Here is a 269,582-nt window from a genome sequence, read left to right as displayed (position 1 = left end):
GGGCCGGCTCCTCACGTACCCCCAGTCCCCCCGCGCCACTGGGTCTGCCCAGCCAGCGCAGGGTGGGAATGGGGAGGGGGGGGGAGGAGGCGGGCATGGGAGGGAGCCTGGGGGCAGCAGGTCGAGGGGCCGTGGGACAGAGAGAGAAGGGCCCGTGGGGCAGCCCGGATGCCCCCCGGGGTGCGGGGAGGGAGCTCGGGTGGCTCAGCCACCCCCTGCCAGGGCTCCCACCGCTTGCGGCGCCAGCACCCTGCCGGGGTGGGCACCCAGCGCAGACCCAAAGCGTCCCCACTTCGGTCACCGCACCTCGCCAACCTCCCGGGGTTGTGCCTGCCCCCCCCCCCAACCCCACCCCAGCTTCGAGCCACAAGGGCCACGGTGTCCCCCATCCCTCCAGCCCGTCCCCCCAACAGCGCCCCGGGTCCCCGCACAGCCCCCAGCAGCGTCCTTGAGCCCGGGTCCGTGCGCAGCCCAGCTGAGCCCGGCTGCCCCGGGGTGCGGACCCAGCACCGCACCGGCCCTACAAGTACGTGTCCTCGCTCTCCCGGGAGCTCAGGCTCTCCTTGGACTGGTGGTGGGGGGAGACCTGGGGGTGCAGCAGCTCCCGGGCCGAGCCGGGTGCCCCGTTGCCCTCAGCCCCGGGGCCGTTGGCAGGGCTGGCCGGGCCCTTTTCTCTGCTCTTCTCCTTGCTCTTGCGGGCCTTGGGCACGGGAGCTGGCCCGGGGGGGACGATGATGGAGGGGACGGGCTCCAGCGCCTTGCGGGTGGGGGGCTCGGCCTCGCTGATGGCCTTGGCGCCGTGCAGGCGCGGGGGGGACTTGCACTGCAGCTCCCCGTGCGTCTCCCGCCACTTCTTCAGCTGGATCAGGTGCTCCCGCTCGATCTGACGCTCCGTCACCGGCAGCTCGATGACCTGCGGGGACAGGCTCGTGCCATCAGCATCTCCCCCGACAGTGACGATGCCACCCGGGGCCAGCTCTGCACCCCAGCCACTGCGGCAGGGTCACCCCCAAACCCAAGCCTTTTGGGGACCGTCCCCGCGCTGCGCCAGCTCTGCCCACCCATGGGCAGCCCAGTCCAGCAGCGTGGCCAACTGGGGGGCACTGGGGCTCCCAGACTCTGCCCAGCACCTCACCTCCTGCACCAGGAAGGTCTCCTGCATGATCTTGGGGCTGAGGGCCCTCAGCCGCTCCATGGTCTCGTACTGGCCCTGGCAGGACTTGAGCTTGTCCGAGGAGCCCAGGGTGTGTTTGAGCAGCACGAGGCCCACCCGGAAGATGATCTTCACCCCTGCACGGAGAGAGGCGAGGCAGCGAGTGCCAGGCAGGACGGGGTGACGCTGCCACCACGTCCCTCAGATGGCGTGGGGCACCAGCTCTCAGTCCTGCTAGCGGGTCAGGGTGGATTTGGGATGCACGTGCCCCCTAACCCCCAGGAAAACAGCCCAGTCTCGGGGCTGCCCCAAACCTGCCCTACAAGGGCTCCCATGTGCCAGGCACAGGCAAGCAGCCACGGCAGCGCTCCTGCTGCAGCCCCGAGTGCCGTCCATACGCCACAGGGGCTGCAGCCGGTCACCCCAGGAGGAAGAGGATGGTGGGGAGCTTCTACCTTCACAGAAGAACATGTCCCAGACACGCAGGACGGAGCTCCAGGGCAGCGTGCGGGAGAAGGCGCACATGAACCACTCCGTCATGTAGAGGATGGGGTCGATCTTCTGCTTGCTCAGGTGCTTGTAGGCCACGGGCGAGACCTTGTGCAGCAGCGAGAAGAGGATCTGCCCATCCAGCTGAATGGCCTCCTGCAGGGAGAGCGTCAAGAAGCCCCGGTGAGCCCTGAGATCAGCTTCCCAGTGCCCGGCCCCAGCGGAGGAGCAGCCTACCCTCCGTCCAGACCCGGCTATGGGAGCAGAGCTGTCCCCCACGGACGCCAGCAGCAAAGCTACGCTGAGCACCCCCATCCCTGACTGCAGGATGCTCCGGGGCACCCTGGTACAACAGGGAGACTGTGGGAGCACCCAGGATCTCTCTTCTTTCTCCAGGCTGAGGAGCTGGGGGAGCTTTAGGCCTGGGAGACACCGCAGGTCCCTGCCACTGCTGAAGGCACCGCGGACCCTTTACTCACCAGCTTCTCGCTGTAGTAGCCGGGGAGGTACTTCTCACAGATCTGCACCAGGCACCAGAACGCTTGCTGCAAGCCAAGGACAGGGGGTGAGCACCCAGGTGACCCCGGGGGACGTCCCTGCAGCCCCCACCCTGCTCCCAGGGACCAAGGGAGCGGGCTGGGGCGAAGGGCTCCTCCCTGCACCAGCCAAGATTGGGCATAAACAGGTGCTGGGAGCCCAGCACCACCCCAAAGCCACCCACACCCTCCCACTGGTCCCAGCTCTCGGGCCACCGGGTCTCCCTGCGTGCTCATACCTCGGCCGGCATGTGCATGAGCAGGACGGCGGCGATGGGGGCCTGGGCCTGGCAGTAGCCCTCCTCCGGGCGGTACAGCGTGTACGCCTTCAGTACCCGAAACAGGTCCTGCTGCCTGCGGAGACAGCCCGGGGAGGGAGAGGTGGAGAGAGAGCACGGGCGCAGCCCAGCAGCCTCCCCCGCGGATCAAACCGGCACTTGGCACCGTCCGGTGACCCAGCACCGCAGGCCGGCCACTGGCCACCACTCTTCCCCCATAAGCCTGAGTCAGTCCCTGGCTGGGATCCTTCTTCCACACAAACCCAGGGCTCCGGGACACGATAATCACGGCTCTGCTTGCTCTGGGAAGCTCTGCCCACCGAGGCCCCATCCTGCCTGGATCCGAGAGGCGAGACAGGGAACTGCGGGCACCTACCATCTCCCAGGGATGCTGGCTCAGGGTGAGCTGTGGCCAGGCAGGGACCCGGCTGCAAGCACAGGGGCACAGACACTCCCTGGCACATGGGGAATGGCATTTCCTTGCCGGGAACGGCACTTCCCTGGTGAAATGGAGGCCACGGCCGGCCACCTCATCCCTCCTGCCATGGCAATTCCCACCCCGCTGGGTGCTGCAGCACTGAGCTCCTGGGAAGCCGTCCTGTTTTCAGCCAGCGTGAGCTGGGGGGCATAAGGACAGCAGGGGACACTGCAGGGGCACGAGTGTGACTGAGCTGGGATAGTCTGTGCCTACCCCATGGTGCTGGTCCAGCCCGGTGGCTGCCGAGGACCGGACAGGCAGCAGCTCCGCTTACCCGTGACCTCCGCGCGAGACGAACATCTCGTGGAAGGGGAACTGCCGATGGAGATCGCGCTCGATCACGTCCAGCCACTTCGGGTCCCCTGGGAGGAGATCCAGTTCCTGGGGAGCAGAGGGTTGGGGTGAGCAACCACTCTGACACGTGGGACCTGCAGCGAGCCGCCGGAGCAGCCACGGGGCTGGACCTGGCTCTGCCCCGAACATGAGCCCCATCAGGTCATGGGTCAGCCCCCACAGGCTGTGATGCTAGCCTCCTTCACCCCCGCACAGCGGGAACAAGCAGCGTCTGGGACCCCAACAGACACCCCAGCCCTGGAGGGAGCAGGAGCCATCCCAGCACCGCCCCCTCCACCAGCACCCTGGCCCCGGCAGCACTCACGTCAAACTTGCCGATGTTCTGCTCCAGCTTGACCTTGCTCCCGGAGAGGTATTGCCAGGCTCGGCCCCGCAGCGAGGGCGGGATCCCCTTCTGGCACCGCAGCCGGATCTGTGGGGAGAGACACAGCCGTCACGGGGGGAATACGGAAGAGCAGCGGCGAGCGGAGAGGCTCCTGGGGCAAGACGGGAGCCAAGCCCAGCACCACTGGTCCCTTGCTGCCTCCCCGTACAAGGGCATGTGTCTCTAGTCCCCTGGGGACAGGATGCCCAGCCACACGTCCCCTGATGGTGGCTGGCATCGCACGGACCTACAGGATAGCGTGGGGAGCTGCATCCCTGAGGATCTCAGGAGGGTTCTGCTCACCCCTTGCTCCCCAACATTGCTCTTAACATGCCAGGCAGAGCTACGCCAGCACGAGGGAGCTGCAGACGGCTGCCAGGAGCCCGGCCAAGGCTTTGTGGCTTCCAAACAGCTCCAAACAAGCCCGGCTCTGCTTGAAAGCAGGATCCTGCTGGGAGCTGGAAAGGCAAACACTGGAGCTAAGGCGGGGTGCGGGTAGCTCCCTCCCATCCCTGCACGGCCATAGGCAGCACTGGGGACGCAGGGGAGGGCTCTCTGGCCCCCAGGCCAGCCCTCCTGCTCGCCCATGGGTCCATGGAGAGCATGGAGTTGCACCCTGCCGAGCGGCTCAGCCTTCCTGCCCGCTCACCCCAGGCAGAACAGCAGCTCCACGCACGGCCGGCTCTGGAGGCTGGCTCCGTGCCCACAGTTGGCCCCCAGTTTCCTTGGCACGGGGTACCAGCCAAGACCAAAGTCCAGGCGAGGCAGTGACCGCAGGTACCCACCCCGCAGCAGGGAGCTGAGCCGGCTTAACCCTGCCGCTGCCAGCACCCCACGGGGACCACAACCAGAGACCCCCCCGCACGTCCCTCCCCGGCTCCTGGGGAAGCAGCGGCACCATCTCCCCACGGTCCTCAGCCAGGGCATGCGAGACCGGGGTTTTCGGCACAGTTACCTCACATAAAGCCCTGCAAAAACCCAGCAAGGCCCCCACGCCTCATTGCCCCACTTGGGAGCCACATGCCAAGTGCCAGAGACGTGCCAGGGCTCTGCAAGCCGCAGCCGACAGCTCCCTGGGCCTCCCCAGAGCTCCTTTTCCGCGTTCGCCGGCATAACTCGGGAGCAGGGGGTTGTGCTTCCAAGCAGCCCAACCCAGCGTGGTGGCAACGCCGCGTCCCCGGGAGGGTTTGCTGCTCCCTCGCCGCAGCGCTGGTTGTTTACCCGGGCAGGTCCCGAGCCCTGCGAGGCTTTTGTGTTCGCAGGAAACGCGGCGGGCGATGCCCAGGGCGGCTGCGGGCAGCTCTGCCGCTGCTGACAGCTCCCTTTTCGAGCCGGCTCCCCTTCCTGCTGGCTAAGCTGCCAGGAAGGAAGCCGTCTTGCTGGGTTTCAGTTCGGCAGCCCCTCCAGCTGTCCAGGCTCAGCACGGCCGGGGCCAAGCCGCTGAGCATCTCATCCCCTTGGCTCTGCACGGGGTCCTGCCATCGCCCCCATGGCTGGGGGTACCCATCTCCCAGGATCCCACCATGCCCTTCCAGGGATAGGGAGCACATCTGGGTCGAGGGATGCTGAAAGCAAAGAGGAGCCAAAGTGCTGCCCATCCCTGGAGAGCAGCGGGAGCTGCCCACGCGTCTGCCCTCCTTCGGTCTGGCTGGAAAGGGCAAGGACCGGCACGCGGCGATGGCACGGCCCAGCGCCACGAAGGACGTGGGGCTGCGCTGGGATCCGAGCCAGGCGGGCGAGGGAGGGAGTGTTTCAGGATCCTGGAGAGGTGCAGGTGTGAGTGAGCCCGGCAGGAGCCGGCCCAAGAGATCCCCGGGCCATCAGCCAACCCCGGCGAGGCAGCCAGAAAAGTACCGGGGTTTTTCAGCTGCACGGGAAGCTCCTCCGAAGCAGCAGGGCCTGAGCCAGGCGGCGTGGCCCCGTACCAAAGCAGCCAGACTCCTGCCAGAGCCGGGATGGTCGACAGCATCCGAGGCCAGCCCTGGCACCCTTCCCCACACAGCCCCGGGGCTCTGGGCACGGAGCAGCTCTCTGAAGCAGACTTCAGAAGCTCCGGGCGCGGAGCTTTTGCTGCAGGACAGACTATACAGCAGCACTATACCAAGCACGAGGGAGCTCCTCTGCCAGCCGTATGGCTGCCGGAGCATTCACCCGAGCCCGGATGCCACGCTGCAGCATGGCCGGAGAGCAGCGGAAACCGCCCGCAGAACAAAGCGCCCGCCTGCCGCGTCCCAGAGAGCTCTCCCAAATCCTTTGCGAGCGGCCAAGAAACAGATGAGGGATTCCTGAGTCGTTCAGCAGGCAGCGAGCGGGGACGGCGCTCCGGGAGCACAGCACACGGAGCGGTGCCAGGAGGCTCTGCCAGCTGGGTGGAGGAGGAGGCGGCAGCCCTTCGGCCGCTCTCAGGCACCGCTGACCCTTGCCAGCAGCCTCACCGCTTCCAGCGGACACACAGCAGCGAGCCGGGACTAGCTGCATCCCGTCCCTGCCTCGTTCGCAGGCTCAGGAGGTCAGGGAGCACCAACGGACCAAGCCACGGAGCCACCCAGCACACACCACCGCGAGTCTCCTGGGGACCCCAGCTTGCAGACCAGTGTCGCGCACATCAGGCTCAAACGTTTCCTACCCGGAGCTTTTTTTGGTCTACGAGATGCTCAGAACAGAAGTTTCCATGACCGAACAATTCCCATGGCTGCCTGCAGGCAGCCAAAGAAGCCCTAGGAAGGCTCCAGCCCGGCGGGGAGCAGACGGGGGGCAGGAGCGGGCTGGCTGGGGGACCGCAGGCTCAGCCCCCCCCATCCCTCCAAGCTCCAGCTTCCCTCCTGCAAGAAGTGTCTCAGGGAGGGAACAGCCCATTCAAGCCACCAACGTCATCCAAAGGACACCATGTCTGTCTGCTGGGACCGGGTGACACGCAGGCTGCCTCAGAGCCTCAAGGGGACACGGCTGCACCCGGCTGTCCCTCCCTGCTGCCCCCCCTCCTCGCCTGTACAGCTGTCCTGGCGGCAGCCCCAGGGGACAAGGCTGTCACTTACCTTCTTGTGTTTTTTGGCCATCCACTTGTCCCAGTTGTTGAGCATGTCCAGCCACTTGGACTCCCGCTGCCGTAGCACCTCCAAGGGCACCTCCTCCAGCCTGCGGGATGGAGGGTGTTGGGGGGGAGAGCCCAGTCAGGGTGGTGCCGAGCCCTCCTTGCATCGCAGAGCCCCCCCACCCCGCTGTCCCGTCCAGCATCCCGGGTGCCCTCCACGGCTGGCTGGTGGCCCCCACTGCCGGCTGGTGGCCCCCACTGCCAGCACAGAGCCCAGCTGGGACACGCTCGAGAGCACCAGCATTTTTGGCAGCTGCTCGGCGCTGCCGGAAGCGCTCACCACCAGCGAAATCGCCGAGACAGTGCAGCCCCAACTCCCCCCAGCCGTTCAAAACCTCTGGGGAGCAGCCTGCACTGCACCCACCATGTGACCCGAGCGTCCCCGGGGACCTGTGCCCCGAGAGGAGGGCACGCCAGCAAGGCGAGGAACCGGGGAGCCCAGCCAGAACCATGAGCTGAGCTGAGCAAGGTCTGATCCCCCCCACCCCCTGCCCCGCAGGGGCTGGCTGCAGACAGAGAAAGCCGAGGCCATAAGCATCATGTCATCTGCATGGCCCCAAAGCATGCTCGCACCCCAAAAGCCTGGCGCTGCTCCAGGCCCGGCGCCGAGCCCGGCCGAGGGTCCCTCAGGAGGGAGGGGAGTGTTTTCCAGCAGTGGCTCAGCCTAGCCGGGGAATCTGATTTAACCCTGCCTTGCCGCGACGCCATCGCCGGCAAGGGGGAAGCCGGCACCGTGGCCTCCAACCCCCTTGGGCAACCTCTGCCTTTCATCAGCGAGGAGACAAGGGTGACAGACAGCTCGGCCAGGCCCTGGGTGTGCGCGTCCCAGGGGGAGCAGAAGCTCCTTCACGCCTTCAGCGAAGGAGGACCAACTCCAGCAGATCCGATGCCTTCCCAGGTTCAGCTCTGCACTGCCCCGTGGCCATGCCAATCCCAGGAGTGGCCACATCCTTTCCGAGGACAGTGGTCCAGGCGCCAAGCATCCCTCAGGGGGGTGCAGAGCGCCCAGTGCCGCCGCAGGACACACAGGCCCTGCCTCCTCCCAGATCTCTCCCCGTTAGGAGCCGGAAAACAAGCGGCACGGAGAGCCCATGGCCGCATCCAGCTGGCAGCGCCGCCCTGCTCCCTGCCCAGCCCTTCCCCGCCGCCTCCCACCCACCACAGCGGGTCAGACGGGGTCGAGCGCGATTGTTTCGGAGAGCAAACCCTCTCCAAAGGGATCCGCTTTGCTCGGTGCAGCCACCCCACCCTCCCAAGCGCGGGTTCGGCACGTCTGGCAGCTCCCTGGCCGGCACGGCATGGGGACGGAGGGAACGCAGCCCGGCACGGGGACGGAGGGAGCGCTGGTCCCGAGCCAGGGAGCCCGGGCTGCCGGAGGAGCTGGGGCTCTCGGAGGCGTGGGAAGCTCGGGAGCGCTGGACGTTGGATACAGGCGTTGGCCACGGGCCTGCTGGAGCCCGGCCAGCCCAGACTGGAAGCTGTTACCAGCTGATGGCTGCTTGGCAGCGGGCACAGAGCGAGGACCGGAGGCATTTCAGATGGCCGAGGCGGGGAGGACCGGGTGGGGGCACCCCAGGCCGGGAGGCAGCGAGATGCTCCTCCGCACCCACGCTGCGGGTGACAGCCCCACAGCTCGGCCCTTCCTGGTGCCCCCAGACCCTCTGCAGATGCTGGGACACCCCACTGGCCCTCCCCAGGCTTCCCTAAAACCCAGAAGGACCCCAACTCTGCTAGCCATGGAGGGAGGCCATGCTATCCGCTCAGGCCGTTTATCCACTCCTGGACAGATGGAGAGTGGATAAAAGCCCCGGAGAAGAGCAGGATCGGGCCCCAGTGCATCTGCAGGGCACGGGAGGAAGGCTCAGTCCCTGGCGACTGCAGCCACCACGCTGTCAGCACCTGCCTCCGGTACCAGGAGCTCCGGCCAGGGGAGTCTCTGCCTGCTGAGCCCCGGGGACAGGGACATCCATAGGGACAACAGTGAAGTGTCCCCAACACGCGGCGTGCGGCCGGGGCAGGGTGCAGCACCCCGGGCAGGAGAGGCCACCCCGCTCCTCTGATGCCGAGCTGCGAGCTCGGCGGTTTATCACCCAGAGCGATGCACCTTGCTCAGCAATCAAACCTCCGGAGGCTTCTGTTCCCCGCAGCGCAGCCGAGTGACGCCCGCGGGCTTACAAGGGGTGAACTCTGGGCTCTTCGTGGACGGGGAAACTGAGGCACGGAGCCCAACTGACAGCAGAGCACACAGGGGAACCCACTCCAGGCAACGTCCCAGCCAGAGCGGAGCGGGCTGCCACCCACCGTCCCCCGCTGCCTTCTCCGGGCGTCACTGCCAAACCACGGCCAGGAAGGCAAACACCAAGCACGCTGCCGGACCAGCTCGCCCGCAGCGCATTCCTGGGTGCCGGCACCACCCCGGGGCCCAGCACCTCGGGCAGGCCTGGCCGTGGGGTGGCCCCCGTGGCCGTGGGGTGGCCCTGCTTCCTCCCAGGCCTTCCTCCACCGAGGGCGGCGGGCCTGCGCCTCCTCGCCAACGGCTACCGGTTCCCTCAACCAAGCCACCGAGCAATGGCTTGGCCTCCCCCGTTCGACGGCGGCCAAAACCCCGCCGGAATGCCGCGCCGGGAGCAGAGGCCCGGAGGCAGCCAGACCCCAGCGGGGGCGAGGAGGCCTCGCTCCTGGGCGCCCCTCCCGCTGCCCACGGAGACGGGGAGGAGCTGGAACGCCTTTCGGGGCTCTCCCTCGCAGGGGGACCGGCGCTGAAGGCGGGGGCCCGGCCACCCGCACCCGCCCGGGGCCCCGGCGCCGGGCCCGCTGCAGGACTCCCCCCCCCCCACCCCGGGGCGGGATGAGGCGCTCCCAGCCCCGGTGGCGCGGCGGGCGGCCTCCCCCGGGCGGCTCCCCACCCCCCCCTTCCCCGGCGGCCCCACTCACGGCCCCTCGGCGCTGCGGCTGCCCACGATGAAGCCGAACTTGTCGACGCGCCGTTCCTCAGGGCCGCCGCCGTTCACCTCGGAGTCGGAGCCGAGGGAACTGAGCTCATCGCCGCCCGGCTCGGCCAGGCTTTCGCGGGTGCCGGCCAGGCTGTGGTGGCGGCCGCCGGGCGAGCCGGGCCCGCCGCCCCCGCGGCTCTTGGCCATGGCGGCGGCGCGGCTCAGCGGCGGCCCGGCCGCTCCTCCATGCCGCGGCCACGGCGGCGGCCACGCCCCCCCGGCCGGCCACGCCCACGCGCCGCCACGCTATTGGGCGGGAGAGGGCCTGTCGCCAATCAGACGCGCGGATGGCGGCGCGGAACCCGCCCAGCGCGGGAGGGGATTGGTCAAACCGTCGGGAGGGAGCTGTCCGTCAGGGATTGTCCCCGCCCACAGCTGTGCCAGCGAGGGGGCGGGGCGACGTGAGCAGAGGGGCGGGGCCAGGGCTGGGAGCAGGCTGAGCCTGCAGCGGGCTGCGCTGGGGCTGGCCTGGGACGGCACTGGGACCGTACTGGGGCAGCCTGAGACTGGACTGGGACGGCCCGGGGACCATACTGGGATGGCCCTGAGACTATACTGGGATGGCACTGGGACAGCCTAAGACTGTACTGGGACAACCCTGAGACGGCACTGTCTGTACTGGGATGGCACTGGGACAGCCCTGAGACTGGACTGGGACCGCACCGGGACAGCCTGAGACTGGACTGGGACGGCCCGGGGACCATACTGGGATGGCACTGGGACAGCCTAAGACTGTACTGGGACGCCCTGAAATGGCACTGAGTTTGTACTGGGATGGCATTGGGGCTGCACTGGGACAACCCTGAGACGGCACTGAGTCTGTACTGGGATGGCACTGGGACAGCTCTGAGACTGTACTGGGACAACCCTGAGACGGCACCGAGTCTGTACTGGGATGGCACTGGGACAGCCCTGAGACTGTACTGGGACAACCCTGAGACGGCACTGAGTCTGTACTGGGATGGCACTGGGAAAGCTCTGAGATGGCACTGAGTCTGTACTGGGATGGCACTGGGACAGCCCTGAGAGGGCACTGGGGTTGTACTGGGACAGCAGTGGGACTCCAGAGGGGCTGGATGCACGCATACTGGCACTATGAGAGGGCAGGGCTGGGGCTGAGTTGGGCACACACTGGGAGGGGGCAGCAGGAGGACCCGTTTGCCCCTGGGGGACACTCGGTAGCCAAGGGCACGCACCTTGTCCCTTGGCAAGCACAGTGCACCCCAAACTAGCCCCAGCCCCGGGATCCTGGGTCCCCGAACACTCCGTGTCACCCGGTCCCTGCCCAGCTGTCAGCCCAGACTGGTCCAACTGGTCCCGCTCTCATAAAAACAAAGCGCAGAAGGATGGACGAGGCGCTGGGTGACAGCGCCAGCTCCGGGACCCGCCGGGACCTGTCCGGGGTGAATCCCGCTGGGCTCCATCCAACCTCCGCCCGCTCCCCATCCCCTCCCGCCCGGGTCAGCTGCCAGGTACCCAAGGACCCAAAACTCACTCCAATTCAGCAAAAACTCAACCCATTTCCAGATTTTTACGGCCGCCCCAGCCCTGCGGGTCCCCCCGGCTGCAGGGGAAAGCCGGGATAGCGGCTGTTTTGTGCGGGATACACAAGGTACAAGAGTCATCCCCGATATTTAGATGGAAAGGGGCTGGCGAGGCTCCCCCCCACAGGCTGTTTCTAGAGGGGTTTCCTGGGGGAACACCCGGACCTCAGCCCTGCCCGGCTGGAAACGGCACCCAGGGCTCGGCCAGGGATTGAAGGGACACTGGTGGGACCGGGACAGGGGTGCTCCCCCCGCTGAGCACAGCTGGAGGAGAACAGCTGGCTGACCTTAAGCCCAGCCCCGCACCGGATGCAAAAACAGGACTTCTCTATTTCAGAGCTTTTTTTTTTTTTTTTTTTAAAAATTGGCTCTGGAAACCACCACTCACTGCCCGGTTTTGTTTTCTCCAAGGCTGTAGAATCACAGACGGGTTTGGGTGGGAAGGGACCGTTAAAGGTCACCTAGTGCCACCCCCCTGCCAGCCAGGAGCAGGGACATCTCCAGCGAGATCCCGTTGTACCAATCCTCTAGTTTTTAAAAGCAAAAGGGACATGTCGTTATCGTACCTTCCTGCGGGTCCCAAACCCCCTGCCCACGCCACAGCAAGGACGGGAGCGGGCTGCCTTTGAGGGACACGTGTGCATCTGGCAGAGGCAGCAGCTGGTCACCGCTGGCCACCTGGGCTGGGCCAGCGCCAGCCACCTTCACTGCAGCAGCAAGGCTTCCTCCGCCACAAGGGAGGCGGGAGGAGGCCTGCTCTTCCCTCCCGCTCCATCCCTCTCTCCGTAAACAGGATGTTCCTGTAATGCCTGACCACCGCTAAAAAAAAAAATAAAATAATAAATGGTATTAATAAACCCAGGGCTTTGGGTTGCCCCGAAAGAGCAGAGCAGAGACCCAAATCACAGACACCCGCCTCTTCCTCAGCGCCTAAATCGCTCTCTGGCGCCTGAGACTCTGCTCTGGGTTACGTTTCCATCAAACCACAACGCAGGAATAATCTGATTTCCCGACCCATACGCTCTCCAGAACCAGGAGAAGCCAGCCGCGCGATATACAGTGCAAGACACGTTTTTCCCAATAAAACTCTCACCGAATTCAAAGTAGTCTTTCTCCCCCCCCCGCCCCCGCCGTAAACATTCATACATAAATGCTTTATCTTCAGGAGTAACTGCACAGCACTAGGGAAATTTTAACAAAACCCTTTTCTTGCAGCCTTTCCTAGAAAAGAAAAGGATTTCCTACAGTAAAAGGCTTAATCACAAAACCCCGCTGTATCTCCCTGCCACCCATCCGAGTGCTCTGAAACCACGTACATCTCCATCTAAAAAAACAAAACAAAAAAACCCAAAACGACGACACTAAAACCCAAGGAAGGGGAGCCGCGGCAGACAGAATCCCGCACGGAGCTGCATGTTTATTTAACAAATCTCAGGCTGTACAGAAGCAGCACGAAGCTGTTCAGCGCAGAGACCCACACCTCCTTTATCACAGGGAACAGCCGCGTAACGCTCATGCCGGGGAAGGACAAATTTCCACGTCAGGGTCAGCGCGAAGAGGCTCTTGTGGATAGACCAGGGACGGAGAAAGAGCAAAGGGCTTAATCAGCGTGTCAAGAAGGGAGAAGTTTTCAATTAGAAAAAAAGGTTAAATGAAGCAGCAAGCGCTGTAGCCAGACGATGTTCTTGGTCAGTGTAAATCCCTCATAGATGGCTCTAGACTAAACTGGGCACGACCTCGGTGTCGCTTCCCGAGGGAACTGGAGAGAGAGCCAGCACTCGAGCAAAGCATCGATCGCTACCAGGCTGCTGCGGTTACGTACTAGCACACTACATTTACACACTGCAGGGCTCTACCAACTTCCCCCCGCCCCGCTCCCACCAGCCACCCAAACACGGGGTGCGGAGTCTCCCTCATCAAACCGGAGCTGGCAGGCAGTGGCAGTAGCCCCTAAAATGGTTGGAGGATTCGAAGGGTTGGGGTCACACAAGCGGCAACGCAGCCACGTCGTGCCTGGGGGCTCCCCGGCTCCTACTTCTTTCTGCCTCCTCTTTCTTTGAGCGCCAGGTGAATCAGGGAGCCGCTTGTCATGTTGTAATAAGCCAGGGAGTTCGAGTCCTTGATGAAGATGCCCTGAGGGAAGGGGAAAAATTAAAAAACCCGACAGTCAGAGCAGAAATCTGAATGCTCCCTTCCCACAGACCCCATCAGACGGAGCCCTTCTGGCCCTGCTCGCAGAACAGGGGAGCGACAGAATGCTGCTGGCATTGAAAAACCCCGGAGAGATCCCCGCCTCCCAGAAGGTGGGCACTGGAGGAGCTGGGTAATTTTTTTTCCCTTAAAAAGAAAAAAATAATCAGTTAAGCTTCCTTTCTCGCTAAGGGTTAACACATTATCTGCCCACAGAAGAACTCCGAGGAGGTAAGCGCGCAAAGTCCACTGCTTAGGCAGCAGGTTGTGCCTGTGCACATGCATGACTGGAAACAAGTTATTAAAAAGGAACGGTGCCTTTCTGACAGCTCCGGTCTCGCGAGGAAGAGAGAGAGAGAGAGTGTGAGAGATCTCTTCTCTTCTGTGTTTTGAAGCAAGTCTTTTCAGAGCTGCCAGGGATTCAAGGTACCCACCTTCCAGAGCACACATAAACACATCAGCAGGAGCACACTGCTGCGTTTAGACGTCAAAACCCGCTCGTAAAATAATAGTCTGATTTCAGAGAAAGGCGTCAAGCTTAGAGGACTCATCTGCAGCAGCAACAATGTGAAGATCCACTGATGCCGCCTATTAAAGGCCTGCCCTGCTGTAACGGCGTGCAGTTCTGTACCCAAGTGTGCCCTACAGACAGGAAAAACGTTCCCCCTGCTCCTCCCAGTATCTCAGCAGGTACCTCACAACTTCTCCTTGGAAAACGGCAGTTTGGGTGTGAGAAAGCACTGAAGCAACAAAAAGGATCTGAAGGGCTTATACCCACCTCGTACTGCAGCTTCTGTTTCCCAGCTGGCATCCCCGTGGCCTCGTGGATCTTAACCTTTATAACAGACACCTAGGGAGAACCAAAGAGCTCGCTCAGGGTTTTTTTTTCCTCCGCTGTAGGGATGGGCAGCACTGCTCCCCCAGCCACCCAACCCCGCCGGGCAAGAGGCCGCAGCGTGGGGGACATGCAGTTTTACAGCTCCTGCCACGCAGGTAAACTGTTATTCACAAAGCAAAGGAACTCGGCAGCAAAACAAGAAGGGGTAGAGGGCAGGTTAATAAGCTACGTGCCTGGTCTGAGAGTGGCAGGGTGAACACCAACACTTGGCCGTTCAGCTTCCATTCCGTCTTGTCCTGCATGTTGGGAACTTGGACTTTGACCGTGACCGGACCCTAGAGGAAACAAAGATAACGTCTCTTACAGGCAAGGAGACTCAGGACTACGATAAGAGAGTGGAGACAAATTATTTATAAACACACCGCGGCAGACAAATTATCTATTTCCAAAACTAGCCACGTATCTCAACTTCTCAGTGAACACACCGAGATGTATTTGCCTCAACGCTGAGAAAGTTACTTCACCGCTACCAAAACAAAACATTTAGCTAGCTTTCTCTCATTAGTCCCTCCTTCTGCGTGCCGTTCACCAAGCACCACACGCACTCACAGTACTACAGAATGAGCGTAGGAAGCATCAGACGGGAGACAGCTCTGCGCGGATGTCCAGGAAAACCGCATAGCCGCCTTAAAGGACTGAAAACTCAACCCATGACGACGGCACTCCTCCGGAAGGAATTCAGTCTAACACTTAGTACACAGGTTGTTACGGAACATACCACATCACCACACCACCACGCTGACACTGATACATTAAATCTCCTTGCCTCTGCAGCTTAGCGGTCCTCTGCTTAAAAGCTTATTAGCAGCATTAGTTCTTCTTTACATTACTACAAACCTACCTCACTACGAGTCTAGTGTGTAGCGCTGCATTGCTCTTCCCAGTAAAACAGAAAGCAGTTCAGTTAGCTCAGGAATGAGAGTAGGAAGAGTCTGAGTCATCTGAGAGAGTGACCCCCTTGCAAAGTTCTCCTGCCCATCAGCTCCCCTTTGGGCAGCGAGCCAGCATTACCGGGCAGAGGAGGCCTGACAGCCCAACGGCGTCAGGACCCTGGCGCTTCTCAACAAGCGGCCAGCCCCCACGGGTACCTTGTTCCTGCGCAGAAACTCCTCCTCTGGAATCAGGCTGTCTTCGCTCTTCAGTTTCTTTGAGACCGGCTCATCCTCCATGGGTGGCGGGGGGTGAACAGGAGGCATGGGTGCTGGGGAAGGAACCGGAGCCACGGGAGGCGCAGGAACAAACGCTGAAACGGGATGGGGAGACACAACACAACCTGCAGTCACGCACCGAGTATACAGCAGACACTCCCTTACACAAAAACTCTTTTAGCAGACCAGTAAAGGCTGAAAATAAACGCCACAATGCATGGAGGAAGTTAACACAACCAACAGCAACATGCAAACTTCAAACGTTAGGAGGGCTTTCATATTGGGAAACAGTCCAGGAAAAGACAACAAGCGGCACAAGAGCTTCCTGCAGATCTTGCAAAAAAAGAAAGCGCTCTCAGTTTGGCATGTGGCGGTGCCAGCCCCTCGATTTAAAAAGAGAAAAAGAAAAGGAAGAATTGTTTTTCACATCGTGCTTTTCAACTTAGAAGCAGCAAATGCTATGAAGCCGCTATGAAAAAAGGGGCCAGACAACAGTTTTTCCTCCCACAACAGCAACTTCTGTAACAAGCTGTAACACCCAGTGAGGCGCTGGCAGTTCCTCTTTGCTCTGGTTCCTCTTGGAAAGCAGCGTGGATTCTTAATCTTCACCTGGGCAGGCTCCCGGGGTGATGTAACATGGGTGAGACAGAATTCTCTGTCTTTCACACTGCAGGAGTCTCGAGCGCAAAAGCACTACTTACAGCACTACTCTAAGCCGTATCAAACACCCCAAAATTCTTAACGATGGGACTTAGGGTCTGCAATCCCAATCACACACCGTTATCAGAGGCACAGAAGGAAAAGAGAATCAAAGCTCAAGCGCACATTATATAGGAATTAGCTGACAATTAACAAGAAACAGTGAAGTTACTGACCTGTCGGTACTATCATGGGAGGCGGGCGGGGGCTCATGATGGGGGGAGCAGAGGGCGGCATAGGGACCACGTTGATGCGCGGGGTATGGATAATTGGTGGCATGGGGGTGGCTATGACGGATCCCGGAGGCAAACGGACCACGGAAGTCATCGGGGGACGAGGCATGACTGGAACTGCAGAAACAACAGCGGCGCGAACGGGAGGGGGCATCTGGAGAGAGAAGATAGTTTTTCTCAGCAGGTACATGGGGCAATGCTCGGCGCTGTTCCCAGTCCTCATTAAAATAACCAGGGAAAGACACCACGGACTTCTGCTGGCCAAAGACTCGCTGGGAACCTTGGCGAGCCCACCGTATGGCCAGCCCAAGCTGCCTGTAAACAGGCACAGAAGCCTCATTAACAGATTAGAGGGCTCTTCCTTCCCTCCCCACTGGGCTATCAGAGCGCCAGGCATTTAGCAATCTTTAAAAAGGTTATTTCAGAGCCAGGCAGCAGAACCCCCGGGGCAGGAACACTGGGCGGTGGGTGAGTCACCTGTGAACGTTTCTTACCTGCAGCTACTTTTGCTCTGCATCACGCGTTTTTACACCTAATAAAAGGCCCCCACCCATTCCTTTGTCAGCCATATCTTCCTCCAAGATCTCACTGCCCAGGTTCCTCCTCTGCCCAGCTGACCAAGTCTTTTTGATACCTCTAAGGATAAAAAACTCCACTTATCTTATTTTCCCTTTTTAACGGCAAGTTCAATAGAGTTCCTCTGATGTTTCTAAATGACTCTCAAAACCATGAACTTCATGCAAAATCTGCTTCTAGGCCAGCGCCCTGCTGCTATAACCCTTGACCTTCGTCAGGACTCCCTTCTAATTAACTACGGCCACAGTAATTTGCTTTTGGAAGCCCAAACACTCACTGTGGGTGGACGAGGCACGGATGTGATAGGCTGAGCGCTTGCTGGGGGATTTGATGCCGAGGAAGGAGGGGGTGGTTGGGGCATTTCATTGGGTTTGCTGGGACCGATCTTCTCCTTGCTGTCATCTTCTGGCACCAGTCCCTTGGCCTTATGGATAGCTTCAATTTGCTCTTGGAGAGTAATATTGGCCTGAGCAGCCTGTTGTGTGCGGGCCATGCTGCCTGAGTGGCCATCCCAGGTCACCTGACAGAATAAAATAAATCATAATAACGGCGGCCTGTCCAGAATGCAATGCGAGCTGCAAATAAATCAAGAGAGCAGCTTGACAGCTAGAAGAGAGTTCAAAAGACTCCCATCTCTCTGAGCATTCATAATACCACAGGAACCTGTTAATAAAAAAAAAAAAAAAAAAAAACAACAAAACAACCAACCACAGCTTCCACTCTACCTTTTCCTCCGGTTTCTGGATTTCTTCTTCACCAATCTTTTTACCAATGGCAGTCTCTTCTACACCAAAGATATCAGTACGGCGCTCTGCCAGCTGCTTCAAGCTGCTTTCGATATCCAAACCTGCAAGCAAAAAGAGAAATTCTCATCTCAAGTGATATAATCGAAAGTCAAACATGATGAAGCCCCTGTTAACGATCTTTTAAACTGTATTATACCTAATGGCTGAGTGCTGCTCTTTCTAAAAAGAGACTGCAACTGATGGCTGGTCAGCAGCAGATAAAGCTCTTTAACTTTCTAGAAAGGCTTCAATGTACTAATGACAAGAGTATCCACAAAATCGGCACACTAAGGACATCGTACAGAAAACTACATTTAAGATGGTCCTTATCGGTGCGACCTGGGGGAGCGAGGGGGCATGCAGGAGTTCACAGAACTCATCTAGCAACTGGGTTTTCCAAGCTACGTCGGACACGCGAGCTGACCTGGCGCATAGACCTCATCATCACTCTGCTTTTCACGGATGGATCGATCACGCTGCTCCAGCCATCGAGGATCCAGGAGACCAATTCGCATGTGTTCTTGCATTTTACTGGCAGGAATTTTCTCTCCAGTGATGGGGGAAACAAGATACTCATCTGGAGCTGGAGCGGGTGGTAATGGTTTTGAGGCTAGAAAAACAAAACCACACTTGTTAAAAACACACCAGAGGATGCAGCCTAGAAACAAATGCTCTTAGTGATTATTCAGGAAGAAATAAAGATTTTCTTCACCAGCTTGATTTACCTTTGGGATCGTAATCTTTCCGCACAATGACCTGATCTGGTGTGGGAGGAAGAGGTGGTGGCATTGGGGTTTCTGGAGGAGGAGGAACCTTCTGACCTTCATCTTCATCATCTGAGCCCTTATTAAAAAAAGATATTAAATAATACAATAATCATAGCCAAATTCCTGTAGTCAAATACCCACACGTAAGATTTGAGAAAGGCATAAGAGTCCTATGCAGCGCTGGAAGAACTGATTACGCAGCTTCAAAGCAACAGAGCTACTTTGCCTCTGGACATGTATAATACAGTGGTTCCTCTGGATGATTACGATTCAGAAGTTCAGCGGACCCAGAAGAGGAAGCAAGTACTCCTCAGCTTCCACATTACCACAGCACCGCAAGCAGGGGCTTATGGTTAACCATGCTCTTGTTCCTCGTTATCAGAACAATAGCTTACATACAGCGGGTAGAGGTAGAGTCTAAAATGAGTCATCTTTTACAGCGTTCATGACTCTGTGCAGAGGAAAGTCCAAAAGGCTTGATCAGAGGAATATAAAATCCACACCATTAGGTGACAAAATTCCTGGATTTCTCTCTTGGAAATTGTATCGTCATGGAGAACACTAAAAATACCATATTCCAGAAGAAAGCGGTTGTTTTGAAATTCCATCAGAAGGAAATCTCATTTCCTCAAGCAACTGAGGAACTTCTTACAGTGAAAATGAAGAGCATTACAAACCACACAAACTTTACAGGACAAAAGCAACGCTGATTGTATTGGCTTATTACCTCATCCATATCCTGCACTTGTGTGTCTTGATCCAGCTGGGCTGGGGGCTCATCTGTCTTCTCTTGCTTTTCATCTTCCTCGTCTGACTCCACCTCCATCTCTACCTCCTCACTCTCCCCAAACTTCTCATAACGCTCCTGGATCAGGATTCGAGCTCCCAACTCTTCTGGAGTGGTAGGAGGAGGGAAATTCCCTGCAACGCAGAAAAGAGAGCTTCTGTATCTCTATCCCATTTTGTTGTTCAGTGCACAAACAGAAATATCAGTTTCTTGACTGAAAAGCAGTTTCTTTACAAAGCAGCGGCATCAAAATCTCTGGGAGCCAAGGTATATAAAAGGGAATGGATGGAATCTATACAGACCAACACCAGCATGACACCTGAAGATGAAGGTAGTTACGGATGAAAGCACCACTAGAAAGTGGGACAAGTTCTGCTGCTCTGGCAGAAGTGGAAATGTGGATGCTAGTGCAGTCACGGACTTTGTGCAAGGAGAACATTACTAACTCCAGAAAAAAAGCAGCCCTGCACACTGTCACTGGGAGGCTTTCTCCTTCATCTTTGAAGGATATGCAGCTGTAAAACCCAGGGTCTGTCAAAAATGGCATTTGAGGACACAGTCTCTACTCAAAGGGAACAGAGTTTCATAGAGGTTACAAGGCTTAACTTCAGTACCTTGCTCATTGGGCTGAAAGTCAACTGTTTCCACGACCACAAAGTCATGCCAATCAATCTGGGCGTAAGCAACACGCTCCTTTTCCTTCTCCTCCTCTTCCTTCTTTCTCTCTCGCTCCTGGAACTTTGCCCACTCCACTCTGTAATACACCTGCACAAGCAGACGTGAAGCAAGCACCAAATGTCAGTCAAGAAACACACCAGAGCCATCTCTACAGCGTCTGGAAGTTCACCCTACCAGCCCTTTCAGGGCAGTTACACAAGATCTACTTCAGAGGCCTGGCATGACAAAGAAATATTTGTATTTCATTTACAAACTGATTGACTTTACTACTTCAAAACGAAGTAACGTTGAGTAATGTACTGCACCGGCTTTGTAAACTGGTGCTCTAAAGCTGGACCTGCAGACTTCTTGAGCCAAGACCAAGCCATCCGCGTATGTCACAACTCTGAAGATTCACAGCCAGCAAAGAATTCACGGACACTTTTTAGAGCCTTGTAATGCGTAACGTCACCTTTCCATAGCAAAGGCAGTCTTTGTGACAACCAGGAGTCAAAGTGATAAAGAACATCCCGGAAGGACTGTAAGTGACTGAGATGTCACAGAAAAGTTGTCTGAGAGGGAAACACTCTACTTTGCAAAGCGCTTGGAAAGCGTATTGTGCGGTATCTACGCCTCTCCGCTGCCACACGCAAACTGTCCCAATATAAACACCAGCTGGTGGTTTAAAGGCGAGTGTGGGTACCCTGTATTCAAGTGACTCCAGGGGACACATCCATTTTATTCTCTGTATACTGGTATTTGCTGTCAGCAAGTCAGAAACACGTAAAGAGAAAAAATTCAAAACATAACTGAAATGCTTCGGCAATTTTGCAAGTTTTTCATGTAATACCTGATCTAGGACTTCCTTGGGATTTTCGGCCTCTTTCTTGAGTTTGAGGAGCAAGCCTTTCGGTGGGATCAAGATCTGAAACACATTTCGCATGAGAGTTGGTGACACTTTTTTTTGCCAAAGACCTCTTAAAAGCAATTGTTCTCTTTCCACACTGATAAAAATATCAGCAGACCCCAGGGGCTACGATCCATGTATTCTATTGCAACCCTTTTATCGCTTATTGCTCATACTTGCGTTTTAAAAATATTCACTCTTCACCTTCCAACTACCCTCCGTATTTAAAAAAAAAAACCCACAACTTTTGCTTGTATTACAATGCTGCCTGGTACATTTACGTAACAGCCCACAGTGTTCAGTGCTGCACATTGCCAACAATGTATGAGATATCCGCTTTACTTAAAGAGGGAGATTTAAAGGACGGACTCGTGGACCTGCGCGTATTTCTAGTCTGGCAGTTTTGCAGGGTTTCAGTTGTCTTCAAAAAAATCAATACTTGAGACGTAAAGTACCTTCGTGTACTGCTCAACCAGCTTAGTGAAGTAGTTGAAGAGACTGTGCTGGGGGCGAAGGAAGTCAAACTGGTAGTTCCTCTGCTCTTTCTGCATCAGCTGAGTCAAGAACTGCCGCCCGTTCCGAGCCACGAACTGCGCCGTGAGCTTCACCACATCCAAGTCAAAGGCCGAGATTGAGGGAGGATCCGCAATGAACTCAAACTCCGGAGGTGGCTCTTTTGGAACCACTGTCTCCTGGATCACCTGGGCCTGCACCTGTGGAGCAGAACGGAGATGGCTCAGTGACCAAAAAAAGAAATTGTTACCAAACACTTGGGAGAGTCCTTTTTTCCTTCAGCTGCTGCGGGAAAACAGCATCAGTCTAGATATCTTGGCAGCTGCGAGGATGAGAAAAAATAATACCACAGGGTATATCTGGACATCTGTATTTAGGCCTACTATAAAAAAAATTGTTGCTCCAACAGCTAACAAAACTGGAATCTATCAGGACTTTGGTATAATCCTCCAGGATAGTCAATACCGCACAGCACGACCGTTGGCCGTGCAAAGCATGTAAAAGACTCCAATTCAGTCAGTGCCCTTTTTCCATCCAGTACGTATATAAGGCACAACTAAACAAGATTAGCAACATTTTGTACTCCACATTTTAAGGGGAAGTTGATCCTTCCGGCAGAAAAAAAGGAAGTGTTTCTACAAAACAGTGCAACAAGCCCAAACTGAACTCCAAGGGATTCTAAAGGCTTGCAGCAATCTTTAGAGCCCTAAGCTGATACGGTCCGAGCCATCACTAGCATAAGCACCGTATCAGTCAATGCACAATCAAACATAATTGAACCAGATCAAATAGAACAATATATTGACTCTTCCACGCACAACTTTTGAGTTACCAGCAACTGAGGGATGCACATCTGCATCAAAACAAAGTCCCAGACGCTAAACTCCAAGCCTCTCAGTGCTGCCTTTTTTGCAAACGTGTAACTCCTTCATTTGCCTTGTCTTTCAGACCTCCTGCTTAACATCAGGATGTGACACAACCAGTTAGAAGCCAAGTTTTCGGGCAGAGGGAAAAGGAACACTTACCTTCTGCGGAAGCTGCTGCTGAGCACTTTGCTGCTGTTGCATGACCTTGGGAATAGCAGCCGAGGGCTCCTGTGCTTTACCCTCTTTGAACTCGCTGACTTTGTGCCGGTAGTACGCATGGTAAGGATCGTTGGGATTCAAGAAATTGAACTTAGGGTTATTTATTTCATTCTGACGAATTCGAGCTTCAAATTCTGGACCATTTCTGGGGAAGGAAAAGATAAATTCTTTAGATGACGAGGCATCAAGTCAAGTGTAAATGTCTGTTTCTTTCACAGTAATATGTGTTGATGCATCAGCTCCTCAGAAGAAAATTTTCTCTCCCACGTGGAAGGAATTTACCTCTCTCTAAGTAACTCACACCCAAGGCAGCAGCCAGCTGTACCCAGACAAGTTAAAGGCATTTGTCCTAATTTAGTCTGTAACGCTTCCCACTGAGTATTTAAGACAGTTAAAAACTCACGCTCACAAGCATTTCACAATTTCATTTGGCTACATGCAAACACAAGATGATTCGCTGGATTAGACAACTTATTGGATGAAGTTTACAAGTTACTTACTAGCCCAATTCTATTTGCTCTATTAACAAGCTTTTAAGCTTTTTTCCAGAAAGTTTATATAGGGAAAAAAACAGGCAACCATCAGCCTGGGCAGGGATTGACCACACCGAGCATTTAAGAGAGCCCTAAGTTTTAGCTCAGGTAACATCCATTCCTCTCACGCAAAGTGCACAACCATTTATTTCAGGGTAGTTTGAGAAAGTTAAAGCTGCCGTAGGATGTTTCTCGTCGTATTCTCTGGATGCCTCCAAGTCTTGTTTGGACACTCCACCTCTTCCAAAAGGAGGTCTCTACAATGCCAAAGGATAAACACAGCCCCTTCCTTATCCTCAAAGAAAGCCACCGCTCCTTGGCAGCGTTTTAGAGATCAGTTACACAATAAGTGTCTTTGACTAGACCAGCATTTAGCAATTGTCTTAAACTCACGGCAACAACCATCCCTGTTTTAGTGAGGTGAAAGCACATAGCGTTCAGCCTATCTGGATGCCATGAAGGTGAAGAATTTGCACGGCCAGCTGAGGGGTATTTACCTTCTGTGCTACTTGTACGCTGCAGGAAGACGAGGATTCGGTCCCCTGAGACCTCACGTAGAGATAAGACAGCCAGAAATACTTAAGCATTAAAAAAACGACAGAGAAAGATGGCCTATGCAGCACTAGCAGCTTACACTTGCAGAATGATGACATTAGGAAAATGGAGGAAGTCCAAATGAGTAAAATTTATTCAACTTTTAGACTCCTGCCCTAAATTTGACATTTGTACTCACGCTAATCAATCTGCTACAGTCAAGAGGGGAAAAAAATCCCATACACATCACGGGCAGCTCATCTATGCTAAGAGAGGCTCAGACTGCTCTCTGGAGGAACGCACTTCTCTCCCTCTGGCTGGCAAGGGAGAGAGAGAGAGGTCGGAGGCTTGGAGGAACACACATCCCAGCCGCTGGTGTGGCTCACCAAGCTGTGCACAAACAGGGATGGGATTTACCCTCAGGGCCTAACAAGCAAGCCAGCACCCTTGCGCTGGGAAGTTCATCACCTACCACGTGCCTACAGACTAAAACACAGACATGACTCCTCTTAGCTTCATCACTCGATGGAGCACCTCTAACAAGGCTCCCTTTCTACCTGGAATTTTGTTACCCCTTCAGATCATTCACAACAGGAACTGTCACCTGGTTATTGCAGTACACGCTTTACGTTTTGCCAAGGACTTTATTTTACTTACTACCACAGTTTTTCTAGCAAAGTGTGTCTTACACCTCTGAAGTAGAATACCATGATTTCTTTTGCACAGTCTCACTGGTATAAACTCAATCCTGAAAATCCTGCATGTAAAGTCACGCGCTGTGACCTGCTTCAGTTTCTGGAGCTGCATAGATATCAGCACTGCAGACGAGAAGTGTGAAAATGCCCAGAAACATGAGACGACACCAGTGTCATTTACCTGGCTACGAAGCTGGCAGTCTTGTCCACAATATTCCTGACCTCCGGAGGAGGATAAATAATTCCTACCACTGGCTTGGCTGGTGCCGCTTCCTCTTTTGGTTCCTCTTCTGGCTGTAATAAAAATAAATATATACACATATATACAGTCCTCTGTACTGCTGCCTCACAACTATAGCAACTATTCGAAAGGTGAAGAGGTGGTGGCGCAGGAAGACATCTTTCATTGTGGTGTTTGCAATCAGTCAAGATACTAAATTCAAACAGCCCAAATCAAAGCTGAAAAAAAAGAGAAGGAACTTCAAATAATATTGAGTAACATACTGTACACCAGCATCAGGGGGTGAAAAACAGCCTGGCAGGATGCAAACCCAGACGAGGTTTATTTTCAGGTGGTTGAATAGGAAAATTCATCTCACTTCTTTCTCAACTTCCTCATCTACATTGGGAGTAACAGTCCTAACACACCTTAACAAATTGTTGTGCAATTCTGTGCTTAATGAATGCCATGTAAGAATTAAGTATTCCAAACAGCAATCCAAATGGCACACGGGACTGTCTACCCTCCTCCTCAGCTCGCAATTCACTGAATTTTTCCTGACACAAAGATCTGGTTTAACAATCTGAATCACCCATCCCACAAACGAATTCCATGGCTTCTCAGGGTGGGAGACAATGTTTGTCGCCTTGTCAAGGGCACTCGCTGCAGGGGTGGGCACAGCAAGGCAACGAGGAAGGTCCCTCCATGGGAACCAAAACAAGTCCTCCCGGCATTTTTACTATCTCGGCCTTGAGTCCGAGTAGGTTTATAAACACCTAGCCAAGAGGCAGCATAGGGGAATGGCTGTAACAACACATCTAGAAATAACTCTGCATTGCGCAACAGGTTGGGAAGCTATCAACGTTCCTCGAGGCCTGTGGGACTACAAGAAGGGAGAATCTGAATGGAATTCCACATTGAATAAAACATAGCGTTTAATCCCACTGCGGTTGCATCAAAAGCTGTTTTGTAGAGAAAAGCTCTGCAGGGCATTTTTCTCACTGATATTATAAGAGGATCCAAACTAAAGTCCCGGAACCCTCCCTGCAGATGGCTCTGTCTTCCAGTAAGGCCAGACGCTGCTCTTTGCACGACACTAAAGATGTCGCTCCTCTTTCCTCACCACGTAACTTTGATAAGAAAAGCTGTTACAAAAGAGAACCGGTCTACAGGAAATGTTTATAATCTTAACAGGGACAGTCAGGAAAATTTGAAAATACCAGCACCACTACTAGCTCTGCAAAATCCATGGGGGCTCCAAGGCAGAAAACATTCTCAAGTCAAATCCAATCTTAATAAAGTGTGTTGAGGAGCATCATAAATATTTTTAGTTCTCATTCCCGCTCCCTCTGAACAACATCATCTCGATGAACCGAAGGATAAGGCAACACCACGCTTGAGAGATGTTTTTATTTAACCGTGGTCCTGAGTCGCCTTCTGAACTTCTGTGCATAAGAGTCATTGGGATTTTTTGGAGGGAACCGCGGTTTTCCTCCTAATTGTGCCAGCTACACAAAATCACCCAAGACTGTCAATCAGACCAGTTTCCTACACCCGTAAGTGTGTGAAGCTGAAGGTGCGGTCAGAGCAGCAGCTCCAGCTATGCTGGAGCGATATTCCCATTTCGGGAAGAGGCTCCTGCAGAGGGGAATACGTCCGAGAGCAAAGAGAACCAGGGAGGGAAGTGTAAGAAGGCAGAGACCGAAATAGCCCCAGTGAGCCCTGCTTCCCCGCCCCCCCAGCGCGGCCTCCCCCCCTCAGCGCGGCCCGCACCGGTTTGCTCTCCGCGGGGGGCGCTGGCTGCGCCGGAGGCATGGCTTGCACGGGTCCGGCCGGCATGGTGCTCCCTGGGGACGGGCGGGGAGCGCTTCCCCGCCGCTGCCGCTGCTGCTGCCGCCGCCGAGTCGAGCCGAGCCGAGCGAGGGCCGGAGAAGGCCGTCACCGCCACCGACGAAATGGCGGCCGCACGCCAGGCGCTGCGCACGCGCGCCGGAAGTGACGTCAGCACGCCACCAGCAGGCGCAGGTCCGGCGGGGGTGGTTGGGGCAGGGCGCATGCGCGGTGGGAAGTGCCATTAACGCAGCGCACGGGGGGGGAATCCCTAAAGGAGGGGGCGGAGCAGGAGGAGCGTACCATTGTACCATTGTGGCGGGGGGCGTGGCCTGCGCCGTTGCCATAGCAGCGGGCGGCGGCGCGGGTAGGCGCGTCCCTGTCGGCGCGACCCCGAACAGGCCTCGGCCCGGCCCCTCCTCGCCCCGGGACTCCCTGGAGCACCCCCTGGGGGTCCCCAGCGCCGGCAGCCACTGTGCTGGCCCAGCCACCTGTCCCCTGTAGGGCTATCCCTCCGGCCCTGGCCCTGTCGCAGCCCGCGGGCCTTGTTGCAGCCTGCAGGCCCTTGCCCACAGGCCCGGTGCCGCCACCTCAGCAACATGGCGCACCTCCTGGGCCACCCCGGCTGCATGGAGAGCCTGCGGGCCGACCTGAGGGACCTGCAGGCAGCCATCGCCGACGTCTCCTCCCGGGCCGGGGCCGTGCGTTTCCCCTCCTGGAAATTCCCCGATAAAGTGTCCTGCGAGCTGGACCTGGCGGCGCTGCTGGAGCGGTACAGCTATGCCGAGAACGATCCCGAATTCACCCAGCACTCCCACGTGGTGCTGCTGGAGCTGGTGATCGACAGGTGAGACGGCAAAGCCAGCCCCAGACACCCCTCTTAAAAGAAGCTTGGCTGGCAGAGTGGCGCCTTACCCCCACAGGGAAGGGGACAGTTGTGTGTCCAGCCTGTCGAATGCAGCTGAGTGTTTTGGATGCTTTTTTCCCCTGCATGTTTCCATGATGAGCAGTGGGCCAGCACCTCGGCCTCGTGTTCTGCGGCTCTACACTGAGTTGTAAACCTCCACTCCTCTCAGAGCTACCAGCACAAACGCTGGCCACAAAGGAACAGAGCAAGCCACCGCTCTGCATAGGAGCTGGAGGCACGTGGGCAGATGGGGGCAGGCCCCCTGAAATCTTGGGAACACTCAGACACAGCTGCACTTACAGGCCTGGGAGGTAAAGGTGCCTTCTGCAATCTGGGTGAAATAGATACGACTCTGTTTTAAAAGATGAGCCATTCCCACGCAGCTGTTGGCCCTGACAATTAGGGTTTGAGATCGGCAGCGTGGGTGCCCCAAATCTTTTGGTAGAGGCTAACTGGAAGTGACTGGCTGCAAGCAGCGCACGCAGCCTGTGTCCCGGCAGCTGCAGGAGGATTTTCATCCCACTAAACCCTGCTCCGTGGAGTGATTCAGGCCAGGGAGGGGTCACAGGCATGCTGATATCCACCCTCCTTTGCCAAAATCACTCTCTCCCAGGGATGAGGAGGGGTGACAACCTCACTTGCCTTGGCACTGGCCCTTCAGGCGCATTGCGCTCTTAAACGCTAAGGGCCCATTCTCCATTATGAATACTCTGTTGCTTTAAGCTGCGTTTTGTTTCTGTTGAAAAAGGTTGCTGCTGCTGCTTCAGAGCTTCACGGGCTACGCAGAAAACCTGCTCAGCGAGCAAGCCGTCCCCCCGGCGCAGGCAGTGGGACCCTGCATGTCCGCGGGGCTGACGGCGAGGAGGTACTGGTGCAGCATGCTGAAACTGGGGGCCTTCTACCAGCAGCTCCTGGCCGAGGTGGGACATCTGGGGGCCCTGAGTGTTGTGGGGCCCCATGTGCTGAGTGCAGGGCTCATGGAAATGTCCCAAATGATTTGGACTGTGCTGAGATCACGATCCTTCTTGGGGATGCCCTGTGACACACGCGGTGGCCATGCCAGATGTGCTTCTGGCTCATTACCCTCCGAGTGCTGACCTGTGTGTCAGACAGGACGCATCTGTCCCGCACTGTCCCCTCCCGGCCTGAGTCCCTTCCCTCCTCTCACCACTGCTCCCAGCCGTGCCGCTGGATCCATCCTCCTCCACCAGGATCTCAGGATGGGTGAGCCTGGCTGTCCTTATTGCTTGGAAAAATATTCTCCTGCCAATTTACTGCCCCTGCAGCTCTGCCCACCCCACTGTTTGTAGGCTGAGCTGGCTACAGCTCACCACACATCACTGAAATAATGTGTGGTGAAAACACAACACCACTCCCTTGCATTTTTTGCCCCCCAAAATGATCCCTTTTGTGGCAAAGTCTCACAATAATTCATCTGGCGTAACCAGGAGACAGCACAGGAGGTAGGAAAGAAGGGACAGTCACAAGAAGGGGAGGCGGGGAGCAGGTTTCACTGCTGAGGCTTCCCATCGTGAAACCACAGCTCCGGTGGTGGTGGCTGGAAAGCTGCCTGGCAGCTTGTAAAAATTCAGTTCCCCTGTACCCCGCATCACGGAGTGGGAAGCTAATTAATTTTGCTTGTTGGCCACATGCTTTGGTTGTAACGGAGCACAGTGAACGTGGAACCTGAGCGCTTGGTAGCTGCCCTCCTCCAAGCTCTAGGAACTCCTCTCCTCCCAAGAGAAGGGCTCGCTGCCCTCGTCGTTCCTTGGCTGCACTGGTGTCCTGTCCCCATGCTTCACGCCTCTGTATTTGGGCTCTTATGGATCATTTGCAGCTGACTCTGTTTAATCTGAGCCCAGGTTTTGTTCTGTGCTCTCTCCACCAGAAGAAGGCTTGCAGGAAGGAGAACCCCACACTGCAATCCACCCCCAAGGCTGAGAAACCGAAGAAGGAGAGCCTGAAACGCTGCTCGCCTGCTGCTTTGGAGTTAAGAACTTCCACAGAAGTTGCCCGGTCTGCCTCTCCGTGCCCGTCATCGGGTGTCTGTGTACCAGATGGCAATGCCTTGCGCAGCTCCCTGCCCAGGGCTGCCTGCAGCACGGCCGAGAGCAGCCGCAGCATCCCCTCACAGATGACTGGGTCATCTCTGGACCCCTGCGCCACCTGCGCCAGCGCCCAGGCCAGCCTCCGCGAGGTCGGCAAAACCATCACCAGCATCTGCCGGAGCCAGAACATCCCCTCGGCTTTGAGCAGGTTCCAGGAGATGGTGGAGGAGCCCACAGGGAGAAGGACCCTCTCTGCAATGGATGTGAGCTACTGGGCCTCGGAGCAGAGCAAGGACCTCTCCCGGATCAGCAAACACCTCCAGCTGCTGCTGCAGCAGGTCAACCCTCTGAAGTCCGAGCTGGAAGAGTCGCAGAAACAGAAGGACAAGCTGCAGAAACAGGTTGAGGACTTTTCCCGGTTGCTTCAGGCGGAGAAGGAGACCCAAGCGCAGCAGAGGAAGGAGGCTGAGCAGAGCCTGGAAGTAAAGCACAAAGAGTATTTACAGGCTGTAGCCAGGCTGGAGCGGGACAAGGATGACTTACGGAGAGGTACAGTGCTGTTCCCAGCATCCCTTCCCAGGTCCGTGGGTATTTGCAGGAGAAGCATGGAGTCTGTGGTCAAATCTTGATCCCGCCACCGTGAGCAGGGCGTTTGCCACTGATTTTGGTAGGTGCCGGGGCTGTTCCCTGCTGTGAGTAACCGCAGACAGCGGGAGCTGGTTGTCCACATCCTCTTGCTGCCTCCTCCCTGCTGAAGCACAGCACGATACAGTCACGGGATGAAAAATGCTTTGAAAAAATGCTTTGGCGTAGCCGTTCGCTGCCTCCTTTTAGTTCCTTTGAGGAGCTGTTTAATGTTTAGTAGTGGTTTTGTGCTGATTTAGGAGCTGCTTTGCTGGAAGAGCGACTCTCTGCCTTAAAGGAGGAGCTGGCTGCGAAGCAGGCTGCTGTGCAGGAGCTGGGTAAGGACCCCTGGGGCTCACCCGGCGGGTGCATCACTCCCCCTGCCTTGCTCTCATCTCACGAGCGTTTTACACCCATGTAACGCCTGGCTCCCCCAGAATTGGTCGGGTATAGCACTGGTGGGAACCAGGGGGAGGATGAGCCTCCTTCGTTGCAGTGCCCAGACGTCACCCAGCCGGTGGGAATGGCGGGGAGGACAAGCCTCCTTCATTACAATGCCCAAACATTAGCCAGCACCAGAGTGGGCTTGCGTTGGTGGAAATTCAGGGGGACGCAGCCCTCCCATCAGACCTGCCTCCCCCTCGCCAGGGCCTGTGGAGGGTTTAGGGCCCCCTCGGGAACACCTTATCTGGGAGCTTCTCCCCCTCCTGCCCAGCCTGGCCAAAGGTGCTCTGTGTCTCTCCCCAGAGGTGACCAAGACGACCTTGCTGGAGGAGATGAGGACGACAATGGTGGCCAAGAGCCGGCTGCTGGAGCTGGAGGAGAAGGTGCAGCTGCTCACCGAGCAGCGGGAGAGCCTGGGCCAGGAGCTGAGCACCACCACCACCCAGCTGGAGAAGGAGAAGGCCAAAGTGGAGAGCATGCTGAAGCACGAGGAGGTATGGCTGGGCTCGCTCTCCCCTGCTCTGGAGCTGCTCTGCAGCCCCACGGCGTGCCGTGGGAGTGGGCTGAGCTCGTGTGAGGGTGGTGGTGAGCGGGTGCAGCAGCAGCCCCATGCGGGCTCCCCTGCCCTGTACAGTCCCTGCAGGCCAAGCAGAGGGCCCTGCTGCAGCAGCTCGACAGCCTGGACCAGGAGCGTGAGGAACTGCAAGCCAGCCTGGGAGAGGCCGAGGAGGACAAGGCCAGGCTGGCAGAGCAGCTGGAGGAGCGCCGGGAGCAGAGCGGGCAACAGCTACGGGCGCAGCAGGTCAGTGCTGGCAGCCAGCACGCGTCTGGGGGGGCTGTGGGAGGGGGGCTCCCTGGGGAGCTGCTGGTGTGGGACATAGGGGTGTCAGGAGCCACCCGCTGCCCCGTCCCCCACCCATTGACAAGAGTTTTCCCAGGAGGGGGACTCTGATGTGACATTGCCACGTGGCCATCTCCTCCCGGGACCCCATGGGGGAAGACCCCTCTTCCCCCTGGGCACACTGCAAACCTCAGCGCCTCTCTGCTGTGTCCCGCAGGAGCTGCTGGACGCCCTGCGGCGGGAGAAGCTGAACCTGGAGCAGACTGTCTCCGAGCTGCAGGCGAACGTGTCCAGGCTGGAGGAGCAGGCGCGGGAGCTGAAGGAGCGGGAGAGGCTCCTGGTGTTCTTCCCCGAGCTCCACGTCCCCGTCGAGACGCAGTTTGAGAGTAAGGGAGAGGGCCGCAGCACCCGCTTTCCCCGCAGTGCCCTTGTGGTCTCCCAGGGGATCCCGCCAGCCCCGGATGCACCAGCATTATTTGTACAACACCATTTCTCCCACTAACAGCCAGGAAGGACTCAGGCCCTGGGCTGTGCTAAGCTGCTGCCGTCTTTACACGCCTCCCTACATGGCTGCTGTTCATCCCACCTCTGGGCCAGGAAGCAAAGCAGGGCCAGGACACGGGCAGAGCTTGCTTTGCCCTCACGGCTTCAGCTGGCATGGTTTTGGGATCCAGTTGCCGCCTCCCAGGCTGTGCTGGTGCTCCCCAGTTGGGACAAGCTCCTTTCCAGCGGGCAGCCACCCAGGGCTGCTGCCAACACCTCCGAGCAGGCAGGGAGCAGCGGGCTGAGCTCCAGCTCCTGTTGCGAGAACCTCGTATTTTGTTTGCAGGCACCGGGAGCTTGACCGAGGACATGGAGAAGCAGCTGCAGGCCAACAGCATCCGGATCAGCGTGCTGGAGCAGGAGAACGTGCGGCTGAGGTCGGCGCTAGCCAAGGTGAAGTCGGCTGCTGAGCACGGCGTGCTAAAGGTGAGGCCGCGCTCAAGCCAGGGCGGGCTGGGTGCCGCCAGGGAGAGGGGCGCACGCGCCAGCAGGGTGCTGCGTACCCCGAGACCACCCCGTGGCCCCCGCCGCTGTCCCACATCCTCCAGGGACCTGTTCCCTGTTTAGGTACCCTTGTGAGAAGGCTGCGAGGAGCAAAAGGCTGCGGGGCTCCTCACACAACGTCCCCTGCGACTCAGCAGCTGCTTTCCCCAGCCTGCACGGGGCTGAGCTCCAGGGCCTGGGCACAGGAGCTACTGGGACATCGGTCTGGGTTAACTGGTGTTGGCAGGGAAAGCTGCCCGGCTGAGGTGCCCGGGACTGGTTTCCAGCTCCTTTACATCAGCCCCATTGTGGCTGTTGTGCCACCGGCTCAGGGGTGACGGCTGCCCAGGCCAGAGGGGCTGTGACTGGAGCTGAGCACGGGCTGGCAATTTCACCCCCCCCTCTTCTCGTCCCCAGCTCGTCCCGCAGACCCAGCTGTGGTCTCAGCTCAGCAACCAGCGCGGCGGGGAGGCCGGCGGGCAGGACGCAGGGTGAGTCGGAACCCAGAGGAAGGGGCTGGGACCGTCCCTCTTCTTCCTCCCCTCTGACCGCTCCCATCGCCCGCAGGCGGCCCGGCAGCCGAGGCAGCAGGGACAGCACCGGGACGAACGGACGCGCCGGCGAAGCCCGGCAGCGAGCTCCCAGCAGCCAGCGGTCAAAGCCGCTCTCAGCAGAGCCCACCTGCAAGGCCGGACCCTGCCTCTCGCTGCCAGCTGAGGGCCTGGTGCTCAGCCCCCCCGAGCCAAGGAGGAGAGGCAGAATGCTGCCCCTCGCCTCTCGCCGCACCGGCGGCCACCGCAAATAAACGCTCGTGAGACTGAAGCAGAAATGAAGAGCTTGACAAGCAGCCACCTGCCCTGCCCCGTGGGACCTCGTTACCCGTTCTTTGTGCACCATGAAGGCGCCTTCCCTTGGGAAACCCGGGCTCTCTGCCGGTCCCATCAAGCCCACACGCAGCAGGCGTAGGAAGCCCAGGGAGACAGTCGCCACGGCGGCTTTGCCCCGGCTCAGCCACCAGCCGGCCTCCGGCTGTTGCTTCACTTTGTTTTTTGCAGGACTGCGGCTCCGAACGGGTCCGTGCAGTTTCCCCTGTTGTCCCTCTCCGTTGGGCAAGGCTGTGGCTTGTGGTAAAAGCGAGGGTGAGGGCGCAGGGGGCTGGGCTGCCGCGTCCCCTTCTCTTCTCCCTCAGCACGGCAGTCCTGGGAGTAGCCCCCGCTGCAGGGACCAGGCTGGGGCTGCCTCTCCCCGGCCGGCAGCCATGGGACGGACCCACACCAGGCGAGGAGCCCCTGGGGAGGGGGAAACGCTCCCTGGGCGTGCAGAGCTGCCCCTGCACACTCAGCCGAGCGGGGCCAGGGACATTCCAGGGCGCTGGAGCTCTGTCACCCACGGCTAAGCTGCTGCTGGAGTCCCCAGCACAGCTCCCACCGTGCCGTCAGCCGGACAATGCCTGGGCACAGCATGTCTTTGCGCATGCCAAGAAACATTCCCAGGAGGTGACGGGGATGTGGCCACGTTGCTTTGAAGAGGAAGGCAGAGCTGGGCTGGGGCTGAGGAGTCTGAGCTGCCCTTGGCTCACCGGCACAGCCGCAGCCTGGGAAAGCGGCTCTCCCTGTTCTGCCGGCAGCCACCAACACCCGGAGGGGCCAGGGACCACCGAGCCACCCGTGCAGGCTGGCCCTGAACCCCCAAACAACGTCGCAACAGGACACGGCAGCCTGTCCTTGCTCTGTATTTAATAGAGACGGACACGCGCGATGCTGCAGCCCAGCAGACTCTGTCCGCCGCGTGGAACAGGAGCCGCTCAGGGCTCACGGCGAGTCCCCGGCCACCGCGGCACACGTTTGGTCAAACAAGCCCCGTGTTCGGTCTCTGCGGCTGACTCGTGCCGTCCTTTCTAATAAGTTAGTATAAATAAAGCGTTCAACTCCCCCTGCCCTCCCGCGGCGATGCGACAGGTCGCCTGGCAGCCCTGCCACCCCCGTCCCCGGCAGATCTGCCACCCAAGGCACCCGGGGGGCAGAGGGGCTCACGCCGGGTGCAAGATGGCCCCAAGCCGGGCTCAGCCCACCCTGTCACAGCCATCAGAAAATAGATTTAAAAAAAAAAAAACCCACCCAACAAACCCACAAAAAAAGACTTAGAAAAATTACTACAAGCAGGGAAGGAGTGCAGCCAGGCCAGGGCTCTGCGTGCCCCAACTCATTACACCCATGGGTGCCCCCCCCCGTAGTGTCCTTTCCCAGCACCCGCTCCCACAGCCCCCTGGCACTGGCCGTCTGGACCCCCCCACACCCCTCTACTCATGCCCAGCAGGGAGAGCCCCGAGATCCTTCACTCTCCAAATGGCCGGGCGCTGCGATGGGCACAGCCGCGCCGAAGCCGCTCCGGCAGCGAGCGCCGCTTACTGAGCACCCCTTGCCCCCCTCCCTCTCCCCGGAGCGGCGATGGGTCTGTCCCCGGAGCGCGTCCGTCGGGCCAGCTAGCTCTCGGTGCAGCAGTTCCCTGGAAGGGAGAAGGATGGAAGGCCATCACACGGAGAGCCTGGGGGGGGGGCGCGTCCGGTTGCTCGCCAGCCCTCAGCCCGGTCCCTGCGGCTCTCACCCAGGATGTTGCGCTTGCAGAGAGGGCAGGTCTGCTGCAGGAGGAGCCAGGGATCCACGCAGTCCCGGTGGAACTCGTGGGAGCAGGGCAGCACCCGCAGCCACTGCGGGGAGGGAAGTGGATGGCAGACGTGAGCCCGACGGGGTCGGGGTACGGGGATGGCAGCGGCTGGGTCACAACCCTGCCACCATCCCGCTGCCCGGGGAGGGGGACAATCCTCTGCCACGTGGCTTCCTGGCAGGGATGCCCCGGCCCCAGTCCGGGCAGCAAAGGGACGGCTCGAGCACAGGTGGTCCCAAGCGGTGACCAGGACAGGCTCCAGGCCTCCCAGCGCAGCACCAGTCCCCCCAGTACCTACCTGACTCTTGTGGAACTGGTCCAAGCAGACGGCGCAGCTATCGATCTCGCAGCCCCGGCTCTGGAGCGGTTTGCCAGGATGGTACCGCCGCGTTTTCAGTGCCGACAGCCGCCGCCGAATGTGCTGCTTCAGGTCCAGCTGCGAAGGCAGAGCAGAGGCTCAGACCCTGGCTGCCAGCGTCCCCGGCGAGGAGCAGAGCAGAGATGTTCCCACCTCGGCATCCTGCTCCGACGGCTCTTGCCGCGACTGCCGCTGGGCCTGCACGATGACCCCGGTGCAGAGGAGCAGGGCGATCAGCAGGATGGTGTTCCACAGCTGCTGGAGGTACTTCTGCAGGAACAGCGCCGGCAGGCGGTCAGGGACTGGGGTGGGGGGCGAACCAGAGACCCCCCACTCCATTCCCAGCCCTGCCATTGCTGCTGCCCCCACGCCAGGAACCCCAGCTGCATGAGGAGCCCTCGCCGGCGCCGGCGCACATACCTGGACCTGCGAGCTGTTCTCCCCCGTGCAGATGACCCCCTGCCACTCGCCGTAGAGACCCCCTCGGGAGAGGCCGCAGGTCGACCACAGGGTGAGGGTCACTCCCTGCGAGGCAGGAGACGGCATTGCCGATGGCCGCGAGGGCTCGCGGCGCTGCCCAAGGCTGGGGGACCCGCCGCGCTGGCTGGGTCACACGTGTCGAGGGGAGGAGGAACCGCCGGTGGCTGCCAGCTGCCCCGCTCCCACGGAGCGAGCCTCTGGGGAAACCGAGGCACCGGCAGCTTCAACAGCCTTCGTGGATCTGGCTCCTACGGCCATGCCCCTGCCCTCCCACCAGGAGGAGGAGGACCTACGTACCAGGTTCTCCAGCAGCACCGCCTGGTACGTGATCTTCGCCGTTGCCCGAAGCTCCCTGGTGAGCAAAAGTCAAGAGCGTCAATGCCGTGGGCACAGCAGGACCCGTCCCGCAGCGCCCCAGTGCCAGGGAGCTCCCCGTTCCCCGCAGGGACTGCCAGCCCACACTGAGCCGCCGCTGAGGGGGACCACCGGGGACAGAGGAACACGCAGGGGAGGTGACAACGAGAATCCCCCTTCCCAGCGTCCTCTGGGTGACTTTGAACAGGTCTCTCCCTCCCATCACTGTGCCTCAGTTTCCCCATCCGCGACACCAATTTACCACGTGTAAGAAGGACCGAGGGGGGGCCTAAAACTGTAGGCGGTGGGAATAAACGCCGCCAAAGGAGGTGGAGATGCCGGTGCCGTGCTGATAACCAGACAGCTTGGCTAAATTTGTATTGAGACTCTTAAAAATCTTGGCCGAGGCGGCTGTCGGCCCCTGCCACCGCGTGGGGACCCATGGAAGGGCTCAAGCCCTGCGGAAGGGCTGGATCTGACTCAAACCCTCCCTGGAAACACGTCTCGGCCCCACCTGGCACAGCGGCAGCTCGTCACCAGCCCTGCAAACGCGATGCGTTGTGAGAGAGACACCCCTCCCAGGGCAGCCCCTGGCTGTCACAGCCAGGCAGGGGACCAGGCGCAGAGCCACGGCTCTCGCCCAGCCTCTCCCGCTGCCCCAGCCCGTACCGCAGCAGCGCTCCCAGCAGCTTGGTGACGTTGTCCGAGGACTGGATCACGATCACAGGCTTGGCAAGAAGCTGGGAAACATCCAGCTGCATCGGAAAGGAAAGCAAGAGCCGTCAGCGGGGCACGAGACCGGCTCGGGGACCCGCCGCCGGGACTCTCCTACCTCCCGGATGGCGTTCTGGTTCAGCGCCAGGATGAGCAGGGCTGAAGCCCCCAGCACCAGGGCTCGCTTCATCTGCGGAGGCAGAGGGCACAGGCTCAGAGGGCAGGACAGGCAGGGGGACAGGCAGCTGGGCTGTGCCCTCCCTCGGCTCCCGTCCCGCTGCCTCTTTGCCCTGGCTGAAGGGCCCAAGGGTCCCAAGAGGGGCTGGCACTGCCCGGGAGCCCCGTCGAGGACCCACCTGCCACCAAGCACAGGGCAGGATTCCCCCCCCCTGCCCCCAATCTGGTGAGGAGCCCCCACAGGAGGTGCCCTGCGGGATTGTGACCAGCAAACGCCACGGCGGTCCCTGGGCCAGCAGGAGTCACCTTGCTGACGACGGCGGCGGTGAAGGACTCCTCCTTGGCGCCCCGGGGGACCTCGGCCGGCTCCTCGCCCACGGGCACCACGCCGATCCAGCTGTCGGCAGCGCCCAGCTCGGGCTCCGCGTCTCCCACCTGGGGGGGACACGGCAGCGTCAGCCGGGGTGAGAGCCAGGGGGGATGCCCGAGGCTCAGGGCACCCCCAAAGCACCTCCGCATCCCCAGGGTGCCCTGGGGAGCCGGGCGTTGCACGGGGACGGGGACAGCAGCTGGGGTGACAGAGAGGATGAGATCTGGTCCCCATTGCCCCCCACCCCTGCCTGCACCTCCCCTCTGCCGCCGGGCACCCCCGGCCAGCAGCACCCCCCGGCTGCCTGCCCCACTGCCAGCCCATACCCATGGCCTCCCCACCAACCCCCAGTGCCCACTGCACCCCCAATGCCCACAGCCCCCCCCCCCAGTGCTACCCAGTTCCCACTGCTCCCCCTCCCCAGTGCCCAAAGCCTCCTCCCAGTGTCCCCTGTGCCCCACACTTCCCACTGCTCCTCCCCATTCCCCCCCAGTGCCCGCAGCCCCCCCCCCCCCCAGTGCCTCCCAGTTCCCACTGCTCCCCCCACCACTCCCCCCGGTGCCCACTGGCTCCCCCTCCAGTGTCTCCCAGTGCCCCCAGTTCCCACTGCTCCCCCCTCCCCCATTCCCTCCCCTGTGCCCAAAACCCCCTCAGCTCCCGGTGCCCGGCCTCTCCGGTACCCGCTTCCCTCCGATGCCTGGTTCCCCCCGGTGCCGGCTCTCCCCGATGCCCGTTCCCCCCGGTCCCACCCCCGGTGTCGGCTCCCCTCGGTGCCTGGTTCCCCACGGCGCCCCCCTCCCTCCGGTGCCTGGTTCCCCCCGGTCCCATCCCCGGTGCCGGCTCCCCCCGGTGTCCCCCCCGGTGCCGGTGCCGGTGCTCACCAGCAGCAGGCGGCCGCGGATCTCCTCCTCCTCCTCCCGCGGAGCCCCTCGGCCGGGCCCGCCGCGGCCGCCCAGCACGGCCCCACGCAGCGTGTAGGAGCCGCCGGCCGCCGCCGCCCCGCTCCCGGCGCCATCCCCGTCCCCCGGCCCGGGCCCGGTCACCGCCACCTCGACGCGAGCGGCGGGCGCAGGCCCCGGCCCGGCCCGGCAGAGCGCCAGCAGCGGCGCCAGCAGCGCGGCCCGCACCGCCGCCATCGCCCGCCCGCCCCGCAGCGCCCCGCAGCGCCCCCTGCCGCCGCGGAGGAACCGCCCCGCGCCCGCCGCCGCCAGGGGGCGCCAGAGAGTCCGCAGTGGGACGGGACGGGGACGGGGAGAGGGACAGGGACAGGGACGGGGACCGGGATGGGGACAGGGACAGGGACGGGGATGGGGACAGGCACCGGGATGGGGACGGGGAGAGGGACAGGGATGGGGATAGGGACAGGCACCAGGACAGAGACAGGGACGGGGATGGGGACAGGGAGCAGGACAGGGACAGGGACAGGGACGGGGACTGGAATGGGGACAGGCGCCGGGAAAGGGACAGGGACAGGGATGGGAACGGGGTCAGGGAGAGGGAGTGGGACAGGGACAGGAAGTGGGACCGTGACAGTGACAGGGATGGGGACAGGGACAGGGAACGAGACAGGGACAAGAGCCAGGACCAGGACAGAGACAGGGATGAGGACAGGGAGCGGGACAGCAACAGGGACAGGGATGGGGACGGGGTCAGGGACAGGGAGGGGAACGGGGACGGGGACAGGGAGTGGGACAGGGACAGGGACGGTGATGGGGACAGGCACTGGGACAGGGACAGGGAGTGGGACACGGACAGGGCCGGGACTGGGACAGGATCCAGCACCAGGACAGGGAGCGTGATGGGGACAGGCACCAGGACCGGGTTGGGGATGGGGACAGGGACGGGGGCTGGGATGAGGATGGGGACTGGGAGAGGCGCCGGGAGAGGGACAGGGAGCAGGAACTGAGATGGGGACGGAGACTGGGACAGGGAGCGAGAGCAGGACAGGGACAGTGGCCAGGACCAAGACAGGGATGGGGACAGGGTTAGGGGCAGAGATAGGGACAGGGATAGGGATAGGGACAGGGACCAGGACAAGGACCAGGATCAGGATGGGAACAGGGACCATGAGAGGCACCGGGAGAGAGAGAGGGAGCAGGGACAGGGACAAGGGCCAGTATCAGGGTGGGGACGGGCACTAGCACAGGGAGAGGGACAGGGTGAGGGGCAAGGACCAGGACCAGGAGGGGGATGGGGACAGGGAAGAGGACAGGGACCGGGAGAGACACTGGGAGAGGGACAGGGAGCAGGCACTGTGATGGGGACAGGGGACAGGGAGCAGGACAGGGATAAGGTCTGGGACCAGGACAGGAGCAGGCACTGGGACAGGGAGAGCGAAGAGGACAGGCACTGGGACCCGGTTGGGGATGGGGACAGGGACAGGAATGAGGACGGGGACAGGGACTGGGAGAGGCACTGGGAGAGGGACAAGGAGCAGGGACCAGGACAGGGACAAGGGTTGGGACAGGGACCAGGGCTAAGACAGGGACTGGGACCAGGACAGGAACCAGCACTGGGACTGACAGCAGGACAGGGACAGGGACAGGGACCAGGACACAGACCAGCCCCGGGATAGGGACAGGCAGCAGGACAAGGACCAGCACCAGCACTGAGACAGAGATTGGGACTGGGACAGGGACTGGGACAGGGACCGGGACAGGAAGAGGGACTGGGAGAGGGCCTGGGAAATGGCTGGGCACTGGGACAGGGACTGCACACCCGGACCCATAAAGGGACTGGTGCCAGGGCGGGGACAGTGCCAGCGCCAGGCATGGGGACATGGCCCGCCACGGCACCCCACGGCACCCCATGGCACCCCACAGCCCCGCTTCCCCGTGGATGCAGGGCCATGCAGGGGTACCACGGGGACACGTGCGCACACGGGGACACGGCCATGGGGACACGGCCATGGGGACACGCGCGGCCCTGCACACACGGCCACCCCCATCCGCACACCCCACGGCCACGGCAAACGCCTGGGTGACACGGGCACACGCCAACACTTGGGTACCCCCAAATCCAACTGCCCCCCCCCCCGCCCCCCCCACTGACACCCCTCCACCGTCCCCGTCCCAGCGGGTGCCAGGCAGCCCCGCTGGTGCCACCGTCCCAGCCCCGCTCCGGCCACGTGTGCCCGGCACGTGTGCCGGGGGGGTGGATTTGCCGGGAGGATTAGCCGCCGCACGGGCCCCGGCGCTGACCTGCTTTTGGCAGGGGCCACGGTGGGGACGGGGACTCGGTGGCAGCGCAGGACGGGTCTGGGTGTGTCTCCAGTGTCTCCCGTGTCCCAGGCGTGTTGTAACCGTGGGGTTACATCGCAGGGCGGGCAGGGCCCCTCCGCCCACGGCCGGCGACCGGAGCCGGTTTAACCGCATGGCAAAGCATCCTTGTTCCCATAAGCAATAACCTGGAAAACCATCCGGCTCCGGGGCCGGGCCGGGAATGGCGGTCACCGATATGGGTCCTGTGTGGCTTCGCTGGAGAACACCAAAATGGGAGCCTGGGGGGGCTGTCGCCGTAAGCGCTGCCCCACAGAGGGGACAGGAAGGTGGGACCTGCATCATGGGACACGCACAGGATGTCAGTGGCTCTGTGGGACAGGGGATATGGATGGCTCCATGGGACATGGATGGCTCCATGGGACAGCCGTAGGGCCATGGGGACACAGATGGCTGTGTGGGACGTGTATGACTTCATGGGACATCCATGGCTTCAAGGGACACGTATGGCTCCATGGCACGCTGATGGTTCCATGGGACATCCATAGGTCCATGGGACACGGGTGGCTCCGTGGGATGTGGACAACTCCATGGGACATCCACTGGGCCATGGGACACGTATGGCTTCATGGGACATCCATGTTCCGTGGGATATACACATCTCCATGGGACATGCGTGGCTTCAGGGGACATCCACTGGGCCATGGGTCACAAATGGCTCCATGGGACATCCATGGCTCCATGGGACATGGGTAGCTTCCGGGAACATCCATGGATTCCGGGGGGACACATGGCTCCCTGGGACACGCAGAGCTCCATGGGACGTCCATGGCTCCATGGGACATGCACAGCCCCACAGGCCACACACGGCACTCCTGGGAGGGGACAATGGGGACAGGGGACCGCGGCTGGAGCAGGTCTGTGGGTGGCAGGGCCGGGGCTGTGGGACCCCTGCAGGGACCCCTCCTCCTGGCCAGGACCCCCTCCCTGGCCGGCGTCCCCCTCTCAGGGAGGTCCCCTCTCCTCGGGGAGCGAGGGCCACCATACGTGAAGTGGCAGTGGGAGGGTGAGCCCGGTGTCCCCGCTGCCTCTGCCCTGTCCCCTGTCCCTGTCCCCTGCCCCTGTCCCTTACCTCTGTCCTCCAGCCCCCCCCTCTCCCCGTGCCTGAGCCGTCCCTGTCCCCATCTCTGTCCCCATCCCCCCCGCCCATCCCCGCTCCCACGTCTGTCCCCTGCCCCCATCTCCCATCCCTGTCGCTGTCCCCATCACCGTCCCCTCCCCCTGCTGCCTGTCCCCCTGTCGTCGTTTCCCACCCCTGCCCCATGGCCCCACACCCCCCATAACCCCCCGCGTCCCCCCATATCCCCATACCCTCCTGTACCCTCTGCGCCCCCCATAGCCCCACGCCCCTCAATACCCCCCATGCCCTCCTGTACCCCCCCACCTCCCATACCCCTCCATACCCCCCACACCCCCCCATGCCCCCCATTACCCTCCTGTGCCCCCCATACCCGCCCACAATCCCCACGCCCCTCCATGTCCCCCATACTCCCCCCATACTGCCCCCATACCCACCAATCCCCCCATACCCCCTGTAGCCCACATACCCCCCCATGGCCCCTGTACTCCCCCATAGCCCCCCATGCCCCCTATAGCCCCCGTAGCCCCCCTGCCCTCCGTACTCCCCCATAGCCCCCATGTCCTCCCATGCCCCCTACAGCCCCATAGCCCACCGTACCCCCCCCATAGCCCCTAGTCCCCCCATGACCCCCCATATCCCCTATAGCCCCCCTAGCCCCTATGTCCCCCATACTCCTCTGTAGTCCCCATGTCCTCCCATGCACCCTACAGCCCCATAGCCCACCGTGCCCCCCCATAGCCCCCCAGTCTCCCCATGACCCCCATAGCCTCCATGCCCCCTATAGACCCCATAGCTCCCATGTGCCCCCATGCCCCCTATAGCTCCCATACCCCCTATAGCCCCCATAGTCCCCTTGCCCTCCATACTCCCCCATAGCCCCCATGTCCTCCCACGCACCCTACAGCCCCATAACCCACCGTACCCCCCCCATAGCCCCCCGGTCTCCCCATGGCCCCCATAGCCTCCATACCACCTATAGACCCCATAGCCCCCATGTCCCCCATACTCCCCTATAGCTCCCATGTGCCCCCTATAAGCCCCGCACCCCGCCATGTCCCCCGCACTCCTCCATAGCCCCCATGTGCCCCCATGCCCCCTATAGCCCCCATAGTCCCCTTGCCCTCCATACTCCCCCATAGCCCCCATGTCCTCCCATGCCCCCTACAGCCCCATAGCCCACCGTACCCCCCCCATAGCCCCCCGGTCTCCCCATGACCCCCATAGCTTCCATACCCCCTACAGACCCCATAGCCCCCACGTGCCCCCATACCCCCTATAGCCCCCACACCCCGCCATGTCCCCCGCACTCCTCCATAGCCCCCATGTCCTCCCGTGCCCCCTACAGCCCCACAGCCTCCCAGTCCCCCGTGACCCCCACAGCCCCCGTACCCCGGTGCCCCCCCCTCGCCGGAGCCGGGGGCGGGCCGGGCGCTGACCGTGCGGGCAGGGGGCGCGGGCAGGGTCCAAGGCCGGGGTGGGGCGGGCCGGGCGGGCGGGGCGGACCCGGGGAAGCGGGGCGGGGGGGGGGGCGGTGCTCCGGGGCTCCGCAACCTGCCGCCGCCCCGGCGGCCCGGCAGAGGCGGCGCATCCCCCGCCGGGCCCGGGGCGCCATGAGCGGCCGCGTCGGGGACCTGAGCCCGCGGCAGGCGGAGGCGCTGGCCCAGGTGAGGCCGTACCGGGGAGCCGGGGGGGGTGGGTGGAACGGGGCCGGGCCCCCGGGGCCGCCCCGTTGTGCTCCGGCATCCGCGGCCATGGGCATCCCTCCCCCTCCCCCCCGCTGCCGGCCCCGCCGCCTCCAGCCCCACACCGGGGCCGAGCCCCCCCAACCCCCCCCCTCCAGCCCTTACCCCCCGGGACGGACCCTCCCGGCTGGGTCCCGGGGGGGGTCTCGCCAGCCGGGACATCCCGCCGGTGACACCCCGGGACCGGGCACCGGTGACCCCCCCCGGTCCCCCCCGCACTGCTCCCACCGGCGGTTGGGAAACCTCCCGCCCCACCGAGGGTCTGCCGGGACCGGGGATGCCCATCCCGGCCGGCAGTAGCCACCAGCACCGCCACGGTGGCCACGCCACCCATTCCCGACGCCTTGGCCGGCACCTGCCCGGGGTGCCAGGCTTTATCCCCGGTGCGTTCCACCTCCAGCAGCAAAGGGGTGGAATCCCACCCCATCGCCTTTATCTTATCGCTGCCCTTCCGACCTGGCCGAGCCCCGTGGGGCGGGCGATGCCCCGCAGGCCGGGGGACAGGAGCACCCAAACCCTCCCGCGGCGGCGGCGGTGGTGGTGGCAGGTGGGCGAGGAAGGCGAGTTGCCAAACCCGTCCGCCGGCACCTTGTTTTTCTCAGGATGAAGAAGCTAATCCCGGGTTTAATTACACCTAAATTCAGCGGGAGAGAATCTAATCAGCTTCATTAAGGGGAGGTCCCGGGCTGGTACGGAGATTTGGGCCGTAGCCTGGCCGGGGTGAGCGGGGACGCGTGGCCAGGGGTGCCCCGTGCCTCCAAACCCCCCCCCCCCCAGTTCTGCACCCTGCCACCCTCCTGCCAGCGCCGGGTGTCACTGGAGCAGGGGGACGCGCAGTGACCGGCCAGTGACCAGCTCCATCCCAAATGATGCCACCAGTGATGGCGGAGAAGGGGACTGATCCGCCTGCTCCCTGTGGGGCGAGGGTGGCGGCGGGACCCTCCCTGGGGGCAGCCGGGCGGGTGACAGCCCCCACTTGCGCAAGGGGACCAGCCTGGGGACAGCCAGTGCTTGGTGGCCGTCCTGGGGACAGTCCCCTGCCAGGGAGGAGAGCCGAGACCGGCCGCTCATCACGGCTGCACGCGGTGGCAGGGACAGGGCGCAGGGTGACCCTCCTCTTCTGGGATGGTCCCAGTCCTGGCTGGAAGGGTTTTTTTTTTAGGGGGGGGGGAACGACAGGGAGGGGACAAACCTCCAGCCCTGGGGCTTTTGTGGTGGGAGCGGGGACACCTCCGCCAACAGCCCCTCTTCTCCCCGCAGTTTCGGGAGAACCTGCAGGACGTGCTGCCCTCCCTGCCCTCCCAGGACGACTATTTCCTCCTGAAATGGCTCCGAGGTAACCCCGGGGTGGGGTGGGGGGGGACACGGTGGGGCCAGGGGGTGGGGGGGGAGCGGTTGGAAGACCCCACGGTGGGGCCGGGGGCGCTGGCGTCGGGGCTGAGCTCTCTGCTCTCTTGCAGCGCGCTGCTTCGACCTGCCCAAGTCGGAGGCGATGCTCCGCAAGGTGAGAGGGCACCCTGCTTTTTTTTTTGGGGGGGGGGGGGGACGGGGACGCACACACCTCCCCGATACCGCCACCAAGCTCCCGGTTGTCACCTGGGATGGGACAGCGTGCCGTGGGCCACCAGCCCAACCCTTCTCTCCCAGCAATGGTGACTTCCCCACGGGGTGCACCCCATCCCATGGCGGGGGGGGGGGGGGGGGGTGTCTGTGTGTCCCCAAATCCCCTCACCTCGGCTCGCTCTGCCCCCCCCCCCCGCAGCACATCGAGGTCCGCAAGCACATGGACGCTGACAACATCATCTCCTGGGAGGCCCCCGAGGTGGGTGTCCCCAGCCCCAGGATGGGTGTCCCTGGAGGGGACTGTCCCCATCCCACCTCCCTACAGGGCCGGGGCGGGGGGGGTGCACGGTCCCCCTGACCCCCCCCCTTCCCCGCAGGTGATCAGGAAGTACATGTCGGGGGGGATGTGCGGCTACGACCGGGAGGGCAGCCCCATCTGGTACGAGATCATCGGGCCGCTGGACGCCAAGGGGCTGCTCTTCTCCGCCTCCAAGCAGGACCTGCTCAAGAACAAGTTCCGCGACTGCGAGGTGCTGCAGCACGAGTGCGAGAAGCAGAGCCAGAAGGTGGGCGCCCGCCCGGCCCTGCCAGCCCCACCGGCCCGTCCCCCCGCTGTCCCCACCAGCCCGCTTCTCCCCCAACCCCACAAGACCACGTCCTGGCCGTCCCCACCAGCCCCTCTCCGGGCCAGCCCCATAAGTCCACGCCTGGCCCATCTCCGCAACCCAATGTTCTCCCCAGCCCTGTCTGTAAGTCCACATCCAGTCTGTCCCCACCAGCCCATGTCACTGCTGGTCCCTCAGGTCCCTGTCCATTCCGTCACCCGCAGGCCCACGTCCCTGCTGTCCCCACCAGCCCATGTCCCTGCCAGCCCCGTATGTCTACGTCCTGTCCATCCCACCACAGACCATGTCCCCGCCAGCCCCATAAGTCCACGTCCAGCCCACCCCCTAGCCCATGTCCCTGCTGTCCCCAGCCCGTGTCCCTGTCCCAGCAGCCACACTGGCCCGCGACACCCCTTCTCCCCACACCAACACTCAGGAGGAGGCTCTGGCTGGGGGGGACCACCCACTCGGGGACCACCCCATCGCTGGGGCTGGCCAGGAACCCCCTCCTATGGGTCCCCGTGGGGGCCAGGCACGACCTGAGCCCCCTCCCATCCTCCCATCCCAGCTGGGCAAGAAGATCGAGATGGTGCTGATGGTGTATGACTGCGAGGGCCTGGGCTTGAAGCACCTCTGGAAGCCAGCCGTGGAGACGTACGGGGAGGTGAGGGGCTCCCTGTCTGACCCCCCCGTCCCCACAGGGACTGTGGCTGGGCTGCGGCGGCGACGCGGTGACGCAGGGACGGGGCTGACTCATGGCCCCGAGGGATGACGCAAGAGCAGGTCCCCGCCGGTGCCCCACACCCCCCCCGCAGCATTTTGGGGTGGGGGTCCCGGCCCGTGCCCTGCCACGCTCCCCCCGTGCCCTGGTGGGTACGTGGGATGGGAGGATGACCTGAGGCTCCCCCCGTCCCGCAGCTCCTGTCCATGTTCGAGGAGAATTACCCCGAGTCCCTCAAGCGTCTGTTTATCGTGAAGGGTGAGTTCAGCCCCGGGGTCCCGCTCACGTCCCCCCCCCGCCCCCGGCCGGGTGCTGACCCCCACCCTAACGCCTCCCACCCATCCACCCTCCAGCCCCCAAGATCTTCCCCGTGGCCTACAACCTTGTCAAGCACTTCCTGAGCGAGGACACCCGCAAGAAGGTCGTGGTCCTGGGATGTGAGTCCTGACCCCCCCATCCCCAGGGCGTCCCCAGCTGAGAACGGGATGCCACGGTCCCCTCGGGTTTTGTCCCACCCAGGGATGAGACCCCAGCCCTGGGAGGGGGGTCCCTGGCCGGGCTGGGGCTCCCCGCATGGGTCACGGCCAGCGTCCCCCCCCCAGCCAAAACGCGCTGTCCTCCACCCCCCCAGCCAACTGGAAGGAGGTCCTGCAGAAGTACATTGACCCCGAGCAGATCCCGGTGGAGTACGGGGGCACCCTGACGGACCCCGACGGGAACCCCAAGTGCCTGAGCAAGGTAGGAGAAGCGCCCCCCCGCCCCCACCTCCCCGGGGTTCCTCATGGATGCAGGGGTGGTCTCCCTCCCCCCCCCATCCCCACGGCCATCTCCATCCCCTTCCAGATCAACTACGGGGGGGACGTGCCCCAGCACTACTACGTGCGGGACCAGCTGGCGCAGCAGTACGAGCACACGGTGGTGGTCAACCGCGGCTCGTCCCACCAGGTCGAGTACGAGATCCTCTTCCCCGGCTGCGTCCTCAGGTGAGGTGGGACCTCCAGGCCCCGGGGAAGAGGGGGGGACGCGCGGCGGCGGGCGCGTGTCCCACGCATCTCCTCTCTCCCACCCAGGTGGCAGTTCAGGTCGGAGGGAGCCGACGTGGGTTTCGGGGTGTACCTGAAGACCAAGATCGGGGAGCGGCAGCGGGCGGGCGAGATGACCGAGGTCTACCCCAACCAACGCTACAACTCCCACCTGGTGCCCGAGGACGGCTCCCTCACCTGCTCCACGCCCGGCATCTGTGAGTGCCTCCCTCCATCCCTGGAGTGGGGGGGGGTGGGTCCCCCACATCCCGGAGGACCCCCGTGTCCCTGACACCCACCCACCCGCCCCCGGTTTCCCCTCCCGCAGACGTCCTGCGCTTCGACAACACCTACAGCTACCTCCACGCCAAGAAGGTGAGCTACAGCGTGGAGGTGCTGCGGCCCGACGCCGCCTCCGCCCAGCAGATCCAGAAGCTGGGGGACAAGCTCAGCGAGGTGGCCCTCAACCACAGCCCCTAGCCAGTGTCCCCCGCACCGCCGGGGGGGGACCCCCAGGCCCCACGGCCGGGCAGGCGGCTGCTCTGCGCCACCCCCCCCACACACCCCGGCGACGGCCGGGTGCCCCCCTCCAGCACGGCAGCCGGAAGGATGGATGGAGGAAGGGGGCTGAGCCCCTGGAGCTGACGGAGCCGGGCCGGGGACTGAGTGGGGCCCGAGGGGGCCGGAGCGCCCGGGGTCATCCCCCCCCCCCCTCCCTCTGTGCCTTATGTGGGTCCCGCGCCCAGCCGCTGCTGCGTGGGGTGGGGGGAGTAAAGGGATGGACCGAGCTGGGTCTCCTCTGGTCTTTGTCCCTCAATCCCAGAACTGGCCCTGCTGCCCCCCTTCAGACCCATAACTGGGCCCTGCTGCCGCTCTCTAGCCCCATAAGCAGCCCCTGCTGCCCCCTTCAGCCCCATGACCAGGCCCTGCTGCCCTTTCCAGCCCCATAAGTGACCCCTGCTGTCCCTCTCCAGCTGCATAACTAGCCCTGCTGCCCCCCGCAGACCCATAACCAGGCCCTGCTGCCCCTCTCTAGCCTCATACTAGGCCCTGCTGCCCTCTCCAGCCCCATAACCAGCCCTGACGCCCTTCCTCAGACCCGCAACCGGGCCCTGCTGCCCCTCTCCAGCCCCATAACTGCACCTTGCTGCCCCCTTGGCCCCATAATGAGCCCTGATGCCCCACTCTGACCCATAACCAGGCCCTGCTGCCCCTCTCCAGCCCCATAACTGCACCTTGCTGCCCCCTTGGCCCCATAATCAGCCCTGATGCCCCACTCTGACCATAACCAAGCCTGCTGCCCCCCGAGCCCCACAACCCGGCCCTACTGCCCCTCTCCAGCCCCATAACCAGCCCTGTTACCCCCTGAGCCCCACAACCGGCCCTGCCGCCCCTCTCCAGCCCCACAACCGCCCCCGCCAGCCCCGCCACCCGCCCACCCTCTCCCCTCCCGGCCCCGCCGCCCCGTCCTGCCCACGTGACCCGGGGTGACGCGGGCGAGGTGACGCGCCCGGCCAGGCCCCGCCCCCCCCCCCCCCCCCCGCCGCCATCTCGCGGCCGCGCCGAGCCGTTCCCGCCCTGCGCCGGCGCGTGCGGCGGGGCGGGGCCTGGTGACGCGCGCTCGGGGGCGGGGCGGGCTCGTGCGGCGGCGGCGGCGGCGGGAGCGCGCGCCATGGGGACGGCGGAGCCCGACCTCTACCGGGACACGTGGGTCCGGTACCTGGGTGAGCGCCGCACCGGGCACTGACACCGGGTACAGGGCATCGGGCACCGACACGGGCACTGACACTGGGCACCGGGTACCAGGCACCGACACCGGGCACTGACACCGGGCACCGGGTACCAGGCACTGTGTCGGGCACTGACACCGGGCACTGCACCGGTTACCAGGCACTGACACCGGGTACTGGGCACCGCATCAGGCATTGCACCGGGCACCGACACCGGGCACTGACACTGGGTACCAGGCGCTGACACGTGTCACCGGGCACCAATACCAGGCACTGCATTGGGTACCGGGCACTGCACCGGTTACCGGGCACTGTCACCGGGCACTGCGTCGGGCACTGACACTAGCCACTGCACCGGTTACCGGGCACTGACACCGGTTACCGGACACTGATACCGGGTACCGGGCACTGCCACCAACACTGGGCACCGGCACTGGGTACCAGCACTGCACCTTGGACACCGACACCGGGCACTGCCACTGCGTACCAGGCACCGACACATTGGACACCGACACCGGGTACCAGGCACCGACACGCGTCACCGGGCACCGACACCAGGCACTGCATCACGTACCGGGCACGAGCACCGGGCAGGGCACCGGGTACTGGTACCAGCTACCAGCACCGCACACCGGGCAGGGGTGCTGCACAGCAGGCACCGGTACCGTCCCCGGCACCTCGCACCGGGCGCTGACACGGGGCTGTGTCACCGGGCGCTGACACCGGCACCGGTTATGGGGCACAGACACTGGGTGCCAGCACTGGGCACTGGCACCAGTCCTGGTCACTGGCACCGGTAGCCCAGCCGTACCGGTGTCAGCGGGGTCCAAGGTGACCCCCCACCTCCGTGCAGGATCCTCCCCTGCTCCTGGTGGCACAGGGACACCCGGGGGGACACAGCTGGCCCCGCTGACCCCCCCTGCCCCCCAGGTTACGCCAACGAGGTGGGCGAGTCCTTCCGCCCACTGGTGCCGGTGCCGGTGGTGTGGGCCAGCTACGGCGTGGCCACCGCCTATGTGACCGCCGACGCCATCGACAAGGGCCGGAGAGCCGCCACCGTGAGTGTCACCCCCTCCCCGCCCCCCCCCCAGCCGCCACCGCCACCCGCTGACCCCCCCCCGCTGTCCCCACAGGCCCACGCGCAGGACCCCGCGAAGGCCACGCGGGTGGGGGTGGCCGTGGTGGACACCTTCGTCTGGCAGAGCCTGGCCTCGGTGGCCATCCCCGGCTTCACCATCAACCGCCTCTGTGCCGCCTCGCTGGCCCTGCTGGGAGCCCTCACCCGCTGGCCACCGCCCCTGCGCCGCTGGGCCACCACCGCCCTGGGGCTGGCCGCCATCCCCCTCATCATCACCCCCATCGACAGGTACAGGGGGGACAAGGGGACGAGCGGGTGCCACCACCCCATCATCACCATATGGGGGGGGGGACACATAGGGCCACCCCCTTGGGGACAAGTGGGTGCCACCAACCCACTCCCATTTGGGGGGGACATGGGGACACCCCCTTGGGCACACATGGGTGCCACCACCCCATCCCCATATGGGGGGGGGGGGGGGAGACATGGGGACACCCCCTTGGGGACACACAGGTGTCATCACCATTGGGGGGGGACACAGGGACAGCCCCTTGGGGACACACAGGTGTCATCACCATCCGGGAGGCACATGGGGACGCCACCCTGGGGACAAGCAGGTGCCACCACCCCCTCCCCACGGCAGAGGGACAGAGCTCTCCTCCTCCTCCCAGGGGAACTGGTCCCGGGAGGGGACGTGGGGTGACAGCAGGGGAGGTCCCCACCCCAAAGGGGCTTTGTCAGGGTCTGGCCAGGCCACGGCCCCACGGGGACAGGGATTAGCAGGAGCTGAGCTGGGGATTAGCAGGGTGAGGCCCGTTTTGGCGGGGCTGGGGCCCTGGTGACACGAGGGACAGGGTGCCCGGGGCCGGGGGGGGGGGGGGGGGGAGGGGGACAGCCCCAGCCACCCCCCCGCCTTGTCACGTCCCCCGGCTTCCCACTGACCCCCTGTTCCACCGCAGGAGCGTGGATTTCCTGATGGACTCCAGCCTCCGCAAGCTTTACGGGGCGCCGGGAGAGCCCCCGGCCCCACACTGACCCCCCCCCGCGCTGGGGACACCGAGACACGCTGCTGCTGTTGGGGTGCTGTGACCCATTGACTGTGAACCCTCGCCCCGGGGACAGCCCCGGCGCGGCCACCCTGCCCCATGGCTGGTCCTAATAAAACATTTCAAGCCTGACCCCGCGTCGGGTGGTGCTTGGGTACCGTGACAGAGCCGGTGGGGACCCATTGCCACGTCCCCTCCGTGGGTCAAGCTGGGTCCCAGCGCCTGGGGGATCTCCATCCTGGGATGGGGGCGGGGGGGGGTGTCTTTGCACACTCAGAGCCACCCTGGTCACCCCCCCAGCTCCGAGCTGGGACCCCTCCATCCCTCCACAGCCACTACCAGCCTCGGGGACCGTCCCCAAGGGGCTGCCACCACGCCCAAGATCTTCAGTGGTGCCTTCTGACCCGCGTTCCCCACCCCAGGTGCCACCACCTCCAGCACCACGGGCTGCAGACACACCGCCACACCTGGTACTCCTGGCAGGTACCACCACCGGGAGATGTGGCTTCCGGGTGCGGTGGCAGGTCCCCAGCCTGTGGTGGCATCTACGTGGTACCACCGGGAAAAGCTTTAGAGAAAAAGCAAAGCGTCTTTTATTGGGGAAGCGGGGGGTCACCGCCTCACACCGAGCTCTGCGCCAGGCTGCGGCGGGGGGGACCCACCTCGCCCCTTTTCTTCGTCTCCCTGGGGCCCAAAGCCCCCACCACGGTCTGCAGCTCGGCCTGGAAGGGACACTGCCGTCTCCTCTGCCGTTGTCCCCGCCGGCGCCCGCCCAGGCGCCACACAGCCAAGGCCAGCCCCAGCAGACCCCCCACCAGGGTGGCTGCCACCAGGGCGCTGCCCAGTAGGGCCAGCCCGGCCAGCAGGAACCTCTTCACCGTGCGGCACGGCTCTGGGGCCAGCAAAAAAAAAAAGAGAGAGAGACAAACCAGGGGGTTCAGAGGTGGCTTTGGCACCTGGGATGGTGGGTTTGGGGCCATGGGTGATGTTTAGGGGTTGTTCCGCTCACCTTCGTACCATGGCACCTTCTCCTTCTGCACCAGCAAGGGTCCAACCGTCTCCCAGTGAAGTGTCCCCTCTCCCAGGAACCCTGCGGGAGGACATGGCCCATACAGCCGGTCCCAGCCCCAGGATCCCCCCCACCCCGCCCTGAGACCCCAAAACCATGTGGTGGGGCCATCACATCCCAGTGCCAGTACCTGGCAGCTCTCTGGGGAGGGTGTCATCAGGGGGACAGCCGGTGTCACAGCAGTGGCACATGGCGTTCCGGGAAGGGTCCTCTGCGTTCTGCCAGCTGGGAGGAGAGGACAGAGCTTGGGGGTCTAGGGCTCCCTAGCTTCCACCCCAAGACCCACATGGTGCCACGCCAGCAGGTCCCTCCAGCCCTTGGCCACCCCGCTCTTGTCTCCCACCAGCACGTCCCCAATTCATCTGCACCCGGAGGGAACCCCCCCCAGAGCTGGGACGTGCAGCGACGCTACCCAGCTACCAGGGGGAAGGGGTGGCACCTAGACCACGGTGGGGTGGCTTTGTCACCCAGGTGGGTCCCCTTGCCCAGTGGCTTCTGCTCCCAAAGCAGCCACAGGTGGTCAGGTCCTGGGGCACCACCAGGGAGCTGAGCTTACCTGTCCGTGGCTTGGCTGTAGAAGCAGGACCTGGCACTGTGTCCCCGGGCACCCCATGCCGTCAGCAGGCAGTGCACGTAGACCTGCCGAGACATCATGCCACCACCATGCCCTTCCTCAAGGGCCCTACTCTCCTCCCACACCCAACCCCCGTGGGGCTGAGACCACCCCAGCAAGGAGCAGGATGGCCCAGTAGGACTCCATCCCACCGCCAAGGACATCACCCCGAGCTCACCTCCTCCTCCTCGGTCTCATCCTCCAGGAGCGGGGCTGGGATGGTGAGCTGGAGGGCAGACACCCCTCTCCGGTGCTGGATGGACACGGTTCCCAGCTTCTGCCCGTGCAGGCACCTGAGCCAGGAAAGCAACACAGGGACAGTCCCAAGCCGTCTCCAGGCCCTGGACTTCCCTCCCCATAAGGGCATCTCGCAGGACCTCGGGGTGCCTGCAGCAGCAGTCCCCGCCTCCCGCCCCATGGGCACTGACCCCTGGCTGTTCACCACCATGAAGATCCTCCTGGAGCGTCCCAGCTGCTCCGAGCTGGTCCCGTGGCACTGGTCCACAGAGATCTTCAGGGAGACACCAGGACTGAAGTCAACCCTGGCCTCCAGGCGGATGGCGGAGCCTGGGCTGAGCACCAGCGGCTTCTTCACGGCACTGGGGTCCCCTGAAGGAGAAGGGAGGGTGGGCTCAGCGCGACATCCCCAAGCCTGTCCCACCGCAGATAGGGACATCAGACACATGCTGGACCACCACCCCGTGTCTTTGCCTGCACCCCCGTGAGACAGGTGCCTCCCTGCGGCTCCCCAACCTCAGAGCCCACCCCACTTCCCTGGAAGCCAAGAGCTACCCTGGCTCTGTCACCCCAGCCTGGCTTCCCTGCCTGCTTTCCAGAGCTACAGCACCTTCCTGATCCCTGCCATGGAGCTGAGAAGGACCACGTCACCCATCAGAATGGCAAGGGGCATCTGACCCCCAAAAAGCTGATCATGGACTCAAGTGCAGGATGGGGAGCATCTCAAAGCACCACCAAAGCCCTACACCCCCTGCAAGACTGGGAGGGAGGGTTCTGCAGGGATGGCCACCTTCTCCTGGCGGGCCCTAGAGCTGAGGCCACTCATGAGAAAGCACTGGGTGCTGATGGTCAAGCCCCGGGGTTTTGGCTGGACCCATCCTGTGGTGTCATCCCCCAAAGCTGGCACCCAACACAAGACCCAGAGCACTCACCATCCAGGAGCCTCAAGGTGAAGTTCATGCTGGGCTCCTCGGAGCGTGGGTGAGCATGAGCCCCACCAGGCACGGTGGCAGCAGCAAGCACTGGGGCTGCAGTCCTTGTCCCCATGCCTGAGGACACCACTGAGGCCACCACCGTGTGATCGGAGGACGCTGGAGTGGCTGGAGCCATGGTGGTCCCTGCAGCAAGGGGAAGGTTTAGCCAGTGGGGCTGAGCGTTCAGCAGCTGGAGGAGCATGTTCCAGGCACAGCATGGACATGCAGGTCCTCAGATATCCCTGGGACTCGTGGAGGGCAGGTGGCAGCAGCACAAAGTTGGGGAGAGCACCCAGGATCTCGCAGGGTTTAGGCACAGCAGGGTGCTCCTCTACCCCCAGATCCACCAGCCAGGGCATCCCTCGTCTTGGTGACCAGGCCCTGGCATGGGAGCGCTGTCGTCGCTGTGGTGGTGGGTGCTGGAGGAGGTGGTGCTCCACCAAGGGTCTCCACAACCCTCCCAAAATGCCAGGTTAAGCATTCCCCAGCCACCTCAGCACCAGGCACGCCTCGGGGCGGATGGGCTGCACCATGAGCATTCCCCAGTACCATGACCCTGGCCAAGGCTGGGGACAGACCAGGAGCTGCTCATGGGATGGGAGACCAGCGCCAGCAGCCACATACCCCACCAGTGGCTCTAGTCCCCCCCGCTTCCCGCCCCAAACCAGGTCCTTACAGATCTGCTGGGCACAGGGAGCTCCTAGCAAGCCCCCTTGCACCAACCCCACATCTCCAGAGCTCAGGGCCATTTTAGGACGGGTCCTCACCACCAAGAGGGTCTGCATCAGCAGGTCCAAGGAGGGCACCAGGAACCAGCACCAAGGTGCACCCACCACCCTCCTGCACCCAGACATCATGGCCCCCCACCCACCTCCCCCAGTAGAGCCAGTGGGGGGACTGAGGGGAGCAGCCAGGGGGTCCCAGCCCCACTCACCTGCCACCCCCAGCACAGCCCCACACACCAGCACCCACCAGCACAGCTCCATCCCCAGCAAGCAGCAGCCCCAGCCCCACCACTTGGGGGCCTTTAAAGACCAGGGCTGGTGGCCAATGAGCCCCAGCTGGTGCTGCCGGCTTTGGGGGATTTGGTTGATCAGCAATCAGCAGTCCCGGCGTGGGGCTGGCCCCACTCACCATCCCAGCCCCATCCCAGGGGTCCGCACCCATCGCTCAGTCCCCGTTCCATCACACAGTCTCAGTCCCACCACTCAGTCTGGTCCTGCATGCCGTCCTGGTCCCCAGCAACGTCCAAGTGCCACTGCATGGTCCCATATCCACCAGTTAGTCCTGGTCCCATGCAGGGTGCTGGTCCCACCGTGTAGTTTTGGTCCCGATCCCACCAGTTTGCCCTGGTCCCAGTTGCACCACATGGTCTCGTCCCACCACTCAGTCTTGGTCCCATGGATGTTTCTGGCCTCACCTCATGGTATGGTCCCACCTCATGATCCTAGGCCCACCACAGTTTTGATCCCACCATTGATCCTGGTCCCACCCCACTGATCCCACCATGATCCTGGTCCACAGCGCACCGTCCTTGTCCCATTATGGTCCTGCTTGCAGCCCCAACCCCAGTCCCAGTCCCACCACACAGCCTTGGACCCATAGTCCCAGCGTGGTCCCATTTATTGAGAACAAAAGCCCGTAGGAGGAGGCTGCTGGGTGCTGGGACAGGGGACGTCAGCAGGAGGACTTTCCTTCCACCCTTCAGCCCCAGGCAAGTGCAGAGCTGCTGCTCCCCACCCCGGGGCTCGCTGCTGGCTGCTCTCCAGGGCAGGTGGCCCTGGGGACACAGGTAGCCTGGTTGGGGACAGCAGTTTGGTCACAGCCAGGACAGAGACCTGGTGAAGCGCACGTGTCTGTGGTTCCTGCCCATCTCGGATGGCCCTGAACCCCATCACAACCCTCTCTGAGTGGGCTGACCTGGTGACCTGGGCACAGAGGGACATGGGGCATGTCCCCACAGGGGTGTCATCCCAGGTGGGTTGTGCAGCCGACCTCCTGCCTTGGAAGGGACATTTCCACCCCTCCATCTGCAGAGGGAGCCGGTGGCCGAGGTGAGATTTGGCACCTGCTCCCAGCAGGAGACCTCAGCATGTCACGGGAGACACCTGTGGACCTCAGGGAGGTGCCGCAGGCTCCGTGTCCCCAGCACCCATCCCAGTGTCCATGGGCAGCCTCATGCGCAGTTGAGTTGGTGGCCCCAGCGGTGGCTCCAGACTGGCCACCAGGGCTTGCGTCCATCCCAGCTTTGGCTGGAGAAGCACTGGTGCAAATCCTGGGGCCACCCTTGAAAACGGGGGGCACCCGCCAGCAGCAGAGCTGGGATCTGGTGACATAAGTGAGTTGTGTCCCCCGTCGTGGCTGTCCCATGGGTCTGGCGTCCCTGAGAAACCAGCAGACCTTCCCGCTGGCGTCTGCACACCGTGGAAGTCCCAGGCCAGCACCCGGCAGCGCAGGCGGCTCTGCGGGGACAGCGGGGACGGATCCAGGCGCCCCACTTGCGCTGGGGGGGGTCTCGTTCCTCAGCGCTGCCCAGGGGACACGGGGGTCCCCACACCCAGGACTGACGGGCAGAGCAGAGCCAGGACCCCCAGGGGCTGCCGCGCCATCCCCGCGGGCAGGGCAGGATCCGACCCCCAGGAGGAGCGGGGAGCGGGGTCCTTGTACCCCCCACCCCCTGGAGAAGGAGACAGGCGGAGACCAGCCCGACCGTCCTTATACTAAAAACTGCCAAATGTACGGTTGTTTTACAAAAGTAGAATTGCTTTTTTTTTATTTCTGGTCTTTACAAAGGGAGCAGAACACGGGCTGGGGGGGCCGGTGGGGGGTCCCTCTGCCGCGGGGGAGGCTCGGCCGTGGGTGCCACCTCTGTGCCCGGCCAGGGCCGCTCTCGGCAGGACGGGTGTCATCCAGCCCGGCCGGGACGCCTGAGGGCTGTCCCCGCCACGGCAGGGGGGACACAGACCTCGTCCTTGGCATCCCCCCCGTGCCTGGGGGATGGCATCACCGGGATGGCGGCCACCGGACCCCGCTCCCCACTTTCTCCCCACGCCAGTTCTCACCAGACCCCGTGGGCCTCCTGGGGTGTCCCCTGAAGGGACTGGGGCCCTGGGGCCCTCTAACCGGGACGATGGGGGGCCGGGAGGGGACCTGCTGCATGGAGACCCTTTGCCCATGGGGACCATGAGCCTGTTGATGAACGTCGGGGTTTTGGGGGTGGGTTTTCCACTCTTCACATGGCTCCGAGTGGCTCCGGGTGGCAGCCTGCCACGGACCGACGGCTGTGGGTGGGCTGAGAATGTGCTGCACTCATCACACCCACGGGCTGGAATCCGCTGGAGTGGTGCAGCAGGCTCCGACCCGCAGCCCCAGAACCAGGGCTGGAGGGAAAAGGGGTCATTCGAGGAGCTCCTCGGGGTTCGGGTCCCCCCTGTTCACCCCGGGCAAGGAGAACTCCCTGCCACCACCAGCCGGGCACATCCCCACCTGCACTGCCTTTGCCTCCAGCCACGTGGCGATGGATGTCCCGCTCCCACTGTGACAAGGCCATGTCCTTCACGAACGTGTCCTCTGGCCTTTCCGTGGGGAAGGAAGAAGTGGATCCTGCTGGAAAAAACCCACCCCCAAACCACCAATCCTTGACCCTTCGGAGGCAGGGGGGGAGGCAGAGGCTCCGCTCTCCCTGCCGGTGGGTGACAGCAGCGTCCCCGCAGGCTCCTGCCCAAGTGGAGGCTCGGCATGATGGTGACGGAGAGTCCTCCAGCATTCCTGGGTGCCGGAGCCTCCAGCCGGTTCTGCTCACGTCCAACAAAAGACACCATGAAGTAAGAAAAAGGAAAGCACCTGGTTCTTCCCCGGGGGAAACGGGGCACCCACTGTCCCCTACCACTTCAGGAAGTCCCGCACGCGGCTCCACAGCTTGGTGATCCAGAGGTTGACCCCCAGGTCGGTCAGGTACTGGATTTCGGGCGTCAGCATCTTGCGGCACAGCTTCTGGTGCTTCTTGTTGATCTTCTTCTTCAAGTTGTAGCCCAGGATGGACTTCTCCCCCAGTGGCTGCCAGGGTTGCATGGAAGACTCTTGGATGGCGCTGGCGTCCACGGGGTGTCCCCCGTCGATGCAGATACTCTTCATCTTCTCATTCTCCCGCTGCAGCTCCGCCACATCCTTGGCCATCCGCTCCCTCCCGTAGGCCTCCACTTTACGCCAGAAGGTGGCATTAAAATAGCGGTAGAGCTTGGCGTCGATGAGGTTCCAGGAGGTGGCCTTCTCATACAGCTCAGGTGTCAGCCGGGAGACGGTGGAGCCCTTCCGGGCGTTGAGCTTGAAGTAGAGGACATCCTCCAGCTGCCAGCACAGCAGGTCCTTCAGCAGCACCAGGGACTCGTCAAAGTACTCGAGCAACATGACGAGGTGGAAACGGCGATCTATCTCCTGGATGTGCTCCTCCACCAGCGGGCTGTTGGCGTTCATGTTGTTGTCGTAGCCCAAGTCAAAGAAGAGGAGGTTTTGGAGGTAGTGAGCGTTGAACCCGTTGGGGTCGTAGTAGTGCCAGGGGTCCCGGAGGAACTCTGCCAGCTTGTCCTCCCCCGTCAGCTTCCAGGTGAGGGGGATGACGCGCCCAAAATAGTGGAAAGAGGACTCGAAGAGGTAGGCAGGGTCCCGCAGCACCGTCACGAAGGTGGCGTCTGCCGGCAGGAGCTTGCGCACCTCCTCGTAGTGGAAGCGCATGTGGTTGCAGATGATGTTGAAGCAGGTGCCCGGCCGGTAGCTCTGCACCTGGCTGCGCTCGAAGTAGGAGGGGTAGTAGAAGTCATTGCGGCCATTGGGGAACGCAAATTTCAAGTGGTGCTTCTCCCCGAAGCGGAAGAGGATATTGAGGATGGTGCTGCTGGCTGTCTTGTGCGTCTTCATGAACATGATGTTCAGCTTGGGCAGGCAGCTCCGTCCCGAAGGGCTGTCCGTGCCGTTGGCTGCTGCCAGCGCCTTGCCAGGGGTTGGGTAGGAGGAGCAGGAGGAGGGGATGGGGATCCTGGTGGAGGGAAGAGACAGGACGCCACGGTGAGGGCAGCTCAGCCAACAGGGCCCAGCCACCAGGAAGGCTCAGCCATTTTCTTTTCTGGAGGAGCTGGACCTGGGCATGGATGCTGGACCTGGGGACGGGTGCTGGACTTGGGGATGGGTTCTGGACCTGGGAATGGGTGCTGGACCTGGGGATGGGTGCTCACCCTAGGGATGGGTGCTCACCCTGGGGACGGGCGCTGGACCTGGGGATGGGTTCTGGACCTGGGGATGGGTTCTGGACCTGGGGATGGGTGCTCACCCTAAGGATGGGTGCTCACCCTAGGGATGGGTGCTCACCCTGGGGATGGGTGCTCACCCTGGGGACGGGCGCTGGACCTGGGGATGGGTTCTGGACCTGGGGATGGGGGCTCGCACCCCGCAGGCTCCCTGGCAGAGAGAAGCCCAGCTTCGAGCAGAGCCCCTTTCGCCCTCTGCCAATGTTCCCGGCAGAACCAGGGCACACATCTGGCAGGGCAGAGCCCACCACCCCCATAAGTCCCCCGACGTCAGGTGCACCTCTGAGCCACCAAATCAAGCTCATTTGCCCCTTGGACAACCCCTGCCACCAAGGATGCACTGCTACAGGGGTCTTCACAGTGGCCAGCCCCCATCAGCACCGGCACAGCCTGGGCGGGGAGTCCCCATCCCTCCCCACAGGCACGGCTGCGGTGGCCCTGGTGCAGGTGACGTTGGGACATGCGTTGAGATGAGCTCTCCATGGCCATAACTCCACATACAGGAGCTGACAACATTCTCGCAAGGTCTGGAAGCTCTCAACCCCTTGTAGGGCTCGTGAAAGATCCGGCACCCAAGCAAAGAGGGACGTAATTCTAGAGCACGGCCCCACAGATGAGCTCGCGGGCCCTCGGTGAGCACCGAGAATAACCTGGGTGTTATCTGAGCTGCCTGGAGCAGGGAACAGAGGCCACAGTGTCAAGTGACTTTGGACACCATTAATGAAGTTGCAAAGATGATCCTTGATAATGTTCCCATCCGGCAGCTCGGGGGAGCATGGGTTGGCACGTGGCTTATGAAACACCCGCAGGTGGATCTCTTTCATAAGCCGAGAGATAAATTTAATGCCAGGAGGGACGGCCTTACTGAGCACCCGCTTTTGCCCTGATGGGTGGCACAGAGCTTTGAACCTACCCGTGCCCACCTCTGTGGGTGAGCGTTTACACGTGGCAGCGCCCTGGTTACTCGGGAAGGACAAACCCTTGATAAAGAGCGCCCAAATAACTGCCTCGGCTCTGCCCGCGGCTGCCGGGGAACCTGTCCCGCGGTGCTTTTCCTTCTCCCAGGAGACACGGAGCTGCAGTGGGCTCCTGCTCCTCCTCTTCCCCTCCATCACCCAGGAGCTGAGCGCTGGCTGCCATTGTGCAGCAGCCCCCCACAGGGTGAACATCCCCAGCCCCCTGGGGAGTTGGGGTTCCCCCTTCCCTCTCACCCATGGGATGGGCACAGTCTCCAGCAGGAGGCTGTAGGAATGGGACATCTCGGTGTGAAACCACCAGAGCCTGGAAAGCCCCAGGACCACCTCCGGCTGGGGGTGCCCGGTGTGAAATGGGGTGCTCGAGCTGCCAGGGGACACACGTGGGGACCCCACACTCACTCTGTCACGCTGACTTGCAGCGGGGGGACGGCGTAGGAGTAGAGCAGCAGCATGAAGCTGGTCAGGAGGGTCCCCAGGACGAGCCCCTTGCACATAGACCTCCAGTGCTTCCCATTGTGCAGCATCCTGGTCACCTGTGGCCGGCAGAGAGGAGAGCCGTTAGTGACAGGGGACAGGGAAGCGGGGACCAGGGAATACGGTGTGACTCACATGAGAAATAAGTAAGCCATGGGGACATCCCCCATCTTTCCATGGGCATGGAAAGTCCCAGAAAAACATCTCACTGGGCTTTTTGGCACTGGCACAGCCAGGAGAGAGGCGAGCTGGTGCCAGGTGTGTCCCCAACCATGGGCACAACGGATGCGTGGCCAAAGAGCAGTGTCCCTGCCCGCCCCGCGCACCCTTTGCCCGCCTCAAGAAAACCCGAAGTGACTCCCTGCCCCAGCGCAAGAGCAGTCGAGGAGGCCGTGGGGCTGGAAATGGTGGGGAGAAAGGAGTTGTGCCACGGGACAGCCTGGCCGCAGAGCGGGCAACCTCTGCCAGGCAGCACTGAAAAAATCACCGGCTCAGGCAAGCACTTCCCAAGGGCGCTGGAATCCCGTTTCCCAAGAAAAATCTCCATGCTCCTGGATGAGGAGCTGGGGAAGCTCGGGATGTATCGGGTATGGTGACGCATGCCCAGTGCAGCTTTGCCCGTGTCTCCTGGCCCCTCCAGCAGCATGGGGGGCTCGGCTCCCCTCCGGCCACCCTTGGGTGGGTCAGGGTGGGGGCAGAGGGGATGCAGACCTGCCGGGGAAGGGGGTCTGGCGCAGGATGACACCCCCCCACATACACACACACGTACAAATGCACATACCCACATATATATGTGCGTGCACAACTGCACACATGCATGCACACGCACGTGCGTGCACGCAGCCAGAGGGCACACGCACGCACACGCACACAAACATCCACGCACATGCGTACACACACGTGCACGGCCACATCGGTATATGCACATCAGGCACACCCCGGCACGCACGCACACATGCGGGGCCGCGGGGACGCATCTCTGCGTGTTCACGGGCGCACGCTTCTGTGCGTGTCACGCATCCACACGCGTGCATGACGACACACAGACACACGCACGTATGCACTCACGCGTCCCCCCCGCCCCAAGGACACAGACACAAACACCCGCCCACCCCTGCGCACAGACACACACGTGCACGCACCTGTGCGTCTTCATGCATGCACACGCGTGCACGAGGACACAGACACACGCGCACGCCTCACGCTCATGCATCCACACGCGTGCACACACGCATGCACACAGCCACGCAGACCCTGCAGCAGCCCCCCCCTCCCCGGTGCCGCTCTCCCCCCGCAGCCCCCGGCCCCCCAACAGCACCTGCCCAGCCGCCGCCGCTCGCTGGGGCCACCGGCAGCTCCGGCACGCCGGCCACCGCATTGCAGCAGGGCTGTCCTCTACGGCAGGTCACGGGGACGTGCCACCCGTGACCGCGCCACCCACTCTCGGGGGGCTGAGAACAGAGCCCTGTGGCCAGGAGCGCCTCCCGAGCCAGAGGGCGAAGCCCTGGGTGCACCCCCCAGCCTTGAATCCCGGTTTAGTGGCTGCCGGAGGAGCATCGTCTCCCGCTCGCTCCGGCTGCTCCGGCACCGCTCTGGCAGCCAGGCATCCTTCGGCCAAGGCTGGCTGCGCTTCTGGCTGCCCGCTGAATAGCCACCCTGATAAATGACCCCCCAGCTCCCCGCGCCATCACCCCCTTAAAGCCTCATAGCTCCAGAAAATAATTCAGAGAGCGCAAATCCCGGCTGGGAGAGCCGTGGTTTACACCCAGCCGTATTTTAGACCCCACGTAGCGAAGACCCCCTGGGATTTCTACACCAAACCCCAAGCAGAAAGGTTACCCGGCCGCTGCGAAGGCTGCCCGGGCACGGAGAGCTCAGCCCGCTGCTCCCGCCTGCCTCCCGCTTCTCTCCAGTGCCCCCCCTCCTCCGGCTCGCCTCCTGCCGCTGAGATTTCCAGCTCGATGAATAATGAATGGAAAATGCAACCGGAGCCCAAGGCTGCGGCCGGGCGCTGGGCACAGCTCGTCCTGGCACCCAGCGCGGCAGCCGGGGGATGCTGATGGGGTGGGTGCACCCCACAAACGCGCCCAAGCTGGCCCCAAGTGCTCCCCCCGCTATCCTGCAGCGGGGACCACCCGGTCAGGCAGGGCTGGCCGCATCCAGCCTGTTCCAGGACAGTTTTCCGAGCTGCTGGCAAGTGCGGCAGGAACAGCAGGGATACGGGGGTGTCCGGCATAACCGCGGGGGGAGCGGGTGCCTCTGACCCTAAATCCCAGCACGGGCGTGAAGCCCAGCGGGTTTTGCAAGCCCGGGAACAGCCAGGGTTTGGCCTTACACCGCGGCCGTGATGGCACCACCATCACCATCCGCGGCGCCGGCGTCGGCATCACCTGGAAAAGCCGCTCGGGCAGTGCTGGAGGGGTCACCCGCCTGCGCGGGTGCTGCGTCCCCCCCGTCCGCAGGCTGTCCTTGCCACCGCCCCACGGCACTGCCGGCACTGGCACCCACGCCGCCAAAGCCAGCGAGTCGGCGCCGGTAACCCCCCTCTCGGCTGTCGGCCTGGCGGGGGTCCCTGCCATCCCCCGGGGGCGGCACAGCACCCTGGCCCCACGGATGCCAAGGGGATGTCTCGTTCCACCCAGGCTGGCTCCCCTGGGGTGGATCTGGCAAACAGCTCCCAACCCAGTCACTCTATTGACTTTGCCTTAAATGAGTGGCTTAATTATTAATAGCTCACCAGGAGAAATGAGGCGATCGAGGTGTTTTTTCCTGGGGCTCCCATCAGTGCGGGGCAGCCGCGGCGCCAGCTCTCAGCGGCCGCTTGAAATTCCCAGCCGGAGGACGCGGCTACACCTGCCATTTCCCCATGGGCCACCCCCCGGGATGGTCTCCGCAGCCCCATCCCCATGTCCCAGCAGCTCCCCTGGTCCCTGGGGACATCCCCGAGCCTTCTTTTGGGTTTTTCCCTATAGGAGCCATTCCCTTCACGGCCAAACCCCTACAGCCACTGTACACGAGGTGCATCTACCTGCTGCGTGCTGCTCTTACCCCTACAAGCCCACAGCCACGCTCTTTTTACCCCATGTGCCCAATTTCACATCGGCACGGTGCTTCCTACCCCCCTGTCCCCCTCGCATAGCCCCCATGGGTGCAAGCACCCATCCCCACGTGCCACCCTGCCCCATAGAGCTGCCCCCCTAAGCATCCCGCTGACCCCAAGCATCACCTTTTCCTTTGCTTAAGCTGCTCTCGGCGAGCCGTCCCTCTCCTCTCCTGGGCTGGCCGGGGCGCAGGGGGAGCGGGTGGTAAGGGGCGGGGGTGCCGATGCTGCTCCGACATGGAATAAGCTCGTCCTGCGCAGCTCCCCGCAAATGCCGTCTTTTCCAAATCCGCCCTACCAGCTGCGGTCCTTATGGCATCACCGGGGTCCCAGCCCCGTACTGCTGGCCTGGGGAGAGGGGAAAAAAGAGAGAGAGAATTGAGAGGTGCTGCCGAGCGGGGTGCGGGGCTGCGGCCGGGCTCTGCCCGGCTCCCCCGGGACAGCCGGGCCAGGTCCTGGGTGCCCGCTGCCACCCGGAGCCTCCCATCTCCCCACCCACTCCCGGCGGCACAGAGGAGGCATTCAGCCCTCTGCCTGCTCGCTGCCTGCTCGCTGCCTGCCAGCACCGAAAACAAGGGGGCCGTTTGTCTCCATCTGCGGCGCCAGCCTCAACGGGGACATTGTCACCGTGGGCCCCGTACCCGGCCCCTGCACCGCCATGCCACTGCCAGCCCCCAGCCCGGCATGGTGGGGTGCCGCCGGCTGAGTGGGTGACAATGGCTCTCCCTCGGCGGTGGCACCCAGCTCCTCTCCTCCCCGCGGGGCCAGCTCTCACCAGCCATCCTTGTCCTCCTCCCATGGTGACGGCTGGTGTCACCTCCCGTAGCCGGAGCTCACCTTGGGTTGGGGAGCGCTGCAGCCCTGCACCCCCAACCTGGCAGTGTGCTCCTCGGGGTGACCTGGCGTCGCTCTGCCGGCTCCTCTCCATCCTTCCCGCAGCCTCCCCCAGCTCTCCTGCCCTGCCCGTTGGATCTAAACAGTTTTTATGGCCTTAATGGCAGCAATATTTGTGCTCCCCCACCCTCCACCTGATAACCATAAAGCCGCCACAATACTACTGGCCTTTCACCCTTTTCACGGTCACACTGGCTTCGCCGGGACTTTGGGTGCCCCCGGGCACCCTACCTGCGGGATGCTGCCGCCCTTGGGGTCCCATCCTGCCAGCACGGGGCTGTTCCCAGGGGGGCGAGCGAATGCTGTGGCCGCACCGGGGAGAGCTCGTCACCATCCGTCACCTTGCTCGCGCATCACCCCGCAGCAGGGCAGAAAAGGGGCCATTGTGTGCCCGGATCCGGTGCTGGCACTTCCCACCACCCTCAAAGCCGGCTCGCTGCTGCTAAAGGCGGTGACAGCCTGGCGCGCTTGCTCGGGCAGCCAAGCGAGCGGCAGCCACGCCGGCATCCAGCGCCCCGGGGCTCGGCTGGTGGCGTAACCGCAGGGCACCCCGGCCATGCCTGGTACCCACTGGAGTCTCCGTCCACGCTGGAGAGGTTTGGGGTTCGGGGCTCATCCCCATGGGGCTTGGGGTCACCCTGGCGAGCCCCGGGCGGGCTGGCAGCTATTGCCCCATCGCGGGTGGCTGCCACATCCTGCTCTGCCTCGGCAGGACCGGTTCTCATGCTGGGGTTAACCTGCCAACCCCCGGGCAGCCCCCGCCGGCACTGGGGGACAAGAAAATCCAGAATATCCTCTGTAATCGCAAGGAGAGGGACGAGGAGCTGCCACCTCCCTGCAGGTGCTGGCCCTGCTGGCATGTCCCCGCTCGCCTGGCACGGGCACGTTCCCAGTCCCGGACGAGGGATCTCATCCAGCTCCTCGAAACTAAATCCCGAGCGCGTGCGAGCCACGCACGGGAGCAGCGGAGAGGAACGGGCACCTCTGGGAAGCGGAGAGGAGCAAGCAAGCGCGCAAGCGAGCACAAGCGTGCCCTCCCCGAAAATCAACGCCGGGATGTGCCCAGCAGAGGCTGCTGCCGGATGGGGACAGGAGACTCATCCCTACTCAGAGGCAACGTTATCACCCGAGCCCCGGCTGGGGTCACCCCTGGGATTTTTCGCCCGTCTCTTTCCCCTGCCCCCCCACCCCGGCTTGTTTGTCACGGGTAATGGCTGCTACGTGAAATAACCACGACACCGAGTTGTATAACACCCCTGGCGCTGCCGCCTGCTCCTGGCGCTCGCCTTTCCATCCCCTTACCTGGCTTCACCCTAGAAACAGCGGCACGGGGGCGAGGAGCCGTCCCACCCCCTCTCCACAGGCTGCCTCTCCGAATGCCAGTTTTTCCCCTTGTTTTTTGGCCTGGCGTTGCAAAGGGTCTCCAGCGGGAAGAGGACTGTGGCGGCTGGGTTGCAGCAGCTCAAGGAAGGGATGCCGGCAGCCTCGGGATGCGACCTGAATGAGCTGGGGAGCCGTGACGCCCCGTCTCCTGCATCCCACGGGGTGCAAACCACCCCCAGGAAGGCTCCACCACGACTTCCCCCACCCGATGTTCACCGTCCGCCCACTTGGGAGTGGGCAGAGCGAATCCTCCGGTATTTGGATGTAAAAACGAAGGACTCACGCTGAAAACCGTGACCGCCGAGGAAGCACACGCCAAATCTGGGGATCAAGAGGAGTTTGGTGAGGAGCACGAGCGGCTGGTCGGAGGGGCAGGCAGCAGCAGCACCGCAGTGGCACACCCCATCCCGGACTTGGCCCCGTCGGACACTCATCTGCCAAACGCGGTGTCAGGCGCCTTTATCGTGTGGAAAAGCTGTCATTAGCGCTGGCGAAAGAGGGGGAACCGGTGGCCATCAGGGTGGCGCAACTGGTTTGTGGTCGCCCTGCTGGGCAGTGGGGCTGCTGCCTGCGGCCGGCTCTGACTGCCGGTCGCACCGCCTGCTCCTTATCTGCCACCTGGCACAGGGACATCGCCATCCTGCAGCCTCACTGGGCTGCGGTGCCACCGGTGCCCGGGAGCGTGTGTCCAGCAGCCCCGGGGGAGCGGGAAGACGCATCTGGGGTCTCCTACCCCGTGGTGGAAGCCCGGCTCTGGGTGCAGCCCCAGGAGCTCCCCAGTCGTCCAGTGCCTTTCTTTTCCAAGAGCTGAATTCAAGGAAGGGGAAAAAAAAAGGGCAAAAAAAAAAAAAAAGGCAAAAATCCTCCCAACTGCCCAAAGGAAAAGAAAAAAAAAAAAGGGAGATAAAAGTAGGGGAAAAAGAAGAGGGAAAAAAAAAACGGGGAAAAAGAAGGGGGGGGGGGAAAGGAAAAAAAAAAGAGGGAGAAAAAGAAAAAAAATAAAAAGAGAAAAGAGAAAAGGAGAAAAAGAGGAAAAAAGAGTAAAAAAGAGTAAAATATAAAACAGAAAATAAAAAGAAAAAAGAAAAGGGGAAAGAAAAAAAAAGGAAATAGAGAAAGCACGACAGGCCGTTAACCAGTTCCTTGTCCGTGCCGTTGCCCGCTCACTGCTGGGGGCTGCCGACCCCCTCGGGCTGGCGGCGCTCACACGAGTTCACGGGCCACAGCTGTGTCCCCACAGGGTGCACAGCCTTCACCTTGGCTGGGCTGGGAAAGAGGGTGTCCTCCAAAAATCCCACAGGATGACGCAGCCTTCACCACAGCCACGGAGAAGGTGTCCCCATAAAAGGCCCCATGAGATACCGCAGCCTTCAACACAGCCAGGGACAAGGTGTCCCCATAAAAGCCCCATGAGATACCACAGCCCTCACCACAGCTGGAGAAAAGGTGTCCCCACAAAAGCCTCATGAGATACCATAGTCTTCACCACAGCTGGAGAAAAGGTGTCCCCACAAAAGCCTCATGAGATACCACAGTCTTCACCACAGCCAGGGACAAGGTGTCCCCATAAAAGGCCCCATAAGATGGCTCAACCGTCACCACGGCCACAGACAAGTCATCCCCCTAGAAATCCCACAAGATGACGCAGCCTTCCCTACAGCTGAGGAGAAGTGTGTTCCCAGAAAAGCCCCCTGAAACAACACGGCCTTCACCATGGTGACAAGATGTCCCCATAAAAGGCCCCGTGAGGTGACACAGCCTTCACCAGAGCTGGGAACAAGGTGTCCCCAGAAAAGCCCCATGAGATACCACAGCCTTCACCACAGCTGGGAACAAGGTGTCCCCAGACAAACGCCACGAGATATCACAGCCTTCACCACGGTCAGGGACAATGGCGTCCCCATCAGCCTCGTGAGATGATACAACCTTCACGCCCCCAACGAGGCCACGTTCACCAAAACCCCGCAAAACCCCCCCAGCGAGCCATCTCACCCTGCAACACCCCTTCCCAACCCCCAAAATGAACCAGAAAAAGGAAAAAAAAGCCCCGTAAATACTGTACAAAACCAAGCATTACCCTCCTTCTCTTCCTAGGAGGATGGCCATAAACCGGCCTGAAGGCCGCACGTAGGCCCTGGGGAGGAAACGTGTGTGGGGGTGGCTGTTTTAGGGGAAAAATATGGGATTTAGGGAAAAGGTGGGGGGGATAATGCTGCCGATGCCAGGGCCACTGATCGTCCAGACGCACAGAGCGCATCTGAGGGGTCGGTGGCACCGGCATCGGCCAGGGCAGCCCTAGTTTCTCCATGCATTGCTTTATCTCAGCCAAGAGTCCCACAATAACCGCTCCTTCAGCCCCCAAAAAATTGCCCCCCCAGTCTCTTGCTGGAGGATGGTGGGAGACGGACAGCAAGGACCAAAAATCTTTGCCTCACGCCTTTGCAGGCAACCCAACAGCGTCCCAGTGGGGCCCGAGGTATCTCTGAAAGTCCCCTGGTTCAGCCTCCCTGGTCATGATATCTGCATGGACGGAGACCCCACTGCCTCTCTGGGCAACCTTGCGCCAGCGCTTGGTCACCTTGATGGTGAAGAAGTGTTTCTCGATGTTCAGAACCTCCTGGGTCTCAGTTTGTGGCCATTGCTTTGTGCCCTGGTGCTGGGCACCACTGAGAAGAACATGGCTCCACCCTCCCTTCAGGTATTTATACCCCTTGATAAGATCCCCCCTGAACCTTGTCTTCTTCAGTCCCACCTCTCACCGCCTTTCCTCCTAGGTGACATGCTCCAGTCCCTGCATCATCTTGGTGGCCCTTCCCTGGACTTGCACCAATATATCCACGTCCCTCTTGCACTGGGGAGCCCATTGCTGGACACAGCACTCTACTGAGCGGCCTCACCAGCGCCTGGGGGCAGGACCACCTCCTCCAACACTCTTCATGCAGCACCATTAGCCCTCCTTGCCCCAAGGGCACATTGGTGGCTCATGGTCATGTTGGTGGCCAACAGGACCTCCAGGTCCTTTCCTACAGAGCTGCTTTCCAGGCCAGTAGCCCCCAGCACGTCCCGGTGCCTGGGGCTGCTCCTTTCCAGGTTGAACAAAATGGACTCAAGAGTTGGCTCTCAGCACCCAGGCGGGATGGAGCACACCCCACCCAAACCTGCCACTGGGAACGAGGACAGGCAAAGGGCGACGAGGAGCAAGGTGACAGCCACAGCGCTCACGGGTCGTGGCACCTGCAGCAGGGCCCAGGTTCTGTCCCTTCTGTTCCACCTCCCAGCAGATGCACCTACACCCCGTGCAGGATGAGGAGCCAGCTCCAGCCCCACACGTGTCTTGGATGAACCAATCCACACCTCCTCCACTGTGCCCGAGCACTGAGTCCCACCACAGCCAGAAGGGACAGACAACACACGCCACACGAGAAGCATCACCTTTTTAATTAAAAAAAAACAACAAACAAACAAGAGAAGTAGGGCCTGCCATGCAGATGCTGGAAGGCAGCTCCAGGCTGGGCAGAGGATGGGCTCTCCTCTACCATGGGCTCCTCTCCACCAAGGTGGGAGCAAAGCCCCATTTTGTGCCAAGCCTCCAAAACATGCTGCAATGTCCCACCGAGGCAGGCAGCCCCTAGAAGAGCTTCTGCTCCACCACAAGGGTTTGGTTCCTCCGCCCAGGGCTGTGCAAATTCAAAAGGAACAATCGCGGAGGGACCCACAAGAACCCAGAGCTCTCCCTGGCCTCCTCTTCCTCGCTTGCTACCCCTGCAGCTCAGGAAGCAGGGGTGGCACCAGCATGAAGAGGACAGTCCTCCTGACACCGATCCTGTGGCCCAGACCAGGACGGGCAGCAGCACTGGGGCAGGAGAGCCAAGGGATCCCCGGGAAAGGCACAGCGGGAAATATATCTACAGACGAGAAAGGTTTTAATTCAGCATTTCTGTCCCAAGAGCAAAGCTGAGGGTTTTTCACCCAAATGTGATGGTACCCACAGGGCACCGCCGGCCCCCCGCGGGGAGTCCCCAGGCCCCGTCACGCTCGTCGCGCCTTCTTGTTTTTCTTTTTCTCCTCCTTCACGGCAGTGTCGTGGGCTTTCCTCTTCGCAGCGAGTTTGTTTGCCTGCGGAGAAACCCCCGAGATACGGAGTCAGCCTGTCTGCAGCCACCAGGGTCCCACCAAACCCTCCAGCTGCAGGCGGGGGAATGGACCCATCTGCTGCTGCCTGCACCCGGGCCACAGAGAGGGGGGGCAACTTCGTTTGCTGAGCACAAGCCACGGCCCCCAGGGAGCAGGAGGAGCTCTGCCCTGCCAGGGTGGAGACTGCAGCCAGGTGATGCCGGGGAAGAAGCTCGTAAAGCTTCACCCTTGCCCACCTTCGCTCGGTGCCCGCACTAGGTACAGAGAGGAGCAGAAGGAGCAGCCCAGAGCTGGCACAGCATCGGAAGCAGAGGCTGCTCCCTCTCCCCTGAGCTGGGGACAGACCTGGCTTTAGCCATCCATAGCTGCAAGCCAATTTGGGAACAGCTAGCACCAGGATCCAGGCAAGGGTCTGTAGCCCACAGTAAGCTCGTACCTCTCGGACTTTGCGCTTCTTGCCAAACATGATCTTCTTGTAGAGATATTTCTCCCTTTTCTTCATCATCATGATGGCCAGACGCTTCTCCTCGCTTTGCTGCTCCTGCTCCAGGCGCTGCTTGTCCTCCAGCCGCAGCTTGCCAGCTGTCACCTTCACGGGAAGCGCCTGCCGGGAGCCAGAGAGCTCAGGACCCCGGATGCCCACTACCCTTCCCCAGGGATAGATGTCTCCACACCATTCACTGGGGGCCACGGAAGAGCCGCAGCACCCTCTGGACCAGAAGACAGGTCCTGAGTGTGACTGGGAGCTGTAGCTCGTGAATATGGGTCCAGGACCCAGAAGCGTGGTGGCCACAGCAGGGACTGAGCCGGGCCGCCCCACAGCGAGCAGAGCCCCAGCAGGGACAGAGCTCACCGGAGCTGCCTCCTCCTGGGGCTCCCACTCCGCTGCCGGGAACCGTACCTTGTTGCTCTGAGTCTTCTGCTCTTCCATCTTCTTTAACTTCATCTCCTCTTCCTTCTCAGACTCATCTTCCTCCTCCTCCTCCTCTTTGTCATTGTCATCCTCCTCTTCCTCCTCCTCTTCCTCCTCCTCCTCACTCTCTTCATCTGCAGAGAGACCACCGTTACCAACAGGAGAGCAGTCGCTGGCCCTGGAGTGGGTACGGCCCTGCCGAGGCAGCAGCGCGGCCCGGCTCCTCAACCACTCCGACCTCGGAGCCTCGCATCACCTGGGTTCTCGCCCCTCTGCATGGCCAGCAGCTTCAGCTTCTCCGGAGGGATGTAGTCTCCTTCCTGCTCCGTCACGAAGGGCGAGAGATGCGGGGGCAGCAGCACGCCAGGGAAATAGTCAGCCACAGGGAGGCACAGCTTGGCATTCACGGAGTCGAAGACCCACTGAGGTTGCAGGTAATACCTGTGGGGCAGAGGGACCCGGGCTCAGGCTCTTTCCTCCCACCCCAGGCTCTGGAGCCCATGGGGGTTCAAGGCAGCAGCAGAGCAGGATGTGACAGGCTGCCCCACTGCTTGCCAGGGACACCCACTAGCCCAGGTGGCCATTCTGGGGACAGGCCACCTGCCTCACCCACCTGCCAACAATCTGCTTCCCCACCCGGGGCCGGTCAACAATCTGGTGGGTGATGGAGGGGTCACTCACGTCATAGGTGGCACCGATGCACAGGGACTTGTCCCAGGAGACCTGGCCACCAAAGCACCTGCCAGCAAAGCCCACCGAGGAGTCAGGCAGGCAAGAGGGGCCCTCGGGGCCATCTCGCCCACGGGAAATCAGGCAGATCGGCCTCGACAGTCCCAGGAGAGAGGCTGGGAGAGGGCAGCCTGCCCATCACGTACCGGATGATGAAGGCCAGTGGCTCTCGAGGCACCTCCCTGTTGAGGAAGAAGCGCAACCCTTCAAAGAGCTTTTTGTGCTTCTCCAGGGCCTCCTGCTCCTTCTTCCTCGCATCCATCTGCTCCGCGGTCTCCTGCTCAGAGCAAAGCATTCAGCCTCCTCCCCATGAACAGCCCCTGCCAAGACCCTTTCTGCAGGGAGGGCTCTCGGAGGGTCCTCATCCTCCTGCCAGTCCCTCCCAGCACCACACCAGGCCCTGCCAGCCTGTGACCGGCCATAAGGCATACTGCAGACAGCATCACCCAAAGCCAGGGCTAAGCGTCCCCACCAGGCTCTTACCCCCTCCACGGGGAACTCATCCATCTCCACCTCGTCCTCGTGGGTCGGTGCCACCACACGGGCCAGGCTGGCGCTCAGAGCCGACAGTCTCTGCAGTGGGAGGAGACAGAGAAGGCGTCACCGGGGGATGGGAAAAGGGGCAGCCTCACAGAGGAAGGAGGAGGCCATTTCTCAGAGCAAGAGGTCAAAAGACTTTCTCCCAGGACCAGACACACATTCAGCCTCCTCCATGTACTGTCCCACCCTGCAGTGCCCAGCACGGGGCTTTGGAGGGTCCCCGCCATGCAGGAGGGAGGCCAGTGGCCCCTGAGGCCAAGCACAAGCTCCTCCCTTGGCCAGCAGGAAGGGGCAAGGAGTTTGGGACCAGCCCCCTCCAGCAGGCAGGGATCAGGCCCTGCTCCTCAGCCCCCACACGAGTGCCCCACGCCAGGAGGGGGTCTGTGGTCAGGCCACCACAGCCACACAGGGTCCTCCCACGGGCCACGGTGGTGGCAGCGTCCCTCACCTCCAGGTAGCTCTCGGAATCCATGGCGTAGTCCTTGCCCTCTGCAGGCTTCAGCTCAACGTCAGCCTGGCCATCGATCTGCAGAGAAACAGAAAGGTGGGGAGGCAGCTCCCAAACCCAGAGCTCCCAAACATCCCCTGCTCCCCCAACTCCAACACGTCCTCGCTTTCCACCACCCACACCGGGTGGTGCCAGCAGGCTGGGGCCAGCACGGCACGTCCCCGCGGGCAGGCAGTGGCCTCACCTTGGGGGGGTAGTGCAGGTTGAGGGACTGGTAGAGGCGAAAGTTGACGAAGCCCAGGAGAGTGGTGTAAAACTCTGTGAAGGTGGCCATCACACGGTAATCCACGTCTGTGGGGTGCTGCAGGCACACGGGAAGGGTGAGGACACAGGGACAAAAAGACCAGAGTTCCCTCTGCAGGGACAGGGTCCCATGCCACCCGCACAGGGAGGAGGATCCTGTCCCCTTCACAGCAAGGGCTGGAGATCCATGGCCACCGCCAGACCCTGGGCAGGGAGAGCTCTCCAGGCTGCTACACGGGGCCTTGCTGCCACCCCTCTGTGAAGGCATCTGCTCGGACAGATGGAGCAGTCCATCCCATCATGGAAAGGGACCTTGGTGGCCTTGTCCAGGGACTCTGCTCCTCCAGGTGAGCTGCACAGGCCATGGCAAAGCCAGACAAGAGCAGGGCGAGGAGCCAAAACCTGGCAGGGACCCAGCCAGCCCCACAACAGCCAGAACTGAAGGGAGTGAGAAGGAATGCTGGCTGGGAAGAACATGGAATGTTCTGGCTGGGAATGCTGGCCGAGGAGATGCTGCAGGGGGGACGTGGGGACGTACCAAAGGCCACGAAAGCTGGAAAGCCTCAACCCAACTATGCCAGGCGCTAGAAAGCCCGGGAGTGAAATGAGGACACTGCTGTGATGGCGAACTCCTTTGTGCCAAGGATTTTGGCAAGGTGTGGTGCAGCACAGCCGTGGGGCTGTCCAGGCATGGTGGCACCCACAGCTGTCCCCTCGCCCTGTCACCTGCCCAGACCGTGCGGGGGACATGGCAGAACCACCCTGGCAGAGCATGCAGGGTCTGACTTGGCTCTTCCTTAAGTGCCAGAAGCCCCATTCCTGCAGGTTAATCTTTAATTGCTGATTAAGGCCCATTTTAATAATTGACAAGAGGAAATAAGGAACCGGGGAGACTGGTACAGCCAGGCACAGGGGACACAGGGTACGGCCATCCCGGGGGTTAGAAGAGGGTCGTGTCCCCGCACGCCTTCCCAGCCAGGCCAGGTACTCACATCGTGGGCGAAGGTATAAGGGGTGATCCAGGTGACGGGCTGCCCCAGCACCTCGGCCTGGTAGTAGATGCCCTTGATGGAGAGGAAAACCTGGCAGGGAACAGCAAAAGGACTCAGGGGGAGGAAGGCCAGGGGTGCTTCCTTGTGCTTGTCCTCATTAACCCTTCCCCTGTCATCAGTTTCATCATGGGAGCGTCACAGACGGCCCGGCAGGACTCGTTCCCCACCTGAAGCTGCCCTGTGCCTTCCTGGGACACAAGTCCCCCACCTCCACCTCCCGCCCCGGGGCAGGGAAGGTCTCAGCTCCCTCCCTCCCTCAGCACCCACCTTGCGCAGGGAGCGGGAGGCGATGACGTAGTTGAGGAACTCCACGGCCAGGCGCCGGCAGAGCTGGATGGTCTGGACGTGGCATTTGCCCGTCCTCGGGAAGGTAGAGAAGAGGAAGCACATGGAGAGGGCATCGTCCAGGTCCCGCAGCGCGTCTATGAAGGTTGGGTACCTGTGCCCGGGCGGGAGGAGAAGGGGGAATCACACCCAGCACCAGCGCCCACCAGCTCCCCCTTGGGAGGATTACAAGAATGCCACCAGAGCGTGCAGGGATGAAACAAGGAAAGCCAAGGCCGCCTTGGAATTAGACCTGGCTAGGGACATCAAGCACAACAAAAAGAGCTTCTACAAGTATATTGGAAGCAAAAGGAAGACCAGAGAAGTTGTAGGCCCACTGCTGAATGAGGCAGGAGTCATGGTGACGGAGGATGTGGAGAAGGCAGAGTTACTGAATGCCTTCTTTGCTTCGGTCTTTTCTGCTCGGCCCAGCCCTCAGGAGTCCCAGGCATTGAATAAAGTAACAGGGAAAGAAGACGACTTCCCTTGGGTTGAGGAGGAGCGAGTGAGGGACCAATTAGATCATCTAGATATTCACAAGTCCATGGGCCCTGATGGGATGCACCCGAGAGTGCTGAGGGAGCTGGCGGAAGTCATTGCTGGGCCGCTCTCCATCATCTTTGAAAAGTCCTGGAGAACAGGCGAGGTGCCTGGGGACTGGAGGAAAGCCAATGTCACTCCAGTCTTCAAGAAAGGCAAGAAGGAGGAGCCGGGGAACTACAGGCCGGTCAGCCTCACCTCCATCCCTGGAAAGATGATGGAACAGCTCGTTCTGGGTGTCATCTCAAGGCACGTGGAGGAAAGGAAAGCTATCAGAAGTACTCAGCATGGATTCACCAAGGGGAAATCATGTCTGACTAATCTGATAGCCTTCTACGATGGCATGACTAGATGGATAGATGAGGGGAGGGCGGTAGATGTGGTCTACCTTGACTTAAGCAAGGCGTTTGACACGGTCTCCCACAGCATCCTCATAGGGAAGCTTAGGAAGTGTGGGTTAGATGAATGGACAGTGGGGTGGATAGAAAACTGGTTGAAAGATAGAGCTCAGAGGGTTGTGATTAGGGGCACAGAGTCTAGTTGGAGACCAGTGACGAGTGGTGTTCCCCAGGGGTCAGTACTGGGTCCAGTCCTCTTCAACATATTCATCAATGACCTGGATGAGGGGATAGAGTGCGCCCTCAGCAAGTTTGCTGATGACACCAAGCTGGGTGGGGTGGCTGACACACCGGAAGGCTGTGCCGCCATACAGAGAGACCTGGACAGGTTGGAGATCTGGGCAGAGAGAAACCTTATGAAGTTCAACAAGGGCAAGTGTAGGGTGCTGCACCTGGGAAGGAACAACCCCATGCACCAGTACAGGTTGGGTGCTGACCTGCTGGAGAGCAGCTCTGTGGAAAGAGACCTGGGAGTCCTGGGGGACAACAGGATGACCATGAGCCAGCAATGGGCCCTTGTGGCCAAGAAGGCCAATGGCATCCTGGGATGCATCAAGAAGAGCGTGGCCAGCAGGTGGAGGGAGGTCATCCTCCCCCTCTACTCTGCCTTGGTGAGGCCGCACCTGGAGTACTGTGTCCAGTTCTGGGCTCCCCGGTTCAAGAGGGACAGGGAACTGCTGGAAAGGGTGCAGCAGAGGGCTACAAAGATGATTGGGGGACTGGAACACCTCTCTTATGAGGAAAGGCTGAGGGATTTGGGTCTCTTCAGTCTGGAAAAAAGACGGCTGAGGGGGGACCTTATCAATGCTTATAAATACTTAAAGGGTGGGTGTCAGGAGGATGGGGCCAGGCTCTTTTCAGTGGTGCCCGGGGACAGGACAAGAGGCAATGGGCACAAACTTGAACATAGGAAGTTCCACCTAAACATGAGGAGGAACTTCTTTACCCTGAGGGTGACAGAGCACTGGAACAGGCTGCCCAGAGAGGTGGTGGAGTCTCCAACTCTGGAGACATTCAAAACCCGCCTGGACATGTTCCTGTGTAACCTGCTCTAGGTGACCCTGCTCTGGCAGGGGGGTTGGACTAGATGATCTCCAGAGGGCCCTTCCAACCCTATGATTCTATGAAAGCTGCTGGGGCTGGTGGAGAACTCGCGTGAGGGCACTGTGGGCTGCATGTCCCCCAAAGGTGGTGACCCACACGGACGGCGTGTCCCCCCTGGGCACTCGGGAGCCTGTGGGCACACAGGGACCTCCAAGCAGTTGCCCAGGCCTCTCCGGGGAGCCAGGAAGGTCCCTATGCGAGGGGATGGCAGCACCCCTGATTGCAGGCTGGGTGTAAACGGGTTTTAGGGCACCCGCAAGGACCGAGTGCTGGGGAATCCCAGCCTGGATCCGCCGAGGACAAGCGTGGCCCGTGGCCTGCAGTGCAGCACATGGCACTCCTCGGACGGATGGACGAGGCCCAGCCAAAAGCTGTAGGACTCGAACGCTGTGGTCGGAGGGAGACCACACGGCCTCACGGCTCGACCAGCGGTGGAGCCGCCGTCTCCGCTCCCGAGCACCGAGCTCGTCGGGGCAGCGTCTGTCCCTCAGTCCCGTTGCTCTCTCCCCTCCCTGCACCAGCACAGCGAGGTCCCAGGCACCGCCGGCACAACGAAGAGACCTGCCAGAGCACGGTCCCTCCCTCCTGGGTCCTCTCCTCTGCCATTGCCACCAAATTCCCCAACTCCGTTGGCACGATCCACCCCCCACCAGCCCTCCCTCCAAGGAAAACACTGTTCGAGGAGAGGAGGAGAGCTCTCAGCATCTCCCTCGAGATCCTGGAGCCATCTAGGAGGGCCAGGCACTCCCTGCTCACTCCTGCTTTGCTACAGCCAGCGTGCAGCATGCTACGGCCTCCTCCTCCAGCCCAGAAACACCGATTTCCATCAACGCCCCCCCCCCCCCCCAAGAATATACGCATGAATTCGTAAAGAGGGATGGACACGGCCAAGGATCCACAGGTCCAGGCAGCTCCTGGGAAAGTTCCTCCCAGAAAAGGCCGGCTCCAGGGGCTCACCTCTCCTTCACGATGTGGTCGAGCTTGTAGGTGGGCTTGTTGTCCTTCAGTCGGTCTACGGTGCTCCATTCACTCTTCCCGTACGCCTTCCGGAGCTTCCGGACAAACACCTGCGGAGGGAAAGGGAGGCCAGGGGCTCTGTGGGGGAGGACAAGCCTGGAGCAGCCCCTCAGGCACCACCCGGGGGGGTCTTGTGCAGGGTAATTACTTTATACTCCCGGAACTTGTTGACAATGGGCTCGTGAAGGAGGAATTTGATATCCTTGAGGAGGTAGAAGGTCCTGGGTGCGGTGGAGCCTTTGTTCACCTTCTTCTTGTGCTTGGGCTCGTGGGGGTAAATCCCCTTCAGGATGCAGAGGCGCCTGGTAACAGCGAGGAGGGTGAGACGGGGGTGGGGGGGGAGGCCGCAGCACCCGTGTACCCCAAAGCGGGACGCCCTGGGGCCCCGTTCCCTCCGGTGCTGCCACCCCTTGGCGGAGGGAAGCCCCATAACTTGGCAGCCTGGAACAGGCAGGTCACGCCGCTGCGGTCCCTAGGGAAAAGGAGTCCCCACGCCCACCCCAGGCTCGATCCCCTGCTGCTCCCCTGGGGGGTTCAGGGGACGCGGGGGCCGGGGGAGGTCCAAGAGGGGGTCCTGGGGGGCAGGGGGGAGGGTTCAGTGGGGTCCAGGGCCATCCTGGGGTGAGGGGGGTCAGGGTCGCCAGGGGAGAGAGTCAGGGGATCCAGGGGGGGGTCTCAGGACGGGTTTAAGGGGGTCCAGGGGCATCCCTGGGGGGTCAGAGTCCCCAGAGGAATGTCAGGGGGTGCAGGGGGGTCCCAGGGAGGGCTCCAGGGGGTGGATTCAGAGGGGGCTCAGGGGGTGTCCCAGAGAGGTTCATGTGGTCCACGGGGATCCCAGGGCGGGCTCAGGGGGGGTCCCGGGGCGGTTCAGGGGGTCCCGGGGGGGGTTCCGGCGCACCTGAAGTCGGGCAGGCTCAGCTGCAGCTTCTTCCGCGCCCGGTTGCGGGTGATGTAGTTGGTGGCGGATCCCCGCTCGTACTGCGGAGAGACGGGGGCGTCGGGGGGGGGGGCTCGGCACCGGGAGGGGAGCCTCGGGGAGCCCCCCCCCACCGGGAGAGACAGCCCCGGAACCACCGGCGCTCCTAGGGCTGGACAGGGAGCAGAAACGGGAACCGGGCGGGGAGGCGGGTTGGGGGGAGCGGAGAGAGAGACCGGGCACCGGGTGTCACGACGTGAACGGTCACGGGCACCGAGGGGTGTCACCAGAGGCGGGGGGAGCAAACACAGGCGGGCACCGGTACCGGAGGTGGAGGGGTGAGAGAGCACGGCACGGGTGGGCACCGGTACCGGCTGGGGAACGGGCACCAGAGGGAGGGGGGGGTAGCACCGGAGAAGGGGGGTGGCACCACACGGGAGGGCACCGGGGGACGGGCAGGGGCACACCGGGGAGTGTGAACGCGACTACCGGGAGCGTGCCGGGGGAAGGGGAGGGGGTGGCTCCGGTGCCGGGGGGGGTGGGAACGGGGGACCCCGCGGTACCTTCTTCTTCTCCAACCCGCCCATGGCCCCGCCGCCGCCGCCCGCGTGCTCCCGGCCCGCCGCAGGACCCCGGCCTGCCCCCGGCCTGCCTGCGCCCGGGGCCCGCGGGCCCGCCGGGGACGGGGCCGCCCCGCAACGGTCATGGGGGAAGAGCGAGTAGGATGGTCAGGGTGCTCAGGGCGGGCAGGGTGCGCAGGGCGGACAGCGTGCGCAGGCGGCGGGGCCGGGCTCGGTCAGGCGCGCCGCGGGCAGCCCGCGGCGGCCTAGAGGGAGAGGTCCTTAGGCGCGGGGCACGCTGGGATATTACGGGGCTGCGCGGGGCACGGCGGGAGGGGGTGTCGGCCCGGTGAGGCCCGGGCGGGGACGCTGCGGAGGCCTTGCGGGACGGTGGGTCCTCGGCCGGTGCTGCTCAGCCCCGGGGGGGGGTTCCCGTCGTCTCCCAGCTGGAGGCAGCGCCCGAGGCTCCGAGCCCTTTCCCCGGGGGTGTCCACCCTGCGGGGTTTGTTGTCTCCTCCCCGCCCAGCGTCGCTGGGGGGGGACCCCCACGGGCGCGCTCCGGCCGAGCTGAGGGTCCCCGCCGTGCCCAGAGGGGTGGAGGAGGCCGGGTCCTCCCCAGGTTCCCCCGGCTGCAGGGGTTGGAGGAGGCGGGAGAATCGGGGACTGTCCCGGGGTGGAAGGGACCCGTGGGGGCCATGGGGTCCCGCTCCCTGCCCCTCGCAGGGCTCCCTACGCCTGAGCCACAGGACTGAGAGATTGGTCCAGGCGCTCCCTGAGCTCCGCCAGCCGTTTCCTCAGGTGGGTGTGAGAGAGGAGGTTCATCCTGCCCTCTCTTTGAGCCTCCTCCCTAGAACTCGGCGCAGCTCCATTTTCTCCTGTTAAAGAAGAAAGGGTTGCAGCGGTTCGGCTCCCCTCAACACGAGGGTCTTAACTCAGGGAGAGCCTTACTGATGGGCGCAGCTCCTGTGAGATGTAAACAAAGATGAAGACGTGACTGTGTCGTACGTGTCGTAAAACCAGAAATAAACAAACCCGGTGTCATTCCCTATTAGAAAAGGCTGAAGATCTCCATACAGAACCGGAAGCAAACACTCAAACAACAGCTGGGAAATGTGGACGCTTTTCAGGGTTTCACGGTCGAACGCGGAGCAAAAACTATGGGTTTTTGTTGTACAAACAGCATTAGCTTTTTGCCAAGTTTCATATACCCTGTACAACTCCGTAAGACGATAAAAAGAAAGCGACACGCCACAAAACTGTGAAAGAAATAGTGCGACCCCTCGCCTCCTGTTATAAACGCTTTACTGGGCTGGAAGTGGAATTTTTAGCAAAGGAGAAATGAAAAATGGAATCGTAGAATGCTTGGGGGGGGAAGGAACCGTTAAATGCCACCCAGTAGCCCCCCCTTGCCATGGGCAGGGACACCTTCAGCGACACCCGGCTGTGCAGAGTCCCCTCCAGCCTGACCTGCGGTGGAGGGACCCCCCACGGCCTGTCACCCCCTTCCCGGTATCCCCTGGCAGACGGTGACCTGGGACCCCCCCTCCCCTCAGCTGCGGGATTTTCCTTCTGGGGCTCAGCACCCCCGTTCCCACCCTCCTCTGCCTACCTGGGCTTGATTAATCCCTTATTTTTTTATTATTTTTTTTTTCAAAAAAAACCACCCAGTTCCAGGTGACCAGTGGAGTTACCACTTTCAAAGGCAGCGGGGGTGGAGGGCGCAGGATTCTGGGGGGGGGTTTCATCCCCTTTTTCTTTTTTTGGGCAGACTTTGGCAGGTGATTGTGACCTGATCGCCGGCAGTTTGGGTCTGGCTGCCCCGGCCACGGTGCGGAGGGCAGCGAGACCTCGGGGTTGTGCCAGGTCGGGGAGCCGGGAGGGAAGAGCGGCCGGGAGCACTTTATCTCTGCCCCGGCGTGGGGTGGCCCCACTCCCTTCTGCTTCCCCTCCAGCCAAAGTCCTTTCCCGTTTCTGCTGACTTGGCCCCGGTGCGCGGAAACGGCCTCTTGCGACGCCTTCCCGTCCCCGGTAGAGTTTGCCTGCCTCTGCCGGGCTGCCTGCCGTGCCGTGCCGTGCCGTGCCGTGCTGCGGCACCCACCGCCCTGCTCCGGCATGTGGCTGCTCCTCGTCCTGCTGCAGGCTGCGGTCCTGCCTGCCCAGCTCTGCGGTGAGTACGGTCCCGCCGGGGGTCTCCCCCGTGTAGGACGGTGCCTGCAGCGGGTCCTCGAGCCGGCTGCGGCGGTGGAGAGGTCCCTGGGGAGCAGGGCTGGGGGGGACACGCACCATCCCGTACTCCAGGCCCGGCGGGGGGGACACTGGCATCGTGAAACCCCTCCGGTGATGAGTTTTCCAGGGCTGAGCTCTCCCCAGCGTGCTGGGGTTGAGCCTTATTCCTGCACCCCCCTGCCCAAAGCCCAGAGCCAGCCCCAGTCCTGTGCCCACAGTCCCCCCCGGCCCTGACACCGGTCCCCTGGGGACAGGGGTGTCACCCCAGCACCCCGCCAGCTCCACAGGCGCGGTGGGAGGGCGGCCGTGCCTGGGTTTCAGGCTCTCCATGCTCCTGCTTTGTGTCACATCTCTTATTTTGTTTCTTCCCCAATTTTTTTGGGGGAGGGCGGAGACTTGAGGTTTTGGGACTCGAGGGAGGGCACAGGGTGCGCGGCACGGTTGGGGTGCTGGGTCTCCATCGCCACCGGTGCTGGGGGCTGCAGGTGTCGCGGGGACCGGTGCTTGGGGTAGGCTCGGCCCTCTCCTGCCCCCCCTCACCCTCCGCTCCCTCCCCGGGGCCGTGGCGGGCAGAAGCCCCGGGGGGGGAGGCGGCGGCGGTGCGGGAGCTCAGCGCCCGGCTGCTGGGGCTGGCGGGGAACCCGGCGCGGGACCCCGACCCCAGCGTCTACCTGGCCCTTCGCCTGGCCGGCGACCACGACCTGCGTGAAGAGGAGCGGTACCTGGCGCGGCTGCGGGACGCCTTCCAGCGCCGCTACGGCCGGTAGGTCCCCAGGGGGGACACCAGGTCCCCCTCAGGTGCCTCCGGGTTTGTCCCCTGTCGCCCAAGCCACCCCGGCCACCCACTGACACCGTGTCTCCGCAGGAGCCTGCAGGCAGCCGGCCAGCTCCATGGTCACCCCCAGTGGGACACTACAAGCACTGAGCACAACACGTACGTGTGTGTGTCCCACGGGGACGGTCCCCTCCACCTGCGGGGTGACAGCCCCCTGGTGTGGTGGGGGGGCTCTGGCTGCTGGTGAGAGCTGACACGGTGGCTTGCAGGAACGCCGAGGCGGAGTGGCCGGAGACGGGGCGACTGGCGCTGTACCTGCTGGGTCTGCGGGCCACGTGTCCCCTGCCCGAGCCCGGTCCCCAGCGCTTACTGGTGACATGGCTGAAGTACTATCTGGAGGAGGACTGGGCGGGTGAGAGCAGCCCCACGGGGCCACCACGGCGAGCACCCACCCGTGCACCGGCACGTCCAGCTGCGAGGCCACTGGCTTGCCCCAGTGACAACAACACCTTGTCCCCAGGCTCCCGACGGCACGGCCAGCCCCTCACCAGTTACTACCAGTACAGCCTGGGCGTGCTGGCGCTGTGCGTCCACCGCAAGCGGGTGCGGGAGGAGGTGATCCACCGGCTGCTGGCGGCGGAGCACCACGGCAGGTTCAGGCACACCAGTGGCAGCACCGTGGGTAAGGGGCCGTGGGGACAGACGGGGCGGTGGCACCCCAGGGCGGGCGTGCGGCAGCTGGGGTGACACCGTGTCCCCACAGACACGGAGGCAGTGGCGGCGCTGGCCTTCACCTGCCTGGTGCAGGAGCGGCTGGTTGGGTCCAGGCTGGCGGCGGAGCTGCAGGCAGCCAGGCGCAGGGTGAGGAGGAGGATGGTGGAGGCGCAGGACCCGGATGGCTTCTTCGGCAACGTCTACAGCACCCCATGGGCCATGCAGGTGGGGGTCACGGGCCAGGGGCCTGCATGGTGGGGCATGGGTGCAGGTGTGGGTGCAGATATGGGTGCCTGGGCAGAGGCAGCCGCCGCGGGGCAGGGGCTGGGCAGGCAGGTGATGGTCACCACCACCACCAGCGTGGTGGCCACGGCCCAGGGTCCCAACCCGCCCCCCGCCTCTGCCACTGCCCCGCCGCCTTCCTCCTTCCCGCTCCCAGGTTTTCATCGCCACCAACACGTGCCGGACGCAGCCGGCGTACGGCCGGGCCATGGCCGCGCTGCTAGAGAACCTGGACGCCTTCACCACTGCCGCCACCATGGCCCAGGTGCTGCCGGTGCTGTATGGCCGCTCTTACCTGGACATCGCCTCCATGCGCTGCCAGGAGGAGCTGGGTAGGAGCCGGGGCGGCGTGGGGAGCCGGGGGGGCTCCGGGATGGTGTTGGCACGCACCACGGTGGTGGCTTGGTCCCCGTCAGTGCCATGGTGGCTTCCTTCTCACAGACACACTGATGCCCATCAGCGCCAAGCCACCGACTGAGATGCTGGGGAACATGACAGTGCGGCTGGTGGTGGAGTGCCCCGAGCCGCGGTGTCCCCAGCACCGGCTCTACGACCGGACGGTGTCCGCGCCCGCCGGCGCCTCCCTCCTGGACGTGCTCAGGGCGGCCACCGTGCAGGGACCCCCCAACTTCACGTAGGTGGTCCCGCGTGCCGGTGTGGGGTCCCTGCGTGTCACACCCAGGGTGGCCACGTGCCCGGCACACGTGTCACGGGTTCAGCCCGGTCCCCACCGCCTGGCTCCCTTGGCAGCAGACGTGCCCCATCGCCGGCTGAGGGGCCGGACCCTCACCCCCCTCTCCCACCCGCCAGGTTTGTCACCCAGGACACATCCCAGGGCCCCTTCCTGAGCAGGGTGCTGGGGATGGAGGCCCGGCAGCAGCAGCGGAGCTACTGGCAGCTCCTCACCGCCCCCGGCACCAGCCTGCAGATGGGTGAGTGACGGGTGGGGGTGCCGGGGGAGGCGGCGGGGTCCCGGGCAGCCCCCACGATCGCTCTCCCACCTTCTTTCCGCAGGTGTCGCCGACTACAGACCTCATGACGGGGAGACCCTCATCCTGCGCCTCAGCGAGTGGTAGAGGGTGGGGGGGACGATGGCAATGAACCTCCTGCCGTGGCACAGGACCTGCCGGCTCCCTGCCTCCTCCTTTCCCTGCGCCCCGTGTACCAGCACCCCAAATCTGCCCGGGGAGGAGGCAGAGGGGACACACACGATGCCCTGTGTCCTACGGGCACGGTGGGACGGGAGCGCCCGGACTGGCAGTTCCTCCGGTCCCGGCCCTGCTCGGGGATGGGGCAGCAGGTTTTGGGGAGCCTGAGCCAGCGCCGCTCGTCCCCAGCAAGCCACCAGCCGGGGCCATCCTCCTCCATAAACCCTCGGGGGGACACCCCCGGCCCCCTTCTTTGAGCCCCACACCGAGGGCTCGGGGACCGCGGTGGTCCCGGTGCCCCGCAAACACTTGCTGTGTCCCAAACCTGTGGGATTCCCTCCCCCCCTCAGCCCCGGATTTAATCCAAGCCCCAAAAACCACCCAGGGGCAGCGGCAGTGAAGGCAGCCGGGGCAGGCGGTGTCCGGGGCGGGGGGTGCCGCTGCGGTTTGGGGCGTGGGTGCGGGTGCCATGGCGGGTGATGCTCCCGGGCCGGCGGTGGGGAGCGATGGCGCCCGCCCGGCGTGAGTCAGACGGGGGCTCTGACGCAGTCCCTTCGCCGCCGTCACCATGGAGGCCGCCTGTGCTCCGGCTACCGCCAGCCGAGCCGCCCGGGCGGCCATGCACGGCCTCCGCTTCCCGGCAGGCCCCGCAGCACCGGGCGGCATCCCCGGCCGTGCCCCCCGTGTCCGCCCACCCGCACCCCGCAGTCCCCCGTCCCCGCACGGCGGCCGTGACGCGGCGGCGGCCCCGCGGGGAGGAGCCTCCCTCCCTCCGCTCCCCGCCATCGCCAAACTTTCCGCTCGCTCCCGGCCGCCACCGGCGCTGCCTCCCTCACACATGGCACCAGCACCCCGGGGCTGAGCCCTGCCACCCCCCCCGGGGCGGGTGACGCCACCACCGCCACCGTCGGCAGGAGCCGGGGACCCACCGCCACCACCGTCACCACCGCCATCATCACCGCCGCCGGCTCCCGGGAGGACGGGGCAGAGCGGAGGGTGGCAGCGGGGGGGAGCGGAGCCGGTGCCCATGTGCCTGCGGTCCCGGCGGGGCGATGAAGCAGCGATGACGATGGCAGCCGGTGAGGGGACCCTCCGGCCCTGGAAACCGGACCCGGGGCAGGCAGAAGGAGGTCGGCCACCCCCGGGGCCATCGCTGCCCTTGACCCTCACCGTCCTGGCCTGGCTGGGCACCGGCACCACCATGGCCGGCCTCAACAAATGGATCTTCGCCGCCCACGGCTTCCGCTACCCGCTGCTGCTGTCGTCCCTCCACATGCTGTCGGGGGTGGCCGTGGGCTACCCGCTGGGCTGGGCGCGGGGACCGTCACCCCCTGCCCCCCGGCCCCGCGCCAGGATCTACCTGCTCAGCCTCACCTTCTGCACCAGCGTGGCCTTGGGCAACCTGGGCTTGAGCTACGTGCAGCTGGACGTGGCGCAGGCGGTGGCCACCACCACCCCGCTGGTCACCCTGCTGCTGTCGGGGCTGCTGGGGGGCCGGCGGCACCACCCGCTGCAGTACGCCGCCATGGGGCCCGTCTGCGCCGGGGCCGCCTGCAGCATCGCCGGCGGGCTCCGCTTCTACCAGCCCGGCTGCGGCTTCCTCCTGGCCGCCACCGTCCTCCGCGCCCTCAAGTCCATCCAGCAGAGTAAGTGCCACCCGCCTGTCCCCGTCCTGCGCGCCCGCCCTCCCTCCCCTGGCACGGCCCCCGGGCCGCAGGGGTGCTGCTGTCATCCCGGTGCCACCCCGGGGGCTGGTGACGCTCCCTGCTCACCCCGACACCGGTGCCACCCGCTGCCCACCCCAGGCCCAGTGCCACTGCATTGCCACCCCAGCCCTGGTGGCACGCTGGTCCCCAGTGCCAACCCCACGCCATCCCCGTCCCAGCGCCACCCGCTGTCACCCTTGGCCCTGGTGCCCCCCCAGCGCCCCGTTAGCCCCAGTGCCACCCCAGTTCTAAGGCCACTCCATTGCCACCCCAACCCTGGTGGCACTCACTCCCCACCCCTGGCTCTGATGTCACCTCAGTGCCACCCCAGTGCCACCCCCTCCCCACCCTGTCCCTGGTGCCACCCCAGTGCCACCCCTTGCCCACCCTGTCCCTGGTGCCACCCTAATGTCACCCCAGCCCCAGTGCCACCCCTTGCCTACCCTGTCCCCTGGTGCCACCCCAGTGCCACCTTGTCCACCCGGCTGCCCCCCCTCGGGACTGTGCCACGGTCCTGGCCTCGAGGTCACCCTGGTTTGTCGGTGACGAGCAAACACCTTGGTGGCCCTGTGGTGGCCCACGGGCACCGCTGGCTCCCAGTGACAGTGTCCCATGTCCTGGGGCCGTGAGGGGGTGGCAGTGCCTTAGCCTGTCACAGGGACACCCAGGCCATGGGCTGCTGGGTCCCCTGCGAGTCCCCGTGCCAAGCGGCATCGTCCCTATGCCTGGGGACCCCGGCAGCCGCGGTGCTGCCTGGGCTGTGGTGTCCTTGGCCGGTGGCGGAGAGGAACCGGCCGGGGTGTTTTTTGGCCGGGAAGGGAGCGTTTCCTCTGGGGCCGGTGACTCAAGCGGGCACCACGGGGGTCGGGCTGTGGTGTGGGGCCGAGTGTCGGGCACACGTCCCATGCTGTCCCCAAGGTCCCCAGGGCACCGCTGGCGGCTGTACCGGGGGTGCTGTGGCCACCTGAGGGATGCCACCGCCCCTCGTCACTTGTGGGACATGAAGAGTGGCCCCGAGGAGGCTGGGGGCTGCTCCGTCCCCCTGGGACATGGCAGGTGTCCCCCTGTGCACGCCTGTGCATGGCAGCTGGCGCGGCTGTGCCTGCTGTCCCCAGATGACCTGGGGATGGGATGGGACATGGGGACACATAGGGGACAGGCCACACGCCCAGAAATGTTGCTGCCGGCTGCACAATCTGCCGAAAAAAGAGGAGGCAGGGAGGTGGTGGTGGGGGGGTGGAAGCCACGTTTGCTCCAAAACAGGGTGGGGAAACTGCTCCGTCCAACCCGGCGGGACCCTGGACCCCGAACCGGGGCACCCTCGAACCGGGACACCCCCAAACTAGAGCACCCCCGAATCGGGGCACCCCCAGCCTCACGGAAGGGGCTGCCCCCCTACCCCATTCCCCCCTTCCCGCTGACATTTGGGATTTCTTACCCGCCTGGGCAGCGAACGGGGGCTCACGGCGGTGGGGGCGGCGGAGGGTGTCCCCGTTGGGATAGTCCGGGGGTCCCGCTCACTGTCCCCCTTCCCCCCCCCCCCAGGTCTGCTGCTGCAGGAGGACCGGCTGGACGCCCTCTCCCTGCTCTGCCTGACCTCCCTGCCCAGCTTCTGCCTGCTCTTCGGGGCGGCCGTGGCGCTGGAGCTGGGTCCCTCCTGGGAGGGCGTCCTGCGCTACGACGGCACCCTCTGGGCCTGCGTCCTGCTCAGCTGCCTGGGCTCCGTCCTCTACAACCTGGCCACCTTCTGCGTCCTCTCCCTCACCTCCGCCCTCACCGTCCACGTCCTGGGCAACATCACCGTGGTGGGCAACCTGCTGCTCTCCCGCCTGCTCTTCGGCAGCCACCTGAGCGGGCTCAGCTACCTGGGCATCGGGCTGACGCTGGCCGGGATGTTCATGTACCACCAGCCGGACCTCATCGCCGCGCGCTGGGCGGCGCGGCCGCGGCGGGGACCCCCCAGGAGGGAGTAGGGGCCACGGGGGGGGCCGGGGGGCGGATGGGAAGCCGGGGCGAGCGCGGCTCGGTGCAGGCACACGTGTGCTGGTGTGCGTGGCATTGTGCAGACGTGTGTGCTGGGGTGTGCACGGCTCTGAGTGCACACGGGGGGTCGATGTGCACAGGTGCGTGCGTGCGCACCCGTGTGCATGGCGTGCACGGCTGTGTGTGTGCGCGTGGGCTGGTGTACATGGCTGTGTGCGCACCCGTGTGCATGGCATGCACAGCTGTGTGTGCGCATGGGACGGTGTACATGGCTGTGTGCGCACCTGTGTGCATGGCGTGCATGGCTGTGTGTGCGCGTGGGCTGGTGTACACGGCTGTGTGTGCACCCGTGTGCACGGCTGTGTGTACACGTGGGCTGGTGTACGTGGATGTGTGCGCACCTGTGTGTGTGGGATGTGTGTACATGGCTGTGTGTGCACCCGTGTGCATGGCGTGCACGGCTGTGTGTGCGTAGGCTGGGTGTACATGGCTGTGTGCGCACCCGTGTGCATGGCGCGCACGGCATGGCGCACACGAGTGTGCTGGGGTTCACGGTCCTGCGCGCACACGTGTGCTGGTGTGCACGGCTGTGTGTGTGCGTGGGCTGGTGTACGTGGCTCTGTGCACACATGTGCCGGTGTACGCAGCCGCACGTGCACCTGTGTGCCTGGCGTGCACGGCACTGTGCACAAGGATGGGCTGGTGTGCATGGCTCTGCGTGCACGCGTGTGCTGGTGTGCATGGCTGGGTGTGTACGTGGGCTGGTGCGCACAGGTGTGCGTGTACCCGCGCGTGCGTGGCATGCACGGCGCTGTGCACACGGGTGTGCTGGCGTTCATGGTCCTGTGTGCACGCGTGCGCCGGCGTGCACGGCTGTGTGTGTGCGTGCGCACACGTGTGCCGGTGTGCATGGTATTGCGCATACGTGTGTGCCGGTGCGCACAGCCCCGTGTGGACACGGGTGTGCTGCTGTGCAAAGCTCTGTGCGCGCCCCGGCACGCCGAGGTGCTGTGCGCACGTGTGCTAGCGCGCACGTGTGTTGGCTGGTCACACGGCTGTGCGTGTGCACGTGTGCTGGCGTGTACAGATCTGTGTGTATGTGTGCTATTTGCACAGCCGTGCGTGCACACGTGTGCTGGTGCGCAGTCGCCGTACAGGCGGGCGCGCTGGTGCTCCCAGGCTCTCTGCGCACACGTGTGTTGGGTGTGCAGCCCCGTGCACACGTGTGTCGGCGTGCGGAGCTCTGCGTGCAGGCGTCTGCTGACGTGCACGGCAGCGGGTACGTGCGTGCCGGCGGGCACAGCTCTCTGCACGCGTGTGTTGACGGGTGCGGGCTCTGCGTGTGCCAGCGTGTCCGTGCACAGCTCTGCGGGCACGTGGGCACGTCTGGGTGTGCTCAGGCTCTGCCAGCGGGAGGGGGTCTCTGCGTGTGTGCGTGTGCACGCGCGTGCGAAGGCTCCGCGTGTGCACGCAGGTCTCACGCGCGGGGCACGCGTGCATTGGTGTAGACCCCGCATATACGAGCGTGCCAGTGGGCACGCGTGTGCTGGCGCGCACGGGCTCTGTGCGTGCGAGTGTGTCGCTGTGCGTGCGCAGCGCCTTACGTGCAGGAGCGCACACGCGTGTTGGGGCGCACAGCCCCGGTGCGCGCGGATGCTGCGTGTGCAAACGTGCGTCTGAGCGTGCGCAGCTCTGTGTGCGTGTGTGTGTGTGCAGGCTGACGGGTGTGCTGCAGGTACCGCCGTGTGTGCGTGTGTGTGTGTGCAGCTGCGTGCACCGGCTCGGCATGTGTGTCCCGTGCGCACACGCAGGCTCAGGGAGGTGCCTACGGACACACGACTGCGCGTCCGACGGCTGTCCCGCCTGGGGAACACTGAGCAGCGTGTGTGTGCGTGTGTGCGCACACGCGTACGTATGTGTAGCGTGCACGTGTGTGTGTGTGTACGTGCGTGTGCGTCACTACTGAGCTCTGCTGGCTGGAGTAAAGCCGGGGCTGTGCTTACGCACGGGTCTCATGGCTGGACAAGACGCCCGGGGTCGGGGCAGGTGAGTGTCCCCTCTCCTGTCCCCAAGCCCTCCGTGTCCTGCCGATCCCCCGGTGCTGCCAGCCCTGTCATGGCCGTGCCATCCCGGCCACCATGGCGCCGGGCCCATCCTTCTTACCCTGCCGTGGCCGGAGCAGGCAGGCGCGGGCAGGGCTGCCCGCCCGTCCCCGGGGGCTCCCTCGCAGAGACGGCGAGAGCCCGACAAAGGGGACAGGGATGGCTCAGACCCACCATGGCTCCGGGACGGTGCTGGGCTGTGTCACGACACACGCTCACCTTGGCACAGGGACGTTCCGGCGTGCGTGTGCCTGGCACCGACGTCGGCACACACGTGTGCGCACGCCCCGACGGACGCACCGGCACCACCGTACGCAGCGGCCGTGGTGGCTGCCACCGCGCTCGCCGTCCCTGCGCCGGGGCCGAAGGATCCAGCTCTGATTGCACTTGTCCCAAAATAAAGCTCTATTTTTGTCGTACTCCACCCACGGCTCCTTTCCCTCCATTTCCCTCCCCCCCCCCAAAGCGCACACCGGCGTCATGGCCCGAAGGGAGGAACGACCCGCTGTGGGGATGGGAAACTGAGGCACAGAAATGCCTCGGGAAGCCCCAGGGGGAAGCCGGGATTGCTGTCCCCGCCGTGGCCGGCATCTCCATGCAGTGACAGCCACGCTTCAGCAGCCCCAGGGCTGGCACCGGGACCCTCGCACAGGACACTGGAGGGACGCGGTGACGGGGAGAGGAGTCACCGGCCACACGTGTCCAGGGAAGGGCAAGTCCTGCTGGGAGCTGGCTCCGGCCACCCGCAGCATGGCTTCGCCCTGCCCCCGGGGCAGCGTGACACCAGGCGGCATCCTGTCCCCCCGGCGTCACCCGTCCGGTCCCTCTCCGGCCCCGTGACTCATGTCACCCCGCAACCACAACCCGCTTCCCCCCTGGAAACGCCCCACTCGCTCCCGCCCTCTCCCAAACAGCGATTTTCTTCCACTCATCAGGGCGGTGAGTTTTGAGGCCGCTTCCAGAAGCGTCCCGGCAACGGCTCCTTCCCCAGCACACGCCAAGGCAGGGTGGCTGCCGGGCCGCCGCGGTGTCCCGGTGTGCCCACCGTCGCTGTCACCTCCACCGGTGCCCCAGGGCTGCAGCGCTGCCCGTCCCGCAAAGGACTTGAAGGGCCCCGAATAATCGGGGAAGGGCCCCTGCTCTGGCCGCGAGCGTGGCAGCCACGCGCCTGTTTGCTCTCGGGGCTCACATTTCAGAGGCTTTTCCGTAACGGGGAGGGTTGAAAGTCATTTTGGTTTTCTGGTTCCTCGCAAAACTGAGCCCTGCTGCGGTTCCAGGGACCGGGCTGGGGGAAAATCCCCTCCTGGGTGTTCCCTGGACCCCCCCGCCCCCCGCCAGGGGACGGGTGGAGCGGGACCTGCGAACCAGCCCATCCATGGCAACGCTGGGATAAGGAGCCCTTCCCCGGGAAGCGCCCACCCGTCCCAGCCCCCCCGACTCATTTGCTGGCACTGGGATCTCCCCGGATCCCGCCTGCATCCATGGCTTTGCCCGGTTTAGCGCTTCGTGCTGCTGGCCCCCTGCCCTGCTGCTCCGGGGAGGGCGGCCCCCGCCACCGGTGTCCCTGTGCAGGCCGGTGGCTGGAGCCGGGCTGGCACCGGGGTCCCGCGGGCAGCCGTCGTGCTGGGGCTGGGGGTTTCGATGCCCATGAAGGGCCTGGCTGTGGCGGGTGGGCTGGCCTGGCATGGTGGCCCTCTCTCCCGGTATTTCAGGCCGTGATCTCAGCCCGATGACATCCCTCTGCTCCGGCCATCCCTCCGAAGGATCGGGTTTCCCATGGGTGAGGGCCAGGCATCCCAGCCCCGGCTGCATGGCGGGTGGGGAGCAGGCTGGGACACCTCTGCTCCGAGGCAGAGACCTTTCTGGAGAGCAGACCCCACAGCTCGGGACAGGACAAGCCCCAGCAGGAGCGTTGGAGGATGGGGACAGCCCTTGCGTGGCGACGTGTGTCCCCAAGCCACGGCCTCCTGGCAGACGATGGCTTCCCGGTGCCTGATGGGGTCTGGATCCCCCCACCAGTCCCGGCTCCCTGGGCCTGGTTTCGGCATGGAGATGGTACTGAGGTGGACTATCACCCTGGACTAAGGGCCACAAATCCCGGAATCCCAGAATAGCTGGGGTCGGAAGGGCCCTCTGGAGATCACCCAGTCCAACCCCCGGCCAGAGCAGGGTCACCCGCAGCAGGTGGCACAGGAACGCCTCCAGGCGGGGTTGGAATGTCTCCAGAGACGGAGACTCCACCACCTCTCTGGGCAGCCTGTGCCAGGGCTCTGCCACCCTCACAGCAAAGAAGTTCCTCCTCATGTTTAGGTGGAACTTCCCATGGTCAAGTTTGTGCCCGTTACCCCTTGTCCTGTCCCCGGGCACCACTGAGAAGAGCCTGGCCCCATCCTCCTGACACCCACCCTGGAAGTATTTATAAGCGTTGATAAGGTCCCCCCTCAGTCGCCTTTTTTCCAGACTAAACAGACCCAAATCCCTCAGCCTTTCTTCACAAGAGAGGTGTTTCAGTCCCCTCAGCATCTTGGTGGCCCTTTGCTGTCCCCTCTCCAGCAGTTCCCTGTCCTTCTGGAACCGGGGAGCCCAGAACTGGACCCAGCACTCCAGGTGCGGCCTCCCCAGGGCAGAGCAGAGGGGGAGGATGACCTCCCTCCACCTGCTGGCCACGCTCTTCTTGATGCCCCCCAGGATGCCATTGGCCTTCTTGGCCACCAGGGCCCATTGCTGGCTCATGGGCATCCTGTTGTCCCCCAGGACTCCCAGGTCTCTTCCCAGAGAGCTGCTCTCCAGCAGGTCACCCCCAGCCTGTCCTGGTGCGGGGGGTTATTCCTCCCCAGGTGCAGCACCCTGTGCTTGCCCCTGAAGCCCCTGCAGCTCTTGTGCCCCCAAACGTGGGGACTTTTCCTCGCCCAGCCTCTCTGCACAGCCCCTGCCAAGCATCCGCTGCATTTTCATCTCTTTTTAAGTAACATCCAAGCGCAGGCCGGCTGGGAGGGTCTCATAACCCCCCGTTACGGTTTGTGGAGCCCACAACAATTTATTGTCTTTGAGACAATTATTCTCTCACCTGATGACCCCTCCTCACCCGGGAAGGGGAATCAGAAAAACAAGGAAACTCAAGGGTTGAAATATAAACAGATTTAACAGAATAAGACGAGATAATTAACATTAATAACACTAAAGAACCACTATTGATCCCAATACCAATATAAAATAGCCAAGGACTCTGCCCAGCCCGTTCCATCAGCAGAAGCCGTGCGCTCCCCGCAGGGACAGCCAGTGTGGGACCCTGCGAGCGCTGCGGCTTCGGGAGGAAGGGAAGGGCTCAGGGCTCCGGCACCGGGGCAGGGAGTTCTCGGGATGGCAGCCAGCAAGGGAGAGAGAGAGAAAGAGAGAGAGAACTCCTCAGCAAACTTCCTAAATGATATTGAATGTGCCGTTCATGGTATGGAATAACCCCGTTGGCAGCTTGGGTCGAGTGCCCGGGTCTCGCTCCTCCTCGTCCCTGCACCTGGCGAGCTGGAAAACACCGAGACCTTGAAACTGCACCCCAGGGCTGGCTGTAAAGTAAATATTTTCACCAACTCAGACACGAGAGTCTTCTAAAAGTGCATTTTTCCCAAGCATTAGAAGAGAAATTAGTCCTGTGTCACCCAAACCAGGACAGCTGCGCACGCCCGTGCCGGGGCTCATTAACCCCTGAGACGCCGCTGCCTGGCGTTACCCGTGCAGCCGGCACCAGCATACGCTCCTGGTGTGCCCACGTGGGCGCTGCCGTGGGGTTTCTGCGCTCCCCAATGCACGGAGGGGACAGGAGATGCAAGAAGGGGTGACAGCCCTGAAGCCGGTGAGCAGCATTGTCAAGGACGGGTGGCACCTCCACGTGCTTGGTGCCACCACGCTGGGGGTGCTGGCTGGCAAGGAGCTCCAGCTGAAGTGTGAAAGTCCGTTTCTTCTGGATCCGCTGTTAAACCGCTGCTCAAATCTTCCTCTGCGGTGGCGACAGAGTGTGCTGGGGACCGAGCCGCGAGCCGCTGCCCTTGGCGGAGGAGCAGCGTGTTTCCGTGCGGGGGAGAGGAGATCCTGGGTGGCTTTGCTGCGTGCCAGCCGGGTGCCTGGGAGCTCAGGGTGGAAATTTTCTGTGTTTCAGGCAGGGGATTAGCTGCCGCCCTCGGGGATGTCGGAGGCTTACTGCATCAGCACAGAGGGACGCGGGATCTGCAGCTGGGAGGCAGCAAGGACAAACGCTGGCTAAGCCGGGAGCCAAAGCCAGCAGATGACATCCTTCCCTCCTAGGCCGGGCTCTGCTCTTAAACCTACCACGTCACAGTCCTCAAACGGTGTCAGGGACCGTCCTGGCTTTGGAGCTGAAACCATGGCAAAGCCTTTTTTAGGGTAGAAGTTAAGAAAAATGCATTCTCCCTGGCAGGACAGCCCAGCCTGAGGACAGATGCCAAGACGACAGACTTCCAGGGTGGGTGTCAGGAGGATGGGGCCAGGCTCTTCTCAGTGGTGCCCGGGGAGAGGACAAGGGGTAACGGGCACAAACTTGACCATGGGAAGTTCCATCTCAACATGAGGAGGAACTTCTTTGCTGTGAGGGTGGCAGAGCCCTGGCACAGGCTGCCCAGAGAGGTGGGGGAGTCTCCGTCTCTGGAGACATTCCAACCCCGCCTGGACGCGTTCCTGTGCCACCTGCTGTGGGTGACCCTGCTCTGGCCGGGGGCTGGACCGGGTGATCTCCAGAGGGCCCTGCCAACCCTGTGATTCTGTGATTCTATGACACGAGGAGTGCAATGTCCAGCAGAGGAGAGGAACATCTGAGGATGCTTGGAGCAGCCCAAGCCCAGTTGGAGGCCAGGAGATGGACAGCGTGACCCTTCAGACTCCCTTCCAGCCCCATGTCTTCTGCTTTGGGTCTTCAGCACCCAAAAAAACCCCTCCAGAATTTGCTCTTAACCGTTTTGGGGCAGGCTGGCTTAACGGGGGACTGTATTGCTCTCTCTATGGCGCGGGCCCACTGCCCTGCTCCGAGAAGGCTGTTGGACTTCCTGTAGCTGAGTTTCTGAAAGATGAAATCACAAGAGCTTAAAGATATTTTTTAAAGTCATATACTTTGTTTTTATCAAATACCTTGACTTTACATCATAAAGTAGGGATCTAAGATAGAAATGTTTAAGGCGGTTTTAATAGCGTGCTAATTACTGTATGCATAACTAAGACCACTATATCAGAACTTAAGTGCTCCACAGGCTGTTGTGACACACCGGTGGTGCCTCAGTGGCACCCTAAGACAGATGGGAGCTTGGTTCAGCGGGTTTGGGGGTCTCACCTGGGTTCTGATGGCTGTGAAGAAAGAGCTCTTCAAGAAAGAGCTGGCAGCAGCATCCCCCCCTCCCCCCCCTTCCTCCCATGTCTCTTGACAGTCGCGTTCAAACTGAGATGCTCACCCTTGATGGTGAGCTGCAGCCGTGCCCGTGCTGGATCTGGACTCCCACCCAACTTCCCAGCTTGGCGTTGGGCCTGCCTTGTCGCCAGGCACTTGCCAGGCAAGTCAGGACTTCAACGAACCTCCACCCCCCTCCAGATACGCAAAGCTCTGGTCTCCCCTCCCTTGGACAGCAGGTGCCTGTGCCTGGGACCCAGCCAGTGGTGCCCTCCATGGCCGGCGCACAAGAGCCTGCGGGACCTGCTAGGGCTTGTGGCACCATTCTTCTCCGTAGGGAAAGCCTGGTGTTCAACTGCAAAGCTGGAGTGGAGAGGGGTGGGGATGACTACAGTCACCAACTGCACCCTTGGCTGGCCAGAGACCCAGTCTGAGAAGCACCAAGGCCCCAGGTGGTCACGCAGCACACGAGGTTCTTCCACGAGGTCTGCCATGTCTCCAATGCTCTCTGTGATATTCATGCACCCAACGACCCTGTTCTTGCCCTTTCCTTTAACGTCTCTGTTTTCCGAGAACAACTTCTGACATGTCCATGAGGAGTTGGGTCTTCGTTCTGCTTCAAGAAGGTGCCTTGGGAGAAAAGCAACGCACTCGATGGAAGGGAAGGCTCTTTGTCACCCACCACAGCTATCACCTGAGCTGCTTTGAGACCTGCAGGGACCTAGTTTGCTCTTTGCGGGTGTGGAGGAGCGCTCCCAAATGCCATTGGGAGCACGTGAAATCGTAGAATCATTGAGGTTGGAAAAGACCCTTAAGGTCATCGAGTCCAACCGTTAACCCAGCACTGCCAAACCCACCACTAACCCATGTCCCTCAGCGCCACGTCTGCCCGGCTTTTAAATACCCCCAGGGATGGCAACTCCACCCCTGCCCTGGGCAGCCTGTTCCAATGCTTGATCGCCCTTTTGGTGAAGAGATTATTCCTAACATCCATCCTAAGCCTGCCCTGGCACAACTTGAGGCCGTTTCCTCTTGTCCTATGGCTTGTTCCTTGGGAGAAGAGACTGACCCCCACCCCTCACACCTACCGGGGCCGTGGGACCCCCTCATGCTGACCCAGGGGCTGTGGGATCCCTCACACACACGCACCAGCCCCGGGTCCCCCCCGGCTCCCAACCTGGAATGGGTCTGTTATTGCCACTTGAGACAGAGCTGCCAGAGCTGAAAACTTCATGCCGTGCTAAACCAGAATTCATACGTGGTTTGCTGCTGAGCCACGCCAAAGGGCGCCCAGATCAGGCTTCTAGTCTATAACACCACGACGACCTCGCCGCAATGGTTCAAACCGCCAGCGGGCCTCCTTTTACTGCTCCTTCTTGACTTCCCGGCCCACCAGGAGTGAATGGGGTTCTTTTCGAGCAGCTCACGGCTCACCCAAATAACCATGGATTTCCCAAGGGAGACCAAGGCACCTTCTGAAAAAGGGTTGGGGGAATCAGCTGTGGGAAGGGAAAGGGTCAGATAGTGGAAAGCAGGATATTCTTGGGTCTCTCCCAACCGGGGATGCTGGAGTCCGCGCTGTTCCTGCCCTCTCCGGAATGCAGCAGATGACTGGACTTCGGGTTGTTGTCTCAAAACCCAAAGTCATATCCCAGTTAGGAAAAACAAATGTTGGTAACACTCCAAATATTCTGACTCACAGCTAGTTTCTGTCCCGTATTAGAAGCACAGTTTGTGCTGGAATAAAACAACACCCTGTAAACACGTGATGGTTTCTGAGTTACTGTCAGGACCCCGATACAAATGATGTGTGAAAACAAACTGCGTGGCTTAAACTGGGCTGATTTTATTTATAGTAAACGCCACGACTTGCTGGTTGTGTCACAAATCCCCTGTACTTTCTTTCGGCAGCAGAAACTTCATGCTCCAGCCTCCTTAGACGAGTCTATTTTCAACGCTCTGGCGTGGACGCGGAAGAACTGCCGTTGGCTTTCCCTGGGTTTCTTGCCAAGAGATCACGACAGCTCGTTTGTACTCAGAGCAGCAGCATCGCTCTTACTTCATTTTCATAAACATCGGGGCTCATCCCTGACGGAGCGCCGATCGTCCGGAGCCTGTTGACGCCGCAGAGCTTGTGTTTGTAGTGGATGGGCTGCTGCCAGAAGCCATTGTTGGGTTGTACGATGGGACGGCAGGACTCGACCCGGGTGTGGGCGCCCGCCAGGGACACGGAGCGGTGGTTCAGGAGAGGGGACAAGTAGAGGGTGGGGACCTGCTCACCCTGGCAGCGCAGTGGAGCAGTGTTTGGCCCCTTTTTGTCCCCGTGCTGTGGGTCTTAGCTGCTATGGAGTCAAAGCAGCTGGAGATGCGGGCGGCAGTGGCATCCATCACAGGGATGTGCAGGTACTCAATGTCGGGACAGAGGGTTCACCACCTCCAGGAAGACGTTGATGATGGTGCTGATGTGGTGGGTGAGGAGCAGGAGGTGGCTGTTGGTGGCCCCTACGTCACTGAGGTAGAGGTTGGAGGTGATCCAAGGTGCTGGGGCAGGGCACGCTGGGCTTCCAGAGCTGCCGCCATCGGGGTGTGCTGGTTGTGCCTAGAAACACGTGTACAAATACACCCGGCTCTGTCTCCCCCTGGGCCCCACCACCTGGCAGACCCGGGCGGTCGGGGTTTGTTGGGCAGGGCCCCCCATGGCAACCACCACCACACACACAACGGCGGGTGGCGGGGGCCATGGAGGAGCGGGGCGGCACACGGCCTCGCCTCACCTTCTTCCCGCCGCCCCAGAGCCGGCAGCTCGGCGGGCCCCGGTGTGGGGCTGGGGGGCCCTCACACCATCTTGGAGCTGGGGGACCTTCTTACCATCCTGGGGCTGGGGGACCCGCACACCGTCCTGGGGCTGGGGGACCTGCTCACCATCCTGGGGCTCGGCGGCCCTCACAACGGCTTGCGCTGGGGGACCCTCACACCGTCCTGGGGCTGGGGGACCTTCTCATGATCCTGGGGCTGGGGGACCCTCACACCGTCCTGGGACTGGGGGACCTTCTCACCATCCTGGGGCTCGGGGGCCCTCACAACGGCTTGGGCTGGGGGACCCTCACACCGTCCTGGGACTGGGGGACCTTCTCACCATCCTGGGGCTCGGGGGCCCTCACAACGGCTTGGGCTGGGGGACCCTCACACCGTCCTGGGACTGGGGGACCTTCTCAACATCCTGGGGCCGTGGGACCCTCACAATGGCTTGGGCTGGGGAACCCTCACACCAGCTGGGGCTGGGGGACCTCTTACATGGGCTGGGGCTGTGGGAACAGGTCCATGGGGTATGGCTCAGCACCCCCCTGCACCCTGCTTTGTGTGACACGAAGCCCCTCTCACCCGGAGCAGCTCTGCAGACATGGACCTCGACGTGAACAGCCATTTGTTCAACAGACGCTCAGCCAAGTCCGCCAGCCGCGCCAGCCGCCATGCCCTGCTGCTCCTGGAGAAGAAGGTGACGGCCTCCACTCCCCCTCACCCCTCCAGGCCCTCCAGGCACTGCCCCCCGGGACAGGGTTCACGGCCCCCTCCGGCACAAGGGGAGGGTTTGTTCTGCATTTGGCTGCCAGTGGACGTGTCTTGAAGAAGCGGAGGGAGATCCCCCTCCTCTGAAGTGGTTGGCAGCGAAAGCCGCAGGTGACACGAGGCTGGAGGAACCTCTTGTGCTTGGAGTCCTTACATTGCCACTTCAGTCCTCGGCCCTTGGGTCTTCATCCTGCTGGGTCAGGGGGTGGGCGCCAAGGCTCTCCCCAGGGGAGTGGGAAGAAAATGTCTGGGGGGAGGCAGCTCTCGGTTCCTGGGCCACCTTCGATGTGAACGGTTGCACCTCCATCCTCACCTCAGGACACAGTTGCCATATCGTATCTGCAAGGCAGCTTTGTTTTGGACCGATAGGCTACAGGCACCGTCAGCCACAGACTTAACCTCGACTTAGACGTCATTCCTACGATAGGTAGGGAGACCAAGGGTAAACCATTAGAAATGGGTGAAGCGCTGACGCGCGACCTCCCAGCAGCGGGGGCTAGGCAAAGGTTTTGAACATTTAGCAGCCCGAACCCCCTTTAGTGCTTCTCACTTTGAGTGCAGCTCTAACGGCTTCATTAGTCCGTCTCCCGCAGGTGCGATAGCCTCTCCTGTGGAAATGCGCGGGATGCCAGGTTGAGTCTATAAACTCAGAATTGGGATTTAGGGTGGCATTAGACATATCTGGACCTTCACACACTGAGTAGTTCCCTTCAGCTCGTCTCCCTGCTCCAGGGCAGCCAGACTTTTTGTCCTCAGCACCCAGCCAGCACCACCTGAACCCTCTCCCCTCCCTGACCTGCATATATCCCAAGGAACTTTGCCATCTCACTTTGGGCAGAAACCCCAAGCGTCATGATTTCAGCAGTTTTTCAGTTTAAATCCAAGTTTTATAACACGGGGCTGCGAAGTCCACCCTCTCGACTGCTCCTGGCAGAGCTGCAGGGTCCTGCCGGGGTCTGGCTCTGCGTATTTAGGCAATGGAGCAGTCATTATGTGCTTTAGGTAACCCTGCTCTAGCAGGGGAATTGGACTAGATGATCTCTAGAGGTCCCTTCCAACTCTGAAGATTCCGTGATTCCGTGATTAGTGAGAACGGGGGAAAAAGCTTACCTGGCTTCACCTCTCAGGTGACGTTTGCTCAAATAAGAAAGTCTAATACAGAAATTAATGTCTGATGGTTTCAACTCCCAGTGTGCCTTGCTAAAATCTGTACTTGAGACATGAGCGAGTGACAATAACAGGTCCCGACGGACGGTTTCTTTCTGCTGTCACGGGGCCGACAGCCTCGCGAGGCAGAGCTGAGGTGTCTTTTCCTCCGTTTGGCGTTCCCTAATCCCTTAGCTCAGTGGGCCGACGGTAACCTCTAGGCAGGTGCGTGTCGAGGAGATCCTCCTGGCCTGCAAACATCTACGATGGGCGAGTTTCAAGTCCTCGGGGCAGCGCGGGCGCTGTGAGTGAATTAGCCCTAGGCTACAACCAGGCCCCAGGCTGTGTCGTGATGCCCAGTTTGGTCCCCGCGGGTTTGCGTCACACACACGGACAGGTTTTTGTCAACAGTCCCAGGGGGTGCAAACGCCTCATGGCTGGAGAGACACGGAAGCCCGTGCTACACCCGTGGTGCATGGGTGACACCAAGCTCGTTAGCTTGCCCAGTGGATTCTGGTTGAGAGCCCGCTCAAACCGGGTGACCACGTTGTTGTTGGTTGGTTCTAGAATGTGGGCTTTTTGTCATCGGTGTGATGGATTGGGTCTCACATGCAAGAGGGTGTGACTACTGTCCTCCAGACCTGCTTCTTACAGTAGTATAAAATGAATTACAGTCAAGGAAGCAGGATGAGTAATCTTTTTCAGAATGATGTTTAGAGTCATACTTACGAATTTTGGAGCTTTTTTGCTTGGAGGTCACCTTGACCAAGGTCACCTTGACCTCCAAGGGTGAGGGATGTGGCAGGATGTTTCTCTTCCCAAAGAAAAGCACCACTTTGGAATTCTTTATTTCATGGTTAGGATAGTGGCTATAAGGATAGTGGCTATAAGGATAGTGGCTATAAGGTCTTACGTTTGCTTTCGTAAAGGTAAAACACTTTGAAGAAGCCAAAAAGAAGACCGAACGTTTCCACAAACAATTACAGCAGCAGTTTTTGAAAGAAGAGGAGAGAAAGACGGCACGGAGGAAGAAGGCATCTGAAAGGTTTGAAAAATCCCTGGAAGTGTTCAGCCGCAGAAGTGGGAAGTCGGCCGTCCCTTCCGCCCGCGGTTTGTCTGCCAGTGAAGCAACACCCTTGGAAGACGCAGTTGCTGCTGCCCCAGAAGGGATGAAGAGACATGTCTAGAGAGCTCCTCCTGCAGGCTCTCCTGGGGCTCCAGCCCAGCTTTTGCCAACCTTCTCAAATTTCCAGTTTCTCCTTTTAGGAAGCTGAGGCTGGGTCCCATTACAGCAATAAACCAGCACGGTCCCTCACTCGCTCTCGTATTGCTGCCCATTTACCCTTTACATCGATGGGGTTGCTGTGGTTAGGGCCATGGGCTGGGGACAACTCAGGGGACAGCGTGGCAGCCGCAGGGGTAAAAAAACCTCTTCAAACGACGGGTTTCCTTTGAGGAAATAGAAAAGTGATGTGAAAAGGATAGAGTTTTTTCTTGGCTTATGCCTTTAGACAGGATTCAAACACGTTTCAGGGCTAGTTGGATTTGCAGAAATGTTATCAGAGGATCAGGGAGGGTAAATGAATCCATTGTTGTGGAAAAAGAAGAAGGATTGGTGACTTAAAGAAGCTTAGGAAAGAAAAAATAAAGGTTGGAATATTGAAGGAGAGCGCCACGAGGCACTGAAGAAGTGGGTAAGTATCAGCAGCAGATGGAGAAGGTGGTTGTAGGCAAGTGGAACTGATCAGCTTTCCTCTTCCCTTTCCTCTTCCCTTTCCTCTTCCCTTTCCTCTGCCCTTTCCTCTTCCCTTTCCTCTTCCCTTTCCCCAAAGCAGAGACGTTCAGAGTAACAGCTGAGTCCCCGTTATGTTTCCCAGTGGCCTTAAGGGAACAATTGGATGTCGGAAGATCGCTGTCACGTCCTCACTCGTTTTTTTTCTTCACGGGATTAAAAAAATGCTCAGTACCTCCACGCTGTCCCCCTCAAGTTGGGATTTCTAAAGAGAATTTTCATGCCTCATGTGAAAGATGTACCTCAGACATCAGGACAGAACACAGGACGCCTGGCAGGTTACACTCCTGTGCTCAAAAACCTGGAGGCATCAGGCCTTGATGACAAAACGCTGCTTCTCAGTTTGCGGTAAGACCATTTTTTTAATGAAACAACAAACTTTTCCCAAAACCTCTTGCTCTTGAAAACAGTGAAATCTTTTTGTTTCTTCTTCCCTAGAGCTTTCCTAATAATTCAGCCAGGCTCGGACACCTGGCAACGTTACACATGATGATAACTAAAAATCTTAGATTGGAAGGTTGTGTGAGCCGACGCAGGCAGGACGGGGGAACAACCACAAACCACGGATGGAAAGCAAAGAACAAATTTAATCTCAATATCTGACAGACCGGGGAATCTCCGAAGCAACACCCGGGCAGAGGCACTCAAGCAGGGGACGCGGGCACCGCAGCGCGCGCGAGAGCTCTTGGTAGCAAGAGCGCGCGCGGACTCCCTGTTCTCGCTCGTATTTAAAGGGCTCGAACAGGCACAGTTTTCCCACTGTGCTTTGATCTTCTTCAACAACAGGGCAGGGTTCTCAAGCGGCTGGATAAGGTGTCCCTGAGTCCATCACAGACTTCTGTTGTCTAAGTGCAAGTGTTTTACTTGCAAGCACCCGAGACTGAATAACAATTAGTGTGACACATGTGTTTCCCAGCACCCCAGGTGCAAGTCACTTGAGCATATTTACAATCCTCCTCGATGATCTTCCATTGCTTTCCCACAAAGGTGCCTGGCAGGCCTGGCTTTAGGGACAGTGGCTTCCATCTTTGGGACATCTTGGCAATAGTAGGCCACTGCTATAGCCCTGCCCTACGAGGGCTTGCAGGTAGCTGAAGGCACCCTCCCAACCTGTCTCCAGAGGGTGCTTCATAGACACGATCCAGGTGCAGAAACGCTCTACAGACACTGAACAGAAAATCAGTGTTTGGCACCTGAATTGGCTTCAAACCACAGATCTATGAAGTTTTTCAGAGAGTATTTAAGGCATCTTCTTGTATTTCCCTCTTATACCTGTATATATATGCCCTGCATCCTGTCCTCTCCATGTGTGGATCCTTCCTTCTTGACCTCGCTCGTGGACAGCCTGTCTCCACCATGCTGCTGCCCGGATCCTGCACCAGACCTTCGTGATGACATCCAGCTGGAAAAAGAAATCACCAGCAGAGTTAACTGCCTAGCAGCCCCACGGCTTTTGCCTGCTGTGTTTGTCCGGGAAAACACGGGTCTGTTGTTCACCGCGACAGATGCCGGATAGGACTGAGAGTAAATGCCCTTGGTCAAGCTGGCAGCGGTGACAGACTGGTGTCTACCTACATCAGTTGGCTTCGGCAGCACTGAAAGCCAAGAAGAGATGCGTTGAGGTGAAAAGCAGGGAAACGCCAACAAATAAATAGTGCGGTACGTTTTCAGAGAGGAGCCTGGAGGTTGTTACCCAGGGGTGACCTGTGCTGGCCACCCCCGGGGTTTTCCTTGTGGGAAGATGCTGTGAGAAAAGGACTGGTTTAAAACCAACCGAGAGCTTCTGGATTTGGCCCAGACATTCATGTGTTACCACACAACACTTCAGCTATTGTTTGAACCCTGCCTGGAGCTCTTGGCTCTGTCAGCTGTGAAATGGGCCACCCGGCCAAAAGCGCACCCAGGCTCCCGCAGCCCACCTGTTCCAGCTCTCAGCAGTCGGGGCTGCGGCAGGCCTGTCCTCCATGGCCTTTAGACGCTCCTGTACCTGTCTGGGCTCCGCAGCAGCCCAGGGCAGCAAGTCGCAGTGTTTAATAATGCCTGGGGAAGGCTTTGGGGAGACCTTATAGCAGCCTTCCAATATCTGAATGGGGCCTACAAGAAAGTTGGGGAGGGACTTTTTACAACAGCATGGAGTGATAGGACGAGGGGTGAGGGCTTCAAACTGTAAGAGGGGAGATTGAGATGAGATGTGAGGAAGCAATTCTTTGCTGTGAGGGGGGTGAGCCCCTGGCCCAGGTTGCCCAGAGAAGCTGTGGCTGCCCCATCCCTGGAGGGGTTCAAGGCCAGGTTGGACGGGGCTTGGAGCAACCTGGGCTGGTGGGAGGTGTCCCTGCCCAGGGCAGGGGGGTGGAACGAGATGATCTTTAAGGTCCCTTCCAACCCAAACCATTCTGTGATTCTATGAATGTGAAGAAACAGACCCCGTAGTTTGTTGTATAAACCTACTCTCCGGGCAAATTCACTGGGCGCCCTGAGTTCTTGTGTTACGAGCAGCAGTGCATGATGGCTCATTCCCTGCCTCCCCATTTTCTGATCTCAGAGCCCTCGGCTTTGTCCCCCTCCATCAGCCTCCCCTCCGCCATGGGGCGCTTTCAGCTCAGCTCTGCTCTGCAGCCAGCCCAGGAGCAGTTCATCCCCGTTGCTACGGTAATACCTGCATCCATCCATCTCCCAAACGGCACCCACCCTGTGCACCGGGGGTCCCCAAGCGGTGTCTGGCACCCCGCGGGGAGCAGAGGATGTCCCCCCTCTCTTGCCGTGGAAGCAGAGGGGCTGTGGGGCTCTGTCTGACAGCGCTCCTCTGTGCAGAGGTTACGGGGCCAGAGCTCAGCCCCTCCGAGCACCTCCCCGTCCTCCCTGTGCTGGGAGAAGCCAGTCACCAGTTTCTCCAGTCCACCGGCTCGGTGCTGTCCTTCATCCAACAGGATGCCCATGAGCCAGCAATGGGCCCTGGTGGCCAAGAAGGCCAATGGCATCCTGGGGGGCATCAGGAAGAGCGTGGCCAGCAGGTGGAGGGAGGTCATCCTCCCACTCTGCTCTGCCCTGGGGAGGCCGCACCTGGAGTGCTGGGTCCAGTTCTGGGCTCCCCGGTTCAAGAGGGACAGGGAACTGCTGGAGAGGGGACAGCAAAGGGCTGCCAAGATGCTGAGGGGACTGGAGCATCTCTCTTGTGAAGAAAGGCTGAGGGATTTGGGTCTGTTTAGTCTGGAAAAAAGACAACTGAGGGGGGATCTCATCAACGCTTACAAATACTTCCAGGGCGGGTGTCAGGAGGATGGGGCCAGGCTCTTTTCAGTGGTGCCCGGGGACAGGACAAGGGGTAACGGGCACAAACTTGACCATGGGAAGTTCCATCTCAACATGAGGAGGAACTTCTTTGCTGTGAGGGTGGCAGAGCCCTGGCACAGGCTGCCCAGGGAGGTGGTGGAGTCTCCGTCTCTGGAGACATTCCAACCCCGCCTGGAGGCGTTCCTGTGCCACCTGCTGTGGGTGACCCTGCTCTGGCCGGGGGTTGGACTGGGTGATCTCCAGAGGGCCCTTCCAACCCTATGGTTCTATGATTCTATGATTCTATGATCCCAGCGTCCCCACGGCAGGTGTCAGCCCTTGGGCGCAGCAGCCATCCCCGGTATGAAGAGCACCAGGCGAGGGGCAATGTCTGGCTGCGTTTGCCCTCGCTTCCCTCCTCAGCCCTGTGTCCTTCAAACCAGTGGAGCTGTTGGAGCCGCACTGTTTGCCATGGTGGGCTGTGGGCATTCCCGGACCTGGCTCTGCAGGGGCTGGGTGCCCGTGTGATCAAGCCCCAGGCAGGCCAGGCCCACGCAGGCTGATGCGTGCCTCGGAGAACGCAGGTTGTGGCTTGCTGCTGACTCAGCAGGCAGATAGAATCATAGAGTCATTGAGGTTGGAAAGATCATTGAGTCCAACCATCAACCCAACACTGCCAAGCCCACCATTATACCATGTCGCTCAGCACCACGTCTGCCCAGCTTTTAAATACTTCCAGGGATGGCGACTCCACCACATCCCTGGGCAGCCTGTTCCAATGCTTGACAACCCTTTCAGCGAAGAATTTTTTCATAATATCCAATCTAAACCTTCCCTGGTGCAACTTGAGGCCGTTTCCTCTTGCCATATGTCTTGTTCCTTGGGAGAAGAGACTGACCCCCCCTGGCTACACCCTCCTTCAGGGAGCTGTAGAGAGCGAGAAGGTCTCCCCTCAGCCTCCTTTCTCCAGACTAAACAAGCCCGGTTCCCTCAGCCGCTTCTCATAAGATGTTGATCAAAATCACACACTGATCTCCCCGACACCCCCAGGGACATTTTCCTCTCAGAGCTGGTCTTATCGCTGCCCATGGCCGACTGCAGAGGGTGCTGCTGGCTGAGCCACTGTCCCTCCTCACCCATGCCTCTGCCACCCAGCTCCCAGCCTGCTGCCCTCAGGCTCCCTGCCTCGCACAGCTCCGCTCCGCGCCTCCTGCCCTCCCTCCCCTGTCTTCCCCCTTTTAAAAGTCAGTTGGGTCAGAGCTTACAACGACCCCGCTGCACTTGTCTCGTCAGCAAACCCCTTACCGGAGGGACTCACTGGTTCCTCTGTTCAGGTAGAGCGGAGGTGAAGGCAATGGTGGTCTGATCAGGAAAGGCTCCGTAGCTCCAGCTTGGGGACCACCGTGGGGCACCTCTTGCCTTCCACTGGTTGCCACACACCTTCAAGAGGGCGAGGACTGGCACAGACTGGTGAGGTCTGTGTTTTCAGCCAAAGCCGGAGCTGCGTCAGCAGAACGCTCATCATCCTGCACAGGCAATTCTTGGAGCAGAGCGGGTATTAGCGGCTGCCCGCACCTTCCCCAGGGCAGCAGCTGAAGCCAGCGCCGTAGGGCAGGTGCCATCCAGGACTGGACGAGTTACCCAAGCAGCCCAGGGCACCAGCACTGACTTATAACCCATGTTTCCCCTCCCTGCAGCTCTGACCTCGGGGTGTAGAAGGAAGCAGATGGGATCTGGGCAGAGACCTGGGGCCTTTCCTCACCCCAGAGGCTCCAGGGAGAGAATGAGCTGACACATCCCAGGCTCGGCACACTGCACAGAGTGCTCACAGGTGTTGGAACAGGCAGGTCACTTGTCTGTAGCCCCATGCAGACAAAACCCTGTACAGACAGTGTGACGGGTGGGTGGGAGCGATTTGGCTCAGCCTCATCCCAGGGCAGCACTGCCGGCATTCGGCTTAGCAGGCAGCTCCCTCGCCTGCCCACGTGCTCAAGCTTGGACCACAAATATAATGTTAACAGTGTACGTTCACTGAACGCGAAATCACAGGAGCCGGCGCTGACCTGGAACAGCTTTGTAAACCGCCGGGATGAATGTGCAGTTGAAAAGAAACAGCAGCTCCTGCGCGCCTCTCCTGAGACCAGCAGCACAGCTTCACTGGGCTGGTTTTATGTGCGTGCTGCATCGTTATTATCCTCCACAGCTGGTAGGAGACAGCTCGAGAAGCAAAATGTTAGCTGCTGCCTGCCGTCTGCATGGTTTCCCAGCAGCAGCAGATACTGCTGCTCCTTTCAGATGTCTTCTGCACCAGAGTTGTCCTCCTGCCTGAAGCCATGGAGAAAGAAAAAGGGTCAGAGTTTCTTGTTCTGCGGGTAGCAGCACGTGGCCCGTTCCCCAGCATCTCCCCTGGACACCCCTGGGTGTCCTGTTTTCTCCTGGAGAGAGGCAGAGAGGCAGAGTCAGTGGGACCGTGGCCTGGAGCAGATGCTGGCGGTGCGGGAGCGGGCAGCGCCGGAGCTGTGCAGGCAGACGAGCACCCCTCCTGAAGGAGAACCCTGTGACAGGTAGGGTGGAACGGCTGGAAAGCCCCAGGATCCCTCGTGGAACCAGCCCTCTCATGTAGGGTGAGAAGGTGCAGGGCAGTCAGCAAACTCCAGGATACACATCCGTGGTCTTTGCTGACCGCGGGCCAGCAGGATCGGCTCCATCCAGCCTGGCTCTGGAGAGCAGTGGGCAAAGCACGCAGCCGCAGGGCCAGCGATACCTCCCTGTCCTCTCCTGCTGTCCCCAGTGCCCTCCAGCCGTCCCCTCTGACCGATGGCTATGAAATTGCCACTCTTCACAATTTGCTTTTTGTTTAAATTCCCCCCGGCGGCTGGACAGGGCCCTCCTCCAGCTCAGCCGGTTTTGCTGTGCTGCTGTGCCTGGCCCAGCATCTCCACCACATCAGCCCAACCAGGGGACGCAGGTCATAGCTGATCCTTGCACGTAGCAAGAGCGATGATATTCTCCTTCTGCCAGGAAATAAGCACTGAGAAAAGGACGTGACGTTGTTATTTTTAATGATGTTCCAGAGCACCACTTGAGCCTTTCTGACGGGCTCTGGGGGCCAGGGGAAATGCCGACTCCTTCCCACCTGCCCACGATACGGACGAGGAACACGTCATCCCACCGATGGCAAGGCATGGGAATGAGCGGACACAAGCCAGAGCTGCAGCCGGGCCACGGTCAGGGATCAGTCAGGCCCGCAGGTTGCCCGGGGGCTTGCTGTGGTGCCAGAGCTCCACGTTCCCAGCAGAGCGCGATGCAAGGCTTGGCACGGCACAGCAACCAGCACAACTGGCTCCCGCGAGGGTCTCCCGAGGATGCAGCTCCTCACGCTGAGCTCTGTGCCAGCGTGGTGGCAGCCTGCGAGGTCCTCATGTGCCTCCAGACGCTGCCGGAGCCCAGTGCTGAGGGCACCGCAGGAATTCGTAGCTCCTGGTGTGCAGAAGAGCAGGAGAAGATGCTTTTCATCGCATCAGCGAACCAGTTTCTGCCCACCCTGGGGCTGCACTTTGGCTGCAACCAGAGCAAGGATGGTGGCAGGAGGGACTGTCCCTACCAGGTTGGGGTACTGTAGCCTGCAGCAAGGAATTGTTGTGCGCTTCTGCTCTTTCACCTTCATTTCACAATCAGTTTTAACTGGCATAATCCATCCCCCTCCCTGCTGTCCCTTCCCTTGTCCCCTGCAGGGGTGGGTGGCAGCAGGAATGGAGAAATGGTTTGGACAAACCCAAGTTGGGGTGGATCATGGCCTTCCAAGCTGATTGTCCCAGCCTGCCTGCTCCCACACGCTCCCACATCCCTTCTCTTGGCCACAGCAGCGAGCGGTTCAGCATCTGGAGAGTGGTTCCGATAGGGGGTGAAAGCCCCTGGGGCCAGGAAGGTCTTTGATGTTCAGCTGTTTAGTCAAAAGGCCTTTGTGTCTCAACACAGCTGGACCCGAACAGCGGGGGACAGTGCGCCTGGGCTGTACCCGCACACGGGGTCTCTTGTCTCTCCCTTCCCTGCTCGGACCTACCCCGCTGTTATGGTTAGAAAAATGTCGTTTAGACAATTATTCTCTCACCCAAGGGCCCCTCCCCACCCAGGAAGGCGACTCGGGATAAAAACAAGGAAACACGAGGGTTGAAATATAAACAGATTTAATAGAATAAGATGAGATAATTAACATTAATAACACTAAAGAACCACTATTGATCCCAATACCAATATAAAATAGCCAAGGACTCTGCCCAGCCCGTTCCATCAGCAGAAGCCGTGCGCTCCCCGCAGGGACAGCCAGTGTGGGACCCTGCGAGCGCTGCGGCTTCGGGAGGAAGGGAAGGGCTCAGGGCTCCGGCACCGGGGCAAGGAGTTCTCGGGATGGCAGCCAGCAAGGGAGAGAGAGAGAAAGAGAGAGAGAACTCCTCAGCAAACTTCCTAAATGATATTGAATGTGCCGTTCATGGTATGGAATAACCCCGTTGGCAGCTTGGGTCGAGTGCCCGGGTCTCGCTCCTCCTCGTCCCTGCACCTGGCGAGCTGGAAAACACCGAGACCTTGAAACTGCACCCCAGGGCTGGCTGTAAAGTAAATATTTTCACCAGTTCAGACACGAGAGTCTTCTAAAAGTGCATTTTTCCCAAGCATTAGAAGAGAAATTAGTCCTGTGTCGCCCAAACCAGGAAACCCGCCCTGCTTCCCTGCCCACATAGTTTGGATTCTTGGGCACCTCCAGCTCAGGGCAATGGTGCAGGCTGGTGGGTTTGGATGCAGTGAATTGTTTCAGGATGGATCTGAGGTTTTTCTACATCCTGGATGAGGTGGGATTGACGCAGGTTCAGTGATGTTTCATCCAGCTCCCAAATTGACCTGGTTTCCCTGCTGGCAGAAGAGCTGCTGCTGGCCCGAAGCAGTACGTGAAGCTGCAGGACAAGTCAGGCTGCTCTGGGGACATGTCACCACCCCATCCCCACCTGCGAGTCTGGGATGTCTCTAACCACCCACATCCAGGAGGGAGCTGCAGTGCTCCACGGGTCTTCCCTACCAGAGAGGAGGTTTTGGATGCGATCCACCACTCCACCCGTTCCATCCTCTCTCCCTGTACATCCCAAGGACCCTTCTGTCTCTTCCCGTGCACACAGGGGATTCTGGTGACACTTACTGGGCAGTTGATCCCATCTCCAGGTCATGGCCATAAGGAAGCCCAAGTCTGCATTTCTTGGAGCGTGGTGGCCCATTTCAAATGAAGGAATGAAGACAATCCTCAGCTTTTGGAAAGAAAAGGACATTCTTTTCAGGACAGATTAAATTGCCAAAATGTGTGCAGGGCAAGTGGCAGCTTTTCCCGGGGGTGAGGGTTCACCCTGAAGTCCCCGTAAGGAAAAGCAGCAGCTCTCCACACCTCAAGGGCCGCCTCTCTGTGCTGCGCTGGCTGCCATCTGGGAAACATCCCACTGAGGGCGCATCGCCTTCGGAATCTTACAGCCCCGTTTGGCTTAAATCCCATGTCTCCTGATCACCCTGCAGCCAGGAAATCACGTATCTGCTGGATCTGGATCCAGTGTGATCGCAAGATCCCATCTGCCAAATTAGAGCATGAGAAGGTGTTTCTGGACAACTCTGAGCTTTCGCTGGAGGCTGAGGGACAGCCCATCCCAGACCTGCAGTCAGAGCGAGCAGGCTCTAACCCACAGCAGGCTGGATATCTACCAGCTTAGGGTTTGTGCCAGTGGTTGCAGCGTTTTTGACCCAAACCCAGACTTATCTTCACACCGAATCCTGGTGTTACCTTTGAATCGGTCCATTGGATGGATTGGTGAGGGTGGGAAGTGGCTCATGTGTAAGGCACTGCTTCCCCAGCCAAGTAATCATGGAATCACAGAATGGTTTGGGTTGGAAGGGACCTTAAAGCCCACCCAGTGCCACCCCCCTGCCCTGGGCAGGGACACCTCCCACCAGACCACGTTGCTCCAAGCCCCGTCCAACCTGGCCTTGAACCCCTCCAGGAATGGGGCAGCCACAGCTTCTCTGGGCAGCCTGGGCCAGGGGCTCACCACCCTCACAGCAAAGAATTGCTTCCTCACATCTCATCTCAATCTCCCCTCTTCCAGTGTAAAACCATTCCCTGTGATCCTGTGGCTCCCCTCCCTGCTCCAGAGTCCCTCCCCAGCTTTCCTGGAGCCCCTTTAGGGACTGGAAGGGGCTCCAAGGTCCCCCCGGAGCCTTCTCTTCTCCAGGCTGAACCCCCCCAGCTCTCTCAGCCTGTCCTCCCAGCAGAGGGGCTCCAGCCCTCTGACCATCTTCATGGCCTCCTCTGACACCCCAGAACCGACATAAGCCTGCTCCGGCCTTGCTCTCCAAAACTCTGCCCTCCTCCTGCATCTCTACCAGACCCGCGGCCCCGCTCTGTACGGGGTGGCAGCAGACCTGGGCAAGTCTGGCCCCTCCATGGGTGTCCTCTCATTCACCCTCTCCGGTGCCAGGCCTTAAAAGTCTGGCCCTGGTAGTCCCATTGCATCTCCCATCACCAGACCCTAGTTTGCTTTGTGTAGGGCTATAATTAATAACCAGTGACGTGCTGGACCAGTGGGCACAGTCCCCAGTGCTGGAGGTTTATTCACGGCCTCGGACACGCTATGCACAGAAATAAAGGGGACTGCTCATGCAGGGAAAGAGTGCACAGTTCTGGGCTGGCTGAGACCTGGGACAAGGCTGCGTGGGGGTGCCACAGCCCCAGGCCACTGCTTCATGCCTGCTCCTGCCCCCGAGGACAGAGCTGGCACCACCAGGAGCCCAGGCTGGCGCTCCGCATTTTGCCAAGGTTCCTCCTGGAAACCAAAGCCCTCCCTTCCCCAAATGCTGACAGCGCAGCAGGACGAGGGCAGGGCTTGTGCTCAGCCTTCAAGGGCCAGCGTGTTCTATTCACACGTTGCTAAATCACGAGCAACCAACTAATTGGGTATGCGCGGCATCAGCATTTTCATCAGCTGGAGTGTATTAGTACCTTTATGGCCCCGAGTGCAGAGCCCTACAAAATCAGTCTTCTTTAATAGTCCAGTTGGGGTAATTTCTTGGTTGCTGGTGTTCTCATGTTTCAAACCCCCCTCAGACTCTATATTCTGCCTGATTTAATATTGCAACACGGTCTCGACCTCCGTACCCCCAGCCTGCCTGAGGCGTGTGAAGACGCTGTGTCCTCGGAGGGTATTTCACCGTGGCACGCTCAATCTCTCCTCAGCCAGGCCCTGCGGCAAAGGCTCCGTGTCACAGCCGGTGGCTGCTGTGGATGGCTCGGCCACCAGTTCCCTCGTCCTCCCGTCACCTCCGTCTGTCTGTCCACGGGCCACTGGCAGGCCTTTCCCTGCGCTCAGTGCCACCGCCAGCCCCCTCAGTGCTCCTGGGCACTGACTCATTGACACACTGCCCCTAATTCATTTTTGCTCTTTTATGACTGACCCGGGCCTGCGAGACTTGATCTCGGGGGGTATAAAGTTTATTTTCCATCTTATTTTTAGGACTCTTAGGAATGCACTGCCAGCGGGCCCGGAGAGAACGCTGCTGTGAGCAAACACCGCTCGGGATGCCTCTTCTCTACTACACAGGTGTTAGAAAAGCAAAGCAGGAGCCTCCCCTCTCCACAGGGGCACGTTCCTTCCTCCCGGGTTTCCGCTCCCCGCCGCTCTCCTCTCCGAGCCCGCAGCCCCCGCCGCCAAGATGGCGGCTCTCCCCCCTCACTGCCCGTCGCCGCCGCGGGGCTCCTCATTGGACAGCGGCGCTGCCCATCAAGCGAGGGGCGACGCGGACGTGTGGGCGCCGCACGGGGCGGGGCAGGCGCCAATCCCCATAGGCTGTCGGGAGAGGCCCCGCCCCCCCGTTTACGTTGCCTAGCAACCGGCGGACTCCGGCGGCGGCAGGGTGGGCCGGGGCGGTGGGAACGAGAGAGGGGCCGGGGCCGGGGCCGGGGCCGGGGCCGGGGCCGGGGCCGACACCCTCCGGGACCGACACCCCCCGGCAGCCGACCCCTGAGATACCCCCGACCCCCCGGGATCCTCCCTGGGCTGCTGTCCCCCCGGGCCTCGGGCCTCCCCTCAGACGCCCCCTCGGATCCTCCTCCCACGGACCCCCCCGGGCCTCCTGACCCTCACCCGGGGGTTCCCACCCAGGGAACCCCCCACGAACCCTGACTCTCCCACAGCCCTGGGTTCCCCTGGCACGCCACTGCCCCCAAACCCGCACGGAGGGGACCCTTCTCTCCCTGTCAGCTGCCCTCTGCCCCCTCACTGCCCCCTCCTCTTGCCTCTGGGCACCAAGACCCCTTCTCCCACCTCGTTGCTCTGGCAGTGCCAGGCCTGGAAGGATGGAGGTGCGTGTTTCACACCGGGAGTCCTGCCCTTCCCTCCAAGGTGGCCCCAGGGACCTGCAAGTCCCACTGCAGACACCTCTAAGGACTGCAGAGCTGCAATACAGCTAAACCTTCCACCTCAGAAGGAGCTGGGAGCTTTCTCCCCACCACCCTGCAAAGCCAGGAGTCCATTACTCTCCTCCCTTCCCATGGGTGTTCATCAGCCTCTCTGGGATAGAGACTATTTCTGCTGCACGACCCCATGTCCTGACCCTGTGCCCAGACTCAGGGAGAACTCCGGTGTAATCTGAAACTCCCACGTTTTCACAAACTACGTGGTTTCTCTAACAATGTCACCACATTTTCCTTTTAGAGATAAAATCTGAGAAAGAAGACTATGTGACAGAAGCAGCAGAGATGTTCTCTGACTGAGTCCCGCCCTGTGTAGGAGATGTTGTGTCCTTTCTAGACCTCAGTGCGCTCAACTCACAAGTGTTTAACTGAAGCCATGGCAACAGGGGATCCAGCTGTGCTCCAAATATCATCTCAGAATGTGAAGCAAAGAGACAAGCCCCTGGTAAAGGGCATGGAAACTCCAGAGAAGGCAACGATCACACGTCGGTTAAAACCTGATACCATTGAGACAGAAAGAATCATAACTGTCTTGGATGAGACGATTGCCAAGCTGGAGCTGAGCAGTTTGATCCCACGTATTATCGACTCTCTGGACAGGTTTACTGATATGCTGGGACCCGAGATCACCAACAACCTGATCGAGCACCAAAAGCTTTCAAAGGAAATGGAGCGCCTGCTTTCCAGCTCTGAAGAAGATGACACCATGAGAGCTGAGGAACAACAGGGCTGTCTCTGCTTGCTAGAGCAACGTCTGAAATGTTCTGTTAGGAATGTCCTGAGACTCTTACTGGCCAACCCTTTGCTTTGCCAGGCTCTGAAACACAAAGTCTGGGAGAGAGAGTCACCAGCTGAAGAGTTCATCAAAGCCTTTGGGGAGTTCAGGAATTTCATGCTTGAGAGACTCCTGACTAGTCCCATGGAAGAGGAAGAAAAGATTCGGTTCATGGAAGACATGTCCCTCCAGATTAAGAAAAACACTGAAGTAATCACAGCTTTACAGGCAGAACTGGCAGCAGCAATCCGGACTCAAGAGGAGGAGGTATGATATTGTGGGAATGTGTTTTCCAACAAAGCGTTACTGAGGTAAAACTTTGGTAAGCTAAAAAACAAACCCTTTCTTGCAGTTCTTAAAGAGGAAGTTACGGAAATGATGTCTAAACCAGATCCTAAATTTGAAGATACTATTTTCATTGTAATATATAACGAAAAATGCTTATTCCATGCCTGATTTTTTTTTTCAACTTGAACTTGGCATGTTTTGAACCTGTTCTCACCAGCCAACCTAAATAATACAAGTCACTGAGTTTAAAAAGGAGCTGCAGGACAGGCACAAATTGCTGCGGTAGTGTTTTGGCAGGGCTACAATGTCAGCTGCCAGCGTGAGACTTCATTCATTGCTGATGAAATGATGAAAAGTCATTCCAGGGAGAGATTGCTCTGATTAAAATCCATTTTTAATATCTGCCCTGTCTTCACTCTTGCTTAAAATCAACATTTCTGTGACTTCCAACTCTGTAATCCTAGCTGCCTTACAGCATTTGTGATTAGTATGTGATTATACAAATTCTTCATTTTTTCATTGAAGGCAGCTGAGGTACGGATAAACCAACGGGCATTTCCCAGGCTCTTTCTGTGAGTCCACGGCTGTGCCAGCATCCGAGCCCCTGAATTCCTGACAACCAATCCTTTGTTTTATACATGTGCTTTTCTTTCTCCTTCCTGCAAGAGGGGTCAGAGGGGAAGGCTTTGTCATGTGCTTGCTGCACTGAATGGTGCTAACGGAGACAAGGGCCTGCTTTCCCCATTCCCTCCGCTCCTTGGAGATCTGTGAATCGAGACACTTGAGATTTTTATGTGCGATTTGGCAGCTTGTCCAGGGCATCATGAATAAATCTGTTCCACTGCTCCCAGCTGAGGATTTCTCTCGCAGGCAGCGCACTGAGCTGTGTCCCCCAGACAGCCGCTCTGAGCCTATTCCAAAGCTCGAGGGAGCCTCAGGGCTCGCTCCGGTGGCTCTGGTTTTGACTGTTCCTCCGATGGCAGTGCCAGCGGGTCTTAATATGGTTTGTTCATTCTCTACCTTTATTCACAGGCTCACAGACGAGCGGCGGGGGAAGGTTTCCAAAGCACCCTGTGTAAATCTCTGTCCCCTCAGCCAGCAGCGGCAGGCCCCTGTTGCTGCCAGATCAGCAGGGTGTCTTCTTAGATCTCCTCCACCTTTGCAAAGGTGCCTTACTTCTCCTGCCCACCTCATGCCTCACCGGCTTTTCTCGATGGTATTTCTGGGTCTAGATTCACAAGAAGGACAATGTGATTGAAGACCTCAAAACCAGCATGCAACATCTGACCAAAGATTACCAGGCCGGCATCCAGCATATCAAGCAGGAAGCAGAAAAACAGCGTGAAGAGGATCTGCAAGCCTCCCAGGGCAGGTGTGCCAGGCTACAGCAGGACATCCAGCAGCTAGGAGCACAACTCAACGCACTTGTGGTGGAGCATCGAATGCCAGAGCTGGCTCTCCGAAAGGTAAACCGGGGGAGAGCTTCAGAACAGGACATTTAAAACCTTTTGTAGTGCTGTCAGGTCTGGCTGCTGGCTGCTGCAAGTAAGGACTTGGTTCCTGCTAGTTCCTGGCAGGATGCACATGCTGTTTGTCAGAATATAACCTGCTCTGTCCTCTTGCTCTGCTGATTCCAGTGGAAAGCAAGCCTGCAGTGACAGCAGGGAAGTAGCCTGCTCACAGGTCCTCCTCCTGCCTGCGTAGCTCTGAAAACACCTCTACACAGCGGTGGGATACTGCACGCTAGAGAGGTTGTGGTCGAGTCAGAGTGCAGAGCAGTGAGGCTGCAGCAAGATAGGCAAGGCAAATGTTAAGAAAGAAGGGATTTGGTGTAGGGTAAGCAGAGCAAACATAATACTGGCTTTATATAAAGCCGTCTTTTAGAGTTGATTGTAGGTTGAGTCAAGGATGAGTGAGTCTGATCTTGGGAGCTAAGCAGTTCTACTCCGTCTGGCACTTTGCTGAAAACATGAGCCAAGGAGCGGGATTGGGCTGAATGAGGGGGAAATGCGATTTATCGCAGCGCTGAGCAGATACAGGAGGAGGAGACAGCAGCAGCAGGCAGGCTCAGGCCTCTGCGTCAACAGCGCTGCTCTGGGCAGAGCGTGCTGGTGACACAGGGCACAGAGAATCTACAACTGGAAAAAGAGCATTTCCCCCCCTCATTTCGCTCCTATTTACTACTTACTCCAAACAAGCACTGGCCTCCCGCGGGCAGGAGAGCACACGCCGGTAATGGGGCATCTTTCACTCTTGCACTGGACGATGTGGGCAGTGGGGCTGGGCACTGACAAAGCAGCAAACGCAAGTTAGAGCCGCAGTACAAAATCCAAAATCTACCCATTTACACCTCCTTTAATGGAGTGGCTTTTCCAGGCAGTTCCTCGTGAGGCTGCAGGCCCCTGCAGTTATTTGTTGATGAGTTGCTCAGCTCGTTCTAGTGCCCAGGCAGACAGATTTACTGACCACAGAGGTCTCCTCTCCCTCTCCTTAGCACGTGTCCTAGCCTTGGGGGGCCCAAGATTGTGCTTGTGGTCTAAATAGCTGAGGTCTGACCTCACGATGGCCTGGGAGCCCTTGTGACATCCTGGGTCAGTGTCACACAGGAAATCGTGTGGCACTTGCGATGGGCTCTAGCTGATCTTTCTCTTGATGATTCCACGGAGCACAGACACAGCAGCTTGGGGTAAACTGCCCATACCTGGTTATCCTGCAGTATAGCCACTGTTAAACTGTTCTACAGCTAGAAATAGCTCTTTATTTAAAAGGCACCATCTTTTGAATACTTTCTGTCCCGCTTTCATGTTTAGCAGTTCTTTATTGCTTCATTTTTAGGGTGGTTGCTCCAGTTTGTCGATGACTTCCCACATTCCATCAGACATATTCATTTCCTCCTGCAGAAAGCACCTTTCAGATGCATTTCTGTCCTCAGCCCTCACCCAGCCCCACCTTGTAAACCCAATGAGGCCCTTTCGGCCTCAAGGAAACTCCCATGAGATTCCCCAAACCAGGGCAAACAAAATGTGTCAACTGAAGGAAGCTTGCCACAAGGAGGAGGTGTTCTACTCAAATATAGTGATGCTGGAGCTCAAAGCTACACTGTTTTCTAACTCAGGCTACTTTTTACAAGGTTTCAGGTGCCCGCAAGGAACCTGTCTTGTTTTGTGTTTCAGAGGAAGTGCAGAATGGAGATGGAAATTGTGAACTGGATCCAGAAATATGACGCAGACATGGAAGAAAAACAGGTATCCTCTTTAAAGTGCTTTGTTCTCCCATGTGGTGATGTGTTCACGTAGGTTCCTGTCCAAATGGACACGTGGCTCTTACACAGGAGGCCACAGAAGTGAAGGGCAGCTCTCCATCCAGGAGAAGTACAGCTTTTACAAGGAAAGTTATCTTTGTCCTGCCTGTGTGTTCAGTTCTCTGCTACTTTGACTTTAGAAAAAGTGACATCCATTACTAAATCCCACAGTATTTGGGAGCAGATGGGTTGCTATATTCTGTTGAACATATCCACCTGATGCTAGGGAACAGGGCTTTCACTTTTGCTCCAATCCACAATCCTGTTGGCCCTATCTGGTGTCCGAATCACGCTCCTGTTTCTGCTGTCCCCCTTGAGAGATGTCTCCCGCGTGATAAGAAACTGAACAGCCTGCATACCGCTGCCTTGGCATCCAACTCAACCCCAACAGGCTGCGAACCACATCAGCACACCCCCAGCCTTGCTTCTGAGAAAGCCCCAGTTGCTTTCCTGTTCCTGCCATATTTATGGAGATGGATAAAAGCTGGCTGCTAATTGTAAGAAAAGATGCCCCCTTGTCAGGTGTTTAACAGGGTGGTTAGTAGGGTTTGCTGTCTGCTGGGTGGCTGCAGCACCGCATCACGGCAGGTTAGGGGCAGAACTTGCAGAGGCAGACACACCTCCACACTGCTGGTTCCCCAAATCTTCCACCTCCACGTGGCTTCCTCAAAGGCCGTAGGAATGGCACAAACTGCTGCTGAGCTTGGAAGTGCAGTGACACCATTAAAGCGACCTGTCCTTGGCCTTTTCCAGGCTGACATGGTCTGGCTCTTCTCATGCTATCAACCGTGCACAGAATATTAGCTGGGCTTCAGTGCCGTTCTTAGCACAGCTGTTAGCGCAGGCTCTGCCTTACCCAAACTGCAGCGATACGTCCTTTTGCTCAGAGCATCTGCAGGAGGGGCTCTGACCTGCGTGTGTTACCTGGCCAGAGTTCCCAGCCGAGGGTGGACGCTCTTTGCAACCCAGGGAGAATTATGGGGGTATTTTTCAGAGGAGCATAAGATACTAATACCTGGCATCTCATGAAATTCCCTGGTTACTGGGAACATGCCTCCTTTCTGAGCCCCTTTGGAAAGGCTCAGCTCAGCTCCCAGTTGTGGTTCTGCCTGGATTCAGGATGGGTTTAAGAACCCAAAAATTGCTGTAACTCAGAATGTCTGTACCTGGTATCTGCTGTCTTGCTAGGCTGAGTATGAGAAGGTTCATGCTGACTACACCGAGGAGAAGAACCAGTTGTCCCTGCTGATGGAGAAACGTGCTGTGCTTCTCCAGGAGTATTCCCAGATTGAGGAGGAGCGCAGGATACAGGAGGAGAAGAAGGAGCAGGCATTGAAGGAATTAAACACCTTGACCCTTGCTGCCACCCGCATCCAGGCCTTCTGGAGAGGCTACTTGATCCGGTCCCTCTACAAGTCAAAAATAAAGAAGAAGAAGAAGGGCAAGGGCAAGGGCAAGAAGACCAAAAAATAAAGCACAAAATCTATTCTCTCTCCTCCTGGCAAAGCTGGTGACTCCAGTGGGACTGAGCTCTTCCAGATAAAAGCGTTAGATTTGAGAGGGCATTTGCATCAAGGCCCAAGCTCTGCAGGGCTGGGGCTGCCTCTCATAGTTGGATTGTATGAGAACACTGTCATGAAGACGTCTCACCATTTCAGGTTTGGCTTTGCTACCTCTGCAAGGAGGAGGGTGTCTGTCTCCTGATGAATGGACTGGGCCAGGAGTGCAGGTTCCTGGCTTGTCTCCTTGGCGTTAGTCTCCTTGCTTGTGTGTCAGGGCTCCATGCTGTTCTTACTGAAGGTGGCAATAAATTCATTCCTTGGGGCAGGATGAGGCCCTTCATCTGACAGGGTTTCTCCTCGTGTGGATTTGAGAGACCATGTCCCTTTCTACAGGAGGAAGCCGCAGCACCAGTGCTAATTGGTGAGAGAAGCGACACAAATCCTGACCAGGCAGCTTGTATTTTTGGGATGGGGCCATCTGAAGGGTGGGCTGCGGCACAGCCCAGCTCCTGCCCTGCTCCCAACCCCACGTCCTGCTCCCTGAGCCAAGCAGCAAACTGTGCCCCATTTAATGCAGATCCCCGGTTTGACAGCACGCTCTCCTCTGGATTCTCCAGTGTCCAGTGCCCCAGGAGCACACTGCAGCCTTTCTCTTTCACGGGGCCGTGAGTCAGGCGTTTACGCTCCCCTGGTCTCCCATTTTCACTAGCCACGTAGCAACTTGATACCACAGAGCTCCTCACCATCCTGCTCACGAGAGCTGAAATTGGGCATGGGTACTGTCATGCACAGAGTGTCTTATTTATTTCATTTTCTAGGGAAACTAGGTTGTTACGTGTTACCCCAAAGGCCCGGGCACCTCCTCTCACATATTCTTTGGATTTAACAAGGCTGGGAGCAAACAGCATTTTGGATCCAGGCTCCCAGTGACATTTCTACACCCCCTGATTGCTGTGGCCCTTCCTTGCAGCCTCTCTTCCCAGGAGAGGGCAGTGACGATGGCTGCAAAGCCCAAATAGCCACCAGGCTCCGGCCCTTGCCTGTCCCTCTACCACAGCTCCTAAATAGCAAAAGGGCTGAGGTGCTTTTTACCACCTAGTGCAAACCAAAGCGCAGAGCAAAAACCCATTTTGCTAAGGACAAAGAGTCACTGGAGATGCTGAAGGGCTGAGCTCGCAGTGAGGGGGAGATCCCACAGCAGCGCACTGAGTACGGAACACAAGGACCTGACAGATTTGTCCTTTACTCTTTATTTGGTTAAAAGTCATAGGGTCAGCATGACATGTCTGTAACACGGTCAATACACATCATGGGATTTTTGCCCTCCTATGTCCAATCCAGTGCAGGGCTTGATCCCAAGTGGGTGCTGGAATCATGGAGGAATCACAAAGACGGGACAAGCAGGATCAAAAGAGGCCCTTCTCTCCTTAGACATGGCTGGGGGAAGTTTCTTTCCTTGTTTGCAGCCACAAGGGATGCCAGGATCCGTGGAGACTTTCAGGTGTTGGTTCCCATGTGGGTAGTTCGGGGTGTGTTTGCACCAGGAGGGATGCTCTTCAGTTCACAGACACCCACCACCCTTCAGCTCTTGGCAGAAGGTCTGGACACGCTTTTAGAGGATGTTGGGGTGTTGTAAGGGCTGTTGAACACTGATTTTGATGCTTCCCTGTCTCAGAGTTCGTCTAAGACCTCCAGATGTTGCCTCCAGATGTCAAAGCCTATCTGGAGAGGCGTTCAGCTGGCTGACAGACTGAGGACACCTTCTGATGGGAGAATACCAGCCTGCGGAGTCCAAAGTACTCTCAGATTGTTTCCAGACATAGCTCTTGCCTGTAGAGCTGCCTCAGTGCCTGCTAGTGCCAGAGGCGCTGGTGCTTGTGGCCGAAGGACTCTCGGGGGCATCTCTTTAGAACAGGAGGAAACGCTCAGTCAGCTTTGGGGAGCAGAAGAAACTGTCCAGAGCAGTGAATGGAGTTTGCCCACTTCTTCCCAGTCTTCACCTCAGGAGCTGCCTAGTCCAGATCCTCAGGCTTGGAGCCAAGTGGGCTCATTGGAGATGTCTCCAGGGCCGGTGTCAGGGGCTGGGGGGGGTCCTTCACCCACGCCTCAGCCCGGCATGACCCCGGCGAGGCTGGCGGGAGCTGCGGGTTGGGGCTGTCATGAGCGAGCAGGCAGAGGCGCAGGTGATGGGCGAGCAGTAATGCGATCAGGGGGGATCAGAGCAGATTAGAGAGATCAGAGACAGGCGATCCCCTGGCTCGGGGAGGGTGGGGGCGCGGCGGGAAGGGACCTCGGTGGACGCGGGGGATGCCTGCCAAGGCAGCATCTGCCATGGATCCCCATGGCGCCTGGCCACTGTGGAGAGGGACGGATCGCCCTCAGACATGACCATAAAACCCAGGACCATGGGCTGGCAGGGGAGCAGGGGAGGGGGACAGGGCTTTTCCTGCCGGCTGGGCTGTGACCCCTGGCCTGGCACTGCCGTCCCTAATGCCGGCCCTCTGCCCCACACGTGCTCACGTAGCGATCTCAAAGGTTTTCCATGTTTGCTTGCTGGTTTGCATTCTTCCCCACGTCATCCTCTCCCTAAAACAGCTTTACGAGTGGGGTTTTCAGTGTTTTTAGAGAGTGGCGTTGGAGCAATGGCATAACCATGGTGGGCTTTGGGGCTCCTCAGGCCGCAGCTCGGCCCTACAAAACCCCCCACGCTCTCCGGAGCTCTCTCCGACCCTCCGCCGAGGCACCGACCGCTCGCTGCCTGCCGCCGCCCGGCTTTAAAGGAGGGTTCGGCGCAGCGAAGCCCCGCTACCCCCCCGGTATCGACGGGGCCGCGAAATGGCGGCGGGGGTCAAAATGGCGGGGGGCGAGGGGGAGAGGGGGCGCGGGCTCTTCCCGCCCCGCCGCCAGGGGGCGCCCGCGCCGCGCCGCCGCCTCACGTGCCCCCTCCCACACCCCCCGCGCCCCGCCCCGCGTCACGTGGCGGCGGCACCGCCCCCCCCGCGGGTCCCGGCGGAGCGGAGCGGGGCGGTGGGAGCGGAGCCGCCGGGCCGCGCCGCGCCGCGGGGTCTATGGGGAAGGCGGCCGCGCTCTGCGGCGGCGGCGGCACCGGCACTCGCGGGCTGGTCTCTCTCCTCAGCGCCGTCCCCTGCTTGGCCTGCCAGGAGCTGCCGGCCATGAGCGCCGAGCCGGGGGGCCGGGGCGGCGGGGGACCGGCGGGGGGGCCGCCCGCCACTGCCGTCGCCCCGGGCTCCGACACCTACAAGGGCTGGCTCTTCAAATGGACCAACTATCTGAAGGGCTACCAGCGCCGTTGGTTCGTGCTCAGCAACGGGCTCCTCAGCTACTACAGGTACCGGAGACGGCGGTGGGGGGGAGCGGGCCGGTACCGGCGGCCGCTCGGCCCGGCCTGGCCCTGCCGCGGCGGCTGCGAGGTGCGGTATCGCCCCCGGGGTCGGCCGGGCCCGGGGCAGATGCCTCCGGTGGCGGGGGACGAGCTTTTGCAGAACGAAAACCTCTTGATTTTACTGAGTTTGTTTTTTTTTTCATTTTTCCTTTTTTAAAGCAAAACTCGGGGTTTTGATTTTTCGGGGCGGCGGAGAGGAGCCGGTGGGGGGGGTGTGTGTGGGGGGGTGTCCGGTGCGGGTCTCCGTCCGTCGCCTCCGGCAGCATCTGCGGTGCTCCAGCCGCAGCCCTGCCGAAGGGAAACCCGCCCCTGCTCGCCTCACGCGGATTTCTTTTGGTGACCGGCTCCTGATGCTGTTTTCCAGAGGTTGGGAATCTCTCGGATAGCCGTGCCTGGAAGCAGGAGCGTGGCCGTGTCCGAGGGCGGCCTGGGCCGTGGTGCTCGGGGAGGCTGCCCCGGCCGCAGGCTGCCGTACTGGGGGCAGGGAGGAGAAGGTACTGGGGGCATTAGCAGGGACTCGCAATTGCCCCTGGCTTTCTCTGCTCCGACACCATGGCTTCATGCGGAGGGGCTGTAGGCTTAGCGAGGAGGGTATCGGAGACGGGGACCGCGAGCTTTGGTCCAGAGTGGTGTCTGCTTAGTAGGTTCTCTTGTGTTTCTTGTTGAGTGGTAAAAATGTCACCATATGGGTGTTGTAGGATTTCGGTGTTTTTAGCCTTTCGGAAGGATGGTGTTTGTTCTTGTCAGTTGGAAGGCAAGTGCCCTGTCACCTTTGGTATTGTGGATTATATGTTGGCTGTATTTCAGAACATGGAAATGATCCCGGGTATTAAAGATGGTTAGAGCTTTATAAAAGAATACATCTGTAAAGTACCAAACCCTGTGAGTGAGGACTTCTCTGCAAAGGCTATGCAAAAGCTGTTTTTCCTTCTGAGAAAAAGTTCACCTTCTGGTTTCCTCTCCGCTACAGCTGATGGCCCGTAGCCTGACGCAGATCCCTGAGCTTCAGGTGGCTGTCAGGTGTTAATACAAACTCTGAAGAGTGCTCTAATATATAAAGTTATATAGCGAGTTAATATAAACTCTAAAGAGAGAGCTGGAACCTGTGTCCTGGGGTCCCGTCGCGGCAGGTAAGAGGTCAGACGTTCAGTCCTATGTTTATCTACTTGGAGTTCTTTAAACCCACTCCCCCAACATTCGAGCCAAACAAAAATGCTCCATAAGGAACACCCCCATCAAGAATGTAGTTACCTCTTAGTAATTCAGCTAATTTACTTTTAATCCTTTTTGGTATGCTAATTCTCTTTAACTCTAGTCCAGATCCGGACCAGCAGAGCTGCGCGGCTTGAAAAGGTTGTTGGAAGTTTAAGGCTCCACTTGTACCCATGTCAGATTATTTTTTTTTCCTGTATTGCTGCCAAGTCTGTCATGAGCAAACAAGCGGTTTTCTTCAACAATTATTTTAGATCGGAACAACTGGGTTTATTTTAAGACAATTTGATCTGTTTTAGGCTGAAACAACAAACAAAAACACCCAGGGAAATTATTCTGAGCAGCATGAGAAGGAGTTGACGCGTTGTTACTTTGTGGAGCTTTCAGCCAGTGCAGATACGCAGAAGCTGCCTGGGAAAAGTGACGCTGGAGGTTTTTGTGCAGCCTTTTCATCGTTGGGCTCGATGAGAACGGAGTTAATTTGGTTGTGAGTCAGGAGTACGAAAATACAGTACAGAACCACGTGGTGAAGTTTTTCTTAAATGGAGAAACGCCTCCATGATACTCTTCGAAACCAACGCTCTTACAGAGCGGCCATGCCGCCCCATCGAGTGTCAGCTCAAACTGCTGACCGCAGGGCGCTGCTCTGAGACAATCCAGGGTAAATGGGCATTTTGATTTTAATACGACACCTGGCTGACTGACAGGAGCAAGGGAAGCCCCAGGCGCCAGGCTGCGCATTTTCCTTGACCTCTTCTATGTGAGCAGGCTGCTGGGCAGCGCCTGGGCTGCTGCTCGTTTGGCTTTTGTGCAGAGAATTTAAGAAATAACTTCTGTAAAGGTCTCTTGCTATTCTGTGAGCCACGTGTCTTTTGTTCTGCTGGGTCTTTGTGCTCATCCCGGCTCTGAAGGCGCCTGCCAGATTCTTCTTCTTCTGCCCTTGCTGCTCAAGGCTCTGTAGGTTAAATGATGCCGTTGCAGGTGAATTGCTGCGCTCTCCTTGTCTCTGTGACTTTTGTTACCTCTGTAACTCGAGTTTGGAAGGCGAGTTGTCCATCAGGGCATGATTCAGGAGAAGCTTGATTTTGCTTGTGCGCTCAAAGTCATCTTACTTGGACAAACCGCCCCGTGATGCCCAAGTGGCCTCCTTGTGTGTATTGATTTAGTTCCAGATTGAAGCTTTTAGTTTCACTTGAATTTCCTGCTGCTCGCTGTTCAGCTTAGTTTAAAAAAAAAAATAAAAAAATCCCGTCACGTTGCTGGGTGGTGATTACTGGTCAGTTTTTTGTTGGTAGAGTAGAGCTGTTAAAACCTTGGCGGTGCCCTGGAAGCTCTCTTGCCCTGGCGGGTGGGTGGGCTTGTGAGCTGCTCGGTGGGGTTTTCTCGGGCAGCCAGGTGCAAAGCCTGTTTTCTGACCAGTTGGTTTCACAGGGACAGTTTGCTGAATTAAAGCTTCTAGTCCGAGTGTTCTTTCCAAACGGAGTATTTAAAGCCTCCCGTATCTTTGCTAAATCTATGAAGACATCAAGTCTTGCTGCCAGCGAAGCTTCCCTGCAGGACGTGTGCCTTTGGTTCATATTCCCTGCTCTGAACCTGTGGAAAACGATAACAGCTGAGCAATTTTTGAAGATTTCTTCTGCGGTACCCTCCTCTGGAGTGAGGCGTGTGGAATTAGCAGCTTTCAGGAGTCGCACAGCAAGAGATAGCTGGACTATTTTCATTACCCCTGATTGTCCCTCTTAGGTTGTTTTTTGACTAAGTTTTCTGGCTGACTTGGAAATCTCCAGCACAAAGGTGATGCCTGTGTTGGGAGGCAGTTTAAGCGTGGCACAACTAGTCTGTTTGACTCGCTAATGATCAAAACTCTCTGGCAAGCTGCCACTTACGGGTTTATCATTATCTATACTTAGCACGCCTCTACAGGAGAATCTAATCACCTTGAACAGATAAGTGTTTTCAAGGAGCTTAGAGAGGATCTTCAGGTAAGTATTAATGCATCAAAGACTGGCTTGTGATCGATGCTGCAGATGAGCGTTGTCTTCTCTGAGCAGCTTTCTCATATTTCAAAGAGCTTGAGTTCCACGTTGTCTCCTCTGGGGGTTTGGTCCATAGCCCGTTACTCGCGGGTTAGGTGTCTGAAGAGCCTTCAGCAGTACTTTCTGTGGAAACCAAACCCAGGTGGAGAAGGAAAAACCATTTCATGCGGGGTGTGGTTTGGCCATTGCTGTGCAGTGACAGGCTTCTCACCAGAAAGCAGCCTTAGCTCCCCGTGCCTCGTCTGCTCTTAGAGGAGTGATGGGTGCCCGAGGCGGTTTAGCTGCCTTGTCGTTGTTCTCCTGCCGAGGTGGAGGGCATGGGCAGCTCGGTTCCCTGGAAAAGCTGTGTTTCCCAGGGCAGCGTTCTTCACTAGCTTGGTTTATCCAGCAGTTAGTCCTTGGTTGGCGTTGTACGGTCTTGAGTACCACCCAGAGGGGTTTTTCCCCTGCTTCTTGTACTGAGACTCCAGCTGAAAGCTGAGGCGGTGAGTGCAGGCAGGAGCTTCTCGAGTCGTGGAGGAGTTAATGGCTTCCAGGAGAGCCCCCTGGGAGCCACTGGTCCAACCTTGCTCAACATGGGGCCGCCCCATGAAGTTGCTCAGGGCCTTGAGCTACTGAGGTTTGAATGTCTCTGAGGTGTGAGATTACATGGCCCCTCTGGGCCCCTCTTCCAGCGTTGGACCAAACCTGGGGGAAGAATGTTTCCTTATATTTAGTTTGTATCTGAGGAGAGAGTTACACTCTCCTAGAATGATTTTAATAACAGCTTGTCCCTCTGCAGACATGGAAGCAGGTGAATGTCCTTGACTGTCATCCTCGGTGTGCTGGAGCACGCAGGTTTCAAGGACAGCCTTGTAGCTGTGTGGAGACTTGGAGCTACTTGTTTTTAAACAGCATTTTAATAACTCATGTTCCCAGTCATCTTGTTTTCACACGGTACTCGCTTTATCCATATGGTGCTTTGCTGTTGATCATTGTTTGCCCGTTTTCGAGGAAACTCATCTTCCTGTGCTTTGTAACCGGGGATGCGGTGCTCGTGTGGCTCCGTTGGGATGCAGCGAGTCCGAGCAGGGCTGGGGTGCTGCCGTGGGGCCGTGGTGAGCGATGCTCTTTGCTGGGCTGCTCCTGTGAGGCGTTGACTGCTCCGCTCCTGGGTTAGTGCTGCGGTGGGGGAGCTGGGCTCGCTTGACTCCAAACAGCAACTGCTGCTGATGCTGTGGGAGAGCGTGAGACGTGGATCTTATTCCTAACGGGTGCTTTCCTCACAACCTGATTATTAGCACTGTATCAGGATATTTATAGCTGTTCCTTCGGTTGTAGTATTCTTGCTGGTTGCAAACCGCCAACAAGAGCTATGAGCTATCTTCATGCTTTTATTTCTACCCATATAATCTTAAATCGAGTATGCTGCCCCAAATGCTTCATTCGATGAAATTGTAGTAGAGGGAACTCGGTTGCCTTGTGCGGAGCTGCATTTTGAGAAGGAACAATGCATTCTGGTTTTGTGCGGTCCGCCTGCAGCCTGCGTTGCTGTCTCAAGGTCGATGGTGAACTTCAGGTGGTGTCGCTCACACCACAGTTCTAATTCCTGGAGCTGTTTGCAGGTATGGAGCATATTTATGGGCTCAGCTGCTCCCATGCTTTGGGAGAGTAGGATGCCTGTCGCCCATTTCTGCTCTTATTCATTCCAGCTTTTGTTAATGGAGAACACGTAGGTGTCGTTACGCCTTTGCTGTAGCTTCCTCCGTTGTCCCCTGTGAGCGCAGGGCAAGGGCGCTGCTCCGGCCCAGCATTTCTCCCAAACGTTGCTGGTGGCTGCTGCTCAGCTCTGCCTTTTGCAGCCGAGGGCTTGTGTGGGCTGGCTGCTGCTTTGTGACAGCAGTGGCTTTCTTCACCCCTGAGGAGTTGCTGGCAGCCTTCAGGTTGGCCCTCCATCGGTGCGTGCTGCTGGAGGAGCGTTACAGCTGTCTGAGGTGACTGGCGTCACCTGCCTTTTGGCTGTAACTCCCATGCCTGTCTTTTTCCAGGGTAATATGCGTTCAGTTCTGACTTATTTTGCTCCAATTACAGGTTTAAATTTGTGCTTGCACGGTCTGTCATCCTCTGTACCCACAGTGAGTCAGTGGCGAAGGAACTGATCTTCCTTGTCAGAAGTAATGTGAGAAACCTGCTGTGTTTTTGCTTGCAGTATCCCTTTTCGCTTACCCGATTTCCTCCCGAAGAGGAGTTTTCAGTCAGTGCAACGTGCAGTGTTTAGAGCACTGTAACTCGCTTCATTATCTGTGGGGTGATTTTTATGTTGCAGCACGTCAGACTGTGGAATTTATTTTCTGTGTTGTTTCATGCTTACGTATAAATTGTGTTGTAGCTAGGTAACTTACACGGGTAATTTTAGGTAACCTAAGTATGCAGTAATATCAGAGCCCTCTTGTCTTGTGGGTCTCTTCAGCTGTAGCGCTGATGGCCGACAGCTCAGGTTGTCACCCTGCAATGTGAGTTGTCCCAGCCTGCTGGCTGGAGGGCAGGCAGCGCGCCGAGCTGTAGCATCCTCCAGATCTGTCCCCTCAAAAGGATAGCGCTTCAAAACTCGAGCTGGCTGCGGGTGTTAAACTTCCCTTCAGATCTTTGTTATGCCATTCAATTATTTCAATCGTTCCTATGGCACTTCGGAAGGGATCTTTCTACATTTTACATCAGCCTGTGTTTGGTTTCAATCAAAAAGCTTGTTGAATAATTAATTACCTAATATTTCGCTGTCTGACAACTGCAGGCTGGGCAGACGGAGTTAAAGCTGGAGGATAACAAAGCTGGATGTGCGTGTTACTGTTGGGTCAGCGATTGCTGACTCACACAGGCATGTGTGCGAGGATGCCAGCGCTGAGCCTTCAGGCTACCTACGGATCAGCCTCAGAATTAAAGATGCAAATTGAAAGCGCGGTACTGTGGGCCAGTGGCACGATTCGATTGGCAGCGGCAGCCCTGGGATGGCAGCAGAACAGATCTCCTCCTTGGTCCCGTTACAGGGGACCCGTTACTTACACGACTTGCTTCGTCTTTGCAAGCACGGGCTCCTGGGGGGGTACCGGGGCTCCTGGCAGTACGGGGTTGGAACGTGGCTTGTTGCCCTCGGTCATCCCGGCCTCCTGCTGTCACCAGCTGATGTTGCTTGTAGCGGTGTGACCTCTCTGCAGTGTGGGTTTGTCGCTGCTCCCAGGTTATGCCGCGCAGTTCACAGTGCTTACGTGGGCAGCGGTGGGATTTTTGCCGCGTCAGCGGTATCGACTGGCTTGTGCCCGTGTTAGGAGTGAGCTGTTGCATGTCTCTGCCCTGCATCCACCAGTCCTTCCTTTCACGCTCATTTGGGCCAAGTTGTATTTCTGTCAGCTTTCCTGTTTTTTTTTTTCTTTTTTTTTTCCCCCTTAACCTTTTAGCTAACTCTCCAAGGGTATTTCTGCATTGAAATCACTACCGGATAGATGTATGTCCCTACAGTGACTCAGGGGGAGGTCCTTCATTCCCTAAAAATAGTCTTAATTCTCCAAATCTCTCTAAATGAAGAGTGCTGTCTGGGCACACGCAGCAGTTTAAAGCAGCCTCTGCAATGCATGTGAAGAGAAATATGGTGTGGTGGGAGCCTTTCTCTTTTCCGTCTTTAAAACAAAGCAGCGATTCTTAATCTCCTGTTAATAGCTAGAGCTGGATTCTGCTAAGCACTTTATAAGGAACAGAGCAGGGAGATTTTGGCCCTTACACCTACTGCTTGCATATTACTGCTGTGTGCATAAGACCTTCTTTAGGCTTGTTGATTGGTACCGACACCGCAGCTGCCTGGTCTTTTAAAGCACAGCAAACGGCTTCTTTCCATGGCATAGCTGTGGGATGTGATAACGGGCTGGCAGTAGTAACCCTGGCCCGGCAGCAATGCTCCTCTGGGAGGACACTTGGCCTCCTGCTGCCGGGACGTGCGTTCAGGTGACGCGCTTTGTTTCTCCAGGGACGCTCCCTGCGGCGTTTGGTGACTTACGGCTGTAAGTGCAGCCGCGTTTTCAGGAGTTGTGTGCTTCCCAGCTGACTTGGTGCTTTGAGCCTGTCACTCAGCCGAGCACAGAATTAGAGTATTTGTCACAGCAGAAAGTATCCATGGCAACTAATTTGCCGCTTCTGTAAATCTTCACGATTTTTGAAGTTTCTCTTCTTCTGTGAAATGCACAGGGGTAGTTCCACAAACTTTTTTTTTCAGGTCTTCTGCAACTGTCAGGAGTGATGGCTCTTCTTGGAAACGGGTGAAAAATGCACCGGTCCCAGTTCAGAAGACAGGGTGAGTTTGGGTGTATTTGGCTCCAGCATGGACACGGGTGACTGAGATGTGCTCATGCCAGTAGGACAGAGACATGCCCCTTATCTCCAGAGGGACTGCACATGAGTGGGCATTATGTGATTCAAGAAGCAGCTTTTTGTCTTAAAAATGTGGAGATGATGTGCAGCAGGTGGGGGTGCCACCTATGCCTGTAGCCTGTTAGGAGTTAATGAAGTTGAGTTCCAGCCTTTAGTTTGAAGTCCCTTTCGGAGGCATTCTGTATGCTTCAGAAACCCCATCCTTTATTTTTAAAAGACCGAGACCTTCAAGCTCTGCGGTTTCCAAGTGCGTGTTATTGTGACTGATGCTGGATGCTGTTTAGCTGCTGTTTATTATTCCCGAGTTACCACTGGGCTGTTCCCCAGCAGAGCTCGTGGAGCAAAAACTGCAGGTTTATAGTGTGTGGTCAGGTGAAACCGATACATGGCTTTATTTTATCCCAGCAGTTTTTCCTTTCCTGTCGGCCGTGTCTCCGCAGTCTGTGTTGGTGAGATTGCTGCAGGCCCCCCATCTTTGAATCTCTGCTGGGGTGTAGTTTTTGTAAGCAGGAAGGCAGAGAGTGCTCAAACCAAGAGTCATTTTGCAATGGCACAAAAGGTGATGATCGTCTTAATCCTGTATGATTTGCCTTGAGCATGCACAGTACGCCGTCCGCTCACGCTGCTGAATTGTATCGTACTTTCATGGTCTTGTGACAATGTGTAGGACCCTGTTCTGCAGCTGGTGTGGTGTCGATGCTCACAGCACCCATACATCCCATCAAGGATCGATGAGCAGTACTGTGTCGTTTGATGTTTGTTAGTGTGTAGCGTTTGAAAGTATAATTTGATTATTTTCTTTTTTGTGGACATGATAGGATTAGACCGCATTAGTCCCAGTATTTGCTTTATAATGTCTTTATTAATGGGTGAGCGCACTCGCAGCCAGTCTGCGGCTGATCCCCGGTGGCGCAGAGAGGTTGCTATGTCAGAAGGCAGGTCTGGATTTCAGAGAGACTGTGGCAGGCTGGAGAAACGGGATGATGGGGACCTCGTGGCGTTCAGCAGAGGCGAACGCTAGCCCTGCCCTGGGGTGGCTGGCTGGGAGGCAGCTTTGCAGAAGAGCCCCTGGGGGGTCTGGGTGGACAACACAGTGAGGAGGAGCCATCAGAGGTCGGCTGGTCGTAGAAGTGCAGCCAGTGTGTGGAGGGAAGGGACCGTGCCCTCTGCTCAGCACTGGGCGAGGGGGGCTGTGCGGGCTCTGGGACCAGTTTGGGGCTCCCCAGGAGGAGGTTGGAGCGATGGAGGGATGGGGGCGTGCTCAGGCTGGAGTGGAGGAGGAACAGGGGAGACCTTACTGCTGCCCACAGCTACGTGATGGTGGGACCTGGCTCTGCTCGTGACAGGAGGGGGCAGTGGGCTGGTACCAGAGCATGGTAAATCCTACATGGACGTGAGGAGACATGTTTTAATTGGGAGTGGGGGCCAAATACTGGGATAGGGGCCTGGAGAGGTGGAAGAAGCTCTTGTCTGTATTCAGGCTGTGGCTGGACAAGGTCCTGTGCTGCCTGACCCGGTTGCCTCTGCTCAGAGCAGGAGATTGGACCTGAGGCCTCCTGAGGTGCCTTCCCGACTCAGTTAATGTACCTTTCTCTCATTATTTGGTTTTTGACACTTAAAACTTGGTAAGTTTGTTTTCAGCTCTCTGGGTATGATGGAGGTTGAAGAAAAGCCACGTGAAGTCTACGGCTTGCTCTGGCAGTGCTGGGGAAGCACCAGTGATTCCTCTGTCTGGACACTTCAGGCTGTTTCAGACTCTCCCGCTTCCACGGGACCCTGAATTGTTCCTGCTAGAGGGGTTTTGCAGCGCGAGACCCTCATTTACTCATTTTTCCCCCTGATTCATGTTCCAGTGGCAGTATTTGGGGATGGGCAGCCATCGCTGGGGGCTGGTTTTGGGGAGTGCAGAGCGCCTGATGGAAAGAGCGGTGTGGGGAGGTCTCCAAATGGGAAGTGAGGAGAGCTGATGGAGGCTTGCAGAGCAGTGGTTTACTCCGTCCTTCACCTCGCGTTGTACCTGCTCCACTTGCCCCATGGGTGAGAATCTCATCACAACCGTGGGAGGTGGGGAGGGCTGCAGGGTATGTCCCCTGCTGACTGGGGCTCTTCTGTGCCTTGCCCTTGGAACGAGCAGGATCCACTTATCATAGAATAGTTTAGGTTGGAAAGGAACTTGAAGACCATCTCGTTCCACCCCCTGCCCTCGGCAGGGACACCTCCCACCAGCCCTGGTTGCTCCAAGCCCCGTCCAACCTGCCCTTGAACCCCTCCAGGGATGGGGCAGCCACAGCTTCTCTGGGCAACCTGCGCCAGGGGCTCACCCCCCTCACAGCAAAGAGTTGCTTCCTCACATCTCATCTCAGTCTCCCCTCTTCCAGTTTGGAGCCATCATGCTTCGCCCTATCACTCCATGCCCTTGTAAAAAGTCCCTGCCCAGCTTTCTTGTAGGCCACTTATAAATCTGAAAAGCTGCTTTGGTGAGGAATCGGGACGCTGATGCTTTCAGCATGGCTCGAACAATGCCGTCTCCCCGTGCGCTCTGTGCTGGTTCTGAAGTTGATTTTTTAATAGCACCAAGAGTTTGGCTTTGAAGAAGCTGACGTTACTCGTCCAGCCCTTCCAGCTCGCCGTTCCTGCGCTGCTTGTGGCTGCACTACCTTTTTTAAAAAAAAGCGGTACGGTATTATTCTCTGAGGTTACAAGTTGGCCCCTAAATTGTGGGAAGGACTTCTGCCTGATGCTGGGACAGCCTGAGGATTGGCAAGGCTATACAAATGAACGTGATTTGATGTGATTAAACTGTGTTTTACTGGTATATCATGGTTTTATTAGTTAAAGCTTGTAATAAATATAGTGTTTAGCTGGGACACTTGGGGAGGTAAAAACCTGGTTGGGTTTCTCATCCCCTTAGGAGTGGCATTTGCTTAGGAGCTGAAAGAAATTTTAGCATTTTCTTCCCTCTTTGCTTTTGCCTGTGTAGTCTCTGGGATGTCCCAGCTGTGATGCTGCCCTTGAACTGTCTTCTGAGTAGTCTGGATTTTTATGTAGGTAGACTTTGAGTATGCCCTGGGTGAGGCATCTACTTCTTCCTCTCCATCCCTTTCTCTTACACCACAAGAAAATCAGTGAAGACTTCTGCTTTCAAGTGGAGAACCTATGGATGCAATCTCCTTGGAAGTTTAGTTTTAAATTTGGAAGTTGACTTGCAGAGGTCTAGCAAGTCGTCCTTCGTTGCCCTGCAATAAGCTGATTTTTTTCCTCTTTACAGCCCGTAGGCATCAAGCCCTGAACTGTTGCTTCTAAGTACCTTTAGGCGATGCAGCACTGTATTGCAGCACAGATAAGGTCCATAATTACTGGATTGCATTGAATTCTACTTCACATCTGCAGCCCTAAGCTGCCCATTACTGCCTTTACAGCGCAGTAATGAAATGTCTCTCTGGCTGCCGGCATCCGATATTCTCCATTTTGGGGACATTACAGGTTAATGTATTACCTGTCATCCCCTGCTTTAGAGACAGCATAAAGCACGTGCCGTGGGAACGAGACTGATTTCATCAGGATTTTAACATTTGATTTCCAAGTGCGCAAGACCTGTAACAGGCTTAATGACGCTGAGAGTTAAAATTCTGCTGTCAGCATAGAGCTTTAGGGAAGAATCCCTACGGATGCTGCAGGGAGGCAGTGACGCATTTGTAGTGCAGCGCCGGGAGCGCGGCAGCAGAGCTTTCCTCTGTGACTTGACTGTTGGAGTGGGGCCAGAGGAGGGCCATGAAGATGATCCGAGGGCTGGAGCACCTCTCCTGTAAGGACAGGCTGGGAGAGTTGGGAGGGTTCAGCCTGGAGAAGAGAAGGCTCCGGGGAGACCTTTGAGCCCCTTCCAGTCCCTGAAGGGGGCCTACAGGAAAGCTGGGGAGGGGCTGTTTGCAAGGGCATGGAGCCATAGGACGAGGGGCAATGGTTTAAACTAGAGCAGGGTGGGTTTAGATCAGACATGAGGAAGAAGTTCTTTACACTGAGGGTGGTGAGACACTGGCCCAGGTTGCCCAGAGAGGTGGTGGAGGCCCCATCCCTGGAGACATTCAAGGCCAGGCTGGATGAGGCTCCGAGCAACCTGATCTAGTGGAAGATGTCCCTGCTCACTGCAGGGGGGTTGGACTAGATGGCCTTTAGAGGTCCCTTCTGACCCAACACATTCTGTGATTCTATGACTGCTGTGCCCTGGGTCTCGCCGGGAGAGGCTGGGTGGTTGTGAGGGGAGTAAGAGCCACGTAATTTTCAATGTCATGTGGTTTTAATGGTGGGGTGAACTTTGTCCAGGGTGTTTCCGTGATTTACAGTTCCTGTAGTTTTAGGAAGGAAGAATTTGTAAAGTAACTAGCTCAAGTGCCAATAGTAAGCTGGCTTCTAAGCACAGCTGGCGTTACCCTGAAGCGGGGCATCGTCTCAGGTATGGAGGGAATTAGATTTTTGTCTCGCATTCAACGCACCATTCTTTAAATATTTTCGCTGGTTTTGTTTGCCGTGTAAAGGAAATCAGGTAAATCTAGCAAGCCCTTTGTCTCGTGTCACTTAACTAAACTCCACTGTTACCATTAGGTGTATTTTTTATTTACAAGTTGGGGTTTATTTATGGGACTGCTGTTGATTTTTACATACAACGAACGAAGTGTTAATAACCCACGGGGTGTGTGTGTGACAGTAAGCCCACGTATTGCCAGCAGGAATGCCTTTAAACATATTCCCTGCCCAGACGTGACTATCGGATCAGGTTTTGTCTATCAGGCTTTTGTGCTGCCCAAACCTGGGATCGATACCTTGCGTTGCAGCGGGGTCTATGTGGCTTCAGGTCCCACATCGTCTTGCTGGGGTTGGCGCCCAAGATGTGCAGGACTTGGTGGAGAAAGCAGTGTTAGGTGAGCTCATGCTTCCCTCCTCCTGCTGCATCAGCAGAGGTTCCCTGGTAGAAAACAAGAAAAATTGAGAAAGAAAAAATAAGAAATTTCAGAAAATAAGCCACAGCACATAGAATCACAGAATCGTAGGGTTGGAAGGGCCCTCTGGAGATCACCCAGTCCAGCCCCCGGCCAGAGCAGGGTCACCCACAGCAGGTGGCACAGGAACGCGTCCAGGCGGGGTTGGAATGTCTCCAGAGACGGAGACTCCCCCACCTCTCTGGGCAGCCTGTGCCAGGGCTCTGCCACCCTCACAGCAAAGAAGTTCCTCCTCATGTTGAGATGGAACTTCCCATGGTCAAGTTTGTGCCCGTTACCCCTTGTCCTGTCCCCGGGCAGCACTGAGAAGAGCCTGGCCCCATCCTCCTGACACCCACCCTTGAAGTATTTATAAGTGTTGATAAGATCCCCCCTCAGTCGCCTTTTTTCCAGACTGAAGAGACCCAAATCCCTCAGCCTTTCTTCACAAGAGAGATGTTCCAGTCCCCTCAGCATCTTGGTGGCCCTTTGCTGTCCCCTCTCCAGCAGTTCCCTGTCCCTCTGGAACCGGGGAGCCCAGAACTGGACCCAGCACTCCAGATGCGGCCTCCCCAGGGCAGAGCAGAGGGGGAGGATGACCTCCCTCCACCTGCTTGATGCAAGACATCAAGTCTTGCATCAGAAAACCCTCTTGGCTTTCCAAGGTGAAACTTGAGGAGCCATTAGAGGATATACAAGAGTTGCATGTGAATTATTGATATTTAGCTTGCAGTGTGTTTCTGGGACCGCTGCCTTTTTTCCCCTCTCCTCTGAGTGTACCTTCATCAGCGGGAGGAGGAGAACAGTGCAAGATGCAAGAGCTCAGCCTGGTGTGGGACCCGCCACTTGAGGCGTGATGGGGCTTTTAGGGGGTGGGGTTTGCTTGGTGTCGCAAAGCTGCCATTTGCCCTAAATGTTTTTGCTGTAATTGCGAACCGGAGCTTTGTTGGCTTTGTACAGGACGAAAACAAAGGCAATACCACAGTGGAAATGTATGATGTGTCGAGGGCGAGCTTATAGCCTAGGGATGTAAACCTAGCAGCAGCGCCTGAAATCAGTGCCCAGGTTCAGTGCGCTTCTGTGATCGAGACGGGTGAAGGCACGTGGTACCGCTTGGTGCAAAGCGCGCCTTTTCCCTCTTCAGTGTAACCTCAAGGGTGGCATTGCTGCTGCGGCAGAGCTCTATAAAAAGAATCTGCTCCCGTGTGCGGGTGGTGTCGGCTGAACAGCTTCGTTTAGTATTATAACCAAGCAGGAATGTGATGGGATGTACCTCGCTTACTTGGGAAAAGAGTATTTCGCTGCTTTTTTGCTGTTGTGTGCTCCTTAATCGTTGATGTGAGATCGCGGAAATGTTTCCTACAGCAGCCTGCCTTCTGTTCCCTGTTACAGCATTTCTTTTTACCTTGGGTAAAACAGTTAAAAAAAAAAAAAAAAATAAATAAAATTGAAGGTTTAAACCTGCTTTTCTTCCTGCGCCTCCTTACAAGAAGAAAAAAATAAAAATGGGCAGAGAAGGTAAGAAAAAAAATAGCGAATATTCATGCATAAAAGCACTTGGGGGTATCCTGGGAAGAAAGGAGGAGGATGAGCACAGCGTTGTTTTTCACCTGCATGAAGTTACGCTCCGCAAACCAGCGAAGCGGTGGGCTGCCTTCCTGTGCCGCGGTCTTCCTCCTCCCTGGGGCTGCTCGCCATCCATCCCGCAGGGCTTTGGGCTCCTTTGGGGGAAGCCGTCTATCCGTTGAACCCCACCGGGGCTCGGGGCTCAGTGTCCTTCCTTGTGGCTGCTAGAATGACATGGGACACGAGTCCCTGTCCTGCCAGCACCTCCGTGGGTGCGCTGAAGCGGAGGGAGGCACCTATGTAGGCAGACTTTTAGACCAAGTTTGGCCTTTGTTGTATAGGACCTGCCTTAACGCCTCAGTATACATGTTTGGTCTTCAATATATTATACTTTAAAGCTACGCAACAGAATTCCTCTCTCTCCTGTTGGCTGGAGAAAATGTAAAGCCGTGAAAAAGCTTCAGAGAACTTGTTTCCTTCGGGTGCTGGGCTGTACGTGTCAGTCTTTGTTTTCAACGGCGTAACTATCCCTATCTCGTACCGTACTGGGGAAATGTGCATCAATGCGCTGATGGCCGTTCAGGCATACAGCAAATATCTTTCTGCTTTTCCTGTTTTCACTTTTCTTTTTTCTGCACTGGCAAAGTAACGGGCTGTGGCCCCCGTGTATGTTAGCTCTTCGCTTGCTTTATTTAAATTGTCCCAATTAGCAAACAGAAATCTCGTTATTCTGTGTCAAGCAGTCTAATTTGGAAGTTGTTGGAGAGGCAGAGGAGGCAGGCGTTTGGAGAAGGTAAGGGTTTGATGTGTCTCTTACGGAAATGAATGTTGCTGAGGTCTAAAAATAAGCTGTTCCCAGCCCTGTCCCTTTGACGGGAACTGCTGGACAGGAGCTCTCAGGCACTCAAGGACGGTGGCTTTTCAATGCCTGTTATGAAGCACCAGGGCCTGGACCTGTCAGTGGGGCTTTGGCACCTGCCAGCAAAACCCTTCTGCTTCCCCAGAGCCTGAGCTGGGTGGGCTGGAGCGGGTCGCCTGCCCGAGCAAGGTCCCCGTGTGTGCGAAATGGGGTTTTGCTCGTTCATCCTTGCTTGCCTTCATGGTATGTGTACAACAGGCTCCTTTGGAAGTGCCTTGGCTTCCCAAAGTGGCTGACGAAATGAAAGGTAGTGACTGGACGAAGTGCTGATGCTGCTTTTGTGGATGTGATCCTTTGCTGGGCGGAGGCGAGGGATGGGATGGCCGCGGGTTCTTCTCGGGAAGGTGAGCAGGCGGCTGTGAAGTGCTGTCTGGGACACCGGTACCCAGGCTTGACTGCAACCAGAGGAGCACGAAGCTGGTGAGAGCGGAGGGCAGGTCTTGGGCTGCGCTGAAGCAGCTCGAATATTTCTACATTTGAAAAACTCCAAGCATCTTATTGCGCCACGCAAGTATTCTTGCAACACAGTACACTAAAATAACACTGAAAGTCTGGTTTGAGCAATTGGGAAATTTGCTTAAAGCTGTAACTCATCCTTGTCTACACGCGAGAGCAGGCCCTTGTGAAGGTCACTGACTTTGCCTTCCCTCTTGGCCATCCGTACGTTTAACTCTTCTGTTCCTGGTGACCCACAGTCGATACCCATGGGATTTTTGCAGAAAGCATAGAGCCCCTGAACACTGATCCCAGCGCGGAGTGTTGGCGTGGCTCAGATCCCCAAGATAAGTGTCTGAAAGCACCCATGGGTGCTTTGAACGGCTCTGTGTTCCTGGCTGGAGGGAGTGCGGTGTCCCTGACGCCAGGAGCAGTCTCGCTGTCTGTCTGGCGTTTAATTGGTGAAGATAAATGCAGTAACACAGTCTCAGCCTGTACTTGGCTTGTTATTTTGGAGTTTTCTCCCAAATGATATGATACAATATAAATCACATCTAATAATATAATATATTACTGTTAATACAATATATATGATACTATATATATGATATAAATTAATTGTATCATATTTATATACATAAAGTGTATATCTGCATAAACCCTAAGTTCAATACCTTGCTCTAACCATTGTATCTTTTTTTCTATGCTTCATCCTTGATTGGCTTGGTTGACCCTGACGAGCAGTGTTCGTCTGCGCAGGCTGACGGTAACGAAGATGTAAGCGTTCAGGAGAGGGTCCGGAGGCGCTGGTGCCGAGACACCTGCCTGGGCCGTTCCGTCTGGCGGGTGAAGGAGCTGAGATGTGTCAGGTCTGTCCAGAAGTGGTTGGCCAAGGTCGCTTGGGCATCTGCAGGATTTGATGCAAGAGATCTGCCAGTCCAAATTGCAGGCCAGTAAGCAGTTAACTCTCCAGTTCTATTTTAAAAAAGCTCTTGGCATCTCCAGCGGCTGAAAAGCCAGCTGCCAAAATTTTATTTTTTGGGTCGTGTCATAAGGAATGTGAAAGATCTTGCGTAGTGTCATGCTGCCCCATGCACTGACATTTCAGGCATGTTTCAAGTTCCTGCTCACATTTTCTTCTCTCTGTTTCATCAGTTCTTGTGGAAAAAATTGCTGTTCAGTGGACGGCTGACCTGCGCGCTCCTCGGGAGTGCTTCCTGGAGGGACAATCTGATCATTTCATAGATAATGGAGACTCTGGAGGTACCTTTTGTACTGAAGTGTCTTTCACTTTTCAAGTTCACGCTCCCTTGCCCTGCTCAGACTCGGGTAGCGATTTTACGCCTGCTACCGAGTGACTAGAATCCCTTCTGAAAGGCAGGCAGCTGCCTGCGCTGATCGCTGCGGAGAACGGGTGATTGCTACCAAAAGTGGGATACGCTGGTTGTAGAGCCGAATATGTTTTTTGTCATGGAATAAAGTTGCAGGAGGCCTTGAAAGTTGCTGCTGTCTGCTGATGTTGAGTGTTTGCCTTAGCAGAAGCAGCTGCTCATCGTGTTTGGTGAGAAAACTCAACTCCATGAACTGTTCTCCAGCCCTGTGCTGGGCGCGCTCCTGGAAACCAGCCTGCATGCCATGCACGGACCTGTCGCAAGGCAGCCGCTGAGCTGAGCAGCTCTCAGGCGAGGGCTGAGGAGCAACAGTTAGATGAGGTTTTGTGCAGTTGCATTTTAAATGTGAAGTTTTGGCTTTGCCTTCTTGTGCCCTGGCCTTAAAATAGAGAAAAAAATATAGGGAAAGAAATACGTCCATGCAGCCGTGCCGGTTTTGCATCTAGATATCTATCAGTAAGAAATATTTCATACAGAAAGAAATTCTGCACTATAATTCTGGCACTGTTTGAAGCACGGTGACTTTAAAGTGACGTTTGAGGTCACAGGCCGTAATTCATGCAGTGTCTTTGAAGAAGATTTGTTTGGTACTGAAAACATTAACATTGACGGTAACTTGCATAAGAAGAGCTGCTTACAGCCGTGGAGGATTCTTGGAAGCGAGCTCTTCTCTCCATACGTCATCTCAGAAAGACTGGGCAAGGCTTGTGCTCCAAACAAATGCCCCCAAAAACTCGATAGCCTGAGAAAACAGGCTATTTTGACCGACGTGAATGTTCTAAGTATGAAAACACATCGCTAGTATAGGAATAAAAATTGGGTCTTACTGTTGACCTTGCTGTGCCCCGGTGTCTTTTATGTTCTTCGACGTGGTGGTGAGAAAATATAAACATGAGCTGACTATGGCTGATTTTTATTCTGATCATTTAACATCATTCCCAAGGGCTGAAGGACCAGCAAAAACTTAAAAGCCGAGGCTGTAATAAGAAAAATTACTGCTCGAGGCTCTCATCTGCTGTATTGCATTTATTTCAGTGTTCTGGTGCAGTGAGAGCATTTGTCAAATTAACCTTGTGGATAGTCATTTGTTGTTCGTTCGTGCTTAAAAATGAGCCACCACGCACGTAAGTCGTGCGTTGCCCGGGCCTTAGTTTATACTAACTTCTGTGGAGATGTCGGGGTCTGGACCAGACCTCCCATCAACTTCAAACTGGTGTGATAAACTTGGCAGCGGTACTGCCCACAAATCTTGGGGGGGGGGGGGTGTTCCCCCTTGGATCTTTAGTGTTTTTCCTTGGAAAGTAACGAAATCAGTAATCTGGGATGTTTAGAAGAGGCGAACGGGGTTTTCTAACAGGGTTCTTTCTGCTGAGCGCTGAGCCTGCCTCCCGGGAAGCTGCCAGCATCCCTGCGGGGCTGGACGCTCCCGAATCTGTCTGCTGGTTGCGGTTTGGCACTTTTTCATATGTGTTTGTATGAACTTACCCCTGAACTGAGGTTTTATCTTCAGGAGCTACATCGAGGTGACTGGGCAGAGAAGAGTCTAAACGGGAGGGAGCCCGGTGCCCTGGGAACAGAGGCGAGGGAGCGCCGTGGGAGGTACCGCTGGGCCTGGGGCTCAAGACGACTCTCTCCCGTTTCCCCAGGAGCTTTTGTCGTTGTGCCAAATGCTGTTACAGTCACCAGCGATGTCCTTGGAGGTGATGCAGTTCCATGCGCAGATCCTGGCTCGCTGCAGCCTTCCCCCTGCCCGGCCCTACGGCAGTGGCTTTGCTGGAGCTGCTGACCTCGTGTTTTGGATTTTTTTGGACAGCTGTGTGTGAGGTCTGCTGTGTTGGCTGTGGGCTGACGGCCGTAAATGGGACACGTAGAGCTCTAGTACGCTCTTACGGGGTTTCCTTCTGCACAAGCAGTAGGATATTTGCCCAGCCAGGTGTGCTTTGTTTGGCTTTTCTCATGCCGGGTTCCTTTACAGCCTTTAATTCTGCTCCTGTTGGAAGGGGAGGAGTAAAAGCCCTTTTTGGGAGGCTGGAGGAGAGTGGTGTGTTGAGCAAAGCCGGGGTTGTAGAGCATCACGCCAGCGTGGAGAGTGGCTCTCGCCGTACAGAGCATGGTGGCGGTTCACCTGGGGGGTGGGTGAAGCTGCTAACCCGAACCAGTGGCGCCAGGAGCTCTCTCGGGGTGTCCGTGTTCACAGGGCTGATAGCCACCTTATCAGCTGGGGCCACCACCAGCCTCTCCAGAGCTGGAGAGGAGATAGCATGACACGGGGGGGAGGAGTGGAGTTGCTTACTGGTAACTGTTTTGGGTTTTTTTTTTTATAATTTTTTTTCATTAAAAAACCCCACCATGAAGTCCCTTTGTGAGACCGTATCTTGCTCTTGCTGATACCTGCGTGATGGCTCAGTTTTCCTGCTGGCCACCGCTGAGTTTTCCTGGCAGAAAACCTGCCTGGTGTACACGGGAGTCATAAATGTGTTCGAATAGCTAATCCCGAAGAATATGCATCCGAATAGATTGCTTTTAGGGTACCCTTGGATTTGGGGTAGAAGACTTGGTGGGAGCCCTGCAGAAGCAGAACAGCTCTTTGGGGAACGAGGGGAAGGGAACTGGGGCACGTCTGTGCATTTCGGTGCCGTTCTGATGTCAGCAGTGAAAGCATCTATAAATCTGTGTGCATTTATATATGCTTTGCATGCTGTTTTCTCCGGAAATGAGGCCCGATACTTGGGCACCCTGCTCGGATGTATTATATGTTTGGAGGAGATTGCCGGTTGACAAGCCAAGTGGGGCTAGCGGCAGAGTTGAGCCATCTAGCCAGCAGGTCTGCCGCTCCTTTATTTAAGAAAAGAAGCAGGGGGGAAGCCTGGCTGTTTTCAGAGGCGTTTCAGCTTGGCCGTGTTGTGGGTTTTCTTGACCTCACCATCTATTAAACCTGTATGCTTCACCAGCAGTGAGTGCTCTCAGGCTCGGTGTTATATTAAAGATGCCTCTGACCCGAAAGCGCTGACATACGCAAAGCGTGCTCGTGAGATTTGGCATTAAACCTTTATGGCACGCGGCGTCAGGGAGGAGCGCGGTGCCTTGTACGTGGCTGGGAACCTCTGTCTGACAAATCACCTTCCCCGAGCTCCTTTGTAGGGTTTTTCTTTCCTGCTTTGTGAAACGCGGGGAGACAAGGTCTGTGAATGATGCGCAGCCAGGTTTTTCCTTGCAGAGGCTTGCCCTGCACTGGGGAAGGCGTTGCAGCCAAACTGGAGTGGCAAAACGCTGGAGAAAGGCACGTGAAATCCAAATGGCTTCTCTTACTGCATCCGTCTATTTATAGGGGAGCTTTGCAGTGATGCCACCCCTAAATCCTTGCTCGGTAGTAATAGGTCGTGCTACCTGAGGCTCACCGGCCTTGGGTCCCACGTGCAGGTAGTGGCTTGTCCCAGAAGCTGCCGGGGGGAATTGTCCCGTGATCTGCGGAGGTGGTGGGTGCCCAAGCTGCGGACATCCCTCCGGCGGGCGAGGATTGCAGCCTGGATTGCAGGTTTTTCCCCTTAAATCTCATCGCTACTAATCTGTGCCCATCCCGACTGCAGCCAGCTGCAGATTAATCGGCCTTTAAATAGAAGTAAATGGTATCTTTTTGCGGAAATCTCGGCATAACGCTTGCCATATGCTTGTTTGGGTTTTGTTTGTGATTTGGTAGGTTGGGTGAAAGGAAAAAGAGGAAGGAAACAAAGAAATCGGAGCTGTTTGTCAGGCAGAGCTTGCGGTTTGGGAGAGCTGTGCTGAACCAGCATGTGATGTGCTGAACGTGGATATTGCTAACTGCACGGGCTGGGAAAACACCTCCCGAGCCACGCGCCTGCCTTCTCTGGGGCATTTGTGTCCTGGAATTGAGTCATCGTAGAAATCCTTCTTCCTTGAACCAAGCGAGAATAATAACCCCAAGAGGTTTGGTGTCCGTGCTTAGCTCCACTCACTGCAGGCACGTGAGCTTTTGGCTTCCAAGCAAAACTAGTTTTAAAGTGCTTTTTTGGAATTTCTCACGCATAAAAGCGAATGCGGAGATTTCGCTGGCTTTATACCCCCAATCGTTCTGAACAAAGGATGTGCAAAATCGCCGTTTATGGGGAAACGTGCCGTGACGGGTTTCTGTAGCCCAGCTCTGGGGCTGCTCCACGTGAAATATTTCTAATGTTCCCGTACCGAGGACGGGGTGGCGGTGACTGTGAAATCGAGCACTGAATTTCAGTGCGGATGAACCGCTTGGGCTCAGAGGGGCCTGAAGCGGGGCTGGAGGCTGGTGCCGAGGTGGGGAGGGAGCCGCTGGCCGGCGCGGGTGATGCCGGGGAGGTGGTGGTGGCACAACAGCCCTTTGTAGGCAGGGCCGGTCCGGGAGCGCGGCTCCTGTCCCTGCGCCGGGGGCTGGCCGTGCCCCCAGCATCACCAAAGGATCGGAGAGCTCGACCTAATCCCGGTAAGTCTTGTTAGACTGTGGATTCTGCATGGAAATCCTTGTGCGTCGCCCAGAGTTGGTTTGCGCTTCGTGGGCAGAGCGAGCCTCGCTGCCCGGGGCACGGGCACGGATGGCCTTTCCTGCGCCATGCGGGCTCCGGGCTGTCGTCCTTTCTGCTCCCCCCCCACTCCCGGTAATGAAACAAAATCCCCCGAGAGAAATTTCCATCCTCAATTAATTAAGAAAAGGATCGGCCTGATTACCCTTGCAGACCGCAGTGATTCTTCTACATCGTCTTCACAAAAACAATGGTGCTGAAAGTATTCCGATGCATTGCTCTCACTGTGGGCCAGGCGGAGTGTAAATCCGGTTGGTGTCTCCTCTTTTCTGTCCCCATCTATTGCGTTGCCCAGTTCTGCTTATTTTGTTTCCCTCTCCTTGATTTCTTGTTCTTGCCTCTGCCTGCAGCAGTCTCTGCAGCTTACTCGAAAGGGCATTTCCCAGTTATGCAGCTGGTATAAATATTTCTCCACGGCTGCAGAGCCTTTGACTTAGTTAACGATATGATATTTTCCAGTGTGATGGGAAAGTGAAATGAATAAACCGGTTTCAACTTAACCCGTGAAAGATACAGTAGGAAAAATAGGTCTTCATCTCCGGATCAGGAGAGGTCAGTGGCGCTAGAAGCAGCGAGGCTGTTGTCTGCGAGGCTTTCCGGTTTCTCCCTCTTGCTGGGGGGACAGGAGTTAAAAAAAGTGGTTTTTGTCTGAGCTCCTGAATCGCTGAATCCCTGAATCCAGGTCGCTGGATAGCGGGGAAAGCAAAGGCAGAGACGAGACTGGTCCCGACGTTATCAGGTACGGAGTGATAAGAGGGGTCAAACACCTACACTTTGGCCACCAGAGAATGGTCTTCATGTTGTGCGCAAGGTTAACGGAAATGAAATAATCTTGTTACACAAACACGAGCGTGAGAGGTCTGCACGATTTCTGCGTTAAATGCCTCCGTTGTTTCGAAATACTAGTAGAAATAGCAGCAATTAGCAGACTCAGCCAGGGGGGTGCTTTGCAGCCGTTTATAGTTGGGTTTCCTACCTGTTTCTGGTGATGTACGCCCACATTTAAATGAGTTTCAATGTGCATTTGTGGTTTTTTTTTTTTTCCGATAGTTATAACAATACCTGCCCCGTTTCACCTGTATATCCATGGCCACGTGATGCAAGGTGGGAGCACAGCGGTCTCTACCTGTGTCTTGGCCCGCTGCCCTTTGCAGAGGGTGATGCTCTTCCATAGCCCCCCGCAGAGAGACCCTTCCGTCCCCCGGGGACTGGGATGTCCTCAACCACCGCTCCCGAGTTGCTAATGCTGGGGATTCACCTTCCCCCCGCGGAGGGAATAGGGGAACCCCGAGCAGATGCAGGAACAGGATTCCCTCTCGCTAATCGGGGAGGTGCCTCCTGGATGTGTTCTTTGCAGTCCATCTGCTACGCTACGGGTTTCTCTTGCCTTGCTCTCTTCTCGATGGATCAGGATGGAAACGTTTATGCTCGTTGCCTTGCTGAGAAGGCTGGGGGACAGATACAAACAGGGTGGTGTTCTCCCCGGGGGTGTGGGAGTGCTGAGCTGTAAGGTGGTGCTGGGCTGGCTGGATTTGGTAGGGTGGCCGGGGCTGCCGGGAGGGAGGTGGTCGGGGATGGTTGGCGACAGTCCTCTTTCTGCAGCGCCCCTCAGTTCTTGGGCTGTGAGTTGTGGTTCGGGTCCTTGAGCTGCTTTGACACCAGAGCTGTACTGGCATCTCCAGACCAACAGGTGTATCAATCCCATCCCTTCTAGATCACAGAATGGGTTGGGTGGGAAGGGACCTTAAAGTTCACCCAGTGCCACCCCCTGCCCTGGGCAGGGACACCTCCCACCAGCCCAGGTTGCTCCAAGCCCCGTCCAACCTGGCCTTGAACCCCTTCAGGGATGGGGCAGCCACAGCTTCTCTGGGCAACCTGGGACAGTGATTGTTTCCTTCTCAAACTCTTCATATGTTTTGTATTTTCTCCCTGAATCCTTTATGACGGAGGACAAGCTGGCAACATCCCGGCTGGCAGTGAGCTGCTGGGCTCTGTCCCTGCGCCGTGTTGATCATCCCAGCCGAAGCGCCTGAGCTGCGGGAACTGGCTGTCACGGCGATGCTGGGGGGGGCATTTCTGGCCCTACACTCAAAACTCAAACGTGGGCAAGTAAAACTTCCTTGCAGAACTCCAGCTGCCCATCGTGAGCTGTTACAGCTCAAGTAATCATTGAGGGGAGGGGGGGAAAAAAAAACCCCAAAGATTGCACAGGAACAGCAGCCGATTTTCCTGTAAATGCTATTTAAATTAGAAAATATTTCCCGGTTGGTAAATGGTGACCAAGCAGCTGCGTGATAACCTGGCAAATGGTCTGGTGTGTCTGCTGATGCCTTCTGCCTGTTGCCAGGGCTGTGGCTTGCAGCAGATTTATGTTTAAACTCTCGGTGCTGCTTTCCCAAAGGAGGGATGAGTCAGACGGCTGCCGGAGAACTGTGCCGGCTTTAGCGTCCTGCCCGCGCTGGGGCTGAGTTCTCTGAAGTGTGTGCTCCCAGGCTTGGAGGCTCAGGTGCAGCCTCTAATGTAATGCCCCAGTTTTACTTGCTGTGGTGTAATTGCAGTGAGCGAACCCCCGAGGTGAAGGATACGCTGGAACAGGAAAGGCAAGAACGCGTGAGTCTTCCACTGCCGCTCACCGTGTGCTTCTCGGAGGCTGTCACAGGGAGGTGGCTGCGGCCATGAGCCTGGGGACGAGTCTGAGCCCTGCAGTGACCTACATTTACACGGGGAAGCAGAACGGCCGGAAGAGGGATGAGATGGGAATTTAGCATTTACGATGTAGAATCAGCTGTGCTGGTTACCGAGGCTTCTAGTGGGCAAATGGGTTTTGAGACTATAGGAGAAGGAGTGAGCGAGCGTATTTCGGGAGGTCGTTTTCCTGGGTGTAACTTCAAGTGTGTTTGGATTTTTCTGTGAAGGTGCTGAGTGCTACGGAGCGACGCTGGGAGCCCATGAGCAGGCAGCGTTGGTTCCCAGTTTAGGAGAGAAGCCTCAGGTCAGCGTTCACGTAGCATCCTGCTGAGCTTTTGTGGATAGGCTGGTGTGGAGAGCTGGATGCTCGCTAGCCTGAGCCTTCGGGAAGCTGGATGCTCCGAGCCAGGACATAACGTAAAAAGGTGAGACCCCACCTGGGGTACTGTGTCCAGCGCTGGAGTCCTCAGCACAGGAAGGACACGGAGCTGTTGGAGCGGGGCCAGAGGAGGCCCCGGAGCTGCTGGGAGGGCTGGAGCCCCTCTGCTGGGAGGACAGGCTGAGAGAGCTGGGGGGGTTCAGCCTGGAGAAGAGAAGGCTCCGTGGAGACCTTGGAGCCCCTTCCAGTCCCTAAAGGGGCTCCAGGAATGCTGGGGAGGGACTCTGGAGCAGGGAGGGGAGCCATGGGATGAGGGAGAATGGTTTTACCCTGAGAAAGGTCAGATTTAGATGAGATGTGAGGAAGCAATTCTTTGGTGTGAGGGCGGTGAGCCCCTGGCGCAGGTTGCCCAGAGAAGCTGTGGCTGCCCCATCCCTGGAGGGGTTCAAGGCCAGGTTGGACGGGGCTTGGAGCAACGTGGTCTGGTGGGAGGTGTCCCTGCCCAGGGCAGGGGGGTGGCACTGGATGGGCTTTGAGAGGTCCCTTCCAACTCTGACCATCCTGTGATTATGTGAAGGTCGTATCCCTCTGCTCGGTTGAGCCGAAGTAGCCCTTGAGCTGCCAGGGCTGCAGATGTGTGCTCTGGTCTCAGCGCCGGGCCGCGGTGCTCCTCGCTGGCGCTGGAGCTATAAGGCACGCCGAGATCACACTGCCGGCTGGGAAGGCGGGTGCCGTGCAGAGCAGTCTCCGTTCCCTGCTGGGGTTCTTCACCTTATTCCATCCGAGCTGTGAGAGAAGTGGAGTTTCAGGGGAGATGAGGTTACCCAGGAACGGCGTTGAGCCTTGCTGGCGGAAAGGAGCTCTTAGTAGAGCAATTCCCCGAGCATCCGCCGTGCGTGCTTGCTTTAGGTGACCGGTGCTTGGGGGCAGAGCGTGAGCCGGGGCTGGTTATCGCTTGCTGCATCCTATTAACTTCCAGCAGAGCCGCACAGTTGCAGTTACACAATCCCTACGAGCAACATCCTACCAGCATCCGAAGCTAAATCTCTGGCCGTTGGGATATCACCCAAACCAAAGCTGTGCAGCTAGTAGATGAAAAATGTTTTAATTATCTACTTGCTCACCGCCTTCTCTTTGCTCTGTTGATAAATCTGTCTTCTGAGCTCTTACAAAGGAATTTCATTGTTTTATATATAGGAAGATTTCTTATAGTTGTTGAAAAGCGGGCGCGTCTTTCTCTCGTGTAGCGCTGGTGCGCTGGGCGGCCTCACGTCGCTCAGATATTCCTTCAGACCTGGAAGGCAGGCCTTTGCATCGTGAATCGCTGTTCTTTTACTGCGCTACGGCGTGGAGCTGAGCTCTCAGGCTGCAGGACGGGAGCTGCTAAAATTTAGACCACAGGAGTTTTATACTGAAGGCCTTTTTAAGTAAGTGGTGCCGATAAGTTGTCTTGTGGAGCCCTGTATGTTTAGAATCGTCGTATTGAAGTAGCTGAAGCAGTTGGGGGGGGAAAAAAAAAGAGAGAGAGAAATGCTGCAAATAATATTTTTAACAACAAGATCTTTGAGAAAGATCCGTCAAAATCTGGCGTTCTGTGGATTGCTGTGATAGAAGCTCTGCTGTGCTTGTGGGTAGGGTCCCTGAGTGATGGTGCCAGTCTGAAAATTCTGTTACTGTGTCCTACGTGCTGTTGAAATAAAAAAAAAAAAGTGAATATAGCTGCGTTCAGAGCAGCATCTTCTGATAGCTGTGACAAAATCTGTGCGGGAGTTGGGGCCCGTGCATCCGGAGCAGGATTGACAGCTGAAATCGGGACCTGCTGGCATCGTGGTAAAGTCTCTTTGTGCTTTTGGAGTAAGAAATCTCCTTTCTGATGATCCTAACGTAGCTGTGAGCAGCACCGTTCCTGCCACAAGAGTGACTTTGGGAATAAGCCGTAATTTGGGAATAAACCATAAACTGTAATTTTGTCTCTCTGAAGGCAAATCCCATCGATTAGCTTTGAGGGAGCAGCAAAAATATCTCAGATAGGCAGCAGCGTCCACCTCCGTGCGGTCTATGTCCACGTTTAACCTCCCATCAGCTTTTTTTGCCGCCTGCCCACGTGCTCTCCCATATGTGCAGCGCTCGGATTATTGCAGAAAGTGGAGAATCGGAAAATCTGCCGGGATCAGGTTATGCAATAGTTGAGCTGCTAGCGGTGAATAGGCAGATCCGTCTGACCACGGGTGCTTCTGAAGGGCACCTCTTAGGGTGGTTTTTTTTGTGTGTGTTTTTTTTTTTTTTTTTCTTTGCGGAGAGAGGAGATCGCTTGTTGGCTCGGGGCTGGGTCAGGCGCCTGCCTCGTGTGCAGGTGCTGATTGATGGGAATTGATTTCCCATGCAGATTGGCACGGCAAGGTAGCTTAAGGAACAAAAACCCATAGCGAAACAGTTTTCTTGGGTGGGAGAGCAAGGCTGTTTAATGTGACTTAAATTGATTTAGTGAAGTCACCCTGGAGACCTTTGTTTTGCGCAGAAGAGAAAAATCATTTTCGCAGCGCTCTCAAGGTGGGAAGCAATCTCTCCTGGGAACACGGCCGTACGGGCTGCGTAACGAGGAGGATGACTTTGGAAATGAAAAGCAGTGCTTGATTGCGTTTGGAGCCAAATTTGCCCCCCTGCAAGCGTCACCACGCAGCACCCCGGGTTTGAACTTAACCCGTGGTGCTGCGAGACCTGAACTACGAGTCCTCGGGAGGTACCCAGAGGCTTTCGCTTCTGCTCGGCCTCTGTGTCTGTGGCTCCAGGTTAAATCTCTTCTGCAAAAAAACTGTCGGGGCTGAGCAGGTGAGAGAAGTCCCTGGAATACCGTAGCTGGGGCTGTGGGATTTGGGGATTGGAGTTCACACTCAGCCAGAATGGCTTCCCTCTGCCTGATGCGCAACCCTAGCAGTAAGGCTGGAAGTGAGCATCTCTCTGGATTGCTGCCCGCCCTCCCCTGGTAGGGACCATCTCTCCATCCCATAATGAACTCCGTCTTTCTGAAAACAACTCTAGGCTATGAATATAAAACCATCTTGAAGAGACCTAGATGCTCCTGTTTGGCGATGCGTTCCTTGGGGAGCAAGATCCGAGGCCTTGCTCTCCCGCTGCATCTGTGTGTGGAGCCGGGCCAGAAGGTTTAGGAAGCCCATCGCCAGCCCATGGTGGCTTTTAGAGGTGCTACATGTGGACGGTGTTGGTAATCAGAGATTCGCTGTACCCTGCTTGTGTGACATGGTGGGGCTGTCACTGTGCTGAAGGCCATGGAGAAGGCAACAACGTGCAGACTGCTGTGAACCTTTCAGGAATAACGGGAGATACTCCTGGCATGTGGGAATGGTCTTGGACTTGCCAAGCCAGCGTTGTGTGCCTTCGGGAAAGCTTCCAGCGCTCAGCAGCTTATGGCTTGTTCGGCTCCTGGCTTTAAAGATGTGACGGGCACAAACTTGAGCATAGGAAGTTCCATCTCAACATGAGGAGGAACTTCTTTGCTGTGAGGGTGGCAGAGCCCTGGCACAGGCTGCCCAGAGAGGTGGTGGAGTCTCCGTGTCTGGAGACATTCCAACCCCGCCTGGATGCGTTCCTGTGCCACCTGCTGTGGGTGACCCTGCTCTGGCCAGGGGTGGGACTGGGTGATCTCCAGAGGGCCCTTCCGACCCTTGTCAGTCTGGGATTCTGTGATTTTAAAATTTTGGAAAAGCTGTGGCCAGCGATGGCTGTTGGACTTCAGTGTGTTTATGGAGGTGTCATTAGTGACGTGAGAGTTGAGAGGAGCTGTGCAGCAGGGTGATGGGTGGAGGGAGGCTGCTAGCGGCGGAAAAAAAAGGACTAACTGGGAGTGCCCTGATAAAATGTGAAGCTGAACGATGATGGGGAGGATTCTGAGTGTAGATGGGGATCAGGGTCAGAGGGAGAGGCTTGGCATTGCTGCGTCTCAGCAAAGACATCTGCCCAGCACTTTAAATCCAGGTGAGGGTGAACTATCATCTTCTTGGCCTGGGGGTGCCCTAGTTTTAGGAGCAAATAGCTGCATTAAGACACCTAGGGTAAAGAACCAAGGAAGAAGTGGAGAAAAAGAGTGGAAGAGTGATGGAGAGAGAGAGGGGACTTGAAGCAGAGCTACGTAACTGGTGATTTGAGGCTGTGAGCAAGGGTGGCTTTCTGCTCCTGGAGCCCAAAGCAGCCTCACCCATCTGGGGTGAGGTCTTCTCAGTGCTGGGGGCTCTATCATGCAAGAAATAGCCTTGAGGCCTTCAGAACTAGTCAGAAATAAATGCGTTTTTTTTCCCCCCTTCTCGTGTACTCTTTGGAAAATACTTCAAGTAACAAGGTTGAACTTTTTTAAAAAGCAGTTTGGTGCTTGAGGAGCACCAGTTCTTCACTAGACCTTGGACTCAGAGTTACTTTGCGAATGGTTCCAGAAGCTCGTCCTCACGCACGGTGCCTGTGGCTGATGGAGCTGCTCCGTAAGATGCTGGGGGTGATGTGGGGTAATGTGGCGAGAGCCTGTCCTGCCACTGGACCTGCTGATTCCCTCTGTGCCCCAGGGGCGTTTCAAACAGGCGTCCATCCACAAGAGCTGAAGAATGACGGACTTTGGGGGACATTCCTGAGTAAGGACTGTGCTGCTAGGCTTGGGGGGGAGGAAGGAATGGAGACAGTAATTCCTACAAATGACTGCGATTCCTCAATGAGCAACTGCGTAATAATGTATTTTGCTGAAATACCAGCAAAATCCTTCCAGTGATTCTTTGACACCTGCCCAATTCCAGCACGTCTTAATGTCAGGAAAAGGGTCGGACTCTGGAAATGACTCGGACAAGAGGCATTTAAAAGTACATGAAGCTCATGTATCCTATGACAGAATCGTCCTGCTCCCATCTCTTTCCCCCAGGGTGGTCACCTGAACCTAGGGGGATTTAGGGTCTTTAAAACTCTCCCGGGGACCTTTGACTATTTATGGGGTGAAAATGGTGAAATGCTGGACAAGATTAAACTGTGCCATGGGAAGCGATAGCTGGCAGCAGAAGGGAGGAAAACAGGGAGGAACTGAATTTCCGAAGTGTTAGCGATGCCTGTTCTACGTCAACTCTTTAAGGAGGTTGGTAGTACAGACCAGCTGGGCAGGATCCCACCTTGCAGCGCAGTGTAAACTCAAGGTGGTAAGTGGTCCGTGGGCGCCTGGGGGGGCGGGAAGTGGAACATTTGTGGACCCAGAAGTGACCCAATGATGAGTGTTTTTATTGTAGTCCTGCTTTCTGGGGAGGGATAGGTGGTGTGGAGAGAGTGCTGGGCAGCGGGAAGGGTGTCAAGGTGGGTGAGGAATGAGGATTTTCAGGAAGAAATTTTTCACTCTGAGGGTGGTGAGCCCTTGGCCCAGGTTGCCCAGAGAAGCTGTGGCTGCCCCATCCCTGGAGGTGTCCAAGGCCAGGTTGGCCGGGGCTTGGAGCAACGTGGTCTGGTGGGAGGTGTCCCTGCCCAGGGCAGGGGGTGGCGCTGGGTGGGCTTTGAGGTCCCTTCCAACCCAAACCATTCCATGAGTCTAGGATTGAGGGGTGGGTGTGCACGCAGAGCTGAGTGGGATGGGAAGCAGTATGGACAAAATAAAAGGTGAGTGGTAAAAGATGGAAAAATACAATGAGGATCAAGGAAAACGCTCCAGATTCATCCTGTCCAAAGGTCCTGGCTTCCAAGTGCTGCTCAGCCCCTCCTGGCTGGAGGGACACGGGGGTTACAGCCTCTGTGCCCCCCAGCTGGAGAACAGGCAGCCCCTGGGTGCGAGTGGGGCTTGGAGGCCGGTGGCTGCCGAGCTTGTCCCGGAGTTGGGAGGGTTTGTACGGTGTCGGTGGTGCCGCGGCTGTGCCTGCGCTGGCTGGGTTGAGCGTGTCAAAAAACCCGCCTGGAGGCGTTCCTGTGCCACCTGCTGTGGGTGACCCTGCTCTGGCAGGGGGTTGGACCGGGTGATCTCCAGAGGGCCCTTCCAACCCCTGTCAGTCTGTGATTCTGTCTGCTGGGCTGGTGGGAAACCTTGAGGAGTCACTCGCTCAATGCTCGTCGAGCTATTTTAGACGGCTGCAATGCAGCAGCGGGTGTAGAGGCAGTTTTGGAACTACTTAGGCATTTATCTTCATGCCCAAGTGCCTATAAAAACCCAGCCTTTGTGACTTTTTTTTTTTTTGGTAAAGTGACTTTAGTTGCTTCTGAAAACACTGTGTTAAGTCGTGTTTTAAGAAGTGGCTGTCGGTTTCTGTGAGGCTCTTCCACAGCCTGGGTGCTCTGGAACGATGAAGCGTCTCTCCCTGTGTGTGAAGGCAGCTCTCGGCCAGCGCGATGCGAGCGGGCAGTGTGGGACCGGCCGCTCTCCTGGGCCGTGAGAGACGGCGAGGGGAGAGGAAAACGAATAAATAAAGAAATTAAGTGATCGTTTCATCTTTGATAAAGCTAAAAGCCCATGGAGAGCTAAGAGCGTCTGAAGACATGGAAATGCTTTCATGATAGAGAGAGCAGCAGCTGTTGTGGATGTTGGAGGCGTCATTGCTGTGAACCAACTGCTCTGCCTTGTCCTCGGCTGGGACCAGCCGGACGGTGGTGTGGGGCAGGGTGTGCTGTGCCCTTCCCCGGGCGGGGAGACTTTGACCCTTGGACACGAAGCCCCGGGATGGGGCTGTCAGCGGTGGGATGGTCTTGGGGCAAGGTGCCCAGCTGGGGTGGAAGGAGGGCTGGCTCTTGGGGACGTCAGCCTCTTGCTCACCCGGGTGAGCCTGGGGACTTCCCTAAAAAGCAGTTTTGCCCATAGTAAAGGTGTCTTAACAGCTGCAGAGGAATTGTGCTGCTTTCACGTGCTTTACAAATGGAGATCACGGAATCACAGAAGGTTAGGGTTGGATCTTTGCATGCAGGATCTTCTCACATCTAGACAAAAGACAGTGATTGCAGGGAGAGGATACAAAGAGCCATAAAATACGAGCTGCTGGAGGTGGGATAGTGGGGAGAAGGCAGAAAAGCAGCAGTGCAAACGAGACAAGCCAGTGGTGTGCACTTGGTAATTTTACTTCTAGGACAACCGGAAGCAATCGGTGCAGCAGGGTGCGAAACCAGCAGCCTAAATATGGGGGTGATGGTCGTACAAGGCAACAAGCTCGATCGGAATGCTGCAGCCCTGCCCTCTTATTTTTCTGTTTGAGGAGGTTTCGGTGAGCTTGCTGCGTGCTTGGGGTGTTTCCGTGGGCCTCTGCTGCGTGCGAGGGTGCGTGGGTGCTGGTTTGGGGGCAGGCTGGGTGCAGGGGGACTGACGCTTCCTTTTCCCTCCGTTCCCATGCAGGACGCAGGCGGAAATGGCCCACACGTGTCGCGGGACCATCAACCTGTCCACGGCTCATATCGATACGGAGGACTCTTGTAACATCGTGCTTTCCAACGGGGGAAGGACGTACCACTTAAAGGCCAACTCGGAAGTGGAGAGGCAGCGCTGGGTGACGGCCCTGGAGCTGGCCAAAGCGAAAGCCATCCGCATGAGGAACAACCAGTCAGGTAGAGAGCGTCTCGGTGTGCCAACACGCAACTGGCTCCGTTTTAAGACCTCCTTGCAAAGCTGCTCTTCTGTGCTTGCTCAATTGTGCAGAAACCCTGGCAGATACTATTTCATACGCAATTAAAAATAGTTGACGGTTTCACCGAGACACAAAGGGTTTTAAACAATACTGTGTGCACCAGCCGTCATCTCAGCGGGTGGTGCGGCGTTGAGCAGGTCTTTAAAGCTCCTGGTAACGACTGTAAATTGCAGAGCGCCAGTAAAAGCGATCTTATGATGCTTCTTGTGGACGGCGGGACGTATGTGCCTTTCTGCTGGGGACTGTGGCTGGTCCGCGGGGACAGGGAATGCCGTAAGAGGCAGCGGGCGCAGCGGTGAGTGGTGCTGCAGGGAACGCTGGTTCACAACGGAGTGCCTGAGCCATGCCTTCCCTATTCACCTGGAGTTTAGGATAGTTTGGTAGAAGAATGACACACATTTAGCTGAGCTGTCTCCCTCCGTGCGTATTTCCCCTTCTCCCCGCTAAAAGCGCTGCGCTGCGGTATTTATTCGTGTACCTTTGGGATAACTGGGTTTATATAAAGCCATCGGAGCCCCCGGCCTGTTCTGCAGCTCCTCCCAGGAGGGTCATTTTTACGGCTCTGTTGTGTAATGGATCGGTTAGTTGCTTAACAAACAGAATATTTTAGAAATATTTCAATGTTTATAATTCTTCTGGGATTAACATTTGGTTTTCTTCCACAAAGAAGCATGGCTCCAAGTTGCGGAAAACAAAACCCATGAATGTATTAAAAAGCTGTCCGTCTCCTCTGTCCTAAAATAAACCCGCTCGCAGATCTTATCTTGAATGTTGGACATCAGACCCTTAGACAAGAGAAAAGAAGTAATGATCTCTTGATTTTTGTAATGCTCCGCTTAAAACGAAAACCTAACTTCATATAAAATGCCCCGGATATATTTTTGGGAGCGGGTGCTCTCACGACCAGGGAAGGCGCGTGGTGAGGTGTTTCTATGCACAGCCTGGGGTTGCTTTTGCTCCGCGCTGCTGTAGCCTCTGGGCGGCCTGGGCCAGGTTTGCCCGGCGGAGTCGGTGCTTCACGTCATGTCTCACGGAGAGCCGCAGAATGCCAGAGCGCCGGTGGCTTGACTTAAGGAGAACAACCCCCCGCTCCTGGACTAACGTGGTCTGACTTCTGTGTAATTAGCTATCTCACAAGGTCATACAGAAGTTGATTAGTGTGTGAGCCACTTACTCATTTCCCATAATTGTTTAAGCGCGCTGTGTTCCGGGGCACTAACATCTACGGATTTAATTACACAAAGTATTCTGAGCCCTCTGTCCCTTAATATTGCAGCTCTGGAGTGTACCTCAGTACTGACGGAGACCGCAGGGGATTGGGGAGAAGATGGAAGTTTCTAGGGATGCGTGTTTTGCCTGGCAGAGCGAGGCCTCGTGCCAGGTCACGGCTGCAGTGAGCTGGGTTGTGACGGCTGGTGGTCCTGCGAACATCACTCATCCCATAGCGGGATGCGAGTCCTGTAGCTGGCTGGGTGTTTGGAAAAGGATTTCGCGGGTGGGAGAGGTTGGTGTCTTTACCTTCACCGTGCCACAGGTGATGCAGCCGCTGCTGAGCTCCCACCCAGCTGCGGGAGGACGCTGGCGACGCTGGAGTCACGCACGGTTATTTTGGTTTGTGTCTTTACACGAAAATTGCAAACGCAGAGACTTCCTGTCTTAAGGCTCTGGACGTGCTGACCTCCCGGCCCCAGCGAGCTCGGGCCGTGCTCGCAGGGTGAGGACGGTGCAGCCGCAGTGCTGGCGCTGGCGGCGGGTACTGGTCCCGCGCTGCCTCAGCCCTTCGCCGAGCGGTGCCGTGATCGCGGCCAGGGAGCGGATGGGGGAGGAAAACCCAACTCCTGCTTTTCCAGGCTTTTCTGGGGTGGCCCGAGGGGATAAGACGGAGCGTAAGTGGGCGCTGAACCCTTGTGTTGTGGTGTTAGAGCTGAGGACGTTGGTACATTACTTTACACTTAAGTTTTCACCTGGCTGACGGTGTTTGGACCTGCTTAGAGGCCTTTTAATTAAGGTAAAGAATGAATGTGCGTTAGGTTTGACTGTTTTGCTGGAATTGAAATGAAATCCCTGGTGTTGTGTCCCTGTGGGTGCCGGGCGTTGCGCAGGGCCCTGGGGTGGGTGTTTACGAGTGGAGGGACGAGGCTCTGGGTTTCCCGAAGAAATCCCTCGGTGCTCATGGGGGGGCTCTTCTGAGCTGATTCCTCTTACCCCGAGTGACCCCCAGACCCCGTGTGCTTCCCAGGGCTGCTCTGCAGAGCCCACGTCGATGCTTTGGGGCCGTCTTGGCCGGCGGGTGCGAAGGTTGGCGAGCAGCCGCGTGGATTTGTGCCCACAAGGAGGGAGCATCGATGGCTCCAGGAGGCCGGAAGACTGGGAGAGCATCGCAGCGGGCGGATGAGGACAGAGAAGCGGGTTTGTGTCTAACGCTGCCTGCCCGTATGGGGAAGGACACGAGGAGCATCCTCATGGCGATCTCCGTTCACGGCTCAGCATTCCCCGCTGGCGCTGGGGAACGTGCAGGTGGCACATGTCGGGGGCGGGGGGGAGATGGCTGGGCTCCAGCTGCTTCCAAGGTTTCTCCAGCTGATGAACAATGGGACAGTCTCACATGTGGAGCAGCTCTTTGACTCCAGGCGAGGATCACCCAGGAGAGGGAAAGGGATGTCCTTGCTTCCTGGCGCTCTGAGGTTCTTTGGAGTCCTCCTCTCCTTGCCTCCAAAAAGGAGCAATGTGTTAGTGTGGAATTAATTAACTTGAGAAAAAAAAAACCAACAACCCCGACCTCTTTTTGGAAATGTTTTAAAGATGAGACACGCTTCGGTCGCAACTGAAAATAACACATGCCCGAGTGAAAGCTGGGCTTCTCCGTTGGCTTGTGCTCCTGCGGCAGTCAGGGGTCCCTCGCGGCTTTCCTGCTGTTTGGGCGTTGAGGGGGCGTCGGGCTGGCAACTGGCGTTAACTCTGCAAATACCTTGACTACTGGGAGACTCTTTTGGGGTGGATGAAAAGAGTCTTTTCCCCCAGTAGTTCTCTTGAAATAAACAGATAGGAAAGTGTTTCCATATGCTGGCTGGAGCTGTGCGCTGGGAGATGCCATTTTCACAGGACTGATTTTCATTTCTATTTTTAAGGAACAGCATAACCTATACCCAAACCAAGTACGAGTTGGGAGACTTTGCTGTTCCCTCTCGTGCGTAACTGAAGGAGCTCTGGTTTCCCTCTGCCCGGTGCGTGGCTGGGACTATTTTGGTAACGAGCCGTGAGCTGGGACGTCAGTAATTACTGATAGACGGCAGGTGAGAAAGCTCACTGTCCTCATCTCGCTCCACCGGTGAGAACCCTGCTGAGTGATAGCGGGGTGGATTGGTGGCAGAAAGCGAGAGCAGAGCTCAGTTGCTGTCTTAGCGCTCTCCTCAATTACCACGTGGTGTTTAATTCCTCAAAAATAAACGTGTAGTGTGACGGTAGGACAGAAGGGTCCCAGACCCGGCTGGATGGCTCATCTCTAGCCTCTGCTCAGCCAGATCGGGCGTTGCTGTTTCTAGTTGGGTTTATAAAGTCTCGGTGAAGTTGTGGTAAAGTTCATTTTCCCACGCGGTACGCAGCTCCGTCACCCCGTGGAAAGAGCAGGCACCGGCTACGCTTGCGTCGGCACCGCGCTGTGCCGTTTATCTCTCCTGAAAATCAGATTTCTGTAATCGCCCTCTGTTCACATTACTGTAAGCTCTTGAATAATTCCAGCCTTCTCCGCTTACCGTATGGCACCCACATCACCCCTCAGGTTTTTGTCAGCTCATGCATCAGCCTCTCGACAACTTCGACTTCGCAGAGCGGTGGTGGCAAAGGAACGCTTTTACCTGCTCCTTGCGCTCGCTCTTCTCCCTGCCACCGTGGCTTGGAGCATGCCGACTTACAAGTATTTGATGACTGTGGTTAATACCTGTTTTTTATGGCAGTAAAAATATCCTTTCTTTTTAGGGCAGTGTCATGAAATACAGGAATTAATGATGTGAATGGTGGATATATGAGAATTATTTTCCTGGCTATGTGGTTGGGGGGGCGTGTCTCTGGAAAAGTCTGCAAGGGGAGGGTAGAAACCTATCGGTGGTGTTTTAAATGATGGGTGTTGTGTGGGAAAACTCCCCAAAGTGAACTTTAGGGATTGATCAGAGAGGTGAGGGAATTGGTGACTTCTTTTGGTCCCCCTGCTCGGGGGTTCCTGGGAGGAGAGGTTGAAATTCAAGTCATTGCCTGAACCAGTGCTGATTTCATAGAATCATAGAATCTTCATGGTTGGAAAGGACCTTTGAGATCATCGAGTCCAACCATACACACACAAAAAAACAACCTACAATGTCTGCCCTTCAGAGCATGCCCTGAAGTGCCACATCTAGACGTTTCTCAAACACCTCTAGGGATGGCGACTCAACCCCCTCCCTGGGCAGGCTGTTCCAGTGCCTGACCACTCTTGCAGTAAAGTAATTCTTCCTAATATCTAACCTAAACCTCCCCTGCCGCAGCTTCAGAGCATTTCCACTGATCCTGTCATCATTCCCCTGGGAGAAGAGGCCACCACCCACCTCTCTCCACCCTCCTTTCAGGGAGTTGTAGAGGGCAATGAGGTCTCCCCTCAGCCTCCTCTTCTCCAAGCTAAACATGCCCAGCTCCCTCAGCCTCTCCTCAGATGCCCTGGTCTCCAGACCCCTCACCAGCCTGGTAGCTCTCCTCTGGACACGCTCCAGCACCTCAATGTCCCTCTTGTACAGAGGGGCCCAGAACTGAACACAGCACTCGAGGTGAGGCCTCACCAGTGCCGAGTACAGAGGCACCATCACTGCCCTGCTCCTGCTGGCCACGCTATTGCTGATACAGGCCAGAATGCTGTTGGCATGGTGATGTATTTATAAATTATTTATTTTCATATATATGACGTATTTATGAAGTATTTCATGCTGACCGAAGGCGGTGTTGGTGTTCATGGTACTAAAAAACCCAGGAGTTAACCTGGATAGGTCAGTGCTCCCGTCCCCGTGCCAAGACCAACCAACCTGCCAACCCCCCCCCCCTGCCCCGGGGGCATCCTCTGCCTGGCGCCGAGCTTGGGGCTGGGGGCACGGCGCAGCAGCGGAACTGGGAACCGCTGAGGAGAGAGCGAGCGTGGGTTTGCTCGGCGGGGGGCTGTGGTGCTCGTCTCCTGGGGGGGAGCCCTGGCCCTCATCGCACCCGCTCACAAAGTTTTCTGCAGAACTTAAGTAAAAAAAAAAATACCCCCAAACGCAAACAAGCACAAGATTAACCAGACAAATAAAACCTCCTCTGCCAAGGGAAGGCGCATGAGGGAAAGTAAATTTTCCATCTGGAGGAATGGCAGGTGAAGGTGCCGTGTGGAAGAGGGTAAATGCTGCCGGGAAGGATGGGGACAATTGCTTATCATGAGAACAAGGAGGAAATTATCAGGTCGTAGGCTTAAACGAAGCAGGAATAATTAATTTTTTTGTACAACACAAAATTAAATGGTGGCACTCGCTGCGGGAAGCCATAAAATCCGGAGAGATTGAGCAGATTTAGGCACAATTTCATCACTCGGGATACGAGCTGTAACTTTCTGTATACAAAATGCAACCCAGGAGGTCCTTAAGCAGCAGAGCACTAAAAGCTGAGCAGCTGTGCCCGGAAAAACTCCTGCGTGTGCCCTGTCCCTTTATCCTTTTTCCTAAATACTGGTTATAATTTGCTGGCGAGCGAAGAGAAATCTCTCGGTTGTGCTTTTTGGGCTTGGTGGGGCATTTCCAGCCTCTCGGGGTTGCGTTACCCGGGGGAGGATTTGGTTGGAGACCAACAGCCCGGTGTGGCCGTGTGGGTCTGGGATTTGGGATAACGGGGGCTGACTGCTTGGCTTGTCTGGTTATTCTTACTGCCTTAACGGGTTGGTTTCTTCTGAGCCTTACAGGGGTTGTTTGCAGGCTGTAGGAGAGCGGGAGCTTGGAGCAAAGAGGGGAGCAGGGTGGTTAGTGCCGGTGATGCCGTCTGCGCTGGCTCCTGGGGTGAGTTCCTGCTGCAGCAGAAGATACAGCTCTGGGGGCAACCAAGGCTGCTGCCGAGGCTGGTGGTCCTGCTGCCGGCTGGGTGTGCGGTTCGGAGGACGAGAGCCGGGATGGGGCTCTCGGGGCTGCAGCTCACCCAGACAGGCTGCCAGCACGGGGTTCCGCTTCAGCGCGCCAGACCCAGTCGTAGTCGTAGCATTAAAAGGGATCCATAACTAGCTATGCTTTGGCTTTCCCTTTAATCGCTCTAGTGATAATGTCAGTTTTTTTGCTCGATGTATTTTGGCTGTTTTTTTGCCTCTTTCCAAGTGAGGGTTTGTTTGCAGAAGACACTTTAACTCGGGAACGCGATACTGCAAAGCATCTGCAACCTTCCCTGCCCCGCTCTGTGAATTGTCCTGTTGTTGCTCCCCCCCTTTCCTCGCAGCGAGCTCCTGGCCAGGTGGCCTTGGCTTGTGCTTTGGCTCTAGCTGTGGCCGGACTGGACAATCCCCGTCGTTGTTGTCCGTACGCCCTCGCCGCCAGCTCATTGCTTGCTGTGAGAGTCCTTGCTATTTCCAGCTCTTCGTACAAAAGCGCTCCCTTTTCCCGTCCTCCTTGTGATGTTTCTTCATCCCCGCCGCAAACTGTTCTCCCCTCCGTCGGTCAGGCCCATGCCTGCTGCGGCGCTGGCTGCCAGCGCTCCCTGACCTTGCTCTTCTGATTGTCTCTCTGGTCCTTGGAGCCTGGATCTTCCCAGGGCAGCCGGCAGCCGTTAGCTGTGCCAGGAGTTGCTGCCGTGGAAAACGTAATCGACAGTGCTGCTGAGCTGGAGCCGTTTGCTTGGGTTTTCCCACTCCTGATGATTCCTGTCTCCTTTCAGTGCCTTCTGCTGCTCACTTGTGTTCCCTTCGGCAGTTGGCGGGATGCTCTGCAGGGCGGAGTCGCCATCCCTGGAGGTATTTAAAAGCCGGGCAGACGTGGTGCTGAGGGACGTGGGTTTGGCAGCGTTGGGTCGATGGTTAGACTTGATGATCTCAACGGTCCCTTCCAACCTCGACCATTCCATGATTCCTGTTCCCCTCCTCACTTGCGATCAGGACGGGTTGCTCTGTCTCAGTCACCACCGTTGAGCCGTGGGCCGAGCACAGCCAAGGGGATGCTGTGATGCCCCCCGGGTGCCGGGTGAGCCGACCCCCTGTAAGCGATGGCGGCGTGGAGGAGGGAGAGCCGGAGCCGTGCCTGCTCCGAGACACCGCGGAAGGGGGTTATTGCTGTGTCCCAATGGAGTTCTTCAAACTTTTGGAGAACTTCAGCCAGTCAGCCCTTTTAAAAACAGTAAGTGGGTTTTCTTTGAGGGCTTCGCAGTGGTACTTGGCCTGTGGGTTTTTCCATATCTATTTTTTTATAGGCTTTGAAAGGTCCTTTTTGGTCCTTTGGGTTTTTTTAGTGGTATCCAGAAAAAGGCTGTAGTTCCGCGGGCCGTTTCAGCCCTTTCTCGGGGGTAGCCCTGTGCTAGCTGTGATACGGCACTAATGGCATCGCAAGGTGTGATACTGATCTTATTTCTGAGCGTTTTTCTCTGTGCAGTGAGGTTCGGTTAGGCTCACTTAGGAATAATCGTGCTAGTTCTCAGCCGGGCCTGACGCCCAGGGTTGGATGCAGGCTGCATTTGGGGTATATCGGAGCACGAAGCTTTCTGTTGGTGGCCATGGAAATGGTGCCAGCAGGCTCCGGAGCCATCTCAGGTGGGTTTGGTGGACTCCTGTCCTCTCCGGGCTGCTGCTTTTCATCTCCCAACCTTTTCCCTGCGCTTCTCAATACCTGACCTTGGGGAAGAGACCGTGCAAGCAATCCTGGCTTCTCCAGCCCCTCCGTAATCTGGCTGATGTTGCAACCCCGCCATTCGTTGGTGTTACAGTTTGAGGAACCCACAACAATTTATTGTCATTGAGACAATTATTCTCTCACCCGATGACCCCTCCCCACCCGGGAAGGGGAATTGGAGAAAACAAGGAAACCCAAGGGTTGAAATACAAACAGATTTAACAGAATAAGACGAGATAATTAACATTAATAACACTAAAGAACCACTATTGATCCCAATATAAAATAGCCAAGGACTCTGCCCAGCCTGTTCCATCAGCAGAAGCCGTGCGCTCCCCGCAGGGACAGCCAATGCGGGACGCTGCGAGCGCTGCGGCTTCGGGAGGAAGGGAAGGGCTCAGGGCTCCGGCATGTATCTGACATGTTCTAGGAAATTCAAGTGTTGAGAAGGGGGGGGAAAAAAAAAGAAAAAAAGAAAGATTTCCCATTTTTACTGCTTTTTAGAGTGTGTCTGGTCAGCCTGGGAATTTTTCTCAGCCCGTGAAGCGTGCAGGCCTTGAGATGGGAGGCCCAGAAGAGGCGAGTATTTAATCAGGTTGTCTGAATATCTGCGGCTGATGAGACCCTGATGGATGGACAATTCAGCTGAAAATGGCTGTAAACAGCCTGAGATCTGCACAACCTCCAGCCGCTCCCTTCGGGCTGCTGCCTGGCAAAGCAAACGTGAGGGGGATGAGGGGATCTTTAGGATTTTCCAGTATTTCACAAGCCAGGAATCCATCCTCCCCCTCCCTGTTTTTTTTTTTTTCTTTTTTTTTTTTTCTTGCTAATCTGTTTTTAATTCTCCGTTACTGTTTTCCACTTCACTTGCATGTCAGGACAGAGTTACCCAAGACAAACGCTTACCTCCACTGTTGGGTCCTGAGCTTTCCCTTGTTTCCCACCTGCAGTACTGTGTTACATGTTATTCTGTTGGAGGTCTAATTGGGGATAATCATTTATGGCGAGGGAACACAGAAAATGGTACTTATGTAAGACCATAAATAAAACATTACAGCGGGGAGCTCGGTGGGGACTGCAGTGTGTGTGTGTGTGTATATATACACATATATATATATATATATATGCGCCATCTCAGCTGCAGCCTTGTCTTCCGGAGCGGGCAAAGGAGCTGCGCTGGTGCTGCTCGTGCCTTGGGGCTGGTGGCCTGGTGTGGATGGAAGAGGGTTTGTCCTGCACCTGCAGTGGCTAAAGTGAAGGGAAAGACAGGCCAAAAAAAAAAAGAGCGTGGCCAGCAGGTGGAGGGAGGTCATCCTCCCCCTCTGCTCTGCCCTGGGGAGGCCGCACCTGGAGTGCTGGGTCCAGTTCTGGGCTCCCAGGTTCCAGAAGGACAGGGAACTGCTGGAGAGGGGACAGCAGAGGTTATGAAGACGATCAGGGGACTGGAGCATGGTGGATGAGGAAAGGCTGAGAGCCCTGGGGTTGCTCAGCTGGAGAAGAGCAGGCTGAGAGGGGATCTCATCAGTGCTCAGCAATAGCCAAAGGGTGGGTGTCAGGAGGATGGGGCCAGGCTCTTCTCAGTGCTGCCCGGGGACAGGACAAGGGGTAACGGGCACAAACTTGCCCATGGGAAGTTCCACCTAAACATGAGGAGGAACTTCTTTGCTGTGAGGGTGGCAGAGCCCTGGCACAGGCTGCCCAGAGAGGTGGGGGAGTCTCCGTCTCTGGAGACATTCCAACCCCGCCTGGACGCGTTCCTGTGCCACCTGCTGTGGGTGACCCTGCTCTGGCCGGGGGTGGGACTGGGTGATGATCTCCAGAGGGCCCTTCTGACCCCTGTCAGTCTGTGATTCTGTGAAAATGCTCCAAGATGGTCTTATAATTTAACCACCCCCCTGCCAATGAGGTGTGGAGCTGTATTGGGGAAGCAGTACGTTAGCGTTGTTACCGCATGGTGTACAAGCGGGGTTCAGAAGCAGGATGGAAAGCAATGTCCCAGCTCAGGGTGCTCCCCGCCGCCTCTGCAGGACATGCTCTGGCACCTGCCCGACAGCGTGGGTACGTCCCTGTCACCTCCGCTGGTGACAGCTGCCGACGGGGAGCGGGAGCAAGGGGGGAGCCCAGTGCTTTGCTCTCTGAGCAGTCACTCCGCGCTGTTACGCTCTGGCAGACTTGCCAAAGACAAGTCTCGCGAAGCACAGACAAACTCATCAAGGACGTTTCAGGGCTCCTAGAACCTGGGTGCAGGAGGTGGCGCGGTGCAAGCGGTGAGCTGTGCCCCATGGCTGCGCGCGAGCCGGTGCCAGTCTCAGCGCAGCTGCTTCAGGGAGCTCTTTGGGCTGCTGTTGCTCAGTGTTAGAGGGGAGGCTGCATTCGTAAACCCCCTGAAAATAAATAATCCAACGTGACTGCGCAGAGGAGGGAAGGGGGCGAGGGCTTTGTTAACAGCTGCTCAGCGGTGGGCAGGAGCCTCCGCTCCCACGCTGAAGATGCTGCTGCTGGAGGAGGGGGGACGGGGCGTGCAGCACGAGGGTAACTGTTGGCGACAAAGACCTGAGATGCCGGGTGTGGAACACAGTGAACTTTGGGCCTGCGCGATGTCAGTGCGCTGTGACTGACAGAATTTTTTGAGTGAAAAGTTGATTTCAAGGTAATCTTATAGGAAAGCTTTGATCCAGCCTGTCCAGCTTTCCACCTGGACCGGCTGGAGAGTTGGGTGGAGAGGAACCTTACAAAATTCAACAAGGGCAAGTGCAGGGTGCTGCAGCCGGGGAGGAATAACCCCCCACACCAGGACAGGTTGGGGGTGACCTGCTGGAGAGCAGCTCTGTGGAAGGAGACCTGGGAGTCCTGGGGGACAACAGGATGCCCATGAGCCAGCAATGGGCCCTGGTGGCCAAGAAGGCCAATGGCATCCTGGGGGGCATCAAGAAGAGCGTGGCCAGCAGGTGGAGGGAGGTCATCCTCCCCCTCTGCTCTGCCCTGGGGAGGCCGCACCTGGAGTGCTGGGTCCAGTTCTGGGCTCCCCGGTTCCAGAAGGACAGGGAACTGCTGGAGAGGGGACAGCAAAGGGCTACCAAGATGCTGAGGGGACTGGAACACCTCTCTTGTGAAGAAACGCTGAGGGATTTGGGTCTTTTTATTCTGGAAAAAAGGCGACTGAGGGGGGATCCCGTCAACGCTTATAAATACTGAAAGGGGGGGTGTCAGGAGGATGGGGCCAGGCTCTTCTCAGTGGTGCCCAGGGACAGGACAAGGGGTAACGGGCACAAACTTGACCATAGGAAGTTCCATCCCAACACGAGGAGGAACTTCTTTGCTGTGAGGGTGGCAGAGCCCTGGCACAGGCTGCCCAGAGAGGTGGTGGAGTCTCCGTCTCTGGAGACATTCCAAATCCGCCTGGACGCGTTCCTGTGCCACCTGCTGTGGGTGACCCTGCTCTGGCCGGGGGTTGGACTGGGTGATCTCCAGAGGTCCCGTCCAACCCCTATCATTCTGTGATTCTATGATTTATTTTTTTTTAATTCTTTTTTTTTTTTTTTTTTAAAGTATGGAACAAGCGTTGCTGTTAAATTATAACCCACTTTATTCCTTTTTAGGCTACAAATGTGCTAATGGCGCTGTGGCTCCTGTGCAGAATGCCCTCTGCCTGCAGCTGGTGTTGGGGTGAGGGATGCTGCCTTGCAAATACTTCCAAGCCATGGAATTCTGCTGGCGGAGCTGGGCTGCCAGGAGCCGCACCGGCCGTTCCGGCCCCTTCTTCCCCTTGCAAAGCCAGCGGGGTTGTGCGAGGGCGACCTGGGACGCCAGCGGTGAAGGGAAAGGCTCTTTTTGGGGCTGAGCTGATGTAGGAGGAGTTGGGTGCAAGTACACGGGGAGGAAAAATCCTTCTTGGTCCTTACTCGGTCCTGTATTGTGGCTGTAGTGCAAAATTAGGGGGCTGAAGTAGCCCGTTGTGGCAAGAGGGGTCAGCTCTGTTCTCCCCTCGGTGAGCTGAAGAGCCGATGCTGCACCAGCGGGAACGAGAGAGGGAGAAATATCCATCGTGAGGATTGTGCTTCTCCTTGAATCGATAAATACCAAGTTAAAACAGTGACAGAACGCTTTCTATTTTGCCGTGTTTGTATTTACTACAAATTTGGCCTTGTTTTTAAAGGTGCTGTGTATGTGTTCTTGGTTTATTTTTCTCCTGCGCCCATCTTCTCTGTTTCTTTAAAATCTGTCGTCTTTCCTCATTTCTTCATTTGTTGACCTCTCGCCCTGCTCTCTGACAGATGCCAGGGTTTGCTGTGTGTGAGTGCGTGGCTTCAGTAAGCGTTACTTCCATCATTTCATGGTTTTCAGCCGTTTGTAAGTAAATGTTTCCTTTGCCTAGCACTTGGTGGATTATTATCTTTTTTTGTTGTTGCTTCCATTTGATTTCATCACACCTTTTTTTTTAGACAGAAAATTTTATCGAGGTCACTTGTCAAGACATCGAGTCTCCAGGGAGACCTTAGAGCAGCTTTCCAGTATCTGAAGGGGGCTACAGGAAAGCTGGAGAGGGACTTTTCACAAGGGCATGGAGTGACAGGACGAGGGGGAGCGGTTTTAAACTGAAAAAGGGGAGATTTAGACGAGATGTGAGGAAGCAATTCTTGGCTGTGAGGGGGGTGAGCCCCTGGCCCAGGTTGCCCAGAGAAGCTGTGGCTGCCCCATCCCTGGAGGGGTTCAAGGCCAGGTTGGACGGGGCTTGGAGCAACGTGGGCTGGTGGGAGGTGTCCCTGCCCAGGGCAGGGGGTGGCACTGGGTGGGCTTTAAGGTCCCTTCCAACCCAAACCAGTCTGATTCTGTGATCCCTCCGCCTTGGGTCCGTACGGTGTTGACCGGTTTTAAACAGTAACTGCGGAAGAGCAGAGGCAGTAGCTTCAGTTTGCATTAATATTGGTTTGTCGGTGTTTTTTAAGCCTTTTATGTGAGGCTGGTTCGCAGACCTGGGTGCACCAGGGTGCTCGGAGCAGGCCGGGTTGGTCGCGGGAAGCAGAGTGCTGCTGTGCTGTGGCAGAAACACAGACTGATGCCTTCCGCCAGTAGCAGGTGCATTTACAAGTGAAACGTGTGTTAAACCTGATTCCCTTTCGCTGGGAGATCACGCCGTGACCCCTGGAGCGAGCCCGCATCCCCTGCCGTGGCTGCAGTCCAGAAGCTTCATCCCTTTTCCACCCGGAGAAGCAAATCCTGCGCCTTCAGAAGCTGCTTTTCCTCCAGTGCCCCGAGCGAAGGACAGGAGGGCTTGGCCCCCGCCTGGATCCCCCCCAGATCTCGTCTCAGGGCTGGGGACGCGGCCGAAGGTCCTGCTCCCTGCGGAGGGAAGCAGGCCGCCGTCGCACACAGCCTGTCCTGCCCCTCGCCGCCTCCTCGTCCTTCCTCAAGGGCTGCAGGAACGAGCTGACATCGTCCATCTTCTGTCCCCAACCCGGGTTCGGTGTCTTTTTGCGCATACCAGGGTTTGGGGCTGCACTGGACAGACAGGGGAGGGATTTGCCTGTGTATGTAATTCTTTGATTATTTTTTTCCCCTGCCTTTTTCTCCTGATGGGTAAACTCATGGTAAATTCTTGCCTTGTCATTCGTGTCCTCCAGGGTGGTGTGACCGTGGTGGTGTGTCCTGAGAACGGGGTGGCAACCTGGGCTCCTTTGCCTTCATAACTTGCATGCCTGCGGGCTGTTTTGAAATAGTTCTGGGTTCGTTTTAATAAAACGTCTCCTCGGTGGCCGATTTCCATCGTCTGCAAGCGAAGCTGCGTTCAGTACGAAGCGAGCCAGCCCCTGGCAGCTGTCACCGAGGGACGGGTGGCACCATGCCACGTGCAGCCGTCACGCGGGGGGTGAATCTGGGCTCTGTCGGTGGCTCTTCGCCCTGTGGCTGGTACCTCTCTCAGACACACTTCGGAGAGGCTGCTGTCGCAGGCGTTCGGGTTTCCAGGTTGGGCCCGGTGCTGCTGGTCTGGTGTGCGGAGCCACCGGGTTGTGGTGGAGGTGGGATGGCCTTGGGCTGCTGCAGCAGAAGCCGGCTGCCTTTCCCATTGGGGGAATTCCCATTCCAACCTGGCCATGCTCCGGCCCGCTGGCTCATGGTGTGGGTCACTTTCTGTAGCTTTATCATCCTGGCTGCTTTTGGGGGAAGAACTGTTCTTCAGGAAAGCAAAGAGAAGATGTAAGGTCCAGAGCAGGCTCTGGTGATGGGTTGGGAAGCAGCAGTGGCCAATGCATATCCCATTCCCATGTGCTTGGCCCAGCACTCGGAAACTCCAAGGGAGTGAGACAAAAGCCTCCAGGGTTTTCCTGGTCTGCAGTGTTCCTCTTGGCCAAACCCTGGCTGCCACCAGCCCTCCACCCTTCCAGCCGTGGGGCCGGGACCGTGCAGGCAGGATGCTTTCTGCCTTCAAAGAAGCTTTCGGGAGCCGTTGAGCTCTGATTGGGAATAGCCTGGTGGAATGTCGGTGTATCCCTGCCTCACACTGCCCCGGAGCACCTTTGGGTGACCCAAGGCTTCGGCTGGGCAGCCGAAATACCACCAGACCAGCGGTGCCGGGGGCAAGCTGCTCCGTTTCTTCTGCCACAGCTTCTTCAGGTGGCTTTAGCCATGGTTGGAGCGTGGGGAAAGCATGGCCGGAGCAGCTGGTGCTCGAGATGTAGCTTAAGTGTGTGATCTGCTTTATTCCTTTAGCCAGCCCCACTCTCCAGTTAGCGGCTGCGAACCAGTGTGGGGAGCCGCTCTGTTAGCGGTTCAACTGGGTGTTCAGGTCCTGCCTTCCCCCTCCCATTCAGCAAACAGCCAGCCGTGTCACTCGGTCACCGCTGTGCCTGGCTGCCTGTGAGCTCTGCAGCCGCGCAGGTGGGATGGGAGAAGCTCAGGACTTTGCTGGCCTTGGTGAGCCATCCTCACCGTGATCCCGCCGCTGGGCTTGGCTTCGGAAGGCGGGTGTAGTCAAACAGCTGGAGAGTCCCGGATTGTCCCCGAGGGCGAGTCTCTCCTTGGCTCTTCCCAAGTGTGCAGTGCGATTTCCCTGCGATCTTAAAAATCCCCGTTCCTGTGTGGGTGGCAGAAGCGGGAAGGATGATGTGTATCATTACTTCTCCGCTGCGCTTGCTAATATTAGCTTGACTTGTCATTTTGGGAACTGTTATAACTGGAGATGGGATGAAAGTCAGCGCGGATGGTCCCTTACTGACCACTGGGGATGGATTGCGAATTCTAACGCTCTGCCTTGGTTGAATTTTAACTTGCTTGTTGTACGTCTAGGTCTGCGGGCTAGATGTCTGTGACCTACAGCAGCTTGTTCGTGAACCTGGAGCTGTGTAAGGTTGAGACCAGCATTTCGCTGAGCGCAGCCTATCTTGGACGTGAGGATGCGACAGACGAGCTGCGTGCTCGTTTAGAGTCGACGCAGACAGGAGGGAGCCTGTGTCCGTAGTGAGAAACAGAGCAAATGGCTGATAACTCCTGCTGAAGGCAGCAAGGAGCCCATCGACAGGCTGCTGGGCTGCAGGGGGACCCCTCACCCCCGCCGGTCGTGACGCTCGTCCGATAAAGAGCAAGCTGGCTCTGGAGTGAGGACATCTGCTCAGGTCCTGACTTCTCACCCTCCGTACCACCCGATACGGCCCCTGCTGGCATTCCCCGGAGCACGTGATGGCTGGGTCACAGCAGGGCAGGGTGGCAGAGGAGGCAGAACCGCTCTGGGATGGGGGAGCAGGCTCGCTGCCGGGGGGGCGATGCTGCCTGGTGCCGCGGGTACCGCCCAGGCAGCCCCGTGCTGGCTCAGTGTCGGAGCGCGGCTCCCCTGGCGCCGCTGGAGATGCTGAAATCTCACATCTGGAGACACCTAGGCTTTTCTGCTCCACAGTCGCATCGCTGGGGGCTTTCCGGAGTGGTCAGATGGTGCGGTTTCCTGGTGGGGATGCTGATACGCAGAGCTGTGGGTGCTGGAGACCCTCCGCAGCGAAGGAGGACGATGTCCTGCAGCCGGGTCCTCGCACACCCCGGCTCTCCCTGCCTCTTGTGCCCTGAACTCTCCCTAAGCGCTGAAAACAGATGCTTGTTACCTAAATTTTTAAGCTAAGCAAGTTTCACCTGTAGGTAGTTTTGAGTAGCGTAACAGGGATTTTTGCATGGTTGGGAGCACCAAGGGGGAACGTTTCCAGCTCAAGTAATTGGGTTCGGTGTATTTCAGTGTTATTTTTAGGCATTTAAAATGCCCAAGTGCTTTTTTTTTTTTTTAAGCTGGTATGGGAAAAGGCCATTGGAGGAAAATCAATTTTGAACTCTGAAAATAATAACAATTCTTACTAATGAGAAACGAGTCATTAGATGAAAGCTGATCCCTTCAGAAAAGCTGAAAGCATCCCTTTGGTCGCGTGTTTTACACTAAGGAATGAAAGGCCGGGAGGAAACCGTTCTGGCGTGTGGTTTGTGTCTAACGAAGCAAATCAGCTGCTGCTCCCCATCCACAGGATGGAGAGTTGGATTTGAGCTTGAGGTGGGGTTCCCACAAATGGCCCCTTGCCACCCGCGCAGGACGTGGCGAGTCCCTCCGTGGTTCCTCCTGTGGCTAAATCAATTTGTAATTTTTCAGGTCGGATGCGAGAATTTTGTTTGTTATTCAGAGGTTGGTAAATTGGTGGGACTCACAGCTGGTAGGGCTGATGGCGGTGGCGTAGCTGGAGAGCCGTGTGGGTGGCCTCCCATTCCCGCGGGCTGTCTGATGTCCCTCGGGACAAGGTGAAGGGAATATCTGTGAGTGTGCTGTAGTCATTTAGGAGCCTGCGGAGTGTTTCACCCGGCGCTGCCAAATGGTTTGTCACTGCTCAGCTCGGCCCGAAGGGGAAAGAAGCTCCACAGAAAGGACGTTTGCTTGTGGCTGGCTTTCCTAAACCCCCTGCGGAGTGCTCTGCTGGTGTTTTATTCCCGAGCATCGCATTCTCCATCGCTGTAGCTCAGCGATGCTGCAATTCATAGACTCACAGAACGGTTTGGGTGGGAAGGGACCTTAAAGCCCATTTCATTCCACCTCCTGCCCTGGGCAGGGACACCTCCCACCAGCCCAGGTTGCTCCAAGCCCCGTCCAACCTGGCCTTGAAGCCCTCCAGGGATGGGGCAGCCACAGCTTCTCTGGGCAACCTGCGCCAGGGGCTCACCGCCTTCAGTATAAACCGTTTCTTCCTTATATCGAGTCTAAATCTACGCACTTTTGGTTTAAACCGTTACCTCTTGTCCTGTCGCAATTCCCATTCACCGGCGGGTTGGTGATGGTTTGCTCGGTGCCGGGAGCAGGCGATGCAGCAGGAGCAGGTTGCCCTCTCCTGGCACGATCTTCCACAAGCCCTGGCTCCCCGTGGCGCTCGGCGGGGTTTGCTGTGAGGCTCCCCACCTCTTGCCGTAGATGTCCCTGCAGAGAGCCCAGCGTCGAAGGCGATGAAAGTATTTGCTTGCCTTTCCCACTGGCCTTTCCAGGATGACTTAGAAGAGAGGGGTTTCGCAGCCAGACCCTGCCCCAGTGCTCTCCAGTGGGGCAGGAGAGCCCGCTCTGCTGGTGGGGCTGGTGGGGTGGAGGTGCTGCTCCTCTCCCCAGCGTTTCAGCTCTTTCCCCGGGCGTGCTTCAGGCCGCTCACAGCGCGCAGACCCCGCAGGGGACCCCAAAACATCCGCCACACCGAGATGCCGAGGTGGAACCAGCTCATCCCAGCGGCCTGTGCTGGCATCTGGCGGTGCTTTGTGCTCCTGCAGCGCCGCCTCCCCTCCCCGCGCTGAAACCGGCTCTGGCGCCGGCAGACCCTCCTTTGGGTTGACTTTCTGCTGAGTTTAGGAGTCGTGAAGTTAAAATTGTCATTCTAGGAAGTGAAGGTCAGCTTCAGGAGAATTTAATGCCACTTTTGTTCTCAGCTTTTTATCTTATTTCAAGCAAATCTCTCTTGCGTAGTAACTCAGAGCCGCCTCCGTTACTCCGTGGCAGAGAGGTGGGTGCATGGAGGGGGTGGATGCCTGGTGGGGGTCTCAGCCCTGCTGGGCTGAGCACATCGCATCCCACCCCTTGGGAAGGGTCCAGGGCCCCCCTAGTTGGCAAGTGATGGGGGGCGGCAGGAATTGGGGCTTTAGACGAGGTTGTCGGGGGGTGACCCTGCCGGGGGATGGCTCAGAAGTGCTGGGGGCTCTGGAGCCCGAGGAGTGGCCGTGTGCGGTGCGGGGGGGTGTTGGCAGAGCAGCGTGCGGGGTGTCTGGGTGGCAGCAGGGCCTGAGGACGGGGCAGGCGATGGGGCAGCCATGAGGCCGGGTGAGTTGCCCGGGAGCTTCGCAGGACCCTCAGCCCTTCGTGGGTGGCTTCAGCCTGGCAGGGAGGACAGAGCTGCACGGGAGCACTCTTGGGGGGCACCTCTGGAGGACAGCCAGTCCCAGGAAAAGTTTTATTTGCAATTAAAAATCCCAGCAGCTTCAAGGCTGAGAGGGGATCTCGTCAGTGCTCAGCAATATCTACAGGGCGGGTGTCAGGAGGATGGGGCCAGGCTCTTCTCAGTGGTGCCCGGGGACAGGACAAGGGGTAACGGGCACAAACTTGACCATGGGAAGTTCCATCTCAACATGAGGAGGAACTTCTTTGCTGTGAGGGTGGCAGAGCCCTGGCACAGGCTGCCCAGGGAGGTGGTGGAGTCTCCGTCTCTGGAGACATTCCAACCCCGCCTGGACGCGTTCCTGTGCCACCTGCTGTGGGTGACCCTGCTCTGGCTGGGGGTGGGACTGGGTGATCTCCAGAGGGCCCTTCCGACCCCTGTCAGTCTGTGATCCTGTGATTCGCATACCTCTGATGGATTGCAAGTCGTTTCTCTGCGTGGCTGCGGTCCATAACTCCCCTTCCCTGCCTCTTTGCCAGGCGCTGTGGTGCCGGGCATCCTCCTGTGGCGAGGGGCTCTGTGCTCTGCGGGGCTTTGTGACATTTGTGACAACCCAAAACGTCCCACCCAGGGGTGCACCGTGTCTCTACCGCCGGAGGATAGGAGGAGGTGGCAGCTGGCGCTGGGGCCGCGTCCTCACTGGTCTCGGTGATGGCTGACCACAAACGAGACAGCAGCAGGGCAAAAACCCCGTGTGGCTTGTTCTGTTTCAAATATAAACTCCCGAAGCGAGCATGGTGGTGGGATGTCAGCTCAGGCGGTGACGTCGCGGGTGGAGTGATTAACTTCACTCGTTAAGAGAGTAGTGGTGAAATATTTAGTAACATAAAATAGTGATCTAACAAAGTTAGCGGTGAAGGGGACAGTGTTTTACGAGACTGGATGGCAAGGTACACGTGGTTATTTACTGCACGGAGGCCAGGGTCAGACAGAGCTGTCGGGGAGACCTTCCCCTTGAGTCCCGAGGCTCAGAAAGGCCCCCTGGCTTTCTAAACTCCTTCTCAGAGAGGAGTCTGGGTGCGGCTGCATCCAATCCCAGTCCCAGACTTGGTCAATACTTTACGTCTGAAGGATTTATATATGCGCAATCGATCCTTTATAGCCCTTAGCTAAGATTTCATAGTTTAGCACGCTATCGGCCACTCACCGAGGATCTGTCGCGGCAAGGAATCTCTCAGCCTCGAGGACTAGAACCTTAAGCAGGCGTCCCCGCTCACGGGGAGATGCTGGCGTGCAGCCGCTGCCGTGCAGGAGAGCTCAGAGGGCTCCTGGGCTGTCCACTCTTTATAGTATAAGAGAATTGACCTATAGTCGTATTCCCATGGGAACAAAATGTCTAGGTGTCCCCGCTCCAGACAGCGTTTTGGCTGTGTTGCCAGCCATCCCCCAAAGTCCGGGTGCAACTCATCGCAGCTCCCACTGGTGGTTATGGCTTGAGCAGGAGCCGGGGTGGGGGGGAAAAGGGGAGAGCACACCCCCGCAGCGTGCCGTGGGGAGGGAAGAGCCACAGCGCTGAGCCGAGCCAGGAAGATCCGCTGCTGGGGGGAGCCATGGCGCTGGTTTTGGCTGGGGAAGGGAGCTCCGCGTGTCCTGGCAGGGTCCGATTTCATGAGTCGGGACGGGGTGTGGGCCATGGGAGGAGATCGCCCGCATCTGTCTGATAAAGTTCACCAAAGGCAACAGTGAGATAACGAATTGCCTTTATTCTGGGGACCTCTAAAGGTGTCTGGCTCACGAGCAGCACTAAAGCGAGCAGCAGGTATTGGTTTCCTTAAGCTGTTCTTCTCGAGTTTTCTTGCAAATGCCTCCCAACTTGCTGCTTTTGTTTTCCGACATGGTCTTTAAAAGGTCTGAGAGAGCCTTCGGGGTCACCAGGGCAGAGTCGGGCTTAGAGGAACCAACCCCTGCCCCGGCTGCCGAGGAGGTGCCTTGCACAGACCCTGTCACCGGGAAGGGTTTCTTCAGCATGCAGGTGGTTCCTCTGCTAAACACCACCGTCCCTGCTGGCTTCTAACGAGGGTTTGCGTCCTTTATAAATTCCTGGTTAAACATTAGTATTTTGGGATTGGTGCTGGAGAGACTCTCAAGGCCCTTACGGACTGCCACGGGAGGGGTTTTCCCCGGTCACTGAACTACAGCTGTCGTGAATATTCCAAGACCATTCAGTGCAGTTTCGGATGGAGCGAGAAAGAAATACGAAATTAAACGATGAGGGGTTTTATAGAAGGAGGTTGTCGGGTTTTCAAGAGGGCAGCAGCACTAATAGCGCTTAGAAAAAGCACTTTGCGGTTGCGATCATAGAGGTTCGATGATGCCGTCGACATCTTTTTGTAGCAGTGGAAGTAGACGCTCCCAATGTATGTAGGATTTTCAGGAGCACATTGGGAATGGGTGGGATGTGTGTTCCTGAAGCTTGTCGTCTGGACCCCTCCCTGGCTTTTCCGCCACGTCTGCGTTGATTTGAGTTTTTCTCAAGCGGTTTTATAATTGCGCAGAGCAAGGGTGTGGACAGACTCGATGGAGAAGGGCTGGAGGGAGGTGAGCAGTGCGGTGAGGTCCCTTGGCCGTGGCCAGGACCCAGCGGGGACGCTGAGCCGCTGGTTTCTGCCACTTCTGGCTGCCTGTGGAGCCCTGGCAATCCCAAACAGGGGCAGCCCGATCCCCGTTGGAGCAGCGCAGCCTCAGTGGTGTGGCGCTGGATCCGCATCTTCTACGCTGCTGGCCTTTGAAGGAGAGGAAGAACATCCTTTGGGTGTGAAGCAAAGCCTATGTCTGACCTTCTGCGTATAGGTAAGGTGACGGATCCGGTGATGTGTGAGTGTTTTCCTCACTGACAGGGATGTCGGAGGGAAAGGAGGTGGCAACCTGCGACGCCTGACGTCCCTGCGTGTCCCTGTTCCCCTCTCCGGGGAAGGGAGCTCTGCCTGACTCCCCCCGGGGTCCCCGGGAGCACCCTCCCAGTGGCTCACCAGCCTCTCCTGTAGGACCCCTCTCCTGGGATGAGCGTGAAGCGATTTCAGCGCTGGACCCGGCCCCAGCCATCCCCGGGAGGCAGAGCTGGAGGCGAGTCCTGTGCTCTGGGACATGTGCCGAGACACAGAACTAGCGCGGGGTGCAGGGCGACTTCTCCGAAGATGAATGCGGTGCTGAAGCCTGCTTTTTTCCGTGTAAAATGACTTCTCGTGGTACTGTAATAACGCCGCATTGGTGGGGATGCTGTTCATGGAGATGAAAAACTGGTGGTTTTTGACCTCAGCTATTAGATTTGTGGCTTCAACCAAAAATTCAGCTTTAAGGAGTCTTGACAATTTTAAACTAATCTCTCGGGGAGAAGCTCTCCCTCTGGCAGTAACCCATTCACCAGAAACTTAAATATTCATTTACAGCTAAAGCTGGACAAGTTGTTTCGGGAAAACAAGGAGAAATGAAAGCGTGACAGGGTGATAAAAACCCAATTTATGATTCTCCCCTGGATGTACTGATAGGAGCTCGAATTGCTGACAGAGCTTTATCGAGGGAAGCAGGAGGTGTTACATTTAGCAGCATGGGCGCTCAGCGGTGACTTGGCGCACCGGGCATCGGTAATCACTCGGCTTCCGACAGGAGCGAGGACGGAAAGGCTGCGCAGAGAGCCCTTTGACGCAAGCAGCAGTAGCGAGGTGGAGGAAAGAAGGACGTAAGATGCTGACACTGGCTTTGGAGAGGATGGAAGAGCTGTGGAGACTCTCTAAATAGGCTCCTCGGTGCTGCAAGAGGAGGTTTCCAAGTCATGGGCGGTAGGTTTATCGTCCTCCTTTGCGAAGAGCGCTGGAGGTTGGTTATTCTCTCGGGCGCATCTGGTCATGCTGCTGCCGACGTTCGGGGCTGTTACCTACGTCCAGGCTTTGCCGGTCAGGGAGCACAGCCGTCGGGCAGTCCTTCCTTCTTCCCAGAAGTGGTGCAGGTTGTATTTCATCTCTGGCAGATACCAGCAGGATTTTCCCCCCGGAGGAGTACAGCTGATTCCCGTGGAGGGAGAGATGGAGCAGGCAATCCTGCCGGTCCAGGGGCACGTTTGACACAGGGCACCCAGTTACCCGGGTGCTACATGGGGAGGACTGGAAGAGGTCTCCTGCCTAAATCGAATTCTTGCAGACCAGAGGGAATGGTAGACTCCGTGGAGAGCAGCTGGATATTTTATCTCTGTTTATCTACGTGTGAGTGGCCCCGAAGCTGGATGGTATTGCGTGTGACTCCCGTGACCCTGCGAAACCAGGGGGTTTTCGTTTTCAGGGGTGCTGTGTCTGCCTGAGCTGGTCCCAGCGAAGCCACCTCTCTTCTCCTTCTCCCTTCTCTAGCTCGTTCATTTTAAGCCAGCTCAGCAAGTGGCTGCTTCCTTCCCTGCCTGCGCTGCGTGAACTCGGGGAGCCTCGACCCAGAGAAGCGTTTTCCTGTTCCGTTTTCACTGCTTCGCATCTTGTCAGTAACCAGCGCAAACAAACAATGCTGGAGGATTAAAGTCTTGCTTTAAAAAAGGAAGGGGGGGAAAAATTAAGAGTCAAGTCGCCCCCCTGCTCTGCCTCTGCTCTCCGGCACTCGCTGCAGGACGGATGCGCTCCCGGATGGGGTGACTTCCCGACTTCTCCCATGAGAGAGAGGTGGCCTAGCACATCCAGATGGTCCGGCAGGACACGGTTGAGCCCGGCGGTCCCTTGGGACTGTCTGCACGTGTTTCCTCGCCGATGCCTCGAGGAGTTTTGGGGGAAGATGGGGCAGGACTCCAGGTCCCGGTCCATGTGGAGGGCTTACAGGCCAGGCTCTGTGCCGTGGGGCTGTGGGAAGCGTTGTTTAAGCCGAGAGGCTCGTGACTTCCAGTGGGGCTGTTATCACTCCTCGTTTTTGTGGCGGTGCTGGATTAAGCAGGGTCTGCCCCAGCTGGGAGCCCTCGCGCTGCCGTCCCAGCACAGCCAGGCGTGACGGTGTGGTGCGACGATGGGAGCTGCCTGTGGCACCCGTACCTGCCTCTGGGGCAGCACCAGCCCGTCTCCAGTTCAGGCCCCTTGGGGCAAAGTCCTCGCTGGAAATGGGCTGGATAAACGTGCCATTGGGGAGTTTAATTTCCACAGTTCGGTGACTCTCAGTCCCATCTGACCTTCCTGCTCCTTATTGTGCCTGTACTAATGCAGTGTTCCTGGGTTAACCCTTGTGATGCTGGTGACCACTCAGAAACAGGCTCAGCTGCCCGCTAAGACTTTCATCTCGCTTCCGAGGAGGCTTTGGGCGCTCCTGATCTGGGCCAGCATCTTGGCTCATACTTTATGGTCACTAGAGAGAAATAGGCATTGCCAGAGGTGATGGAAGGAGCCTCTGTTCATCTTGGGATGGTCCTTGGCTTTTCCAGCTGTAAAGAGACCATGTGTGGCTGGTTGATGGTTACACATCTTGCTTTCCGCTGCCTGAAGCAGGGCTGGTAGGTCCCATCCTTTGTCCGTTCTCAGTGGGCCTGGCTGGGCTCTGTGCAGGCTGTACGGAGCCAGTGGTCAGGAGGAATATCACCTCGTCCAGACCTGTCCAAACCCCTGGCTGCTAATCGGTCACTGTTTCTAATTAGTGACCATTAGCAGTTAAATATCGACAGCTAAACCTCAGTTTAGCCAGTAGTTTGTATTTTGTTGGAGTCACAGGTGAAGTCAATTTTGTTTCCTAGAGCTGTGTGGTAAAATTCCTGTTGTGGTACAGTGGCTGCTTCTGATGGACATGGGGGCGAGAAGGTGGAGAACTGAGGTCTCCGCTTGAGTAGAGGCACGGTGGGACCTGGCAGCAGAGCCAGAAAGGACCTTCTGATCATTTCTGACAAGCCGCTGAGAAACCTGCAGAATAAGTATCAACGAAGTGATTAAAATCATAGAATCACAGAATGTGTTGGGTCGGAAGGGACCTCTAAAGGCCATCTAGTCCAACCCCCCTGCAGTGAGCAGGGACATCTTCCACTAGATCAGGTTGCTCAGAGCCTCATCCAGCCTGGCCTTGAACGTCTCCAGGGATGGGGCCTCCACCCCCTCTCTGGGCAACCTGGGCCAGTGTCTCACCACCCTCAGTGTAAAGAACTTCCTCCTAATGTCTGATCTAAACCCGCCCTGCTCTAGTTTAAACCATTGCCCCTCGTCCTACGGCTACATGTCCTTGCAAACAGAAAGACAATTAAAAGCAATTCATCAAACTGCAAGAGGGAAATATGGACGTGTCCCACCTTGTTTCACCTCATGTTGAGAAAGTCCTTTTCATTTTGGAAAAGGTCTCTCTCTTGTTTTTTTTTTTTTGCTTTTTTTTCCCCCACTGCTACAAGTTGAGGTCCCCTCAAAGGTCTTGGGTTGGAAATTTAGTGGAAGAACAGCATCAACCACGAGGTTATCGATGAGAAGTGCTCAGAGGAGACCAGAGATGGCAGTACCTGTTGAGGAGAGGGTTTTCCAGCCAGTCTTGGCCACTGACCAGAGTTGGTGCTGGTGTTCATGGTGCCACTTTTACCCAGTGTATTTATATGCATCAGCTTCCCCTGTGTGTGGGAAGGGGAATCCGAGAAAACAAGGAACCCCAAGGGTTGAAATATAAACAGATTTAGTAGAATAAGATGTGAGATAATTGACATTAATAACACTAAAGAACCACTATTGATTCTGGTACTGATATAAAACAGCCAAGGACTCTGCCCAGCCCGTTCCATCAGCAGAAGCCGTGCGCTCCCCGCAGGGACAGCCAATGTGGGACCCTGCGAGCGCTGCGGCTTCGGGAGGAAGGGAAGGGCTCAGGGCTCCGGCACCGGGGCAAGGAGTTCTCGGGATGGCAGCCAGCAAGGGAGAGAGAGAGAAAGAGAGAGAGAACTCCTCAGCAAACTTCCTAATTTCTATTGAATGTGCCGTTCATGGTATGGAATAACCCTGTTGGCAGCTTGGGTCGAGTGCCCGGGTCTCGCTCCTCCTCGTCCCTGCACCTGGCGAGCTGGAAAACACCGAGACGTTGAAACCCACACCCCAGGGCTGGCTGTAAAGTAAATATTTTCACCAGTTCAGACACGAGAGTCTTCTAAAAGTGCATTTTTCCCAAGCATTAGAAGAGAAATTAGTCCTGTGTCGCTCAAACCAGGACAACAGGGTCATTCGATAATGAAGCCGGGTTGCCGAAGGCTGAGAGCCATCGTCTTTAACCCTGGCCTTGGCTGGGGGTTGCCCCAGGTTCTCCACTGCTCGCCTGGTCCCCGGGATGCCGATGTCCCATCCTGCCCCTCGGCGGTTTCCAGCGCAGGGAGCTGGGGGACGTCGCCCTGCAGCTGGTGGGAACCAACGCAACGGGGGAAAGGATTTTACCTGAAGCAGCCTTACTAAACCGGAAGAGTCGGAGGGCTGATACTCAGTGAAAATGTGCTTTCCTGTTTTTTTTTTGGTTGCTCTGGCTTCGAAGAGCCGGCTGGAACAACTGGGGAGCTGCCGGCTGCAGAATTCTCCCGCTCGGCCTCATCCCTTAGTCTTCATTTTTTCCAAGCGTTGTTTGGGACTTCATTTTAGTGTTCCTGAGGCTTGGCGATGCACTGCTGTGGTAAATAATTGCAAATGAGGTAAAAAGAGACATTGCGCTGCTACGTCATTAAAAAATTACAGGGTACGTGTAGGTCTGTATTGAGCAGGGGGCAGATTTCTGAAGGCAAAACAAAAAAAAAAAAAAGTCAATGACAGGGGTTTTATTCTGTGTTTTTCTGGCCGGTAGCAGCGTGTGTTTTCCTGAAACTGAGATTTAGGAGCACAGAGCAATAAATGTTTGCTCAAACCTTCAGAGTTCTATTAAACCTGAATGTTCTTGGTTTCGCTATCACGCGTGGGCCAAGTTGTTTAAAAGCAAAACTCTGCTTTGGATGCAAATTATGGTTTTGTTTTGATTTGTTTTTTTTCTCGGCGAGTGGGTGGTAGTTTGATGCTGTAGTGAAAGGTGGGGGTGACTGCTGTGTTCCCGGAGCGGCTTGCTTCTTGATGTCAAATTTAAAATTACTATGGAAAAAAAAAGATTCTGACATATTCCTAAAAACTAGTAACTAATCTCGTGTGCCGTTGCTGAGTGCTGGTGCGTGTGGGGCAACGCAACCGCGTGTCGTCCAAAATCCTGCAGATTTTGGAAAATGTATTGTATCAAGCCAAAATCACAGAATCACAGAACGACAAGGGTGGGAAGGGCCCTCTGGAGATCACCCAGTCCAGCCCCGGCCAGAGCAGGGTCACCCACAGCAGGTGGCACAGGAACGCGTCCAGGCGGGGTTGGAATGTCTCCAGAGACGGAGACTCCACCACCTCTCTGGGCAGCCTGTGCCAGGGCTCTGCCACCCTCACAGCAAAGAAGTTCCTCCTCATGTTTAGGTGGAACTTCCCATGGTCAAGTTTGTGCCCGTTACCCCTTGTCCTGTCCCTGGGCACCACTGAGAAGAGCCTGGCCCCATCCTCCTGACACCCACCCTGGAAGTATTTATAAGCGTTGATAAGGTCCCCCCTCAGTTGTCTTTTTTCCAGACTAAACAGACCCAAATCCCTCAGCGTTTCTTCACAAGAGAGATGTTCCAGTCCCCTCAGCATCTTGGTAGCCCTTTGCTGTCCCCTCTCCAGCAGTTCCCTGTCCTTCTTGACCCGGGGAGCCCAGAACTGGACCCAGTACTCCAGGTGTGGCCTCCCCAGGGCAGAGCAGAGGGGGAGGATGACCTCCCTCCACCTGCTGGCCACGCTCTTCTGGATGCCCCCCAGGATGCCATTGGCCTTCTTGGCCACCAGGGCCCATTGCTGGCTCATGGGCATCCCGTTGTCCCCCAGGACTCCCAGGTCTCCTTCCACAGAGCTGCTCTCCAGCAGGTCACCCCCAGCCTGTCCTGGTGTGGGGGGTTATTCCTCCCCAGGTGCAGCACCCTGCGCTTGCCCTGGTTGAATTTCCCAAGGTTTCTCTCTGCCCAACTCTCCAGCCTGGCCAGGTCTCTCTGGATGGTGGCACGGCCTTCTGGGGTGTCAGCCACCTCCGCCCCCAGCTCTGTGTCATCAGTGAACCTGCTGGGGGTGCGCTCTGTCCCTTCATCCAGGTCACTGATTAATGTGTTGAACAGGACCGGGCCCAGTACTGACCCCCGGGGAACACCACTTGTTCAACCAGACAAATTTTTGTTAGGTTTTCGCAGCGTGGAGGACAAATGGCAATGCCAGGGCTCAAACTTGGTGCCCTTTTGTTATTATTTCTGTAGATTTTTGGGTAGCCGTTCCTTGCACGGTGAGCCCCTCTGTCGCTCGCTCACTGCGTGACTCGTTGCTGCGTCCCTTGAGGGGAGCAATGCAAAGAACAAAATCCAGCCAACCAAAGAGAAATACAGACAAGTTGTGTATCAAATGTGCTTTTTTTAACAGTTTATGGTGCCTAACGAAGGATCTGGGACCTACAGTGCCCAAGAGCAGCCTCGGCCGAGCTGTCCGTGAGCAGAACCCTCAGCCTGTTAACGACGGGCCCGCGTGTGTGTTAGCTCTTTCAGCTATTTAATCTAGAAAAAGGTTATTTTGATTATTCCATGTATTTCCATCTTGAGGGTGAATTGCATTGTCTTCATTAATCTAAGCTTTTTGTTGCATGCCGAACCCGCCGTGGGATTCGGTGTAAACAAGGTGGAGCCCGTGGGTGGTTCCTCTCACTCCAGTAGCGCTTTTGGGGAGTGGGACGAAATAAAATTCCTTTTGCATGAGCAAAAAGTAAAGAAAAAGCCAATTGTTGGGCAAAGCCGGTGGAAAGCCGTCGGGGAGCTGTGTCTCCGGAGGGGACCTTTTCTGGGTGACCTTGGACAAGTTACGCCATTTTGCTCCTGGGCGTCCCTGGTTTGAGGTTTGCAGTCTTGCCGGGGAGGGGGGTGTGTGTGTGAGGTGGGGGTTAAACTGCTCTGGACTCACATGTGTGGATTTCCTGGGGATATCCAGAGGTTGAAATTCCTCTCAATTAGGAAAGAAGAATCCCCGCAGTAAGAACGGGCTGGGATTCTGCCGGCGGCGGGTGCTGGTGCGTCAGACGGAGCGGTGAGCGTGTCTTGTCCCAGGTGGCACTTTGTGTGGGGGGGGACGAGTTTCAGCTCTGGATTCTCCCATTCTGCTCCTGAACAGATGGGCCGTAGGAGACCAGGTCCGTGGGGCTGGGGGGGTTGGCTCCAGGGAGGTGTCCGCCAGGCAGGGACAGGCCAGGTCCCCACTGAAACGGGTGGCGGAGCTGAGGAACTGCTTGCGATTGAAGGGCTTTTAAGAATAAACTTGTAGCAAAATTAGTTCCTTGCAGAGAGAAGAGGAACGAGAAAGTCTAAAAGCCAGAGATGTGAAGATGTCGTTATGTTTTACTTTTTTTTTTACTTTACTTGTTAACCCTGACATAATCCTTCCTTTGCACACGACAAGAGGGAAGGTGATACCTGGTTGGCAGGATTAAAATGCCAACTGTGTTTTCCTTTCCAAAGTTTTGGGAGTTTTCTTGCTGCGTCGGCACGGTGCGAGCGGCTTTTCCTGCCAGGGAGGAGAGGAACGGAAGAGGTTTGGAAATCGGTGAGTGGTCGGATGTCATAGAATGGTCGAGGTTGGAAGGGACCTTTCAGATCATCATGTCCCACCATCAACCCAACGCTGCCCAACCCACCGCTGACCCGTGTCCCTAATCAAGAAGGTGAAATTTAGTGAGACGGGTGTGAAGTACTGCGGGGGGGGGGACGGGGAGGGAAATAATATTGGTTTTGGCTCTTTTAAGGCAGGTACTATATTTGAGACACATTTTACTTCCCACTTGCGTAGCTGAATATGTGTGGTTTTTTGTTGTTTTTTTTAAGCATCATATTTTAAAAAGACAGAAGGCATTTTGGAGGGTTGCGAGCAACACCCAGCAGCCTAGGAAGTGTGAAATAATCAATTTTTATTTCAAACCAAAAAAAAAAAAAAAAAAAAAAGGAAGTGGGTGACGGAGGTGACGGAGATGTGGCAGGGGTTCCCCATGGGTGGAAGGGTTTCGTGCGGAGGGAAGGTGGCCGGTTCTCCCTGGTGGCTGCAGGGGGCAGAGACAATCCCTGCAGCTGGGAGCAGGGAAATATCGTGGGTTGAGAATACTTTCCGCTTCCAGAACGCGCCGGTCCTCGGGCTCCAGCGCCTGGGAGCAGCGTTTCTAAGAGGGTTTGAGGGGTGGGTGCCAGGGGTGCCCTGGGTGTTGCCTAGGTGGTTCTCGCCGTCCCCGCCAGCCCTGCTGTACGTATTACAGACGCCTCGTGCCGTTACCTTCCCGAAAGGCTTTTCTTGGTAGGTTTTGCCGTTTCCTTGTAGTTGTATTAAACTTCACCTATTTGTTCCGTTTCTTTAGGGCTTGGCTCTATTCATGTGGCTGGTGTTTTGGTTTGGTTTTTTTTTTTTTTTTTTTGCTTTGTTCTGGAATATTTGGGCATTTATGAAAAGGGTATTTCATTCCAGTATTGTATTATACAGTATATTATTATAGTTATTATAACTAGTACGTTATACTTAGTATATTGTACAGTATTCCGATGCAGGCAGAAGTCCCCGGGATTATTTTAAGGCGGTTTTGTCACGCTGCCTCCCGTGAGGTTTGCAGCAAGGACTTGGCACTCAGCGAGGACTTGGCGCTCGGCGAAGAGCCTGGCTTTGTGCGGCGGCTGTCGCTCCCGAAACCCGGATCTGCCCTGATGGGCTCAGGAGAAGGCCACTGAAAACGGGCTGGGTTTGGGCTTTTCCGTTAGGAACTTTTAAAAACCCGAACAGCTGGTAGATTCAAAGCTTCTGTTTTCTCCAAGCCCGTTCCGTGCCTCCCCGTGTGCCGGGGCAGGGCAGGCAGCTGGAGGCAGGGAGACGAGGAGGAGGAGGAAGAGGAGGAGGAGGCATCTCCCGAGCGTGGAGAGGGGAAGGGAAGGGAAGAAATGAGGATATGGAGCCTGCGGAGAGCATCCCGGGGGAACCACTGCCTTCGGTCGGAGCGTGATGGCTGCGATCTCCCCCCGCGTGTCCCCCCTGCGCGGAGCTGAGCCCCTCCTGAGCGCTGGATGAGGAAGAAGTGCTGCGGGAAACGCAGTATGTAGTTCTATAAACACGTAATAGAATGGGTGTTATGTGTGTGTATGTTATACTATGTATAGTATAATTAATTATAATAATAACTGTTATACTATGTATAGTATAGTATAATATAATACATAATAAATAAAAGCAGAAGGTGGGCTGAGTTCAGCACGGGTCCTGACATTTTGGTGCTTCCCGAGCGCTGGGTTTTGTCGCTTGTGTTGTTGCGCCCCTTTCGGGGTGTGTAAAGGGCGCGCAAGTGCTTGTGAGAGACCTGGAAGTTGATTAAGACACTTGAACTAACGAAGAAGTCCCTGAAGCCGTGAATGCCCTGGCGAGCGAGCGCTCCTTCAGAGCGTCCCTGCCTGGGGCAGCCCTTCCTCCCTCCCACCGCACGCACGCCGCTGCTTTCTGCGGCTAAACCAGGGAGGAGTTATCGCCCCTGCCACAAATAAAGCGTTTCGCATCGATTTCCAATGGCTGAGCTGGGGTTGGAGTTGGTTTAGTACCACTAATGCTCTAATATCCGGATTTTTAAAATTCATCTAGTGTTTTTATCCGTCACGTTTGGAGATGGATGTGGCACAGCGATAAAGATGCTGGAAAATTAAGGACTAGGGATGCTTTAAAGATTAGTTGAGTAGTAATGATGAGAAAAGGAAATGTCGCGCTAAAGTGATCGGCCCTTGGGCTTCTGGTGGGTACGTCTGTTAGTGCTCGCACTCGGGGACGGGAAAACAGAAAACACTTGAAGCGTCTACACTTTATTTTAGAATTTCACCAAACTTGGACGGCAAAGTCAGACTAAACCCAAACTACACTCATCGTCCTAACCGTCCTGCTTCCTTTGCTTCCGCACAAAGTATTTGGAAGGGAGAAGTTGCAAGGGAGGGTGTTATTTTTAAAATCCGATATATTTTTCTGGAAACGGAATGGTTTGATAGCGCCGGTAGAGCCGGAGATCCGGGGGGGGCGGCACCTGTCCGTAGGGGTGCTGGCTGTGACACGGGGAGGTGGATTTTCTCCTCCTGGCTCCCCTCATTCAGCATTGTTATCCCGGCCTGTTCCTGGCCCCCCCTCGGCAGCCCTGGGTGACCCCCCCATCCCTCCACTCACTCACCTACGGATTTTCTGTTGATCAGCAAGAAGTAACGTCGTGATTTGAGTATTTCTCATAGAAAGCACCTTGACCTAGAGCGACGCGGCAGGGAGCGCTTCCCGGGTGCCTTTTGCTCATCCTGGGACCAAGGTAACTCTTGTTTTTGAGAGGATTGAATGAAATTCAGGGATAAATCTGCAATCTGTTTTTAAATAGGGAACTTTAGGACTAATTCTCCAAGCGTTTAGATGAGTAACTGCAGGTGTGACTTAAATATTGGCAGGAGGAGGTTCATGGCAGCTGGCGAAGAGATGCGGAGCTGGTTATAACGGTTTGTGAATGTTAGAGTGATCGAGAGGATTTTTGCTTTGCTTTCCGTGACCCTTCCTGGCAGTTAGTGCAATAGGAGTAAAGCTAAGTGGTGCTCACGCCACCGCTAGAAGGAGGAAGTTGTTTAGAAGAGCAAAGCAAAGAGTATGTTGGTGGAAAAAGCTTTTCCCTAGCGACTTACACAGCCATCCAGTGCGTTTTCCTGTGGTAAACTGAGGGGAGATCCCTGAGTTACAGGCCGTGGGTTTGTCTGGTGAGCGGGGAGACCTCCCCAGGGACGATGCAGGGAGCTGAACTCGATGATCCTTACGGGTCCCTTCTAACTTGAGGTACCCTACGATGCTATATTTGACCTGGACCCTGTATCAACGTGTTCCTACCTGGCAGGTTGGTAGCTCAGCCCTGCTTCCCCTGCCTGGTTGAGCTTCATCACCTTCATTCCTGGCCACAGCAAGCTTTTGCGAGGCTCAGGTGGTCATCTCCATGGCCCGCTCCTCTTGCTGTCCTACCGTCCAAACCCAAGTGGAGCGTTTTTGCAGCTCACCATTTAACTCTTTCCTGCTGCCAGTCCTCAGCAGGCTGCGGGCTGGGCTTGAAGCCTGGGGGGCAAAGCTGGCCCTAAGGAGGAAAAATCATAGAGTCATAGAATGTTTTGGGTTGGAAGGGACCTTAAAGGTCAACTCATTCCAGCCCCCTTGCCCTGGGCAGGGACACCTTCCACCAGCCCAGGTTGCCCCAAGCCCCGTCCAACCTGGCCTTGAACCCCTCCAGGGATGGGGCAGCCACAGCTTCTCTGGGCAACCTGGGCCAGGGGCTCACCACCCTCACAGCCAAGAATTGCTTCCTCACATCTCATCTCAATCTCCCCTCTTCCAGTGTAAAACCATTCCCTGTGATCCTGTGGCTCCCCTCCCTGCTCCAGAGTCCCTCCCCAGCTTTCCTGGAGCCCCTTTAGGGACTGGAAGGGGCTCCATGGTCTCCCCGGAGCCTTCTCTTCTCCAGGCTGAACCCCCCCAGCTCTCTCAGCCTGTCCTCCCAGCAGAGGGGCTCCAGCCCTCCCAGCAGCTCCGGGGCCTCCTCTGGCCCCGCTCCAACAGCTCCGTGTCCTTCTGCTGTTGGTGCCCCAGCGCTGGAGGCAGCACTGCAGGGGGGTCTCCCAGAGCGGAGCAGAGGGGCAGAATCCCCCCCTCGCCCTGCTGCCCACGCTGCTGGGGATGCAGCCCGGGCTGCGGGGGGTTTCTGGGCTGCCAGCCCAAAATGTGTCAGTTGTGTCGGTCTGGGGTCACCTACAGGGGCCGGGATTGGAGCCTGCTCCTGAAGGGATTGTAAACGGTCTGGTTTTCAGGGAAGCGGAGCGATTGTAGGAGATCAAAGCCCTGCGGATCATAGGCATGCACACGAGCTTTGGGTATTTGGATGCGAAAGATGAGTATATGAGGTATATCTATATGTGCGCGTGTACATGTGTGTCTCTCTCGGTGTGTGTATATACATACACTGATGTATAGATGTATATATGTATTGGCTCTGATCTTAGTGTCAAAACACAGATCCTGGCTCCATCTGGTTCCTGGACGCGATAACAGAAATGGAAGTGCTCATTTGGAGCTGAATCCTGCCAAGGCCTTCCCCTCCAATTAAAAATCGCTGTTCTTGTGGGATTTCTGGGTTTTCCCCCTTGAAAAACTGCTGCTTCTTACCCAAAGCATGAGTATGTGCGCAAACAAGTTAATAAAATTTTTTTTGCATGCATGTGCGTTGCCAGAAGTAGTTTTCCCTGCCTTGCATGTGTAGTGTGGCCGTAGCTTGATTTTCTGGAATTTGTCCTTTTTCCACTCAGAATGCTTACAAAGTCCCTGCTTCTTTTTAAAAAAAAATACGTATACACAGAGAGCGGTTTAAAAGATGGAATGTAAACCTTTCCTTCATTGCTATAAACGCCTTGCAATCCAGCTAAAGCGGGGGAAAATGATCAAGTGTAAACTATTAATATTTGTGAATAGTTGACAGCGGTCCGGTCTCCGGTTCCCCGAGCCGTGGTTGCGTGTTCGTTCATCCACGTCGCGCAGGAGCGTTTGGCTGCAGCTCCTCGTCTTACGTTGGATTGTGATTTATGCCGCATTTTTTGTGCTGGACTTGCTCGTTCCCCTGAGACGGGTAAAATATTAAAGGCTGGGAAAATCCAATCGTCCCGCGGTGGAGGGGCGAGAAAATGCACATCAGGAGGGGATGCGGCCGTGGAACCTCCGGGCTTTTTTTGGTTCGGGGGGATGCGGAACGCAGCCGCGTGAGTAAAATGTATAATGAAGTTTCTGGTAAAAATAAAGAAATTCTGATATATATTTTAAGCAAGCGTCCTAAAAATAACCTCCAGCAGCATTTAAAGGGACAAGCTTCCAAATATCATCCTCCCCCCTCTCCCAGAAGAGCATCCCTTTGGTTTTCAGAGTGACTATCCGGCGGCTGGTTCAGCATCGCTCCGGAGACAGCCCCGGCGAAGCCTCCCCTCGGCGGTGCCCACTTTTGTCATTTTTATTTTTTTTTTTCCCCCCGTTTTCGGGCAGGCTGGTGCCCGTTCCTGGCAGAGATGGAGTTAAGGGCTGCTCCGAGGTGCATGCTGGTAAGAGGGTGGTTTGGTGGTTGCTGGGCTGGGTGCCGTAGTGCTCTGCTGACAGCGTGTGGGGAGAATTTATTATGTGAAACGTGGAACTGTAAGTGCAGCGACGCGGCCGCCTGGCTGACTGCTGAATAAGGACGTTTTCTTTTTTTATTTTTTTTTTCCTTTCTTTCTTTTTTTTTTTTTTTTTCCTTCTTTTCCATCCTAAAGCTGACAGCCATGTGCGGTGCAGCCTCGGCGAGAGCGATCCCGCTGTGGGGATGAAGGGTAGGGGCTGCTGGGAGACGGGATCCCTCCGTTCCTTCTGCAACGCCGGCTGTCTCAATAAATTTCACCAGGGTTAGTGGCCTTCCCGGCGTCCTCGCGTCGCCGCCGACGCACCGCCCCGGCCCCGCGTGCGCCGCCTCCGCACCCGCGCGCTGCTTCCCCCCGCGGGCAGCCACGCAGGGGCTGCTGTAGCGAGGGCCCTTCCCGGGGTGGGGGAACGTCGAACCTTCCCCCCCACCACCCCGGGAGACAGAGAAATACCCAAAAAAGTCTCCGTGCGGGTCCGTCGGGGGCGTTTGCGGGGCAGCAGGGCAGCTTGCCTCTCGGGCGTCACGTGCTCCGGCCTTGCTCGGCTGGGTTGGAGACGCACGCGAGTGTGCGGCACTTGCTCTTTCTGCTTTATCAGGCGTTTAAAAAAAAAATAAAAATGCAGGCGGTCACCCACGGTTCGGATTTACTAAGTTCTGCTGACGAGAAGGTTAAATTTTATGATAGTTGGTTCTTCTTGTGCGCTTTTAACCCCAAAGAGAAGAATTGGTTTGTTCGTAACGGGTAAATTAGTTCCTGCTACAGTCTTTTCGGACCTGTTACTTGCTTTCAGTAAATCGGATGTGTTTTTTTAGTTATAAGCCAGATTACGTTGCAATTAAGACAAAATGAGAGTGTTCCTGTGTTTGTACTGTAATCCACCCTGCCCGTGCTTTGCTCGGACGTATCGTGAGAGGCCGAGATGCTCTCCAGGACGGCCGAGGGGCGCGGAGCTCTAATTTCGCTATGATCCCATCTGTCATCGCTTATTCCAGGTGTTATTCCAGGTGTTTCCCATTCCGGTCCCAGGAGAGCTCGGCGCCGGGCACGCAGGTGCTGTGTCCCTTACCGGGCAAGGGATGCTCAGCCCGAATCCATGCTGGTTTGGGGCAGAAATCCCTGTTTTGTGAGCAATACTGAGCAATTTTGGTGTGTTTTTTTCTGGGTGGCAGAACAGCTCTGCGAGGGGGGGTCCCACCTCCCAGTTCGGGCAACTTGCTTCATCGGTAGAGGGACCAAGCGCAGCCGGGCTTCCCACAGCAAAGGAAAGGGGTGACAGGGAGAAATGCGGATTTCTAGGATGCTCAGAACCTTCCATCCAGACCCGCCGAGGGCTCCTCTCATCCTGGGCACTGACAACGCGTTGCTTATTGTGCTTTATTTATATCGCTTCATTTATATTGCTGCGGTGCCCAGAGTGTCCGTTCGTGGCTGGGAGCTGGTGGCACTGAGCGATGCACACCTGGGCTTCCTTGGTGGTCACGTCATTGTTGCTCCTTTGGTGTAGTTTGGGATAATTAATAGGTTTAAGGAAGGAAAAGGGGGGCAAATCCTACTAAAATTCATTGGGAATCAAGTCACTGTCTCCTCCTACAGTAATTCGTTAGGAATCGCGTCGCTCTCTCTTGCGTTGGGGTTCGTCTCACCTCACTCTGGGTGAGGTCACGTTATAGCCAGTTTAAAAGCTGGAGCTGGTCTCTTGATCCAGGGTTGTCTTTGCCGTCAGTAGAGAGCCGGGCACCTCCTCCGGCTGTTTGCTTCTTCCCAAAATAGGTTGTCTCCAACCCTAAGGGAAGCCTGGGGGGGGACCTGCTCAGGTTTGGACTTTCCGTTCCTGGCTATCAAAGGTAGGTGAGATGAGACATCCCATCTTTGGGGTACAAATGTCTAAATTCACCGCTTCCGCACTCTGATCCCGTTTTATTTTCCTTGGTGTGTGGTGGGAAGGTGCCTCTGCAGAGCTGTGCCTGAGCGTCAGCCTCCGCTCGAGCCATCCCTGCGCCGTCCACGAGGACGCCCGTCTCCATCCCGCTCTCAAGCATCACTTCACAATAAGTTATTTTATCTAAATGTAATTTCCTTCCCCCAGAAAAAGGCAGAGAAAGGAGACATGCAAATAGGTCAAATCAAAATTCAAGCAATTGAGGATTTACAGCAAGCTTTGGATGATAATTAAAAAAAAAAAAAGCTTTTTTTTTTTATCAAATCCAGCTCGTCCTCTTTCCTTTGGTTTTCCTCGCGAGCCGTTTCTCTGGCTGGGTGAGGTAAGGACACGCGTGTGACAGGAGGGCTGCACGCGCCTGCCCAGCAGTTTATGTAACCAGTGCAGAATAAAATGCCCCAAACCAGAATTATTCTCACAAAAAGCTGAAACCAGCCTGGTTCCCGTGGCGTGAAAATTGAGGGGAAGGTGGTGAGTGGCGAGCGCGGGAGAAACGGCAAGCGGGGCTTCCCGGGGACCGTGGTACCCGCCAGGCACGAGCCCAGGGAGGTGCCTTCCGAGGGTCGGGGGCCAGATGATTTCTGGTTTGGGGGTGGGAAGGCGTGAGGTGCCCTTGGGGCTTTGCAGCAGGGAGTGATAGAGAGCGCAAACCACTTTTTTCCCCGCGATTTAGCAACTTTCGAATTGAAATATTCTCGGGGTTTTCCGTAGTCCTGCCCGTGCTGTCCCTCGTAGTCTTGCCGTTGAAGCGTCCATCCCCGGTTCTGCTTGGTGCCGGCAAAATGACTGCGGCTGCTGGCAGCCACCGTGGACGCGGGCACGGATTCATGGTGGGACTGCGCCTGTAGAACCTAACCCGCGTTGTATCCTGTGTGCAAAATATAGTGGTTTTAGATACCAAAACCAAACCAAACCAGTGGGTTTATATACTTTATAAACCAAAAAAGATGTGGTTTTAAACGTTTCAGATGTCCTTCATTAGACGTTCCTATGGATTTAGAGGGGAGATTGAGATGAGATGTGAGGAAGCAATTCTTTGCTGTGAGGGGGGTGAGCCCCTGGCCCAGGTTGCCCAGAGAAGCTGTGGCTGCCCCATCCCTGGAGGGGTTCAAGGCCAGGTTGGCCGGGGCTTGGGGCAACCTGGGCTGGTGGGAGGTGACCCTGCCCAGGGCAGGGAGGTGGAACGAGATGGGCTTTAAGGTCCCTTCCCACCCAAACCATTCCATGATTCTAGGAATGAAGATGAACCTGATCTCCAGAGCCCTGGGCAGAGTGAGAGACTCATGGCAGGGTCTGGAGGCAAACAGGCCTTGGAGTGAACACCCCAAATCACAGCCTGATTTTTTCCTCCATTCTAGTAAATATTGGGTTTATCAGGCTCCTTTTAACACATTTTTGGCAACTCCTGATGGAGGGGCTCCCAGCAGCTCTGTGATTGATGGTGCTTCACACCGGCAGGATGAGGTGGGGGTTGTTTTCCTGGCTGGGCTGGTCTTTTTTTTCCCCAAAAATCATCTTTCCCTCATTTTCTGGTGGGAAGATGATGCTTTTGGGGAAGCTTTGCATTGACATGTATAAAGCTTTTTCCTGGAGTGGCCGGGGACACGTCCGCCTGCCACATGTGGAGCATATTTAGCAAACCCAGAGGGGTTCTTGGCCCTGGGATGTGACAAGCAAATATTTTAGCAACAAACTGAACCCTAAAGCTGGGAAAATGTTGGCTTTTAAAATCAATTTATTGTAAAAAATGTGTTGTGCAAACTGCGGTAAAAGTCTCTCTGGTTAAACACGTTCCCCATTGGAAACGCCGAAGTGAAAATACTTCCCAAGGAGCCTTGGCTTTTCATTTAGAAATCCTCCTGCTGGAATAGTTGTTTTCTACAAAAGAAAATTTGCCCTCAAATCCACTTATCTCACCAAAAAGGAGCCGTTTGAGGTGTGTTGAAAATGCTGATGACTTCTAACGAGCAGCCCAGGGAAAAGCCGGCCCCGACTTTTTGCTCGGCAGGGGGATTCCTCACAGACGGAAGCGCTCAGCCCTGGGGGGCTTCGGGCCGCTTGGAACCGTTCCTTTTGCGCTGGTGAGATAAAACCAGCGCAGACCTTGCGATTAGACAGCGAGAAAACGAGGTGAAAATGGAATTAAGGAGATGTTCTGTCCTCTTCTGTGTTTGTGTGTTAAAGGCCTGATCCGTTCGCTTAGAGCTGATGGGATCCTGTCTGGTGGGTTCATTGCCATTGGCCAAATTAAGGCGGAAGGACCGGGGCGTTGAAATCTTTCTCTAAAGAGTGAAGAGTTTTATTCCGCGTTACGATAAGGGTTTTATTCTGCATTACGATAACAGGTCGCAGCTGCCCGCCGTATGCTGTGGGAGCGCTGGCTGGCAGGAGCACACAGACCACGCTTACTCTGCATTAAAAGGCCAGTAGGTAACAGACAGATAAAGATAATTAGCATATATTTAGTTATAGTTTGAGGATCTCAAAGCTCTTTCCAGCAGAAGCGATGATGCTCCTGCTCGCAGAGAAAATTTGCATCAGAAATATCCCTGGCCAGGTCCACGCGGTGTGTTCGGTGCCGGGCCCTGGGTTTGCTACATGTCCCCTGCTCAGCAAATGTCATTAAGATTTGATGATTCCGTGGGTGATCGTCAGCTAATGAAAGGCAAATCCCGGGGCTGGCGCCTGGCACTCCCTGGGCTGGCTCGTGGGTGACGAGCACCCGCACCAAGGTACGCACGTGTGGGAATAGTTTCTACCCGGGCCATAAAATAGGTGAAGAAATACATTTCTATAGCTACAGACGTAGCAGCGTGCACCACAAGTGGTGTTCCCCGGGGGTCAGTACTGGGCCCGGTCCTGTTCAATACATTCATCAGTGACCTGGATGAAGGGACAGAGCGCACCTTCAGCAGGTTCACTGATGACACAAAGCTGGGGGGGGGTGGCTGACACCCCAGAAGGCCGTGCCGCCATCCAGAGAGACCTGGCCAGGCTGGAGAGTTGGGCGGAGACAAACCTGGGGAAATTCAACCAGGGCAAGTGCAGGGTGCTGCACCTGGGGAGGAATAACCCCCCGCACCAGGACAGGCTGGGGGTGACCTGCTGGAGAGCAGCTCTGTGGAAGGAGACCTGGGAGTCCTGGGGGACAACAGGATGCCCATGAGCCAGCGATGGGCCCTGGTGGCCAAGAAGCCAATGGCATCCTGGGGGGCATCAGGAAGAGCGTGGCCAGCAGGTGGAGGGAGGTCATCCTCCCCCTGTGCTCTGCCCTGGGGAGGCCACACCTGGAGTGCTGGGTCCAGTTCTGGGCTCCCCGGTTCCAGAAGGACAGGGAACTGCTGGAGAGGGGACAGCAAAGGGCTACCAAGATGCTGAGGGGACTGGAACACCTCTCTTGTGAAGAAAGGCTGAGGGATTTGGGTCTCTTCAGTCTGGAAAAAAGACAACTGAGGGGGGATCTTATCAACGCTTATAAATACTTCCAGGGTGGGTGTCAGGAGGATGGGGCCAGGCTCTTTTCAGTGGTGCCCGGGGACAGGACAAGGGGTAACGGGCACAAACTTGACCACGGGAAGTTCCATCTGAACATGATGAGGAACTTCTTTGCTGTGAGGGTGGCAGAGCCCTGGCACAGGCTGCCCAGAGAGGTGGTGGAGTCTCCGTGTCTGGAGACATTCCAACCCCGCCTGGACGCGTTCCTGTGCCACCTGCTGTGGGTGACCCTGCTCTGGCCGGGGGTTGGACTGGGTGATCTCCAGAGGGCCCTTCCAACCCCTGTTGTTCTGTGATTCTGTGATTTCATAGCCCAGCTAGAACCCATTTAAATGAGTGTTTGGAGTTGCTGTGCAGATCAGGCCTGCTGTGGAGTGTCGTCTGGAGGAGGGATGGGGCACGCGTGGCGACTGGCGCGTCGGCCATGGGCAGTGCTGCAGCCGGCTTCTGGCGCAGAAGCGCGCGCTCAGCCTTTTTCCTGATTTATGTAGAAATCTCCCAGCGAGGCTCTCTCCTGAGAGTTTGGACATCTCCTTCCTTGGCACGGCCATCCACGGGCAGAGGAAGCCCAAAATAGAAAGTAACACCTAATACCTGTCTCGAGAAACCCACAGGCACCGTCCTGTACTGTTTCTCCTGTGTGATGGAGTTCCTCTGGAAAGCAAGTCAAGCTAGAAAGGCATCTCGCTGAGAGGTAACAGCGCGGGGAGATGCTCAATCCACTGGCCCCTTGGTGGCTTTGTTCCTGGGTGGCTGCTGTCAGGGTTAGAAGATGTCTGTGGCTCACACTGGGGTTGTGCCTGGCTGGAGCTGGAGGTGGTTTGGGCTGGAGACGGTTTGAGGCGTAGATGGTTTGTTGTGACTCTAGCGGTTGAACAGCCATCTCTGGCTGCCGTTCCCTTGCTGTGAAAGCGCTTAAAATCTGTAATCGGGGCTGTTGGATTCGTAATTTTTAAAATGAAGACTGAATGTTCCGCATCTCCCGGATGTCTTACGTAGGGTGTATTTACAGGGTGCCCTACCTGGGTTCCTTCGCTCTAGGTGGTTTTACCAACTGCAGCGGTGAAATAGCGACATGGGGGACATCCATGGGGATGTTTAGAGATGCTTCATGTTGTGGAAATCTCTTATTTTAACCAGCGTGAGCTGAAGGGAGGAACGGCTGGGACGCTCGCTTGCAGAAGCGAGGAAGGAGCCACCCTTCCAGCTGCCCCCGCGGCCGGTGGGGGTGGACGTGCGGGTACCTGCGTGCACACCGCAAGGCACCGCAGCGGTTTGGCAGCCCCACGGGGCTCGCGAGAGCTCGCTTGTCGGGCAGCGAGCGTCCGATGGGATGTGGCACTGCCTCCTGAGCCGGCCAAGCCGCCTCCTTCGCAGCAAGGAGCCCTCAAAGTTCAAGCGAGGCAGCAGGGACCGTTCATTTGCTTTCTGAATTATGCCCCCTCTGCCCCTTTTCCCCACCATTTCTAGCAATCGCGGAGGTGGGTTCTGGCCCATGCCTGGCTGGGTGGGAAGAGGACGCATCCCGACGATGCGCAGGTGCCGGTGGAAGTGGATGGAAGTGGATGCGCCACTGGCGGTGCGGGATGGGTGCCAGGGCGGCTCAGCGCAGGGCGGGAGATGCTCTCCTCCTCCAAGCTAATCGTCAGCAATCACTAACAATGGGGGCTTATTAGCTGTGTCTTAAATACAAAGCGGAGTAATTAAGGGGAGGAAGTGGCCATCTTGACAGCCTGATGGTGTAATTAGAGACCAGAAATGCGTTTATAGAATTGGAAAGGAGATGAACTCCCAGCTCCATCCGCACGGGTCTGAAAATAGAGGCCCTTCGTACAGCAGAAATTGATTTATTTTTTCCCTTTTTTACTGACGAGGCGGCACTGGCAGCCAGCGCAGCGCTTCAGGGGAGGAGATGCTGCGTCGGGGTGACTGCTCTTCTCCCTGTCTCTGCCATTCCCCGGCCAAACCTGAGCGGAGGCTGCTTGACAGGGAGGCGATTCCAGGGGTAAACTCTTGATTTAGAGGATCTCTTTGCAGTAGATCATCCATCGGAACCGCTGTGGAGATAGCGGAGCCGCTGTCTGTCCTGCTCCGTAGTCCTGCTGTCAAAGCACATGTCTCTGTGGTCGTCGCTGCTGTGCTTGTGGCTCCTGGGGGATCAAAGCGGGCTTTACCTCTGCTAATCCAGCGGAAGACCAGCCTGGCGGCGAGGAGGAATGGCGCGGTGGGGCTTGGTGAGATGTACTGGCTCTTTGGAGGGGTGGCCGAAGACCGAGGAGCCTCAAAGTGCTCATTGAGGCTTCCTGATCGCCCCAGTCCCGGCATGGACTGGGTGGGGTGGCTTCCACCTGTTGTCCCTTAGGGGGAAGGCGTAGGGGGTCAGTTCTTGAAACGTCTTCCCCGTCCCAGAACAGTCATCTACAACATTTTCAGTGGTGCCCGGGGACAGGACAAGAGGTAATGGGCACAAACTTGACCATAGGAAGTTCCACCTAAACATGGGGAGGAACTTCTTTGCTGTGAGGGTGGCAGAGCCCTGGCACAGGCTGCCCAGAGAGGTGGTGGAGTCTCCGTGTCTGGAGACATTCCAACCCCGCCTGGAGGCGTTCCTGTGCCACCTGCTGGGGGTGACCCTGCTCTGGCAGGGGGTTGGGACCGGGTGATCTTTTGAAGGTCCTTCCGACGACCCCTGTCAGTCTGTGATTCTGTGATCTCCAGAAGAAAAAAACAGGCCAGGTGATCCCTGAATTTGGAAAGTAAAGCACAGGCACGGCGCTGTCTGCAGGAAGGAGCTGTCGTCTTTGAGAGTACAAAGATGCCCCAAATACTCCAAGCCCTGCTGAGCTTCCCTTTGCAATTTGTCTTCGCTGAGCCCCGCACAGCCCGGCTGTGACGTTGCCAGGTACGGACATCACTTCCATCACCTTACGGCAGGATTTGGATGCTAAAAAGGATTCAGCTCTGTTGGCACGCTGCAGGAACAGTTGTGTAACGACCAGGCAAAGGAAGTGCCGTGTTCCTCCACTACTGGAACCATGGGACATGGTCACCAAAGGCTGGCGTTGTGTCCCAGTACCGTGCCTTGCTGTGTGTGTCTGTCCGGGTCGCTGTGGCTCAGGCTGCTGTGCCGACGTGCCCCGGCAGACCGGCGTGGGGGGAGCATGGTGGGCAGAGCTGCTCCGGTGTTACCCCTGGGGCAGGAGGGGACTGCTCAAGCCGCTGAGATGGCCGGGTGTCTTCTCTGGGAGCATCAGCATCCCACCCCAAAGCAGCCTGGAGGGGCCAACTTGCTTTGCTCTCCGCTGCTTACAATTAGTGCTGTCATCCCTCCCGCAAGGAGCGAGTGGCTCTGGGGCTGACATCGTCTAAATAAAAATAGGAAAAAGCACTGCCGCACGGAGCTGGGAAGGTCCCTCCATCATGTTCTTGTTGAACGTGTTCTTTGTTCGTGCCTGTTCTTTGTAGAATCATAGAATGGTTTGGGTTGGAAGGGACCTTAAAGGTCAACTCATTCCACCCCCCTGCCCTGGGCAGGGACACCTCCCACCAGCCCAGGTTGCTCCAAGCCCCGTCCAACCTGGCCTTGAACCCCTCCAGGGATGGGGCAGCCACAGCTTCTCTGGGCAACCTGCGCCAGGGGCTCACCACTCTCAAAATGAAGAATTTCTTCCTCACATCTCACCTAAATCTGACCTTTCTCAGGGTAAAACCATTCCCCACGGTCCTATGGCTCCCCTCCCTGCTCCAGAGTCCCTCCCCAGCTTTCCTGGAGCCCCTTTAGGGACTGGAAGGGGCTGGAAGGTCTCCCCGGAGCCTTCTCTTCTCCAGGCTGAACCCCCCCAGCTCTCTCAGCCTGTCCTCGCAGCAGAGGGGCTCCAGGCCTCCCAGCAGCTCCGGGGCCTCCTCTAGCCCCACTCCAAGAGGTCCATGTGTGTCCTGTGCTGAGGACTCCAGCGCTGGACACAGTACCCCAGGTGGGGTCTCCCAGAGCGGAGCAGAGGGGCAGAATCCCCCCCCTTGCCCTGATGGCCATTCTTGTTCATGCTGTGTGCAACCTGGAAAGGGACGTGGTAGGATGGGTGTTGGCAGGTGTTTCCCACGTAGGCAGCGCAGCGGGGGACTGCGGGCGCTCTCCTGCGTTGGATAGCTTGGGATCGAAAAGCAGGATAGAACAGATGATAGAAAGGAGCAGAGCCGTGAGGACAGACCTGGCACAAGGAGGTGGAAAGGAGCTAGGAGTAAATACAGGCTAAATATTGCACCCCCCTCCCCGCCCCCCACGTGTTGCTGTGTGGTCTGGCACAGCCTCCCAAAGCCCCCGGGGGGGACACAGTTCCCTCTCGTTGTCCTTGCGGTGGGTCATCAATGGTGACTACAGAAACACTTCTGCCCTCTTCACTGCGTTGTTATTTTCTGACGGGCGCAGGGATTTGGGAAGGCTTCGGAAAAAGTTGTCCAAACTGTAGGGGGTGGGGTGGGGAGAGGGGGTTGGGGTTTTTTTGTTTCGTTTTGTTTTGCTTTTTGAAGGGAGGAAGCAAAAGTCTGTCCCTCTCTGCCAACCTCCTCGCGTCGCTGTGCAGCCTCCTGCCTCTTCTGACTCCTGTCCCTCCGTCTCCTCCAGTTTCTCTCATTAAATACAGAGCTTCTCCCAGGCAGATTGCAGATTTCCTGGAACTTGATGAAACTTGAGTAACTTCAAGTTCGTGTTGTCCCTGCTCCTCTCTCTTCTTCCACAGTCCTGCTGTGTCACCTCAGCAGCTCTGGGTCAGCCAGCTCTTGTTGACCCAAGAGATGTTGCAGCTCCACCACCACCGGGCCTGTGGCTGGGCTTGCCTTGTGGGGTGGGAGAGAGGGACAAAAAGAGACACGGGGACATGAGAGAGGCACATTGGGAGCTGCTGCATCTCCTAGAGTCTCCTTCTCCAAAGAGCATGGCACATTGGCCGGAGCAGCACCTAAGGAGAGGTGTCCCACCAAGCCGTGGGGGACTCTGTGGGAGCTGCAGAGATCGAGTGGAAGCCAAAGAGTAGATGATGATGGTGATTATTCTTCTAATACCTTTTGGAGCATGAACTTGCTGTTGCTGAAGGGATCCATGGGGACGTGAAGGTGGCAGGGCCAGGCACGGAGCCTGGTATGACGATCCATCACTGGTGTGTGGCAGCAGGGCTCCCACCACAGGGCTCGTCAGCGATGCTGGAGTAACTACTTAGGGCTGCAACTTTGTCTGAGCGTCTGGCGGAGGCCTGGCCATGATGGGTCCATCTGTCACCGAGTGGGACTTGATGAAATTACCTTTCCATTTGTAGGAAATGGGTTGTTAGGGCTGTTTGTCCGTTATTGATTGTCTTTTGTCCCCTTAAGGAGAATAGAATCACAGAATGTGTTGGGTCGGAAGGGACCTTTAAAGGCCATCTAGTCCAACCCCCTGCAGTGAGCAGGGACATCTTCAGCTAGATCAGGTTGCTCAGAGCCTCATCCAGGCTGGCCTTGAATGTCTCCAGGGATGGGGCCTCCAGCCCCTCTCTGGGCAACCTGGGCCAGTGTCTCACCACCCTCAGTGTAAAGAACTTCTTCCTAATGTCTGATCTAAACCCACCCTGCTCTAGTTTAAACCATTGCCCCTCGTCCTACGGCTACATGTCCTTGCAAACAGCCCCTCCCCAGCTTTCCTGGAGCCCCTTTAGGAACTGGAAGGGGCTCTAAGGTCTCCCCGGAGCCTTCTCTTCTCCAGGCTGAACCCCCCCAACTCTCTCAGCCTGTCCTCCTGGGAGAGGTGCTCTGGCCCTTGGACCATCTTCGTAGCCCTCCTCTGGCCCCACTCCAACAGCTCCGTGCCCTTCTTGTGCTGAGGGCTCCAGAGCTGGACACAGCACTCCAGGTGGGGTCTCAGGAGAGCAGAGCAGAGGGGCAGAATCCCCTCTCTGGATCTGCTGGCCACGCTTCTTTTGAAGCAGCCCAGGATGCGATTGGCCTTCTGGGCTGCAGGCGCACATTGTTGGCTCATGTCCTGCTTTTCATCCACCAGGACCCCCAAGTCCTTTTCCACAGGGCAATAGTGTTTGGAAAGCCTTTGCTGCCCAGCGATTGGAAGGAAGGAGGGACAAGGAGAAGAGAGAGGTGTCCCCTTAGGTGACTGTGACCGGTGCCCTGGTGCCAGCCCGCTCTTGGTGCGGGCATAAAACCCGCAGCATCCTTTGGCACGCCGGGTTTTAGCCTCTCAACGGTATTTTGCAGGAGTGGGGAAAATGGGTGCTTCCTCCTCCTCCTTCTCCTCCTCCTGCTCTTGGGCATCTTGCGCGGAGCCGGACCGGCGCTGCCAGCTTCGCAGCGGGCTGGCTGTAATTCTCTGCAGCCTGCTAATTAGTGTCTGCGGCTTTGCTGCTCCTGGTGAATGAAGAAGGCTTGGATCGTGCTGATAAACCGCGGCTTTTAATCAACGAACATGTACTCAAGTCAAATACACGTTTTGTTGTGCAGGCGTTCATCCCGCCTTTCCCAGGAGAAGATTACTGGTAATTACTGAAGCCTCGTTAGCAGTTGTTAGCGTGTGAAGGCGTGCATCCAGTTAACTCGGGTTTGGGTCTCTCACCGCGCGTATCCGAGCCCTCCGGCCCGTGGGGGAGTCCCCGATGCGGCGCCCTCCGTGTGCTCGCTGCAGGTTTGCTAAATTCCGCGCTTTGAGTCTCGCGCTTTTAGGTGAAAAATCTGTGTTTTACTGAAGCTTCCCTCTTGCTCCCTGTTGGAAGAATCTCCCCTACAAAGGGACCGACTGGATCTTTGTCTTTCCTTCCAGTTCAAGCCCTTAACAAGCCTGTCAGGGTCCCCCCCCGCCCCCCGATGGCGGGTGCTCAAGGGGAGGGTGGTGGAGGGATGTGCTCCGGTGTGGGAGTATGGATGGGGCAGGATTTAAACCCAAAGGGGTGTAAGACACATGCTTTTTGGGGGCTGCTTGTGAGCTGCTTTCACCCCCTCCGTGCCCGGGGCTCCTGGTGTCCTGCTGGGCAGCGGAGCAAAGGGGCAGGGAGACCCCCAGGTCCTGCAGCATCCCCCGCTTCGCGCTGCCGTGTCCTGACCTCTGGAACTGGAGGAAGGTGGGTAACTTACACCCGCCCCGATCCTCTTACACCCGAGTAAGCTGAGCTCAGGCGGATTTAAATGCACATAAGGGCAGGGGTTAATGTGAGGGTGTCACGTCCAGCTCAGCGTGGGTGGCTGTTTCTCCAGAGCCCTGGGTGAGCGGGAGCTTCGGAGCCTGCGGGGACGTTTCTGCGCGGAACCCCCCGGGTCTGACGGGCGAGGGACGCCATGGGTGGCAGGGCTGGGAGAAGGGAGGCTGCGGCAGAGACTTGGGGACGGGCTGCCCAGCCCTGGCCTGGCAGTGGGACGTGAGCCCCCCCTTGTCCCAGCAGAGCACTGGTCGCACTGGTGCAAACCGTCCCAACCCCCCAGCGCTGTTGAATTTTGCTGTCGTATGTGTGATCCCGGCAGTTTCTTCCCTGCCTCTATTTGTGTCGCTGCTGCCCCTCCCCGGGAACAAGGTCCCTTGTCATCTCGTTCTCGTTAGCGAGGAAAGAGAGAGCTGACAGGAATGTAGGAGTGTTCTTGGTACATCTCCCACTGGTTTCCGCGAGGATGAGGAGGACCCAGGGGCAGGTTATGTGTTCCTTGCTGATGGGAGACTTCCAGTAAAAAAAAGACACCATTGTTTAAAAAAAAATAAAAAAAAATAATAAAAAAATAAATCACAGGCCAGGTTCATCCGTGGGGAGCCTTTGGTCCTGGTTACACCAAGGATGACGTTATCCTGCGAAGGATGGGGGCTCACGTGCCTCCCAAACGCCGCCCGGTTCCCAAGTCCCGACGGTGCCTTTGCTGAGGGGTGTTGGGGAGAGAGGCCAAGCCGTATGTGAGCTCCCTCCTCGCACTGCTGAAACTGGAGATAGAGCAGCGGCTGGAAAATGTTTAAGCATCATTAAAAATGTATGTTCAGTGACGCACTTAGGAAGACATCCAAGACCTGTGATGGTTTTCAATAGCTGCGTGCCCGGGCGCTGTTGTCCGTGGGAGAAGACGCCGTCAACCCCACCCCGCGTCCGCGATGGCGGTCGCTTCTGCGAGTTTCTGCTCTGAAGGAAACTCATTTCCTCCAAAATACCTTGACATTCCAGTTTTGGGCCATTTCTGCGTTTCTCCTGGCTTGGTGCAGGCTAAGTGAGCTGCCGGTGCTCAGCCCTCCCTGCCTGCAGCCCTGCCAGAGACGCGGGGACTTCTCCTTCCCTTGCTCCTGGTGTCACCAAACCGTGGTGGCTCCTCCATTTCAGCGCAGGGGAGCGCTGCAAATTCATAGTGACCGCTGGATACGGAAGGATTTAGTGAGTAAACGGACAGGCGCGATTAAATAACAAAATCTGTACAGTTTTTCATGTGCTTTTTTCATCTGTTAGACGAGGGCAAATGACGTTTAATTATTTATGACGGCACTTCTGCCTGTGGGGCTAAATCTCCAAGGCCGTCTGCTTGGAGGTGGTCCCGAAGCCGAAGGTGGCGCGAGTCCTCCCTGCAGACAGAGTCGTCCTGGGTTGTGTACGTAGAAGCGAGAGAAGGGACGGTTTAGTAAAGTACAAATTTGTCATGTTCATCTGGATGCGGATCTTGTTGTCCTCGGAGACCGGGAATAGGTCATGGAGGTTTTTGCTCCTGTGTTGCTGATATGAACACAGCTGAAGATGTTAAAAACCTTTGCAGGCAGTTTTACTGGGGTTTGATGGAGTAACGCCATATCCAGCCTTTTTGTGCGGAATTTCAGAGCGATGCGGGGAGGAGATGGGGCCTCCTGCGAGCTCAGCATCCCAACCGTCTCCCAGAGGAGCAGGGCCCCTCGTCACCCAGGGCATGGCTGACTGGAGGCTTCCTTATCCCGCTCTTCTCTGCCTGGGGGGCTGCGGTCCGCATGGAAAAGTGGAATATGAAAGAATACAGAGTCTGCCGTGGAGCTGGCACCCCCGGGGTGGGTCTGCTCCGTCGCAGGAGGTGACACCTGGGGAGGCTCAGGAGGCAGCCTGAGGAAGCTGAACCTGATAGCTGCCGCAGGAATTTGACTTGGGATATTTTTAAATGGAAGCATTATCAGGGCTGCCTGAACTATGGGTTTGTTGATCTCCCTTCCGTCTGCCGAGTAGTTTCATGACCCAAGAACACCCCAAAGGGAGGATCCCAGGGCTACCATCAAAGCCCCGTGGTGGAGGTGGTGTTGAAGGGGGAAGTGGGTACCAGGGGTGGGCTGGGGACTCGCTCGGCAGCGTTGCCGTGAAATCTGCCGAAGAGGAGCAGCTGGGCTTGGGGACCGGTGGGGTGGCACATGCGGGCTGATGTGGGACCGGCTTCCTTAGCAGGCCTGAAGCCTCTCTCCAGGCAGTGTCCTACCACGTCTGCTTTAATTTAATTTAATAGGGAGCGGTACCCAGGGAGCCGGCAGAGGGATTCTGGCACGCAGCATGAGGTTTTGATCTTCTAGCAGCTCGGAAGGTCTCCCTGTGCTCAGAAAACTCCTTAAGTGATTTGCGAATGAAATTCTGGCACGAAAACCTGCGGTTGTTAAAGCTGCAAAGAGGGAACGAGTTCCCTCTGCGGACGAGGCATCCTCAGACTCCATGTGAGGAGGAAACTTTTCATGCCGAGGGTGGTGAGACACTGGCCCAGGTTGCCCAGAGAGGTGGGAGATGCCCCATCCCTGGAAACATTCCAGGTCAGGGGCTCTTGAGCAGCCTGGTCTAGCTGAAGATGTCCCTGCTCATGGCAGGGGGTTGGACTAGGTGGGCGTTAAAGGTCCCTTCCAACCCAAACCATTCTATGATTATAAAAGGGGATGTCTTCTGCAGTTTGAACCCTGGGGAAGGAGGGAGGAGAGTTATGGGACTCTGGGTGGCAGAAACCCTTTTGTTATTGCCGAATATGAGGGAAAACTTGTGTACTTTGAGGGTGCCAGAGCACTGTCAAAGGCTGCCTGGAGAGTCTCCTTCTCCAAACCTGCCTGGATGCGTTCCTGTCCAACCTGCTGTGGGTGACCCTGCTCTGGCAGGGGGTTGGAGTAGATGATCCCCAGAGGTCCCTTCCAACTCCGACCAGGCTGAAATACCTGCTCTTAAAAACAGGCGAGTTGTTGCCTGGGTGTGTGCTGGTGGGACCCAACCCCAAAGTGCTCCTCAGGCTTCTCCCAGCAGCACCAGGCAGCTCTGGAAGCCTTCAAGGATGCGCTGGGAACTGGAGGTCCTCATGGACAGACTGAGTCCATCGAGGTGGTCTGTAGCAGCGCGGCGTATGTCTGCGTGGGCTCTCCGTGGAGCCTGCCTCCATCACGGGTCTTGGTACTGAGCCTTGCCCGGGACGGGGTTGCCATAAACAGGTTTTTTTTCCTTCCCTGGCATTAGTTGCTCCATAAAGGTTTGATCCACTGAAATGTGTCACCCCTTGGAGGTGTGCTGGGCTCCCACTGGTCTCTCTGGTCTCTCCAGCTGGGGTTCCCTGGACCCTTACTGGGCTGGTGCAGGGAAGGAGGAGCCGGGAGGTGATGCTGCAGGCACTGGGGCTGTGGATGGTGCCGGTGGGGCTTGTCCAGGCCTCTATCGCAAGGACCCCTCGCGCGGGAGCAGCCCGGCTGTCCTGCAGGTGGGGATGGAGGCCACGTCCCTGGAGGCGGCGAAGAGCCTTGCACCCCGAGCTGCTACTGGGAGGTCGGTACGTTGCGTGTTGTTGCTGTTCTGAGCTGTATAATGAAAAAGTTTCTATTTTTATCAGGCCTTTTTTTTTTTTTTAAAAAAAAAAAAAAGATATTTTCTTTTCTGGTGATGGTCTATGCAGCGTTGAGCTGCCAATTATCTGATAATGAGCAGTCATTTCCCTATAATCACACCTTCACCACCATTTTTTTTTAAAATTGCTATTCAGAACCATCCGCAGGGGACAGGAGGGGACGTATGGCCGTGGCCAGCGGGGCTAACTTTGGCTCTCCGGCGTTTCAACAAAAGCATCAGCTGGGCTCGTTTTTATCTCCTCTCGCATTCCCGAGCCAGCTCTGCTCTTCGGGCCCTTGGGACTCCAGTTTAGCAGCTTTGAGGCCTGGCTCCGTCGGTCTCCCGGCGGCTGCCAGACCTTTTATTCCAGTGGAAATGGAGAGCAGAATATCGTAGTCAAAGGACAGAGCAAAAAAAAACCAAAAACCCAACCCTTCACCTCTTCCAAAAGCCGTCAAACCGAAATTTCCTTGGAAAGAAAGTCCTCCTGGCTTCTCCTGAGAAGAGTTTCGGAAAGAAGCAATCGACTTGAAAGGCTTGTGGAGACAGCACTGATGCCTGTCCATGTTTCATCCCATATATTTTTTTATATATATATGTATGTGTGTATATGTACACATATGAAGGCAAGGGGAGAGTCCTGTCCACCTCGGCAGGATTCAGATGTGGCTCGTGACATAGCTGACCTCTGTAGTTGCTCCTTTTTCCAGGTTTGCTTCCTGAGTGATCTCTATCTGTTTGTTTTTTTGTTGTTTTTTTTCTTTGAAATGATAAAATCTTGCCAAATGAAGCTGGAAGCAGCCTGTGGAATCGCCCCGTCTGCCCAAAAGCGGCATGGGCTCCATGGGAGCGATGCTCGCGGACGGTTGCTCTTGTGTCCCCGAATGTCTCCGGCACCGGAGCAGCCCGGTCCCTGCCTGGAGCCTCACCAGCATCCCGGCCCCCGGGCTGGGCCAGGTGTCCCAGGTGCCCAGAGTCACTGGATTTTAAGCTCGTTTAAGCTTGTCTTGGCTGTCACGGACACGGAGAACAGATCAGTCCCTTCGGTACTTTATAAAAGTTGTTATTTGTGGACTCTTAGCGTGCCTCCAGTTGGGTTTTTCCCACTTCTGCTAAACACTGTCCTTCCGTTCAGTCTCTCCCTGCAGGATGGGTTTTCCAGCCCCGGTGCCACCCCCAGGGCTGTCTTTTCACGGTGCGTGTCGGTCTGAGGAGCGCAGTATCCCAAACCGGGCGTAGGCCAGTGGCGCCTTATCGGAAATTGCATCGTGCATCTCAGATATGACTTCTGTTCCTATAATCCTGAATTTATTGGCTTTTTTTAGCTTGTTTTCACAAGTTCTGTTGTAATTTATATGAGATTTATAATAAGCCGTGATTGTTGGCTCCTAACCAGGCGGTTGCCCGGTATCTGTTGGGTGGGTTCTCCCTGCGGATGTAGTGTGGCATCTTGCGTGTATCGCGTCCTGCGTTTCAGTCTCCATTTCTCCAATGCGTCCATCTTATTTTGACTTTAAACCCCGCCTTTTGCTGTGTTTTAAACCCATCTGCGTGTCTTCGTAGCCTAACTGATGAGCTTGTTGGGGTTGTTTAGGTGATTGGGTAATGGGAAAATCCCGTATGTGCCGGGAAGAAAGAATGACTGCGATCCCGATAAAGTGCAGCATTTGCTGCTGAGCCTTATTGACTGGTAACATCATCATTTTCTAATTGCAGCCATCAAACGTTCAATAGCTGGACTGAGAATGCTGCGGTGATCGTAATAAAAATACATTGTGCTTCTCTTTCAAGAAACGAGAAGTCCTTTACAGGCCTCTCTCCATTCAGGATTGTATTTTAATATGTATTTCGTAGGAAAGGAAGCAGATAACATAAGGTGGGTCAAAATTCATCCCTGCTGTCGCTTCACTGGGTTCGTGCGACGGGCAGGATGGAGCTGAGCGCTCACCCCGTGGAAACGGGTCTTCATCAGCGCCGGAGAGTCCCAAGGAGAACGGAGAAGGGCTGGTGCCAGAGCGGATCAAGACCTGTCGACCGTTTCGCTTGGCCTCCTTGTTTGCCTCAACATTATGAGGTCTCGGAAGAAATTCCTTGGGCATCCTCCTCTCGGGAGCATCATCCCTTCCAAGGAGGCACCTTCAGGGGATCAGCCTCGTCACCTCTGTGTTGGGGTCCCGGCTCCCTCCGACACGTTCCCTGCTGTGACGGTGTGTGTCTGCCGCGGTGCTTTCCGTGCGAGCTGCGATTTGTCCTGGATGGGAGGCAAAAGAGAGACGAACCCAGCTGCCTCGTATCCCTCTGGCCTCTCGTTCACAGTCTTTTCGGTCCTTGTGTCGCTGTGGTGTTTGCTTACCAAAAAAGTGAACGCTCTACGGCCACGTTAAAGCATTCACAAACCGCCCTTAGGTTTGGCTCCAACCAGCTGCACCAAAGTACTGAGGAAATCACAGTTACAGAAATCAAAAGATGGCAGTGACGTTTTTAAAAAAGAAAATGGAAGAAGTTGCGTACCTTCTCTGTTTGAACGTGGACTGGTAGAAGCAGCATGCTGTGGTGTCCGAGCTATTGTCCAAAGAAAGGCTCCAAAGATATTTAAGCTCATTTTTGTATCCTGCTTATTTTACCTATTAATTTTTAACGAGATTTGTACGTTGAATTTCCCTTGCTAGTGCAACTTAGCGTCGCATCCCGTTTGTTAACCAGAAGCAATCACTACAAGTGACAGAGTTGCACTTTGCGTGGAGCCGTGGAGTAGCTGAGGTCTGGAGGCACCTCTGGAGGCCTCTGGTCCAACCCCCTGCTCAGCCTTGGCCCGACGTAGATCACATCACTCCAGCCCTTAGACTTAAATTCCCACAAAACTTGCTCACCTCGCTTCTCTCCGCAGTGCTGACGGATTTCGGGCGCAGCCGAGGGGATGTCTGGTGAGGAGCGCTGGTCGTTGAGCTCTGGGTTTGTTCTGTGGAGCCCCATCGCCGGGTTGGGGTCCTCCCGCCTCGGCTGGCGCCCACCACCTGCGTCCACCCGGCGTGACTTCAGGGAATGTCACAGCTTGTCACGAGCAGCCAGTGTTGGCTATTTTTAGGCCTCCTTTTGCTTGAACAGCTTTCCATTTGCATTCGCGGGGAGAAGAAATAGCCTTGCCAGGTTGGTGATAATTGCTAAGTGATCACCCAGATTTGGAATGATTTATGAACGATTATTTGCTGTACTATTTTGATGATTAATTTCCAGCGTAATTCTTTATAACCACAAAAGTACCGCCTGTGCCTGCATCTGCAGATGCTGCGAAAATCCATCTATCTTTTGGCAGCCAGGCGAGACTATTAAATATAGATACCCGTTTCCATTTAATATTCATAGCTATTAAAAGTGATGAAAGCAGATGCGTCTTCTGGAGCCAACGTGGAAATCGCTCCGGTTGAGAGATGACGGGCGATCAACGTTTGCAAGAGATCCAGATAATCCCAGGCAGGAAGGGCTGGCGTTTCGGAATCAAAGCCCTGGTGTCAGCAGGGAGACGGGGTGATGATGGGATGAACAGGGAATATCCTAAGGAGGTGGGATTGGTTTCCCTGGTATTTACTTGCGGAAACACCTGGGAGGAGGAGTTTTGTCTGGGATTGCTGTAGCAGAGGTTGGCTTCGGTGCTTGCCTGTCCTCATGGACCTCCTCCGCTCTGCCTGGGGAGGAAAAATGTTTTTTACCAAATTAGTATGGTATTTTTCATAGGTTTAGATACCTAAGGCAGGAGAAAATGCACAAGAGGTGGAACTGAGAAGAAGGAGGTGGAGGGTGAAAAATCGCTCTTCACATGTTACGTTTTGCAGTTGGGCTGTGTCCTGTCCGTCCCATCCCCGTGTTTCCTTTCATTGTCCCCAAACCCGGCGAGGGTGCCGTGATTCCCGGCCACTGGCTCCGGATGGCGGTGGGAGGGAAACTGAGGCAGGGGGAGGCCGAGCCTGCGGCCCGTCTCAGGCAGCTCAGCGAGGGTCGGTGTCGGTGTGGGCACGCCGGGGCCGTGCCGGGGCTGCCCCCTTTTGTAGGAGTGGCTCCATCGGCTCGTCCCGGGGCTGCTGTGGCACTGCATCACCCTGATGCCCGCGCCATCCTTCCCCCTCCTCCCGCTGGCCTTCCCCCGGGCAGCCCCTGGGGCACCGGCCGCGGCAGGAGCGGGATTTGGCAGCCGGTGCTTTGTTATTCCCCCGGGAGAGGGAAGGAGGAGGTAAGACTTTAGCAGAGATTAATTTAGCCTGCGTCAGACATCTAAAAGTCAGATGTCTCTGAGCGAGTCACGCGGGGCTGCCTCTGTCGTCAGAGGAACGGGCAGCGGCTCCGGAGGCTGCTCCCGCCTGGCAGCTCCCCATCCAGCCCCAAAAATTCGGTGGAGGTGGCCGGTGCGTCCTCCTTTGCGAGTCTTGCAGAGAAATTTGAGTGCTGAGTGCTTGCAGCGGCCTGAGGTGGTGACAAACACTGACATTTATGAGAACCAAGCCTAGAATTTTTTTTGGTAGAGATAAAACTCTGCTTTTTGCAGTAGGAAGCCCTGCTGGCTGTGCCGACGGTCCTGCGCTGGTGGCCGGTGCCCTGGGAACAGCAGGAACAAGCGGGCTTGGATCCGCTCCTAAAGAGCACGAGGTGGAAGAAAAGCTTTGAGTCGCCCCTTTCTGTAACCCTCGGAGCTCCGGACCCGGGGAGTTTTCCGGGGGACACACTTGACATGATGTTACAGTTTGAGGAGCCCACAACAATTTATTGTCATTGAGACAATTATTCTCTCACCCGATGACCCCTCCCCACCCGGGAAGGGGAATCAGAAAAACAAGGAAACTCAAGGGTTGAAATATAAACAGATTTAACAGAATAAGACGAGATAATTAACATTAATAACACTAAAGAACCACTATTGATCCCAATACCAATATAAAATAGCCAAGGACTCTGCCCAGCCCGTTCCATCAGCAGAAGCCGTGCGCTCCCCGCAGGGACAGCCAATGTGGGACCCTGCGAGCGCTGCGGCTTCGGGAGGAAGGGAAGGGCTCAGGGCTCCGGCACCGGGGCAAGGAGTTCTCGGGATGGCAGCCAGCAAGGGAGAGAGAGAGAAAGAGAGAGAGAACTCCTCAGCAAACTTCCTAAATGATATTGAATGTGCCGTTCATGGTATGGAATAACCCCGTTGGCAGCTTGGGTCGAGTGCCCGGGTCTCGCTCCTCCTCGTCCCTGCACCTGGCGAGCTGGAAAACACCGAGACGTTGAAACCCGCACCCCAGGGCTGGCTGTAAAGTAAATATTTTCACCAATTCAGACACGAGAGTCTTCTAAAAGTGCATTTTTCCCAAGCATTAGAAGAGAAATTAGTCCTGTGTCGCTCAAACCAGGACAGAAGGGCTTCCCAGTAGAGCTCTGGTGACAGCTATGGAGAGAAGGCTTGGACCGAGGCGGGAAGCTGCAGTGCAGGGAGGCTCCTGGAGCTCTGCCGCTGCCTTATGTGCATGTTCTCGCCTGCGCACGCTGCCCGGGCAGCCTGCTGTTCCCAGACGGGCAAGATAGTGTCCCATGGCCACTGGATGGAAGTGCGTGAAAGGAAGGATGTCAAACGCTGCGGCACTTCCGTAGCAATGGGGAGAACGACCCTGAAATCTGCTGCCCGGGGAGAGCATGGCTCTCCCAGAATCACACACACAGAATCACAGAATGGTTCGGGTTGGAAGGGACCTTAAAGACCATCCAGTTCCACCCCCCTGCCCTGGGCAGGGACACCTCCCACCAGCCCAGGCTGCTCAAAGCCTCATCCAGCCTGGCCTTGAACCTTGAGAGAAGCTCGTTAGCGCCCTGGGGTTCGTTAAAAGCACTGATGCTGCTCCGCCGTTTGCTTCAGGTTTGCCTCGTGATCCTTCCCAAAGTCTGACTGAACCTCCCGGCACCGCTCCGAGGAGCGTCGGCATCAGCCGGTCGTGCTGGAGCCCGTCTCCGATCGACGTTGGGGATTGCTGATGCACGGCTTCGGCATCCCCTGGGGTGGAGGAGGAGGAGGAGGAGGGTGTGTTGGTGGAGACCAGCTGTGGGCTCTCCCGTTGTGTGAAAGGGAGAGCAGTTTGGGCTGTGGATTGCGGAAACGGGCAGTGGTGTGGTTTCCCTGGTACCTGACGGCAGCGTCGGCAGCGCGTCTCGCCAGGGTGTCGGTGGTGACTCTGGTGGGTGAGCAGGTTGCTGCCCGCCAGGGAAAAGTGCTTTTTCCCGCTGATCCGGCTTAGCTCCTTGCTGATACGGTGAGGAGAGTCGTGGAATTTCTTGCCACCAAAACTCTTGTAGCACGGCTGGTGTCAGCTTCAGCAGCAGGACTTTGTGGCTTTTACAGAGGAGGCCCCGGAGCTGCTGGGAGGGCTGGAGCCCCTCTGCTGGGAGGACAGGCTGAGAGAGCTGGGGGGGTTCAGCCTGGAGGAGAGAAGGCTCCGGGGAGACCTTGGAGCCCCTTCCAGTCCCTAAAGGGGCTCCAGGAAAGGTGGGGAGGGACTCTGGAGCAAGGAGGGGAGCCATGGGATGAGGGGGAATGGTTTTACCCTGAGAAAGGTCAGATTTAGGTGAGATGTGAGGAAGAAATTCTTCATTTTGAGAGTGGTGAGCCCCTGGCGCAGGTTGCCCAGAGAAGCTGTGGCTGCCCCATCCCTGGAGGGGTTCAAGGCCAGGTTGGACGGGGCTTGGAGCAACGTGGTCTGGTGGGAGGTGTCCCTGCCCAGGGCAGGGGGTGGCACTGGGTGGACTTTAAGGTCCCTTCCAACCCAAACCAGTCTGTGATTCTATGATCTCTGGCTTTGACGTGCAGGCAATACGTTGATGAGCTGATTTGGGTTTTATTTGGAAGAAATGATGGAATCTTCTTTTGCCCTGTCATTTCCCCCACGCAGGAGAGACTCGCCCGGTGTGTTTGCGGCTCAGCACCGCAGCCTCGGCTCTCGGTGATGCCTGCGGTGCCACCCCAGCACGATGCATCGCCGGCGGAGATGCTCGGGTGCAGCGCGGTGCCATGGATGGCCTCCAGTGCTGCCTGCGACCTCGGATGGTATCTGAGAGAGGGAACTTGAGATGACCACTTTCTTGTGGCTCTGCTTGCTGATGGCTTGCAGCTCCCACAGTACCCACGTCCCTGAGCTTAACACGGCTGGAGCAGGATGCGGCTGGGAGGGGAGGGATGCTGTGCGGGTGCTGCCGCATGTCCAGAGGCCAAGCGCTCTGGAAGCGGGGCTTGGCGATGCTAACACGTCTTGTAGATTGGGGATATGGTCTCCAGGAGTGGGTGAGACGCGGTGCAGGCACAAAGCAGGAGTACTGCGGACAGCCCGATGTCACTGAGCATCGCCTGTGTCGTGCTCCAGGCCCGTTGTCCTCACCCTGTGCAGCCTCTGCCCCTCCACGGGGCTGCTCTGACACTCGTAGGTCCATTGAGCTCCTTTTTCGGTGCAACCACCTTTGCGTTCAGAGAGGTGTGTGGGGCAGTCATTGGCTCTGGCCCTGTTCCTGTTGTTTCCCCTTTCTCTTCCAGCGATGGATGCTGAATTCATCCGTGTGTGGCTCGGCCACTTCTACCTCCTGAGTGAGTGATGGAGGAACTAGCCATAGAATGGTTTGAGTTGGAAGGGACCTTAAAGATCATCTAGTTCCAACCCCCCTGCCATGGGCCGTGCTTGCTTCTGGTGGTGTGATCATCTGGGCAGCCCTAAGCCAGCTTTTTCTAGGGATGTTGGGAACAACCGTGGTGGCCTAGGGGCAGGTGATGCCGTGCTGGTGACTTGGATGCTTCAAAACTTATCTCCTCACCAGCAGATGCACAGTTCTTGCCTCTGATGGGCAAAAAGGCAGCTTCCAAGATGCCCCATCTTCACTGCTTGGTTGTTGGTGGCTTTGGGGGAACCCAGGAGTACTCTCTGAATTAAAATCATCGCCGCTCCTTCTATTCCGTGATGGTTTTACCTGTGGACAGCGGTCCGTGATCTCTTTTCCCTGTAGGTAGATGAAGCCGTTGGACGCAGAGGACAGCTTGCAGAGCTGGGTACCTCCGCGGTGCGGGAGCCGGGCTGGCTCGGCTTCGCTCCGCAGTATCGATCCCGCGCTTTCAGCCCTGGCGTCTGCTCATTCCCTCCTCCTGCCAACAGAAAGCCAGACTTAACTGCTTGCGCGGGGACAGCCCTGCCTTTGAGAGGCTCCAGGGGCTTCGGCGAAGCGGTGGGTGAGCGGCTCAGGGTTGCGGGAGGCTCGGGGAGGAATTCAAGGCGGTGTGGGAAGGGCGAGGACTTTTTCTTAAAGCGAGGACACTCGGGAAGGGAAACGTTTCTGCTCACAGGGCGGAGAAGGAAGGTGCGGGGTGTAGGAAGAGAGCATCAGTGCTGGAGCTGGAGGGGAAGGTAAGCAGGGATTCATTGCTGCCCTGGCCATGGTGCGGTGCCCGGTAGCGCTGGTGCTTGGGGCTGGAGACATCGCAGACGGACTTCAGGTGCGGTTTGGGAGATACGGAATAAAAGGTCTAACGCTGAACCCTTCAGTCCTTTTGCTCCATCCCCTTCCCCTGAAAAGGCTTTTCCCAGCTCGGCTCCTCCGCGGGCAGCACCGAAACATCCCAGCCGTGAGCAGCAGCCCCCTGGGGTGCTCCAGGTCTCCCCGATGATTTTGGGGGTGGGGGATGCTCTGCGTGGCGATGCCTCCGGTGCTGGGGCATCCTGGCGCTGGGTTTCCCCGTGGGCTGCGGTGCAAAGCCCCGGCGTGGGGAACTGCCCGCCCTGCGCCTCCCGCCGGCAGCTTTTCCACCAGCTCCGGAAAAATTGCGAGCAACGGCAAATATTTAGCTGAGGGAAGTTTTAGAGGCAGAAAACGGGGGGTGTAAAGGGAGCTTCTGCCTTAATGGCCTCCTGGTGAGATGCTGCTCTGGGCGCTGAGGTTTCGTGTTGCTCTCCTGGCTGCGAAACAAGCCCGAAGAGGCTTACGGCCCATAGCTGCTGATCCATTTTACATAGATTAAATAGCATCACAGCTCCCAAAATAATCTTCCCAGCTTACCGTGAGGCTGGCCGTTCCTATAGCAACTGCTTCATGCCAGTGCCCTACAAATAAAAATCACAACAGATTGCCTTTAAGTCGCTTCGCAAGTCACAACAACGTATGGGATGGGGAGTAAAGGCACTCGGCTTGCGGGGACTCATGCTTTTAGGGCACGTAGTGTGTGCAAAATACAAGCGTTGGCGTGTTCCTGGAGAGGAGATTTATTAAAAGCTGCTGTTACCAGCAGGATACGTCGTATTTGAGCCTGCGGTTGCAGATGTTTCCCGTGCGCATCATGAGCGGCGAGAAATGTGGATCGTAAAAACAGCAACTGTGTTCGTAAAACCTTTCCGGTGCTGGAGGGAGAGGAGGGAGAGGAGGGTGAGGAGGGTCTCGCAGACCTCGAGAGCCGATAACGTGGGTTACGGCGGTGCCTGGGGCCGGTCCCGCTCTGCTCCGCTGGCGTGTCCTGCAGCCCAGCCGGCAATGCAGGCAGAGGGAGAAGCGGTGTTTTGGGCTCGGGTCGTGTTCCAGTGTCGCTGATGGCACCTTGCACGCGGGCTCAGCCCCAAACCTCCACCGCGGGGCCACCTCCAGCCCAGGGCCCCGCCTGGAATCGCCTCCGGAGATGCTGGGACCGAGCAGTCTTTGCCCCGAGCAGCGTGCAGTCGGTGCAGAGCTGGGCTGCCGGAGGGAGAAGGGGACGGATTCACATCCTTGGTGGCCACCGATGGGCACGGGCAGGTCTCCGGGGGACACCGGGTTTGGGAAGGGCAGGAAAACTTGAGGTTGCGGTGAATGCCGGGCTGATTCATCCCTCTGGGCGCGGGATTGAGAACCACCTTGCGATTTGTTGTCAAATATTTGCCGCCAGCCTTTTGTATCTATTTTCTTGGGCAGCTTTTGTTCGCTGGAGCAGAGTGACAGCAGTTCTTGCTAAATGGCTGTCTCTCGTTAGAAACCTGCCTTGTGTTGAGGAGCAGGGAGAGCCGAGGTGAAGCTCATGAACCAGAGACGTGCTGCTCCCCGAGGGGGTCCAGGAGCACCCCGATCCCAGCATGGGGGGGGGGTCCTGCGCTGGGCAGCCCCCTGCCAGCTCACGGAGGGTTTGCTGCTTTTGGGAGGATCTTCCCTTTGCGGAGAGCAGATGTCAGAGCTGCTGGCGGCAGCACCGGCCGGTGCCGAGAGGGATGAGGGTCAGGTAGGAGCACCGCTGCCCTCCTCCGCGGACCGGGGGATACATTGCAGAGCTTCTTCGCTCTGCTGGGGGCGGCCTTGGAGGGTGGCATGGCTGGAAGCCATGTATCGAAATAGTATTTGTGTCCTTGAAGGATCTTGCCCGTGTGAAGGGAGCAGGGATGCCTTCACAGAATCCCAGACTGACAGGGGTCGGAAGGGCCCTCTGGAGATCACCCAGTCCAACCCCCGGCCAGAGCAGGGTCACCCACAGCAGGTGGCACAGGAACGCCTCCAGGCGGGGTTGGAATGTCTCCAGAGACGGAGACTCCCCCACCTCTCTGGGCAGCCTGTGCCAGGGCTCTGCCACCCTCACAGCAAAGAAGTTCCTCCTCATGTTGAGATGGAACTTCCCATGGTCAAGTTTGTGCCCGTTACCCCTTGTCCTGTCCCCGGGCACCACTGAAAAGAGCCTGGCCCCATCCTCCTGACACCCACCCTGGAAGTATTTATAAACGTTGATAAGGTCCCCCCTCAGTTGTCTTTTTTCCAGACTGAAGAGACCCAAATCCCTCAGCCTTTCTTCACAAGAGAGATGTTCCAGTCCCCTCAGCATCTTGGTGGCCCTTTGCTGTCCCCTCTCCAGCAGTTCCCTGTCCCTCTTGAACCGGGGAGCCCAGAACTGGACCCAGCACTCCAGGTGTGGCCTCCCCAGGGCAGAGCAGAGGGGGAGGATGACCTCCCTCCACCTGCTGGTCACGCTCTTCTTGATGCCCCCCAGGATGCCATTGGCCTTCCTGGCCACCAGGGCCCTTTGCTGGCTCATGGGCATCCCGTTGTCCCCCAGGACTCCCAGGTCTCCTTCCACAGAGCTGCCCTCCAGCAGGTCACCCCCAGCCTGTCCTGGTGTGGGGGGTTATTCCTCCCCAGGTGCAGCACCCTGTGCTTCCTGGCTCCTGCAGAGCCTCTGAGTGTTTTGCTGGTGTCAGCCCCCCTGGCCCCAGTCCCCCGGGCCCTGCCCAGCTAGCAGACCTTGGTTTGAGGTTTGCTGTGATTTTAGGAGGTGCTGTGGGCCAGCTTGGGCTCGGAGCTGAGGATCCAAAAGGGCCAAACTGGTGAAAGGTGTGAGGGCAGCATCCAGAGGCAACGAGCACAGAGCATCCCCCACCGCGGCAAGTCCTCACCGCCGCGGTTCTGGTTCCTCCTCATCCCCGGCTTGCGTTGGAAAATCCTCTTCAAAGCCATCGTGAAAACTCCTGTACAGCAAAGCCTCGCAGGTGTGCCCGTGGGCTCTGTCCGCGCTGGGTCACGGCGAGGTCTTTTCCGAGTTGGAACCTATTGGCCATCGCCGGGGATAGAAAAAATAATTGGGAGTTACGCTTTCCCCCTCCCTAGCTCCCATGTATTTAGGACTACAAGTTTCTCCAGTTTCCACGTGGGTTTGTGATCTTAACTCACAGCAACGAGGAACCCCCCACCCCGGCGGGGAGGCTGCTGAAGTCCGGAGTGTCTGAGTTTGCCGGGCTGGTCACACGTTGGCTTCTGCGAACACCTGCAGTCTTTGCCCTGGGACGAGGAGCCCTGGGCAGGCTCTCGCTCTCTCTCGGTGGGTATTTCCTGACCTTCGGGGTTTTTTTTTTTTACCAGCCTTAGCAAAGCAAAATCCAGTTTTTTTTCCAGTTGATGCAAAGAAGGATCCCCAGTGCCGCGGCGTTTGGCTGTGCTCCAAGCGAAGCTCTCCAGGCGATGGCTTGCGGCTCTTTCACCTTTCTGGCTGAGCGAACCCTTGGTCCTCAGCAAGAAGAGTAAACGGTGCTGCTCCTCCAGCGCTTCACAAATCGTCTTCAGCAGGAACTGCAGGAACCGCAGGAGTTGGTGGGTCTCGTGCTTCTGCAGCCAAGTGGCTTCTCTGGGACCGTCCTCCCCAAGATGGGCAAACGAGGGGTTGTCCAGACCCTGGACAGCCCTGTCCCCACCTCCCGGCTGTGCCGCAGGGACAAGTGGGAGCGTTCCCGTTGGTTGTCCTGGTGGCACCAAGAAGCCAGCTGGAAAGCAGGGTGGAGATGGGGTGGAAGCGGCGCTCCTCTGCTCGCATGGGGGGCTGCTCTTACCCATGGACGGTTGGACCGAAGCTGGTGCAGATCTGAGAGGCTGCTGGTCGCTTGAGGAATGAGGTGGATTTGTGTTTCTGGGTATTTTGACTGCTTTCCCTCAGGAGAAAGGGATACGGCAGCGCTGGTCCTCAGGCTGGCCCTTCCTCGGCCTGGAGAGCAGCGTCCTGCTGGAGGACGCCCATGTCTCTGGTGAGCGCTGTGTGTGGAGCAAGTCCAGAAGGACGGAGTGGAGGAAACATGGGGGTGATTTAAAAAAATAATAAGGAGCACACTCACTGCTCTTCTGCTCGTGATGGTGGTCCCCATGGGGCTGCGGTTTGCTTTTTCCTGGCCCTTTTAGGATGCTTTGCCTGCGCCTGTAGGTGAAGCCGAGACCTCGTTCAACCTCCTGGCTTTCCTGGAGCCAGGATTTCACAAATAACCATCTTTACAGGCAAAAACCTCCAGGTAGTGAAGTGAGGTCCCAGGAGTCTCCAGGGACTCAGTCGATCCTGCTTGGCCCGTGCTGGCGCTGCGAGGGTGGTGGGGAACGGGGAATTTCAGCGCTGGGAAGTGTTTTGGTATTGATGGCGGCTTGGAAATCCATCTTGCAGAGCTGGTGTCCGTGCTTTGCCCTGGAGTGGGGGCAGCGAGGTTGTTTGGGTGCTTTGCGTGATCGTTTCTGCTTGAACTTGCTCTGATTTCGCTGTAGCCGTGACATTGTGTTTCCTTCTGCCGCTGCTTTGAGTCGAGATAATTACAGCAAATTATGTTGCTTGGAAGTATTTTTATTTTACCGCAAGTCACAGAAGCGTGAGTTGGTCCAGGTCTCTCCGGGTGTCCTGGGCGCGGGGGCTGTGGGTGCGGAGGCAGTGCCGGTTACAGGGATGTGCTTACCAGGGATGCGGGGACGGGGGCTGCAATGAGTTTTCCGTTCTCTGCATTGGTCGTGCTTTCGCTCCTGAGGCGGCGCTGCACATCGCTCCCCCGCGGCTGCACCGCGACCCCTCTAGCCTGAACGTCCCTTTTGAAGTCTGCAGCCTCAGCAGAGCGTCTGGCACCCTCTTCCTCCACGTGCACAGGAGGGTGGGATCCTGCTGCCCACCCCACCAGCGTCCCGGCTGCGGGGGCAGGCGAGGGGCCGGTGGGGGCTGCTCAGCCCAGCGAAGTCAGCCTGCCGGGGCAGCATCACGACCGGCGTGGTCTGACTCTGGTCCCTTCCCCCTTTTCATCCCGGGTTTCGGGGCGTTGATGTAATTCTGCACAACGATACAGAAATGGGCCGCGCTGCCTGCGTGCCTCCCGCCTGGAGTGGAGAGCGCAGGCAGGGAGCGTTACCGCAGGCTCCGTGAACGGGCAGCGACGGGCAGGAAATAATGCCCTGGCCAAGGATGGAGCCCGTTACCGTACGGTGCCGTCCCCGTGCCAGAGCGTTCTAACGATGGGCGAAATCCCCAGGGTGAGATCTGGGAGAAGGTGGGATTTGGGGGTTAAATGCTGCCTGGGGACGGGCAGAGAGATGCTGCCTCCTGCTTGGTACAGTTTTTTGCAGTCTTTATAAAGAGATAAAATGATCTCTGGGGAGTACTACTGACGTTCTACAAGCAGAAAAATCACAGAATGGTTTGGGTTGGAAGGGACCTTAAAGATCATCCTGTTCCAACCCCAGTCCCAAATTAGTTTGTCCCCTTGAGTCCCACAGAAACACTGTTCTTTGACAATGAGTGGTGAGAGTTGCCTGGCTGGTGGCTGTGATGAAAACCAAGCTAGCGTGGTTGCCGTCTGCTTCTGGCAGTTTTATAAAACGTTATGATGTATTTTAAATTGCCCATTAACTGAGCTTATTAGGGATCAAATCCTGGATGCCATGGAGAGGTGGTTCCCATCCCTGGAGCTCCCGCAGCCCGCCCAGCCCAGGAGAGGGGGCCGGGATGCTCGCGGGGAGTGCGGGTGCGTTGCCTGGAGAGAGCCAGGAGCTCTGGCGCTGGCCGTGGGTGGCTGTGCCCGGGCTGAGCTGCGTAAATGCCACCACCATCCTGTGCCCTCCCTGCGTGCCCATTCCAGGCCTGAGGTCTGGGCTGTGTTGCGGATCGGTGCCCGTGGGTGTGCGGTGTCGTGGGACGAGGTGGTGGATCTGGTGGACCTGCCAGACCAGCGCGTGGACCTTGCAGCTCCGGAGGAGGAGGTTGACAACCTGATGAGAGGTGATGGCTGCAGACAGAGCTTTGCGAGGTGGAAACTGTGTTGCTGGGCAGTAGCGAAGGAGAGATGCGTGGGAGACTGTGAAAGGAGATGGATGCAAGCCTCTGCTCTGGAAAGCCCTGAGGAGGCGGCTGGAGCAGCGGCAGCAGCACGGTACCTCTCCCGGCGAGCGTCCGTCTGCTGCAGGGTACAGCGTGCTCGGTCCTCCAGATGCGCCAGCTGGGGACAGGGACAAAGGCGATACTCAAAGCGCGGGGGAGGTGTGTACGCTGGCAGTGACCCGCAGCGCCTTGGTGTGCCCCGGGATGAAGGGCAGCGTGGAAATAGTTGAAACAGAAAGCGGAGGCTTTGGTTACTTTCCTTCCTGGTGGAAAAGTGGCTTAATTTTTCCAGCTCGGTCATTTGCGGTTGGCACGGGCAGGGTGCCTGCAGGGTAAGCCCGTGCTGTGGTACCTCTGTACGCCCTCCTGGGACGGAGCCTCTCAAATCCTGCGTATTCCCTTTCCCGTTCTCCTTCCCCTGCCCATCTCCCCCACCTGTGCCGAGGACATTCCTTGGTGCCACCCGTTTTTCGAAAAGGCTGGTCCTGTCCCTGGGAGCAGGGCTGTTCCCCCCAGCCTGTCAGTGGGAGCCGTCTCTGCTCCCGGCGCCTTGGCTGGCTGCTCCCTGCCTTGGGAAGGGCTCGGTGGGCTTCCCGTGGGTGCTGCGACTGCTGGCACGGGTGGATTATTTATTGCTTGAGCGTCCTTGGTGGCCACAAGCCGCCCTTCGCCTCCTGCCTTTTAAATGGGAGGTTTGTGCGCTGTGGCTGCTCGGGGCTGGGTTGCAGATGAACCAAACGGTTGCGTTGGGAGATGCTGCCCTGGTGTTTCACAAGCCGCTGGCATTTCGCTCTGTGCCCTGTTTCCCAGCAGAGCTTTAATTACTTCTCCCGCCGTCCTTGGGCAGCAGGGTTAGATCCCGCTGTGTAGGATAAGCCTTGTCCCCGGGCTGCGCTTCCTTCTCCCATCGCATCCTTCCTGGGGAGCTTCGTAGCCACGGACGTGGTGCAGCACCGCACTCTGCTCCGCCGCTGCTTCCACTCCGGGGTGACGGTGCTTTTAGATTACCCGGATTGCTCTGGCTCTTGCCTTGGAAACACCGCTTCCCTGCCGTTAAATGCAGGGCACTCTTTCTCTCCTTTTCCTGAGCTGGCCCAACAGTGGTGGAATCGATCTGAGCGATGGCTGAACATCACTCTCAATATCTACAGCGTTTCGCAAGGTCGAAATGAGCCAGGAATAAAAACCACCCACCCCCACCTACCAGCGAAGCACGGGCTTTTCTCCTGTCCTTGCAGCCCAGAAAGGTGATGCGCTGCACCCCCGTTATGACTGAGGCATCCCCGAGGTCTGTACGTTGCAGCATCACGGCGTCTCTCAGCCTGGCTGGCTTGGAGGACATCCTCATCCTCATCCCTCCCGGCCCCCCCAGCCCTGGCAGAGAAGCCACAGGCAGGTTTTGCTCATTCCCATCTCTTTTTAATTAAGGGGGAACGAAGGGGCTCTGCTGCCTTAGTGGGTTTTGGGTGCACCCGGAAAAACCTTGGCTAAACTTTGAACACGAGGACGGGGCGCAGACCTTGCGCAGGACCTGCTCTGCGCTCACTTTTCGTATTCCCTTTGGGCAATGCCACCTCTCGGAGCTGCTCACCTCCTCCGCCTTCCCCAGGGGAGCAGTGGGATCATGGCATGGAATCATGGAATGGTTTGACTTGGAAGGGACCTTAAAGACCATCTAGTTTCAGTCCCAGTGGATGATGTGAAGAAATGCGGTGTTATACGCGCTACTTGGTTTTGGGTTGGTTTTCTGGTTTTAAGTCACACAAGTGTTGTGGAGTTGCAGGAATAACCATTTCTGCTGTACCTGAGGTGCCGATTGTGGAGTTTCCTGCCCTCTGAAGGTGTGATGATGGTTTTGGGTAAAGGCTGTTACTCCCCGCTGTGTCTCTGCGACCTCTCCCTTGGCTGAAGTGGCTGGTCCTGCCCCGGGCAGACCTTGCAGAGCGCCCGCGAGGTTCGGTGCCGGCGCAGGGCACGTTGACACCCTGCCTGGCTCCGGTGGCCGTGCGTGGAGAGGAGAGGTTTGGTGTGTGGCCCTTCCCGGTGACACCAACACACCGCTCCCTGTGCCACCCCCCGTCACCCAGCCCTGAACCAAATCCCGGTGACAGCCCCAGGAGAGCCTCCTGGACGCCTCCTCGGGGCGCTGGGTGACATCCCGCATCTCTCCTCCACACCGCGCTCTGCTCCGGGGGGGACATGGTGGCCACGACCCCCAGCCCGGGCAGAGCTGCCTGCGTGCGGGAGGAGGCGGGAGGTCCCTGCCCGCTGCGCCGCGGGTTAGTACGGTCCGGGGGTAACCATGGAAACTGTTTTTTTTTTTTTTTTTTCCTCCATCCCTCCCTTTGCAGATGACTCGGGCGACGAGGAGCCCGCCTCGCAGTCAGACAAGAGCGAGCTGCACGGCACGTTGAAAACCCTCTCGAGTAAGCTGGAGGATCTGAGCACTTGCAATGACCTGATCGCGAAGCATGGGGCGGCCCTGCAGCGCTCGCTCAGCGAGCTGGAGAACCTGAAGCTGCCGGCCGAGAGCGGCGAGAAGATCAAGGCGGTGAACGAACGAGCCACGCTCTTCCGCATCACCTCCAATGCTATGATCAACGTAAGTGCCGCCGGCCGAGCCCCCGTGGTCGCGAGGAGGCGGAGGGAGAAGCGTTTTCCTCCTCTTCTTCCTCCGTCGTCCTTCTTCCCTCTGGCACGGCTCCGTTTTCTCCCCGCACACCGGGTTCTGCGAGAGCTGGGTGTTGGCGTGGGGCTGGGGCTCGGTGCCGGCTCAGCGCCGCGGCGCGAGGGGTGGGAATTGGGAAGGTGCCGCCCGGGGAGTGGGCACGGGTGCGTGTTACCCCCTGAGTCTGCCACATCCTTACAGCGCGCTTTCTGGGGAGCCTGCTCCAAAACAGGAGATTTGGGATGTCAAGCCGGGGGAAGCAGAGATTTGGGGTGCAGAGGGGCTTTCGGCCTGTCTTGGGGTGCCTTTCTGGCCGGCGCGGCGGTTGGGAGCCCGTTGCCTGCTGCAGATTCAGACCCGCATCCCCCCATCGCTCATGTCTTCATCGACTTCCATGAAGCTGCCCTTGTTTTACACGGCCGGGGGATTTAACCCCCTCGGGGACCAAGGCTGCCTCATGCCGGCTGCTCTCTCCCAGGCCGGAGGTCGGGAAGCGCGTGTCGGCTCCGGCGCTGCTCCCTGCCTTGTGCAGCATGACGGTGCTTTCTGATTATTTTTTGGACAGCTTCTGTTTGGGGTGTGGATCTGCCTCCTCGGCAGTGAGACAGCCCTTCCCGGGGAGCCGCGTTTACCTTGGGGAGTCGTATTTTCCCTGGGGAGCTTTAGGGAAGGGAAGAGAGAGTAAAACGAAATAAAATATTTAAAGCAAAAAAAAAAAAAAAAAAAAAAAACCCAACCACCCAGCCCGGAAGCCTGAGACAGACCTGGAATAATGTATGAAGGCAGAGCTCGGGGAATTGTGAATGGAGCGGCGCTGTCGCCGTGCCGTCCCAGCCCTGAGCAAAAGGAGGTCGTGCGTTGGTTTATGTGAGCTTTTAAAAAATAATAACCATAATCCGCGGCAGGAGCCGGAGGGCACTCAGGGGCAGGAGGGCACTCAGGAGCCCTGTGGTCGCAGCATCCTCCTCCTCCCCGTCCCCCCTCGCAGGATTTTGTAGCCGTGGTGGTGGGGGGGAAAGGACTTTCTGAGCCAGTGTCGTGTGTTTTGGAGCAGCTTTGCGGGGGGGGGGGCGGGCTGTGCAGGGCTCTCCCCACGGAGAGTTTGTCCAAGTTTTTGGGGCGGGGATGGCCGTGGGTGGCCAGCGGTGGGAGGGGACGGCGGAGCCATCAGCGCTGCCGAGGTTTGCTGTTAGGCGTCAGACCGGCCGGGGGGGATGCGGGCAGGGAATCGCTGGGGAGAGGATTTCTCCAGCAGCCTTTGGGAAGGGGTGAGCAGAGCGGTGTTTGCTGTGTCCAGCCCAGAGAGCGGGAGGTGGCAGATGGTTGCGACGTGATAAAAGCTTGAGCCAGGCCGTCTGGATGGTGGGAAATAGCACAAAAACTCTTGTGCAGGGGGGAAAAAAAGGTAGAAACACGGTTTGTCCGAAGCACCGAGCAGGTAAGAGGGGGGCCAGGGAGGCAGCGAGGCACGTGTTTTCAGGTGGGTGTCAGAGATGTGTTTTTAACAGCGTCCTTTTGTACTTCAGCTCGCGGCTGAGCGTCTCCAGGAGGTGTCCGAAGGGGGAAGGCTGTAACGGGGAAGAAGCAGGATGAGGGGGTTGGTTGCAGCTCTCCCAGCTTCCTGATGAGCCTGTTGTTTCGAGGGGAGGTGACGGAGCTGTGGACAGGCAGAGGACGCTGACCCCCACAAAGCAGTGATGCTCTGGGGGGGCTGGAAGAGAAAGGCAGGAGCCGGGGGAGCAGAGCAGGGTCGTGAGGGCCGGCAGGGAGAGGGACCGACAGCCTGGCCACCCCGTGATGCTGGGCTGGTGCTCCCAGCCACGCTGTCACCTTTTCCCCCTCGGATCCCTTTTTGCGCCTTGATTTATCTTTTTAGCACGGGGTGATGCCTTCTGCGAGCTGCTGCGTGGACCCTGCCCGGGGAGTCACTCCTGGGCTGGGGGGTGGCTCCGTGCAGTGCAAAGTTCCCAAAATCTTCTGTATTGAAACACGGCCATGGCTACAGGGAGCTACAAGGAGTCAAGCCATCCCCTGGCGTGGGTAAAAATGCACCTGCTCCTGCCCACCTCCATCCTGGCGGTGCTTCCCAGGGCCACGCATCCCATGGGAGCACAGGGAGCTTTCGATGGGCTGATACTTCCTTGCAGGAGAAACTAAGCATCCCATGCCTGCCGGCTTTTCCCCAGAGACGTCCCAGCCAGCAGCGACGGGCTGGTGCCGGTGTGTGGATGCTCCACGTTCCCTGCTCTGCCCTGACCCCAAACCTCGCTGATCCGCTCCCACCCGCACCCTGCCTCCCAGGGCATCGCCTCTGCCCGCGCAGCGGAGGTTGGCTCTTGCAGGAGACGCCGTGGCTCGCGTCCACGCCTTGGCTGGCTGGCAGTGGTGGCACGCAGCATGGCTTCTTCATCGCCGAGATTGCGCCGCATTCACTTCTTTGTTTGGCTGCATCCCCGAGCAGTTTGGGGGGGTTTGGACCCATGGCCCGTCGGCTACGCCAAACACCCGGGAGTTGTCTGCCCCTGCTGCCTTCCTGAGCTCATGGGAGCAGCCCTGGGCTCTGCCCACGGCTCCCACTCCTGGCTGGGACCTGTGCGGCCAGCATGCCCCGGCCAGCGGGCAGGGGACAGGGCAGGGCTGGGCTTGGCTGCCTGCGGCGGGAAGGGCTGGATGCTCCAGGATGGGAAGGGATGGATGCTCCAGAGCAGGAAGGGATGGATGCTCCAGGGCAGGAAGGGATGGATGCTCCAGGGCAGGAAGGGACAGATGCTCCAGGGCGGGAAGGGACAGGTGCTCCGGGGTGGGAAGGCACGGATGCTCCGGGGCGGGAAGGGACGAATGCTCCAGGATGGGAAGTGACGAATGCTCCGGGGGTGGGAAAGGATGGACTCTCTGGAGTGGGAAGGGATGGACTCTCTGGGGCGGGAGGGGACGGATACTCTGGGGCTGGAAGGGATGGATGCTCTGGGATGGGAAGGGAGAGATGCTCTGGGATGGGAAGGGATGGATGCTCCTGGGTGGGACGGGATGGATGCTCCGGGGTGGGAAGGGACGGATGCTCCGGGATGGGAAGGGATGGATGCTGTGGGGTGGGAGGGGATGGATGCTCCGGGGCGGGAAGGGACGGATGCTGTGGGGTGGGAGGGGATGGATGCTCAGGGGCGGGAAGGGATGGATGCTGTGGGGTGGGAGGGGATGGATGCGCCGGGGCTGGCGCTTGTGGTTTCTGTCCGGCTGCCTGTGATCCGATTATGTAAATGTCCCCGGAGCCGTGGGGAGCAGCAGCAAGCAAGTAGAAATAAATAAATACATATGTAAATGAAAGAGCTTCGCTGCAAAGGTGACCTCCTCGCTGCGTGTCTGGGTGCCTGCCGGGGCTGACTCCGGGCGCTCTTCCGGAGATCGGGAGGAGAAAGCGGCTGGGGCTGCCCCTGGGTGAGTGATCTCGGGATGACGGAGGAAGGTTTGGGCAGAGGCAGAGCAGGACGCGCCGGACCTTTGCGTTACAGGTGAGGAGGTGAAACGTGGAGGGACTGACTGTTGCAGGGCTCAGTTTAATCCCAGGCCTCGGTGAGCCACCCTTTGCTCTGCTCCCATCCGAAGCTGGAAGTCGCAGGTGGCACCGTGCCGGGTGGGACTCGGGGCAGAGCTCAGCCTCGCCGGGACCAAGGCGCCCCGAGTCAGCGGGGCTGTGAGGAACCACGAGGAGGAGACGCCGAAAAGCAAGTCGCAATCTGCCGTGGGGGAGGAGTGGGAGGTGTGTAAGAATAAGAAGCACCAAATTAAAAGGCGTAATGAGAGGCACGGAGACGAAGAGCGCCGTGCTGAACGGCGTCGAGTCGCCCAAGGAGCGGGGAAAGCTCCTGTCTGATAACTCAGCAGCAGACAGCAGGCAGGAGGGCCGTGCGGACGCGCTGAGGAAGCCAGTTTGGGCGTCAGGAAGAGCTCCCAGGGCTGTGGGTGGTGCTAGAAATAGGTTTTTAACGGGAATGGGGTTTGCTACGGCGCAGCTTGGAGGCGGCCGAACTGTGTGCGAGTGTGCGATAGCTGCGCTCTTCTTTTGGCCGGATCTGTGCTTCCTTAAGGGACGTGAGCATGGAGAGCGTGGAGAGTGGCGGGGCTCGGGCTTGGCCAGGTGTCGCTCCTGGGTTAGTTTGCGTATTCCCTGGAGGCTGATGAGGAGCAGAGGTGGAGGAAGGTTCTGCCGGGCTGGGGCAGGCGCAGGGGTGCGGTGTTGGGTGGGTGACGCTGAGCGGGCGATGTTTCATGGGGAGGGGGCTCTGTGTGGGCTGGCACGGAGCAGGCGGACGGGGGGACCCCAAGGACTCCACACCTGCCCCTCCGAGAGGCCACCGCGCTGGTGGCCACCCAGGCACGTCACACAGAGGGTGCCGGCACCCGCTTCGAGGCAGGCAGGCTTCGCCATGTGGGTTTCCCTTTCCCAAAGGAATGGACCCGTCCGAAGCAGCAGCACACCCCAAGACATCAGCAAAGAGCATCCTTCACCCCTCTGAACCTGCAGGGAGGGTTTTTAAGTGTGTGAGACAGCGCTTGCGACGGAATTGATATCGATAACAATATGTGCTGCTTTTCCCCCAGGGAAAGTGGCCGCGGGGCTGTTTGTTTAACTCTCTCCGGGATGCCCAGCTTCATCCTCCAGCCCCGGCGGCGTTTCTCTCCGCGGAGCCCTCGAAGGGCCGTGCTCCGGCTCGGCAGCGGTGACGGGGTGGCCCTGTGCCACGTGGCAGTTGGCTCCAGGAGCAGCCCAGCTCTGCCCGCGGCCACGCTCGGCTCCCGGGGACTCCGAGTGGTGTCTGCCCGGCGGAGGCACCCGCCGGCGGGCACCGTGGGTGGGTTTGCGGAGGCTCCGAGCGCCGGAGCCCGGGGGGTTACAGCTGCTCAGTCGGTTTATTTGGAGACCTCCCGGGCGAAAGATGTGCTTCCCCGGAGCTGCTCCTCTGCCTTCCCGTGTCCCAGCTTCACTGCTGTTATCCTGGAGCTCTGAGCCTCCCCTGCCCCTTGGCGATGCTGCTGTGATTAATCCCTACTCCTAAAATTGGTTCCGTATTAAAGTGAACTCATGCTCCCAGCGGCGTCAGGTTCCCCAGAGCGGACCCTGGCCCAGTGCGTAATTTCTAATGGTTTATTTTAGTGATAGGTTAACCGCCGTAGGTGTCTGCCTTCGCTTGAAAAACCGCTTAAAGCTGATGGGAAGCAGAGTCCCCGGGATCATCCTGCCGGGGCTCGGACGCCGGGGTGACCGCGTGGTAGGGGTGATGCTGCCGGTGCAAACCCGGCCGCGTCCTGGTGCAGAGCCGGCTGCCGGCGCGGCTGGGCGTGCCATGCCATCCCTCGGGGTCCCCAAACCCTCATGACACGGGCAGGAGGACGGAACCCACCTCCTCCCTGCCTGCACCGCGCTGCCGGGGCAGAGACGCTGAGCGGGGAGGGAACGGCGGCCTCCTGGGCTGCTCCCAGTCCACCCAGTACAGCCAGTGGGGCTGGAGGAGCCCTCCGCCCTGTGCGTCCTTATACCGCAGGGGTTAGTTCGGGCACCGCAGCCAGCTTCAGCCCCTGGATTTGCTTCGTCGTGGCAGGGATTGCCCCCAGCTGCGCCCAGCGGCCCCCAGCAGATGCTCTGCTGCCTGAAATCAGAGCAAAGCCCCGCAGCAGGGCAGGGTGTCTCTCCCCTGTGATATTGCAACGGTGACGGCACAGGAGGAGCCCGTTTTTGCGTGCCTGCGCTGTAACACAGCCTGTGTTAATTATCTGCACGGCGCTAATGACACGCGCACTAAGCAGCGCATTGAAAACCGTGTCACCGACCCAGAAAACCCCCGGCCTTGGGATTAAATCTCTAACCCAGCCCTAATCCTCGTCGGACGGGAGTGCTGCAGCCAGGGCTCCCTGTGGCCGGGGTGTTTTCTCTCTGGATGCGCCGCGCTGGTGAATAAATAACCCTGGTGGGTGCTTTGCTGTCAGCCGGGCGACGCGGTGGAGGGTGACGGTGTCACCCTGGGGTCCGTCCCTGCCTGCGTGGCCGGAGCAGTGGAGATGCAGAGCCCAGCCCCTGCGCCCGGAGCTGCTGCCGCTTTCACCGCAGCATCCTTCGCTGCTTTTTGAATTTCAGGTGTGAGCGTGTGTCTCTGATCAGCTCTGTCCAGACAGGCGGCGCCTTCCTCCCGCTCCCATCATCATCATCATTCCCTGTGGTCGCCCAGTCCTTCCAGCCAGACGCACCATGCTCCAACCTCATGCCTGTCTGTGGGGTCTCTCTGCCAGCCGGGGCCCTCTGCTGGTCTCCTGCAGCCAAATTGTGGAGTTTTGTCCTCTCTGTGCCTTGGGGCTTCTCACTTCTTCTCCACCACCTCCGCTACCACTTCCTCCTCCTCCTCCTCCTCCTTCTTAGACTCATGGAATGGGTTGGGTGGGAAGGGACCTTAAAGCCCACCCAGCGCCACCCCCTGCCCTGGGCAGGGACCCCTCCCACCAGCCCAGGTTGCTCCAAGCCCCGTCCAACCTGGCCTTGAACCCCTCCAGGGATGGGGCAGCCACAGCTTCTCTGGGCAACCTGGGCCAGGGGCTCACCGCCCTCAGAGTGAAAAATTTCTTCCCGAGATCTCATCTAAATCTCCCCTCTTCTGCTTTGAAGCCGTTACCCCTCGTCTTGTCACTCCATGACTTTGTAGTCATGGGCATCTTCCTTCACCTCCCCACTCTCATCCTCCTCTTTCTCCTTGCCCTCCTCCACCTCCTTCTCTTCCTGTGTTCGTCTCGTCCCCGGGATGCTTCGTTCTCTGTCCTCGGGCTCCCTTTGGAGCCTCATGCAAGAAGATGGGGGACACATTGCCACCAGCACCCGGGTGCCTCTCGCAGCTCTGCCCTCCTGGTTTTTTGGCTGAGCGCGATAACTGTTCGATGGCAGCTTCAGAGGAGGGTTTGGAGCGTTTCTGCCCAGCAGCTGCTGGATCAGCGGGGCTGCACTCGGGGGGCTTAGCGCGTCGGAGACGGGGCTTGCGCTGTCAGCAATGCCTGGTGTCAATGGGCGGCTCTGCAGGACCGTGCGCCAGCCCAGCCGGGCATGGCCTCTGCTGGTAAACGCGGCGCTGGCACCAGGTGAGCCCTGCCCCGACCTCCTGTGGTCCTCTGGCAGCTGCCACGGGTCTGTGCCTGGTGGCCATTGCCCCGTGGGGCAGGATGGGGACGTGGGGAGGGCAAATAGCACAGCCTCGCCGGGTTAATCCCTGCTGGGGTTCTGCCCCTGCTGTCGCGAGGGTTGTGTTCGCCTCTCGCCCGGGCTGACGCACCGAGACGCTTCTCTCCAGCTCCGTCCTCCAGCGTCTGTCGAAGGAGAAGGCGCCGAAATGGCGGCACCGCTCTCCCGCGGATTTACTCAGGAAGGAGTTACGGCACGGGGAGAGGAGCGGGATAAGGGGGTGCTGCTGCTAAACCAGCTGCTGACGGCGGCCACCGCCGTTTGCAAAGGCATCGCACGGGGCTGAGACCGAGGGACACACCGAAGCGGCTTCCTCCAGATCCCAGGGTCGGAGCTGCCCGTGGGCAACGCCAGCTGCTCGCTGCCACCGCAGCCCCGCAGTGGGGGACAGATGCTCTTCCAGCCCGGAGTCTGCTTCATCGGGCAGATGGGAAAACAAGAACTTGGCGAGAGCCTCGTTAAATCTGTTTGTGAGAGCTGTTTGCAGGACGGATCTCTCTGAGCGCACCAGGGCCGGGATCGGGCCTCCAGGGGCGCTAAAAGCGGTGACCGGCCGCTCTCGTGGGGTCGGCTCTTCTGCTTTGCAAACTCCTGGAGGGTCCCCACGCCGCTGCGGTGGATTTCGATGGTTCGGGCAAGCGAAGAGGAAGGAAGAAGCTGCAGCAGCCACCAGGAGGTACCTCCCCCGCGGGGGAAGAACTGATGCCGGGACCTTCCTGGGGAGGTGATTTTTGGCACACGCGGCAGCAGAGGAGCCCTGCTGGTGGCCGGGCAGGTAAGAGCATCAGAAGAAGGAGCCGAAGACACGAGCATTGCCCAAGGAAAGCAGTGAAACCCGGCAAGGGAATGATTTGGGGCTAGCCGCTCTGTAGGAGGAGGTTCCAGTGTGAGGTCTCAGCTCTCCCCGTACCGGCCCCAGCTCAGCCTTGGCACACCACGGTGCCCCGCCAGACCCTCCGGCACGGCTGGCGAAGCCGCTCGGCGAGGTGTGGGGTGAGGAGCTGCCAGCAACTGCCTTTAATTGTTTTTTTCCCGCTGGAGAGCGATGCTTTGGAAACCAGACCCCGCGTCTTTCCCGGGAGCCGGTTGGCATCGCTTCGGTCTGAAACCTGTGGGCAGCGTCGGCTTATTCCGTTCTCAGAAAATGTCCTTGTGCCGTGCTGAGTACGCGATGGTGACGGATCCGTTAGCCTACCGAAAGGCTGCGTGGGTTCGGGATTAGAGCCTGTTAACACAGCCGGGCTGGCGGATTTGCCACTGTTTCCCACTAATCCTCTCTTTATTGCGTGGGGTGGAGATTACTCCTCTGCAAAGGCACTTGTTGCAGGCAGAGTCTGGCCGTCGTGTCAGTGCTGGTCACGGTCTCTGCTGCGTTGGAGCCGGAGGGAGGTCCTTTCGAGGAGCTACGCCCTGGGCAGGGTGGGTTTGGTTGGTTAAGCAGTGCTGAGCCTGCCTTGCGGTGGGGGACACTGGTGTCTTGGTGACATTTAGGCAGATGGCCCAAAATAGCATGATAAGTTAATAAAACTCCCAGAGACGCAACCGTGAGACCAGATCCAACTCCTGCCCAAGTGTAGGCGGTCGCCACCGTAGGTGGTCTCCTTTGTAGGCGTCTCTGACTCACAGGGAGTCCATGATCTCCATAGAGAAACGGGCACTGCTGGGGCACACGGTGCCACCTGGAATGGGACCATCGGGGCTTTTGGGAGCCCCTTGGGTGAGCATTGGGCCTCTTGCACGGCACACTGCCACCATCTGCAGGTCACAGAGAGGTGGGCTGGAGCCGCTCTGCTCTCGTGTCTTCCCCTTCCTTGTTGGGGCATTAATGAGCTTTTCCATGTCCGTGCTTTTGTGGCACCCGTTTTGCCTGGGTGTAGAGCTGCTTCCGATGTAACACGTAAACAGAAGCAATAGGGAGTAGGATGGTTTTTGGTGTTGAACCCATACCTACTGTCCCCACCGGTTTTTACGCAATGCCACCTCATTTTTTCGTGGTGTCTTTCAGGCTTTCCTCTTGCCACCAGCCCTGCCCCAGGGAGAAGCAGCTCTGTGTGCCTGCCTCCTCCTGCTGCAGGGATGCTCCTGAGCCGCCTGAGGGTAACTCCAAGGATTTGGGACAGATTTGCCGTTATTTAAGCGGTCTGTGTCGATCTGGACGTTTCTCTGCGCTGCTGCTTCTGGTGGTGTCCAGCCAGCTTGGCCTCGGGCCACCGGCACGCTGTGGGTGCCATCGCTGTCGCAGCAGATGACTGCGCTCAAACCCACGTCTCGTTGCGATCCAACTGTTTGTACGAGATGATTGGGGATTCAGGCTGGCTCCACCCTTGTATTTTCCCTTTGGCTTTCTGCTTCCGAGTGTTTCGGGGATGGCGGGGGGGTTGGGGGGGAAAGGACAAATTAAAGCCCCTCTTGGTGCGAACGCTCTGCGCGTCTCGCCCCTCTGGATGCAAACTGCTAATTTTTATGCCGTGCCGTGTGCCCAGAGTGCTGACACGGTGTGAATGTGTTCAGAGCTAAAAAGAGGAGCGGCAATCGCCCTTCCCTTGGGGGGCTGTTTTTGCAGTAAGCGGCAGCGCAGATGTGTCCTAGGGATTTGATGACTCCAGGAAGGAAGGGAGCACTTATCTCCCAGGCACCAGACGCATGCAGAACAGCGAGGCACTCGTTCCCCCCGATGAATGAAGTGACGGCTCTTGCTGTATAATTCGCCATCGAAAGAGAGATGATTGAACGCATCTGGCGGTTGCCTTCCCTTGTGTCGCTCCTGAGCGATGAAGTGGTCCTTGTCCCGTGCAGGCAAAGGAAGGGTCTGGTTGAGGAGCAGGAGACGTCACTCCCGGACCAGCGGGCACTTCCCTGGTGGGTTTTTTTCTCCCCAAAGGTTAGATTGGCAGGGCTGTTCCTCCGGAATGCTTGGGGCTGGCGGGGCTGCAGGTTTGAGTGCATTCCCTCAGTATCCATCCACCACCCTTGGAGGTGGTGAAATGCTCAGCCTTGCTAAGGCTTGTAGTGATCGGGCGCGGGGTGATGGCTCCAAACTGGAAGAGGGGAGATTGAGATGAGATGTGAGGAAGCAATTCTTGGCTGTGAGGGGGGTGAGCCCCTGGCCCAGGTTGCCCAGAGAAGCTGTGGCTGCCCCATCCCTGGAGGGGTTCAAGGGCAGGTTGGACGGGGCTTGGAGCAACGTGGTCTGGTGGGAGGTGTCCCTGCCCAGGGCAGGGGGTTGCAACGAGGTGGGCTTTAAGGTTCCTTTCAACCCAAACCGTTCTGTGATTCTATGATTCTGTGACTCCCAAGAGGTTGTCATCCCCCGTGGTTCAGACTGTGGGGCAAAAAGCCGGCACAGCGTGATGCGATCGTTTACATTTTCAAGCTCATTAACTTCATCTCTGTGTCCTCTGTGTCTGATACTGACTGTTCACTCCCACTGAGGAACCAGGAGCTGTGGCTCTGCAGAGATGCCCGTGGGCGGGTGACACCACCACCACCTTGGCCGGACACGGGTGACCTCGGGTGATCGTTTTCAGCTGCATAAATAATCCGAGGGCTGTTAACGACGTTCCTATTAGGCTGCAACAAGCTGTGAAATCTGGTATATTCGCCGTGACAAATGTGTGAAAGGTGCTAAATTTGCCCATGGCGGCAGCGGCTGCTGGGCACGGGGACAGACCATGGAGCTGGTGGCACCACATCTCGCCTCCTGCTCCCCGGCAGGGTCTTGGTGGCACCTCGCCTCTTCCTCCATGGGAATTTGCAAGAGCCTCAGTGGTGCTTTTCCACGAAAACACACTCTTTTGGCCGCTTTGGCTGTGCCTCCTTGTCTTGACGGTGATTTACATCCAGTGCTGGATTAGGACCTGCTACAGCAGCTTGTTCCAGCCACGGAGGAGGAGAAGCCACCTCTGTCCCTCCTGCCACCTGGTCGCAGGTAACGCCGGGCTTCCCTGGGGCCGTGTGCCCGTACTGCAGATGGATGGAGTTTTTATCTTTAGTTGCTGGTGATCCACCAGGATCGCAAGACAACGAGGGGTAAGCACCAGCTGGGGTGTTCAGGGGTGACCGAGCAGCCGTACATCTGAGCCTTGCTGCCGCCTTAATTATTTTCAAACGAGCTCGTGGAGCAGGAGAGCATCTTGGCCGCTGCTCTCCAACCCTGCTCCAGCCCCGCGGCAAAACCTGGGGCACCTTGTGGCACCTCCTGTGTCCCGCCGTCCCGTCTGTACACGGGGAGGCAGCGGGTGGGTGCTGGAGGGTTAAAGCCAAGTCTCCCAGCGATGCTGGGAGTGATGCTGCGTGGGGATGGCACAGCATCCTCTGCTGGTCCCTCTCCTCCTCCTCCTCCTCCTCCTCGCTGGAGGGTTGGTCACGGAGAGACCTTTGAGGAGGGCAATGGATAAAGTTTGTGCAGGGTGGGAGGGAGAAATCGCCTTTTTCCTCCAGGAGGCATGGAAAGCAGCCGACTGCCCTCGTGATGGACCCCACTCCGGGGTGTTAGCGGGTGGCTCCCCGCAGCCCCGCATGCCGTCCCTGCCTGGCTGGGCTGGGGGCCGGAGCAGCCCCGGTGTGCGGGACCGCAGCAAACCTCGGCACCGCCTCAGCCCCTCGTGCATCCAGGCGCTGCTAAATCGCAGCAGCTGCGTGGCGGCGGCCGTGGCTCGGGGGGAGGTGGGCGTATGGGGTGTGACGTGGTCTCCCCCACGCTGCAGGGAGGCTGTGGGGTGGGTGGACTCTGCAGATGAGGATGAGGATAGCTGCACGAAGGCTGCGTCCTTAGATGCGCTTAGCCTCCGCACCCCGGCCATAAAGCTCGCTGGGGAATTGCTTTTCATCCTGCGTCCCGGGGGCTGCCCTCTCCTTTGCGGTGCCTTCATCCAGGAGCCTCTTGCCCGCTGACCTTTGGGAGGATGGCCCGTGTCCCCGCGCCAGCGTAACGTGGATTTGTGGCTGTGTCTTGCTTACAACCCAGATCAGGTTCAGCTGTGACTAAATTTAGCCGCCGCTCCGTAAGGGTTCTGTAAGCTGGATTTCGAGGCGTTGCTCCTGCTCGGCGACTGCAATTGTTTTCACCTTTGAAAGGCCGAGCCGGGGGGATTACGGAAATGAATGAGCAATGACCTGGGATGCTGGGAGTTTCGGCTGGGTTCGTGTCCCCTGCCATCACCTTAATCCACACCAGGACTGGTGCGTGGCAGCCGCTCACGTCCCTGTGGTGTCACCGGTGGGGACCATCGCTTTGCTCCTTGGCCGCCTCCTCTGGCGGTGCCGGCTCGGCGGAGGGAGGATCACTGCTGTGGAAAACCACTGCCCACCTTCATCCCGGGTGGTTTGCGAGTGCTTTGACCGCTGGGGACGATGCCATGCACGTGAGCGGTGAAGCAGAAGGTCCAGGTTCTGCCCGGGAGTTCCCGGCCCCTGTTTGAGGTAAGGTGGGAGCCGGGGGGGATGCGGTCGGCTCCCCAGCCCTTCAGCCCCCGGCTTCTCCCAGAACGGGGGAAAGCAAGGAGATGACAAGGGAGAGCACAGCCCGTGAGCAGTGTGGGGGGGCTTTCGGCCCAAATCCCAAGCGCCGGCTGAGCAGGGTCGTGCCACAGGAGGGGAGCAGAGCCGGGATTCATCCCGGCGTGGTGCAGCGCAGTGAGCCAAACCTTTACAAGGTCAGGACTCAGCGGAGCCGGGGCACAAGGGGATTTATCTCCTCCCCTGGGTCAGAGCTTGTCCTGGGACCTTGTCACGCCGTCTGCTGCTGCAGCCTTGGCTGCCCCAGTGGGTCGAGGGGCTGCAGCATCGCTCTTGGCTGGAGCACGGACGGGGGTCCTGGGGCACCGCTGGTGTGGTTGGGGCGGTGACGGCAGGGAGAGCATCTCCCACCCCTCGTCTCCTGCGAGGAAGAGACGCGTTGAGCTGCACCTCCGCCTCTTCTGTCTGCTCCGGGAAGAGACAAACTCTTGGGGTTGGGGTCCCCTGGGAGTCTCCCAGCTCTTGGTGCCTCCATGGGGTCCCCATTGCTGAGGACGGACCCCTGTGGTGCCAGTGCTGTGTCAGGACTTCCCAGCGGCTGCGTTTCGAAGAGGTTTTGCAGTCGCAGCGGCTGAGATTGAGGGCGAGCCGTGCAGAGACGGGAAGCTGCTCCCCGTTTTGCTCCCACCCTGCGCCGGAGCAGCCCCAGGGGCTGTTGGCCATCAGGCCTCAGCAGCGCCTGAGCCTCCCGTGCCGCTCCGAGAGAGTGGATTTGCCAATCTTCGCTTGCAAACATCCAAGAAAACCAGTCGGAGGATGGTGGGGAGTTCCCTCTTTGCAGCCGCTCGCTCTCCCTTGCCGGGATGCCCGTGGTGCTGAGCTGACACGGTGCATGGCAGCTGGCACTGAAGAGCCCGAGGGTTAAATCCTGCCCTGGGCTGTGCACGGGCATCTGCCAGCCCCCACCGCTTCCATGGGAGCTTTGCAGAGCACCCCAGCACCCCCAGCCACCCGCCAGCTGGTGCAAACTGGGCGCTGTGACTGCACAGCAGTGGGTGACTTGTTTCAACCCTTGGCAGAGGAGCGGTGAGGAACGGGGGTGCTGGGTGCCGCGCCGGCAAAAGCCCCGTCCCAGGGACCGCAGCCCGCTCCTCTAACAGCCTGGGGCTGGCTTTCTGGATTCCCAGTTGTGACTGGATTCTCCAAAGCTGTTATTGCCGGAAACAAAAAGAAATTGGAGTTCTCGGCGAGCGTACGCTGTGCTGAGCAGTCACGTAAAACGTAAAAGAACAGGTAGCTGTTTCAGAGTGAAAGGAAAACCAAAAACTATTTGAAATCAAGTGGCCTCTTCAATTCATTAAAGGATTAGGAACTTTCATCGGAAAGCTTTTTAATCCAAGACTTCGTCTTTGTTGGTGGCTGCCTTCTGCTTTGTTCGCAAGCTTTCCTTTGTCGTACTTGACACATCGTCGTAAGGGTGGCGCTGGGGGACTTCATTCCCGGTCTCCTGCTTCCTTGCCGTGGTCTGGGCAGCGTTCCCCGCGCCGCGCTGAACTGCCCGCAGGTGCCTGGCGTTGCCGCGTCAGCATCCCTGCAGAGAGGTGGCCAGAAGAGCATTTTTCGTGGCTTACGTCCTTGGGAGAGCTGAGCTGGTGGAGAAGCTCCGTTGACGCGTGTTTATGCCTATACTGTGGGTTTTGTCGTCATATCTAAAACGGTTTTAATTTCGGAAGGTCCCAGGGCGGGCGGGTGTTTCGCGTGCCTCTTGTGCTGCTGGGAGCAGGGCGGTGCCGCCGGGGCTGGCACTGGGATTGCTGGGGGGAGGATCTGGGCTTTGAAGCAGCAGCTTTGGGGTTTCTCCTGCCACCGGTCCCAGGTTCTGCTGCGGCTCTGGGTGCAGAGAGCGTCCCACCGTCATGCTGCCTCCTGCCACGGCTGCCGGGCTCGGTGAGCATCGCTCTTCTTTCCTCCCTTCCCCGTGCAGCTAGATGCTGCTCAGGGTCTCAGCGCCATCCCCCAAACCCACGCCGGGCAGGACATCCCCCTTCCCACCCCGTCTCCCACTTGCCTTCACTCCCCTCTCCTCCAGGACCATTTTCCCGGACACGTTTCCTTGCTCGGCAGCAGACAGCCCTGGAGCTGGCGCTGCTCAGCCAGCTGCAAAAAGCATCTGAGAGCGGTGGCGAAGCCATCCCAGCCTGGCAGATTGGTCCCCAAGGAGCCTCGTGGACGGTTTCCTTCTGGATTTGTTTCCCCTGGGAGCGGCGGGCTGGCCACACCGGTGTGTGTGTCCCCCCCAGTGCTGGCTCCGGTGCGTCCGGGGGCTCCATCCTGTGTCTTTGGGGGGACGGGGACAGCGTGTCACGAGGGGTTTGGCTGGAAGAGGAAGGTCTGGCCGAGGGGAAGGAGCAGCTCTCCGGGCTTTTGCAGCCGTAACCAGAAGGAAGTTGAGTCACGTCCTTCGGTGGAAGGCAGCAGCCAGTGGCATTTTATTACTGCTGCTGACAGCCTTGGAGGATGCGGGATTGCGGCCGTGTTCGGCGTTCCTTAGTCTGGGGGAAAGGTCAGCGCGGCTCCTCGCTGGAGCTGGGGCCGTGCGAGCCAACACCGTAACGCAGTGGCTGGTTTGTCATTGGCGATGGTGGGGACGGCCAAAACCAGCCTTGGCCAGGGCCAGGGGGGGATGTTTGAGCCACCGGCGGTGAGCCAGGATGGGGCCGAGACAGGGCTGAGACGTCGCGGGCTGAGACGTGGCTCCTCATGGACTGTGCGATGGAGGAAAACCAGACAGCTGAGCCCGAGATAAGGGCTGGGGTTCATTTTCCGTCCATATCGACCTCCCCGGGGGAGATGCCCGTGTCTGAGCTACTCGGCCCCGGCTCCCTGCAGCCCCGGGGGGCTCGTGGGCTGGTGCTGCCCCGGCTCCACATTGCGGGGCTGGGGCATGTTTTGGCTGAGGAATGAGCTCTGTCGATAGAGGCAGCAGCGGAAAAATACACCCCGAGCCCTGGTTGGTGCTACTCTCCCCGCCGGCGAGCGTCCCCGTGAAACTCCGCGCTGCCCGGCTGTAGAAGATACAAAACCAAATTAATTAATTTGCTTGGCTGCTGCTGGCAGCTGGGGAGCTGGGCTTGGCGGGGGGGCATTTCTTGCAGGACCTTCTCCTGTTACCACCCTCGGCATCGCTCCTCTTCCAGCGAGCGAAGGTGACGCTTGCCCAGGTTGATCCGGGTGCTTTGTGGGTGCGGTGGTTTGGATCAGAGCACGGGCAGGGCGCTCATGCCAGTGTCGGAATTACAGAGGAAGGGGCTGCAGAAATGTGCCCTGACGGTCTTTCAAAAACAGGGAATAAACCCTGTGCGTACCCCCGGCGGCCCCTAAATCCACACGGATGCAAGTTGTGGGATGCTGCCAGGAACAAGCATCATCCCAACCGGCTGCGTGGAGGTACCGCTGTCTCCGGTGGGGTCTGGGGCCGTGCCAGGACCATCCCGGTCATCTTCCCAAAACCTGCCCACGCTCTGGAGAAGGTGTGATACCGACAGCCGACTCTCCATCACATGGATTTTTATTTTTTATATGGCTGTAAATGAAGCTCCTTGTGCAGACATCCCTTTGGGATACGATGTGGATCCTTGGCGAAGCTCGGCAGCCCTGGGACGGGACGGCCTGAGGTTTTATCTGCTCTGATTTTTATATAGGACGTTGATTTCTGTTGACTGATGGAGCAATTTCTCCTCTGCATCCCGCGGCTCCCAGCTCCCTGGTGACACACCGGAGGGCTGCCTTCCATGGCTCTTCTCTAATTACCTCCTTTTCCCCTAATTTACCATTATTCCTTGCAAACTGTGTTTAATTGTAACAGAGTAATTACAGGTCATCTCCTAGGGCATCGTTTTAAAGCGCTCAACACCCTGAGCCGGCAGTTTCCAGCCTTGGTGCCAGTGAGCTGTGCCGAAACGGGTATTTCTGTGCCCACTGCCTGCGGAGAGGGACCTTCGGAGCAGATAATGAGCTTTGCCGGGCTGAGAAGGTCATGGCCGCTCTCTCATTACTCGCCCTTGTGGTTTCATCCTCTTATCGCAAAGCATCAGCGTAATAAAAGAAGCCGGTGCGCCAGCTTGGGGCAGGGGTTAGTTTTAACGGGCGGGAAGCTTCAGCTTGAAGGTACGAAGGCATCAGGGAGGGCAGGGTCAGCCCCTGGGCTTTGTGGCCGTGGGTGGCTCCGATGGGACAGTTCGGGGTGGGGAGAGGAGCCGAGTTGTTTCCAGAGGAGGAGGTGAGGATGCAGCGTGACGCACCCCGACAGGCCGCGGTGCGGCCTCGTGTCTCCCCCTGCCCACCCGCGGCTCCCATGGCGTCGGTGGCTCCTGTCAGGAAGAGCCGGGTGGTCCCCGTCAGGCTGGGGGGGCTGGGGTGGGATGGGGAGCACGGCTCGGAATTTAGGGGGACAGGACCCCGACACCTCCCTGCCCGCAGTCAGAGAAAGGGGAAAGCGGGGGGACCTGCCGCGTTGCTCCGAGGCGGGGGGGGTCTCGCCGCGCGCGGGAGCTACGCTGCCCGTTGCGGTGCTGAGGATGCGCAGAGGGTTTTGCCGCTCTCGTAGTTGACGGTACAGCCTGAATTCCACTCAGCATGGTGCTCCCGGCGGATATTTCCCGGGCAGGTGGGTGTCTCCATCGCCGTGCCAGCACCGCCGAGGTGCCTCCTGGGGTCGCTGATGGCCACAACGGGGAATGGAGAGGCTGAGAAGCTGACGCCGTAGGACAAACCCGCGTTCGCAGCTTGCAGACACTTTTCAGCTGAATTAATTCTGCCTGGCAAAACTGCACGTGGTTGCATCTCGTTAGAGAGCCTTAACGATGGCTGAAGACGGATGCACGTCGGGGCTCGCCCCTGGGACACTTGCGTGTACCCGTCGCGCTGGAAAAAACCAGCGGGTTTGCAGGAGCGCGGCCTGGGGGTTCGAGCTCACCCCGGGTCTGCGGGTTCAAATTCAGTCCCAGTTTGATGCGGGGACGGACCCTGCAGGAACCTGCGCGTGGGCCGAGCCCTGCGGGGTGGGAGCAGGCGGGGATGGAGATGACACAAAGGCAGGGCCGGGTCCTTCCGTGCACTGGGAAGCAGGAGGGAGCGGAGGTGAGTAACAGCAAAAGAGCTTTTAAAATACGGTGGGTTACACCGATGGTTATTTTTTTTCCCAAAGGACAGGCCCAAATTCGTTGCGTTTGTCCTTCGTTTGTCTGATCCAAGTTTGGTTCCTGCCTCTTCCCGCAACCGGGGGCTCCGTGCCCCGGGGACATGGCAGTGTTCAGGAGGTCACCGATGGCACACGTGCCCACCCCCTGCATTTTCCTTTCTTATCACAGGATATTCGTTCCCTCTCCTCATGCTTTTTCGCCTGAAATACGAAAACCTGCTGCTTTGTGTCGCTTTCCTGGTGATTTGTTTCTGATATTATGAAAGGAAGAGCGTCCCCTGGATGAGAGACTCAAATCCTGCTCCTGTCCAAAGGAGAGGTTTGATGAGGAATTGATGTATCGGAGCTTTTCTTGGACAAATCTTGGTAAAATCAGGCCAGGTCATGGAAGCTGAAGCCCTGAACCTGTTCCTTGAGCAGGAGATACCTCGATATTCCGGTGCCACCTGCAGCCAAAATTTAGAGTAACCTGCCGAGAGCTGAATAAATCACACGTGAAATCCAAGTAGATGGAAACATAGGAAATAACCGAGGCCTGGGGATGGTTAGAAGTCTGTTGGACGTTCAAAACTCTCTGATTTCAATCCTTTTTGAATAGTTTTGAGTTTTTCAGGCCAGCGTTTATGTAAAGAGGACTTCCCTTGGTGTGGTGATGACTTCATTTGCCTGCAAGTTGCCAGCCTGCCTCCAAACTCCTGTAAAATTGCCACAAACATCACATTTTCCTACTTTTAAGCCTAAGAAGCTGTTCAGTGCGTCCCAGCTCGCCGAGGTTTAGGGGAGGGAAGGAGGAGGAGGAGCAGCCCTGCCTCTGTGCTCGGCTTCGCCTGGGGTCGATTGCCAAGGAAGCAGCAAAGCCGAGCGGTGTTTAATGTAACTCGGTGTTTAATATAAAAAAAAAATAACCTACAGCTAGAGCAGTGAGGGCTGGCTCGCTCTCCTCAGGCAATAGAAAGGCAGCTCGCGGGGGCTGCCAGGGTCCCGTCCCCGAATGGACGTCCCGCGCCTGGAAATCTCCGGCAGGGCGTTCGGCGCACACCGGGGGCGGGCGATGCGTGCCATCACGGCCGTGGCGGTTAATGGCACCGAGGGGTTCTCCTGTCAGCCTGGGTCAGGGTGTCCCTGCTGGCACGGGACAGGGACGCTGAGCATCCTGCAAGGCATCACTCGGTGCATCCCGTGAGCCCTCCCGCCCTTGTGCCCCCAGTGTGGCTGGTTGGGCCCCCATGGCTGGTGGGTGCCGAGGGCCCATCGTGGAGAGGAGAAGGCTTTTGGCCATGGTGAACATGTTATGGGGGCCAGGCCAGGCTCTCTGCTGCCCGCTGGGCTGGGCGGCTCTGGGGACGAGCTGGGCATCCTCCCTCTCTGCCTCCTTGGAGCAAAGGGCTCGCCATCTCCTGGCCTTCGGCATCCTCTCCTGTCTGTGGCTGTCACCCTGGGGACCATCGTCCTGTCCCTCTTCTCCGCATCTGCAGGACTGGGGATGGAGGTGGCTGCTGGGGATCTTGGGGCACCCACGAAGGGCTGGGCTTGGCTGAGGTTTGTGCGAACCCAGCCCTGGGTCCCGGGGGACTGGCGATGGGGCTGGGGCCAGGGCCAGGCTGCGGGGCTGGGGTATGGCCATCGGGGCTGCTCTGGGAGGTGGGACGTCACGAAGGCTTCGTGGACTTAGGGTGGTTGTCTGTGTTGTAGCAATGTCTCAAGACGATCTGGGTTTGGATGGTCAGAATTGAACCGGTTTCAGCCCCGTGGATGCAGGGGATGGTGCAAAGCTCTGGGGTTGCATTCTGTCAAACCAGGGTGCTGGGAGAGGAGGAGGAGGGGGAGCGGTGGGGACTCACCTCTGGAGTCACCATGTGCCGGCGCTGGCTCCGTGACGAGCTGCCGAGCTGCGAGGGCCATGCCGGGTGCTGACGTGTCCCTTCCTCCCCTCCAGGCTTGCCGCGATTTCCTGGACTTAGCCGAAACTCACAGCCGAAAATGGCAGCGGGCGCTGCAGTATGAGCGGGAGCAGAGGATCCGGCTGGAGGAGACCATCGAGCAGTTAGCCAAGCAGCACAACAGCTTGGAGCGAGCCTGCCGCGGGGCCCCCGGCCTGTCCTCCAGCAACACCGGCGTCACCAGCACCGCCAAGGGTGAGCGCGGCGGCCGGGGCTGGGGTTGGGTGCCCGCGGGGGGCAGAGCCCCGCGGCGTGACCGTAAAACCCGCTTGAAGGGAGACCCTCTGAGACTGGTTTTGGGTTTTAGATGGGTGCAGGGGGGGATCGTTCCTCCTAGCGTGCACACCCATCAGAACTCTCCGCGCGACTTTGATAGCCATTTTACAACATCGTTCTATTATTAGTACCTCCTGCCTATATTCGATTGGCTACTAATTTGCATACGATGACAACTGCCGAGTTACAGCTCCCACGCGTGCTCCAGGGAAGGGTCTTCACCTGGGCAAGGGTCTTCTCGACCTATGGGCGTGATTTTTACTGTTACGATGAAGGTAGTTCAGCTGAGGACACTACGGATTTTCGCTTTCCTGCCAAGTTGGCTCAGCTTCCCAAGACGTGTAGATCGGTACCATCCTCCCGGTCCTTGTGCTCGATGTGCTTCCTCAGAAACGACAAGATACTCGCCTGCCTTGATGAGGAGTCCCTTTCGTTAGCTCAATGCGTCATAAATTCAAGGATAGAATCCTCGTTATTCGTGGGAATACGCGTAGGGCCTTTCAACGCCGGTTACTAATAACATTTCAGGGATGTGCTTTGGCAACAGCGGGAAGACCCAGGATGGACGGGGGCTTTCTGCTGGGCTGCTCCCAGCGAGTCGGCAGGGATGGGGAGGATGCACAAGGCAATGCCCCGTATACCCATGGTTTATTTCTAATGGCTCTCGTTACACCATAACTGTCCCTAATTGTCCTGCTGCTCCTCGCTTGGGGACTTGGACATCCCCAAGGTACGGATGCAGGAGGGGGCTGTGTCCCCAGCTCCCTCACGCTATTCCAGGCTGTTTTGGTAGCCGTAGCGCTCACCGGCGGGCATGTCTCTGGCTGCTGGAGGGCAGCCAGGGTGCTCGGAGGAAGCCCGGGGTCCCCTGGCACTGCCGAGGTCGCGGCTGCGCATGGGGTTGGTGGCACGGCCAGGGCTCATTTGCTGTTCGCAAGAGTTACTGGGCAATAAAATCTTAACAGCTTTGCATACTCATGCCAAATCTCCTTCCCTGCGGGAGGCATTAGTTACAGCCTGGTAGCCAAAAACTGCAAATAGTCTCTTGTCTTATTTTTAAATGATATATAGGCTCCAGGGAGAGAATGGCGGCTGTTGTGGGGGGTGATGACAGCGCCAGGCACTGCCCTTGTTCTTGCGTGGCCTCGAGGAAACGGCCTCACGTTGTGCGGGGGGAGGTTTAGGATGGAAATTAGGAACAATTTCTTCCCCAAAAGGGTTGTCAAACACTGGAACAGGCTGCCCAGGGCAGTGGTGGAGTCGCCATCCCTGGGGGTATTTAAAAGCCAGGCAGACGCGGTGCTGAGGGACACGGGTTAGCGGTGGGTTGATGGTTGGACTCGATGATCTGAAAGTTCTTTTCCAACCTCAGTGATTCCGTGGCGCGGCTGGGGAGGGCGGGGAGGTGCAGGGACAGGCACAAATCTGGCCCGACCCCATCGCAAGGGGTGATGCTGCTCCTGCGGAGGAGCACGGCCATGGTGTGGGGAAGGAGGTTGCCGAGCCCTGCCAGAAGCTGAGCGAGCCGCTGAACCAGATGGGCTGCGGTGAGCTGTCTAGAGCCGGGGCGGCCGTCCTGGTCCCTCCATGTGCCGGACACCCCCGGTGTCCCCCTTGCCGGAGCAGCGGTACATCCCAAGGGAGGTGGTCAGCCCTGCCGTGTGCCCTGTGGGCTGCTGGAGCGGGGGTTCCGTGGCAGAGCGGTGACGGCCGCGGCGAGGCTGCGCTCGGGGAGCAGCGCAGCAAGGGCAGGAGTAGGGGAGTCACACCACATCTCAAAAATCACCGCAGTTAATGTCCACTCCCGGCTTCGTAGCAATCTCTCCCGCTGCAGCATGGAAGAGAAATGATTGTAAGTGCAGGGCCGGAAAACTCCAAAGCCGGGAAATGTCTCCGAGCATCACCTGAAACATGTGATATGTTTTTTTCTGCTTTAATCCAGACCGGATTTCCCGGCAGATGGGGCGGTGCTGGAGTGGCAGCCGCGTTAGAGGCGGCTGGGCGTGCGAGTCACGCGCGTGTGTCTGGCTCAGGCAGCCTGGTGGCGTTTTTGGAGGGGCTCCCCAGCACGGCAGGGAAGCCTCGCGTGCCCGGACTGGGGAGCAGGAGCAAGACGCGCGTTGCCAGGGCACCTTCTGTTTTTTCGGAATCTGGAAATCCGTATGGCATCCTCTCATCGTGGAGTGGGTTAGAGAGGAGGGGGACAAGCTGTAAAGGGAGCCAGCGTTAGAGGGGACACGGCGGGAGGAGGGTGGGCTCTGGGGACAGGCTGGTGGGGTTTGAAAGGGGACAGGCAGCACCTGAGCACCTCAAACCCTTTGCCCCGACAGGGAGTGTGCCGTCCGCCAAAGGGGAGGCCAGTGATGAAGATGAAGAGACGGAATATTTTGATGCCATGGAGGATGCACCAGCCTTTATCACTGTAACCGCAGACCCCAAGCACCACAGGTACGAGCCCCCGCCCCAGGGCCACGCGTTGCACGGTGCAGCCTGGCAAGAACCCGCCGTGGGTGCGGGAGGAGCAGGGGAGAGACCGTTTCCCCGGCGTTGTGCTGGGGCTTGAGGGCAGCATCCTCTGCCGTGGGGTTGCTGCACGCGCGTCCCCCCGGCCAACAGGCTGCCTCCGCCCCGGCTGCTCCCGCATCCCTGCAGCCAGCGAGGCTGAGGATGGCCCCAGCTCTAGCGAAGCAGGCGAGGAAGGGCAGACGTCAAGCCTGTGCTGCGGTAAAGCTGAGTCCTCTGTCCCAGAGGTGCTGTGGGCTCGAGGGGAGCAGGGACTTGGAGGGAGATCCCTTGGAGCACTGGGCAGAAGCAGGGAGTACCTTGCCTTCGGCTGCCTTGACCTGCTCTTACACCTCCCTGGGCACCTCCCTGGGCTGGAGGCACCCGTGATCTGAACCACGGTCACACTGCTGGGCTCGCTGGCAATGCAGAGGCTCTGGGTGCCCAGGCCGGGACACCCCGCGCTGAGCGTCCCCTGCCAATGCCCACGTGTGGTCTCCGTCACCCTGGTGCCATCCTGGCAGCACCCTGGGCTGGTGCAGGGAGATGTCCCATGCGGTGGTGGCTGTGCTGCGCCAGCCTGGGTTCTTCTCTCTCCTTCTCTGCTCTTCCTTGTGTTTACCAGCCGGTACTTTCTTCCCTGCAGGCGTTCGGGCAGCAACCTGAGTGGGGCCAGCGAGGGCCACCCCGAGGACTGGAACCTGGAGGACAGCGTGAGTTGGCCGGGCAGAGTGGGAGGGACACGGTCCCGGCGGGATGAAACCAGGGGAGAGGAGCAGGAGAGGAGGAGGCTCTTGGAGGGACCTGCCATCTAGTCCCTCCCACGCCTCCAGGATGGAGCAGAGTTGGTTTCTGTGGGGGGAAAGATGTCAGCGGTTATACAGCAGCCCCCCAAACACCCTCCTGAGGGAAGCAGGACAGTGTTGGGGGGCAATTGCACTGTTATTTGCCCCATGCCCTGGAGAACAGACTTCTAGTGCTGCTCCCCAGCGCATCATGTCTCCTGAGCGGTGGTTTCTTCTCCTGGGAGCTGCTGGGTCTGGTTGGGTCGTGCCGGACGCGTCTGGCTTACACCCGCGTTTCTTCTGTTGCTTCTGCAGGTCTTTGAAAGCTCCAATCAGAGCAGCTACAATGAGTCCACTTGCAAAGATCTCCTGCCGAAGAAAAGGAGACGGACTCGCATCCCCGACAAACCCAACTACAGCCTTAACCTCTGGAGCATCATGAAGAACTGCATCGGCAAAGAGCTCTCCAAGATCCCCATGCCCGTAAGTGAGCGCGTCCCAGGTGCCGCGGGCTGCCGGAGGGTGCTGCCGTGACGCCAAGGCTTTAGGTTGGGCACAGCTCTTGACTGTGCAAAGGATTTGGGTTGAGGCTCCAGGTGGTCCTGTGGTAGCACAGCAGCCCTGAGCGGGGGACAGGAGCGTGTCACCAGCTGCCAGCCCCCCTCTGAAGCCATCTCACTCTTCTCCGCAGCTCCGATGTGTCCTCGCTGCTCAGCTCTGCTGACTCTAAGCCCTACATTTTTCCCCTGCAATTATTCGCCCCGTGAAATCCCCCTCCTGCTGCCATGGAGCCAGCGCAGCCGGAACGCTGCCCCAGCCTGGCAGGAGGAGGCTTTCCGCAGCGGCACGGAGCTTCAGTGCTAATTGCTTTGTGGCAAATGGCTTTGACGTGGCTGTTACCGTAGGGCCTGTTTGAATCAGGTTGGCTCCTTCTTCGGGACCGATCCCTTCTCCTGCGCTGGCTCTGGGGAGCCCTGGAGTGCCCGCGCCCCTGGCAGCAGGGCGAGCTGGGGCGGAGGGGACATTGCCTGAGTGTCCTCTGCAAATCCAGCCGATGCAGAGGCAAGGAGGGAACCAGGACACCCGGAATCCCTGAGGATTCAAGCGTTTCACCCAGGGGCTAGAAGAAGAGCCCTTGTTGCTGATGGCCCTTTCCCCAGTGTGCACCTTGGGGACACGATGCTGCACCTGCCACCCACAGCACGGCAGGGCCGTATTTCACCCCGGAGACCCGGAGTACCTTTATTTTCCTTGCAAAGAGCGTCCTTTTAGCGGAGGAGGTGCCGTGGGGACAATTTACAGCACGGCTGGGTGCTGCTGGGTTCGCTCCTTGGGGCGAAGGCTTCCTGCGGGTGGCCAGGAGAGGGTTTGCTGGCAGGGGTCTGTCTGGAGGAACCCACCTCGCGTGGGCTGCCCCAGAGGGCAAGCGGGAGGCGCGTTTTTTAAATCTTGCAAATAAATAACCCTGTGCTTCATTTACCCGGCCGAAACGCTGCCCACACCAAAGCTCTCCCAAAACTCCAGCCCTTTTTTTTTCCAGAGCAAACCGGCCCTTCCCAGGCTGCCGGTTCTCCGGCAGATCTTCACCGGCCCAGTGGGCGGCACGGATGGGACTGGGTGCCATCGTAAGGAATCCGTTTGCCCAAAACCCATGAGGCCTGGAAAGCTGGGGAGAGTTGCAGAACAGCAGGGGGTACCTGGGGATTATTGTGGCACTGGCTGGAGTGGAAGTAGCCCAGCAAAGCACGAACTGCAGCCCCGGAGCTGTATCCTTTGCTGGGTAAAGAGGAAAGAGCGTGTTACGGGGGCTTGGATGCTGAATTGATGATGTTTCATCTCTTTCTAAGGCAGCGCCTGACGCTCTGCAAGTGAGAGAGATGAGTCTGTCTCTTCTTTGTGCTATTTCCAGCTGAGATATATAGCCCAGCGCCGGCCGGTAGCATTTCTGCAGCAACATCAATATCGGATAAAAGCGTGATGGGTACAGAAATAAGCTCAGGATGTGAAATACCAGCAGCTGCAGGTGCCTGGAGAGAGGAAATTTATACCTTCCCTATCAATCACATCATTCCGGGAGCTGCAAAAGCCGAGTCCAAACCTGAGAGCAATATGTTCTGCTCGCACAGCAGCCCCCGACGCCGGCTCGGGGGATGTAATTACTCCCTCCCCTCCCGGGGCGAGCGGCTCTGGTTTCCCAGCACCGCTGTCTCCGTAAACCAGCAGAGCTATGGGTTGTAAAGACGGGGCTTGGCCCGGCGTGAGCCGCTCGCTGTTAGCTCCTGTCTCTGGGTATCCCTACGGATGCAGAAGCAGGGAGATGCTTGGAACACCCCACAAGCTCCGCCGCGCGTGGCGGTTCTTCGGGAGGTTCACCCCAGGAACAAGCAGCCCGGGGTAAGGCAGCGGGAGGCAATTCCGTCTCCTTTCAGCGGCCATTTGAATTCTCTCTCCATAGTCCGTGCGAGAAGCCGGCAGCTCTGCGAGGCGAGACGGAGCTGCCGAGTGAGGGGTTTCAAGCTGATGTGGGGGTAAATGGAGTGAAGGAGGAGGAGGAGGAAGGGGAGCAGCCGGCTCGGGGACGGCTCTTGGGAAACGTGCTTAATTATAGAAGAAAGCGCCTGTTGGGCGCACCGAGTGATGGGGGGTTCTCCTTCCACGCTCTTCACCCCATTCTGGACAAATTCAGAGCGTTTCTGAGGCCCCGTCCCCTTCCCGGGGAACGTGATAGACTGAAAAACCGCTCCTTGATTTTTCCGCTGAACCAACAAATGTGCAGCGTTGAAAAGGAAGAAAACGCCTTTAGGGATTTTTTGCGTTTCGGGTGGGTTCGTCTTCCTTCCTCTGTGGGAATGTTCTGCTTTGCCGTTGCCCAGTCGGTGCCGGAGGAGAGGAGGCAGCTGCCGCTTTGTGCTCGTGCTGCTCGCCTCTCAAGCCGGCAGAGATTTGCTTTCTTGTGTGGATGTGATGCTGCCCTCCCTGCATCCCTTTCTCTCTCGGATGCTGTAAGATCCCGTCTGCTAAAATCCCAAGTGGAACGGTCTGGAGTTTGTTTGCTTTAGTAGGAAATACGTAACTTGGCTTTTAGCAGTGGTTCTCCCATCCTTCAACCATCTGCTCCTTCTAAAATATGTTTCTTTCTTCTGAACTGGAAGTAAGAAGGGAATTTCACATGGTTTTGAGGCAGAAGGCCTTCTGAGACAAACTGTCTCCGTGTTCCTTTCGGTTTTTATTGTAATCCCAATTCGTTTCAGAACGAAAGACATTGCTAAAATAAACCGTTTGGTTTTTTCCCAGGCCTGGTTGCAGACCTGGCAACAGACGGCAAGATTTTCTAATGGACAAAGCGGTGACCTGGGGCTGGAAATGGGACCCCGGGGGCATCGCTGCGGCCGTGGGGCTGCAGTCCCGGGAGCAGGGACACCCCGAAATGGGCCTTTTCAAGGGTTTCTGAGCAAGTGCAGCCCGGCGTGGGGACGCCTTTGCCCGGAGGCAATGGAGGGCAGCCGAGGGAGCAGCGCATCCCTGCCCCGCGTTGCCGCTCCTCGTGGCCGGGAGGCAGGAGGGAGGTGGGCTCGCTGCTGAGGCTCGTTTTGGGGGTCGCCGGTGCCCCGTCACCGGAGCAAGGTGATACCTGGGATGATACCCGGGTAGCTCGGCTCCCCGGCCCACGTCTTCTCAGCTGGGAGCTTCAAAGCCTTCGTGCTCTCATGGTGCGGTGCAGGGAGCGCGGCAGAGCGCATGTTTCTTGCCTTATTTAACGTTTCCGTGCCTCGGCGCATCCAGCCCGGCGGCGTGAGCTGCCCCGAGGGGCGGCTGCTTCGCTTGGGAGCAGTTTCCATCCTGCATCCCTGCCCCTTGGAACGCGTCGCACCGTGCCCGGGGAGCCGGAGGCACGGCGTGCCGATGGTTAGCCGGGCACGGTGCCGGGGAAACGGCAAAGGTGACGTCTGGCTCTCGAGGTGTCGGATCGTCGGAGTAAACGCTCGGGTGTTTGCGGTTAAGGGTTTTGTTGAGAAGGTTCAAAATGAAGACGGGGGTTTTGGGTGCGGGTGGGGGAGGGCTGGTTCAAATTCGTGGAATCACGGTGCGGTTTAACGAAGAGAATTTACGTTGTGCCGCGTGAACGGAGGCGATTTTGAGAGGTAAAAGCCTGTCGGAGAGAGAAGCGTCAGAGCTGTGATGTGAGCCGCTTCCGGAAGAATGATTTTGCAGTTGTAGGCGGCTTTTTGAGAAAAACTACTTTGGAATGTACAGATGGACCTTCCCCCCGCCCCCCCTCACTGAAGTGTTTCTCCCCTAAACCTTGACGCAGAGTTCTGAGGCGTAACCTCCTGTGCCTTATCCTGAATCAATTCCGAAACAAAAGAAGTTTTTTAAAATATTTAGAAAAAAATAAAAAAGGCGTAAAAGATGCCTCTCCTGCTTTCCTAACCCTTGCTCGTTCCCCTCCAGGTGAACTTCAACGAGCCGCTCTCCATGCTGCAGAGGCTGACGGAGGACCTGGAGTACCACGAGCTGCTGGACAAAGCGGTCAAGTGCGAGAGCTCCACGGAGCAGATGTGCTTCGTCGCCGCCTTTTCCGTGTCTTCCTACTCGACGACTGTCCACCGCACCGCAAAGCCATTCAACCCGCTGCTGGGGGAAACCTATGAGCTCGACCGGCTGGAGGAGTTCGGCTTCCGTTCCCTGTGCGAGCAGGTGAGTCAGCGGAGGGGCTCTGTGCGTCCGGCCAAAGCAGCCCTTCCCTGAAGGAGACCCAGCGTCTCCTCACGCCGAGCCTTCCTCCTGGCCGAGACGGCCAGCAAATTCCTCTTGGTGTCGTCAGAAGAAGCAGTAGCGGGCACAGCCCAAGCCATTCTTTGGAAGCAGGAGGACATGGTGCCCATGCCAGCGTTCCAGAGCGGGAAGTGGGGAAGAAGGGGAGGAGAAGGGTGTCCCATCACCGTGCTGGGTCTCCGGGCAGCCTGTCCGGGGCTGGGGTTGCTGTCACATCTCAACACTTGAGCAGGGAGGGAGAAGCTCGTCACCCAAGCTCCCTCATCGCTGTGTCAGTGATGCCCATGAGCTCTGGTTGTGGTTCCTCCCTGTTTCAGGGTGTCTTTGGGCCGGAGGGTGTCTCAGGGTCTCTGTTCTTTCTTGATGGACTGAATATTTTTAATTTCGGAGCCTGGGGGCAACCTGAGAACCTCTGACAGCCCCACACAGAGCGCATCTGGCACGCATCGGTAAAACAGCAGGTCTTAATTAAAAACCTGCAGCGCTTAATGAGTTGCGACCTGTGAAGAAAATTGACTGTTTAATACTTAGCACACTTGGCTGCTCCGCCCTGGATTCCTGGGGAGGGATGGGGCCATTTATCACCCCTTGCAGGCGGGACATCACGTTGGTGGGGGCTCAGTGTTCTCCCAGGGGGTGGCCGTGCCGTCTCGGGGGCGGAGCGACCATCACCTCTCTCAGTGTTTGGAAGCACCAAACGAAATCGCAAACCTCTGTCGCTCTGCGGAGGCCGACGCAGGTCCAAGATCGGCAGAGGCGTTCAGCAGACTGTCCCCCCGAGCCCCGTGGGCTTTCTGGGGGGGCCGTTGCGTGGGTCTTGCTGCTCATGTGGGCATGCCGTGCTCTGCTACGGGATGCTCGCAGCAGATGCCGGACGTGCGGCCGGGGCGCGCTGGGAATACTCAGTGAGGAGGCTCAGGCAGCGTCCCCTTGTCCCCCTGACGTGGTTTAGCTTCTCTCTGTCCATTGTCATCATCTTCCCCGAGCCATGGCTCTTCATACCTGAGATGAAGAGCCGTGCTCTGCCATCAGCTGCTCGCAGGACACGGAGGTGCAGACAGCACCCCTCCATGGCAATAGGTGCCCGAGGCAGGACGGCACCTCCCACCTCACCCCGTCGCTCTCGGCTGCACTGGTCTGTGACGGTGAATGAGCCGCGTGGAGTCTCCTGGAAGTGTGACCCCTTCCTCATGACAAAAGGAAAGGTTCTTCAGTAGATATTCTCCAAGAGGACTTGGGGGTGTTGGGGGGTGAGAAGCTCCACACGCCCCGGCAACGTGCGCTGGCAGCCCAGAAACCCCCCGCAGCCCGGGCTGCATCCCCAGCAGCGTGGGCAGCAGGGCGAGGGGGGGATTCTGCCCCTCTGCTCCGCTCTGTGAGACCCCCCTGCAGTGCTGCCTCCAGCGCTGGGGCACCAACAGCAGAAGGACACGGAGCTGTTGGAGCAGGGCCAGAGGAGGCCCCGGAGCTGCTGGGAGGGCTGGAGCCCCTCTGCTGGGAGGACAGGCTGAGAGAGCTGGGGGGGTTCAGCCTGGAGAAGAGAAGGCTCCGGGGAGACCTTGGAGCCCCTTCCAGTCCCTAAAGGGGCTCCAGGAAAGCTGGGGAGGGACTCTGGAGCAGGGAGGGGAGCCACAGGATGAGGGGGGACGGTTTTACCCTGAGAAAGGTCAGATTTAGGTGAGATGTGAGGAAGAAATTCTTCATTTTGAGAGTGGTGAGCCCCTGGCGCAGGCTGCCCAGAGAAGCTGTGGCTGCCCCATCCCTGGAGGGGTTCAAGGGCAGGTTGGACGGGGCTTGGAGCAACGTGGTCTGGTGGGAGGTGTCCCTGCCCAGGGCAGGGGGTAGCACTGGGTGGGCTTTAGGGTCCTTTCCAACCCAAACCATTCTGTCATTCTATGGAATCAAGAAGCAAACCTGCTCTGCCGCAGCACTCTGGAGTCTTTGGTCCGTGAGCGAAGCCTCTACATCTCCCTCCTGGAGCCATCTCAAAGGCCACGCTCGGTGCCAGAGGGCTTTGCACCGGCGCAGTGTTGCCGGTGCCTCTCGCCCTGGCGCTGCGGTTGGCGCGGGCAGCATGGGATGGACAGACGGACGCTGTTCCCACTGCTCTGAACTTTCCTTGGATGCTGCGAGTGCTGCTCAGCCCGCCGCCGAGCAGAGCGTTGATAGTCTCGTGCCTGAAATCCAGTTATCCAAATAGGATTTTCTCCTGCCGGTGACAGTGGGATTTAACGGAGAGGTCTTTGCTCTGCTCACGTTTGTAATCCAGTAGCTCGGGGTGCTCAGCTGTAATTACAGCAGTGCAAATCATCTCTGAACTCGGTGGCGCGGCTATCGGCACCGGTGGTTTGCTGGTTCCCGGTGATGGGCCGTGTGTGCCGTGCCGGAGCGCCGTGGGTCGGCCGGGTGAGACCCGTCTGAGGGCAGAGCCCTTGGGCTGGGATCTCCGGCGGCTTTCCCAGTGCAGGAGAGCGCGAGCAATGTCCTTTTACCAGTCGTCCCCGGGACGGAGCGTGTCTTATCCGCTTTTCCAGCCCCGTGGGTCTGTAGGGTCAAAGCCAGAGTCTTGGCTGGGCAGGTCCCCATGTCTCAGAGGACCTGGGGACCTGTGTCCCCTGAGGGTTCCCAGGCAGGGCAGTGGGAGCCGCTGCTGGTAGGAGAGGTGCTGATAACACTGGGATTACTGGGGATCTGGGCTGGGTGTCAGCACATCCCTGTTTCTCAACCGGGATCCCTGGAGAAGCGGGGTTGCGTCCTGGGGTCATGGTACAGCATCGTCACACAGCGATAGCTGCTGACGTTAAGATTTTATGGATAACGCTTTGCTGACGAGCCTTAAAAGACCCTGGCAGGAGCTCTGTGCACCTCTGCCTGCTGTCGGGGTACCTCAGGGGAGGTCACCCCAGTGCCCAGGAGAAGGCTGGGGGGTTCGGGTCGGCGCAAAGGAGCATCCTCAGCGCCAGAGCCGGCGTGGAGCAGCCGCCTCTCCTTGCGAGTCACGCTGCGGGCGCTCGCCAGGGCTCGCCGACGCCGATGGCCGTGACCTTACGGGCTGTTTCTCCTCTCCCCTAGGTGAGCCACCACCCCCCGGCAGCCGCCCATCACGTCTATTCCAAGCGAGGGTGGACGTTGTGGCAGGAAATCACCATCGCCAGCAAGTTCAGGGGCAAATACCTCTCCATCATGCCGCTGGGTAGGTGACTTGTGCTGAGAGGGTCGGGGCTTGCTTTCCTTCCCGCAGTACCCAAGAGGCTAAAGCAACGCGCCTGTCCCTTGGGCTCACGCAGGGCTCAGTGAATTCCATCCCAAGCAACCTTAGGAGCACAGACGAATCCGGCGATTATGCCAGCTGCAAAGGGAGACTGCTTTGCTCGCCGCCAGCACCGTAGCGGGTGTGCTTTGGAAATATCCCACTTGCCCATGAATTGATGTCTCCTTAAATGATATTTAAAGGTTAGGTCGCTGCCTGTTTTAACCTTCTCCCTGGCAGCCAGACGCAATACGCTGCCTCCTTGCGAGGTTTTATTTGTCTTCCTGGGCTCACGGGGAGCTGGAGCTGGGCTCACGGGGTCCCCGTACCGCAGCTGAGATAAGCCCCAGCATGGGGCGAAGGAGCCACACTGGCATCTCTTGATGTGGGTCACCAGGGAGGACCAGCCACGTCCAAGAGAGCCCATGCGTTGGCTCTCCGTGTGCTAGAGCTGCAGCCAGGGGAGGGATGAATCCCGACGCAGCCCTGGTTGGGGGCTGGTGATGGGAGATGCAGGCAGAGGGGCCAGGTTGGCTCCGAGGAGGAGCCCGGTGGTGGTGTGCTCCAGGGGATCATCCCGGCAGCCCTGCCAGGCCCTCTGCCCTTGCTGAGCTCTGGGCACCCCTCTCTCCACAGGCGCCATCCACCTCGAGTTTCACTCCAGCGGGAATCACTATGTCTGGAGGAAAGTCACCTCCACCGTTCACAACATCATCGTGGGCAAGCTCTGGATTGACCAGGTCGGTGGCTACGGGTCCGAGGTGATGGGTCCTGCCTGGCCTCGCCTGGCTCCGAGGAAGGGCAGGGGGGGCTGGAAGGGCGCTGCCCTCCTGGGATGTATGCCAGCGCTGCCCGGTGTCCCCACCACACTCCTACCGCTTCCCTGGCAGGGATGGGGGGGAGGCTTCTTGGAGCTCCTAATGGCCCTTCTCAAGGCCAGCAGCTCCGTGGGGCAGGGTGTGATGGGTTTTACCCCGCTGCCGGCGAGCCGTGGGGCTGGCGGGGGCGGCCGGTGCGGTGGCTGCAGCCAGCAGTGATGCTGCAGCTGGTGTTGATTTCTACCTGCACTACGACTAACGCCTGATTTGTCTCCTTGCAACGTCTCTCGCTCGCTGTGGTTCCGTGTCTTCCATCTAGTCTGGTGAAATAGAGATTGTTAACCATAAGTCAAAAGATAAATGCCAGCTGAAATTTACCCCCTACAGCTACTTCTCCAGGGACGTCCCCCGAAAGGTACGTATCCAGCCATCTCCTTGTTCTTCTGGCAGCCTCGCGCGGGGGTGAGACCTGGCTCTACTCTAAGCCGGGCTCACGGGGTCCCAGTACCGCAGCTGGGATAAGCCCCAGCACGGGGCCAAGGTGCTGGCACCTCTTGACGTGGGTCAGCAGGGAGGGCTGGGGGAGGACCAGCCGTGTCCGAGCAGAGCCCATGATTTGGCTCTCTGCGTGCTGGAGCTGCAGCGCTGAGACCTGGAAGGGGTTGGATGGGCTGGAGACCCATCACGGTCAGGATGGGTCCACGCTCCCCCTGTGCTGATGTCTGAGGACACGCAGCGCCAGGTCCAGCAGCTCCGGTTGGGGCACCGGGAGGGTGTTCTGCCCCCTCTGCGCCTCTCCTGGTCCTCTGGGCGCTTCCAAACGCCACCAGAGCCGTCTCCTCCTGCCAGGTGACAGGGGTGGTGAGCGACGCCGAGGGTAAAGCCCACTACGTCATGTCGGGCACATGGGACGAGAAGATGGAGTGCTCCAAGATAGTGCACAGCAGCCACGGCAGCACCAGCACGGAGGGCAAGCAGAAAACTGTCTACCAGACGCTGTCTCCAAAGGTTCTGTGGAAGAAGTACCCCCTCCCGTGAGTCCCCTCCTCGGTGCGGGGTGCTGTGCTGGGGGTGCAACAGCCGGGTGGGGAGTAAGGATGCTGTCCTCAGCCCCACGGGATGGAGGGGGCTCCTGGGCCCAGCCCCGAGGACACGGGAAGGACCAGGACTTGGGTGGCCGTGTGGCTTTTTCCGGGGTGTGAGCACCCAGCAGGAGGGGAGAGCAGGTCCCTGCAAGGGGCGCGTGGCTTTGGGGGACTCTTTCAAGAAGGTTTTGGGCAGCCGGGGTTACTGGGTAGGTTTTTCGGGCTGCTGGCCACGGCAGGGAGATGCGTTGGCTGCTTTGCCTTGCTGGTGAGTCCCTGGCCATCCCGTCCCGGCGGCCACTTTAGCTCTCCAGGGACCAGCCCTCTCTGGAGACCGGTCCACGACGGGGCTGCTCTCAGACACCAAACCAGTCTCCCACCCTTGGTAGCGCCAACGGCCGGTCCCTGTTTTGGAGACGCTCTGTTGGAACGGTCCCTGGTGGAAAGCGTCCTCCGCCTGGTGCCCTCAGTTCTGCCGCTGGGGATCCAGCAGCTCTTGGGTGAAGCTGTTTGGTGTCTCGGCGGTGCAGTGCAGCCCTCGGGGTTCGTAGGCTTGGCTTTTCGCTTCTCCACGCGGAGCCAACAGAGGAGGGGTCGGCTCCCCTCCGAGACACCCACTGTCATCGGCATCTCCACTCAGAGGGTGGGAGGCAGGGCTCCCCGAAGGACCTCTGCACGTCTGGTTTGGGGTAGCAGGAGCAGCACCAGTGGGGCTGGGCTGAGACGTCAGGACGCAAAGGGTTGGGGAGCTCTGCTCGAGGTAGGCACCACCTCCACCGTCCTGATCTTTCCGGCCGCAGGGAGAACGCCGAGAACATGTATTTCTTCTCCGACCTGGCCCTCACCCTGAACGAGCCCGAGGAGCGGGTGGCCCCCACGGACAGTCGGCTGAGACCCGACCAGCGGCTGATGGAGAGCGGCCGCTGGGACGAGGCCAACGTGGAGAAGCAGCGGCTGGAGGAGAAGCAGCGAGCCGTGCGCCGCAGGAGGGAAGCCGAGGCCGTGGAAGCCCTGGAGGAAGGTGAGATGCTTCGGGATGCCGGCGGGCAGGGACCGGCCGGCCCTTGGTGTGGGAGGGGGATGCGGCGATGAAATCCCGCTGGGTTTGGGGGATGAGGGAATGATCCTGCATCAATTCGGGTGGGAAAAGCCACCCTTACGCCCTGTTTGTCCCCGGACAGGCAAGGACTACGAAGGCTACATCCCGCTGTGGTTTGAGCGCAAGGTGGACGCCGTGACGGGGGAGCTGATCTGCGTCTATAAGGGTGGCTACTGGGAGGCCAAGGACAAGCAGGACTGGAGTTCGTGCCCCGACATCTTCTGAGCTGTGCCGGGGTGGCCGGCCCGGCGCCTTGACTCAGCGGGACGGACAGAGGGACAGCGAGGACACGCTGGCAGCGTCCCGCCGGCAGCGGACAGTGCGAATACATGCACGGAGTCAATACCTGCAGAGATTTGAAAAGAAAATCTAAACAGGGATTCCAAACCTATTTTTTTACGCACTAATAAATAGCATCCTTTTTTTTTTTTTTTTTTTTTTTTTTAAAATGATGGCTTTTTCAGCGACTAATTAGAAACGAGGACACGTGAATCTGATTGGTTTTTAGCCTGCCGTATTTACTGCTGTCGGGAGTTGCTGCCTATTATCTCTCAACGCCTTGGCTTTACCGGCTGAGACGTCGACTTCCAAAGATGCTCGCATTGTGGGGATGCCGTGCATTTGTGTGAGCTCTTCTCTCGGACGTTATTTTGGTTTTTTTTTTCCCCCGTTGGTGTGTGGACTTCATGGAATTATTTTTAAAAAAAAAAAAACAAAAAAACAAAACCGCTCCTGGTTCAGGTTCTTTCAAAGACGGCCACGAACGACCCCGCGTCCTGCTCAGAAAACTGTCGCCAGGGGCTGTGGCGCTTGGTCCTGGAGGCCTCTTGGTGGTTCTCACAGTGCCCGGTCATCCCAGTAACACCAATTAGGATATTTCAACCAGTGATTTTTGTTATTTTGACCCTTTTTTTTTTTTTTTTTTTTTTTTCTTAAAAAAAGAAGCGTTTGAGCAGATTCCCCGCCGTCTGCCGTGGCGAGTCAAGGCTTAGGACTGTCTTTAACATGATGCTTTGTGAGAGTGATTGGAGTGAGGTTTGGTTTGGTTTTCCTGCAACCGCGTCTGAAGGGGGGAAAGGGCCTCGCCGAGGTGGGGGACGCCGGGCAGACACAGAGCGAAGAGGTCTGTAGACCAGGGATGCTCCAGGGTCCGTGTTCCGGCTCCTTCCCGCTCCGTCTGGCTGCAGCCCGGGAGCCGGCGCCTCGGTGCGGGCCTGGCAGGCGGCGTCTCCCCGCCGAGCCGGGCGATGCCGAGGTGCCGCTGGGATGGAGCCTCCCTGGGATGCAGCCTTGGTCCTGGCTCTCCCGTCCCTGCGTCTTCCCTGTGAAGCCAGACGGGTCTGGTCCGCAGTCCCCCGGCACGGGGTGGGTCGCGGGCTGAGCCTGGAGGGCTCCCGCAGCCCGGCGCCCGGCTCCCTTCCTTCTCCTCCCTCGTGGCCGCTCTCTCCCAGGAGCAGTTTCGGGTCATCACTGGAGCAGCCTGAGCACGACGCCGGGGAACCCCACGTCCCCCGCTCACCCCTCCTGCCTGCCATCGCCCTGCTGCGGCCCTGGAGCCGCCGGGAGGAGCGGAGCAAGCCCTGCCCATGATCGGCGAGGACCAGGAGCCGGCGCTGCTCCGGCAGCGGCCACGCGGGCAGGAACCGCCGGTCCCCAGCGCCGACGGGGGGAGGATGGGGGGCGGCAGGACCCCGAAGACGGGATCCGCTGGGCCAGAGAGTATCCGGGAGACCTGGACACCCCTATCAGATCTCATTTTTGGTGTCTTCTTCTCCGGGTCTTCATCATATCACACTGACTGCAGCCTCCCGGGGCGCGGAGGCCACCCGTAGCGGGACTGTCGCATCCACCTTGGAAGATAATTAGCAATAACGAACTTTGAGGCAACGGTAACTGGAATATCCAGGCTGCACATGAGACTCTTATGCAATCAGGTTCCTCAACCGTCGGTCTCCTCCTGGTCGGCTTCTCTTCCAGCCCCTCCATTCCCGTTAACCCACAGCAAACCTACCTGTACAGTGTATCTAGGCCTTGTACGGCGTAACCGTAGTGAGTGGCTATTGGGGTGGCAACACCCACTGATTTCGATGTACCCTTTAATCTTATTTATTTGCTTCTAATTTATATATATATATATATATAAAAAAATATATATATATACAATTATTTTGCTTAAATTTCTATGGTACACAATAGATGAAAAATAATGAAGACAGAAGCGTCTGTCTGAGTTTTTGTAGCACGAGTACGATTTCCTTAGGCTTGGCCCGGAGGTAGGGCGTAGGGGTGATGGTGACGGAGTAATTCCCCACGTAGAGAAGCAACATTTTGCTCCAAAGCTGGATGCGATCGCGTCCAGAAGGTGTTACAAAGACATTCCCCTCTAGAAATGATGCATTTGGGATTTGAAAGGCGGCGCTCGGTATCCCTCACGTTTGGCAGTGGGATGCTCCGAGATGTTTCCCGGCTCTCTGGGTGTTCCAGCGGCCGGTCCGACGTGTCCGCTCCTCCCAGACCCTTCCCGAAGGTTTGCCCGTGGCTCGGTAAAGCCGATGCAGCTCTTAAGTGATCCAGCCTGCCCTGTTGGCTGTTGGATGCAGCCCGTGGAGAGCTGTGGGGTGTCCCGGCCCCAGGGCGTGCAGATCTCCTTTGGAGACCGGCTTTCACCCACCTGGGAGAGCGGAGGATGCTCCGCGCTAAACCTTGATGCCGCTTTGTGGCGGCAGCTAAAGTTGCCCGGGGCCGGGGGGTGTGTGTGGGGTGTGTTTATTCCACTCGAGGCCTGAATCGGTTTTGAAAAACGGGCTAGAAATTGAGCTCTTCAAAATGCCTTATTTTCCTCGTTTGCTTTGTCAATGCGAGCGTTACCCGAGAACCTGGAGAGGTGAGAAACCTCGGCACAGGCTGCGCCCGCAGCAGGATCCGAGCCTTCCCGCGGCGGAGGGGAGCGGGACAGACGGATGTTGCTCAGTAAGTGCTGGCACCGAGGGTCCCGCCGGGCTCTGGGACCCCCAGAGGTCCTCTCTGCTGTACCCCCCGTCGCTGCGGCTGCCTGGAAATCACCGTCGCAGACCCCGCACGGCTTAGTGGAGCTCGGGGGGGGAGCGCGAGGAGACACCCCCCCCCCCCCAACAGAAACCCACCGTTTTTTAGGCTAATTTTAAATATTGCTCTATCTTCCAGAGGTCATCTAGCAGCAGCACTTAATCAGAGCACCATCTCCTGGTCTTTCTATTCCCTCCCCAGAGGATTTTAATGTCATTCCACTGTAAATGCCGTTGAATGTATTTCTTTCTGAACAATATATTGTGAGTGATCCCTCTTCTACACGGTAATAAAACTTGGATTCGGGAGTTTTAAAAGCCGCGGTGCTGAGATGGTCACTCGCTCCCCAAGGCTGCAGGTGGGGGTCCTGGAGGAGGCCCAAGGTGGGTGAGCTCTGGGCATGCGTGGGGGCCCGGGCACCTGGTGGGTGGCAGGTGGGGTGGCCAGGGGGAAGGGACCACGGGAGGTGGCCCAGAGGAGGAGATGGTCCAGGGAATGTGGCTCAGGGAGGAAGGAGGGCCAGGAGAGGAGACGGCCCGGGGAAGGTTGTTCAAAGGAGGAGGCTGTCCAGGGGAGGAAGGTTCTGGGAGGTGGCCCAGAGGACAGAGAGGTCCAGGGAGGTGGTGGTTGAGGGAGGGGGAAGGCTTAGCGGGGAGGTTGCCCAGGGGAGGACATGGCCCAGAGAAGGTGGCTCGGGGCGGGGAGAAGGGCCAGAAGAGGAAATGGCCCAGCAGAGGTTGTTCAAGGCAGGAGATGTCCAAGGCAGGAGATGTCCAAGGTTAGATTGCGCAGGGGAGGAGGGCCAGGAGAGCAGAAATGTGAGAGGTGGCCCAGGGGGAGGTACCCATGGAAGGGGGTTCTCTAGGAGAGAGCTTAGAGGAGAAGAAGGACTGAGGAAGGGGTTGCCCAGGGAGGGAGAAGGGTCAGGGGAGGAGATCATCCAGGGAAGAGATGTCCCAGTGGAGTCTGGCCAAGGGAGAAGGTGGTTACCCAGGGAAGGAGGTGTAGGGAAGGAGGAAGAGGAGAGGTGGCCCAAGGGAAGGTGCCCAGGTAAGGAGTTTCTGTGGGGATGGTGGGAAGGAGATGGCCCAGGGGATGTTGTCTGGGGCAGGAGGTGGCCAAGAGTAGGTGGCCCAGGAGAGGAGGCGCAGGGGAGCTGGAGGAGGGTCTGAGCAGGGGCTGCGGAGGCGGGTGGGGGAAGCCTGGGGCAGGCTGAGACCGGCCGGTCGCTGCAGCGTTGCCAGGCGACATGCACGCACAGCACTGCCTGCGCTCCTGCCCGCACTCCTGCCCGCTGCCCTGCCTTCCCCAGCCCAACTCAACCAGGTGAGCCCGGGTCAGGGTGGGATGGGGGACCCCGGCCCCCACTCGGCCCGTGCTGGCAGCGTGCCCGGTGCTGGGGAGGAGCGTCCCTGCCTGCCCTGGGTGCAGGCAGCGGGTGCCGGGCACGCGGCAGCTCCGGGGTGCAGCGAACCTGCCGGCGTCTCCGCTTTAATGAAGAGCAAACCTCCGTGCCCTGCAGCGAGTCCCCCCCTGCCGTCGGCCCTGCGGCGTGGCCCTCAGCCTGGCTCCGCGGCTCTGGGAGGTGGGTGGGCTGGGCTGTGTCATTCTCGGCACGTTCACTCTGAAGCCTAATGAGTTCACGGGGGCTTCTAGAGTGCGTTACCCTCACTTTGCCTTGTGTTGCAGGCCTGGGTGCAGGCATGGAGCTGGAGGAGGCTGTCTTCAGAGGCCAGGAACGCAGTAAGGCTTGCACAGGTGCTCGGCGCTGCACCCAGGGTGTGGGGGTGCCCGGCTTTCCCCCAGCCCTGGACCTTTGCTCCCGTGCTGCCAGGAACCAGCTTGTCCCATCCCCTCCACAGCAGAGAGGTTTGTAAGCCCAGGGTGCAAGAAGCGCCTCTTTCCTCCTCTCTGCAGACCCAGACTCAAGGAAGCAGCCGGGGTTTGCAGGATCCTGGGCGAGGGAACGTTGCGATCCTGGGCTGGATCCCGCTGATGCCCGGCTCAGCCAGGTGTGGGGCGCGGGAAGGGGGGTCACAGCATGGGGGTGCAGTGGGACCACCCGGGGGACGGTGCAGCACCAGCACGGGGTCGGGGGGGGGAGAGGGGGTCCTGCCCTGTCCCACTGGTCAGTGGCACTGCCCCACGCCCGCTCTCCCCTCCGCAGCGGCACAGCGCGGGTGCGCAGGGCGCCGGCGGTGGCATCTCTCCCGGCACCTTCCTCACCGGCTCCTGGGTGGCTGGTGAGTAGGGACAGGGCACTTCGGTGCTTTCTCAGCTCTGCTTTGCCCCCCACCCCCTGCAGCCCCCTTCAGCCCCAAGCCCTCCCGCTGAGCCGTGCCTGGCTGGGGGCCAGCAGATGCGCTGATGCTCGGGCAGAGGATTTTACCAAATGAAACACCCGCGCACCACGGAGACCACAACCGCAAGTGGCAGGAGAGAAAAACTGTGCTCTGGGAACCTGGGGCTGCCCACACAGACGTTGTCGGAGGGGCTTTTGCAAAGAGGCAAAGGGCAGTTTTGGGGGCAGGACTCTCCCACCAGGCAGCAGTGTCCCATTTTTCGGCACAGAAGAGCGAACGGCATTCCCACCCCTGTGCCGCCTGCCCCAGGCAGCTTCCCATGGCGCCCACCCTGCCCTGCCTGGGAGCATCCGACAGGGTGAAAATTACCCTGTTTGGGTTTTTTTTTTTTTTTAAAAAAAAAAGAAAAAAAGGGATGGTATTGCAGCTTTACTTTTGGAAGCAGGTGAGGTTGAGGATCTTGGGGGAGGGGGTGGGATGCCTTTGAGCTTCAGCGTTTGAGCCGGGGCACACACCAAATGAGTGAGACCCAGTGGGAACAAGCACCTCCGAGCTGGTTCGGATCCAGCTGGATGGGGTGGCTCCTTCCCACCCCTCTCCCTCGCAGAGCTGGAAGGACACGGTGCCGGGTGTCCCCGGGGTGACGCCAGCCCCGTCCCACGGGAGCAGCGCTGCCGGGGGCTGGCTCAGCCGCTCGGCTCCCAGCCCAGCCCCGGGGACTGCAGCAGCTCCAGCTCGATCCGCACGGAGGACTTCGCTGCCAGGTTTCGGGAGGGCATGGTGGAGCCCCTGCTGTTCTCCGAGGAGGAGGATGAGGAGCCCGCTGGGGATGTCCCTGCTGAGGGAGGTGATCTTGGGCGGGATGAGTCCGCAGGGAGAAGACGGGATGTCCAGCGGCTGTTGGCGGTGGAACCGGGCAGACGTCCCTTGCAGGGCAGGTCTCCACCTCTGATGAGGAGGGAGAGCCTGGAGTCTCTGGGAGGGCGGATATCCAGACTGAGCCAGCGCGGTGCTCTGGGGATGGCCTGGGGGGGACCCCGGCCAGACCCCTCCACACAGCCGGCCCTGGGCCGGGAGGACTCTCCCCACCAGGGTTCACGCTCCAGGAAAGACCCATTGAGCATCGCCTTGCGCAGTGAGGACCCGGCTGCTGGGCGTCCCTGGAGAGCCTCCGGCATCTCTGCCGGCAGGAGTAGGGCCGGGGCGAGGAGGGGCTCTCCCGACGGTGGTTTGCCAGGGCCCAGCGGTGCCGGGAGCAGGGGACATCCTGCCAGCAAACCCCTGGGGCTGAGATGGCAGAAGCCACCAGCTCTGCAGGGACGGTGTGGAGCAGTCGTCACCCTCGCCGTGGATGACGTGGAGAAGGAAGGAGCCGGCAGGAGGCAGAGGAGGGCTCCCTGCCCGGCTCACCGTGAGTCTGGGCTGGCCCTGGGGTGCCAGGGTGATGCTGGAGGAGGATGGGACCGAGCAGGGGGAAGGGGCATGGCTGGGCCAGGGACTCTTTCTCTGCGCAGATCCAGCGAGCTGCGTGCGGGGCAGAGTGGCAGGGACCAGTCCCAGTTGCTCACGGGGTTTATCTGGGGTGTTTAGGCTCCCCCATGGAAATACCATCTTTTCCCGCAGGTACCGACAGAGCAGCGGGATCCCCTGGGCGACGCGGAACCGGGGCAGATGTGTCATCCCGGCCAGGAGCCGTGGCGGCTGAGTCCCGGTGGCAGCGTGGGAAGCAGAAAGCCGTGCTGCCCTGCAAGGTGCGAGCCTGGGCTGGCTGTGCCCTGCTGTGGGGCACAGAGGTGGGGGGACGTGGCTGGGAGACAAAGCCTGGCCCTGGTGCCTGTGTCCCACGTGGTGGCCGTGGAAAGGCACAGGGAAAGGAACAAATGGGTCTGTAACCCACCAGAGAGCTGGAGCCCCTCTGCTGTGGGGACAGGCTGAGAGAGCTGGGGGGGTTCAGCCTGGAGAAGAGAAGGCTCCGGGGAGACCTTGGAGCCCCTTCCAGTCCCTCAAGGGGCTCCAGGAAAGCTGGGGAGGGACTGGAGCAGGGAGGGGAGCCATGGGATGAGGGGGGACGGTTTTACCCTGAGAAAGGTCAGATTTAGGTGAGATGTGAGGAAGAAATTCTTCATTTTGAGAGTGGTGAGCCCCTGGCGCAGGTTGCCCAGAGAAGCTGTGGCTGCCCCATCCCTGGAGGGGTTCAAGGCCAGGTTGGCCGGGGCTTGGGGCAACGTGGGCTGGTGGGAGGTGTCCCTGCCCAGGGCAGGGGGGTGGCACTGGGTGGGCTTTAGGGTCCTTTCCAACCCAAACTGTTCTATGCTTCTATCATTCGTTAACCCGCTCCTGGCTGCCAGCCTGCAGCAGGGCACCCGGCGTCGCTGCGTTGGTCCCTGCAGAGGAGCCCGGGGGTGACACAAGAGCTGGGATCTGTTGCGAAGGGGACTCGGAGCAAAGGGGACAGAGCCAGGTACGCAGGGGCTCCAGGGACGGAGCCTGCGCTGAGGCTCAGCCCAGGCATGCCCGCGGATGGCTGCCGGTGGCCTGGCAGCAGAACGTGGCACTGGAAGCCCAAGAAGGTCCTGGGCCCCTGGGTGCTGGGTGGGCATCCCACGGGGTGTCTGTCTGCGGAGCCAGGGAGGGCAGATGGGGACGTGGGTGACGGTGTCCCTGCCACAGGGCTGGCCTGGCACCGCCGGCGCACACCCAGGACTCCTGCCATTGGCACCCGACGGACCTGGAGATGACGGTGAGATGATCCCCAGACGGGCAGAGCGGGGACTGGCCAGGCACGGCCGCAGGTGGCTGGGGACAGGCTGGGGGGGCTCCAGGCCTGTGGTCCCAAGGTGCCCTCGGTGGCCGGGGCAAACAGCGGGCTGCGGGGGCTGTGCTGGCCACGGCCACTGGCTCTGCTTTGGGAGGGAAGGGCAGCACCGCTCCTGTGCGCGCTGCGAGGGCCGGAGCTGGCTCCTGGAGGAGGCCAAGATGTGGGAGGTGGAAAAAGGGGATTTTTTTTCCAGTGGCGGCAGGGGCAGAGAGGCTGTGCGGCGTGCCGGGAGGCGCTGGGGGAGGAGAGGAGGAACACATCGCCTTTGCAAGAAGAGAAACTGGAGCTACAGAAGGTCAGTGCCCCCCTGGCTTCCCTGTGGCACCAGGGTCGTGCCGGAGGGACCCTGGGAGGGAGCACATCCCTTGTCAGGGGCCGAGGCCCTTGCCCAGGATGTGCATGTCCCATGGGAAGCGTCCGGTGCTGCCCAGATTCCTAAAGGAGCCAAACCGAGTTTATCTGCGGGAAGTTTTTTATTTCCTGGAGCTTTTAGGAGCAGAATTTGTTGGGGAAACCACCCGTGTGGCTGTATGCCCACTGGGGTTATCGGTCTGCAGGACAGAGGGTCCCTGGCAATGGCTGGGTCCGGGGTGCGGGACCGGGGGCCACCCCCACGCTGAGGACACTTCCCCACCAAATCTCAGCTCTTGCTGGGGGTCATCAAGCCCGAGCAGGCTGAGGTGGTGCCACCCTGGCCAGGAGGGACTCGGGCACCCCGCATGGAGGCTGTCCTTGGGCCCTTGCCGAAAGGGGTGACGTGACCCCAGCTTCTCTTGCAGAGGCTCCGGGATCTGGAGCATGGTACCCGCTCCCTCCTGCGGCAGAGGCAGCAAGCCCTGGACCAGCTCCACGTGCTGTTCCAGAAGGAGAAGGTGGATGCCCTTCGGCAGCTCCAGGAGGCCCTGGAGAAGGTCGGGGAAGGGAGAAGGGAATGGGCTGGGATACGGGATAACTCCAGCTCAGGGCTGGGCAGCTGCCGGGGCAACACCACGGTGGGTCACGTCCAACCACAGCCAAACTGCTGGGCCGGCTGGGGGCTGTGGCTTGCTCAGGGATGGGGAGCAGTGCTGGGGAACACAGCAGTCCAGATGTGCTGCTCCCCCGAGGTCACCCAGGCGTTTCGCCCTGCCCACGAGAGGGTCAGGGCAGGGACGGTGTGGTCTGCTGGCTCAGCGGGCAGCAAACTCAGCAGCTTGCCTCTCAGGGGCTAGGGGTGTGCATGGAGTTGGGGGTGCCCTGGGAGGGCAGAGGAGATGCCCACCTGGTGCCTCCATGCTTGACCTGCTCGTGCCAAGCTTCCCCTGCTCAGCCCTGGGGTGAACAAGGTGGCTCCAGGTCTTTCCTAGAAGCTCTGACCTGGCTGCAAGGCCAACAGGTTTTATATGCAAGGCTGAGCGGACTCAGGGGGGCAGATGTGGGGGGTGCAGGTGCTGCTCTGATCCGTCTCTCTCCCGTTGGTTTCTCCCCCAGGAACGGGCTGGCAGGAGCGCCTGGCTGTGGGCACGGCTGCAGCGGCTGGAGCATCTCCTGAGCCACCCACGGCGGCCGGTGGTGCCAGGGCAGGCTGGGTGCTCCCCAGCCATGGGGACAACCTCGGCGTGCCAGTGCCGGCACAACCCTCTCCCTGACAATGCCCTGGGGCAGGGCCCTTCGCCAGCAGCGGTCAGGTGAGTCCCATAACCGCAGGGTGCTCCATGCTTTGGGGGGAGGCTGCTCGCCCAGCATGGGATACGTGGGCTCCTGCACCCAGCATCCCTGGGGCATCCTTTGTGGAGGAGCCGCTCAATGCCTTTGAGCACACCAGCTCTTCCTCTCCAACCGTGGACCGTCTCCTCCTGCTCGTCTCTGCTCTCCCCCAGCCACGCGCTCCGCATCCTGCGTGGCCTCCGAGAGCAAATCCAGCATCACCTTGAGGAGCTGCGGAAGGAGGATGGAGCCCAGGGGCCTGCCGTTTGGAGGAAGAAGGTGATTTGAGGACAGGGATGATGAGGAAGGTCTCCTTCTGCACAGCTGTGGAGCCAGGGTGGGCTTTGGACCGATGGTGTCTGACCCAGAGAGCAGCCCTGGTTCCCTGGGCTGTGCCTTCTGCCTGTGCCGCACAGCTGGGGGCTCAGGGCTGGAGGCTTTGGGCGACTCTTGCCCTGTCTGTGCCCATCCATCACCTCGGCTGGGGCACAGCTGGGCTGGCAGCCCCACAGAGACACCCCGCAGTGGCCAAGGGCTAGGCGTTGGGCCGGGGACAGCAGCTGCCAGGCTCCATCCTGTGGTCTCGCACCCTCTGCCTGCTCCTTGGGGCAGAGCAGTGATGGAGCCGGGCAGGGTCTCCCCTTGCCTCCACCAGCAAAGCCCCCAGCCCCTCTCTGCAGCTGTGGAGATCCTGGATGGGATCCGCGTCAGGCATCAGCCCTTGGATGAATCTGAATTACGCATCCTTGAAGTCCATGTCCTGGAGCGCGGGGTGGTGGGATGTCTGCTAGAGTCTCCAGCCACGCACAGACCCTGTAAGGCGAGACCCCATCTCGCCTCCCCCCCTCTGCAGGCGAGAGGGGACACCGTGTTTCTGTCCACATGCAGGAGCGTGAGCAGAGGCAGCAGCGAGAGCAGCTTTGCATGGAGAAGGCAACAGCTCTGGGAGCCCTGAGGGAGCAGCTGATCCAGGTGAGTGCTTCAAGTTCCACTCCAAAGCTCCTCCTGGCCACTGGGGTGGGGGATTCAGGGGCTTCTGATGGCTGTTTTCAGGAGGAGCTGATCTGGTTGGGGTCTCAGAGACCCATGGGGACCTCCCGCTCACCCCCAGGGGCTGCATGGGCTAGCACTGACCTGTGACGCGTGCATCACCTCTCCCCAGATGACATGGAAAGCAGACGTGGTCTAATTGCCCATCTGTCTGTGGCTGGTCTCTGGTGCAGGTTCTGGGGACACCAGCCATGGGGAAGCAGGGATGTGCGTATGGGACTCTCTTGCCCCTTCCAAACCTGGGTTGACCCTTGCTTCTCTTGTGCACAGAGACGGCGTGAACATCCACACCTCCATCCCACCTCCTCCCTGTCCATGAGCACCGTGCCTGGCCTCCGACAGCGTGGCTGTGGGTCCCTGGGGATCCTGCACCATCTCCAGCGCTGCGTGCAGGAGCTGCAGCTGGAGAAGACACACCACACGGGCAGCTTGGGGAAGCTGACTGCCCTGGGAGGAGAGCTGGGCCCCACAGCAAGAGAGGAGATATGGGGACAGCGTGGGACAAGGGAGTCACCATATGCCACAGCCTCACCCAAGCAAGAGAAGCAGAGCTCCACGATGGAGCATGCCTGGTGGGAATAGCCCTGCAGTGGGGTTAGGACACAAGGGTTTAGTTTCTAACCTAGAGACCTTGGGCAGATCCCAACACCACCATCAATCTGTGTCACAGGGTTGGAGATACCAGGATCATTTGTTGAGGGCTGAGGGACCTGCTGGTGGGAGGGCCATGAAGGTCCTCTCCTGAGTTTGCCTGGGTGAGGCACAGGGTCCCTGTTCTCCTCTTCCCACTCTGTGGCTTCTCTGCTCTCATCAGTCTCCCGTCCCCTACCATGGGATGTAGCCGTGGGTCACATCTCACAGGGAGGTTGGAGGTGGCATTCCCTTTTCTGTTCCATCATGAGGACACACATTTTCATGGGATCTGTCTCTCTCTCTGCTGTGGTAGAAGCTCCTGATGCCAGATCTCACTGGTCCCCCACACCCTAGCACGAATGGCAGGTACGAGCACGATGGCAGGAAGAGTTGTATC

General features: G+C 58.4%; 15 protein-coding genes across 36 annotated transcripts in view; 8 read left to right on the top strand and 7 right to left on the bottom strand.

Moving 5' to 3' along the window:
- Positions 1–9,942, bottom strand: part of TBC1D10A (TBC1 domain family member 10A) — a 10,435-nt gene extending 493 nt beyond the window's left edge. Inside the window, exons 1-9 of one of the 4 annotated variants that reach the window (XM_074606510.1) lie at positions 9,678–9,942; positions 6,688–6,787; positions 3,593–3,700; positions 3,209–3,315; positions 2,418–2,532; positions 2,122–2,187; positions 1,609–1,798; positions 1,136–1,290; positions 1–913 (exon numbers count right to left, since the gene is read on the bottom strand). The exon at positions 1–913 is cut by the window's left edge and continues 493 nt beyond it. In XM_074606510.1, the coding sequence (XP_074462611.1) occupies positions 521–913; positions 1,136–1,290; positions 1,609–1,798; positions 2,122–2,187; positions 2,418–2,532; positions 3,209–3,315; positions 3,593–3,700; positions 6,688–6,787; positions 9,678–9,883 (1,440 nt within the window). In that variant the 5' untranslated portion in view covers positions 9,884–9,942 and the 3' untranslated portion in view covers positions 1–520. Of the gene's footprint in view, positions 914–1,135; positions 1,291–1,608; positions 1,799–2,121; positions 2,188–2,417; positions 2,533–3,208; positions 3,316–3,592; positions 3,701–3,955; positions 6,661–6,687; positions 6,788–7,316; positions 9,587–9,677 lie in introns of those variants that run through there. The other 3 variants (XM_074606513.1, XM_074606512.1, XM_074606511.1) reach the window with 3 other exon arrangements.
- A 2,735-nt stretch (positions 9,943–12,677) lies between these two features.
- On the bottom strand, positions 12,678–26,530 carry SF3A1 (splicing factor 3a subunit 1). Its single transcript, XM_074606294.1, has 16 exons — positions 26,281–26,530; positions 24,469–24,581; positions 22,466–22,670; positions 21,383–21,640; positions 20,871–20,945; positions 19,978–20,128; positions 19,304–19,497; positions 18,535–18,652; positions 18,234–18,419; positions 17,750–17,871; positions 17,302–17,544; positions 16,392–16,602; positions 15,457–15,611; positions 14,542–14,643; positions 14,249–14,320; positions 12,678–13,413 (listed from the first exon to the last, which is right to left on the bottom strand). Exons 1-16 carry the CDS (start codon positions 26,344–26,346, stop codon positions 13,312–13,314), a joined length of 2,373 nt encoding a protein of 790 aa, XP_074462395.1. The 5' UTR covers positions 26,347–26,530; the 3' UTR covers positions 12,678–13,311.
- A 149-nt stretch (positions 26,531–26,679) lies between these two features.
- CCDC157 (coiled-coil domain containing 157) lies at positions 26,680–34,162 on the top strand. 5 transcript variants are annotated; one of them, XR_012589768.1, is made up of 10 exons: positions 26,680–27,184; positions 27,993–28,164; positions 29,133–29,841; positions 30,177–30,254; positions 30,664–30,854; positions 30,995–31,162; positions 31,419–31,587; positions 32,031–32,170; positions 32,312–32,718; positions 32,795–33,950. XR_012589768.1 is itself a non-coding variant. In XM_074606480.1 (10 exons), the coding sequence occupies exons 1-10, from the start codon at positions 26,937–26,939 to the stop codon at positions 33,030–33,032; spliced, it is 2,187 nt and encodes a 728-aa protein (XP_074462581.1). In that variant the 5' UTR covers positions 26,680–26,936; the 3' UTR covers positions 33,033–34,162. The 5 variants fall into 5 exon arrangements, 3 of the variants coding, with proteins under 3 accessions (XP_074462581.1, XP_074462583.1, XP_074462582.1); XR_012589769.1 differs by having other exon boundaries at positions 31,707–32,170; XM_074606480.1 differs by having other exon boundaries at positions 32,645–32,718; positions 32,795–34,162.
- Positions 33,949–38,615, bottom strand: RNF215 (ring finger protein 215). Its single transcript, XM_074606483.1, has 10 exons — positions 38,226–38,615; positions 37,281–37,409; positions 36,916–36,987; positions 36,753–36,838; positions 36,027–36,081; positions 35,670–35,774; positions 35,403–35,519; positions 35,190–35,327; positions 34,832–34,934; positions 33,949–34,732 (listed from the first exon to the last, which is right to left on the bottom strand). Exons 1-10 carry the CDS (start codon positions 38,478–38,480, stop codon positions 34,710–34,712), a joined length of 1,083 nt encoding a protein of 360 aa, XP_074462584.1. The 5' UTR covers positions 38,481–38,615; the 3' UTR covers positions 33,949–34,709.
- A 4,625-nt stretch (positions 38,616–43,240) lies between these two features.
- Positions 43,241–48,144, top strand: SEC14L2 (SEC14 like lipid binding 2). 2 transcript variants are annotated; one of them, XM_074606700.1, is made up of 12 exons: positions 43,241–43,367; positions 44,706–44,781; positions 44,906–44,949; positions 45,208–45,267; positions 45,386–45,574; positions 46,182–46,277; positions 46,532–46,592; positions 46,688–46,771; positions 46,966–47,072; positions 47,178–47,317; positions 47,405–47,574; positions 47,685–48,144. In XM_074606700.1, the coding sequence occupies exons 1-12, from the start codon at positions 43,314–43,316 to the stop codon at positions 47,834–47,836; spliced, it is 1,233 nt and encodes a 410-aa protein (XP_074462801.1). In that variant the 5' UTR covers positions 43,241–43,313; the 3' UTR covers positions 47,837–48,144. The 2 variants fall into 2 exon arrangements, with proteins under 2 accessions (XP_074462801.1, XP_074462802.1); XM_074606701.1 differs by lacking the exon at positions 45,208–45,267.
- Positions 48,145–48,949: 805 nt separating this feature from the next.
- On the top strand, positions 48,950–51,342 carry MTFP1 (mitochondrial fission process 1). Its single transcript, XM_074606702.1, has 4 exons — positions 48,950–49,080; positions 50,017–50,144; positions 50,220–50,452; positions 51,124–51,342. The coding sequence occupies exons 1-4, from the start codon at positions 49,029–49,031 to the stop codon at positions 51,197–51,199; spliced, it is 489 nt and encodes a 162-aa protein (XP_074462803.1). The 5' UTR covers positions 48,950–49,028; the 3' UTR covers positions 51,200–51,342.
- Positions 51,343–51,546: 204 nt separating this feature from the next.
- LOC141750914 (uncharacterized) lies at positions 51,547–57,653 on the bottom strand. The gene is made up of 11 exons (XM_074606890.1): positions 57,590–57,653; positions 57,422–57,483; positions 56,504–56,565; positions 55,038–55,177; positions 54,062–54,247; positions 53,321–53,501; positions 53,071–53,185; positions 52,836–52,918; positions 52,410–52,504; positions 52,220–52,300; positions 51,547–52,102 (listed from the first exon to the last, which is right to left on the bottom strand). Exons 1-11 carry the CDS (start codon positions 57,651–57,653, stop codon positions 51,831–51,833), a joined length of 1,341 nt encoding a protein of 446 aa, XP_074462991.1. The 3' UTR covers positions 51,547–51,830.
- GAL3ST1 (galactose-3-O-sulfotransferase 1) lies at positions 56,853–65,357 on the bottom strand. 4 transcript variants are annotated; one of them, XM_074606886.1, is made up of 4 exons: positions 65,080–65,357; positions 64,081–64,302; positions 60,780–60,913; positions 56,859–59,135 (listed from the first exon to the last, which is right to left on the bottom strand). In XM_074606886.1, the coding sequence occupies exons 3-4, from the start codon at positions 60,902–60,904 to the stop codon at positions 57,986–57,988; spliced, it is 1,275 nt and encodes a 424-aa protein (XP_074462987.1). In that variant the 5' UTR covers positions 60,905–60,913; positions 64,081–64,302; positions 65,080–65,357; the 3' UTR covers positions 56,859–57,985. The 4 variants fall into 4 exon arrangements, with proteins under 4 accessions (XP_074462986.1, XP_074462988.1, XP_074462985.1 ...); XM_074606885.1 differs by lacking the exon at positions 65,080–65,357 and having other exon boundaries at positions 56,853–59,135; positions 64,081–64,411; XM_074606887.1 differs by lacking the exons at positions 64,081–64,302; positions 65,080–65,357 and adding an exon at positions 62,694–62,769 and having other exon boundaries at positions 56,853–59,135.
- Positions 65,358–69,652: 4,295 nt separating this feature from the next.
- Positions 69,653–79,288, bottom strand: PES1 (pescadillo ribosomal biogenesis factor 1). 3 transcript variants are annotated; one of them, XM_074606492.1, is made up of 16 exons: positions 79,213–79,284; positions 78,632–78,711; positions 77,882–78,035; positions 77,674–77,783; positions 74,618–74,789; positions 74,291–74,380; positions 73,240–73,356; positions 72,996–73,073; positions 72,491–72,580; positions 72,154–72,284; positions 71,892–72,017; positions 71,535–71,719; positions 71,267–71,412; positions 70,802–70,969; positions 70,221–70,347; positions 69,653–70,136 (listed from the first exon to the last, which is right to left on the bottom strand). In XM_074606492.1, exons 1-15 carry the CDS (start codon positions 79,234–79,236, stop codon positions 70,261–70,263), a joined length of 1,758 nt encoding a protein of 585 aa, XP_074462593.1. In that variant the 5' UTR covers positions 79,237–79,284; the 3' UTR covers positions 69,653–70,136; positions 70,221–70,260. The 3 variants fall into 3 exon arrangements, with proteins under 3 accessions (XP_074462593.1, XP_074462594.1, XP_074462592.1); XM_074606493.1 differs by having other exon boundaries at positions 78,632–78,821; positions 79,213–79,282; XM_074606491.1 differs by having other exon boundaries at positions 69,653–70,347; positions 79,213–79,288.
- A 1,779-nt stretch (positions 79,289–81,067) lies between these two features.
- Positions 81,068–84,328, top strand: TCN2 (transcobalamin 2). The gene is made up of 10 exons (XM_074606429.1): positions 81,068–81,376; positions 82,009–82,198; positions 82,301–82,369; positions 82,480–82,622; positions 82,731–82,892; positions 82,974–83,149; positions 83,364–83,538; positions 83,648–83,840; positions 84,017–84,138; positions 84,221–84,328. Exons 1-10 carry the CDS (start codon positions 81,322–81,324, stop codon positions 84,280–84,282), a joined length of 1,347 nt encoding a protein of 448 aa, XP_074462530.1. The 5' UTR covers positions 81,068–81,321; the 3' UTR covers positions 84,283–84,328.
- Positions 84,329–85,234: 906 nt separating this feature from the next.
- Positions 85,235–88,145, top strand: SLC35E4 (solute carrier family 35 member E4). Its single transcript, XM_074606431.1, has 2 exons — positions 85,235–86,000; positions 87,606–88,145. The coding sequence occupies exons 1-2, from the start codon at positions 85,382–85,384 to the stop codon at positions 88,031–88,033; spliced, it is 1,047 nt and encodes a 348-aa protein (XP_074462532.1). The 5' UTR covers positions 85,235–85,381; the 3' UTR covers positions 88,034–88,145.
- A 9,450-nt stretch (positions 88,146–97,595) lies between these two features.
- DUSP18 (dual specificity phosphatase 18) lies at positions 97,596–98,933 on the bottom strand. Its single transcript, XM_074606889.1, has 4 exons — positions 98,913–98,933; positions 97,952–98,130; positions 97,859–97,890; positions 97,596–97,803 (listed from the first exon to the last, which is right to left on the bottom strand). Exons 1-4 carry the CDS (start codon positions 98,931–98,933, stop codon positions 97,598–97,600), a joined length of 438 nt encoding a protein of 145 aa, XP_074462990.1. The 3' UTR covers positions 97,596–97,597.
- A 14,281-nt stretch (positions 98,934–113,214) lies between these two features.
- Positions 113,215–120,016, top strand: DRC10 (dynein regulatory complex subunit 10). Of its 4 annotated transcripts, none has more exons than XM_074606318.1 (5): positions 113,215–113,247; positions 114,048–114,848; positions 116,102–116,335; positions 118,043–118,114; positions 119,359–120,016. In XM_074606318.1, exons 2-5 carry the CDS (start codon positions 114,183–114,185, stop codon positions 119,641–119,643), a joined length of 1,257 nt encoding a protein of 418 aa, XP_074462419.1. In that variant the 5' UTR covers positions 113,215–113,247; positions 114,048–114,182; the 3' UTR covers positions 119,644–120,016. The 4 variants fall into 4 exon arrangements, with proteins under 4 accessions (XP_074462419.1, XP_074462417.1, XP_074462416.1 ...); XM_074606316.1 differs by having other exon boundaries at positions 113,239–113,695; XM_074606315.1 differs by having other exon boundaries at positions 113,242–114,848.
- A 2,642-nt stretch (positions 120,017–122,658) lies between these two features.
- Positions 122,659–258,128, top strand: OSBP2 (oxysterol binding protein 2). Of its 6 annotated transcripts, XM_074606029.1 has the most exons (15): positions 122,662–123,021; positions 130,564–130,641; positions 154,983–155,191; positions 222,930–223,180; positions 243,056–243,254; positions 245,666–245,783; positions 246,484–246,550; positions 246,938–247,105; positions 251,075–251,320; positions 254,471–254,591; positions 255,285–255,388; positions 255,786–255,881; positions 256,316–256,500; positions 257,352–257,572; positions 257,733–258,128. In XM_074606029.1, the coding sequence occupies exons 1-15, from the start codon at positions 122,741–122,743 to the stop codon at positions 257,873–257,875; spliced, it is 2,487 nt and encodes an 828-aa protein (XP_074462130.1). In that variant the 5' UTR covers positions 122,662–122,740; the 3' UTR covers positions 257,876–258,128. The 6 variants fall into 6 exon arrangements, with proteins under 6 accessions (XP_074462133.1, XP_074462130.1, XP_074462131.1 ...); XM_074606032.1 differs by lacking the exon at positions 130,564–130,641 and having other exon boundaries at positions 122,659–123,021; XM_074606030.1 differs by lacking the exons at positions 122,662–123,021; positions 130,564–130,641 and adding an exon at positions 154,839–154,854.
- Positions 258,129–261,929: 3,801 nt separating this feature from the next.
- The window catches only part of LOC141750667 (uncharacterized), an 8,985-nt gene continuing 1,332 nt past the window's right edge, over positions 261,930–269,582 (top strand). The window contains exons 1-15 of the mRNA XM_074606189.1: positions 261,930–262,021; positions 262,218–262,280; positions 262,385–262,438; positions 262,613–262,707; positions 262,863–262,938; positions 263,606–264,409; positions 264,622–264,749; positions 265,347–265,459; positions 265,669–265,738; positions 266,010–266,111; positions 266,596–266,727; positions 267,287–267,483; positions 267,676–267,781; positions 268,391–268,474; positions 268,823–269,582. The exon at positions 268,823–269,582 is cut by the window's right edge and continues 1,332 nt beyond it. Of these exons, the coding sequence (XP_074462290.1) occupies positions 262,399–262,438; positions 262,613–262,707; positions 262,863–262,938; positions 263,606–264,409; positions 264,622–264,749; positions 265,347–265,459; positions 265,669–265,738; positions 266,010–266,111; positions 266,596–266,727; positions 267,287–267,483; positions 267,676–267,781; positions 268,391–268,474; positions 268,823–269,134 (2,259 nt within the window). The 5' untranslated portion in view covers positions 261,930–262,021; positions 262,218–262,280; positions 262,385–262,398 and the 3' untranslated portion in view covers positions 269,135–269,582. The remainder of the gene's footprint in view (positions 262,022–262,217; positions 262,281–262,384; positions 262,439–262,612; positions 262,708–262,862; positions 262,939–263,605; positions 264,410–264,621; positions 264,750–265,346; positions 265,460–265,668; positions 265,739–266,009; positions 266,112–266,595; positions 266,728–267,286; positions 267,484–267,675; positions 267,782–268,390; positions 268,475–268,822) is intronic.

Source organism: Larus michahellis, chromosome 13, assembly GCF_964199755.1.
Source record: "Larus michahellis chromosome 13, bLarMic1.1, whole genome shotgun sequence".
NCBI lineage: Eukaryota > Metazoa > Chordata > Aves > Charadriiformes > Laridae > Larus > Larus michahellis.
This window is presented reverse-complemented; position numbering and strand designations above follow the sequence as displayed.

What these genes read in the sequence shown, in the direction of transcription:
- GAL3ST1 (XM_074606884.1), bottom strand. Translation starts at nt 62,232, where the DNA reads ATGCGGTGGCCGGCGTGCCGGAGCTGCCGGTGGCCCCAGCGAGCGGCG. An exon ending in GAGCGGCGGCGGCTGGGCAG is followed by an intron (nt 60,914 to 62,172) that starts GTGCTGTTGGGG and finishes TGCCGGCCACAG; the next exon opens with GTGACCAGGATGCTGCACAA. An exon ending in CTGCAAGTCAGCGTGACAGA is followed by an intron (nt 59,136 to 60,779) that starts GTGAGTGTGGGG and finishes TCCCTCCACCAG; the next exon opens with GATCCCCATCCCCTCCTCCT.
- SF3A1 (XM_074606294.1), bottom strand. Translation starts at nt 26,346, where the DNA reads ATGCCGGCCGGACCCGTGCAAGCCATGCCTCCGGCGCAGCCAGCGCCC. An exon ending in AGCAGCAGCTTCCGCAGAAG is followed by an intron (nt 21,641 to 22,465) that starts GTAAGTGTTCCT and finishes TCTGCTCCACAG; the next exon opens with GTGCAGGCCCAGGTGATCCA. An exon ending in CCGTGCCTCGTCCACCCACA is followed by an intron (nt 16,603 to 17,301) that starts GTGAGTGTTTGG and finishes TTCTCTCTCCAG; the next exon opens with ATGCCCCCTCCCGTTCGCGC.
- DRC10 (XM_074606318.1), top strand. Translation starts at nt 114,183, where the DNA reads ATGGCAACAGGGGATCCAGCTGTGCTCCAAATATCATCTCAGAATGTG. An exon ending in TCCGGACTCAAGAGGAGGAG is followed by an intron (nt 114,849 to 116,101) that starts GTATGATATTGT and finishes TTCTGGGTCTAG; the next exon opens with ATTCACAAGAAGGACAATGT. An exon ending in CAGACATGGAAGAAAAACAG is followed by an intron (nt 118,115 to 119,358) that starts GTATCCTCTTTA and finishes CTGTCTTGCTAG; the next exon opens with GCTGAGTATGAGAAGGTTCA.
- SEC14L2 (XM_074606700.1), top strand. Translation starts at nt 43,314, where the DNA reads ATGAGCGGCCGCGTCGGGGACCTGAGCCCGCGGCAGGCGGAGGCGCTG. An exon ending in ACCCCAAGTGCCTGAGCAAG is followed by an intron (nt 47,073 to 47,177) that starts GTAGGAGAAGCG and finishes ATCCCCTTCCAG; the next exon opens with ATCAACTACGGGGGGGACGT. An exon ending in TTCCCCGGCTGCGTCCTCAG is followed by an intron (nt 47,318 to 47,404) that starts GTGAGGTGGGAC and finishes TCTCCCACCCAG; the next exon opens with GTGGCAGTTCAGGTCGGAGG.
- MTFP1 (XM_074606702.1), top strand. Translation starts at nt 49,029, where the DNA reads ATGGGGACGGCGGAGCCCGACCTCTACCGGGACACGTGGGTCCGGTAC. An exon ending in CACGTGGGTCCGGTACCTGG is followed by an intron (nt 49,081 to 50,016) that starts GTGAGCGCCGCA and finishes CCTGCCCCCCAG; the next exon opens with GTTACGCCAACGAGGTGGGC. An exon ending in AGGGCCGGAGAGCCGCCACC is followed by an intron (nt 50,145 to 50,219) that starts GTGAGTGTCACC and finishes CTGTCCCCACAG; the next exon opens with GCCCACGCGCAGGACCCCGC.
- SLC35E4 (XM_074606431.1), top strand. Translation starts at nt 85,382, where the DNA reads ATGTGCCTGCGGTCCCGGCGGGGCGATGAAGCAGCGATGACGATGGCA. An exon ending in CCTCAAGTCCATCCAGCAGA is followed by an intron (nt 86,001 to 87,605) that starts GTAAGTGCCACC and finishes CCCCCCCCCCAG; the next exon opens with GTCTGCTGCTGCAGGAGGAC.
- DUSP18 (XM_074606889.1), bottom strand. Translation starts at nt 98,933, where the DNA reads ATGTCTGCAGAGCTGCTCCGG. An exon ending in TGTCTGCAGAGCTGCTCCGG is followed by an intron (nt 98,131 to 98,912) that starts GTGAGAGGGGCT and finishes ACGTGTTTCTAG; the next exon opens with GCACAACCAGCACACCCCGA. An exon ending in CATAGCAGCTAAGACCCACA is followed by an intron (nt 97,804 to 97,858) that starts GCACGGGGACAA and finishes CAGGGTGAGCAG; the next exon opens with GTCCCCACCCTCTACTTGTC.
- CCDC157 (XM_074606480.1), top strand. Translation starts at nt 26,937, where the DNA reads ATGGCGCACCTCCTGGGCCACCCCGGCTGCATGGAGAGCCTGCGGGCC. An exon ending in GCATGCTGAAGCACGAGGAG is followed by an intron (nt 30,855 to 30,994) that starts GTATGGCTGGGC and finishes TGCCCTGTACAG; the next exon opens with TCCCTGCAGGCCAAGCAGAG. An exon ending in GCCGGCGGGCAGGACGCAGG is followed by an intron (nt 32,719 to 32,794) that starts GTGAGTCGGAAC and finishes CATCGCCCGCAG; the next exon opens with GCGGCCCGGCAGCCGAGGCA.
- PES1 (XM_074606491.1), bottom strand. Translation starts at nt 79,236, where the DNA reads ATGGGCGGGTTGGAGAAGAAGAAG. An exon ending in CCTCCCGCTCCCTGCGCAAG is followed by an intron (nt 74,381 to 74,617) that starts GTGGGTGCTGAG and finishes GTTCCCTGCCAG; the next exon opens with GTTTTCCTCTCCATCAAGGG. An exon ending in ATTCCGAGAGCTACCTGGAG is followed by an intron (nt 72,581 to 72,995) that starts GTGAGGGACGCT and finishes CTCCCACTGCAG; the next exon opens with AGACTGTCGGCTCTGAGCGC.
- RNF215 (XM_074606483.1), bottom strand. Translation starts at nt 38,480, where the DNA reads ATGGCGGCGGTGCGGGCCGCGCTGCTGGCGCCGCTGCTGGCGCTCTGC. An exon ending in CGGTGCTGCTGGAGAACCTG is followed by an intron (nt 35,775 to 36,026) that starts GTACGTAGGTCC and finishes CCTGCCTCGCAG; the next exon opens with GGAGTGACCCTCACCCTGTG. An exon ending in ACCAGTTCCACAAGAGTCAG is followed by an intron (nt 34,935 to 35,189) that starts GTAGGTACTGGG and finishes CCCTCCCCGCAG; the next exon opens with TGGCTGCGGGTGCTGCCCTG.
- LOC141750914 (XM_074606890.1), bottom strand. Translation starts at nt 57,653, where the DNA reads ATGGCCTTGTCACAGTGGGAGCGGGACATCCATCGCCACGTGGCTGGA. An exon ending in GGCTGTGCTGGGGGTGGCAG is followed by an intron (nt 54,248 to 55,037) that starts GTGAGTGGGGCT and finishes CCCTTGCTGCAG; the next exon opens with GGACCACCATGGCTCCAGCC. An exon ending in ATGAGACCGAGGAGGAGGAG is followed by an intron (nt 52,919 to 53,070) that starts GTGAGCTCGGGG and finishes ATGTCTCGGCAG; the next exon opens with GTCTACGTGCACTGCCTGCT.
- OSBP2 (XM_074606029.1), top strand. Translation starts at nt 122,741, where the DNA reads ATGGGGAAGGCGGCCGCGCTCTGCGGCGGCGGCGGCACCGGCACTCGC. An exon ending in TCTCCAAGATCCCCATGCCC is followed by an intron (nt 247,106 to 251,074) that starts GTAAGTGAGCGC and finishes GTTCCCCTCCAG; the next exon opens with GTGAACTTCAACGAGCCGCT. An exon ending in TGGAAGAAGTACCCCCTCCC is followed by an intron (nt 256,501 to 257,351) that starts GTGAGTCCCCTC and finishes TTCCGGCCGCAG; the next exon opens with GGAGAACGCCGAGAACATGT.
- TCN2 (XM_074606429.1), top strand. Translation starts at nt 81,322, where the DNA reads ATGTGGCTGCTCCTCGTCCTGCTGCAGGCTGCGGTCCTGCCTGCCCAG. An exon ending in TTCCAGCGCCGCTACGGCCG is followed by an intron (nt 82,199 to 82,300) that starts GTAGGTCCCCAG and finishes GTGTCTCCGCAG; the next exon opens with GAGCCTGCAGGCAGCCGGCC. An exon ending in CACCAGTGGCAGCACCGTGG is followed by an intron (nt 82,893 to 82,973) that starts GTAAGGGGCCGT and finishes GTGTCCCCACAG; the next exon opens with ACACGGAGGCAGTGGCGGCG.